The following is a 268,805-nucleotide window of genomic DNA, read 5'->3' as shown; positions in this document are numbered from 1 at the left end:
TATTATTATTCAGAGAATGAGATCAGCTTACCTTTCTAAGCTCTGTCAGGCATTTTGTTTGAGGAAAAAGTCCAACTCACATGAAAGCATATGGAGTGTACATGCAGTCAATTACCATATACGGACAAGTGATATTGTGATATATAAGAAAAGCGCCATCCAATCCAGCTTTGTCTTGAAAAACATGAGGTGCACTCGACGAAGCAGCTGTTTTAGGTATAAACAACGAAGACAGGCATTATTGGTACCCACAGTCCTTACTATAGTTACCACATTGGATATAATGTTCCGGTTTTAATGGTTGTTTATTTGGTTTATTTGCCCATAGCATTTGGGGAAAAACCCCTCGTTCATGGACAAAGAGAGGAAGTGCTGATGCAGGGTTTTGACATCCTGGCACTGAATCATTAAATAACCACATATGCACACAATCAAACTGTAGACTAGACTGAGACCAGGCTAACATTTTACATCCTATAACATGTTGGCTTGTTTGACAAGCTGAACATTTTTGACAATGAGAAGAGGACATGGTTTCATGGTGTCATTTGAAAATTATAGATGAAATAGCCCATATGGTATTTGGTATTATGGTATTTCATTAATGTTATTATTAAACCGTGAATCTGTTCAGATGCGGCGCAGGTGATTCCATGTTAAAGATTTTTTGCTTTTCAGCTGCATACATCTCAGCAGTTGTGACTAATTCAAACCTGCTCTGTCAACGTAAGTGGGAGCACCACACAAGCTCTGCACCACCCTAGTGACACAACATCAGACAATGGAAATATTGAGCGTAATGACTTCACTGTCTCCTAATAGTCAGACCCCCTCAAAAACACACCTGAACCGTACGGCTGACTCATCACGGTGTGTGTGTGGGGGGGGGGGGGGTGTTTGTCCTGGTTACAAATGCCATTCAGTAGCCAAGATGGGCATGGTGGGCTCTGATGACATCCCTGAGTGGAAAAAACACATAAACCATGACTGTGCATGACAGATGTCTCGCTCAGAGCTGCAACGCTTTCAGGAATAATCTGTTGCTTAGCAGAGTTAAAGTTACATCTGTTGGATGCTCAGCACCATGAGTGTCTTGCTTGTTTGTTGTTAGTGGTGCTAGCAGCATTGAGGCAGTAATGTCAATGTTGGTCCACTACTATCAGATTGAGATATCTCAATAATCATGTAATGGATTTCCATGGATTTCATTTATGTTCCTCAGAGGATGAATCCTATCGACTGTGGTTATTCTCTGACTTGTTCTGTAGTGCCGCAGTGCAATCCAAGTTTTTACTTGTCCAGCAGAACATCTCAACATCTTGTGAATGAATTGGCACAACTGTGCACAGACTGGACTCAGACTTTGAACCCAGAACCCTCTTGCTGTGAGGTGACAGCACTAACCACCACACTACCATGCCGCCTTGGCAAACATTTTGGACACATATTCATGCTTACCAGCAGATGAATCCTAATGGCTGTCGATCTTCTGACTTGCTCTGGTGTCAACATTATTGTCAAGTGTCAACATTTATTTTTAAGTGAAATCTTTCTATAACTATCTTTCTCTGTACTTTGGTATATGACCAAAAGCATGCTAAATATTCCCATCAGCCTGAGCTGCAGGCCTACTCTATGCACAGTGCTAGCAAACGTGCAAGTTAGTGTACATGGGTAACAGTGCATCTAGTAAACTTAAGGATCTTAGCATTGTCATTGTGAGCATCTAGCTGAAAGTACTGGTGTGTTAAAGTACGGCCTCACACAGCTGCTATCTGTTTCCCCATCATGAAACCCACAAGAGGCATGTCGAAGTGCCTCAACCTCACAGTCTATGATAAATCTCAGGTCATGAATCCAGTAACCAGTGATCCTCAGTTTAAACCCTGTCAGTCAGTCTGCCTTATCAATTTGCAGTTGATTGAGAGATATGCTCAGTGTCATGTAGGAGTATAAAGCTGTCCCCTCTACTGATCTTATCTCACAGGAAGCCTCAGATTATGTTACAGCAGTAAACAAAAAAAGTCACGGAAGCTCCATGTAGGCTCAGTCCTTCACATGATGACAAAGACATGCAAATAATTTCCCCTGATAAGCAGACTTTTATTAGATCCTTCAGTCAATTCTAAACCAGCTAGCAGTGGCGCTCATTCATCAATAGGGAACAATTTTATAGCTGTTATAGCTGTTTATAGCTGTCCTTCAGAGCTGTTTAAAGACAGCAATTTGTGGCACTTTGAGGGAAATTAGTTTGCATCTGATGTAAAGCCTGTACATGTGTGAGCAAATGTTTAGGATTATGTCAGTGAGGCAAAGCCAGTCACTTCAAAACTGAGCTGTCCAATGTGCTGAATCCCAAGAGAAAGAGGATGAAGGAGATGAAAATGTACCAAATGCCATCACACAACCTCTACAAAGATGAAGGGAAACAATCACAGGTTGCTTTTGTGTTCAATCCTGAGCTGACTGTTTGTGTGTTTCAAGTATTTTAACCATAAGTATATGATTTATTGATTAATTTGTCTGTTTGTGTGATCATATAGTCACCTCTTTCATTGCTTTATCACTTCTTTAAATAGAATTTATGTCAGGACATGGGCATTATCTATGTACATTTCTGTATGTGTCAGTGAGTGTACTATGTCTGTATAGGGCACTTGTTGGCTATGTGAGAAGAATAGATTGCATGGGAATCCTGCTTTTTTCTCATAGTGGAACACTGAAAGGATGTCCACTAAAGAATCACATCAGCCTGTCCCATGGAGACGCTTAGATAAACACACAGCTAAAATAGAAGGGGAGTCGGGTTGCACCATGAGGTATTGGTAAAAGAAAAGAGAAGCAAAAAGCATTGTGAAAGTATTGTGGTCGCTCTATTTTCTATCACAGGTAATTTTTCCCCCCTTCTTTGCAGACCGGACACCCATAATTTCTCAAACAAACACAAACATCCTTCAAAGCCTCAAAACAAAAGCCTGGAGACCTGATATAATAATTGGAGTTGGGTATTGTGGGTTTGTCTCAGGAGTCAGTCATGGCCTGAGGAGACAGCTGGACGGAGGAGCCTTTTGGATGGGGCCTTTGGCCAAGTGTATCGGTTGATGGTCATTGGGGTCATGACATGAAAAAGAAACTACGAAAAGTTTGGGGTCACTTACAACAACTGTCATCACTTAGCATTACCCATTTCACCTGAGGACTCGGTGGATGGTGAGACTGCCACTGACTGATGGCTGAATCACTAACTGAATCACTGAGCAGCTCTGCTTTGCAACATTTTACATCTGGGCTGTGTTTTTTTAGGTGGCTGCCAAGAAACTGCTGAGGAAACTTTGATTTACCCACAAAATTTCTATTGTTTTCCTGAACTGTTAAACAAGACATAAGTGGGAAGCAAGAAGCAAAATGGTTTCAATTGGAGTCCGTCTTATATATTAATATAAAAGTCTTTTGAAAACACCCATGTCTAAAGTGAAATTCCCCTTATGAATCACTCACCAGTATTTGGAAACTAGAGTCAAGCTACCAATAACTTAGTCAAAGGGTTTTTGGTGTGGTGGACATGTCCATCTTATCCTTTTGAACTTCAAAACTATCCAGGCTGTCGTTAAAGATTTATTTCCTTTTTATCCCCTAACAGACATGTTTAGAAAGTAAGTGATATTATATGGGAAGCAAAAACTGAGAGCACAAATATAATCAAAGCAGTAACTCATAATGCAAATATACAATTGTGTGATTACAGGGGTTTCTTTTATGAAGATGTTTTGGTTCCCAATCAAGTAATATGCGACAATGAAACAAAGAATGCACTGAAGGTCAGCACTTTGATAGAAATGACTCTGATGAGCACTGTGGAAAAAACAATAAGCAAAGTATGGTATTACATCAAGATTCTTGGAACAGAACAATTTTTGCCTGGTTCAAAGTCTTTCCAAAAAAAAAAAAAAGACATTTGACTTTCTGAGATCCTGAGATCTGTCATGCCAAAGATACACTGCATGTGGTACTCAAACTGATTTACATTATTGGTAAGTAAAAATCGTTGCAGTTCAAATGTATAATTATCTGATTTTCAACAATGAATTCATCATTGATTTCTTTTTTACGTGTTAAAAAAGTTTCTTTAAAAAGGAAACAGGAATTGGTTAGTGATGAATGCTCATGATGACAATGAAAAGACCCCAAATATGCAGACACTCTGACAGTCACAGTGTGATTTGTCATGGTTGATTTTCTCTTTAGCGAACAAAGACTGCAACAAAAGCCAAGACATTTGGTGCACACTGGAGAACTTTTAACTGTACCAAACATGAATTCATTGGACATGAAGGCTGACTTTTAATCCCCATCAGGCCTTTATCAGGATACTGTGAAACAGATATCTGAACACACACACCATATAATCTTGCAAAATCTGACTCAAGAGTAATCAAGTCTGTCAGGTACATTGTGCCAAAGGAAAGGCAATCATTGGACATGGTCGCGCATGGGTAGAGTTACCAGAGGAAAACACCAAAGCTCATTAATAATATGCAAGGATCTGTGTCTATCAGAAACACTTCATTGCACCTCTTCTTCCAAGCAAAACATTAAAAGGGTAGACCATACAAATGTTTCAGGTCTCATTTATCATTCAAGTCCAGTGCTCTTTAATGTCACATATGAGTCCATTCCTAATCACCCAGTGGATGCACAGCTCTGCTTATGCATCCATTTGTTCCAGAAACCATTTGTTCCAGAAACATTTATAGATACAAAATGTCTTGAGGGGGTAAAAAGGGGGGAAAAAAACTGTTAATGTGTTATGACACTGTAGGATATAGTTTCTGATAAAAAATTGATTTACCTGCCAAGGACCACATTTCTGCAGCAGAACACAGACCAGCCTTGCTTGGCTGTGCTGGATAAACAGATTGTGTTAATCCCCGTCCTGTACTGCAGGGTGTCAATAATACCTCTAAACGGATCTTTATTTGTTGTGAAACTAAAATAGTGGATTTTTAAAAGAGAGTAAATGACCCGTATGAGCTCAACAGTCATAATCAGCCCACTTAATGTCTTTTAGTATTTCCAAAAAGTGAAAACAGAGCATTTGTGAGTGAGAAACTGTGCGAAAGCAGGGAATCGCTTAATTTCAGCTACTTAATTAAGAGTACCATAGCGATCACGCACTGCAGTTGATCGGAACAACATGTCGCACTATAAATGAAGCCTAAATACTTCAAACAGACTTCCTTTACGCAACCACTAAGACATATCAGGCGACTAACTACGTATTGTGCTGAGTTCAAACACAGTGGGACCCCTACAGGGAGAAGCATTTCAGATTAACATGAATCATTCCCTCTGACAAGTGCCATGACCTCTGATGATACATGACGGCGCTTGCTGTGGCTCCAGACAGACAGAGAACAAAAGAAGAACATCCTGCACATAAAACGCACTAAGAAGAGTAATGAAATATACATAATGCCCCAAATCACAAACACAACATGGTGCCTTTGGTACAGTTATATCTACTGTACATGTCCTGCCATTAATCTTAGCGCCATATTACCTTTGATGGTAGAATATTTTTTTTCTTGTCTGGAAGTTAGTAGATGTTGAACCCCTTGTGGTGATGATAAATAAAAACCAAATGTTATGTAATGTAACATGAAAATGGTAATCTGAACATTTTAGGTAAAGTTTTCCACAAGTGAGCTAGCCCACACAGGACCTCTCATCCTATCAGTTATAGTAAATGAATCTGGGTGGTAGCAGTTAATCAAGAAGCGAGTGGGACGTCGCCTGGAGTGTCTGTGAGAAAACCTCCCAGCGAGTTGTTGATAAATGATGGGTTGGCAGCCGGTTTTTGTGGTCGTGAGGGTGTCTGTGTGTGTGTATTTTTTTGTGCATGTGTTTGTGCGTGTCAGAGAGGTGGGAATCAAGCCGGGCTGCTTCACGGTGTGCACATGGGCATTGCTGTAAAAGGAAATTAGAAGCCAATGTAAATCTGTGGGCGCAGCCAAAGGTCCTGTGTGTGTGTGTGTGTGTGTGTGCAGGTTTGGGTGTGTGCGTGTGTGTCAAGTGGAGAGACGGGGGAGGGGGTGAGCTGTCTTTTTAAATAGCCAGAGAGGAAGGATGTCTCCAGCCTTGACTCTGGCGTCCCTTTGTTGTTCGTGAAAACAAAACAAAAAGAGAGGAGGACAAGGGGAGAGAGGGAGAGAAAAAAAAAGAAAAAAAGAGCACGAGGGAGGGGAAGAGAGGAGGGAGGGACAGATGAAGGGAGAGGGGAAGCAGAAAGTTAGAGCCAGTCACTGACAACAATGCAGTCTGCTCTGTGACAGAGACATGATGTCACGTTAGTGGAGTCTCTGGTGTGGGGGTGGGGGCGAGGGGGGACGAGTGAGCTGGGTGGGGCCATACCTCTGTCCTCCCTCTCCCCATGTGCGTCTCTCTCTCTCTCTCTCTCTCTCTTTTTTAATGAATGAATCTTGAGAAGCATAATGGTCCAGGCTCGCAGCTCCACTTCCGCACACCTGTCATTTGAAACACTGAGATTTCCAGGTCGTTCATTCATGTCCTGGTCCCTGCTGAGCACGCTGTTCAGAGAGAGTGAGGGGAGCTCAGTAAAGGATCGCCCTCAAGGGAGAGTGTGTGAGTTTGGGTGTGCGTTTGTGTGTGCATCAGGGCAGGCGGGAAGATTGCAGGTGGAGGTAAAAATGTCCATCAGATTAAGCACATCAGGTTCATGATCTTGTCTGCCCTTTGCACTTTTTCAGTGAACACACAGACTGAGTTTGGATCACACATGTTGTCTACCGCTGTCAGGAAATTTGAATGTTTTGTCATTCAGGCTTTCCAGATGTTTTTATCCAGTATCTCAGGTGTCTGATTTGTCATCAGTTATTTGATGCAGTATTCAAAAACTACCATAGAGTTGAGTCAAAACCTTTCGGGCCAAGTCACAAACTTATCACAGCTATTATTCACTCAAAATATTTGAATATTATTTCTATTTGGTCGATTTAACTGGTCATTCTTTTCAGTAGTTTCAGTAATTTAGATTTGGTGAGTTATTACCTGAAGTGATTAAATTGCTATCACTGGAACCTTCTACTCTAGAATGACTGTTACTTTGTAATAGAAAATTTATTATATTGGAAAACAGACAGTCTGGTTCCTATTGCAAAATTCTGTGTTCTTGAATGAACCGTTCTACAATACAGAGCCAATAGTGAAATGTTCCTCCTGGGCCACTAAACTGGAGTTAGCCAGTCCTCAGCAAACCCAATTTTCTGGGTAATTTTTTTGCACTTCTTTCACAATTTCTATTTTTTCCTCTCTTGCTTTGTTTTGCAATGTGTATGTAGTGGCTTTACCAAGATAAAATGTTCTGATTTCAAATGGTTTGAAATGGTAGTTTCAATTGTAGATTATAGAAATAGAACAGATTAACTAGTTCCTATTCGAAAAAATGCTCTAGAATAGAATATTCTAAAATAGAATGGAATTTTCCAATTCATAATGGAATGTTCTATTTCAAGACAGAATGTTCTATTCTAGAGTGAATGTTGTTTTGTAAGAGAAAACTGAGCTGTGTAACATAGAAACAGAACGGAACCTTTCTGAAATACAGTGTTCTAGAACATAATATTCTTCCCCAGACTGGAATGATCTTATTTGGAATGGAATGTTCTACTTCAGAATCAAATGTTCTCATCTGGAATGTGTTATTTTGTTATAAAGGACTCTAGTGTAGAACACAGACATAGAGTAAAATATCTAGTTCTGTGTACTAGAATAGAAGTTTCTACAACAAAATGTAATGCCCAATTTCAGAACAGAATGTTCTACCTTTATCGCTCTTTACTCAAAAATCGGATCTCGAATGACCATTATTTTGTAAAGAAGCCTAAAGTGTAGAACATAGAAATAGAATGGAATATCTAATTCAAATTCCAAACAACAATGTTCTAGAAAAGGATATTCTACAGTACAATATAATGGTCCAGCTCAGAATAGAATCTTCTACTTCAGGATGGAATTGTTTGATAAATGTTTCTATTTGTTGTAAATGACACAATAGATATAGAACAATCTCTTGCTCCAGTTCCAAATGACAGTGTTCTAGAATGGAATGTTCTACAACAGAATAGAATGTACTTCTTCAGATGAGTTCAAAATTCATTATGGAACACAGAATAGAAAAGAATAGAATATCTGGTCCCATCTTCCATAATAAAAACTTAGAGAATAGAATTTTTGACAACAGAGCGGAATATTCTAATTTGGAATTAAAAATTGTTCTGAATTAGAATGTTCTTTTGTTACAGAAGCCTACACAGAAATTAATATTAATAATATTAATATTATGCAATGAAATAGAATGTTCCAATTCAGAATGGAATGTTCTAATCTAATCTACATAAATATAGAATAGAATATCAAGTTACTGAAAAAACACCATTGTAGAATAGGATGTTCAACAACAGAATGAACTGTTTGAGTTTGGGGTGGAATGTTCTATCTCATAATGGGATGTTGTAATTTAGAATAGCTGTTGTATTGTAAATAACAACCAATAAGTGAACATAGAAATGGAACAGGATAACTAGGTCCTATTCCGAAATACAAATTTTTAGAGTAGAATGAATTATTTTTTGTTTGTTCATGACCAACATTTGTTTACAGTATAGGATACCGCACAGTTTTTCTCCCCTACACCTCCCCAACAGCTCCTGGTAAAACAAGACAAGCAAGATCATGAATGTGGCAAGACTTCTATAAAACATGGCTCAACAAAATTTGCTCAAACTGCCTTCTTAATTACTGTAATGAAACAGTGGAATGCTATCCCTACTAATATTAAACTAGGTTTTAGTTTTAGTGAGTTTAAAGCTAATGTTAAAATGTTCCCTGTATGAACATGCACTGGTCTGCCGTGAGGAGTGTATTAATTCATGTTGCTTTTCATTTTTATAATATATGTCCCTTGCACATATGCCCAGTTACAACAAATGGAACAACTATAGAAAATTGAAATATAATATCTATGAAACCATCAGCTTTTTGACTGTCTGGCAAAAAGTGAATATTCAAACATGCACAAGGTAATAGTTAAACTGACTGCATTATATTGTTGTGTGGTCTTTCCCTTTTGGTGCTCCGTGTTCATGCTCTGCCATTTCCTCTCTTATAAACAGCCACAGTTAGCTGCTATTTCACTCCCAAGCTTGATTAATGGCACAGCACAAAATTAAATTAATCCCAAACACATTCAGTGCGTGTCTGGACACACCTGAGTGGCCGCTGGAGTTAAGATGTATTAATACACTCGTACTCATTTAGCTGTACTACATGATCAGGCACAAGTGTGTAATTGAATCTCCCTTTGGTACATGAAGTCATGCTTTTTTAAATGAATTTGGTTCAGCCAGGAACAGACTGAGCAGAGGAACTTGTTAGGATCCAAACCACACATCAAGCAACCTCCAGTAAATGCAGTTCAGCCTTGGCTGCTGTGAACAAGCTCTCCTGGAGGAATCCGAAACAATTTCAGTAACATTCGGCAACATTCTCATCTGCCCTGTCCAATTTGTGCAGCAGAAATGACCTCAGGGGAGCTTCCATTAATGCTTTGCAGCAGGGACTGAAAAGCAATGTCAACAGTCTGCTCAATTAGGGGTACATGGCGTGAAGAAGACATTTAGCAAAGGCCAGGGCATCTCATGGTGTAAATAAATAGCAAGAATGAGCTCGCATGACTTTGGGACTCTGCATGTGTTTGTCTCATTGTCTTGATTGCTTACAGAGTCGTTTGGCTCCTGCTTGCTGCAGAGCTGTGGAGTTAAATCATAGCTGGTTGGGCTGTTTGGAATATTCCACTATCTGCACCACAGAGCAGTGGGAGGGAACCAGAGATTGATTGCTATAGGTTCTGAATAATAGAAAGATGGATGGACAGAGAACCAAGAGATCAAGGACAGAAGGACAGGCAAATAGAGAAAGGATCTATGAGTCCACCATGGGAAGGTTCCAGTAATTGTTGGAGTTTATTATCTAGCCAGAGGAAATTGTACCCTTTGCCACCCACAAGCACTCAATGGTAACTATCAAGTTAAACTGCCAAAGTGAGACGTTGTGACAAAGCCTCCTTTTAGAGATGAGGGATGACAGTGAGATGGGGACGGGGTGGGGGTTAAAGCTTGTCCCCCGGGAGTAGGAGGGGCAGTGTCACCGTTTGGAGCTGTTGAAAGCAGCACAATGACGCCCGGTATCAGGTTTGCCTGTTTGACAAATGGATCTCCTGCTGTGATCGTGGCGAGTGCAAGAGCCCTATCTGTTAAAAAACAATGGAGGTTGAAGATCCATATGGAGCGTCGTATTAAATGTTTACAAGCATGCGTGTAAACAGATTCTCACAGCATATGAAGTTGCAATGGGAAAACAATTTCCTTTTGTTGTTTGAATAACACTGCCACTCAGTTTGTTATAAAATTCTTGAATGACGCAAAATCCAAAAATTGTCCCTCGTTTTATTTTGATTCATTATGTGCAGAGTCATCCAATGATTCTTGAGGAAGTCAGTTACACAGAGGTGCTACCACATAAACCAACCACTCTTCTATGGCAATGTTGATTTAGCAACAAAACAACTCGCCCTCAAAAAACAAAATCCTCATTACTCTTGCCTACCAAGGGGCCATGGCAAAATAAACACAGGCTGTATTTGTTAGTCACACTCAGTGTCCCAAAAGAAGTGGAGACATCAGACAAAATGGAATCACAGGCTACTGCTGCCTGAAATTAATTGCTGCATTATGCAAATCAAGACCCTGAGTAAGCATGAATTTTGTGCATGCCAAGTTTGGCTAAAAATTTAAAGTTTTTTTAAGCTTGTCTGACATGTCCTATAACCTGAAAAAGGATCCAAAAATGTTCTAATCTAATGAACATGTCTTAGTTCTCAGTTTTTTAGTTTTAAAACAAATGTAGTCCAGGTTTGAGTTGGACACACGGATGTCTTGTCACCTGCAACCCATCAGTGCTTGCTGTGATGGGACACGCGCTCCAACACACGAGACCTCACATTGTGTTCACACCAGTTTTTATTCTGTAGAAGTGATAAGAAACACACGCAGGCACTGCAGAGTGATTTAAGGAGGTCAACATCAACGAAGTGTTTCTGAGCATGACTACAAGACAGCTCTTTACCACACACAGGCACACATTTTCATACCTAATAGCTAACCTGTTATGACATATCTGGCCATGAAGTCCACATAGGCCTCACCTATGTATGGAAAAAAAAAAAAAAACAGCCTTTGAACTGCATGGCTGCTATCCTCCACTTACTCTCTCCAATAAAACCACACACAAATCTTCGATCCAGGCCCTGTAAATCAGGGTGAGCGCTGATCAAAGCGGGGCTGTGAATCTTACATGGCATATCCTGCATTCCACGCTAAACACATTCACATGCTGCACTCAAAAGCATAGCACTTGTTTGTTGACGCCATATCTATTTCAAGCACTGAATGTTGGTTTTATTTAAAGCTGAATTCTGACCATTCCCACGAACAGGACCATCAGGAAGACAGGTCAAAATCTTTTATACGGGGTCTGTTAGCAGATTTTTGTTTTTGACTACACTTTGAAGTATTTTGGACAATTTTAAGTAACACTGAGGTCCTTCATTGTTCTGTTCTTGGTAGGAGGAAATAAATTGGACCACTGCTGGAGACTTTGAAATACAGACTGAAATTCGAAGCATTCGTTTCATCGCCTCCAAGCATCATATAAGCAGGACCCATGTTGCAGCTTTTATCATTTCAGTTTCGTGTTACTAAACAAAATTACAATCAATCAAATTAACTCACTCATAACTTAGCAAACACAACTAGGCATGGCAGGCCAGCCAAGCTTTGGATTTTTCCACATGTTCGTTTCTCCACAGCAGTAATGTAGAGAGCTCAGGTGAAACCAGAAACTCCAGACCTCATTGAAAATCCTATTGACATTTGTGACTTGCTTCATATGATTACAAGAATGGTAACTTTTTGAAAAACTATCCAAAATCGTTGTTTATTCAATAGCCTGTTTATGTTTTTTCAAGACCTTTATCAAATACCATTTCACATAAGCCAGAGATGTTTGTGGGCCAATTGTCACGGCTCAAAGGACGTCCATGAGCGAGTTGAGGGGCTGGTTCATACACGCTTGTCTACCACACTTGTAGCTTTTTTCATTGGAGTATTTTTTTCTGTGCTCACAAAGTAATTGTTGATGATTTAAGCTTTGTTAAAATCACAAAGGCTTCAAGCTCTAATATCCAGTTTGCTGTCGTGGCCGCCAGTTTGTCTTAAAATACGGAAAGTAATCTCCAGAAACATACCTTATTTTTTCAGAAAGACAGATTAAAAAATAAGAAATGAAAAGATCGCTTAATGTTGGCTCTCTGTATTTGTTATGCAGGAACAGAAAGCTTTGCAAGCGTAGCTTCAGTACAGGACGCAGTGCTAAGGAAATGGTTGATTGTCACACAGTGATCCAAAGTAAATGACCACAAGTCAGGCACAACCACACCAGATAATAGCTTTATACTTTAGCAAAACATAAGTGTTATATTGTAGGTTTGTGTAATTTTCTCTAAAGGTGTATCGAAGCTGACCTTGGCGTGAGAATAATAGCAGGTCTCCTGTTTTTAGCTCATAAAAGCCTGTTGTGCTTTATTGCGAAATGTAACAGAAAGCCAATTGGTCACGCATAAACATACATTTGGCATGAAAGCTACCCATGATTACTAACCAACAACAGACATCAAGAAAGGGAGGGTGTTCTAACATTGGTTTTGTTGTACTTAAATCAAACTGACCTGACGTGTTTTTTTGTTGTCTTTCTTAACTTCCAGTGTTCTGAACTGCACTTGCCAGGGTGGCCTTTTTTTCGTAATTACCTACTCTTTCAATTGGCTTTAGTCCTTGTGCTGTTTCCTGAAAAGAAAATCAATGTGTATACCAACAAACAGCTAGTTCCCTCTGGGGTTCTCATAATTTTTAACACTCCACAGTCTGGCAGAGATGAAGCTTGAAGAAGCCAAAACAGATGTTCTAAGATTGAAAAAGCAAGAAAAGAGTCATGACCCCCAAAGAGTGTTGGAGATCCTCAGGCAGGTGTAAATGGGTTCATTATGATGATAGAAATGCTGTCATGAGCTACAGTATCAACTCAAGAACAAATTCATCTTGGCCAAGGTGCAGCTGGATATACAGCTCATTTCCAATAACAGAGTCAGTTACTTCACCTGATGTTAGACCATTAAGGGTTATGTACATATTTGAGATTATGTACATGTTTGGATGTATATGGACACCACCCACCAGAGATCATATATGTAGGCTGTTAGGCAGATGTGAGGCCTTGGAAAAGAAGAAATAGTTTGAGCACATGTCTGATTCATGACTTCTGCATGAAAGAATTGGATCTACAGAATTATTTGGATGCCCTGCTTAATGGCCAGAAGAACCATCCGTCTAAAACTTCTCAGGAGAAGCATATGGACAAATCTCATTGGCAGCCTGCCGTGTGGAATTGTTCACTTGTTTTGGACTGGTCTTCTAATGTTTTCTGGAGTTTACAAAATCTGAACATCACAAGCAGAAAAACCCAAATCAATAAGTATAAATACAGACAATAAAGACAGGGAGGAAATGTTTGTGGTTTGGCATGTCAACCAGCATTCCTTTCTCACTGCATGTCAACCTGGTGGAAAACTTGTCATTTTATCTCCCTTGATGTTGACTGATACTCAGCATATCCACAGGTGGCATATAAAATAATGACAAACTATTAAAATGGCTGAAGAATTTCGATTAAAATGATAAACACTACAATAAAGCTGTGGCATATGACTTTACAGAGTTTTTACCATGAAAGACATCTAGCAGTTAGAACTTTTATGTGAACGTTTTCAAAACAAAATGAGACAAATAATACAGCTACAAAGATGTTAAACTGTGTGTGACCAAACTCCATAATTATTTGGCGAGCCATGGGAAGCAGTCTGAAGAATGAGAACATAAGTCGAACACACAGAACAACTGCATCGACAGAACAGTTTTGGACATTAACCCAACCAAGGGGTTGAAAATGCATATTGACTGGCATCAAACCTAACATGACACACCTTTAAGAAACTGTTGGCAATGACAACCTATTTGCGTGAAATTTTGAGTTCTCTCCAAAATTGGATATTTGATCTCCATTGTGCATAGCTTGATACTAGAAGACCGGTTTCATGTTGATTTGCTGAACGAGGAAATTTTCTCGCTGTTAAATCTGCCGTACAAACATCGTTTGTGATGTCGAAGCTAGCTGGGAAGCCAGTCACTGTCCGGAATACAGCTTACACAACCGTGAAGTGGAAACGCGAAGCCTTCAGTGCATACAAAATGAGAGCATTTGGCAGGTAAAGGTATACTCTCCAGGATATAACAATGCAGTTTTGCTAAAAACATTGTCATGGACTCAAACAAAAATAATCACTCTCACTCATCATTTATGATCCGCTAGAAGCATGGCAGTATCTATACATAAAGAGAAATCCCCCTGGCATGTATTTTCCTATAATCATATTATTTTGCTTTGTTTCAAGGTGTGTTTCATTGATTCTGGAGAAACATAGTTGATTGTTGAGTTCACATTCTGAAGGTAAAAATGGACGACATGAGGGCTCCCCAAAAGTGCGACCAAAACATGTTGTTCGCCCCCTGGTGTCAGCCTCCGGTACAGGTCACCTCTGTTGGCAGCACTCATATCAGGGATATGTTGGCTTCACTTTTGTTCACTAGAAGGAAGTGGAGATGCTTTGTTTTTCAGTCAGTGGTTGAGTCTCAGTCCCTGGTTGTAATGAAAATCAACAATCAACTGTCTTTATCGCTTACTGTACATTTGAATGTACAGCAACCAACAAATCCTGCATAGTAAACCTTGAAACTTAAAAAAACAAACAAACAAAACATATTTGTATTTTTAACAGTTCTGGATTTCTTAACAAACAAGTTGGAGTAGATGTGGTTTAAGGAATGTTTGTGTGTGTGTTTTGTGACAAACTATATTAGACAGATTATTATTCAAAGCAGATTGTTTCTTATGCCTTAAGACATGTTCAGAGGGCATATTTAAAGTCCTTTTTCACAAAATGTTTACATCATTCTGTCTACATCAGACAGTGTAATTGCTCTAAATACGAGACAAAACGCTATAAGATGAAAGTGGTGGCTCATGTGGCAGCTATGCCGCAGAAAAAAATGTTTCTGTCACCGTCACCCCTCTGTAATCAAGCACCAGCACAAACTATGAAGGAAAACACAATAAGGACTTTTCTTGGAGGACAGCTTCATTTGAAAAGTTACCTCAAGAAAAAAAGAAAAGCTGTTCTATAAATGATTTATGTAACTCATCCCGCAGTGAAAAGCATCCCAGCACCATCATCTGCTTTTCTCAGTGACTCATAGATCAAACAAACCAGTGTTCATGTTGCAACATGTGATGGACGAGGATAAACGAATAGGTCCACTGACTAAAAGCATTGAATTAAGACGCTGGCAAGAAAGAAAGTCACAAGGGGAACTGGGAGGATTTAAAAAGCGCAAATATAAACTGGGTGTTGCAGATGGAAGGAATGTCATGTTTTTTAGAAGATAAGACATAATGTGCTTATGACTCATGTTTATTCTGTCAAGGAATTACACAATTTCTCTCTCATGGATACTGGACTGCTGTTACACACATACACACACTGTGGTATTTCCATTAAGAACTAATACAAATTTTTAATAAGAGTGCATACTGAGAACTGACAAAAAGCAGTGGTTGACCAGGCAGGGGTCCAGGGATTGAGAGCTGGCAGAGAGATTTCAACTATTTGGATAACCTCTGATGTAAAAATGGTTCTTGGACCATAAGCTGCTGCAATGAGAGGTCATGGAAAATAATAACAGTGAACCTCGCTGCAATGATAAAACTAAAAGCTTGCCAGTTGTAATGATTGCTTCAATCAGAGCAGACTGCAGATTTAGATAGAGAAGATAAGCACACCAGAAGAAGCCTCTCGGCTGAAAAGTTGTTTCGTATCTGATGTAGCTTTGGCTGATTTTATGCATTCGTAATACCCTTTACAGTGAGCGTGTGCTCTCTTTGGATGATAGTTGGTCATGATCCAAAGTGAATGTCTTATTTTTTCGTTGAAGAATTGAGTTGTACTAAAAGATTTTCATTTCAAGGCAGCTTTTAGTCATTTAATCCTAACATATTCCTCATATTTTACATTTTATATCGTTTTACACTTACACTCTATGACATTTCAGAGGGAAATATTTCTACTCCAGTACATCTACGTGACAGATCTAGATACGAGTTACTTTTCAGATTAAGACTTCACATAGAAGATATGATACGTTTATAAACTATAATAAACTGTTAAATGTTGAATCACTTTTTGGATTGCGGCCTCTCACAAAAAATATTGTCTGCCTGGGGCCAATTGTTGCAATTCAGATGTGTATTTGTTGCTCGTGTTTCCAGCATTTCTGCTCTCATATGACTTTATTTAACAAATGGTTTGAGGCCCAAGAAATAAAATTTGCCATTATTCTATTAGAGAAAAGTCCAAACTACAGTGCAAATATTTTTCTGTGGAAGACCTACTTGAACTTACTAATACCTTTACTGAAGTAAATGTTCCGAGTACAACTTCCACCACTAGAAAATACAATAGATGTGATTTATTAACATGTGAGCTAAAAATGAGATACCTCATTAACACAGCCTGCACACACACTGTTTTACAAACTGTTTTGCTTTTCACATGTCTTCCATAACTTCCTGCAGAACAATATTACTGCTGTAATTCCCTAATAATCAGAACACGAAAGTACATTCTGAACTCTGGGTATCATGCAGGCTTAAGAAAATTTTGAGAATGACCAACAGACCCTGTGACAGAGGGGTAAAATGTCTCCAGGCATCCAACCACATGTTTCCTGTGGTCAACCCAACTTTCTTCACATGTTTGCGATTTTTTTGGTCAGGACTTTCTATAAGCCTGGCTTTGCTTAGGATGAGAATGTGTGTTTTGTTTTTTTTTTTTTTTTGGTTTTTTTTTTGCTAAATGAAGACATACAGATTGATAAAAGCATGAGACAAATAAAGGCCATCTTTGTTCCATAATCATCATAAAACCATAAAACTGATGGCCATCATCAGCTTATAATAAGTGTAAGTTTGACCCAAGACATCACACACAGATGCAAACGTCAAAAGTCTTCTTCTTCCTCTTCTTCTTCTGCTTCTTCTTCTTCTTCTTGCTTGAGAAGACTTTCCCCCTCTGCCACAGTGAATGATATGAGCCATACAAACCCAAACTACGTTTACGATTTATACTGTGCCAACACGGGCATAAAATCAAAGCCTTCCACTGAATCATTTAGCATATTTATTTAGCTGGCAACTTCATGGGCAGTCAAGCCTGTCTGTGTGAACTCCTTCATTTGTATTTTCTGCTGACACACGCTGGAAAGTGCAGAGCCAGTGACAGTCACTCTCTCATTAAGCAGGTTTTCGGTGGAGACTCCAGAGCCTGTGGGTGGCCTGGAGCTGGAGAAAAGCACTTTCTGTCTGTATCTACCTCTTCTTTCCATGGAGACCTGAAGTCTCCAGTCACCCCGAGTGTACCCTTTCCAGTGTCTGTGGAGATAAAAAAGGCATTCAATATGTCAGCAAACAGAAACCTTATCCAAACAAAGGTAGGGTAGACTCATTACTTTCAATCAAAAGCATGTGTGAAAAAAAACTGACTGGACATTTGCTGGATTGAAAGCACAGCCTTGTAAAGTGCAGAGAAAGGACTTTGGTGCTGAAAAATTATAACAGGTTTCTGCTTTTTACTGTCAAGGAATGTGAGAAAATGATTTATTGTCTCTCTCACCACCCTAAATTGAAAAAAGGTAATAAAATATCCATCAAAGCTGAGCGCACATAGTGGAAAAGTTCTTAGTAACTTCTTTTAAATTACATTTCCTCTATTGTTATTTTAAGCAGAGGACAAAGAGGGAAAAGAGAAGAAGAAGATAATGATGCAAATGGGTAAACCTTCAGGAGTCTGCACCTTTTTCAAATACAAATATGGGACATCTGTTGAACACATTTACATGAGTGGTCACTCCCTGATTTTTCCACATAGTCTGTAAAATAAGCTAATGACTCCTGAGGAAAAATTGAATACGCATTATTAAATAATTTACAAAGTACTTGCATAGAGACAACAAATCAAATCCAGCAGCTGAGATATATATATATACATATATATATATGCGGCAGTCATTTCATAGTAGCACCAGATGTTGCAGCAAAAAAAAATCTTTTAACTTACTGATCACAATGTGTAGTGCTTTAAGTTGGCATTCTGGCTCAACTGTAATGTACATGTATGCTGACAGTAAGGCTGGAAAATTTACCACACGATGCCTGTAAATCACAAAAAATATTGTAGTAGATATAAACTGTAACACAGTTTCTAGAGCCATGTAAACCTAACATCTGGTTCAAAGCAGATCTACAAAAACCTGAACAAACTCTTCAAAGTAGGCTGAAAGTCATTAGTAGATAATACAGCATTACTGTTGAGACAGGTTTGAATTTATTTAGCTTTTGTTTTTTGCTTTTTTTTTTTCATTTGCAGCATGAAACCTTAATAGTAATAATAATAAGTCTTCTGGCCAATACATAAAAAATGCATTTTGAACATAATGAGGCATATTGAGGAAAACAATAGCAACCCCGCAGTAACGAGGGGAGCATTTGATGTTTTTGCAAATTGTACATCTTCCTTAAAGATGATGGAAAAAATATGTCACTGTCTTGGGAACAGTGGAAACAGGACATGGTTAAATTGTCCAATTACATCCTGAAAATTGTGAGTTTTGTCTACAAAAGTGGCCTCTCAAAGTGCTTTCAGCGTGTTGTCTGAAGGTGAGGACAGTGATTGCATTTTGATGTCTTTAAGAATTCCCAAATTTCTATTTCAACAGAATATGCAATAAAACAATATAAGTGGTCCCTAGACAAGCCAAACATATTGTGCACATTTTTTACTGTGAGAGCAGCATAATCAAAGCATAGTGTCCATAGATCACATCTGCAAGGCATCAGCCTATAATGGCTCTCATGAAGTCTTATTTGTACTTGTGAAAAAATTTCAAATGCAGACACAGTTGGTCGGTGGTTTCTAGTGACCCCTGAACTGTTTCAGGATTTACTGCATCAGTCTTTCTCCAAAATATATTTTAAATTATGATTATTCCGGCTTGAATTACATGGTCAGTTGACATGGTAATCTATAATCTCATTCACATTTTTACTTCTAAGAGCTCTGTTTGTCCTGCTTGAACGGCTCATATGTAGTTCTGCCATTAGGATTTTCTCAATAACAATAAAACAAAAGACGTATGTAGCTTGAGATCATGGGAGTTGTTGTCTTCACTGCTAAACCATTGCTACCGAAAATCTGGCTGACGTGACTTAGGCAGAAACGTTTACAGATGAGGTAATGTTTCAAAGTTTTATTCACAGTATGTTCAGTCATGGGCAGCACGCTGGTGTGGTGGTTAGCGCTGTCGCCTCACAGCTAGAAGGTCACGTCAGGTCTGGCCCCGTGAAGTTTGTATGTTCTCCCTGTGCCTGCGTGAGTTTTCCCTGAGTACTCCAGCTTCCTCCCACAGTCCCAAAAACATGCACATTAATTGGCTACTTTCTATTGCCCCGTAGGTGTGAGTGAGTGAGCGTGTGTGGTTGTCTGTCTTTGTGCGATTGACTGGTGACCAGCCCAAGGTGGACCCCGCCTCTTGCTTGTGTTGTCACCTGGGATAAGCTCCAGCTCCTCCCCCACAAGCCTGCACGGATAAACAGGTATAGAAAATGGATGGATGGATGTTCTGTTGTGTTCATGGACTCTGTTTGCATTTTTGGGATAAGTTCATTATCATTATACCGGAGAGGCGGTCAATGAAGTCACTTTGTGTTTATGTTTATAAATGGCCTGAATATTCTGATTTGGCTTATAAAGTTCAACGAATATAACTCATAGAAACAGAATATATGAATGCAACATTTTAAGGCAAATGTTTTGGCTATTTGATAATAGATTTCTGCATGTGTGTTTTTGTTGCTGCCTTCTTATTGCGGTGAGGTGGTGGGCACAGTTGGAAAAAGGTGATCAAGGGTTGGTGTATGGAAGGTTGATGGCAGATGGCTGACTGATGGAAGATTGATGGCATTTCATGATGTTTTTTTCCAGTCTTTCTTTGCTGACTGTTGCTTATTTATCCGTGCTTCTATAATTTCGTCGAGAAAAACTTTAATGTATCCTGAGCTTGTGGGGCTGTGGAGCACTGTTTTAATGACTGGGCCCCTGTTTGTTTGTTTGTTTGTTTGTCTGTTTGTCATGCACATGTGTACAACAATGCAAGTACACATTCCTGCCAATGGCTTCACATTATGCCAAAGATCTCCAAGTAGAGGTAACAGGCCAAGAAACATAGCAATGCCAACAACAAAACACAAGAAAGCAGAAGACTAGATAGCAAATAAACATGGATGTAAACAATGCAAACTGTTCAAAAACAGAGGAGATAGGAAACATATTCCTCAAGAATACACACAATGTGTTTTGGTGAGTAATGCTGAACGTAAACATAACTGTGTTTACAAGAAACTTCGCTGAGGCACCTTTAAGATCCGAAAGCAAATTTTCGGGGGCTTTTATGTTCATGTTATTCAAACAAACTGGTAAATTAGCTGCAGATTGTTAAGTGAATTTCTGCATTTCAAAAGGAAGTCAAATTGTCCTCATAATCAGCAAACTTTTTTTTGTCAGTTTCATTATTTTAAATGCGAACATTTGGTTTGGTTTTACCTCCTTTCTGACTGTATAAAAACATTACATAAGAACCAACGGGAAATAACCAGTCGTGTGTAACCAATAATACAAAATACATTCTTTTATTCATTCATCACTGTAAATACACAAAACAAATCAAGGCGAAGTATTAACACAAACAATATTTAGTTGGATATAAATCTTGACACCATTTACACACCATTTACACAATCTATTCTGGTAAAGAATGGGCTTGTTTCTCCTTTTGGATTCACCCTTTCGATGCAATCTGTAATATCAGTCAACGCTATCTATGCCTTTCCCATTTGCTTACACACACAGCTTTTATAATTTCAGCTACATTATTTCAAATCTGTCCAGCTGTGCTCATCCTATTTCATCCCTCATTACTCTTCTCACCTAGATCATTTTGCTGTAACATTTAAGATTCATATTTTTATTGTATGTACATGATATACATTGATTCTTAAATACATTTTCATTGTTTTCAATCTATTTACAATATAAGAGCTTATTGATATTTTAAATGGTTACAAAATTTGTGTAGTTGATGCTCTAAAAACATGAAAGCAAAAAGAAGCAAATGTGATGTTATATTGACTATGTAAGCAACAAGTGGTTGTTTAAAGAAGTTGTACTGAAAAAACATTGCTTCCCCTCCAGTACAATAAAACTGCCCAGCATTACATGAGAAGAATGAATGCAGTCATAATTGAAAAGCTGGAAAGTAAACAGGGCTGTGTGCCATCAACAAAATGTTGATTTGAACTGAGATTCTCTTTGAAAACATCAGGTCTATGGAGCGTTTTTCTAAGTCTAATCAATCTCCTTGCATCTTCATTCCTACTGCCTTTGTAAACGGAAAAAATTGCACTTCCATCGTTTTCTTGAACCCTGTTCACGTGATTGGAAAAGCAGAGCCATTCTCTCTCTGGTATCGGAACCACTAAGTCTGCAGTAGAGCACTACCACGAGCAACTGTTTTAACCCACACAGTTGTATCACAATAGCCTGCAGCTGTATCTGCCAGATCAAAAGACACTTCCACAACGGACATAATACATTATCTCTCTTGTTGTGGCTAAAAATCGGGTAAGGAGCTAATGTCCCAGATGAAACTCATCACTCTGATGTAAATGTTCTTGCATTCTTTGGTTTAAGAGTATCATGCATCGCATTGAAGTCTCAGGATGCTGCAGTACACAAGTCAAGCTCTGGAGTAAAGAGTGTATGCAATTAGTTCTTCATATGATATGACTGGTATTCGGTGGGTCTGGACATTGTTACTGGTTGCAAATTGCTGAAATCTTCAAGACTTAAACAAACAACATGAAGATGAAGATACTAAGATTTGACAAAACAGACAACACATCAAGACGTTCAGAGAAGTTCAGATCCAGTAATGAAACACAGGAGATAACAAATCTGAGCTTTGACTTTAGAGTTTGGGAAAGATTGTACTGTGCAGTAGAAATATGGCTTGTCTGTAAATAGTCTAAATCTGTCTTATTATTTAGGCTGAAGCTTGATGAAAGACTGCTACGTCTGTCGCCTCCATCTAGAAAAGGTCCACACCTATCACAGCATCTACTGGCTAACTTTGTGGCTCCCTGAATGCATATAAGGCTTGTCCTTTTAATGAGAAAGCACGACATGAGCTCATCGATCTCACAAACTCATGAGGTGTATGTGTGCTTGTGTGTGTGAGAGCGTGCATGTTTGTATGTGGGTGCAGGGATGGACCACTCACAGCAATCACATTAAAGCAATCCCATTCTCTGACCACTTGCCGAATAGCGAGCTTGAACCCGCACAATCAGTTCTGTCTCTTCTTAGTCTCTGTCTTTTACTCCTTTCAATACAGCCACAACCCATTCTTTAAAAAACATTCCCTGGCAGATGGAGCCAGAGGCTTCTACTCGGACAGCAGCTGCCTCCACTTCAGATCTTCTGGCACATGTGGAGCCTGGACTTGGATGAGGAGGTGGCGTCTTTCCACACCTTGCAGGAAAGGCCCTTGGCACAGTCACAGCGCTGGAAGATTTCCAGGCCATGAGAGCCTTTCTTCCTCTGCTTGGTGCACACCTCTCCCTGCCTCAGAACTGGCTTGCAGATTTTGGTCCAGAAATGGCGGGCGCAGCAGTAGCCCTCCGAGCAATCGGATGAACGCAGGCAAGGGTCACCCTCATGCCCTAACAGAGGAAGACAAGAAACAGCGCTGAGCAGTGATGAACCAGCAGACAATACATCACATCTCCAAACAAGCAGTAGTATATCATGTTGGTATGTGTCTACTAAGAATCAAATGCTTCATCTGAGACTTAAAAGCCCTGCCCAAACCACCCTGCATTTTGGGGTTAGAGTACTCCAGTTAAATAAAGCAAAGGAAATGTATCATTATTGTTCATTAAGTTGTTATGTTTTCCATACGGATAAGTTTATGCAACCCTTTCTTCACGTTTCAGTTCAGATTGCATTATGTGTGGCCATGTCAGAGGCAAAAGAAACGCATGGAGCTTTCAACGTAAAATCAGGCAAATAATTTGCTCATTCTACATATTAACCATATCATCCCATCTGGTCTGAGTCTGATAGTTCGGCAGGAGGTTAGCATTACTCTTATGAATGAATAATTAGCACAATTTAGTCATGCAAGGTTTCTTTTGAATGTGTATCACCTCTTGCCAAAAGCTGTTTTACCATTCAAACAGAGTCATCCTGTATCACTGACAAAACCACACTCTGCTGATGAGTTATTTCAGTCCAGCTGCTCGTTCATTGCTTTAACACCACTGATTCTCCTGGTGGATTCCTCTCAGGCAGTGACTTGCACAAGGCGATTATAATGTAATAATGTTTAAGGAGAGGGAGTGAGTCAAGCTCAAATAAAAGTAAATGGCCTTATTTATGGCAGCTATTTTCACATTGATTTTAGCATTGTAGCCTGCTGTCTTGAGGGTGCATTTAGAGTTGAGTAAATTAAGCTTCTCATTAAACACATTGCTTTGTGTTTAAACCCTTACATTTACTTAAATAAGGTGACATGAACGCTAAGCAGGGAGCTCAGAGAGCTATTAGCTATAATTGTGCCAGATCTGCATTCTGTGGTTTTCACTTGTGTATCATATAATGTGTGCTGTCAATGAAAGTGTTTGTATGGCTTTATGTAGGTGCAGAAACAGCGTGGGCATTGTGGTTTCCTCTAGGCTCCCCATACTGCGCTCTGGGCTCACAGACACTGACATATGAGCAGAGGGGTAATTATCAACGTAGTCTGTGGACTGGCGTCGCCCACAACTCTGTAGGACATGCATGCAGTGAACAACAGAAAGATTCAGCCACCCAGACCAGTGAGAAGGCAGCAGAAAAGAAAAAAACAAAAACAAAAACAAAAGTGATACTGTGTAGAGACAGCAGAGCTTCCAGTGAACATGTTTAAAACATAACGTCAGAGATATGCAACCAAATATTACCTTTAAGAGAATGCTTAGCATGCGCCTTCCCACTCTTCCTCCAGTTGTGGTCTTTGGTGGAGAGCTTGTTATGTTCATCTAAAGCTGAGATGTGAGGTGACAGCACACTTTCGGAGATAGGGACACAAATAACTGCAAGTACAAGAAGAAGGAAGGAATATGAACATGACCCTGCTTAAGAATCCCCAGAGCAGGCTGGTCAACAGACTTCAGATCAGTATGCTGTTAGCCTGTGAGACTGCTTAATGAGGCTTTTCAGAGGACTCTAATTGCAACTGTGAAGGCAGGTCACCTCTGTGTAACAAAAAGATTTCATCTGCTGCTGAAACACACATTAATGTCACTTTCACTGTTCACCAATGAAAGAACACCTTTCATTAATGAAAGGTGACCCTTGTTTCCTGACCCCCGGGCATCAGTTTAATACAGTTCAACTATATTCAAAACTCTGTCTGAAAGCATATGTTCAACATTATTTAAATGTGTTGGCTCCTTCGCTAAGTCTCTGGGCTACATACTGTGGTGCTTTTGTTCGATGACCTGGAACAAGTCACTTTTTCCAGAATATCTGCATATGACGAGAAATTAGATTTCCCTATCATACCCTGTAGCCACAAATGAAACTGACGTTCGCTAAGATCGTGCCTGTGTGTCAAGTACGTACAGTTACTGCAGCGGTTCCCAGGACAGCACATAGCGTCCCGACTGCAACGCTTCTTCCTCCTCCGGCAAGTCAGGCAGCGAGAGGCAGCCTGTTGAGGGCTGTGGCAGTAGCTCCCCACACTGCACTCCTTATCATTGCTGCATGGATACACCTGCTGAGAAAATACGTGCATTGACTCATTCTGCGAGAACATATACCAACTAGATCCTACACTGCACACACATTTATCTTTACAAAGGTGTGGTTAAAGCGTATCATTTCAGTGATCTCAGACTTTGCACAAAACTGCTAATCCCCTGTTACATTTCTTAGCAGTGTTTGGTGATTGAAATATCTTTGTGTAGATGAGGTTGCATTTTCAACAGGCTGCACAGAGTTCTAACCCAGTGAAACACTTGACTGTGTCTGTGCATGAATAATGAAGAAATATTTTCCTCGATATTTGACTTTGATATATTTTCCCATGTATGTTAAAACAGTACAAAACACACACATGTAGCATAATTATTCTTTTAATAAACATCACTCAGAATGGCACACATCAGGAGACCACGTCTCTGGAAAGATGTCATGGACTGGCTCGTGGACATAGCTCTCCCATAGTCGCAGTGATTATGAAGCAGTTCCCTTTCAGTGAGCAATAGATTCACTTAGGGGGGGTAATCCCATGTGTCATCTCAAACATGGACTGCCACCATGGACGAAACTGAGGCACCATTTTAGCCACCTGAGTGGTAATTGCCTTTTTTAGGGCCATTTGTTTATGGGCAGAACAGGGATTTATTTGAGATATAACTGTGGTCGCAAGACACCCGGAATGGACCTCTGTAAGAGCACCTTTAGAGTTTCTCCCTAACGCATTCATACTCTGGAGAGCTTACTTTACAACCGGCAAGTCTAGTCAACCAAGAATGATTACAGGTATACTAACAATATCAGAAGGAAGAGTTCTTACAGGCACTTTATCACAATTATCCCATCCACAACTGTGATTTATTCAGCAAAGTTTAGTTGTTAAATCCATCGACTGATCTTGAGCAGTTCAGGAAGAGATATTGAAACTGTGTATAGACCTATAAAACCATTTGGTAAACACCGAAACACGTATGCACGTAAGCGCGGGTGTATTTTCCCTGATTAATGTTAGAGCTGCTGTCTTTGTACTGTGTCAGTTCATTAAACAACAAGCCCTGAATCATGACTGTAAAAGACGCCTCCTTTTCACACTGTCTCTGCGTGCTATTCATCAAACGCAGTTGCAGTCTAATGATGAGCCTATTAATAATATAATTATAATCAGTTATTTTTTTCATGAGATTTTTATGACGCCAAAGAAGATAAATATAGGCACCAAAAGCATTAAAGCGCTGCATAAACTTCTGGATCCATTTATCAACTTTAAGATTCAACCTCTCGTGCCAATAACATAATTAGACTAACTACAGTGAAGTAAATCATAATTTGTTTGTTTTTACTGCAGAGACAGCTGTCTTGGATTGAAAAGCTGAGAAGGCAATTTCGTAAACACATTTGTTAGATAACTTTGGACTTGTGATAATGAGCAAAGTTGATATAGTCTTTATTTTGCATGGTGTATAATATCAGAAAAATAAATGAACGGTACTAATAGCTTCAGATTTTTACTAATGTAAGCTTCCTTCTTACTTTACGTGCGGGAAAAACAGAACATTTTTGGATAGGCTACACAGAAAAAAATTGGTTCCACCCAAGTCTGAATTCTAAATAATGTAGATTTGTATGCAGTGCAGAAAATAGCCACTTATTTTCTTGTTAGATTACATTTTAATGTTTGTAAAAGAGTGATTTCTGTGCCACCCCAAAGTGACCACTGGCCTCATCCTGGCCACCACACTGACAATTGCCTGGCTCTACCCCTATGTCCTCTACACCCAAATTAATTCAGTTGAATGTGGTATAAATTGGATGATGGTGACTGTGGATTCTGTACCTCCCACAGAAGAGCAGAAGCTATGCATTGTTTTACCAATTTCCAGGGGGCACCATTGTTAAAGACAGGGAACATAGTGGATTTTGTTGGTCACAGTCAAGTAAACCCCTACTTACCCAGACCTAACACAATAACTGCATTCCTTGTAATTCTACTCCATGCACCACAATTGCACTGAGCACCTCAGGTTGCAAAGTTAAAATTGCAGCAGTTAACAAGGCAAATAAAACCCTTGTTATGTTCAGGTTAAATGTCTTTGGAGACCAGAAAATTTGAGGCCTCAAACCCAACTAAAATGGGGTCGTGGTGCATACACACCTTATACTTCATGTCGGTTCTTAAATGCTGAGTGAAACTGTTGTGCAAAACCTTTGGGCGGACCAAAACCAGGATGTAAGGAAACTTCAGCTAAAGTCCAACTTAAATTCAATTCATCATGTTAATTTTACATTAACAGTATTGCATTTTGTCAAGAAGGAAGTCAATCGAGGAATATCTCATGATAGGCAGTTACATTTGTTTGCACGTAATGTGCATCAGTGCCACACAATTGTACATAAATAAACTTCATGCTTCAAAAGAGAAATGTTGAGGGAGACCAGCTAATGGAGGCTTTGAATGTTCCAATATTGTAACAGTCACTTTGTGTTGAATCAAGACTTCCTGTCTGGTTACTCATTGTTAACATTTAGAGAACTACAAGTATCATTGTCTCTGGAAAGAGGCATTGGTGTTAAGTTTTATAGCTGTAATCTTTCATGTTTTGGACATCAAAACATCAAAAACTACATCTGATGTTTTGGAAATCAAAACCACCCCATTGTATTGAGGTGGTGGCAGAGGTCTCAGTACTCTCTGCGAGGTTAGATACCTTGCAGAGAGTAAGTGGGAAAATATGTTGGTTTGTTTGTTTTGGGTGAGCTGACTACAGGCTGTGGTCCCTCTGCACCCCGTTTTAGTGGACAACATGTTGTAGGGATTAACATGTCTCTTACGGGTATGGTCTTTGTTTTTTCCCGGTCCCAGACAATAGAGTCATTAGAATTTCCAAACCAAGAAAAAGCACTTTAATTTCTCTTAAAGTGTACGGAGGCTTAATGAGTCTACAGTCCTAATTGAGGGGTGATTACTGTAGCTAATCATACTCAATTTGGCATCATTTTTATTTTTGTATTTATTGTTTTTAGACAGAAAGGTTCAGACATATTCTGTTATCCTTTAAGTCTGTTCTGTAAGTGCACTGAAATGACCAAGGTAGGAAAAAAACAAGACTCTAACAAACACAACATCCACGGTCCACAGCAGTGAGAACTACAATTTAAGACAAGCTCACTTTTTCCATAACAAGTGTGTGCACCAGTGGGAAGTTTTACCGGAACCGATGTCTTGATATAATTCCTTACACATGCAAAATTCTTTCGCTGTTAGACTTGGAGCAGGAGCAAAGGAGTTTGACATAAATCGTATCACAAATCAAATGAACTCCGCAGACAAATGCAATAATGTCACACATTTGCACTGAACTCATCAGCAGAGAGAGGGACATTTTGAGCAGCTGCAGGGAAGCATCAGTACTCTGGCTCCAGTCCACATCCGTTTGGGCGAGACACAATAAAGGACAGGCCACTGTGTTTCCTCAATTGTTGCACATCTTTATCTTATTTTAAGCCATTCAGTTTGATTTCAGGGTTTTCTTATTACAACGGATGGACTTAGTTGTCAGACATTTGAACAACACGACACCTATTCAAACATGCAGATCAGTAAATATTAGCAGGATATGGATTCTGACTGTGTAAATTTTGTCCAGTGTAGGCTGACATTAGAACAACATGTTTGGCTGGCACACCACCACCGGCACCACAACCACACTGAGCTGGCACTGCACTGACAGATCTGATTCAGTGTGGCTTACCACTGACAAACATGGAACAATAAACATGAGAATGAACAAGGAAGAGGTTTAAATCAGATTAAAATCATTACGGCCACAATAAATGGCAAACTGCATTCAGGGTATAAAGGTCAGTTCAGAGGGTCTGCCATGCTCAAAAGAACGGGCAAACGTGAACGTACACCACATGTTGAAATCGGCTCTCAACAATATCAGCATATCATCACACTGTAAGTTGTTACTTGATGTGCTGGTGCTTCAGAAAGCGAACAAGGTTAGACGCGTTGGACAGATGCCACGTCGATTTTCTCATGGACGACACATGGAGGCAATGATACAGGCATAGAAAAATGAGCAGGGATATTAAACTGAATGCTCATTAATCATCATGACAGATTCCCATAATGCAGATGCTTAAAGTGTCGATGAAAGTAACAAAGCCCCGATGTTTGATGGATTGTAAATATTGCTTAATTACTACTGTGTTAAAAACTGTCCTCAGAATATTCAGAAGCCATACTTTAAAGGGAAACTCCTCCAAGATGAGTTTACCCCGTCATGGGGAGGACTATTCAGCAGTTGTATGGGGGTCTGAAAGACGTGGACACTTGGCTAAGGAAGAAGATCACAAGAAAACAACTTGATATGTCAAAATAACAAGATAAGCAACCTGTTTACACAAGAAAACAAAAGCTTGTGTCCTCTTTTTTGCTTTTAATGTGTATTAGAGACCAGGAGTGCCATGTCAGCATTCATAGATGGCGTACTGATTTAAGCTGAAAATGTAAAATGAAGGAGCACCGATTACTGATCAACGCCTGAGATTGTACTTAAATGTTACTTTTTTATATGCAAACTTTATTGGGGCAATCAAACACACATCAGAGTGAGTAGTTTGTTTCCCGTTCCCCAATGTCACTGAGAATTATTTTGGTTGTAGCCTATTGAACAGCAACACATCTGCTTTATGTTGACCACTGTTTGTGAGCTCATCCCTTATAATAACTACCCATAATGTAAATAATCTCGTTTCAAATCACTAGGGAAAACATTCTTGCAACAAACGGCAAATGTTCACCTAAAGTTTATATGTTTTTCCCTGAAATATCCATGACGCACAGCAGTGTGTGTAGGTCACGGGTCACTCTTATAAATCTCATAAATAATCTCCAAAAATCAGTCTTTTGTTTTCTCAGGAGAACAAGGTAAATTAACCACATATAACAAGCTCAGTTACCCCAAAATTACAAGATAATTTAGTTCTGTTCTCAAGACATCAACACTGAAAAGGTGAGCCTTTCTTGACTTCCATTCCAAACCTCATTTTGTTTATTTCGAGCTCTGTTTCAAGCTAACAAAGCTGATTTTCACGAGGAATCAAAATACAGTTCTTGGCTTCAATGTCACGACTGACTTCTCCTCACATGCCGAGGTCTGATTTGAATGTTATCTCTAGCGGTAAGACACAGCGCAGTTTCTGTTCGTATTTGACCTTGATTAAAGAACAGTCTGACGCGTTGAGCAATGCAAGGTACCTCTGGATTTGATATTTTCCAGTCAAGATGAGATCTACACGTGCTGCCACGGCACTCCTGATCTCTGATTAACATTGTGAGTAATAAGATGCAACAAAATTTTGTTTTCTCATGTTAACGGGATGCTTATCTCCTTATCTCGAGATAACGAAGCTCAGGATAAATAATTAAGTGGGAGATAACTGCATTAAATAAAATAATAAAGATGCATTAAGGAAAGACGAGACCATTCTGTTTCTGAGAGTCACATGAGAAAAATTGATACCACTTGCTTGTTTGTGCATTAAACATGGAGTGAAAGCCAAGAGGCAATTAGTCCATCTCAGCATAAAGACTGGAGACAGAGGACCAGAGCTAGTCTGGCTCTCTTCTCAACAATATGCCCAACAGCACTTTTAAAGCTCACTAATTAAGATAATGTTTCTCTTCTGTTGAATCTGTAAATAAACAGACATGTAAGTGAGTCATATGTGCTTTTAGAGATGCTTTATCTGCATGGAGCAGTTGACACAGAAACAGAAAAGAGCCCATTTGAGTGTGAAAAGTCCATTCTTGACCCACCCTACCCGGCTGCATCTTCACTGCACAGATGTACACATGTATCTTCATGTGTGTTGATTTTGAATGTTTCTGATAAACTGAAGGATTAAGCGTCGCTCATCTAACTCTCAACAAGAAAGTGAAACTAAAAGTCCACTTATTAAGTTTTCCGAAGCTTTTGTCCACAACTCGTGGTCTTCCTCAGCTGACTTTGCTCCATTTTTTCTGTCTATATTGTATGTTTACTGCAGCTGAAGAGGGAAATGTGCTGGAAATATGGTCTGGGGAGAGGTTCAAGAAAGTGCAGTGAGAGTTTGCTCCCTGACAAGAAAAATGTGGTGTTATCTGAATATGAAGACAAATGGGCTCTGCCACGTGCAGTAGTACTTCATACTACCAGCTCTGATTCCTATCTGACTTTCTGTCCAGCAGCCTTGGATCGATTACAATGCACAGTGCATATGGGATGGGGGGGGCATAGAAAAAAAAGAACAACGGGGCTCACCTCTTCCATCATAGCTTGAACTGCGAGACAGCCCTTTGAAACCCAATGATACATGGCTGACCCCCAAATCGTGGCTGATAATCTTGCCTTATCTTGTCATGTTTTAAAACGCCTCACTCGCAACTTCTGAGAGACGGTGCTTCATTTGGATGCATCTCATTTATCTCACATCTTTTTTTTTTCTACTTCTCCCTTATTTTTCCAAACATGGCTTTCACACATAAAAGCACAGCCTTGGATACTGCGCAGGAAGTGGGTTGAAAATTTTGTACTCTCCAACCTCTCTTGGTATGCTGGTGAGACGATAAAGGAGGAGACAGACAGAGCCATAAGGGAAGCCCCCGGCCATGTCTCGTGCTGCTCTCGTGCTGGTAAAGCGCTTTGGCTTTGAAGAGGAACCTCAAATGTGCGGGAGCAACAATCTCCGAGGGATTTACTGCAGGATATGCAGGGCTTTGAAACCCCCCCCCTACACACACCAGTCTTCTGGTCCCTTATTTACTTCTGCAGAGTCATTCCAAAGTGCTGATATAATACGATGAAAGTGCCCTGTAATGCGTAAAAATAACAAAGTATGTCTCTTCTGCTTAGTTTTAGACTGAGACTATGAAAACTGTTGGGATGCTGTGGTGGACTGACCTCATGTTTTGCTTTCCCAGTGTTATAAATGATGTCTCTGAACCCTCCCACTGACTTACAGCAAAACTCCACTGCCAGAGTAATAAGTACAACAGTTGTACCTCTATTGTTTACATCTGAGACGAAAAAATGTACAATAAAGAACCTCTTCACATACTAATAGTACACATCAACACTTTTTGAGCTCCGTGTCGTGATTGCACTTGACCTTCCGAGATCAGGGAAGTAACCCGAAACTGTGAATGGCATTAATGAGTGGCAGGGTCTTTACAGAGTCAAATAAACGATGTCACAGAATAAACAAACTTCATATGGCCTGAAAGCACAGACAGCTGATATCAGATAACATAGGGATGACTGCGCACACTTCCCTTGTACAAACCATGTCTTCAAACACAGCTTGGCGTCTTTCATCACTCAAAACACATGTGTTTATAGACACGTCCCTTTGAGTGCTAGAATCCACTAGCGCTAGAGGTCTCCAAAAACTAGACCCTCCTTAAGTTAAGTATACATTTGGAGTTGATGTCATTCATTGGACACAAAGAAAGGCACACAGTCAGCGTACATGACTGCCCTCCTCAAAGACTGTCCAAGCTCTTGATGGTAATCTAGTGTGGTGTTCTGCTCTAAAAGGTGTAATCCTGTGGAATGAAAGGTGTACCGCTCTCCTCTCTCATTAACAGGTCCAATTACAATAAAGGCGGTTTCCCCAGGAGGCCCCTAATGGCTCCAGTGCAGGGCCCTCACAGCGCCCCAGGGAGCCACAGGCTGGAAAGGCCATAGGACAGGAGACTGAAGCACAAACTGAGCCGAGCACTAACAAGCACTCACACCTCTCCCTGCTGTTTCTCTCTCTTTCTCAGCTCATTAGGATCACTAAACGGTCATTTTAGGTTAAAAGCAGATTCAGGCAGGGCTGAGAGAGAAAGGACGTGGCTCTACTTTTATAGGCCGAGCCCTCAGAGATTGCTTGTTAAAGAAATCTCTGTCTTGAATTAAATAAAGCAACGAGGCTGACTGACCGGCTGCTGATGTTTTACAGACACGTACTGCATGAATGCCGCCATGCTGTCGGTTCCCTTGTGGGATCGGAGGTTACAGTGGTGAGCACTGCCTGCCCGTGCTATCCATTTCTGTTGGGTCCCTTCCAAGGAGCAGGCAGTGCCACCCACGAGCACTGGCTGTCAAGGTCTGAAAGGCGCACATTTTGGTTTTGGTTTTTCTCCAGTCAGGCTGATGTGAAAAGGGTGAGACAACGGGAAAACACTCAGCATTTCGCCCTAACTCAACGCCAAGGGATAGCCAAAATCTGACCCTGGTTAGTGTGTGATTAATGTAACCCTTATCGCCAAAGGTTGTCAGCAGCTACAGGAAATAAAAGCATATTAAGCTGTCAAATGCTTCCTATAACCAAAGACTTTGAGCAGCGTTTCTAATCTGATGGATAAAACACCAAATTACACCCTTGTTTCCTGCTACAGCGGCTCACTTTCCACAGAGTGTCAAGACTCACCCTCCTTGATAATTTGCTACACTTGATAGTAAGCCAATGAGGGCAATTTTGGGGGAAATTTCTTGTAATTATCTGAATTTGCTGTGAGATTTTCAGCCCCCCCGCCAAAAAAAAGTTCTTTCTCACATCATTTAAAAACATCTTCTCTTCTTGCAGAGTTTTTTAAAAAGCCACCGGCGGTAGATTATTGACATTTCTTACTCGCCTGCCAACAGTCGCTCACATCCTGACCACCACTGTGAATTCTCCAGAGGTGTGAAAATCTGCCAGCGATTCCTCGTCAACTTTAACAAACTCAGCAGCATGACAGCTTGACCGTAACTCTGTTTGTGGGGTACTGGCACTGAGGTTTCCCATAGCGCAGACCCCCAGAGGAGAAATTTGAGCTTTTTTTTTCCAAACTCACACCCAAGTCTTAATCAGCCTTCATAAATACAGACGAAGATGAAGACATTTTGGTGTGCCTGCCGTGAACCACGTTAGAAAGAAAATGACTCAGAACTGTGCTGTTTCATTATGCAATCTCTTTAAAGGCATTTGTCATGATTAATAAAAAACAAAGTAACGGCGGTTGTGTTCTCACTATGATCTCTCCTAAACCAACTATGTGCCACTTGCTGCCATTGCAGACTTGTTATCTTTGATTTATTCTGATCATAAATGACCACTGCATGATGAGATGCAGAAGGTCAGTGCAATTTGCTTGCTAGCGTCAATCCATGTATCTGGCCAAGGCTGAGCTGCGGCGATTACTTTACAACTGCGGAAAACCGCCTGGCAGCCAGAAAACACACACACACACACACTCGCACACGTACATATATACGCCCATGTCCTGCCATAAATAAGATTAGCCTTCTTCATTTGGACACACTGCACCCTACACCACGACATGACATTACTTTTTTGACAGTATGGTGGTCTCTGAGCACACATATCGTTTCCCCTCAGTCCACTCTTCCAAACCGCTCCAGATTATTGCAATGTCAAAGATGTAAGCAGGCGTTCAAATTGAGGTCTGGCAGGGTTGCCTGAGGTTGGATCGCCGCAGTCCGCAGAGGAGAGAAATTGCCTTTTCCGTAATTTCTTCTTCTGCCTGAGCTGGATATCAGAGAGCTGTACTCAGCTGTACACTACTGCAACAGATAGTTGAACGTAAAATGTAAACATGAGGTTGGAGTGACATCGAGACAATGAGGCCGAAAGGGGGGGAAAAAACGCTTAGAAAGTAAACACAAGAGCATTCAGCTGTTTCCGTGAGCTGCTGTGGGACATGATGGAGATGTGGCAGTGCCATCTGCTGCTCAGAAAGATACTGTGAGGCGTCAGCGGCAGCTCTGAGCTCAGATGTTTAATTAGAAATTAAAGTTAGTTGTTTTGTTTTGGGGGGGGGGCTTCACAGCAGATCAACATGTCCAGGAAACGAAGGCCAAATGGTTTGGTCGGTTTTTTCATTTCTTGTGTTAGTTTTTTTCTTTTGCACACTGATATCAATTTTCCAAACAAAATACACCAAAATAACATATGTTATTTGGTATACTTAGATTTATGCTTTTCCACCCAAGTGATAAATGTACAGCTCTAATTCCCCATTTGACAAAAATCACATCATCACAATGTTCACAACTTTTTTTTTTTCCTTTGCCAAAATGAAACCTGCCAAATTTTTAACATTTTTTGATCCCACGTTCGCTGTCAAACCAGTCATACGGCACTTTGTTGAAACAGCAGGCATTGATAACTCTTTGAGTGGGTATTAAGTAGTTGGTAAGAGTATCCCTCAGAGGCCCCACAGTAAGAATCTCATAATCCCAGCAAGCGTCTGGACCACTTTAATGACACTTAGACCCAGACAGAAAATTACCCCAAGTGTTAACTTTTTCTCACATTTCTGGCATTAATGATTTACTGTGGAAGTGCGCTGCACCCGACTGTGGCGTCAGGTCTGAAAGGCAATTAGGGTTTATGAGGGGTCCAATCCCTGCAATTTCCAATAACGATTCACACGTGAATGGGCGCTTTTTTTTTTTAGGCACAGGGCTATTTTACTTGTACACCTCAGTTTTGGAGACGTACCGCACAATTACGCAAGCTCATCTATATCGACGGCACACGCGTAATTGAATTCAAATGGGTAAAGCTGTTATTCTTCCTTGCCATTTGTCATGCTTATTATAGTCAGTTAAGAGTACTTCAGTCCTCAAGTCCTCAAGTTTTTATTACCACTAATAATACATCGTTCCATTAGGTCTAATATACCCAATTTCAGGCTGCGGATAGATGTAGGGCTGGCGTGTCCATTTGTAGGTCGCCAGATAATTCAAAGATTTGAGTTACCTGCGCAAGGATGTTAAATTTCTTGGTGGTCCTGCTGTGGACAGTGGTGGAGCGGTTTGTAGCGGGAGTAGGTGTCTCTTCCAACAGAACTGGCTTGATGGAGTTCGCCTTGGGGCGCGCCTCTGATACCTGGGATGTTCCCGTCTTCAGTGTAGCAACGAGAAACATCACAACACAGCATCTATTCCACGTTAAGACGAGCATCCTTGAAAAAAAAAAATACTGAAATAAAAAAAAAATCTTAACCGCTTAAATAACTTTTTTTGCCGCAAAAAAAATGAAGTTTCTCAATGGGAAGTGCGCGCCCTGTCAGTGTCCACGCTTGCCCGACTGAGTGGCGTTGAGATCACGACTTTGTTAGAGAAAATCAGATATTAAGAAGAATGACTGCCATCGACACGGTTATCTGGGGGGAAAAAAACCACAGAGAGCCCAGTGTGGAAGGGAAACAATGAAGAAGTGAATCTGTTAAAATGCTGATGCTGTGGGGGTCAGCAGGAAACTCGACGAGAGGTTTCCACTGTGTCTCTGTCTGGCTGTGAGTGAGCGCTTCGTCCCGCTGCCGGGTGTTTTATGATCTCAGATACTTTCTTTTTATAGGATCCTAATGAGTTTGCTTCCTCCGCCCCTATACACAACTGACAAAGAATGAAACTGATCCGTGCGCGGCACTGCTGCTTGCGCATTGTCGTCTCGACACCGGCACCAGGAGCCCCGTTAGGAGAGAGCTATAAAATTATACACTTTGCGTTTTAACTGGTCGCTTGACCCTTTTTTACTGCGAGACGGTTGAGAGTGTAGGAAATTGGGGGAAAAAGTCAGGGTTAGGGTTGCTCTGGAGGTGGTGTGTAGGAGAAAATAATAGATTTAGTTGAAATTGTTACCCGTGTGCGTAAAAATGTAAACTCCAAAATGCTCACAGTCCATCTTTAAAAGAAGTCACTATGTACACTAACTAACTGTAACTGGGATTAGCTTTGTCTCTGAAATGATATCCTGACTAATTTGAAATGTAAATAAGTAGGAGGCGGTTCAGGGTCCATTTAACCAGCATTCCGGAATAACTTAGAATAAAAAAACAAAACAAAACAAAACTATCTGATAACAACTGTTTTCCCTCTGTGGGAAAGGCATCCCTCATGATGCAAGGAATGCCAATGTTGATAAAGTTAGTGATATAAGTATTATAGAGGCTCCTTTGTTTGATTCTTAGAGACTTGTATGAGGATACGATATATTCAGATTGGTTAGATAATACACGTGGAGATACAACAAACTCTTTCAGTTTCAGACAGGTGGGAGCCCATGATTTTGAAAGAACGGCACATTTAGTACGGGGACAAGACTTGTGCCTGAAGATAATCCATTTTTGTAAATTTATCAGTTTATCTACTCCAACTCATTATAAAGGTTTGCCTTGTATACATTTTTTAAGGTTTGAGTGCTGTGCTGTTTCAAAATTTGCTGTAACACACACACACACACACACACACACACACACACACTTAGCCAGTCACCAAAACCATCTTTCCCACAACTGCACTGTGACTATGTGCCTAATAATGCTTTAGTCTTCACACAGGTTGGAGCTGTCTATTCAAGCCTGGAAGCTTGGCTGGGCTGGGATGAAACTAGTATACCGGTAAAGGCTTCTGACCTCAAAAGCGATCCATCACAGGCTCCAATTCAAAGTGTCAAGCTCTTTTGTTGAACACAATGGACAACCAACTGAACTGGGGAGTGGGAGGAAGTATTGGACTTGTTTGATGTAACTGTAGATGCTTAGAGGTGATACTATTTTAGCCACCTTTGTCACCTGAGTGCACAGTGATTTACTTTGAAAGACTGCCATCAGACAGTTGCTTATTTGCAGAAATCCATTTTTAGTCGCGCATTTTTAAGAGGAAAAGATACCTGCTTGGCAGAGAATTTTGATAAGATAAAAGACTGCAGAAAATAAACCTCAAGTGCCATTGTGAAGATTTCAATCATGTGTTCTGCTTGTTAAGTCAAAGATTGTGTTCAAATCACCAAGCAAAACCAGAACAATGTCTAACAGAAAAAAAAACAACTTTGATTTATTCCGCAATCGTTGGTTGATTCCCAGCTGGATTTTGTCTGCTTTCAATGCTGCAGATTAAATAGCTGAAAAAGTCCCTGAGGAGAGGGTGAAAGTGGCTGAAAGAAAACCAGAGGACCAGAGCAAAGAGGCATGGATCTGGTTCGGCGTATCTCTGGCATTTCATCACTGTAATAAATGTAAGCAGAAAAATAAAGGAGACACTTAAAAAGACAGATTGCTGAAATTCTGGAGAGTAAAAAAAAGCAGCATGTTGATGCTCTGGTGCTGATAAGTTTGGAGATGTCCAGAGGATCCACAGCAGATGAGATGTGACAGGCCTGAGTAACAGATGATAAAGTTTTCCAGTGGAGGGAAGGTGATGTAAATGGTTTGGACGGCGAAGCTTCTGGTACCTTACATTAAAGTTGTACATGTTCAGAAGTTGTTAGGCGTGAGTGCTTTGTCACTTTTCTCAACTCAGCAGATTAACAAAGAGCTTTCAGGATGTCGCCAATTAGCGTCAAAAACAATTCAATGTCTTCACAACTTGGATTCGCAGAAATAAAGAGAAGATCACCTGGGACAAGATCTGAGTTTGTTTTTGGCTCACACATTTAGAAAGAGTTTACAGTGGGATATTGTTGCGTTCAGGCGCACCATCATCACCTCCGCACAGTAATCACGTTCTGACCACCACTGTTTTGCAGTGTTAATTCTCTGACGACATGATTACTGAGTCTCAGATGTTGAAAAATCCAAGCCATCTGTGAAATGTTATCTGAGAACATATCACTATCAGGTCACCTCACAACAGAGAAAGTAAAGCACTGCTGATGTGCAATCTGTTTTGAGGGAAGATTAAAGATGTATCATGGCAGGCAGACTCCCTTTACGCCAGATCGGATAACTCTGGCTTCACTTGCAGGTGAATCATAACTGGGAAAGGCCTTCACCAGTGGAATAACAGTAATGTTATTGCTCACATAAACAGCCATGTGATGTAGGTGATCATCTGCCAGGCGCCACAGTTTCAGTCTTCAGCTGACATGGCTCAATATTTAGGACTATTAAAGCATAAAGAAGTTTAAGACAACTCAAAGCCTTACACCATTATTGATGAATCAAAGTATTCGATTGGACTTGGTGAATTAGAAGAGTAAATTATTTTTACTTCCCCCTGGCTTTTGATTAGTTAAAGCTGCTTTAATCAATATTCTTATGCTGACAATGGACCAAATGACTGTGCAAAATGTGGGAGGGGCTTCCGATAGTGTGCTTTCGTTTTAGCGTCTTTTAGCTCATTGTTTTGATTTTACTGCAGTTTTAATGGTTTGATTCTCATCGCTCTTATCACTGTTGTCTACAGATGGAGCCAGCAGCTGCCTGCCCAGCACCTAACAACAGACAAAGCCAGCAACTACTTGGTAAATACAAAGGAGCATTTAGCAGCTGAAGAGGCAGATATTGAGAGCTGCCAAACAAAGGTGAAAGGCGAGTGAAGACTGGACATGCATTCATCAGATGGACATATAAATGATAATGTTGCTCATTGTTTGTTGGATGTTTAAATAGTCAGGTGTTTTCTAACATTGTTAAACAATATTGTAAGGTGATGGTGTTGATTTTGTATACAGCATGTTGTGCTGCCCCCAAGTGACCAAAAAAACAATTTCAATCAATGCTGCGCAAAAATATTTCCATCATTGGAAGACATTTAATGCTTCGCAAAATGAAAATGGTACACAGCAAAAGTAATTAAAGAAAATGTAAGCTGCAACAAGCCACAAAACAGGCTAGGATCTCCTTGTTGTTTTAATAACATGTCTGTGAAGAGGTAGGTTGATAACTGAGAGATTTGAGAGCTCAAGTTAGCTATTTGACCCATCAGACTGTGAAGTTGAGCTAAGTGTGGACCCAAAAGCAAAACAGGATGAAGGTTTGGAGAGCTGAGCCAAAATTAATGAGCGGCAAGGCAGAGAGAGCTGAGCTGTTAGCTTGAAGGCAGACTGGCAAAGACTGGGTGAGGCAGGCAGACCACAAAGGGATGATGAACCCGTGGCACAGGTAAACTAACTAACAACACTTGAACTTGGCAGCAGCATTAGCACTGGTGAACTGAAAAAATCTGCTGAGGTTTTTATACTGCAAGACTTTGATGAGTGGATGGGTTGCAGGTGTGCAGGCTGACTGGCAGCAGGAGGGAAACGATTCGCCACACCCAGACACAAACACACACACACACACACAGAAAGAGAGGGAACAAACAGAGCACAGACAAGAAATGCAGTGGAAGGGTAAACAGCTGCAACACCAGGACTGAGGTTAGAGGCACAGTCGGACCACAACACAGAGCGACAAATTTCTTGTTTGTCAAAACAGACTAATCTGTTTTAACTCAAATCTAACTTTTAAAGGCACATTTTTAAAGGATCTTTAATCAGGTTGGGCATTTCTTTTATCGGTTGCTTTATACTGTTTTTAGAGATCCTTTCCCAGTCTTTGTGTTTTTTTCTGATGATTCTTACACTCCTTAAACCTTCGTCCTCAGGCAAAAATGTTCACCTGGAGAAATGCGGTGGCGTTTGCCCTCAGCTGAATCCATTGGGCTTAGCCATTTTTGTTTCCTTTAAAGTATCTTATTCTACTTAAAATGTATTGCCCACTTGGCTATCTGAGTCAAATCAGTCAGTGCATTGCGAGAAAAGGTTTATTCACATAGCGCCTTTCAAACACAGACGCATTTCAAAGCACTTCACATAAGGCGAGAAATTTATTAGAACATATAAACACAAACTGTGGTTTATGCTACAGGTTAAGTTCAGTGTCTACAGCTCTAACTCTAAAGAGGTTTGCCTTTCTGTAGCTTTTCTTTTCCTTGATATCTGCTTAACCTGCTCACTCAAGCATGCGTTAAATGGCTGTGATACCATAAACCAAATAATATGACATTCATGAAATCAGTAGTCTGTAGCTACAACATCTTATGTGCTATGTGAATTCAAAATTTCTGATTAGCTTTATTGGATTGGGGTTAAAGTAATTGTGAGCTGATCCTTTCATGCAACAAAAGACAGTGTAAAAACCAGTCGGGCTGTGGCACAGTGAGGCTGGTTCTTATTAATGGATCACACAGTCCAGGACCGGTTTCACCCTCCCAGTTGACCACCCGCAGCCATGCATCAGTACAACACATCAGTCAGCCCACCCTGGGTCTGCCTTTGATTCAGGGTTGCTCAGAAATGTGGGTGTTTATGTTCTGTGCAGAATATGGGGTTCCCCACAGTTGAGACCCAGCAACATGTCTGTAAATCATGCTTTGTTAGTGCGGTGGAGCTCAGTGAAAGGCTGTCTTGCCGACTTTGATGTGACTCACACAGAACATGAGATTTGGACTACACCCATACTAGATGATAAACAAATGATCCAAGAGGCTGTCTGTCCCTTCTTTAGGAGATCACGACCTACGTGGCCTACAGATGTGAGCTTGATGACGCGGGTCACGCGGCAGGTGGCTCACCATTAGTGCGACGGGCCAAGAGGAAGCAGATCTGATTCCAGAAATCGAAGCGTTTGGATTTCGCAAGAAAAACACATTACAGGGGAGTTGTTTTGATTTTAAATGCAGATGACTGTTCTTATTTTTATTACTGGAAATTTTTAAGACGATGATGGATTATTTGGAGATGTCTTTTTACCAAAGCTGGGTTTGATAAAGTTTGAGAAAGCAGCCGCCCCCTTTTCAGAATCCCTCGAAAGCTACTTCTCTGAAATGCATGAACGTGATCCTCCTGACTGCACTGACCGCCCATATTTTCAGCCAGTAGATGCAGAATGTGTCAGCAGCAAGTGTGCCACTTTCAACAAGCTCTCCTAGCAATGCCATAATCATATAAACACTAGCAAAATAGATATCACAAATGTAACCCATGTAAATGGAAAGGCTATCTGCCCTGGCAGTTATGTCTCACTACTGCAGATGTGTGCTTAGCGCTAAGTGGGTTAGCTGTTGAACGAGTCTGTTGTGGTTGCTGCCCCAACAGTCGTTTTTAGGCTCAGAGCTGTTCAAGCACTGCAGTGATGTCAGTATTTTTTCTAATTTGTTCACTTCAAAGCGAACATCCAAGCTAAAATTTGTGACATCACACATCGTTATCGCCGCAAACCGCATCCAACTGCCTCATTCACATGTAAGAAAACATCTAACAATATTGTGACAAACATGGCTATTGTTAGCACCCACAGCTGTCAAGTTAGCAAGTTAGCCACAGCGACAGGATGTTCTTCTTATTGTTGTCAGAGCACTGCATTTACTGATTGTTGGGTAAATACTAACAGATTTTCAACAACAATATATAACGAAAATGCCTCTGAAATCAGAATTTCTGGTCGACTTATGCCACTGGTTAACTTATTTTTTTCCAACAAAATCTGAGATAGAACCATCAGCAGTAGAGATGAGTTAATTTCCTGAGTTTTCTCAGTCTTTTCATCTCTTTTCAAATAAATGTGATGAATGTTGCACGGATATTTTCATAATGTTTAGAATGCTGAGAACACTTGCAGAGAAGAAGTAATATTTCCCACTGGTTTTACTTTGTCCCCTCTTTGGGGTGACAAAACTGATCAATCCCAGTCCAAACGTTTTTCGGTAACAGGAGACAAAACACACACTCATTGTTCTGACTTCTTCTAAACTGCAGTTTAAGTTAATTTGGGTCTTTAAAAGTCTCATTTACAAAGACCAAGTGACTGTTTCCAACTTAAACTGTAGTCCTTTGAATGCGAAATTCCCCATTAGTTTTCCCTAGACTGCATTTCCTTGTTAAGCTGCAGCGAGACAGTGGTAACACAAGGAGGAAATTTCATACAAAAACTGCTGTAACTCTGGACTTTGAACAATTGCAGTGACTAATCTACAAATGGGCATGTGAATATTGTTTCAGACAAACTTGGAAAACTATGAACTTATCATTTAACAATGGGATTCAATGCCATCAGTCAAGCCATACATTAAAACACATACAACAGCAAGTAGCGTGTATAGAGGAATACATACAAGAAAATGTAAAAAAGAAAAAAAACAAAAGAGGAAAGGTGGTCCATGACAACAGACGTGCACACAGATACGGAACGCACACTAATCATAACCCTGAGAAAGAAGCAAAGTTAGTCCGTTTGCTTTTGAATGTGAAAACGGCTCTGACTGGATAACTCTGGCTGTGTCATCAAACAAAATTTTTTTTTTCAATGTAGAGCCCAAAAGCATCTTCATCAAATCTACAATACATAACGCCACCTGAGGGGAAAGGTCTTACTGTTTTGTTTTCAGCGAGCAGGTCAGAAAATGTATTGGGAGGCCAAACCATTAAGAGATTTAAAGAGTCTTAGTAGAATTAATAAATACAATACATCAAACATAATAATGTATGTTTTCGTTAGAGCTGTAATCCCAGTAAACCATTCAAAGTCTTTAATTACATCAACGGGACTTGGGCAATGGTAATTATTTTGTCATTAGTGTAGTATAAATTCTGATTAGGTAATCTCTGCCATGTGTGTATGTTCATTAGTCAGTGAATGAGAGTCATTTGTAAGACTTAACCCAGCATGCAGGAACATAGAAAACTTCTAGATGTTCACTCCTGTGAGCCGGTGGAACAAAAGCCACTGAATAACTTCCGCTGAAATCAAATGGCTCATTGTTCCAGCAATGCCCAGTCTACATACAGTACACATCCTGCAGCTCTGATCTGGATTGTTAACAACATCACTTTAATCCAAAGTCCAACACTGCTTTCATAACCGTTTTCAGCCGCACATTCCAGGAAGATGAGCCGGAGGCTGCAGTGAGCCGTCAGCATGGCTCTGTTTAAAGGAGGACATGTTGCTTGGCAGATAATTGTTCCTATCCTCTCATTTCCCGGGAAGATGGATTAGGCCATTTCCGAAGGGTCGGGCCATCAGTTGGAAACATGAATGCGCCCTGTTTCTGCCTTTAACTGACTCAGATTATTTAATCGATAACAGTGACCCTTCTCTGGCAGAATGCTGACCACATGAAAGCATGCGGGGTTTGGGTAATCAAGGGCCCAGAAGGACATTCCTGCTTCTAAATCAAACGATGGCCTCTTTGCTTTGGGCTGTGGGAAGTGGCGACAGACAGAGGCGCACTGTCACTGTTGTTATTTGAAGTCTTCTTTAAGGATGCATATGCCTGTCCTCCTGAAGTTTCACTATAGACAACTGATATGAGAGGAAAGGCAGCTTTGACATTCCACGATCATGTCTCATGGGCAAATGTAAAGTGTTACAAAGAAGTACGCCAAAAGACATTAGAGCGCAGGTATCACACAGAACAATAGCGTGCATACATACCAGGCTTTTGTTCATTCTTCACAACAAGACCATTGCCTTATTTCATGAGAGGTGGAGGGAATAAATATAGTTGTCTATGCTGAGGTTGACATATTTGAAAAGAAAATTTCAGCCTGTGGTTCAGACTAGCATGAACCATGAATAACAGGCACCAGGTACATATTCAGCAGAGCCGTGTGCACTGGGGCCAGTCTGGCAGCTTGTGGCCAACTCTCGAAATGAGATTTATGATGTGCTTGACCAATATAGGCTATAAATACCCTGTTCTTATGATAAACTGTAATTTATTCAAATATTCCATTGAATCAATATGGTAAACCAGAAAATTAGATAATACCATCTGTGGGATTTTTAATAGCATACTTAGAGCCCAGCACTGTATGGAGAGCACAGATAAATGTAAGCTTAATTATTCCTGCTGAGATCCCCATGAGAAGTGTTGATTAGTTATGACAGTAATAGTGTTTTAATTGGCAAAATGCATGTGAACCTGGTGGTACACATGCTATGTCTGGCCCAGGCACGAGCACGGCAAATTTTCTGTAAAGTGCTGCTTAAAAATGTCTGCAGTAGTTGCAGAAACGTCCAATTTTCTGGCCTAGAACTCGCAGACTAGCCTTTGTGCATTCAGTAGGAGTGTTTTCAGGTTTTGCAAAACAAGTTATAGATGTAAAAGCCTCACACAGACATCCTGTAGACATTTTTTCTAAAGAATTTGGATGATTTCACTCAGAGCTCGCACTCAGTTTCACCATACTTAATGTGACTTTGCTGGCACACAAATCTAATATGCAAATTCTCTGCTGCTACATAGTCCGATGACAGACAGATGAAAAGACAAAATGAGCTAATTTTAACTCTCATAAATGTTTAGTTGGGTTATTTTGTACCACGGGAGCTCAACCAGAAAATTTTATAAAGCTGATAGATTTTCGATAAGTGATCCGTCCAGAAAAAAAGCAAATCTGCAACAAATACTTAGTCAAACAATGGGTTCAATAACTACATTAAAGTGTTTAAAGGTCTTTAAATGTCCTTGAGTGTGTTAAATATCTTTTAGGCCTGTAAAAGTTGTGCAAATTTGCAAAGCCCAAAGCCCATGGCAAGTTCCTGAACTCCTCCTGAACTGCCCGAAATGCCTCATCGGGAGTCAAGACTTCATTTTCACAACTTATCTACATCACTATAAAGCACAGCACCACCTACAACTCAGGACAGTACTCGACCCAGGTGACAGTCATACCCACTTCACTGTCTGCCGTAGTTATATGATTGTATGGAAGGTACAAGCAAAGACAGCTTTGGTTGAATATTGCAAGGGACTGCAGCCTTTCAACATTTATAAGCGTGACACCGCAGGGGCAACGTTTCAGCATTTGTAAGCGACATTTTTAACCAGACTAGGACCAGTACAAAGCTAAGAGCAAGCATGGGAACTTCTTGATCTAAGGATTTCAAATGGAAATTGTACCACAATGACTGGAAACCTATTGAAGTAGTATTGATGCATGTGTGTGTGTGTGCATTTTAATCCTGGGCTGAAGTTCCAGAAGCTCATTGGAAGCAGAAAATGCTGACCGGAAAAATGGTGAGCAGTGCTGGCTCAGGTCTGTGTGGTTGACCGGTCAGAGCAGACTGGACAATCAACAGTTTAAGAAAAAATATTGTGTTTTTTTACACATTAAAGCATGCAAACCTACTCCAGTAGACAGATAAAATGAAAATATGAACCTGAAAATAAGAATAATATGCCTTGGTACAGGTACACAGGTTCACAGGTTCGCACCAAGTGAAAGGGTCTTGTTGCCCAACTTCCCCTCAGCTCTGTAGTTTCTATCAGTTTGTAGTTTTGGTTTTCAAGGTGCTACCTTTACCATTTTGGCTGGTTCTCCACTCTTTGTGGTTTTCATTTTCAGCTGTGTTCAGCAAAAAAATATGAATTATAAACTATGGTACCCTGCAGCCCGGATCATTGTCCATCAGATGGACACAAACCTGATTCCAAATGAAAGCTGCTGTCACACTGTGTACAGTGTCTGTCTCCACTGATGTGAACAAGCAAATTTGTGTCAATAGGTTCACTATATCATATCACAGAAGTGAATAAATGAGTACTCTTGAACCCTGACCCAGGACACTGTTCGTGTCTTCTGAGAAATTCACCCAACAATTCTATGTAATCACTCTGGGTGTGTGTGTGTTATTTAGGGTTGCTCAAACTCTGAGTCCCCTTCTGGCTTTAATCTGACTTCAGATCTGCCCATCCTAAAAGGTACTTCTTTGTTGTTCCTACAAGCAGCTGTGGTGACATCATTTTTCTGTGATCATTTGCTATCAGTGTTACTGCGTAGTACTGGATTGAATGACTGCCACACAATGCTCCATTGTCCCCAAACCTGTGATGTCGGTGCACAGACAAGTCAAGGAGGTGGACCTCTTTGTACATTTCAAGCGTGGGCTTCTATCACAGTAATTCCCTTTCAGATCTTTTTATCCCAGCACATTTGTGAACACTCAATCCATCCAGGGCTGTAGACCTAAATCCAGGGCATTCCCTGTCTCGATTGTCTTTAATAGACTATAGATTTACTTAATGTATACCATTCATATGAAGCTATGGTGCTATATTAGTTCTTAGTTTGTCTACCAAGGCAAATCTTTGTCCGTATGAGCTCATGTATAGTGGAGATAATAGCTTTACATGGCGGAGGTGTAGGACGTTAATGGACCATACCAGTGTGTTTGCAATTAGCTCCTTAACCACAAATCATATGTGTTTTACATTTTTGCTGACCATTTTCAAATCCATGCATATTTTAGATTTCTGGATGTAATTTTCCCACCATTCCAGACAGCCAATTATTTTACTTAACGTCCACAGGGTAAAAAAATGTATCAGCAGACTCGTGAAACTTGCTTGATTTGTGTAATCCATCACAGTGGACATTTAACCTTTATTTATTTGGTGATTATTATTCAGTTTTTTTGAGGACACTGCTGTCTTTCTCAAATACCCTGTTCCACTTATTTTCACGTGGTTAAACACATTCTTTTGCCTGCAGGTTGAAGGTCTATAAGTTCTTTGTATTTGTATTTCACCATTTATATTTAGTCACGGCGGGCTCGATATCAGCTCTGATCACGTGGCACATCATAATCATTACTGGTGAAGAATCACGCGTCTTTTGATTTCAGGTGGATAGTGTGAACTGGGAAGTGCTGAAAGCAAACAACAAACATTTCCAGACTGCTTACATTTTTCTGAAGTTGGAATCTGGGGACAATTTGTGTAACTTCCCAAAACCAACAAGCATGCCTGCTCCACACAACAATAACTGATCAGCTGAGTAGGATCTCCATGCATCCCATACGAACACAGCATTATGCCCACATCCTTTGCTTGTTGTGTAAAGTAGTTATTTTTAAACATGCCTGCACCTTAATAATCTCCATATTCTATTCAGATCAAGTGTGACTGTCCTTGGATCCTTTCTGGATTGAGTATCATCTTATGAGAATTACATAATGAATGTGGGCCTGAGGAGCTTTGCCATCTGTGGTCATCTCCCTGGAATCTGTTGGACACAAAGCAGCTCCTAATGATGCAGATGGAGATTGAAAGCATTGCTCAAAGGCTCCACAACAATACCGATAAGGGAGGGACCATTTCAATTGTCACCCAAAAAGATTTTTGTTGCTGGGCTTGGGGAATCAAACTGCTCACTTCTCACCCCTGGTTATATTTTATGATTTGCATTAAACTTGCTACAACAAGCAAATTCATCAATATGGTCCTTTTTGAAGCTACTCGTGTGTGGGTTGTGTCACAGTCATTTCCTACAGTGCTGTCAATTCCAAAAAAGTACAAATTCATTCCAACCTCAAGGTACCAGGAGAAAACTAGTATAGACCTATTTCAAATCAATATTCCTAATACCACCGTTTACCACATGACCACAAACATCTGTGACTTCTTTTAATTTCAGATGTTTTCCAGTTCAGTCACAGGCCACTCAGATGTGACTCTCAGTGTTGGAATATTTCTGGTTTGGATAAGTGTGAAGACATTGTTAAGTCAGTGCCCAAACCCTCTGACCTTCCCAGTCGTAAAGAGATCACTCATCTCTGAACATCCAAGTGTTTTGGTCAGGCATGGACAAACTATCTGCCAGCATTCAGTCAACACCAACGACCACTCACCCGCAGAGGAAAATAGTTTAACACACACTTATTCTGGCCGCAGCATCCTGCTTTCTCGGTGACACACATGCACAGACGCATATGCCCTAAATCCCTAAAGTCCTGACATGAACCTTGACAGTCTTGTGATTCCCACTGAAGACAACCAGAAGACGCTGCTGTTTCACAAACATGTTTTTCTTAACTTTTAAAGGTTAATTCCACTTTTCTACAACTTGGGACTTTCTGACAGTGTAGTTTTGGCCATCGCTCCTTTTAGGTACAATAACAGTTAATAAGAAGAATCATTATTACAGTGAAAATGAGTTGGTTGAAGAAATGACCAGATGGTCATAAAACACACAATCTGATATCGCACAAAATTTAAATCATACAGTCTGACATACCTTGCATGGTAAGACATAAACCTGTATTGGCATTAACACAGACAGCACAGTGCATAGGAACCTTTAACTACCTTCTCTGAAGGTAAACCAAAAATGAGCTGCTGTTTTTTCTTTAAAATATATATGTCCAGCCTGAGGATGGTCTGACTGCTTTTTTGCCTTGTAAAAGAAGAAGTTGTAAGAAGTCATAATTATTAGTAAGAGAAGGAATGTAGTGCCATCCCTTAACATATTCATTTTAAAATAAACAAATTGAAAATTGTGCTCATTTTTACTGTTTCATTCGGGATGAGACAAAATAACAACAACGAAAAGAAAAAGCAACGCAGGAGGAGCTTCAGGAGTTGCGTTTCCGACATGGGTAAGGGCAGCAACGTACTGTGCGTATGTGCAGTGCCACAGACATGAATTACAACGAAATCTTCGTCGGTAGGTTTCTGCTGTGATGTGTCATATTTTGTCAGTATTGCTGCTTTCACTTTTTCATACCCTTCAGAGTCTACTATGCCCACAAACACATAAGCACTACGTTTTACCTTACCTGTCAGTAAGGGTACAAGGCGAACTGCCCATTCTTCCTTTGGCCATCGACAAATTTGGGCCATTCTTTCAAATGTTGTTAAAAAGTGTTCAGCGTCATCAGTTGGGGACAGTGGAAGCAACTTTGGTTCTCTGTGGACAGGTGGTTCCCTCTCAGGTCTGATGTTTCTCTGGCTTGAGAGTTCTCCTGGGTCATCAATTTCATCTGTTCCTCCTTGCAACTGCACTTCCTCCAGCGCTGAAGATTCATGTCCGTAATCTTTTATTTCATTCACCTGCATCTGAATCTGCTGAAACCGATGTTGCATAGTCTTCCATCTATGCTCTTGACGAGATAAATCTTTCTCCATCTGTTGGTCTCTGGCTGCTTGAGACTGTACGAGAGATTTGAACAGATCTGCCAGCTCATCTAGCTTTTCTCCTTGATTGCTGGCTGCCGTGGCCAACTTGGCAGGTGGTGCACCATCATCTGATTTTTCCTGCTGGTCATGCTTCTTCCCACCAAGAGTCATCTCAACTCGTCACTGCAGTACGGACCCTGCTTTTCAACACCACTTGTTAGGATCGCCGTGTAGTGGATGGACTTAAAACAAGAGGCTTGAGGCAGAGGTTAGGTGCAGACCAACCAGGTGTTTATTTGACCCACAGGAAGACATAACAGCAGAACAACGAACAAACACTGCGAATCCTGGGCAGCATGTGGTCCTGACAGCCAGCCCTCCTAAATACTGGCAGCCTTTTATACTCTGCCACTGATTAGGACCTCAGCCACTACCAAACATAGGGAAATGTACCCCTGCCCTAACATCAAACATTACAACAACTTACAAACAAAATTAAAATATATATCTCCTATATTTGTCTCCCAGAGTCGGCATTCTCTCAATTTATATTCTACTGTACAATAACGTGACAGAAACCTGGAAAGAAAACATACAATACATTGCCACCGCCTTTTCCTCTTAACAATATGGTATCTCCCAGAACCTTAAAATGGCGTTCAGTTTTCCCAGGGACTCTTTGTGCCTGAACACCACGGAAAGAAGACAACAGGTGAGTGATCTTCCACGCAATATTGTATGATTAAGCCACACATTTCAGGCATCACTGTAGAAGAAGTAACACTACAAAGACCACATGTTTGATTAGCCCCACTAAGTTTGTTTTGTCTCCTCTTATCATTGCAGGCTAGGACTCAATTCTACCTCAACTGAGAAGCACCTCCCACATCACCAAACCAAACATTTTCAATACCCACAACTACAATAAAACATTTCATGCTTCCATTTCCTATCTCACTACTTCTACATTCAGTCCAACACCACAAAAAGAGAGGAAATGCCAGGAAAATCAGTAATGAAGAGGACCTTTATTACAGGCCCCCCAAAGGACTATTATCTCTCTTGACACCCACTTTTCTTTAATAAGTACCCCTACTGTAATTTTTCTCCAGCAGTGGGTCTCTCAAATCATCACAAGCATTCAACCTTATGGCGTTAGCAATATCCTGGAGGCACAGGGCTAATCCCACTGGACAACCTTTGGACACCTTCTCAATGCAGCAGTGTGTCAAACATCCATACATCAACAACTGAGATTAAAAAAAAAAAAAGTCTGGATGGTTTTAATCACAGACACCTGTCCTGCTCCTCGCTGTTTTTTGGTTGGATGTGATGGGACCAGATGGCTTTAGCTGTTAACTTTGACCTGGTACAACTTGTTTTGTCTTTGACAACACACACATGCGCACACACGCACACACACACACAAACCTCTTTAAAGGTAAAACAAAGGTGAAGACCATTCCTTTGATATGTGGTATGTCTACAGCCAATGTTAAACTGAAGCAATTCATATGAGCTAACAGTGATAAGTCAAACCTGGCAACCTTTAGAAAGAGCATCTTTCAAGGTAAGCTTCCTTTCATGTGTCTTTGCCTAGTTACTGTCCCCTAAGCACTCCAAGACAGCGATAAGAAAAAACGAGACAGCAGTTGTGTTCCTGAGCCACCCGAGGGCTTATCTTGGCAGTAACGACCGGCTCATTTGTGCAGGACTGACCAACGCAGCTGTTTACAGTATATCTTGAAGCATGTTGCATCCTTTTACTCTGCTCATCCTCCAACAAGCAGCACTCAGCTATTACCCAAGAAGCAACAACAGCATGGACAGTTTAAAATACTTTCTTAATTGTGCAACATCAACCACAAGCTTGAAATCGGCTATCAAGTGAACAAACAGCATTCACAGGTGTAAACATACTGTATGCTCAGGGGCTCAACTGCTGGTTTGAATAAAAATTACAGGCCTTAATATTACTGTGTAATTACAGGATAACAAGGGAAGAACAGTGTGTACTTCATATACCAGCCCACACAACTATTATTATGTAATTACACGATAACAATTTGACAACAGTGTATATCTTATAATACGTGCTGTACCTGTAACAGTATTGTGTCACTACAGTGAAACAAGTTGAGAACAGTGTATATTTCATAATCCAACCCACATCCCTACTATCACTATGTAATCACACAGTAGCAAGGGAAGAGCAGTGTATACTTTATAATGCATCCTGCACCCGTAACAGTGCTGGGTAATTACAGGGTGACGAGGGGAAAACAGCTTGGACTTTTTATAACTCTCTGCATACCTTATTCTTCTTGTGCAATTAAAAGAATAAAAATAAATCCCGTGTTCCTCTGCACCTCATTCACGTTCAAGTTTAGATACGTTTGCTCCATCTTCACATGTGTGTGACATTATTAGATTACTGTATTGTGCTAGTTATATTAGTTGTCCGCAGACAACAGTGCAAGCCTTCCACAGCTGTGCACCTGAGAAAGCTTGCTTCGCTTTCGGCCTCCCCTTCATGAGATGCTGGACAAACGAAGGGCCCATTTCTCGTGTCATTCTCACACTGGAATGTTTAATTGTACCAAACTGTCCATTTCATGTCCACTAGCTGAATATCTGTATGTTCTTAATGTTCAATAAAGACAAACTATTTGTTTCTTGACTTGTTCTTATTCCAAATAAAGCAGAAAACATAAGCTTAATAAATCCCTGGAGTGTTGGTCCATTGCCTGCCAAAGGCACACTTGTACAAAGGTCTCTCACACTTGCTATGAGCAAAGATCAATGACATTTGTTTTAAGTGCTTCATCTATTAACTATTAACTGTGCTACTGAACTGCTGTACTCTGAAATTACCTAATACTTAAAAAAAATACTCCCTATATAATGTAATTTTTCTATCTCCTTCACTAAAACTCCCAATTGTAACTCCCTTGTCCAGCTGTAGCTACAATAAGTACAAGGAGAAAAGAAGGTAAGTAATTTCTGTCTGCTGATTTATATAACAAGATTTCTGGGGAATTACGAGGTAAATGTAATGTCGGGAAATTACACCGTAAATCTTGGGTTGAAACGTTTTGTTAATGTTTTCACTTAAGAAAGTTAAAACCAAAGCACTTGTTGCTTCCAATAACGCCACTGGTTTTAAACAATGTGTCACTGGTAAGAGGGTCTAACAAAAAAATTAAACCCAAGATAAAAGATGAAAAGGGCTGTTGACTCCAGTTTGACAAATAAGATCCACTTGCAAGCAGGGAAAGTATGATAACAATGACTGCACAAACTCTGTGATTCAGTGTGTTTATCTCTGTACATGTGCGAATCCAATATGTGCTATAATAGATGCCAGGCGCTCAGCCACTCTCATGTGGAAGAGCAATAAAGTGTAAAAGACCTGGAAGTTGACCTCAACAAAAATGCTGGAGATGCAGCAGTATGCAACGTTGGTTAAAATTATATAAGACAGCTTCTGTGACTGCATGAGATGACACCACAACACAATGAGCGATGTGAGGCAAGAACTGTGTGGGGCAAGCGTATTTACATAGCAGATGTTAGACTTCGTGGAGGTCTGCTACTTGAAAAGACCACTGATCTACGCTGACTGTCTCAAAAACTTTAGAAAGACTCTAAAAAGCATTGAGTCAAACCAAATTAAATGGTAATGGCTGGGTTGGCAGAGACTACAACGCAGCCCAGTCAAAGAAAGTTAATTCAAATTTTCATTGTTAGAGAGGATGTCATGAACTAGACTTCTGCAGTATTTGGTGAAATTTCAGTTGGCCCTAATTGTTGTGCAAAACCGCATTTGTCACGGTGGTTTTGACAACACTCGAATGCTAAAGGGGCCTTGGAAATTCCTCAGAGGCATGTTGACCCATCGCCTCCCTGGAGAGTTGTTTGGGGCATATGTGATGCATATTGGCCATGTTTTGTTCCTCAGTCACTGTGCAGATGCCGTGGACGCTGGTTGGAATTCTGCCTTGAGAAAGTGAACAAAGTGTCTGTGGTCAGTGAGGAAAACCGCGGCACAACGAGAAGATCCATTCCTCAGGCGACAGTGAAGAACAAAATGTCCCCTTTCTTGAATGTAAATGACACTCAAAATACTTCCCAGAATTAAAAAAATATATATATAATAGCTTGAGGCCATGCGCAATAGGAACACTTCACCTTTTACGTTAAAAGCCTCCAGGAAAACAATAATCTTGGACTGGAGCGTAGAATGAAGAAATCACATTGGACAAGAAATTACTAATCCCTCAGAAACATTTACAAAGTACTTAGTGTCATTTCTTACAGCCGATTTGATTTGAAAAATGTAAAATGCATATCATAAAATATCACTGAGTGTCAACAAGTCCTTTGTTTTTAAGACAGATTTTCATGTTCACCGAACCGGCAAGGCTTCTGGGTAGCCCCAGATTACAGGACTGGCGTATAAACATCATGCACAGTAATTACAAAAGGAGATGATGTGTCAGTGATGTTACAGAGAGTTCAAGCCATGAGCCAGTGACAGCACAGGAGTTTGATGTCTTGTAAACAGTGGCTGCCGGATGTGGAGAAAAACCTTTACCAAGAGAAGTTTTTGTTTTGTGCTGCCGAGAGGAATCCCACACCGCAGTCAGTGAGACCATTAGATAATTTTGCAAAAAAACAAGCTGAGATTGACTCAAATGAAGCAAGAATCTGAAATATGACGTTTTAAAAACTGGTTCTGCCATCAAAATGTGAATGTGGTTCAATCCCGGATTGGTTTGTAGCGCCCAGATTCCATGCACTCATTTTCAGATCAAGTCAGGTCCCTGCTACTGTTACTTATTTGATCAAATTGCCTGAACTGCTAATGTTCAAAAATAAACTTTGAATTAGAACTCATAATTTGTTAAGGTTTTAAGTGTAAACAATGGAGCCAAAATAATTAATTCTGATTGGATCAGAAAGCTCTAAATTATTTTGGTTGGATCCTTTTTTTCCTCATGTATGTGAATGTTAAGCCATAATCAAATCCAAAGGTGGGAAAAGTCATACGTGTTTATCTAGTTTCAAGCATTAAACCTCACGTCTCACGCAAGATCCAAGCTACTGTGGTGAGACGCAAGTCAACAGTCAAGCAAGACACGTGAAGTCATTGTTCAAGTCAAGCGAGTCACAACTTGAGTCATCTGAACTTCTGATGATTTTTTCACAATCATTTTCTACATTTAAATCAGTTAAAATCTATAAGAATACTGTACTATATGAATGCATATATGACAGCTTGCCACTCACCAAAAACGTGTGTGTGTGTGTGTGTGATATAGCATGTTGCTGTTGTCATGTTAAAACTTGTGTTGTCATATCAGTTTGGGGGTTTATATATTAGGTTAGGAGAAATGTTCTGCACTTAAAAAGCCCTTCTAAAATCTACTGCTTAAACTAAAAGATTTATTTTCATTGAGTTAAGAAGAAAATTGTGTTTCTTAATTTATGAGGAGATGACATTTTGGACAGTCAGTGTTTAACCAACAACACTTTCATTTCGTCAGTAGTGTATGGTTAGTGTTGATCACTGAATATGTTCACGTTCGACATACCATTTATCAGATTTCCACAACTGATCTCTGGTTTGTGTCAGTGTATTTGTTAAATGTCATATTTGGACATTAACCCTGCATTAAAAACAAAGTAGTAAGTAGTAAATAAAGCAACACTGGATACATTTGCTGTATCTAAAATACTAAATGTTATGTGACAAAAGAAAATCTTTTTCCAGAGCTTCCCACTCAGATGTCATTACATAATATTTAGCATAAACAAGCCATTTAACACCATCATCACCATCATTTAAATCAGTTAACATCATTACTTGTAAACCCCTGAGGTGATAGATCAACATTTTGAGAAATACACTTTTTTGGCCCCTTGTCAATAGTTAAAGGGAAAATTGAAACCACGTTTGTATCTGTTGATTAAATTTGAAGCTGGAGCTGGCAGCAAGTTAGCTTAGCATAAAGTGTAGAAACGAGGAAAGACAGAGCCAGACAAAAAACTACATTTGTGGTTTTATGGGGGTGTCCTGTGCTTTAATTTTTTATCTTTTACTTTAATCTGTCTGTTTTAACATATTTTTTAACATTCATATTTGTTTGGCATAAAACACCTGATACATTATGATATGATATGACTTTTCTAGTACTGTAAGTTCATTTTGTATCGCCGCTCATGACTCATGCAGTGATTTTGGAGAGCATGTCATGAATATTATCTCTATTCTCTTAAACTCCCTTATTACCCAGATACAGTTTCATGAGGCTTCACCTGAATATTTCTAAGGTTAAAGCTGAGACAAGGCTGAACAATGCTTTAGTCAGAATTGTACTAGAAAATGGGCTGAATGGAAATGTATTGAAAACACCACAGCCCAAACAAGAAGCTTTTTGAGCGGGTTGTTACAGCAAAAAATAAACCATGTTCCTGGGAAAGAATCACAAACTCTGAATGCTTTTTCTTTTTGTCTGTTTACACTCCGTATGATATTACTGCTTATGTGTACTTACAGAACATGAAAGCCAGCAGAGATGGTGTCTACTATCCCCAGGCTAATGCAGGATAATATTTTAATGTTGAGGTTCAGGCTGAAAGAGCAAACTGAGCCTCAGGCAAAAAACAACCACACAGAGCTGGATAAATGCTTGACTTTTTAGAGAATAGTAAACAAAATTTGTATTTCTAGGTATTAACTACACATTGATGTATAGCTAAATTAATTGGAAGGCAGTTTACTACAACAGACTTTGTTTGATTTTTAAAAACCACAGTGAGTATGGGAAAACACAGAGCCATTTAGGATGAGCTTGGGTCAGGTTCAAGCAAGCAGTTTAATGCGTTAGCATGCAGTGAAATGTGATAGTTTTTCAGACGTACATTGCATATGATTATTGTTTAAACAGCTTTTTGGTGACTACATTTCATATTTAACCCTGATTTCTATTCTAGCATGAAGATATTTATTATTTTTTAATTAATTCCTTTTTAAAGAAACATGCACAACACCAAATATAAATTGCCAGATGTCTGTTGTGTAGATTACTTGCACATATCACCATTAAAATAACACTTTTGCTAGAACAGGTTGATTAATATGCCTACCTTACCTTGGAGCTAAGAAATTATACACAAATACTTCTGTATATGCATGACATTTACTTGTAGCAAAGTATTTCTACACTGTAGTATAGGTACTTTACTGTAAGTAACACAATATCTGAATACTTCTTTCACCTCTGCAAAAATGTCTCCAATAAGTTGCTGTGTAACACTAAAAACTTCATAAGATGACATGCCTTTTCTCACATTAACTTTTTGTCTTCTCTTCCAGTACTTATTTACCCCCCGAGTTCTGGCGTCTGTCAGCGGACTCCAGTCAGTAAGACCGTCGGTAGGACATCAAAGAAGCGTGCTGACGCTGTGCTGACAGGGAGCAGTAACTACACCGAGTATATCTTGCTCGAAAATACTGCTCCTGCACGTCAGTTTTTGAGCTGAAGGTGTGCCAGCTGTGAGCATTTAACTAGTCACGCTCATTGGTGTAGCCTGATTAAAAAAGACAGACAGTAGAGAGCATAGAGAAAACTATGTACACACAAAAGAGACAAATTAGATTTACGTTAACTTGATATGTATGCAACGGTCATTTGTCTACTTTTATGTATTCGTCAAGTGTTAACTCAGGATTAGTGTCAGTGGCACAAAAATCGGTCACTTTGAAATGGCAATTGTTTCAGGGCTTGTATTTAAACACACTCAAGAACAGATCTGAAAAGCCACCATTTTCTCCGTCCTGGTTTTAAATTAAATCACAAGGTATAGTGTTAATTTTCAATCCCTGCATGGTTCACTTTGATTCAGCTTTGGAGCTAGCAAACTGACATTAACTAACATACTGTCCCAGCCAACATTAGCCTGAAAACCAGACTCCCTCTCCCTCTCTCTCTCTCTCTCTCTCTCGATCTCCTTTTTCCTTTTGTTACCACAAACTGAACACTTTTTATTAGAAAAACCAAGCCAGTGTGGCTTGTTAGCAAATTTACCACAAGTTAATAAAGCCAATTTCCCTGTAACACTGAGTAGGGTTAGCAAAAACGACTTAGAGTTAACTGAGCAGCAGAGTGGTCAGAGTGGTGTGTCTTCAAGTGTATCTTCACTTGTATTCTTTCCACTTAATCTGTTGCCACTGGGCTCCTCTCTCTCCCTTTACTGCAGTACATGGTGCTTTACTTTCTGCTGACTAATAAATAAAGTGTGTTCGTAGTTCTTTTCTTTTTCATGATCAAACCCTTTTTTGCACTGAAACCATCATGCTGTTGTCATTAACTTGCTGGTGGTTTGGGACAGCACAAGGATCTCTTAACAAGTCACATCAATATGCCCACGTCAGTCAATCAATGACAGGGATGCAATGTTTTATTTTGACAGACAGACTAGATGCACAGCTGGGAGAAAATATCCACTCTAAGTATGCATTTTTTGAATGTCCGACAGACCACAACTAACATTTCGCTCTTCCCAGTTTTTATTATGAAAGATCCATTTTCCTCTCATCAACATCTTAGCCAAGGAAATAAGGTTGTTGACAAACACATTAACGCTGTCACAGAGGAGAATGTGTATTTCATTATTCTGACACAACATACAGTGATATAAGTATTTTTGACTTAAATGGAGACAAAAAAATCTTTCGTAAAATAGTTTTGAACGTTTTAAAACGAAACTGTGCTCTGAGCTCAGCAGTGAAACAGGAACATGATTCTCCTCTCCCGTACTCATGTGGTAACAGGCAAAGACAGAATTGATCTGTGAACAATGCTAAATCCTGGCCCTGGAGATGTCGAGAGTACTTATGTTGAACACCAGTGTTCACTTGCAGAAGGCAACAAAACCGTCTTGAGGTGGATCATTACATGTTGGCATCTGAACATACCACATCATAAAGTAATGACCTCCCTCGGGATACACATTTGATACTGTTAGTGGGTGCATATTTCTTTCTCTGTGTACCGAGGGTGTTTTTCAATAAGAAATGTTGTGGAAATGTTGCTCAATTCAGTGCAAGGCTGGAGTTCATTCTGAAATCATATTCAGTCTTGTTTTCCGTCAGAGTAAGTTCTTTTAGAGATATACTGGCAAAGGTTTACTCTGTCATCTTATTTTGAGACACGGCTTCTGGTCAGGGTTTAGTGCTCCTGTAGCCTTTATTAGAGGCTGTGGAAGTCCAAAAAGCACTGTTCAGTCCTAAATACACACCGAACATTTTATCTCAAACTAATGCATATGGAATTAGTTTTCAAATTCCTGCAAGTATTACCATTCTTGACTTTTGGCTCAACTCCCAGTTGACATGGTTGAATCCCGGTCATATTTTTGACATTAGATCAACGTACTTCTCATTTTGTGGCTTTATAGTGACTGAATGAGAAATATGTGGGAAATTATTTTGAGTTCTCAGCATGAAGAAGCCATCATCCCGCTATGGATCATTTTTAATTAAGTTGTCACTGTCTGGTGAGACAAATTAATAAAACAGTCTCACCTCATGTAGTGGCCGATCTAAAGCTTACTCAGCTATCACACGGCCCTCGTCAGCGGACTGAGCTGAACTTATTCAGTTCCCATGGAAATGTAGATGCTTTAAATTTTACATGATTTGTAGCATCATAAGCGGCAACACACATGCAAGGCCAGTGATGCACGTCTGTAAACCCACACAGGGTCCACCACTGTACCTTGCAGCATGGCACCTAAACTACTTCTGCTATTTGCATGGCGCTTGTGTTGTGTGGTACGGACTTTGACGTTGCTGCACTTGAGATTTCTCTTCCACGCTGGCCAAATTGTCAGGCTTCATGGGCTTTTCGGCCTACAAATATGTTTTTAAATACTTCAGACAAAATATACTATCGTGATAACGTTTATGTTATATGTTCAGCTCCAGAATGCTGATTTTCAACGGGAAGACAATGATCAGCTTTCTCTCTCAACCTCTTTGCCTTAAAGAAAAAAAAAGCATCCTAACACCACTGGAACTGTTAGGTCTCACATCATTAAAGGTTTTATGGTTGTAAATACAGAATTTTTGGAATTTCTGTCACCATATTTTTGGATAACCACACTGAGGTTTCACCGTGGCCTGAGTCCCAGAGGCAGAGGTTCAAGATATTCCAGGAAGTCACAGTGTAGTATGACAGGAATTATAATTACAAAATTTTATCTCTGTATGCACGCAGCACTTGGAATTCAGACATGTTTGTTTCCTGTTGAGGGGAGGCTACAAAGGACATCATTTTTGCGTGAAGCACATGAAAGGCCATGTGGCAAGTGGGGGGTTAATTGTGTAGCCCCTACTATTCAGGGACCAAAATGAGTCACACAGCCTGTTGTTAGTCCAGATTGCTGCTGTTTTCCAGAGTCCATAATGAACAATTCCCTGTAGTCACGTCTCAGGTTCTGCTCATTTATTTATTTGTGCTTAGAGACATAAGGATAAAAGGAAAGAGGAGGCAGAGGAGGAGGCAGAGAGAGGTCTGGTTCAATTACAGAACACCCTGTTTCGTTAGCACATACAGACTTAAGTGATCTGCTGCTAAGTGGCTGCACACTGGTAGCTGAGCTGCAAAGTGCATTGTGAATAAGAAATATAAAGGCTGCATTTAATCAGGCTATTTATCCTTTCACTGGTGCTCCCACATGCTGTAGGCCTCTGTGTCGGTTCTTGTGTACGCACCGGCTTCTCCTGTTCCAAGCATTGTTTCCAGAGGGAAGGATAAGGCCCTGAGTAATTACTGCAATTTATGATCAAAGCTAGAACAATGTCCAAGACAAATACAATCGTGGCATCGGATAGCAGTACATCTGATGATACGGGGGAACTTGAGATTGCCTGAGTGAGCTGCGCCAGGGAGAGGCTGAAACCGCATCACTGCACTTTTTTGCAGGCAAAAGCGGGTGGAAGTCAATCACAGGTACTCATTATGTCTTCTTGTATGAGTCGATCTCTTGAACTCAGAGTGAACTGCAGCATATGATGTGCAATTCACAGAGTGTACGCTATATATGGACAAAAGAAATGGGACATGTGACAAAGTTGGAAGCATAGCATTGTCCAAAATGTCTTGGTGTGGTGAAGAATTGAGATTTCCCTTCACTGAAAGTAAGATGCTGAGCCAAACCCTCAAAAACAACTCCATACCACACCTGAATTCAATAATAAAGAGGTGTGCCCAAATACCTTTGTCTATATAGTGTATGTCAAAGTGTAGAAAGTATGGGAACTGCTGATCTGGGTTTGGACAAATTCAATCTATTGAAAGTCAGTGCTCATTTTGAGCTATGAAGCTAGGACATGGGGGAGATCACAACTGTTTTTACTCCATATAACAGCACATATCAGCTTGTGCAATAATGTCACGCTACACTAAAGAGTAAACTGATGTGCCAGTACTGCGTACCTGTGAATACCAGCCCACTTTGACCACTGGAAAACATTCAGTATTCCAAATGAGCACCAGATGCTGCGTAGCCAATTCATCTGCACTGAAGTACACTTGGATAGCGCTGGGCATTGTGATTCATCTGCTCAGAAGCTCCCTCACATTTGATCCACTCTCATCTCAATTGTTTTCAAAAGGACAAACAACTGACCTCGAAATTTTATTGTCCCCTCTCAAAATAGGGCGGTTATTTTAAGTTTGCCTTCGCCCACATGAGTCGGACAAAATAATTACCTCAACATTATAATTAAATCTTCTTTATTGTGTGAACCCTATTTGCCCAAGTGCTGTGTGAAAAGCTTGTTTTGATGCACAAGATGAAACTGTAAAACAGTAGTTCACCCAAACTCTCCTCATGTCAGGCAAAACTTCACTGTCATCTGACTACTAAACATATGGCAGGATAGCCTTAATAGCTACATGTGTCCCATTGTCAGAAGGATGTGAAGTTCTGAGGGGACATCATCCAGCTGACTTTTTAAAGTGTCCAACACTGATTGATAATGTGACACGAGATGACCGACAGCTGAGTCAGATGGGTGTGTGGGCAGGATTTTGATGCTGTGGCTGTCGCTGCCTCATCACTATTTGTCAGACTCTGGCTCCAAATGATGTCACCAGCGTAAGATGGCAGCACTCGTATCCACAAAGTGGAGATGCATAGTCCATGTTTATACATGTCAGTTAAACCAACAATAACTTCTGGGACCTTCTATCAGATCTTTAAGATTGGTAGACTGTAAGATTCCCTGCTACCTACATGATAATTACAACGACTAAATGGTTTCTTCCACTGTGATTAGTTATTATTCAATAGTTAATCACGCTGAAAACTGACTGCAGTTAAATGTGCTCTACATACGTACTGAATAATGCATTTTTTCATACGTGTTTTATGCCAGGAGGATTTCTAAGTAATGAACTTTTTCCCTTTTTTTTTTTTTTTGTTTTGTTTTGTTTTGTTTTTGCCCATTTTCTCAGCGACATTACAGGCTCACTGCCTTTCTCACATGTCAAATCTCCTTTCTCCATACACTGGTTTCTATATTTTTATATACTGAAATCTGTTAAGCCTTTGGTTTTGCTCTGCTACTTTGTACTTGTACTGTTTTAGGCCAGCAATGCTCTCCTTCCATTGAATTGCATGTCTGAAAACACACGGTGTACATAACATCAGAAGGGGGGAAAAAAACCCACTGGCACCTAGCAGAAACATGCTGCCTGTTGTAGACTATCCAAGTTCAATAAACCATTGAAATCAAATAGGAATTGGCTTGACTAACAAAATAAGGAGGACTCATGCTGAAGGGGCTGACATAAGTTTAATCAATTTAAAATGTATCCAAAATACACTTAGGGCACAACAGAAAGTTACTCCAATATTCAGTCTAATCATGTCTGATCCAATGTTTGTTAAAACTTAAACACTCTGTCCCAAAGACAGTAAACAGAGTAGCTAAGATGACAGGTTTGATGACATTTCATCTCTTGACACAATCAAGAGACAAAACCATTGAACCACTTTATCATAATGAATTTGGGACACAGGTTGAAATAGAGGAATACGGCCCTGTTACACTGACTCCCATGCAAAGAACTGTAACTGCAGTATTATCACAAAGTCTGAATCTGCCATCAACAACCATGAAGCAGCACGTGTGCTAATGTGTTCCAAGCTGCTCTGTCACACAGAATAAAGATGCTTTAGACATTTCAGTAACATGTATTTAAAGAAACAATCATTTTATGTAGCTGTTTTATGTGCTTCAAATACTTCTTCCTCAGACTGCAAATGCTGACACCAATGAACCTGCTGAACCCTCTGGATATTCAAAAAAAAAAAAAAAGTCAGAGCCAGGTTTTTGCTGTGGGGCAAATTGTTTTGGTATTATGAAAAAAGTTTTAAAAAAGGAGGGTCTTCAGATGCAAAAAATAAAATAATTTGACAGAAAGTTGAGAAAATATGATGAGATGATACAACTGCTTTTTGGCCGTTGCTGTTTGTCTGATATAAGTCTCTATAATTATGTGGTCAGAAAGTTGGGCCGCTAAGTGTTTTGCTTTTTGAACTACTCTGTATTTGCACTTTTAGAAGCAAATAATGCACTTTTTTCTCTCTCACCTTTGTTATAGTTACTTGTTTTTAGATTAGGATTTAAAACACAATGCACAAGTTTGTAATATGTGACGCATTATTATAGATCAAAATGCCTTCATGTAAAAATAGCTCCACGTCAATGAAGGGAATTTTATTTCTACATGTTATTGATAACTCAGTATCTGTTTATCAGTTTTCTGCTTAATGAGCTATCTTTCACTTTTGATACTTTGCACTTTAATACATTTAGACACAAAGTTTTGGATGCAAGACTTTAACTCATCAATGGAGTATTTCTTAAAGTATATAAACTGTATGTTTTGTTACTTTTATTGAAATACCATAAACCATACATGCTTGATTGACTTCCTCTAATTCTAAATTAGGACAGACGTTCTACCTAATTAGTGCCTGATCCCTCTGATGGTGTATACAACATTGTCCATCACAACAGAAAGCTCTTCTTCTTCTTCAACATAAGGTACTTGTGGAGTTGCTCATGGTTTAGTTCCAGACCCCCTAATGTTTTCTTCCAGCTGGATACATACTCAGAAAAGGCCTCCATAAAACACACACAGTTTGTTCACATCCCTTCAGTTTTGCCTCCTCTGGCACCAAGTTTTCCACTAAGTCAGTGATTTCAACAATTTTTTCTACTTGTCACAATAGCCAAAAAAAAGAATAAAAACAGTGAAATTAAAAAACATCTTAACTTACTGTCCTGTCAAGCCTGCTGTAATTTATTTCAGTTGACAGTGTAGGCACCTGTCAGTCCTCCCTGCTGGTGACATGTACAGGTATACTGTTTCCTCTGTCTCAGCTGCTGCACCCTGTACTGCAGGTGGGACTCTCTCTGAGGAGGGTCATGCAAGCTGTGGAGGAGGATGCTCTAGGCTGACAGCCCTCCTTTTGTGTCTGACAGTGTATCTGTAACTGACAGTGTATCCTGGAATCCTTTTTTTCCCAGACTCCTCCAAGGTTGTGAAACAGATGCTTTCCTTTGATGTACACATGAACCATCATTTGATGAATGATCTTTCTGCCTCTGTTTTATCTCTTCATACTGAGCTTCTGGCTCCTGAGGTAATCTTCCCTGGGCTGTCTAGTCTCATTCTGACATGGTGCACTGACAAGAGAATCATAAAGCAGAAGGATTTATCAGGCTCTGGTAATCTTGTAGTAATGGGTGTCTCCTGAATACTATATCAAAGGCCTGTGTGAGCAAGAAGTGCAACATACACGATGGTGGCATTACTAATGATTTGTAGCTATTTTCTGGCCACCATCATGTACTGTACATAAACGTCAAACTCTTCAAAACACCCATACACACACACACATTCACACACTAATGGCAGAGGCTGCCATTCAAGGCGCTCATCAGGGGCAATGCAGCTGTCCCTCCAAAGCACGCCACAATATTCCTTTACTCAGCCATTCACACGTACACTCAGTCACTAAAACAAAACTTCAGCTGTTAGTTGGATCTAAATCATTAGTAATAAGATAAGCAGCATCACATATTTGGATATCATCACAATCTAATCTAACTGAATTTCTTCTTTGTCTGCTCAGTGTATTTCAGGATGAAACGGTCCCTTAAGAAGATATGAGTACAGTATGTTGTTCACTATATATATATATCAGTACCTTCTAAAAAAAACACCTGGGAGTTTTTACTGGAGCACCTGAAACAATATATGAGATAAAGCTCCCTCCATAGTCATCATTTAAATCCAGATGATCATACAAAATCATTACTGCAGATGAGCGCTGACTCTGTCCCACGCACTCAGAGCATCACTGAGGAACGCAGTTTTCCTTGAATTTTAAACATGCCCTGTATCACTGTATTGCATTTTGCAAAGTAAAGCCTGTTTTTATCATGACTGGCTTTGAATGAAACTCAAACCAGATGGAAGGAAATTGCGCATAAGTGCAGCTGGAGTCCATGTAAGAGCAAAAACCTTTTGGTGGTATGGGATGAGACAGCGATGATGTCACTACATGTATGATGTTGCATGAATGCAGAGTAGCGTATGCACGGGGGAGAAAGGCTACACTGGTGACATTTAAAATGGCTCTTGTGATTAAGGCAACTTGTTATTTCCATCTCTTTTAACTGCATCTCTTAAATGTCAACACTTTATACGTTTCGTAAAGTCTTAATTTCAAAGGATGTTTCTTAGAGCTGTGTTAATAGATGGCAGGTATACATAAGATGGAGGCAGTATTCTGAGCTAATAAACACTACGAGTTACGCACCACCAGGAAATTACTTGGTAGACACATATAGCTGTTAAAAGCAGTACAAAGATAATTTTAATTGAAAGAGCAGCTAAAGTCTTAATGACTTTAACCCCAAGTTTTAATATCATAAACATTATTCTGTAATTAACAACTTCACAGTAAGATAGAAAAAGAAAGTGTTTAAGAAAGACTTTATGAACTGATTGTATCAACCGAGAGGTTTAAAATGATTTGTTGGTATATTTAAAACTAATGAAATTCTGCAAATCTATGAAAATCCATATATGATTACAAGAGTGCATTAAGCATCTTTTTACCATTTTTAGCACATAAGGAAAGTATTCTCCAAAAACATATGTGTATCTCTACTGATAACATCTGCACAACTAAGTACTATTCCACTTCTTTTATTCACTCTGATTGCAAACTGTTAAGTCTGGCACTATGCTCAGGATCCTTTAAAGAAAAAAAGCCTCACAGAAATATTTTTCAGTTTTATTGCCTGTGACTAAATGTTGTTTATGGCTGATCAAATTCTGTACAACAGCCGTTTGAGCTGAAACGAGACGGTGCAGGTGAGTGAAGGTATGCGTTTTGTGAACAGTAGTCAGAAGGCTGCGAATTCTTTTAGCATTTTCAACTGTTTTCTCTGGCAGAACGCCACACTGTAGCAACACTCTGAGGGATGAATGGTCTCTGACAAGATCTGATTAAGGGGCGAACAAGCTGAAAAAGACACGAAACTAAAAATACAAGTAAAACAAGTAAGATAATATCAAGAGGTTTATGGATACACATGGTAACAGGCACCTGCATTACCCCCAGACAGGAAAAAAACATCAGAAATCACAAGGCCACCTCTCAAAGAATCATTTTCATCATTTTCTGTGTGAAATAAGAGAGTTCTTCTTTTGAAGTTGCACTGCTTGATTAACATTTGAGATTGAATAAGATCTGGCAAAAGGTAGAAAACAAAAATTGCTGCTGGCAGGTCTTTTCGTTGCATCTTGGAGCTTGATGATATGGAAGTATCCAGGGTATTTCTAAGAGAGCCACTCTTCTCGCTCTGGATTTAACCCTGTGTGCTCCACTTTCACTACGCCGCTGCATCTGGGAGCCAGCTGCAGCTCTTTGTATACAGTGTGCGAGCGTGTCTGAGTCTGATTAGGGTCACTAGAGGGTCTGTCTCATTCAATATACAGCTGATTGACCAACTGGGAGGTCACAAAAGTTCCAATAGGCAGGGCTTAGGAAATCATAGGAATTGAACGTTGAAGAGCGCACTCTTCATAGAGATGACAAAACGCACTTTAAACAAGTCCGTCAGAGAGACATGAAGAGATTTAAAGAACCTGAGTTGTCACAGACAAAAGATGATGACATCTCATCAATGTAAGTTAGTTTCTAAAACCCACGAAACTCGTCGTTGTCACTTGAAATTAAGCTGAGAATATGTTAAAACTCTTTGGTGTGCTGTAAAAGAAAAGAAAACGCACACAAACATAACATGACACTGTGTGTATCAAACCCAAAGATCACAGAAAGAGAAAAGTAAACAAATTGTTCTTTTTGCTAAAAATGGTTTATTGGACAAGAAGATTACAAATCTGATCCCGTGATGGTAACCATCAACCATTTGTTTATACAGGCCAACTCTTAAAAATGAATTACCACATGGAAAATATTAGCAAACCCATTGGGGGGGGGGGGTGAAAATGTAACAAAATATCAAGACTGCTGAGAGACAAGCAACAAAACTATATGTACCACACAGTTATAAAGAGAAAAAAATACAGAATTAGGACAGAATAAATAGACTAAATAACAAAAAAAAAGTTAAAAGCTTTTCCTATGGGTTTAGGAAGGTTAGGGTCGCATATCCCAATAAAAACATCTTAAATGCCGATGTGTGTTGCAGGCCATATCTGGATCATTTCATCAAGACAAGCTGGACAAGAAGCACGCGTGTGTGTGTGTGTGTGTGTGTGTGTGTGTCTGTGGCCTAATTCAAACAAGATACCATGTGAATTCACTTTCTGAAGACCAAGGCACTCCACTTTTACATTAAATACTTGTGTACACCAAATTCTGAGTAATTACCACTGCCACTTGCAAGCACACAGTACAAAGCATCTTTTGGCTCTTCAGCAGTGAGTTACATGAACTCTAGCAGGTGCAGTAACTTTTTAAATTTGGACATCACAAATACTTCATTTGCGCCTATTTAAGTACTGGTCAACAGTACTTTCAGTACAGGTCATTCATCCTGAACTTTTTTTGTTTTTGTTCTTTTTTTTTTAAATATACAGTTACAAACATTTACCGTGGAAAAACATTTTTTTCTCGTTCTCTTACCTCTGACCTCTCCTAAGTTTCACCGTCAGTAAGATAAGAAGTAAGTAAGATTAGTAACTTTAAGTACATAGTTAGAACACAAACATGAAAAGACTAAAAACAACTGAGACTGTGAGTGTACAGGTCAAGCCAGATGTGGTTTTTGATAGTAGATGAGTGGTCCCCACATTTGTCATTTTTTTTTCCAGAGGAAACAAATGTGTTTCCATGATTTTTTTCTCTTTTTTTTCTTTTCATCTGAGCCTTAACCTTTAGGCCTTCTCCAGTGACTTATAGTATTCTTTCAGTACGTCCCAAGCCTTCGGCGCCATGAAGCCATCAGGAGGATTCTCTCCCTCACGAGCCATCTTACGCATACGTGTGCCTGAGATGAAATCATAATCTTGATGGCTGAAAGAAAGAAAGAAAAAAAAAGGAGGTTTGAGTAACCAACATACTTTAAATGAGTATGAAATAAAAAAAAGATGCTAATCAACAGCACAGAAAATATGAGCCAACAATAACTGCCTGCTGCTTTGGAATCAAGAGCGAGCGCATGGAGGAGTAGGAGCAGGCCGGTTAACATTTCTGCAAACGTGATCCAAAGTAAACCCAAACCAAAATCGATGCTGATCTTCTAAAATATACCCAGATCAGCCTAAGACGTTTCTACATCCTACCCCGTGAAATGAGACACGATGACTGCTCTGCTCTGACATTTCTGGCAGCTGATTCATTCCTAATTCCTCCCAAATCGCTCTGTGGCCGGAGAGACACTGTGACAATCCAGTAAGCAGCAGCACGCCACTGCAATGATGGTTGCAAAGTGAATCAAGTTTCAGCGTTCAAGAATTCTTCAAATTCAGTGAGTCGGATGTATAATTTATAAGTCTTGGTTTAAGATGCTTTATGGGTCATTGCTGTCTGCCACAGACTCCTTATTTTCTACTACCAGTAGGAGTAGGTAGGATTTTTTAAAATCCTACACGCAATCCTTCAAGTAAAATGTTCCAGTAACAATTAAGTATTTGGGAGCACATGTTTCCTGTTTGCTTGAGCTTTGTTTTGGATATTTAATTGTTTTTAACAATTCAAACCTTCGCAGCAGATGATACAACCGGTAAAACAAACACCTCAACAACAGTGAATTTACCTTCTTTATGTCTAAGCGATCTGCTTGAGTGCCTGGAATACACTTTTGTTTTTTTAAATGCTGCTTCCTACCCATAGCTGAAAGCATGTTTTTCCATGTTGAATATCTGACACTGGATACTGTGGTATCATTGATCAATTGCTATTTAATGCAATACTGTCCGACCTTAATATATCTGTTAAAAAAAAAGGGGCTGCAACTAATAATTATCAAATAATCTGTAGATTATTATCGATTAATTATTTCATTGTTTCTTCTATAAAATAAATGAAAATAGTGACAAATGTCCATCCCAGTTGCTCAAAGTCCAAGGTTGATGTCTTAAAATGTCTTGTTCTGTAGGTCCAAAACCCAAAGAAAATTAGTTTAACGTGATGTAGAACAGAAAGAGAGCAGGAAACCTCCATATTTGACAGACTGATACCAGCAATCTCTGCCATTTTTTTAATGACTAATCCATCCATTTTCTATACCGCTTATCCGTCAGGGTCACGGGGGAGCTGGAGATTATGCCAGCTGACTACGGACGAGAGGCGGGGTTCAGCCTGGACTGGTCGCCAGTCAATCGCAGGGCCAACACACAAAGACAGACAACCACACACTCTCACCAGAGCAGCCAGTTAACCTAATGTGCATGTTTTTGGTACTGTGGGAGGAAGCCGGAGTACCCGGAGAAAACCCACGCAGGCACAGGGAGAACATGCAAACTCCACATAGAAGGGCCCAGACCGGGATTCGAACCTGGAACCCTCTTGCTATGAGGCGACCACTGCACCACCAACCATCAAAACAGTTGGAGATTCTTTTTCTGTTGCAGCTACACTGCAAATTAATGTATTAAATACAAACAAATTCTAACAGAACTACTTTATTAAATGAAACCCTGACTGCTAGTTTAGACTGGATTATCACTTAAGTGTATCACACGCTGCTGTCAAACATCCTCGCCACCAAGTTGTCTGACTGCACGAAGGAATGTGGCTGCTAAGCCAAAGCCACACTTCTAATTAAATACTGTGAAGAAGATTCTTCACAATAATCACATTATATATTACAATTTTCAAACATTCTCTCTCTCTCTCTCTCTCTGCACGGCAACTCGTTCAGAAAAGATAGGAACAACTTCGTTTTGAAGAGGGAATTCGAGGACGGCCTTCGTCTCAGACCGATGCAGCGCGCAGAGCTGGCACGAGTTCACGGCTTCAATAGCCTCGTCCATTACTGTCAGGGATAATCGAGACAGGTTTAGACATCGTGTTAGCATGACATTCGCACTTATCTTACATTACATTCAACGAGGGTCAAACCCCTGCTGTTCGCTTTAACGTGACAGAGCTCATCACGATACCCTGATACAAAGAGAAACCGTGAAGAAGACCCAACAGTTCACATGGCGTGAGGTAAAGGGGTTCCAAGCAAATTCTTCCAAGAACATTTTCATACAGTGTCAAATTAGAAACAGCTTGCTTGTGATCTGAGCCATTAAACTTTAGAGACAGACTGAGGGGTTTTGCTGGTGATTAGGATAACCATTTATATTCCTACTGAAATTTGACAAGACGCTGTCAGCACGCATGAGAGAATGGAATGCCATAAATCTAACTAAGTGACGGCTACAGACTTTGGAAATCCAGTCACTGCGTTGCATTTTCTCCCCAGCTTTAGTCTTAACATTATATCAAGCCATTGTGTCGGTGAGACTCTTGCTGCATAGTGTGCTTCATTAAAGAAGGGATTTTACATATTATAGAAATGTCACGTCAAATCAGATAAAAGCTTGTTTTCATACAACTTACAAAGCACTTTCTTCTGGCACATACTTTAACGTTATTGTATAGTTTTACAGATACATGAAGAAGGTGACATTCAGCAAACAGATTGCAGTGTTTCAAGATCAGAGAGCGGGAAACTGTTTTTTTTTTTGTTTATTTTTACATGATGGTCATATTTTAAAACACACTATTTTAAGCAGCACTTAAAGTACTAGATGTCCCTGATCAACATTTTGCTTTGGACTTTACGTCATAAATATGCATCATGGAAAACAAAGAAACATTTTGATTAGTCTGGCCATATTTAGGTTCCCAGCCAAACTCTCAGCTTCAGTTGCATAACCTGATGGCGGAGGCTGCATCGAACTGGGACGGGAGGCAGCGAGATTGCATGATTTTTGTTAGTCATCATGTGCAGTGTCCGTAGACAGACTTTAATTAATGGCAAAGCTTTGTAGTTTCTGAGCAACAACAAAGCTCATACTAACCCATAAAACCAGTATGGGAAAGAAAAACAATTGCTGTTATGCTTGGCTTGGCGTTTTACTGTAGACAGAAGAGAAGAGGAAAGGAAATGGATGAAAGGATTTTTTTTTTTGTAAGAAGACAAGCGTAATGAGTAATTAATTAAGAGAATGTATTTTCTGTTTAGGCTGCTGGTTTTAATTGGGCTAAATGAGAGGTAGCCCATTATTCTGGCCTAACTCTACAAATAAGCTATTTAAATTAGTGTGAGTGAGTACTGCTGCTTTGACTCAAAACCATAACTGTACTTTAAAGACCAGATTACGGTGGGGAAAAAAAACGAAATGATAACATAAGGAACCACTCACTTTTTGGGCTCGTAAAAGTCCATTGCTCTTTTGACCTTGTTGTAAGCGGCGACTTTAAAGGGTACGATCTCCAGGGTGATGAGTCCTGGAGCCATGGTGAGGACCTTGGCCCCGTGAGTGGGTTCGTACAGGTCCTTTCCGGTCTCAGGGTGGGGCATGCCCGCGGGGTCACGGCCCACAATGTAGAAGTTGGCTCCGGCCACCATTCGAGCTCTGCAATGCCACTGAACCTGTGGACAGAAGAGAAAAGAGAAAGTCATTAAGGGAGAAACATTAAAAAGACAAATTTAGAAACCCTAAGTATGGAATTTATTTTCTTTGTAAGACTATGAAGATAAATGACATTTTATTGCACACTTACAAAAATTAATATCCAGTCATTACTGCCCGGTCTTATAATTCTGTTAGTCTCCAAGCACTAAGTGATATTTGATGTATAAGCATTTAATGATCAACTCTGTCTTTCTGCTGTGGCTGATTTTACAGAAGGTTACATTTTTCATACAATGCAGACTACTTTTCATATACTGGTTCATCGCATTTTCCTTTAACATTGTTTGGAACCTGCTTTCTATGGTTAAACTACAACTCAAAATTATTACCTAAAAAATTAGCCAGCCTCCAATACCCAGTGGCTTTGGGAATTTGAATTCATCACAAGAACTAAAGCTCTTTCTCCTTTCGTCATTATCAGTAATTGCTAAATGTTCACATCACTCCTTGACAGTTACTAATACTGTTGTCATTTGGTTCCTGCTCGTGTAGTTTGCATATTTCAGGATATAAAATGTTGTCCTTAATAAAAACAAGTGGGAGTTGCAGGCTTTCAGTTTGTTGCTAATGACAATGCTGTCAAAATGAGCAGCTGAGCCGTAGTTTTGATATCTGAGTGGCTGACACACAAAGGGTACATGTTGCTGTTTAAGGGTAAATGAGAACAATGATACTAAAGCTGGCTCTCTAAACCTTCCGTTCAGACTAACAAAGTCAATAAAGTCACTGCCTGACATCCAACAGCCTCAATCTGCTCTCAATAATTTGTGCTGTTGTTTTCCTATTATCATAAGTGAATGATTAAAAGAATCCCAGCTACACAGCCACGCTCGGTCACACGAGGTGGTTTGTGTACAGCGTGGAAACACTAAACAGAACTCCTCAGAACAATTGTAAATCCCCTTTCCTGCCGCTTTTCACACTCAAAAAAAGAAAAGACACCAAACGTCTGCTGTCATCACTCTGTGCTGCAGTCACATTTTATGTTGCTAGTCAGCTTTGAGGAAAAACAATGGCATGTAACCGCAAATACAACATTCTTGATGATCATCACCTCAGTTGGCCCGGCATACATCATGGGTGAAGGAAAGATAGCTACGATGGTAGAGTCTGGATTCAGGACGCCCTCCTCCAGCACCGCAGCGTGTTGCTTCATTCGCCACGGCAGCGGCACGTCGTCATCCTTGGTCCAACCTCCCAGTGGGTGGAGCAGCAGAACGGGCCTGCGGTAGCCCCGCTCGATGAGACGCTTGTGGGTGTCCTGCATCAGAAGGGCATGGCCGTTGTGGACCGGATTGCGGAGCTGGAAGGCAAATACAGCATCTACGTAGAGAGAAGGAGGGAGGGAAGGGAACGGCTTTGTTAAACTGCGACCAAATACATCTGAACGCATCTGTACAAAACAAACAAAAGGCCGCAATGTACCCAGAGATAATCAAGCAACTGAGTGCCCAACCACTGAAACCGTATACAGCAAAGGACTGAATCACACCAGAGTTCTCTCCTGTGACTTCCTTACTCTGTCACCCTCACTTTCATCCCAAAGACTGAACAAAGTTTATAAATACTGTCACTCCACTGTGTCTCAAAGTCTTTGGTTCAAGATCACATCACCGTTTCATAGACAGAAATAAACACGCAGCAGCAGAACTTGGCTCACACCTGCATTCATTTCTTTAAACTTCTGTTTGAGCTCAGTGGGCGTCAGTCGGTACTGATCCAGTCCATCGTTCCAGTAGATCCTGTCCAGAACCTGCAGGTCTCCTCCGACCAGCCAGTCCCCACTTTCCATCACCATCTGAAATAGGAGTCACAGTGATTATGACAGGGAACACAACTTAAACATAATCCAGACTTAAGACATTGTGGTCCATAAAAACTGCGCTTGAACCAGGCCAATGTGAATTCTAATAGTTATTACCCAGTTGCAATGGGGACACATCAGCACAAATCACAGCCACAAAACTCATTCTGAGTCTTCTGTACTTGGCCACATCATCTTCCTTAATTTCAATAACAGAGCAGAGAAAGAAATATCTGAGTGTATTCCAAAATATAACCTGGTGGCGAGCTCATGATCACATCGGAGAGAAATTTTCCCCTCAGGAGATTAATCCAACAATGTCACAGAAATGCTCGAGCTGCAGGCAAACGCTGCTATTGTTTGAGGCAATAACTGCCTGCCTCTTATGAGAGTGTAGCTACAGTTACTGAAAACACAGGCCTGTAAGATGTTAATGTGATACAAAGTGACAATTCTGTACAGGCTCGGTGGTTAAAAAGAAGAACAGCTCAGCGAACTGTAAGCAAAAGGCCACAAATGAAACCAGAAGTTTGTAGGCATCGCAAAAAGTTGATCTGGACGTTGATAAAAAGATGTTATTTATTTCATTGACATGTCATTTATCATGGTGGAAAAAAAAAAAAGAAAACTCTTTGATATCCATACTTCGCAAACAGACTGATTTCAGCCTGATCTGGCAAACTATACATAAAAATCAGAAAACTGTCAGCAGCTGAGGCGTCTACGTGATGTGATCAATAACCACTTGGCTCCGTCATGAGAAGCTTTCAGGATCATGTCGTGATTTGTTTTCCACACTCCAATTAATCCAACCTGTCCTCTGTTGGCCTGAGAACAGTCTTATTCTTGGAGAAAATGGACAGCATAGACAAAGCTGCAATTTATTTTCCGAACATAAGTGAATGTCTGCATGGATACATCAAAAGGGGCATGCCTACACGTACACCCATGCTCTAGACAGTTGTTTGGCCATTATAAACACCACAGGTCTTCACATGTGAAAAGGGCCCAAGCCAAATAAACAGCCACCACACCACAGTTTCCGACTCGGGGGCTCCTGTCTGAGTGGCGGACAGCTAAACAGGAAGCAGTGGATTAACTATGTGTAACATGGGGCAGGTTGTTTCTGCTTGGAAAGGGACAGGACAAAGAGTTGGAGCTACCAGCGCAGAGGTGTGTTGACAGACTGGCTCCAGCATGGGGAGTTAAAACATATACTTATGTATACATGCACACTCTTTAACGAGTGGCACCTTAATCACGGCAAGCTGAGCACACACGGTCAGCTGTGACTGCTTAGAGTTGATAAAGAATGACAGTGGTGGGAATACAGAGTGCTCGGCGTGTGTTTAAAGCCAGCGCTGAGGCCATCAAGTGCTGATACTGGAGAGTCATGGTGCCAGTTTATGAAACAGCAGGTTTTCCAAGTCAGATTGAAGCATGAGGTGAGATAACAAAGATATCTAATAAAACTATAAATGTCGACCAACTGCACTGAAATAGTGAGACAGCTGTGGGCTGCTGTTCCACTCAATCTCCACTCAGGATTTTTAGCAACACAGAGCTTTAAAATGAGCCACTCAGGTTTGCAGTAAGTCTGACCCCAGGGAGTGAAATCACCTGCCAACAATTAGCCAACCAACTGCACTAATCCTGAAAACAATAGGATTTAAAATAAGCATCTTTTAAAAAGCATCCTTGCACTCTCAACCCACTCAGATGGGTTTATAAAAATGGCAGCAGGACAAATATCTTTATCTGTGACGCCAGGCCGTTAAGTTTTCCAGCTACAAGATAATGCCACTTGCCACAGGGTGTGCACCATAATTTCAGGACGTTATCTTGCCATTGGGTCTACCTGAGCCCCACGGCAGTTGATGGGAGACAGATGGAAACAATTCACGGGTATATTTGGAGAAGGGTTGGGCAAGCGGAAAGGTGGAAGCTGGCTGAGATCCCACAGCCTGTTGAGCCGTGCAGCACATTCTCAAACACATTTGGTGGAGGCTGAGCGAGAGACTCAGCATCCAAATATAACACCTGCAAAATGAGGGTGGACCAAAAAGATCAAGTGATTACACTGGGCGTCCTGACAGACTGTGAGAAAAGCTCCACTCCTCCATCTATTCAGTTTTTCCATAAGCAATGTGAAAAAGCCAACTCGGATCTGCGTTCCATCAGCACCGAATCCCGGGAGGCAGTTTGCTTTCACATGCAGAGTGTTTATCACACAATATATCCAGAGGGACGTCTGCAGTGCTTCTTCTCAGAAACTTCCCCAGGGTTGAACTTTCAGGATTGTATATTCCAACATATTAGTCTATATGGGGATATCAGTTTTCAGAGAAGCAAAAGTGTGACCCTGAACGTGTCATCTCAGACATTCACCTTGATGTAGGGGTGATCCTTGCAGGTGGTGCCCCACTGGCGAGCACATCGCTCTTCTTTGCGGTGTTCATAAAACTCTGGGTTGCGCAGGATGGCCACTCGTCTGCCCTCGTAAACCAGGGCCATAGCTGTCACGCCATCTAAACGCTCTTTATCTGCAGTAGATACCGGCAGCACCACAGGCACCGACAGGTTGATGACGCCGCCTAGAACAAAAGGAAGTCCAGACACATTTTTATGGGACGAAAGGCATATTTACAGAAAATACATCACGGCCGCAGTTAACCATTATGTTCATTATCAGCTGGTCATTTGCTTGAATAAGCAACGTTTTTTCTTTTTGCTTAAAAAAAACAGTGAAAAATTGCATATTGTTATATAATGTGAGATATTTTCATATTTGCTTATTTTGTCTGGCCTGTAGTCTAAAACCCAAAGACATTTAGTTTGCCATCAAATATAATTTAGGGATATCAGATTATATAAACATTCACCATTTACGGTTCATTTACCATAAGCAGGACAAAAAAAAAAAGTATAAAATCCTCACATTTAAGAAGGTAAAACCAGGAAATGTTGGTATTTTTCCAGCAAAAATGACAGCAAGTGACATTAATTATTGTTACCAATTAATTTCTGCCAATGAACAAATGAACGTCAGCTCTAAAATACACGGAAATGTCGTACGTCTCGTGATATTATTCATTGCTTCAGTTCAAAGAACATTAAAACATTGTGAGTGGGCCTCCCTTTCGACTATATAATGCATTTACAAGTTGCCAACACTGTACACAGTCCTGCCACCTTTTTGGGGCTTTTCCACTGGTCAGCTGTTGGTGGCAGTAACACAGCAAGAAGAGAAGAAGTAGCGATTGAGATGACAAGCTAGCAGACACGCATGTAAACACTGCATGATTTTAAATATTTTTTTTTTAAAAAAAGTTCACTGTTGAAGAAAAATGTATTTAGCACAATTGTTAAACCCCAAGGATGGACACTGTGAACATTAACTTTGGTTATAAGAAAACTCCGCAGGTCACCTTTAATATCACGTAACGATCGAGGGGAAACGATGCGCAGGATCCCATTGCAAAGCGATGGGACACTGAGAACAGACATCCGACATAAAGCAGGTTAAAATGTTCAAAGGTTACGTATCAACAAAGCAGCCCCACTGTTCTAATTAAGTTTCCATGCTGTACCCCTTCAGGCTAAATGTGGAATATACAGCAAAACCACAGGCTACAGTGAGTCTTCAAGGCTGCAATTTAAGAAGCTTGTGGAGAAAAATCCCCTCTTAAGCTAAGCTGGAGCTTGACCCTTTCTCATTTTATGATCTGGGGCTGTGTAGTGACAGCGCTCTGTTGGCGGGTTCATTTTGCCGTCCAGGTTGATGAAAACATTTTGGCCCGGCACGCTTTTCACATCACATCAGATCAAATGCAGTGGAAACCGGACACACACACAAACCAACTGTTACTGCCCCCACCCCCCTTGGACCCTCTTGTCGTCCCCTCTGTCACAGTGTAGAGCCTACAGCTGGTTCCAATAAAACATACGCAGCCACAAGTGTGTCCAAGCGAGAGAGAGAGAGAGAGAGAGACCCACAAGTTTGACTTTGGGTCTGTTTATTTTTGCAGACTATTTGATTAGTTGAACAGGCCATTTTCTGCTTCACAATCAGTTTTAGTGCTGAAACGCAGGCGATCAATACATTCGTTGTGATTATTTCACCGTCAAATCCCTGGAAGGAAGTGAAAGTGGACAAATGGCGGTGTGTGGTGTCAATCAATACACAGGCCTCTTCCTCTGTCCCACATCCCTCCGGACAAACAGGAAAAGCGGAATCAAGACTTTCCACATCAATATATATTTTTGCCTCTGTCTTGTCCAGCTCAGTTTCTCAGGCCTGCTGTCTTTTGAGGGAAAGAACTTAAATAATCTATGATTTTAGTTCAAAGTTGTAAGAATGTGACGGTTTTATCCTTCAGTGATGACAGAGGTTGTGATATATACCTGTCAAAATCTTAAAATGAAATACAAACTATGTTAACTTCCAATTTATTTTTTGTATTTTTCATCTCACTGTGCGTATGGTACAAAATATTTGGCATAACAAAACACAACTGAGGTCTGAGTCTTCTTATGGGCAATAAAAATAAATTGACTTTTTCTTGGAATTTCAAACAATACATGAGAAATTGCTGTAATTACACAAAGAGGCTCCACAGCCAATATGATATTCGTTTTCTAAAAAGTGCCAAAAAAGCCACAGCATTCTTGAGACTCGGGTGCAAACGGGCTTACGTGACCAACATGATAAACATCATCATCATCATTTTTAAACCTCTGCATCTAAATCAATTCCTGATTATATCAATGTGGCATTCTGCCAGCTAAACAAGCTGCACATCACTGCTGGATAATGGAGCCCTTCTTAAGACTCTCAACACGTCCAACAGTGAAAAATATGCATTGGAGTTTACAGACACACGCAGGGAGTGCTTGTTAATCTAATTTAATGCTCCATTTAATCTGAGTGCGGAGTTTTTATTGGAAAGTATAAAAAATTGTGTAACAGAAAGAGTTATAGTTGACAGACATTTCAACGGACAAAATAAATGTCAAATGATAGATACTTAAATTATAATAAACCAGAGGCTGAAGGCTGGCTTAGAGCCAACAGATAAACTTTAAAAAGACACATTCAATGAGAGCACATCTTCATGCTCACAGTGCTGAATTTTTAGTTTATATGTCATATATATATATATATATGTGTGTATATATATGACATACAGTGGTGGTGGCAACACTACATTATTTTCAAATGTAACATTTAAGTTCTATTGTAAGAAATGCACACCGAAGACCTGAATGAAAGCCAGCAGCTATTTCTGAGTAATTCATTTTGTGAGCACTCATCTCCATCTAGTGCCTTTTCTCAAGCACAGCAACACTGATTTGTTCCGATATGAACCTAAGAGTTCAAAATAAATAAATAAATAAAATACAAGCCTCTTACCATCCAGCAGACAGTCAAAATGAAGACACTGCAAATACTCTCTCTCTCTCATAAAGCCATTCAAAGGAGTGGCCCAGCCTTCAGCCAGTACCTGCACCCACTGCATGTCCACCTGAGGGTTATAAACAATCACATACAGCAGGTTACATATTCAGCAATTTCTCATATACAAAGTTGAAATGAAAAGAAATACAGGTAAAGATATCAGTGGACAACTATCCTCTACATATAGAGAACATATTAAGTTATCAATAGCTTCATTAACATTTCTCAAAATTAATAAAAGAAAATCATAAAAATCATATTCATCACCTTCCCAATCTGGACAGCAGGCAGAGTCTCTGCATCAGCCTTAGCCAGGTCCAGTTTATTCTCCTGGACGTACAATTCTTTCACTTCATAAGACGCATCAACTGGAACTATATCCTGCAGAGTCATGAGGATGTGAAATTAATACTTAAAATAAATCAGTTACAAAGCATCCTGCACAATCAAAACATTGATACAGGTTTCTGCTCCCTAAAGACATTTAAATGATTCAAAGATGAAGAGAAAACAATATTCATACAAATATGCCCCATATTTGTATGAATATTGTTTTCTCTTCATACAAATATGGGACGTCACTGCCCCCTAGTGGCCAACAGAAGAATGACGGCACATTTTATGTTGTGCTCGAGCTGCGTCTATGATCGTCGCACCAATGTCCCTTTAAAGAGGACACAACCAATAAAAACAACATACAGCTGATTCCATACACATATATAAAAAATGTTACAGCAGGATATTTTGCTCCTCCTCACCCTCTCTTGAAGCAGGTCAACAAGCTGTTGTATGCACTCATTCACACTGCAGGAATCGGTCTTCAGCACCAGCTCTGGAGCCTCTGGCTTCTCATACTCTGAGTCAATTCCAGTGAAACCTGATAAAACAAAGAGGATTAAATGAGCTCTGGGTTTTATCCCCTATTCAAAATACACAATTCCTAATCAACGTAAAAAAAAAAGCTTTCCATCATTTCCTTTACTGGATGGATTTAAGGACTGTATGGAATAGATATGTTTAAACTACAGCACTTTTAACTAAATATACCAATATCAATCAATATCAATAGTCACACAAGCATGATTAAACACCTAATTTATCACAAAAAGCAACCGTTACATGAGTGGGTTAGTGGCAGGCAGGAAACAGCCACCGATTAGAAAATAGTGATGATGATAAATCTTGAATTGGTCAGGGCTGAATTCCATCTCACTGAAAAACAAGCACATAAGACAGGCCAACCTGCTCTACAGAAATTAAACAAAACTCAAAAGACTGAGAAAAGACCAGCACAAAGCAATAAGAGACACTTCCTGTGACAGTGACGCATCAGCTTTACTGTCACTGTTGTTTCATTAATGTGGAATCTGACATGACAAGCACCAGTGCCAACAGAAAGTGTGGGGGAATTATGGTAATTACATGTGACAGACAGCTTGCACTCGCCCTCGGTTTTGCAATTTGAGTCTCTTTAAGATCAAAAGGTACAGACTTCTAAGTAACAGAAGTCACTGTAAATGAGTCCAAGTATGAACCCTGACTATCTCGATCACAGAACAGATACAAGGATCCAGGCCTCAGACCTGCGCATAAACTGAACGGTATTAAACGATACTCCACCTCTTATCTCTCCCGCCCTGGCTCTCTTGTACAGCCCCTTAACATCCCTCTGCTCGCAGACGTCCAACGGAGCGTCCACAAACACCTCAAAGAAAGGCAGTCCCGCGGCCTCGTGGATCTTCCTGGCATTGAGGCGATCCTGACAGATAAGAATCAAATATACAATATGAAGAAGCACAGACTTCAAATGAAATTTAAAAGAGTACAAGAAAAAAAGTACAGAGAAAACACAAATACTCTGCTTATCACGCATCAGACATCTTCACAGTTTGTTGCACTGCACATTGTAGAATCGGTAACAATAATCGGTTACCTTTCATAGTAAGGTTTTACTATCTTATTTCCATTTGGTTTGTCTTTATTCAAAATTAACATTGATAAAGTCACTAAAATAAAAACTCAAAATACTGAGGGTGCTGGCCAGAATATATAAAATCCTGCTTTCAAAATATCTACGTCATCATGCTCAAGCACAAACAAATCTATCATTATCCTCAGTTTCAACAGTATAATGATGATGCACATTTGCCCGATCAGTGACACAAGCGTTACGAACCCAAAATCTACAAGTGATCCAAAAGACTGCTGTAAAATCTCTTAGCCCCGATGTCCTCTCAGCCTAGAATAAAACTGCCCAAACTGTTACGACACACCACACTTTATTCAAACATGGTTAAATAAAGATTATACAACAAGGCGGCAGACTAATTTACTACCCTATCAGTGCGGTCCAGCCACGATTGTCACCGTCGTCGTCAGTTTCTCGCATTCAACTGCTGATGTATTCTTTGTAGAGTCACTCACCCTGCTGTAGGGAGAGATGAAGCTGGCGATGCAGACCAGCCCAGCATCAGCAAAAAGCCGCGCCACCTCAGCAATGCGCCTAATGTTCTCTTCACGGTCCTCTGGGCTGAAGCCTAGGTTTTTATTCAGCCCCTGACGGATGTTGTCTCCATCCAAAGTGTAGCAGGGGATGCCGTGACACACCAGGTACTCCTCCAGAGCCATACTCACCGTGGTCTTCCCTGCACCGGACAAACCTTGGCAGCAGAGAAAACAGCATTATATTATTTTTTTTAAAAAAAGCTCTGAGATTACACACAGGTACAGAAGGGCAAAATGGACACACTGACCTTTGCTTTTGTAAATCAAAGCTGCTGGCATCTCATAACCTACCACTCAGCCAAACGGTGCATCCTCTGAACCCTCCTCTTGTGCCCACCACCTGCCCTCGCTTGTTTCGGCTGACGTGATGAGCTTGATAGGTGACATTAGTCGCACGTTGCATTCCCTGAAATCAAACGCATTTGAGGTCAGTTGAGCCAGTCCAACTGTACAAGTTCATAATAGGATAACATGAACAGACCAAGCCTCACAAACTTAAGCTGAACACGGTAGAAAACACCTTAACAGTGGCTGTAAAATTCCTACAAATTTACAGGCTGTTCTATATTATGAGGAAAGCTTGAAACATGTATGTAGAGATGAATGTGACATTATCTGCTAAGCTATTTATTATTTTCTCATTTAGCCAGCTCTTCACGAAACGCATCACATCCTACGATGAAATTTCTGGCTTTCATCCTTAAAATAACGATTGAAACAATCATAATGAAACCGACCAGTTGTTTAAGCCCTGTGTGTTTGACTGCTGTCAGCTGGTTTGTCCAAGCAAGCAATTTTTAATTATTTTTTAATATTTTTATCCCTGAAAAGTGGAACAATCTCAGTTCAGAATTAGCGTTACGGTGTGTTTTTAAACATCAGTCAAACAGGCATTTGTGCAAGCAGCGATAGGTTTTATAAACATTATTGTGCTGACACCGATGCTGGAAGAATGAAAGGTAACGTTACCACAGCTGCAAGGGTACTAACCAAACACTTGCTTCCCCTCCATTAACTGCATTAGCTGCTGACTGATTAGCCACTTTTTTTTCCCCAGCCACGCTAGCAGCCACGGCGTTACATGTCACGTAACGTTAGGGCCATCTTCACTATCAAGCTGTGTGATGTTAATCACGCTTAACTAGCTAGCCGTCTAACCGGCTGGCCAGTTAGCATGTGGACAGAATTGATGGCGCGTTAAATTAACCCAACTTGGCAAAAGAAAACTCACCCAGCTCTCAGCAGCGTTACTTAGCTTCTGTTTCTTGTGCGAGCTGCCACACGTCTCCATGACTTGGTAGCAGTCAGCGTCCGCTTGAACCGGCCTGTTGTTTTAAAACACACAAGAAAAACAACGAACCGCTCGGCTCTTTGTTTGCTAGTGGTATCTCTTGGTTTCTGATTTTTTTTGGCACAGGTATCTCCACTGAATGGAAGAGCCCGGAGCAGAGGAACCTGGCTGGCACAGCAACCAGGAAGAGCTTTCCCCCAGCGCCCACGTCACCAGCGACGGAATGACGTATTTCCTTAGTCAGTGGTCCGACCGCTGAAGAAACTGATCTGGATTCAGATTTTTTTCATTATTTCCTCACAGCACAGCAGCTGGCTTGAAGACTCAACTGATCTGCAACCAGTTTGTTCGTTGTCGCAAGGAAAAACAGAGTTCTCATTAAAAATCACAAACTGAGTCACTTGGATGTCTATGTTTAGCAATGTTTCGAAAGTGAAAAGAGCATTTATACTAAACTTTATTAGAAATACGTGGAATGACTTTGCAGAAATTAAAACTACAACAAAATATGAACAAAATATTTTCATGGCATTTTATATTATGCTTCCATTTTATAAAATGGCACAAATATAGTATAGTTTATCCAAATAACAAATGCCCAGTTACCCACAAACAACAGAATATCCTGATACTCCCTCCCCCAATGCGAATATGTCAGAACTCCTATTTTTAAATGCACAGAGTTGCAGGTCGATGCTTGTGCTGATTACAGGGCAGTTACTCAGGATTAAAGGGGGTGCTAGCAGGAGGATCGGTCCAGAAGCTGGATGGACCTGACGATATGTGGGACTTCGGGGAGGAGCGCTCTGTCAAAAGCGAGCGGCACTGTCGTGTAGCAGGCAGTGCAGCCCGAGCCGAGCAGCGATCAAACAGGGCGCAGCATCTGGCATTCAAGGAATTGCAAGTGTAGGAAGAGGCGCCAGGGAGGCCCGAGGAAGGCAGGTAGGATGCTGTAAACTGTGCAACATGTGAATCTAAATACAGATCTTCATCCTCTCATGTGCAGGTTAGCTACCTGGTGGATTTCACGGTGGTTACTGGATGAATCTGTGTGGATTCATGTTTGAAAATGATGCTGTAGACCGGACTGGAATTTATACTAATGATGACATTTAACTTTCTTTCTTATCAGTCTTGCTTAAAGATAAAGAGATACATTTATTGTGATTTGTGCCTGGTAGACATTGGCCTATAATCGATCTTTGAATTCTTTATAGAAGCCTATAGGGCACGTGTAGGCGCATAAATACATGCAAAAAGTTTTATTCAGTGGATCATTTGACGTAAGCTGAGAGACTTGGTGTTTATGGGGCGATGATGTCAGTTATAAATACAGATAATTTATTAGTAGCATCACGTGGTGAAGAGAGACAAATAGGCAAGTTGTCACATTTGAAGCTTCAAAACCTTTAAATGCAAACCGGAAACATTATTTCTGAAATGTAACAGCTTATTGCCCACTCCACAGACTGTGTTTGCTTGTGATACAGCGGTGCTTTGCTTTAATTTGATTTTAATAATTCGGTTGTCAATTTCCTATTGCATTAGCTTTGATTGAAAACGCAAGGGGATGCTTTATTACAGGACAAGCAAGGACCTGTTGCCCCACCCAGTAGCCTCATGTGGAACATGATGTTTAACGCTGTGTGTGGGGGGCCCCCACCGTGCTACACCCCGAAAGTAAACTTCAAAACCGACATCACGTGACAAACTGCCACCCTCTAATATACTGGAGGCATGGGAGACACCCAGTCCTGAACCTGACATTACTGCCAGTACCCACCCCACATGTGGCTAAGGCACCCGCAAAAGTAGGGTTGGCTCCAACAGTGTGACCACTTGTACACTAGAGAAAAAAAAATGGAGCTAAAAAGTTAATTTGTTCTGTTAACAAATAATCTGTTTTGTGTTTTGACGAACAGCTTGCACAGTGATCTGGTGTTATGCATGAGTAATGGGATCAGTAGAGGAAATGAACATCACTGTGGTAAAAGCAGATGTTTTTAAACATTTTTATCGGTGCATGTTTCCTGCTAAATGAACAGGGGAGATTAATGTTAACAACAGACTAATGATGTCACTGCTAACATGATGTCAACTTCTGTTCCGTTAACTTATTCTACGAATTCTGCTTCTATTACCACCTCCCCTCACTGCTGCTACTGCTAATCAGTGGTTAAAGGAAAAAAAAAAGGAAGCCATGAACTACATTTAGTCATGGACTCATCTCACAGCTACACACCAAACAGCTACAGCATTCGAACCACTGAGACTCTTGTTACAGTTCAAAATTTTGCTGGGAAACCTTGTGGCACTCATGTAGAAGTTTCTTTGACATGTACCACTTGCCTACCACGTACCCATAATGTTGCAGACCAAGTACGCACCCTCATGGCAACAGTGTTGACAGTAGGCTCTTCCAGCACGACTGTGCGTCCCGCAACGCTGCAAAAGTCATTTAAGCACGAGAAAGATAAAGCAGAAGTGTTGACCTGGCCTCCAAATTTCCCAGATTTTCCAATCTCATTGAGCATCCACAGGACAATCCATGGTGGACAGGACCCAAGATGAGATGAAGATAAAGACTATAGCGTGATATCATATGATGAGCTTATATTTTATGATTATATTGTTTTATATTAGGCATTTACCAAATAAAGAAGGTAAAGTTTACCTCCGCCTGAACCTGCTACAACAATGAGATACTATTTACATTTTAATGAGAATTTCAATAACAATCCAATAATATAATCAGGCAAGAAGAGAACTTTACTTTTGCTACTTTAAAGGTAGGGTTGTTGATGTATTTTAGAAACATATTGTTATATTTGCTGAAAATCTCTTAAAATCCTGACGGCAATCAATAAATTCTACACTCTGACCCAAAAGAAAGAGAAGTCCCCTGTCTGTAGCTGTTACATCTAATATACATCTCTTCTAATAAGTCCATAATAAATTGAAATGATTAGACGGCCTATGTATTTGCCTACCCACACACATTCTGCCTGTACCCTCACTGTGTATGACCACAGTGCAAGACAAATGTATTTGCTAAAGCTATTAGCAAGCTAGTTGCACAAGAATAGCAGACAAAGAGCCAAAATGGCAGACAGAGAGCCAAAACAACACAGTGCCAAGTTGCTCTGTAAACTTGTGTCAGATACTTCAATCGCACCCTCTTCAGTGAGACTTTTGAACTATACATTTAACATTTTGTGCATCTGTTACTGAAAGGAAACATGGAATGAAATGGTATGAATGGTATTAAAAACAAACCAAAAACCTTAACACGATGTACTACTGAACATGGAGTTTCAGGGCCTAAATTACAGCAAATACATTTTATAACAGATGTATGCAACTCCTGTCTGTAACGTTACCAGGTCCAAGAGGGCTGGGCCACCTCTGATGTGGCTTATTTTAAGCCCTTTCCTTTGATGAAGACAATCCACAAGATGTGAAGAAGAAAATGAGTGGACGGCAATAGTAGCATGTTATTACGAGGGCCCGAAAATGGAGTCAAAGCCTTAGTAACCCTGGAGAAAAGTACAGCCTTCAAGGCACTGGGTGGCTTCTCTTGAAATAGCTTGAGAGTGGAGGCAGCCAAGTTATCCATTACAGCCCTGTGACCATGTGGAATAGTTTTTTTCTGCCAGTTTTCCATCACCACCCATCCCTTTAGAGTGCTGGGTGCTTCGGCTGGTGGGAAAACTCAGTGTACTGTACACTAGGGAGGAGGGGAAGCAGTGGAAAACTAGTCTAATGGAGACACTCTGCTGGCCTCCCATGTATAGCACACATGTGCAGTCTAAATATTGAATACCACAATGGCCTGTCACAGAGTATGAATACAGATGTGAGAAAATATAGGACTTGTGGGATTTTGGGAAGAAAAAATCCACCCCTAAACACAGAAAGTATTACTCCTGTCCAACATTTTTTGACAATAAAGTTAATATTTAAAAAAACTATGGCCTCCATAAGCTGAAAATCCAAATATCGAGACTTAAAGAGACTGTTCTCACTAGACAAACAACAGCGCTGGTCATTCGTTCAAATAACAGAACAACCCAAAATATATTTGTTTTACCAAAAAGAGACAACATGTAGCTGTGTGCTGAATTTGTACAAAGTGCCTGAAATTGACGCCAGAAACAAATCAAAGCTGTAAGCACGACCGCAGTAGAACGTTAACCAAGCAGTTAGTTGTAGTTAAGCAAAACCACCCCAAATCAAGGTCCAATCACTTAGCTTCCTCTGTTTCAACCTTATCATGCAGGCTTCTCAAAATGTGTGTTCACAGCTCATCTTTTAAACCAACACGAACAAGAAGTCCTTAAAGTGCTTAAACTCCAATCACTATGACAAAGCGAACGCTGTAAGAACAACAGATCATTAAAGATATGTCTAATTTACATAATATTATCACATGCATATTTTTTATATCAACATTATGTTTCATTTTTTAAATATCACTGTTTTCATAAGCAGTATATGACAACAAGAGGTAGAATAGTGTCAAGAAGTGAGCGTCGTGGCTGACACTAAAAAGGCTGAACCCCGATGCAGAGTCAAAAAGGGCCGGCAGGCAGGTGAGGCAGAGGTCCAAACAATGGTCTTAATTTATTTAAGCAAAAACTCAAAAAAAGGCACACACTTCTGTGGATAAGGATCAACAAAAAACTGTGGCATTAACATGGCATGACAAGACTAGAAAAGCCTGGCTTGGTTTCATGAAGACAAAACTCTGACACGGGTGACTGGGAACACGAGGACTAAATAGACAAGACAACGAGACACAGGTGACACACATTAGGAGGGAGAAAGCAATCAAGAAAACCAAAAGCAAAGCTACATGAAAACAGGGCACACAGGGGAAGAGACGCTTTCAAAATAAAACAGGACATGACATAACCCTTGAACATAAAACATGGAAACACATGATAAGACAAACATGAAACACGGCACGCGGACTGAAATCAAAAGACAAAGCATAACAAAAAACACCAGGTACGACAAGTAGGAAAATATCTTTGCAGCAGATCAGTGTTTTCATAATGTGTGTAAAGTGTGTTTATTCCTAATCAACTTCTTTGATTAGAAATAAACAATAAAATATATCCCTAAGCGGTCAGAATGAACTGAGCCTTAAGAAAGTGTTGTGTGTTTTACCTGTAACCACACCTATCACTGATGTCATTTTGTACACCCTGGATTACACTTTTGTATCTCTGTAGCAAGGTGAGAAGTTAAACCGTTTGAGGTCACCAAAAACCAAACAAAAAATCCTGCTGATGTTACCTTTCATTTTAGGAACAAGAGGGATTAGATTCAGGCTCATATGCTTAATTTCTCACATCAATGTTGGGCCTCTACGGATGACAGAAGAGGAAATGTTCACATGGGTTACATGGGCATTTTGGGAGGCATTAACTAACAACCTATTTTGTTCTTAAGTTTGGAGGACTTGTTCGATACTTTTAGTTGTTTAACATTCAGACAAGTCATGCTTGAATGCAGGGCTGCATTAGGCGGCAGCCTGATTTGTTTGACATTGTCACCACAGTGCTTTAAGTCTCTCTGATGTTGGGCTTAAGCACAGACTTCACCAAATTCTCACATTTGAAGTGTTGCTGTTCAGTATTAGCGTGAGCATGTCTTATTCCAAAAAAAAAACAAGAGGACATTCACAGTTTCCTTACACTCATACAAGCTTTGTTGTACCAGCAGTAAAGTGACTGCATAGGTGTCTGTGACATATAGGATCACAACTTGCAGACTAACTAACCACAGACCTGCAACATAACCCCACTAATAACATGAGGGACATGGCATTGTAATTGACTTATTTTGTTTGTCTACTCTTGTTGATCTTATTTGCCATCTTGGACAGTATTAATATACCTTATGACCTCTTTAACTTCCTTAAAGTCTGTCAGACTTTGTGTTCAGTAGCCGTCCATCAGTTGTGTAACAAAGGTTGAATGTGCTATGAGTTAGTCAGAGGGTATTTTACTATGAGCCACTGTAATAATATTTTCCCAAAAATTGATTCTGAGGAATCTGATACTTTCAGCAGCTCTCTTGTATCCAGCCATGCTCTATTTCTGTCCCATCTTTTGTCCTATTGCCAGGGTTGTCTGCAAGCAAACATGTCATTCTTTATGTATCCCAGATGACATGTATTGTGATGCATTTCGGACTGATAGCAGTATCCATCAAATCCATTAATGGAGCTGTTAAATGGACTCAAAGCCTTTTAGACATGAAAGAATGAAAATCAGTCATTGCTGTAGTGCTTTCTGAAGTCATTAACTGAAAAGAGCTCAACAACAAACATTCGACGAGCTCATCTCAAACGTTGTTTGTCTTCTGAGTGTAGTTACCAGTCATTCATCTCTACCTGCCAACAATCCAGCCATTACTTTATTTTATTATATTTTAGCTTGGTTGTGTTTATCTTTAATTTTAGGTTAGGTTAGCGTAGCTTAGCTTAGTTTGGTTTCACTTTGTTTTGTTTTGTCGAAGAAGCAGTGTCATCGCAAGGTCCATTTAGCAGTTGGAGCTTTCATTGTTATCACGTGATCTTCGTCAACATATCGAGTTTGGGCATTAGTCATGGACTTTTAAGCTGCAGTTAACAAGAAGTCATTTAAAGTGCTCCAAAAAACAAACAAACAAACAAACAAAAAAAAAAAACAACCTGTGTTTTTCTGTAAATTTGATGACAACTGAGCAAACTCTACCTGCAGATGTCATGTGATACGATAGAAAGTTCCAGAGAACAGCTAGTAAATGAATCCTGTTGATGATGAAACTGTTTGTTTGGCTTAATTTAGTTTAGTTACTTTTGCATTCATACAACTTGAAGCATTTATAGTGAGCAGGCAAATTCCTCTGCTGCAACAGATCATGTTTGCCTGAAACCGCTGCATGTTGAGGATAGAATCAGAAAACCAAAGCTGCATGGCAGAAAGACTTTGGAAGGCCCAAAGTAAGAGTCTGGCTTAACGTCCAGACAGAAAACTGTCATGGTGGTTCTGGTGAGCATCCAGGGAAAGGAAAAACACAAACCGTTCAGCTCATACAACCACATCTGTAATAACTGCCTGCTATAAACTCAGAAATAGTTTTTTAAATCTGAAATGGACCTTTCAGACATTGAAATCAGGAAGTTTGCATCAGTGAAAGCTGGATCTCTTTCCTTGCTTAATCCCTTGGATAACGAATAGTGGAAACAAAAGTAAATGATAGTTCATCTCTTCCCTGTTTCTCATCATGGTGATTTAGAACTACCTCTCTTTCCTAAGAAGTACCTGTTTACTTATGTGCTTTTCTGTCTTGTGCAACCTATAATAGCATGCTTGTGCTTTCCCAGCTGAAAGGTTTGTCATTTTCCAACCTTCTGTTTTCTCTCATGGCAGCGAAAAAGACTCAGCCCAGAGGAGTGGTGTCTGTGGATGGACAGTAGGCAGCCATGGCATCACAGGAGCTTGTGGATGCGCGAGGCTCTGCCACTGATAATCTGAACCCTGGAATGGAGGGTGATGCCGTGCCCACCAGCGGTAAAACATGTCCTGTCCACACCCCAGGTGGGGAGGACACAAAGAGGGGCTTTCGGAAAGGCATAGGGAGGCATAATGACTATGTGAAGATCTCTGTGCCAGAGTCCAAGGCCAACCGTTTGCCCATGGAGTGGTGGAAGACAGTAATCGCCTTCTTTTATGCTGGTTTTAACTTGGTTCTTACCACAGTCGTCATCACTGTCGTCCACGAGAGGGTCCCGCCCAAAGAAAGCAGCCCGCCTCTTCCTGATAAGTTTTTTGATTATATTGACAGGGTCAACTGGGCATTTACAGTGACAGAGATCAATGGCATGGTGCTGCTGGTCATTTGGTTGATCCAGTTGTTCTTCTTCAGATACAAGTAAACACCTTTGGTATTACATATGATAGATGCATAGAATATCCCCATCAAAGGATGGGGATATTCTATATTTTTGTGGTATCATCATTATCATGGTATTGTTTATTATTATTATTATTATCATTTGTATTATTTTTTTTATATGACATGACATACACAAAGTAATATCAGCCTCATCTTTTAATGCAGTTTAGATTTCAAGCTTGTCTTCCAAAAACACCTAAAAATTAAATGAAGAATTTAACGAAAAGGAATGAATAACTTGTCAATGCTCTGCATGTCTCTTCCGATTATTGAGGAATTGCATCATATTATAGTTTAATAATGCTATTGTCAGTGATGAAATTGTATTTCTGCCTCACTAGTGAAGTTACTTCTGTGTGACCGAGCGGTGACACGACTAGTTTAGAAAGCAGACTCTGCTCTCTAGAGCTGAGACCAAAATCAGATCTTCACTGTCGAGGTATTAATGAGGATACACCTGAAAAATGTTAAACCAAACTAAACTTTTGTAGAACATGTAGAAACAAAATCTAACAACCAAATGGTCTCAGCAATGCAAACAAAATCCTAATTTTTACTGCATATTATGGAGAATTTCCACTTTCCTTATGTAGTCTGGTTAATAAAACTCCAGCTGAGCGGGAGCCATGTTGACGTATCAGTCACACTGTGCAAGATTCTCAAGCATTTTGTGGATGTAGGAAGATGTTTGACAATTTATAAACAGGGATGCATATTCTAATATTGTCCATTTGCAGGTCAATAGCAAGCAGGCGGTTCTTCTTCCTCATTGGCACCCTGTACTTATACCGCTGTGTGACGATGTACATCACCACCCTGCCTGTACCTGGCATGCATATGACTTGTGCTCCGAAGGTGAGTAGCGACGAACGTCAGAGCGCCGCATCAGCTGTTGTTGCTGCTCCTGTGCACCCTCTAGGGCTCATTTTGCACGACCACGCAAAAGAGGCGGCTATAAAAAAGCCATTTTGACTCACGGCCTCAGGACATCGACCATAAGATGTGCATCAGCGTTTGATCAAAAACGTGCTCCTGGCAGTTGTTTGGGTTGGTGCAAAACGATCAGCAGCCAGACAGTTTAGTTGCTGTTTTGTTCCCAAGATTTAGAAATGTTTTATACAATGTGTGAAAGCCTTAAGCTACTTGTAAGAAGCAAGTTATCCTCAGTACTTTTAGAAACAAGCACAAGAGCACAAGTTTCGATCATGTGAAGCTGATGATATTGTTAAACTGTCTTTGTTTCACTTCCTTCAATCTCTCTTCATTTTGACTTCATTAAATTACTAGTTCAAATGACACAGCATACTGATGGGCAACAGAAAAAATAAAGGAATGGTTCAACATTTTGGGTATTTTGCTTATTCACTTCATTTCTGAAGGATGGACAAAATAGATAAGAATCATATCACTCTCTTATATAAGCTAGAGGATTTTAGCTTAGTTTAGCACAAAGAAGACTGGTAACGGGTAACACACCAGCATCTCTCAGAGCCACCAATTAACATATTATATCTCAATTGTTCAATCCACACAAAAAGAAAGTGTATAAACAACACATTTTACAGGCATTATGTACCAGATTATTTCTTGTTTCAGAGCAGGACGTTCTTCGAGTCGTGTCGTCACTGTGGGTCTGCTACCAGTGGTGACCGTAAAATGTTGAAATAGTCCTTTAACGGTTGTGGTAATCATTTACATTTAATTATTCGTCAGTCGCAAATTCTAAACATCCTGTGGTCTCTGATTTGCTGCTTTTCCCTCATCCCAGTAATATCCTCAATTTATGAACACTTGTGACAGTTGATTAATAAATTTTAAAAAATATATTTTCAGCAAGTTCAATGAAAACAAAAATATTTGCGAGTTGTAGCGCTAATGTAGCTGCTGATTGAGTCTTCATGTATTCCTCCATCCTTATGTGCCCTTCCTGCTCTCTATCAGCTCCATGGAGACTCCCAGGCAAAAATCCAGCGAATTCTTCGAATGGTGTCAGGCGGGGGTCTGTCCATTACAAGCTCCCATCTCTTGTGTGGAGACTTCCTCTACAGTGGACACACTGTGATGCTCACGCTCACTTACCTGTTCATTAAGGAGTGTAAGTACTCAAAGCAACAGTTGTTTGTGTGCTTTAAATGAATTTCCCATGAATAATATATGAACACACGGGCCTTCTCGGAAGAGCAGAGCAGAATTCAAGACATGACATGCGTCGCCACCATCAGAATTTTTGTTTTAACATCAGATCATTTGTATTACTCGTTGCCAGTTATGTTGCATATCATATAAAACTGCATATTTATATATTTTTTTCAATTTATCAGATATAACTAACCAAAGCTAATCCAACAGCCCTGCAGTAAACTGTGCCTGCATTAAGACTAAAATGTTTATGTCACTTTTAATTTCTTTTCGTTATAGAGCTGTTACCTGAACTTAATGGTCATTTTGAAGGCTGTAGTTTCTGGGCCTGTTGAATTATGTTGTGCAATGCCGAGAGATGTCTTCAGTATCAATAAGGGAAGACAAAACACCTCTCTGTATAGTATAATACAATCCAACAGTACCACAAACTACAGACCACAAATGGATGCTGTCAGTAATATTGGCAGCATCTTTTATCTCACTCTCTCTCTCTTTCTCTGCTAAGACTCTCCACGGTCGTTTTGGTGGTACCATCTAATGTGCTGGCTGCTGAGCGCCGTGGGCGTGGTCTGCATCTTGGTGGCACATGAGCACTACAGTGTGGATGTGGTCGTGGCCTATTTCATCACCTCCCGCCTGTTCTGGTGGTACCACACCATGGCTAACTTACAGGTCCGAACACAGAGTTGGTCTCAGCTCTCCTCTCACCGAACCCTCGTTATGCATTAATCATTTATGCATTGTGGACTGTCTCCCTGGTGACACATGGCTGTATTTTGTTCACACAGTTTACCTTAATTGTACCAGCTAAAAGTTACGAGCCATCACAATAATTTATAACAGTTTATGTTTAAAAGAAGTGGTCTATATATTTTGTATAATTACACATTACAGTAGTTACAAAGTATACTTTTAGAGTCTGTGTCAAAATTGTCTGGATATTGATCCCTTAAACAGGCAACATGTACAAATATCCCCTCTACTGGCCACAGTTGATATGGCATGGTGCCGAACAAAAGTATCTCAGGTTACATTAACATATTAGTCAACGATTATTTCAGTGTGATTTTGATGTTGTTGTTTTTCTTTATTATTCCCTGTATTCCTCAGGTTGCTTTAGTTAAACAAAGAAGATAGACATGTAATGGTAAAATAAGATTTGTGCTGTATTTTGGCCCCTTTATGAAAGAAAAGATAAGATAAGAACTTTATTGATCCCGCAGGAAACTGTTGAAAGCATCACATTTTCAACATTTTCAACAGTCTATTTAAACTAATTTAACTGTTCACACAAATCATATATCAGGAGAGAATTAATTATAAGGGTTGTCATGTGACGTTATGTACGCTGAAACAGTTTTTGCTTGCTGTAATCATTCCATTCTGTTCATTCTGCTCATTAAGTGCAAAAACAGATTCCACGCTTTTACGCTAAGCTAATCTGATGCTTCTGCAGGCTCGGCATCTTCCCTTTGTCTGACTCAGACTGCCGAAGCCTCACAATAATATCAAGGACAGTGGATTTTTGTCCCCAATCTGCTCTACTGGAAACATGTTAGGAATTTCAATGACGGCCAGAATCAAGAGTTGGAATTATTAGCAAGCAAGTGAAAATGGAAAAAGGTGCTATCCTGTCCTGTTGTGTTAGTTAAAAAGAAGAAAAAAGGAAAAAAAAGTTGAACATAAGGTCCACGTGCATCACTCTTATGACATAAGAACATAGAATATTTGATATATAGTCACACCAAAACTGACTTTTAAATTACATAAGTCACATGTGAACAAGAAGCGATGGGGAGTGTGTAAAAGGGAATAAAGACTTTTGTGATTAGTGATATTATTCTAGCTGACAATGTTTCTAAACTTTAATTTTCTTTTCAGACTCTGAAATGCTCACCGAACAACTACCTCACCAACACCTGGTGGAACCCACTGTTCAATTTCCTGGAGAGGAACGTCCAAACCGCGGTGCCATGCTCTTACAGCTGGCCCATCACCTGGCCTCCTGCCTGCCTTAAGAACCCCTGCAAGAAGTACTCTATGGTGCAGAGCACACGAGAGGAGTGACAAGACCCACGATACCCCAACAGTGTTGCCTGATATCCCATTTAAGTGGTATTCCTTCATTCAGTCTTGTCTGCTGGACAGGAGCATGATGGTACCAAATGCATAGATATTTTAGGGAAAAAAAAGTGTCTTGAAGGATAATCATATTGTCTCATTGTGTCAGTGTAATTTATTTAAGAGTTAAAGTCCTGCAGAGACGTTACTGTTTTGTAACTGATAGGTGGACCAGCTCCTTGTGAATTTCATACATGAACGTAAACTTTGTTGCTCGCAGATTTGTTGCAGTATTTCTAAGACTTGTTTGAGATTACTTTAGATCCGCTACCATAACTCTGTCATACTGTATGTGTTGACGGGGTGTACCTCATTATCAGTGTGCTCAAGTCACAAGGTGCCTTAGTGTGTTTAACGTCAGCAAGTGTTCCAAAACTGCCATTATGAGTCATGTTGCATTTGTTTTGTTTTTTCTATGAGTTTCTTTTTTTTTAAAAAAAGTTACAATTAATAATATTATATTAGTTTTAGAAGCCTCGGGTGTGTATATCCTCGCTGTAGTCTCAACATTGTACTATTGTATTAAAATGTAACCATTCTAATGTTTCAGTGTGTTCATTTAATGAAATCATCAGTCAAAGTCATCATTATGCTTAACTGCAACTACGCGTTTTAGACAATTTGATATTTAATGGATCTCTTCAACCTTGCAAAATTTCTGCTTCTCACAAGTCACAACAATGATGTTCTTTTTTTTTCCTAAAATACTAAAATACTCCTATAACACATGAAAGTAAAATCTAAACCACAGGGCTCTGCATTTGTACATTATGGATAAAAGTTGTAATTTTAAACTTAAGTTTTGTCAGATTTACCAATAATTCTATTGCCAAGTTTGGATTAAGTTTCCTTAAATTTATTTATGGTTTAAACAAACGGGCAAATTTTAATGTAATTTGCAGTTGCAACCTATATGTTAGCTAGTTTATACATTAGTAGGTAGTATTAGTAGTAGATGAAAATGCCCAACTTTAGTCCTGTACACAAAAAAGTAATGAGAGAATGGCAAGAAAAAAACCCCAATTTGAGTGAATTTAAATGTCCTCTTTGCTTTTACTTCCCTTTGAACTGTATGTATAGATGTCAGGATTTTTCATACTGTGGTCTTTAATCATACAATAAAGCATGTTTATTATAATTTTCTCCTCGAGTTTTAGTGGTGGTACCAAGTCATTGTTAGACTGTATTCTTTAAGACAATTGAAAGGGCAGAACATCCCGGGGTGCCCACTGTGGAAATCCACCAATCACAGCAGGGTACGACAATGTCAGCCAATAGGGAGCCAGCAACGACGCTACGTTGACACATGGCGTTTAATGCAACAACACAAGAAGGCTGTGAGCTCCGTTAAAGCTCTCGTATGAGCTTACGAGAACTTTGACGCCATGGTGTTGCTGTCATGGCTGGAGAATCTGAGCAGCTCCGTACTGTCACATGTCAACATTGTAGCTCTGATAGTGTTCGTCATAGTTTATTATGTGGTTAGCTTTTATCAGAAACGACGGAACCTGGCATATATTCCGCCAGGTCCGACGCCGTGGCCGGTAGTCGGCAACTTCGGCGGCTTTCTCATCCCCTCTGTCGTCCGGAGGAGGTTTGGACGGCAGTCAGACAACACGTACGACAAAAGCGCTGTGTTTTTATTAACTGAACTAGCAAATACGTACGGAAGCGTTTACAGCCTCTTTGTCGGGAGTCAGCTGGTCGTTGTGCTCAACAGTTATGAAGCGGTCAAGGATGCCCTCTCAAACAATTCCGAGGTTTTCTCCGACAGACCGGCCATTCCTGCTATCACCATCATGACGAAACGCAAAGGTATGGTGTGCTGAATGGTCACTTCATTTCATGCCGCTTCAGCCTTATGCCTGTCTGTGTACGTAAGAAAGAGTCAGTTTCCACTTCACTAGGTACACCTAGTTAAAAGTAATGCAGTCCAATAAGCCCTGCAATCACTCAACGTTTTGTTTAAACTTTAGAAAAGCGTTTATTTAACTTTATTGTTAACAGAGGCTGTTGTTTGTGGTATTGCTGAACTATATTGCCTTATACTGAGAGGTGATGCCAGTGTTAGACTATTCTTATTGGGATGGACAGGGCTGTCTTATTAGACAAGTGAGTCTAATCACTTCTGAAGGTGTGCTTCATGTACTGCTGACCGTGTGTACACATATGGAATAGTTTAAGTGGCCTACTAACAAGTCTAACAGTGTATTTATGAGTATGTCAAAGTTTGGCGAGTCCATAGAGATAAAAAATGAAAAGTGACTAAAATGACTGTTGACCTGAGCCATATGCCAACATCTTTCTGGTTTAATTGAACTTCAGGAATAGTCTTTGCACCTTACGGGCCAGTATGGAGACAACAGCGGAAGTTCTGCCACGCCACACTCCGAAACTTTGGTCTGGGGAAGTTGAGCTTGGAACCTTGTATCCTGCAAGGCTTGGCTACCATCAAAACAGAGCTGTTGCGGCTGAATGAGGAGTCTGGTGGCGCCGGTGTGGATCTGGCCCCACTGATCAGCAGCGCCGTGTCAAACGTCATCTGCTCCCTGATCATGGGTCAGCGCTTCCACCATGAAGACCTCGAGTTCCGCACCTTGCTGGACCTGATGGTTCGTGGACTGGAGATCTGTGTGAACAGTCCTGCGCTCCTCATCAACATTTTTCCACTGCTGTACTACTTGCCCTTTGGGGCCTTCAAAGAGCTACGGCAGGTGGAAAGAGACATCACAGCATTTCTGAAGAGGATTATTGCTGAGCACCGAGAAACATTAGATCCCGAAAACCCAAGGGATCTTACTGACATGTACTTGATAGAGATGTTGGCCCAGCGAGCTGCTGGGGAGGAGGACAGCAGCTTCACAGAAGATTATCTCTTTTATATTATAGGAGATCTCTTCATTGCCGGCACTGACACCACAGCTAATTCAATTTTGTGGATTCTGCTCTACATGGTCTTACACCCTGATATCCAAGGTAAAAGCTGCCACAGTCCATCCATTCATGTCTACTTGAAATGAAGCATGTTTTCTAAACTGACATCCACAGTGACACCTGCAATATCTGAGATGTTTCAGATCAGATTCTGTCCAATTTCGTGAAAAACAATAGTGCAGCAAACACCAGTAAATACTGCAGAAAACAACTAACAACATGCACACACAATCACGTTTTTTTGCAACAGTTATAACAAGTTGCTGTGTTTGAATTAATAATGCAATTCATTTGAAGTAGACACAAATTGCATGAGAATATTTTTAGGCTGGTATGAATCACAAGTCTTGGGGGGGGGGGGTTAGAAATCTGCTGTGGGAACCCACGGCTCAAATACTTCCTGGTTTCAGAACAACAGACTGTCTGGCTCGATTATGCATTTAACCACTTCTCCAACTGCTCCACAACCGCACTGATTGGCACATCATAACATGCTTTTTACTTTCATTTTCTATTACTGTGAAATTATTTTGATTGGCTTGCAGTGTATCCAGAGGTGGCTGAGATGAGGACTTCATTAATCAACCTAGAATGATCCACTTGTTGCTTTGTTTCTCCCATTTTGATGCCAGACAAGGTCCAGGCAGAGATTGATGAGGTGGTGGGTTCACATCGCGTTCCATCTTTGACTGATAAGGGACGTTTGCCTTTCACCGAAGCCACCATCATGGAGGTGCAGCGACTGAGTGTAGCGGTTCCTCTGGCTATTCCTCACATGGCCTCCGAAACTATAGGTAACTCAACACGATGCCAATGACCCCTTGTGTTTGACTAAATCCTCTGTTAATGCTCAACTAGTCAGTATAGTAAAAAAGAGCTACAGAATTTCACAGGCATCTGATTCACTGAGGGGACAGCGCCATATTGTGTTTTTTCCTTCCTTTTACAGAGTTCAGAGGCTACACTATTCCCAAAGGAACGGTTGTTTTTCCCAACCTGTGGTCCGTCCATAGAGATCCTACTGTTTGGGAGGACGCAGACAGTTTCAAGCCAACACGTTTCTTGGACACTGAGGGAAAGTTGCTCAGGAAAGAGTGTTTTATACCTTTCGGGATTGGTATGATATTCCTCACTCATAACCGAAACATCTGTAAATTAATTTGAATTGTCCGCACTTGGCCGGGATCTCAGGATTTATCCCCTTTATCATTCAGGTCGCAGGGTGTGCATGGGTGAACAGCTGGCGAAGATGGAGATGTTCCTGACGGTTACCAGCTTGCTGCAGGCCTTCAAATTCAGACTCCCAGAGGGAATGGCTCCGCCTCCTCTGCATGGACGGTTTGGCCTGACGCTGGCACCCTTCCCATACACTGTGTGCGTGAGCCTTCGTAGATGAAGTGAAAGTGCAATATTTGGCATGAACAGATTTTCTGTAAACTGGGTGCTTTGATGCTAAGGACCTCAGAGGAGACCGGTGTTGTTGGACACATAATACGTAAATCATGCTGGAGAGATGTACTGATATTTTTCACTTAGTGAGGTGTTTGGGGAAAGAAAGATTTTAGGTTTCTGCACAAGAGTTTAGAAATATATTTCCTTACAGACACGATCAATGGATTATTGGCAACTTGTCAGTAAAAACACATTATGTTAATAACACTTACCTCAGTTTATCATGAATATTTATCTTTGGGTGCATTTTTTACTCTTTTCACTGTTTTAAGTTATTGGCATTTTAGGATGGGATTCAGTGTAGCACTGAGAGGAATTTAATAGGACAAAGGAATAGTTGGCTCAATGCTAACAACTCTGTTACTGACACAAACACATGCTGTATCTGTTGTACTGTACCTTCGTTTGCTCTGAGTACAAAAGACATTGTGAAACTGGAGCGCTGCTCATTTAATCATTTTATCATTTAAATCATTTTTTTAAATAAAAGAATAAAAGATTTGGTTCTGAAACTGATTCTAAGTTGTAATAAAAAACAGTATGCTGGTACTTTTTCCATCAGGTGTATGCAGAATAAACACAATGCCTTTAAGATACACGAATATTGCGTACGGCAGGGTTATAGTCAAGTTGAGGGGAGAGGGCCTAGACATAGGAGAAATGGCTTGTGACTGGAGGGACGCTGGTTCGATTCCCCCCCGACTGACAGGGAAAAAAAATTTGGGTGTTGAGGAGTGATTAATCAACCCCCCCCATTAGCTGACTGATGTGCCCTTGAGCAAGGCACTTAACCCCCCCCTTCCCCCAATTTGCTCCCCTACTGCCTGAAATGGCAGCCCACTGAAACACACAGGAGTTTCACTGCATGTTGCATGTGTGTGTTCAATCAGTGATGGGTTAAATGCAGAGAAGAATTTCAGTGTGTGTAAAAATATCCTGACATTAAAAGTTTGAAGAAGAAGAAGTAACAAAAACATATTTTGTCAGTAAAAAATAAAATTAAAAAAACTCTCATTTTTCTGACATTCAGCCATCCACTTGTTTACACGTCAACATGCTTTATTCATGAGCACATGTACTAGCCGTGGTTTCACCGTGGGTTATTCTCTTACTATAACTGTCAAATTAATGTAATGGAGCGAAAACTAAAACAATAAATTAGCAGAGAATGTACGTAATTAAGTGAATTACATTTATTACCACGTACGTACAGTATGGCCTTACAAACCCTGACTGAAAGTCATTACGTAAAGTAGATGTACGTTGTTAATTTCAACCACTTTGCTGCAGATTTAACTGCCAAAATGACCATCAGCTGCAACAAATGCTCGGAATAGCATGAATCAAATGTTATGAGACAAGATAATATAACTCCAGGTCATAAGCCCAAATACTTAGATTTGATATGTTGACATTTGTTAACTCGTAGAAATGCAGTACGTGTGGCGAGTTCTTATACATTACCGGTATCTGTGTGAAAGGTCACGGAAGCGTCTGTTTGGTCACGTGATCGCCGACCTTCCTCCTACTTCTCGGTGTCCACCGGAGTCCGTTTCAGTCCTGCAGCAGCTTCATTCACCATGGCTTTCTTCACCCACCAACTCTGCAGAGGTTTCTCGTCTTCGGCTGTCCGGAATGTCGTTATTAAGCACGTAACAATCATCGGAGGTGGACAGATGGGTGCGGGAATTGCACAGGTACGCGACGAAACGCATTCGTCTCTTGTGTTTAGCCGAGTAGCTAGCAGTTAGCTTCACCACAGATAGCCAGACCGCTGCGCCACGGGGCGCGTGTTGTTGTCAGCTAACCTCAGGGCCTGACCTGGACCTGGACCTGGGGTGGAACTTCTCGAGTCTAACTCATGCTAAGAAAGGTGGATAGACTTAACTCGAGGTAGGCTGCATCTGTAAAACTGCTCCGAGCAGGTTATCCTCGTGGTTAACTCGGACTATTTTACGTCTAAATATTCACGTGTCCTTACTGAGGCTGGCAGCTGTGTCACCCGCTGTCACGTCAGGTGTTCGCTGCCGCCTTCGCATCACCGACGCTGACGGCTGTGGTTCTCATTATCTCTCGCCTGGTTTCTTTGTGAAAGGTTGCTGCGTCAACTGGCCACTCCGTGACGCTGGTGGACACAAATGACGATATCCTTAAAAACGCTGTCAAAGGGATTGAGGGAAGCCTTAAAAGAGTGGTGAAGAAGAAGTATGCCGATAAGCCGCAGGTGAGACTCTTAACAAAATGAAAACAAAACTGAGAGAGTGAAATGTGTGTTATTAATGAGAGGTACTACACTTGGTGTTTTGTTTCAGGCAGGTGAGGAGTTCATCCACAAAGTCCTGCAGAACGTGTCGACCGCCACAGATGCGGGATCTGCAGTTGTGGGCACTGATCTTGTGTTGGAAGCCATTGTGGAAAATCTAAAAATCAAACAGGGTCTCTTTGGTCAGCTTGACAAGGTGGCTCCACAGTAAGCCTCATCCCATTTCCGTTTAACAGCTGTAGGTGTGTTAGATTACAAACGAGTGTTAACCTCGGTTATCAGTATTTTGAAAACAATGAATTTCCAAGTTCAAGTTCCACTTCCAAAGTTCTGGTCTGAGAGCGAGGAGGACACGTCACGGTTGAAATGGAACGTTCTGAACATCACGCGTCTGCTTTTATTTTAAATTGCTGTCCGTGTGTGTGTGTGTGTGTGTCACAAGTGTTCTTCTACACGTTGTGTTTTTAGACACACCATCTTTGCCAGCAACACATCCTCCCTGCCCATCTCTGACATCGCCAGCTCCACCAACAGGCTGGACAGATTTGGTGGACTTCACTTCTTCAACCCAGTGCCTATGATGAAGCTTGTAGAGGTGAAAGAAAAAAAAAATTACTGATACGTATAGTTACATATGAAGAAGTAATGCAATATGCACCCAACATAACACTTTTATTCGTATCAAATTTGCTGAAGTGATCTTCTTTCAAAGGTCATTAAAACCTCATCAACAAGCCAAGAGACTTTTGATTCCCTCTTGAACTTCAGCAAAGCGCTTGGGAAAACACCAGTGTCCTGCAAGGTAAAGTCTGCTGTCATTATAGTGGTGGTCTTAAGAATGTATTTAACAGCCCACTCACCGGCATCCAACATCTCTTTATTCAGGATACGCCAGGATTCATTGTAAACCGCCTACTTGTGCCGTACTTACTGGAGGCGGTCCGGCTCTATGAGAGAGGTATGTCTACGTGGGATTTTAAGGGGAAACGCAGACTTTGAAAGATTCCCAGTGTGTTTGTGTGAATGGGAAGGAGGCGTGTCAGCCTTTCTCTGGTGTCACATCCTTGTTTAAGTGAACAACATTAAATATCAGGGCTCTAACTCTGTATCCATCAATATTATTTTTCAGTTTTTGAGTGATTTCTGTAGCTCTGTATAGTTAATTTTCCTCCCTCTCAGGTCATGGATCCAAAGAGGACATTGATATTGCCATGAAACTCGGTGCAGGTTATCCCATGGGACCCTTTGAGCTCGCGGACTACGTGGGACTGGACACTGTCAAGTTCATCATTGATGGTGAGTAAAACTAATATGACGCTGCTTCAAGGAAGGAGAAACGATGAGCTGATATACTAAATGTAAAACTCTGTTCTTTTTTTTTTTTCTTTTTTGTTATTGCAGGTTGGAGTGAAAAGGATCCCAGCAACCCGCTATTTAGCCAGAGTGAATTGCTGAACAAGTTGGTGGCAGAAGGCAAATTTGGCAAAAAAACAGGAGAAGGATTCTACAAGCCAAAGTAATTTGGTGATAGATGTCGCTGTGGAACGAATCAGAACTTCAGAAAATAAGCGATCCAACAAGGACTGTGAAGAAACAGAAAAAGTGCCTGCACCTTCGTCATTAAAGGTCGACCTTTGTCTGTCAATTTATTTTCCTTAAATTACATCTGCGTTTTTGTGTGTGAAGATATTAAATCTGATTATTAAATAGATTTTCCAATTACTTGGTGTATGTTTTTGTCACAGTAGTGTTCAGTGTTGACTGCTTTCCAGATACACATGAGGACCAGGTTGACATTTATTCATCACACAAAATGTCAGTTCAAAAACAGCACAAATTTGAGATGTAACAGTTGTTAAAGCTTTCATTGGAGTTCATTAAGTAAGATCCAAGGCATTTTTCTCCTGAGTGTGTTAGACAAAAAGAAACTTTTACTCATTACACTCAGTTTTTCACTGAACCTGAGCGTAAACAGATGTGTTGAAAGTATTTCCATCCTCAAAAGATTTACAGAGTTGATTTTCTGAACAATTTTAAAACCTCACATGATTTTCACTCATTGTTACTAACTTCCTCTACCCCGTCTTTGCCAGCACATTTCTTCTCTTGTTGGCACATTACCGCCATCTGGTGGTGTAGCTCCAGCTTCACCTGTCGGGGTTAAGCAATTCAAGTAGATATTTATCTTCAAGGTGTCAGTCTTTTAAGCAAACAAAATCCCCTCTTGTTTTATTTTCCCTCCACTGCAGCTCAACATGTGGTCAGTGTCCAGGGAGAGACACACGGAGGGAGATTTGTACTAAAAAGACCATTACTTTGAAAGATGTTCAGTTGATTTAACTCAGATTGGTCTGTAGAAACAGGAGGTTATAGCAATCAAAACCTATCAATATTTGAATTGGCACCTTATCGTAAAATAATATTTGTCATATTACAGTCATACTAAGTTCATCATGGTGGGGTGGGTACAGAACCTGGGAATGACTCATTTGCCAGATGCTATTACACACTTGGCCACTTGGTCTTTGTTAACCCAACATGAACACAAGGTGGTGCTGTTTTACTTGAAATAAGTACAGTCAAGAGGCACAAGTCATATTAGTCCACAAGTAAAATTCTTCTCTTGATGTCGGCAGGTTCTTCAACAATATGCTTGCTTCAAAATTTCATTTGTTGAAGACACCTGAAGAGTTTTTACACAATTTAAGGCGTGTTCACTTGATGTTTTTTTTTTTTTACTTTAACAGACAGGAGAAAAGATGGATCTCAGCTTGTTACCTAACTGAACAGCGTTTTAATGCCCAGATGATGTAGGTCTCTCTTTTCGTTATCAGTGCAATGATATTATTTAAGTGTAGCCCGAAGAACTGTCTGCCTTTGGAGTTTTAATTTATCATGTTTTTTTTTTTTCTTTTTAAAGCGTTTTAAAGTTTCCACAAAGACTAAAATATGTTCCGTTCAGTTTGTTTTATCTGCTTTACACCACCAATACGTAGCTCTACCACCTAAACTCACAATATAATCTCAAAGGATGACGCAGCCTGTTACATCTGGCACTTCCAGCTCGGGTCTTTCCACCACACAAGTGATCAAATGAGCCAATGGTGCCTCTTTATTTTTCTTACAAAAAAAGAAAAAAAAAAACCATGTTGAAACAGTTCAAATATGACCACTTGGGAAGCAAAATGCTATACCAAGATGACAGTGACCCAAAACATGATAATAATAATAATAATAAAAAAAGGAATTCATCAAGTAATACTAAAATAGAGCATTAAAATCAAAATGTTACAGAGATGCTTGCATGGAATAAACAACATGGCAAAAGACCACACTATTAGCTACCAGAGAGAAAAGACAAAGGTCCATTGCAATAAAAGAAAGACTGCCAAGTGCTGGGGTAAATATATATATCTGCTTCATTTGTCATGTTTTAGAACAATAAAATATAGGCCTCTGAGCTATCACTCTCGCCTTTGTCCTAATGTTGCCTGCAAAAATACCAAGAAAATTGACATATCCTGACAGTTTTAAAAAGTACACATACTGAGCATTATTTTACATCTGAGCAAGACTCGAGGTCACTATTTGTTACAAATAGTTATCAAAAGAAGCCTTAAGTTTCAATTTTCTGCAAGACGCTTCAACAAGAAAAATGGCTTTCCTGTGTCCAAAGCTTATTTTTATATATACCACTATATAAAAAAAAAACAATATTTAAAAAAAAAAACAACAAAACACTAAAATATACACCGAGAAATTGAAACAAGGGTTCAAGATACAAAAAAAAGCATTCAAATAAAACCAAAAAAAAAAATAAAAAGCAAATCAAAATGTTGATCCTTTTTGCACCAACTGGTCAGCGACGAACTAAAATGGCATCTTGAGGACGTTTCTTAGACAAGATGAGATCCCTCCGTCTTCCTTAGTGCAGTCTAAAAAGAGGTGTTTGGTCGGTCGGGTGAAACCCCAAATGGTCTCAAAAGGGTGAGAGAGTGAGAGAGATGGGGGGAAGGTGTTGAGGGATCGAATGTCGGCCTAATGAACTATACAAAGGAACCGAGGTGACAAATAAATTACAGTAACTTAGAAACAGGTGGAGTGTTTGGGCGGTGCAGTGGAGAACTTTGTGCTGCTGTTTTGGGTTTTTTTTTTTGTTTTGTTTTTTTTTTGTTTGTTTTTTTCAGTGCAGTGCCTTGGATTGCAGTAAAGCAAAACTGTAAAGAAAACTGACAAAACACAGACCACAAACCGATGCTTTTCAGTAAGAAGACGTGGTTGCGTGAGGGTGCTCCGACTAATCGTGATTGTCTTGTTCAGTTCAGTTCAGTGTCTCTACAGCAGGCGCCTTCGGGAAGGGAGTCAAACAGTGACGGGGTTTTCTTTTTTTTTTTGGTGGTGGTGGTGGTGGCATGTGACTGTGTTGAAGGAAAGGGTGTAGGGTCAGGTGGGGTTGGGAGGGACGGGTAGGTGTGTGGGAGTGGGAGTGGGGTGTTGGGGGGTCCTCTGAGAACTGGAGGCTTCAGTTTGGAGATTTAAGGGTCTTCATGAAATCTAACAGGCCTCCATCTCAAGCAGAGGGCCCGTAGCTGCTGCCTTCGCTTTGCATGTGGAGAAATTGCTACGTTTTCCTCCTGAAAAACAACAACAACAAAAAAAGAGAAAATAATAAGGAGAGAGGAAAAGAAGAAAAGAAATCAATCAACTGCACTGACTATGAAGTAACTACACACACAAAAAAAATGCTTTATTTGTCATCAGTGATGAGGGGAAAAAATTAGAAACACATCAGTATCCCACATCAAAACACTGGTCACATTCACGTCAAATTTAACCAAAACCAGATTTATCAAGATGACTCAGACCGACTGACTGTGTGTGTCTCACTGTGCAAGCACGCCACCCCGGCTCAGGGAGGGACAAACAACCTGTCATTACCGTCCACACAATGAATCATTTTATTTTCTTCATGGTCCTACAGCTGATTGAATGAAAGCCTTTGCAGCAGTGTTGAGCAAAGCGCTGAACTACAGAGGGGTTAGAGGTCAGTGACAGGATGTGGGCCGATCTAGCTTTGATCTAGTCTGACGTGGGGGTTGCTGTGACCCAGCTGGCAGTGCTTGGCTCTTCTTTGCCCTCCCCTGACTGACAAATCTTCCTCTTTCTCTCAAGGCAAGCACCGGATTGTGCAGCTTCTGGTTGACATTTAGGCTGCTGCTGATGGAAGGCGTTGCAGGTGTGCTCAGGATCAGCACACTGACCCGGTTGATCAATACGGAGTTCACGGAACTGCGTCGGTAATCATCCGAGCCGATGCGATTCAGGTGCAGATCGATGCTGTGGTACAAAAATGTACATCAGTCTACCTCACAGGGCTCTCATGAAAGTGGCACCTTTCCCCGACAAGGAAATTGTTGTCAAGCTGCAAAAGTGTTCTTTTCCCTCTCGTGATCTGAGCTTGAGCTAACATAACAGAGTTAGCTTCAGTTATTGACAAGCCAAGGAGAGTTATTTTAGACCCGAGCAGCATCAAATAGAATCTGTGATCAAAGTGGAGAGGCAGAGACAGAGGTGGATGGATGCCTCCTGCGACTAAAAAGATGGATGTTTTGTGAAGACGAAAAAAGGAAAAGAAACGGTATTAGTTTGCTTTTCCCTTGTGGCAAAGCCAAGAGTGTGTTTTTGTAGGAGATAAGTCAGCTGAGCCCTGCTGCTCTCTGCATCGTAACACTCAAAAGAAAGACACACACACGCACACACCCCTACAGACTGCTTTACCACATGTGGATAAAAGGGAACGGGACGGAGGCCACCTTTCCCAAGGAGAGCTGACCCTGAGCTGCACAGAGCAAAAAACTGAAAGGAGCGCAGCGCTCGGACAGAAAGAGAGAGCCCCTGTCGCTTTTATTTACCTCTGCCGCCCTCTCTCTCTTTTCATCCCAGGATCTCAAAGGGGGCCCGCACGCCCAGCACTGCACCCTGTTTCCTGGGGAGCATTTTTCCTTCCCCCCACCACAGACATGAAAAGCTCTGGCCTTCCTGCCTGGGGAAAGAGGCCTGAGGGGCTGTGGGCGAGGAGTGTGTGAGTGTTTCACGAAAAAAAAAAAAAAAGCTTGGTGGTAACAGCAGGGGTGTGTATTTGCGTGGTGGTTGGTTGTAAGGGGCACCAGGCCAGCTCTTCACAAGGTCCAGCCGACACAAACACTGGGATTCAGGAGCAACTTGACCCCTCCTCTCCTCTCCCCTCACCTCCCTCCTCCCCCCTCCCTCCCTCTACATTAGTGCTCAGGAATGCCGGCTGGACTTTTTTGCAGGAAATGAAACGCTTCTCTGTTCACAGGGCTAGCGAAGGCTTAGTCTCTCTCCCCCAATTCCTTTCCCTCTACGGGACGGAGGAGGGGAAAGAGTCGGACAAGCTCTCGTCCAGCTTTTGAAGTGTGGGAGGTTAAGATAACTGGCACAGCCTCGCGTCTCAATCGCTGCTTTCACCTCCCAGGCCAAAATCAAAGCGCCCGCAGCTGGGGCCCGCCTGCCATATAGTCCCCTAACCTCCAAACCCACCGACCCACCCACCCACCTCCTCGGCTCCCTCTCTCCCCATGCACAGTTCTGGGGTTTCTTTTGGTGCCATTAAAAAGGAAAACACTGACGACAAATTACTTTAAAAAGAAGCCAAACAGAGCGAGGTGTCTCCAGCGCAGGCTGAGGCGCAGACTTAACTATGGCAGAGAGAGCAGGGAAAGACTGCAGGGCTGAGAGAGATGGAAAGCAACGCAAGTAAAGAAAGATGCGACATTTTAAAAGATGAATCCCGACTAATCTAGTTTGGATTTGGATTGCTACAATCTGGGAACATGGTGGTGGCGTTGCTGTATAGAAGTCCGACAGCACAAGTGTGCATTCAGGTGATTGCACAGGTTGAAAACGAGCCAACCATTCAGATTTTTATTATAATTTCATCATTAGCTTTCATTTTCTCTTTCAATTAAGTCTGCCTCACCTGATAGTTTGGTATCCAACCTCTCTGACTGACAGACTGTACCTATTTCTTGTACCCATTGGACTCAGATAGCACAGGTGACTAAAATTAAGAAAACGACACATTAACTGTAATAGATGTCAGGTCAAAGCCAGTTCACAGGCGAGGCTGCAAACAGTTATTAGGTTTGTTATCCAATTATCAATCAATTATTTTTTTTAGTTGTCACAATAAAAGTTAAACCCTGATGTAAAACAGAAAACAAACTCATGAATCTCTGGCACGTTTGTTAGTATGTTACTTAAAATGACCCAAATTGTGGCAATCAATCACATTCAACATGAGGTACAGGAACCATCTGAACACTAAAACCACAGCCCCTCTTTGCTTCAGCCTCAGACCCTGTGCCAACCCTTTGTTACATCATCCACTCAGCTCAGTCTGGCTCAGACTAACAGACCTGAGGGCTCTGCTAAGTTAATCGTCCACACATTTCCATCAGAGACTGGAGAGTTGGTGTGTTCTGGCAGTGACCCTGGCCTGAATCACACAGCTGGCCTTTGTTGGTGACACCTTTTCAAAAGGAGCCTCCTCTCTATACGTTTGTGGCAGAGTCGCTTTTTAAGACGTAAGGGGGGGGATAACACGAGCAGACCAATAAAGAGAGAGAGAGAGAAAAAAAAAAAACACCTGGAAGACAAAGTGATGTTGAAATGCTGTGCACAGTCAGCATTTTCTCTGGCTCTGAGACATTCAACATAAAAGATATCGCTGCTTGAGGAAAAAAAAAAAGCTTTGAAATTTTTTACCTCCAATGAAAAGTCAGACTCAGGGGATGTCGTAACTTTTCCACAGGGGCTATCAGAAACTAACAAGTCAGTCAGGAGGAGCTGAGACAAAAAAGGGTGAGGAGAAAGACGAGGAGAGACGGAGTCTGTGTTAAATGTCGGACAGAAGGGAAGGGTGGGGTCTGGTTGTGGTCAAAGGGGGGGCAGGGGAGGAGCGGGGAGGGGAGTCACCACAATCCCAAACCTCAGGCATGTGTGGGTGAGACTAGGGGAGTACAGGAGGGTGTGGGAGGAAGAGGGGGGAGGTAGTGGGAGGTGCTGCCCACATCTAAGGCGGCATCGCTGGGGGCCCTGGGCAGATGAAGTCTGGCTGTGTGCCCCTGCACAGCTCAGTCTGAGTCGCTGCAGGCCGGGGGATGTCGGGAGGGAGGGAGGGAGAGGGGTATGCTGACTGCTCCCTCTGCTGTGGTCCCGCATCAAAGGCCTCCGCCGCCACTCATATTCTCCGTCAGAACAGAGAAGCCGGAAAAAGGAGGAGCGAAAACAGAGGGGAGTAAAGAGGTGGAAAACGGGTGAAGGGGGGGAAGAGGTGAAGCTGGGGGGTGAGATTTTGCCTCCGTTAACAATGGATGAACAGAGTGAAATAAAAATAAATTCCACTTCCATCAGCCCCACTGTCCTCTTCCTGTCTGTGGCCCCGTGTTACCTGGGGGGGCTTCACTCAGAGATAAGCATCTCATGAGGGGAGCTTTTATAAGGTCACATATCTCCACTTGTTCCAAAGGAGGGCTGCAGTGCCTCCAGGAGCCCGAGGGGTGAGGCTGACAGGAGGCAGGAGGGTTGGGTGGGGTGGGGTGAAGGTGGAGGGGGACAGACGGAAAGAGAAAGAGAGGAAGTCGAGAAGACATCACAAACAAAAAAAAGAAAGAACCAACAGACTGGACCCTCATACTGTTACTGCAGCTGGCCAAACCACAACACAATGGGCCCGTGACTCAATCAAAACAAATTTCAAGCCCAAGTCTAAACAATGGGAGCACCATAGCTGCATTTCTCCCATGTAAACAGAGACCTTTAAGAGGGTTATACCTCCTCCTCCTTAATGTTTTTTTTTTTTTTCCTCTTTAAGTGTCAAACAAGATTGCCAGGCCAGGATAAGACAAGCATGTCAGTGTGAAAGATTTGTACTTCTAAGCTAAAACCACGTCTGCGTACTTAAATTACACTGAGTTTGACATCCTGCCACCCTCTGGAAGTCTCGGTGCTAAGTGGTAAGAGGGTCATTTTTCTTCACAGAGTAGGCTTTGTGGAGGTCAGGGCACCGACAGAATGGATGAATATTTCCTCTTCTACTTCCTACCCACAGGAACATTAGCTGGGGCGTCGCTCTGATTGAATCCCAAATCTCTCTCGTCCACCTCTCACTCATAACTACTTTTATTTTTTTTGTCAAGTAGTACAGTTTTAAAAACATCCCCTCGTCTCCTGTGCACTGCTCAGAGCCAGAATCAGTTTTTGTGTTTTTTTTTTTTGTTATTTTTGCTATTCGATTCCTTCCCCAATTATCCCAGGTCACTAATAAGGCGGGGTGTGGAGGCACTGGGCTGTGCCGCAGTGGCCTAGAGGCTTGGTGCCAAATTGAAACGACTCGGGAAATGGAGGCAGACGCTGAATCTTGTCTAATTGCAGCCAGGGTTTGTGTGTATGTGTGTGTGTGTGTGTGTGTGGCTGGCTGCTTAGATGTGTATTTGTGTGTGTGTGTGTGTGTGTGAGGGAGAGAGATGTGCTGAGAGTGATGAGGGTCCGAGAGAGAGAAAAGATGAGAGGCAGCAAATCAAGAGAGGGAAAAGGGAAAGAAATGAGGGATGGAGACTGAAGGATGAGTGGCAGTGGAGTGAGACTGGCTAAACTCAGAACTTGGGAGAATGAGGGATTTTCTTCTGGCTCTTTGCTTACCCTCCCTTTCCTCCAGCATACTCACCACCTCCTCCTCCTCCTCCTCCTCCCTCCTCGCTCATCAAAGTCTTTTGACAGCTGACTTCTGGCTGCACACATCAGAGGGAGCAGAGCCGGGGCACGAGAGAGGAGGAGAGAGTAGCCACCAAAGCTCCTACTCCAACAACAATTTCTTTCATGTTTCTGGCCCAGGACATGTGGTTAGGGATCACCCTCGATGTACTTACCAACCGTTATTGTAAAATGGCGTTTTTAGGAAGATTGAAAATACCTTTTGACTTGCGAAGACGTCCATTTCGCTTGTCAACAAAAGGCCATCTTCATAACATGAGCAGTTTTACGGCATTTTGCAAGTGTTTTGCAACTCCGCTTGCCACATTAAAAGGCCACCTTTGTTAAGAGTGTCTCCCCCCTGTGAAAAAAATGTGCAGCAGCCGAGACGGGACAAAACCTCCGGGGCATGTATGTGTCTCGGCCAGATAACTATCTCAAAGGCTGTGAATCAGCGGGTTTATTCAGACAAAAGACAAACAGCACCAGAGGAAACGAGAAAGAGAGAGGGGGAAACTAAATAAAGAAGCGTATAAAGTGACGGAAAACTGCAGATTTTCAGTCAGTGAAGAAGAAAAAGGGGGCTGGGGCTTCCAATGAGGAGGGGAAGAGACGGAAGCCCTCATTTCACATTGTCAGAGTAATGACTTCTCAGAGTGCTTTGCTCCACTGTGGTGAGAGCCAGCTGTGTGGCGGGCCCAGTGTTTGACATGTTAAAGAAAACAAAGAGAAGCAATGGCAAGCCATAAAACACAGCTCGGCGACTCGACTCCTGGTTTGCCTCACAGGCAGAAAAACTCAAACAGAAGCCATAAAATATGTTAATATGAACATGTATTAAGTCAATTTTCCCTTCATAAAATCCACCTAGACTGGAACATTTCACTTTGCTATGCTGACTGTACAAGCCCTAAAAATATAATCTAACAGAGCAAATCGTTCAGTGTTTGAACCATCATACAGAAAAAAAAAAAAGGTGTTCAAATGGCGTCTTTGAATTTAACTCATTAACAAATTTGCTTTCAGACTTTTCACGATGGGGTAGAGGCTGGGGCAGATGAAAAGAAACAGACAAACGAGTTCATTTAAAAGATGTTTTTTTGGCGTCTACACCAAGCTAACCTCAATCCAGCTCTTTGGGATCTGCATAAATTGAGGGCTTGGGGAGTTGTGGCAGTATCCTTGGTATTATGCATATTAGTTTAAGGCTGTCACTGAGAATCAGCAAGGGTGTCCATCCCGCTGCGGCTAGGCGCTGCTAATTATTGGATCAGAGATAAAGTGCTTTTTAGCGCTCGCTCTCTCCGCGCTTTGAAAACCAGCTGTGGCGAGAGACAAAAAAAAAAAAAAAAAAAAAGAGTGCGAGAGAAGAAAAGCAGCAATTTTGGGTTCAGGGAGAGCCACTGGGTCAGGAATCGATCAAGTGGAAAACCTTTGTCTGGTCAGGCGGATTTCAACGCAAGACCAGATTTGTCACATCTGCCTGCCTTTTTCTGCCTCCGAAAGGGAGAAGAACAACAGGATGCTGCCACACTCATTGGGAGGGAGTGGAAGGAGAAGAGTGATGGGAGAGCAAAAAAAAAACGATCCACAGAGAAGACTGAAAGAGAGAAAATAGAGTTGCCTTTGCCACATGTTGGGAACGTTAATCCTTCTTTCGAAGAGGAAAGAAAAAGAGAGAGAGACAGGTGACAAATCGGTGAGGGTTTGACGTGTCATCTGAATCAATATCTCTCAACATATCATTAACAATAATAAAAAAAAAAGACTGCAGAGTGCCTTTGTTATGAAGGCATTATAGACACCCCAAAACCCCAGATACCATGAAATCTTATTAAGGTATAGCATCTCATTAAGTTCCTGCCAAACAAGCTGCCGAATGCAGCTCCGCTTCACAAAGATGCAGAGTGAGACAACACATGTAGCCCATATGGGGCTGAGCTGACATCTTAGCCTTCACCAGCAGTAAAAAAAAAAAAAAATCTTCTGTGCTAGTAAAACTGTTTTCAGATGTACCAGTTAGTCCGTGTTTAGAAAACACAGAGTGAACGAGATGATTTATTAAGCAATTTATTTGGACATTTTTTTCTAACACATGAGAAATAAACCATAAAGTGCTGACACAACATCTGACCTTTCATCCAACCAGTGCTCAACACATAAACATTAAATAGAGCCGGTTCAGCACACACACACACACACACACAGAAAATCCAATGCCCATTGTGCTGAGGCCACTGAGCAAACTCAACACACAAAGCGCAAACCCTCTTCAGGCCTTAACACCACTGACACAATGACTATGGTGAGGTTAGGGTGGACCTTTTTTAGGATTAGTCTGTGAGTACATACTCTCCAGTTAGTGTTTAGCAGCTTAAGAAGACTTGACATATACTGAACTGATCAGACAGGGAGGGGATAGAGGGTTTGTCTTACCATTTTGTCAGATGTACGCCGTTTTCATTCTCTGGCCTGTACCTGCAGAAAATTGCATCTTTTTTAAAAAAAAAAAAAACTTTTGAGGTATGTGAACGGTATAGATCTATACCGTCCACTAGGCCTACACAGTGTACAGACCCAAAAATAAATAAATAAATACTAGACATTTTACTTAAAGACGTTATTCTCACTGTATGGATTACAGTTGCAGTGCTGAGAAGGCCCATAAGCGCAACTAAACAAGGTCAGCAGAAAGACATACTGTAGTGCAGCAGGCAAACAAATAGTGCAAAGCCCAGGATCGGTAAGTAGTCGTATAGAATGGACAGACTAATCCCAAAGTAGGTGTAATATGTGAAGACGGGGATGAAAGACAGGGAAGGGACAAATGGATGGAGAGATATATACAAAGAAAGTCTGTGAGAAGGGAAGGACTATGCTGCCTGCACAGAATCAAGCCAGAATGAGGACAGGAGGTGACAGACTTGTCAGCTCTACAGACATTCGTCCCTGTCTGCTAAGAGATTAGTTGTTTTATTTTTTTTTAAAAAAAACACAGCTCACACAGAGGGTGCATTAATAAGAATGCAGCAGTATGCTGTAAAAGATGATGTGACGTCCAGATAAGATGCAAGAGACAAAACAAACAACAACAACAAAAAAAAACCCATTAACAAATACAAAAGGAACCCGAGAGGGACCGTTTGCTTACCAGAGGCCGTTTCCTGCATCTTCTCCCTCTTCCGCTTCTTCTTCTTTCCCTAAAAAATATACAGAGGAACACATAAAGTGTGGCTCCAGCACTCACGCTCACTAGACCACTCTGGTATCCTGCTGCTGACTGCCATGTTCACTCATCCCCTGCTGGGCAACCAACCAGCATCCCTTAGACTCCGGACTCCACAGGCAAACTGCCACACTGAGAGGGATGCTGTCTGTGCTGATGTGAAGAGTGCTCTACCTGCTTTCAAAATTACTTTCTGTCATATTCAGGCCTTTTCTGAGCCGGGACCATCTTAACCAGCTTCTGTTGTGACCAGTCTGTGCCGTATTTCCACTACCTTTGAAGTCGCTGTGATGACAAATATTAACATGAAGTGCAATTAAAAATGCTCACTGTAATTAGACTAGTCGAGCTCAATGACTGTGAAGAGCGCCACTCTTTTTCCAGCAAAGTGGTGGGAGTGTGTAAGGATTTATAGCTTATGCTAAATCCCCAGGGGGGAGACTATAGGTATAGATAGCAGCGTAGAGTCGTTCTAGTCAAATATGAGCAGCACTTTGGTTTCCTGCTGCAAAGTCTGCTAATCCACTTATTCATGAGCTAATCTGCCTTCTACTGCTGCGGCAGACAGGGAAGAAGAGAGACTAAGTGAGAGTGGGTGAGAGAAAGGATGAGAGAGGGGGTACACAGCAAAACTATGAATGCTACTCGCTCTCCATGCCAGTGCGTTACCTATTTTGGGTGTTTCCAGGCATGATGTGCTGTGTACAGCTTTTGTTTGTGGGAGGGGTCACAGAATAGCTCTCACAGGGATACAGCGTTTCCTCGTAACAAATGTTTTTGCTTTAAACATATCGTTGTCCCTATATCTCTTTGGTATGTCAAGTAGAAAGCCATTCCTACACCCCCCCCCCTTTACCTGTCAACCAGGTTTGTACTAACAAAGCTACAAATTAAATGTGAAACGGGCTAACTGTCACTAGCTGACGCTGTGTATCTTTAACCGTGTTATGCTTCACTGGGAGCAGCGCTGTGAAAACGGTGTCATCGCGCCTGGCCTGCTCCCCCCTCCCCCCCAACCTCAGCGAGGCATTTTGGCAGCGGAGCAGCGGAGGCAGAAGGAGGAGGGATGCTGCCGGTGTCCGAGGGGAGGCAGATAAACACCACAAAGCACTTTGGTGGTGGAGTGAATGTGAGTGCCGGAGCCACACTTTTAATAAAGGCTGGTGCTCTCTCTCACAAATTCATTCACGCCACATACTCGGACACAGATCTGACAACTTTCAAGCAAATACACAAAACATATATATAGCAACGCAACACACACACACACACACACACTACTTCTTTACTCTCCAAAACAGAACACATGAGAATCAAACTTCTCATATTCACAAACAAAATGGGCAGCTAGAGGAGCAAAGGTTGCTACTGTTGAATGCTGTGTGTGTGTGTGTGTGTGTGTGTGTGTGTGTACGATGCAGCCTCCTCAACTCAGCCTAACAGGTGTTTATTACATCCAAAGCTCCATGCTGATATGGAACATCAAAGACTAGCGTGACCATTACCAGGCAGTTTTCACTCACTGTGGCAATAATAATGTCTGCGATACTACAATCCATTTTAGTGTGGATGGTAATTTAACAGTGAATCACAGTGTTATGAATTACACATTAGGCTGAAACAAAAGCCTCCACAAATGGACCCCATTAGCATGGAGCCGAATATGAAGTAGTGTGCATATCATTATTCTGTGCCATTTCAACAAGTCACACCATGCCGACATAAACAAACAACATAAATCAACACACACACTCAGGTGCACCTCTGCCAATCTGTTCTGTTGGTACTTACATAATTGTCTCGAGCAGACCAGCCCGGGTAGAGCTGCATGTGGAGCTGTCGTTCCTTGCGGGCTAACTCATAATACTTAGCTTGCTCTTCCCGAGATAAAGCATGCCACTGTTTCAGTACAAAAGGAGATTAGGGAGAAAATAGCATACAGTCAATTACTGGCATGCACTTGCGTGTTTCCTGCGTAAAGAAGTGTGCTGTTGTTTTGGTAAAAAGGGAAAAAAAACTTTTCTTTTCAACTTCCAAATGTTTGGTGTAGGAAAAAAGCAGATAAAAGAGAGACAAAGAAGAAGGAGGGGGGGCACATGATGAAGAGATTAACATAGAGAGAGTCAGAAAGAGGAAAGAGAGAAGAGAAGGAAAAAAAAACTTTGATTTCATATCAAAACACTGGTTCCAATTTAGCAGCGCTTTTTATTCAAACTATGTCAGCAAGCAATTACCCTATGCAGGCCACAAACTAGGCTTTGCTGTGGCTGGCTGCCTCAACCACTAGGCCTATTCGTTAAGGCTTTTAACATGGCTCTGTGGTTCCAGTCTTTTCCCAATCCTCAAAAGGAACAAATTTTGTCATTTCCAACCGTGCCATTATCCAGGCATATTTTATTAAAGCCAATTTGATTAAATGTCAGTTAGATAGGCGGTCTGTATCTGCGCTGCTCAGAGGGCAGTAATTGGCTGGGGCAATCATTACAGCGATAATCACAACTAGTTCATAAAAGACTGTATGCTAATAGAGAGAGGAATCCTTGTACATTTTAAACTAATTGGGCCTGGGAAGGCAGTCCATGCAGCCTTTTCGGAGCCGTGGCTTGAACTGTGGCCATCTCTTGGTGGCTTAACTCAAATCAACAAAGATGAAGAGCGACAAAGAGAATGAGGTCGGTGCACCTACCCTTCGTCCCAGGATCTGATTGATGGCAGCGCTCTCCTTCAGCGTGCACTCGGCGACCACATTCGCGCGCATCTCTTTCATGTAGAGCATGAAGGCGTTTAGCGGCTTCTTGATGTGCGGTCTTTTGGGCTCCTGCTCTTTTCTCTGTTCGTGCTGGGGTTTCCTGTAAAGACAAAACAACAACAACAACACGGACAGAGGTAAAGCCGGGGAAGAAACAAAACAGTTAGGAAGTGAGAGAATGAAAGAGCAAAGCAACAAAAGAGGGAAATTGTGGTGGCGTCAAAAGCAGCGAGGGTCTGGTTGCTCTCAGCCAATGGTGAGGCAGGGGTTGCCACGCCATGTGCCCCTGCCTCTTTAATCATGTGCAGTTTCACTTCATGCAGAGAGATTGCTTTGCCAGTAATGACAACCAAACCCTCTCTGCCACAGCACACTGGAGGGACTTAAAGCCGACACACACTCAATAGACACTTTGCTCTCCGTCCTGACTTACTTTCTAATAACCTTTTTTGATACAAGTACAGTCTTGGTACGGGGACGGCCATGGATAATGGAAATATCAGTGATAACCATTTCAGGGCGCTCACATCACTTTTCCCACTGCACACACCGGGGATGTGAATTCAGTTCATCCAAGCACTAATCTAGGACCTGTATCTGTTGCTGGCCATCTTTTGTGATCCCCGAGGCCAAATGAAGCATAGGCCCGTTATCAGCCAAGCACGGGCCCTCGCGACTTATCTGCTCACATCAAGGGAATGAGAACAAGGCTCTGACAGAGGGTTTGTTCAGCAAAGGCCCACTGTAGCGGTGGAGCACACAAATACCTGGAAGTACGTCGTCTCAGAAAACTGCTGATAGAAGGGGCGGGAGGTATTTTGTGTTTGCTGTACTCACATGTGCATGATGTCTGTTTCATGCAGAGGCTCGTGTTTGACCTGTGGGTTGACGATGGCCGGGTGGGGGATCCCTGTGGCGTGAGGACCCGGGGGGCCGGGTACCATGTGGTGAGAAAACCTGAAATAAAAGCAGACTTTCATTAATTAAAAAGAGGATGAAAGAAGGATTGTAGCATTGAAAGGGTGCCTTAAATGTCACCTAAAATAAATACAAACATAATAGCAGCCACAAGTAAGGAAAAACACAAGCTGGTTTGCTTGATGTGAGATGTTAAACTCAGGGACACTGAGAACAGAGTCACTGTCTGTAGTTCTTGTGTGTGCAATTGTTTTGGTTCTGGATCTTTTTAGTTGATTTCATCAAACTCTTCCCTGCAATATTATGGTAGAGCAATGCAGTAAAGCTTTAATAACCCTGAGAGAAAGTTTGGCTTACAGACAGCAGTTAATAACTATTAGAATAATGTCCTGCTGTATACAATAAACAAGGCCACATGAAAACCTTCCTCTCCAAGACAAACGTAGTGAGTCACAAGGTCATCCTGCTGGTAGGAAAATAAAAAATAAAGAAAAATAAAATTCTTACCCACTAAATTGTGTTATGCACATTTCTCCAGTCTTTCTAGTGGAATATTGTGCTGTTACCTTTTCAGGCCATCTACACGATCTGCTCACAATCACAGTTTGGGTACCACTTGATTACATGGAAATACACATTTGTTTTACACTCTATGGTACTGTGTATTCAAAGATCCAAAGGAAATATAATAAATAATGAACTCAAGGGCTACAAGTTTCCATGGGTTATGTTTGTGTATCTCACTGCAGCTCCAGAACAAAGAAGGCTGAGTCAAAAAGGAAGAACTGAAAGAAGAACCTGTTCCTCAGTTGTTTTTTTCCCTCCTGTCATCTTTCCATCAGGTCATCAGTGGCTCAATGATGTCTTTATCTCCATTGTGTTCCTTTTTTCCCCCATTTGTTTCAACACTCATTTCATCATGCTGTGGTTATGTTTCAACTAGCTTTAAAAAAATGCCTGGTATAGGATGAAATATACTGATCAGCAATAGTCAGTACAGCAAGTGACTTGTTGTGAAGTACAAACTATGGCCAAGGATCCAAATTCTGAACAAAAAAGTTGCAAAAAGTTCTCCAATCGTAAAATACTGTACGTATTCAGATTTACAGGTCTGAGGGTCTGAGCAGGAGAGCAGGAAGAGACTGTCTGAGCTTCAGCCATTCCCTGATCCCGCATCTTCCATCTGGATTCACTCAGTGTATGCCTAAAGCCCTGTCTTTACAAACATCGTGCTGACAGAGAAAGAGATAGCAAGGACGAAAGAAGAAAGAGGACAAGGAAGGGGGGGAAAAAAGGGACAGATACAGTAGTGACATGGGTGCAGTCAAAAAAGAAAGAAAGGTGATAAAAGACCGAAAAAGTGTTTCACAAACATAAAGTGAGGCTCAGAGGTCGAAGTGCTTCCAGGAAGCTTTGATGGGGGTTAAGCAGCCATATGGTTATGCAGGGGCACGTTTGCTGTGATGTGTTTGACATGTGCTGGGCACACAGAGAGGAGTGGTGTGGCTGAAACCGCAGCAGTGCAGCAGGAACAGCCACAGGCAGACCTCCCCTGTGCAGGCTGCTGCAGGCCACGGCTCCTCCAGTCAGAACACAAAGCTAGTACAGTATCTGTGTGCATCTGATGTGAAGAGACAGGAGGGTAATTGCTCCTTGTTTACATGAACCAACTGTGCGTGCTTTTGCTTTTGTTCGTCTGTGACTCACCATCCTAGCGGTGGCGTGATCTGCCCCACTCCTCCGGGAGACAGGGAGTAGAAGTTGGGCATGTCTGGTCCAGGGTGCTGCCTTGGCATTCCTAGAAAAAACAACAATGGCACACATCTGTTAGGAAGTCCGAGCAATCTTTGCATCCTTTTGCAAGACGACCGATGTGTATTTCATTCAGTTTCTTTGTTTCTACCATCTGTTGTGTTCATTCAGTCAATTTTGGCCACAGAAAACCTTGGACTCACGTTACCTCTCATCAGTGGTGATCACATTTATTCGGTCACTCCCCCTTTCGGAAACCGAGAAACGTTAATGCCCACCCCGCTGACCAATTTCTAATCAATCATCAACAATGACGTGAAGCAACCGATGCACAATAGCATCAGCATATTTGTTTGTTTTTCCTACATAAAAAAGGGAATTCAGTGGAGGCTCGTCCCCCTCTTTTAGTGCCAGTGCTTTACAAACAGAGGAGTCCAGCAATTCCACACAATCAGGTAAACTTTGGGAAAAGTAGAGCACTGCCACTGGATACTTACTTAGTACTTCATACCAGTAGATAACTTCAGAGTTTAATCAGAGTCTGAGGATCTTTGCATCCATATAATGAGCAATGATCTGTGAAAGCTCAGTCTTGACCTTAGAAACATTAAGCTTAACAGTAAGCTAAGCTGCTGTTGACTTAAAAACTCTCCAAAATAGCAAGTAAGTGGACTTTATTTATTTATTCATTGGTTAAAACAATGAGTCCTGGTTCCAACCCTGCTTCACTACAAGTCAAGGACAGAGCACATGTCAGGGTTTGAATAAGCCACTTGACCTCACATTATCAACCAGTAAGAAAAGGATCATATTTTCCCTGCTTAGCTAGAGTCCTTCCAGTGTGTTTCAGCATTTTTAAGCTGGTTAATTGAGGCTTCCTCTTTGTGACAGAGGCTGCAGCTCTCCCTGTAGACATGGGATTGATTTGGACTAACTGTCGGTGGATCTTCAGGACTAAGCTCCTCCATCTCCAGCTCGCCTGCTCCTGCTGGGTTTCAAGGTCAAAGGGTCCCTTTTTTTTTGTAAAAAGACTTAAACTAGGAACGAAGCAGTAAGATGACTAAAATTTAAATCGTCTAAAAAAAAAAAAGAAAAAAAAAAGATTTGTGTTTCATTTTAGAGCAAGTAATAATATGATTAAAAGTCTGCAGATATCAGAAAATAACATGCATTTACAGACAAGTGCAATATGCCTACACACATACACACACACACACACAGAAAAGAGGGCAAATGCCTCCAGATTAGCACCATCTTCTAATCCCTGCTGGAGACAGCCTTTTCTCCATGCCTCTATCTTTTCTCTTCCTCTTTCTCTCTCCAGGCTGTGGTCTGAAGGGGCCTCCCTCCTCAAGAGAAGCACGGCGAGCAGGAGGGCTTATATCTCCAAAGCCAATGTTGCAACGCTGGATTCAAAGCGTGCATAGCACTACCCCCTGCCCACTAATCCACCACGTAACACTCCTGAGGGCCCTCCTGAGGGCAGAAGGGAAGGAGGAGGCAAGGGGTGAGGCGCTGAGGGAGGAGGAGAGAGCCCCCGTGCGTTAACCTTGTCACTCACACCCCGAAGGTGCCTAATTACTCACTCCTGTGTTCACACGTCCCTGCCGACACCCTGCACGGCTTCACGCTCGCATTTCCTCTCAAAACAAGGAACAATAACACGATTCTCACTGTGGAACCTGGAAATAATCTACATTCAAATTACTGTTCCAATGTTAGATTTAAATTTCTTTAAACAAAATACGCACACACACGCTCAACCTTCCATCCCGCACGGCGGCCCTGTGCATATTAGAGCTCATAATGAGAAAATCCATGATTGTTTTTCATAATTAACGAGCAGATCAAAGTCTGAGCCCACTAAGGACGGACAGAGCAGCAATCGGTCAATATATGAGAGAGAGAGAGAGCAAGAAAGTGTATGAGAGAGATTTCGTTTTAAGCATTCTCGGCTTAGCTCTGCTGGTATACACGCACATGAATATGCCTAGGGAAATCATTTGCTAATTCTGCAATTGGATCGCTTGGACATGGATTTCTGTTGAGCTGCGAGCGCAAAGATCAAATATAGTAAAAAAGCAAAAAAAGACCTCCAGGGGTCTTTCTCTGCTCTTCCATGTTTGCCAGAAATTCAGTGTATCTCTGTGGACTGGCAAGACCAACACGAATGGCGAAATGAGAGAGCATTACCTCATAAATTGTACTACATGACAGCAAATTTCTGAAATCAAATGCGTGCATGTGTGCACAGCGTAGTTATCGCTCAATTCTGTGTCAACACAACTCTTTCCTGCTTCAACTAGGAAAAATATTCGACAAAATGTGTCTGATGCACGATTCCTCTGACATATGTGGAGCACAGCTTCTTTATATGTCTCACTTCCCTTCATCTCACTCCGCTGTGTACTCTTGTGCTCAGTTCCACATTGTTATTTATAGCTGGTCCCTCAGAACCTCCCAGACTCATCTTCATCATCGCCTACATCCTGTCTGATCCCTCTCCTCCTTCTCAACTGGCAGCCGCAGGAGAAGAAAGCCAGCAGAAGAGAAAAGGTGAGGGACCAAAACTACGGAGGGGCCCACGTCTTTCTCAGCGTGCGTGAGAAGCTGCCAAAGTCTCCAGCTGCGCGGTGCAGAGGAGCTCGTCCTAACTGCTGAGCAGCTCCTCTGCAGCTGTCAGAGCAGCGGCTTGATGTTGTTACTGAGCGGCAAAGAGTGCAGTGGGAGAGGGCAGCAGAGCTCAGCGTGCCGTCCCGCAGGCTGCTTCAAATGATTTCATGTTAAGAGCTGATAGAAAGGACGGCTTTGCTGTGACACATTTTGGTTTGTGTGCCTCTGTTGATTCCTGACAGCGTAGGCAGATAAGGGATGTAGGGGGGGAAATAAAGAAACCCTCAGGTATTCAGTTTAATGCAGACCCGAGTTCACCATTGAGTATTACTGCAATATTCTGAATAACATCACATTTTATTTCTAAATCTGCAAAACACAAACAAGGTGTGCGGTAACGCTCTTTGACCCTGACCTCTTCTTCTTTAATACTCTTGAAAGCTAGTATAAACAAATTACCGATGCAAAATCTGGCACTGTAAAATCTCTCCGTTAAAGCCATCAGCCAGCGTTACTGCTTTTATCAAAAACAATCACCAAGTTCTTTTTTGACTTTCAATTACTTTGCCAATCAAATTAAGCTTTTACTGTTGTTCTCGATGACTCTACATGCAGTCAGGACAGTGTCAGCACTGATACTGATCCCATGAAGAGGATAAAGCATTGACCACTATGTCAGTGATTATATTAAATGCAGATTATTTGTCAATGTTCTAGGAAAATTCGGTGTTTCCACTATCAGCTATGGTCATTCAGTCATGCCAGGCCGCAAAATAGTTTTTTACTCTCATAGCAATCGCTGGTCTCACGTTATCTGTGATAGAAATGATCCTTATCAGCTTCATGCAATGAGACAAAGTGGGTAAAGCGTGAGCACTGTGTCAGGTCTGTATCCAAACTACAAGTGTTGTGTCATGCTCTCTACCTTGTTTGTTGTTGGCATCCTGGGGGTGATGACCAGAATGGGATCCCGGGGCGAAGTGCTCGTCGCTGTATGTTATCAGCGGGGTGAGTGGGTGGACTGCATGGGACGGCTGCACAACGGGGACTTTATTGGACTGTGGAGAAAAACAGAAGAAGATTTAAACACAATATGAAAGAGTGATGTCATCACACGTTAGCTTCAAATGCATCCTTCCATGTGCAACACGGCCCCGTTCCCAGCCACATGATCTGGGGAAGTGGTACGGCATGTATAGAGTGGGTGGTCTGCCACTTTGTAAATGCGAGTTAAGAAAAAAGCAGCTAAAAACATTTTTTCACTTTCTTTTCTTCTCCTTTTTTTAGTAGCATGAGCACCAGCACCTCAAAACTTTGTTTAGTCGAGGTCAGCAGGACCAAAAATCCTATTCCCTGAAGGAAGGAGGAAAAACAAGTCAAAGAGGTGCGTGAGCATGCTTGAGACAGCAAAAGAGAGTAAGACGCAAGGCAAGCCGGTGCGTACAGGAGTGAACAAGTGATAGAGCAAAGAGAGGGGAGAGCAAAGAGAGATTCGCAGGGTAGAGTTAGAGCAGAGGTCTTAGGCGGGAGATCAAAGGCAGTCATTAGCTGGTGAATAAGGGGAGTTCATTACAGAGCAAGAGCCGGGGGAAGGAGATATGAGGGATGGAGGAGGAGAAGGGGGGTTGGCTATGGAGGGAGAGCGCAAGTGAGACAGATGTCTGCAGCAGTACTTAATGCAGGGGTAATCACGTCAACAGTGGCCTGGCCACAGGCCCCCCATCCCTGGCTGACTCAGAGAGACAGGCTTCCTCACAACTAAAATAGACAGAGCCAGGCCCAAAAAAACTCCGGCACCCAACCCCCAGCCAACAGCGCTTACATGCTTCAGCTGCACGGAACACATGGTAACGCTTAGCCACGCTAAATCTGCTATTCACAATCTGAACCCAGAGCTGAGCTGGAGTCAAAATATCACCTCCACAGGACACACGGCTGAGCAGGGAGACATCGGTTCACCACTGGGTGAGAAACGTCACACACCAAACGGCCCTCCACAAGCTTTGAATCAAGCAGTCGCATGAAAATGTTACGCGGGTCACCTGATTAATAATGTTGTTGATGATACTCATCTAAATTTGGTATGAGCAGACACTTATGAGGAGACAAAATAATCAACAGACTGTTCTTCATTAGCTCTCTCGCTCCAGTGACGTGTCTACCAAAGTGACATTCTTGCAGTGCTAATCTGTGATTGGTGCCCCTCCTTGCACACACACACACACACACACACACACACACAACCCCTTGGACACAAGGGTGGCTGGAATGTCTGCATTTCCCTGAACCTCTCACAGACTGGCACCACTCTCAACTTAAGACCCCCCTCCTCCTTCTCCCCACCTTCTGGGAACGTCCCAACCGGGAACACAAAGGAAAGTATGTGTGTGGTGGTGTGTGTGTGTGTGTGTGTCTAAGTATCCACAACCACATGACACTGAATCAGACCCCTTATCGAGCTGGGAATCTCATCTCCAGGGCCAATTTCTTCCACAGTTCTCTCTTAATGTGAATCTTGTAAGTCATCATCTGGGATGGTTCACACACTGCACCATCAAAGACTGCACATGCTGTCTATTTCAAGCAAAATCAAGACAAATCCAGTTTGAAAACTCATGAAGCCATGATGCAAAGGCTTTTCGCATTATCCCAGGTGAGTGTGGTTCTTTGACCCCGGTCAACAAGAGTCAAAGGTGATGGGATAATCTGCAAGTGTGGGAGTGTCAGACCTACAAAGGCAATGGCTTATTAGTAAGGGGTGCTGACCCTAAAAGAGGGCTAACCAGGACTGGGGTGGCTGGGACATGCCTTCACCAGGGGCTAAATGATAGCATTCTCGCCCATATTATTTTACGCCTCTCCACTCCCATTTGTTATCCTGTGGGAATGAGATAAGAACCCGGAGGATTATCATTTTAGCTGGGAGTCTTCTCCAACTTGTGGCAGAAAGAAAAAGCGAGTTAGAAACAAAAGTCAGTCTCTCATACTCGTTCACACACACAAACTATGATACTGTTAAAAAAAAAAAGAAAAAAAAGAAACTGGTGATGGACTCCATAGCACCTCAGAATGCTGGAGGCTTCTGCCATGAGAAGAGAAGCCCTTTTTTATGCTTTTCCCAGTTCCAGCTGTCAAATCCCATTTTTCTCAACTTCTTAATAAACTGCCTCCATTGTGGCAAAATCCACCAAGGAAAAACCTCTGTGACCAATGCAGAATTTATGGCTACTAGGTGCACATTTACATGAACAGCATGCCATAGCCAACCACGGTTTACGTTATGAAGGCAGGATGAGCGATGAATCGTCATTTAGGTTTTTTACATCTTCATATCTCTCCAAGCATTCAGAGGGTATGATGGTGAAAACTGTGTCAGGGTTACGTGAAATCCTCACGTTACCTCTTCAAAGTTATGGTCATTACGTGCTCACAGCCGTCGTGAAGCCACCATTTCCATTCTTCCAGATGGACTTCACTTTGCAGCTCTGGGCAAGTTTACACACAAAAACTGCACAATACTTTCTACCAATATCCTGCAGGAAGTAGTTAGAGATACTCAAGCGACCACAACCGTCAGGGTTACGCCACGTCGCTGCAATTTGGTCCCCTCTCATCCCGATCCTGACTCTAAAAGTCCTTAGCAACAGCTGCAGTGTTGCAGTGGAGAGCAGCCATATTGGAGGTCCCTTTTATTGTAAAGGAGAAATAATAGGCTTAGGATCTTTCTATTCATATTTTTCAGGGAGAGCGAAAGAGGAGAGGCAGCAAGGATTGAAAAGAAAACGTTCCATTTGGAATTTCATATCCAGGCTTGGCCAGCCCTTCTAAAAGAACCTCTCAGATGTGGTTTTAAGAGAAATTCATTGTGCGGAACTGGAGCTGGCAGGGAGCCCTCCATGGAGGAGACACTCCAGTGTGTTTCAGCACATGGAGCCAATGACTTGGCGAGCTGTCTGAAACTGGGGGTGGGGAAGGGAAGTGGGACATTTCGTTTTTGTTTCTTTTTGTTTGTTTGTTTGTTTTTTTCAGAGGGAGAATTTTACTGTCGGCATGCCGGTGTCTGAGTTCGCATTCTGTCAGGTTACGCCAACATCCTGCTATGGTTTCCGAGTGTCTGTGTGTTCGTATGTGTGTTTGTGTGGTATATGCAATAACCATCCCTGCAATATTGCCTTTTTAGCATCTCTCTCCCTCGCTCCCCTCACAGCACGGCTTTTGTACTCCACTCAATTATACCACTTCTGCAGAGTGGAGTGGAAAAAAGGGAAAGCGGGAATTTTATAATAATCGCTTCCCACTTCTGTAATTTATATGCAATGAGGACTCTTCGCGCCTGCAGCTACAATCAAGTGTGTAGAAACCATGTGAGGTGTTTCACAAACAGCTGGGGAGATGGCAGCTCAAGTGGTGGCTATGGATTCCCATGCTGCTAAATCTTTTGACTAAGAAGCCCTTCTCACCCCAAAACCCAACATCATCTACTCACGGGATTTTCTGCACACCAAAAGAAAAGGATGCATCAAAAAAAAGGCCCAGAATATGAACAGCAGAGGGGGAAAAAAAGACAAGGCATGGCATTGTTATGCGATTACAAACAGAATTTTGTAAGAATTTGTTTTAAACTTCCAATAAAATGAAATGTTTCCCCTCATGAAATGTTTCCCAGGAAATTATTTACAATAACTGCCGGAGAGCACACACCCTCCTCTGATTGTTTAAATACCATCTTTGGCTACTGTTTCCACTGACAATGTGATCAAAAAGAAGGCTAGATTACAGACGGAAAGCCTCAGGAAATCCAAAAGTAGGAGTATGAAGCAAGGGTGTGCCCAGTACTGAAATCCTACAGTCACCCGCAGACCAGGTGTTCACTCTCAGGTGCGGTTGTGTGCAAGTCGTCCACCCTCTTCCCAACAAAAGTGAGCAAACATTCTCCCATAGTGGCTTTACAGCGCAGAAAAGAAAAGGGACGGTAGCTCCTCTCCTCCCTCTTTACCAAAACCAGTGGAGACCAACCTGAGGAAGCTTAAATAAATAACCAATTACCGTTTGCAGAGCAGGTTGAACCCCACCAGCTTTGAGTCGAGTGCTAAAAATGGAATGTTTTATTGGCAGGATGGCCCCTTGGCCAGGGGGCTTAATGTAACGAAACCCAATTAATGAAGAAGAAAGCCGGGCCGCTAGCAAGCGAAGGCGCGCCAAGTGCCCGGGGTAATGAGACGAACAAGCGAAGCCAACCACAGGGACAGGAGTGGAGGAGGCTACGAATAACAGGAAAAGCCTGCCCTGGGGAGAAATTTACATCTGTGAAGCCCCCCCAAATCTCTCTTTCTACCTCCTCCTCTCATTTCAATCATAAATCCTGCGTGCAGAGTCCAAAAGTTGAAGAGAAGCAGTGACACAGAAGGCTAAGGCCAATTGGGAAAAATGGGAAAAACACAATCAGGTATAAAAGGATGTCAGAAACCTGAAGCAGAATGGTGTTTAGTGAATTACTTGGAGAGCAAAAATAGGGAACATACATGCAATGTTACAGTTCAACAACTTTGCAGAATATACTACATTTTCAATGTGTGAGGAAACTTGTCACGCTGTCCTCAAGCCGACATCGTACACATGACCACCGTCCCATTCAAAAAACACCAACTCAAAAAGGCACATAGCTATAAAATATGGCCACGGTGATCAGAGACGCAATAACCACGCGTTTAATGAATTTAACACATACATGCTACATATGAACACAAAGGAGCTATTAACAGCCGACTGACTTCTTCCCCCACCACCACCAAGCACAACTGAATAGGACGAGGTGGATTACCCATCATCCTTCAGTTGGCATGAAGAGCGTGTGCTCCAAGCAAACCGATCACACTAGCTCTCACACTGACATTCTGAACGTGCAAAGAAGATAATTTGTGTGAAATATGCCTGCCCCAGATGAAAAGACTTTATCCGCTTTTTAAAGTGTTCAACTCTTAATTTCTACATGTCGCGGAGCTATTAAAAAACTGAGGGAAGAGGAACAGAACATTAGAACGGATCCAGTTGCTATTTTTCTTGCCTGTTGAGATGCAGTGAGTTAAGTAGAGAAAGTAAAGTGTGACAGCAGACAGTCTGTGTTTAGAGTTGAAGTAGTTGGGGAAAAAGAAAAAAAGTAATGCAAGGGATCTTAAGGGCTTGAAACAGAAGCTCCAGAATAGTGTGAGCAGAGATAATATTGTATATTGAATTTGCCTTTAATATATATATGCAAACTGCAACTACAAGAAGACTGAAGAATAACACATATCAGTCCAGCGCTATAAAACAACAAGGCCGGCAGCATTTTTGTTATTGTCAACAAATCCACAAATAAAAAAAAAAAAAAAAAAAAGACCAAAACCAGCAACATTTTAGCCCGTCTCTCAGTACTTTGCGCCTTCAAATGTCTGTCAGTAGCTCTCAGTCCCAGGCTCGTTCATTCCTGCTGAGGATGTAAATCTTTGAAACCAGGTCATGAATATATAATTGCAACTAAAAAAAAAATGGCTAATTCATTTCCTAAAACAGTTGGGCTCATTAGTCTTTAGAAAATGTGACTTAATGGCACTAAACAGTGCATCTTCTAGGGACTATTTTCTGCTGTGAATCACACAAGGTACTCTAGTGAGTATTTACAGCAGCAGGATGGTGTATGTCGGACTCGTGGGACACATCACCCAGTGCAACAGTTTGCTTTTCCGCTGGTTTCGTTTCTAATTGCTCGCAATCTACGGTCCAAAAGAATAAGACAGTAAGTAAGTACTTGTGGATCAAATCATCGTTGGTTTTGATCTTTTCATGGCTTTTTGTTGACACGAGGGGAAAAAAGAGAATATCAACAGGTTTATCCTTTTACAAGTTTTAAAAATTAATTTATCTTGGTAATTTTACACACATAAATCACACAGTGATATATCACGATCTTGGAAAAATCAATACTGTTACTGATCACCGCATTCAGCCATTCTGCCAGGCACCAACGTGGGATGTACTGAGCATATCAGTGCAGGTGAAGATTTTGGGCTTGAAGCGTTTCTGTGTCACATGAAAGATTGTCGTCACATTGACACCATCCAGGCTCTGTGTGCAAGTTGATCAGCGCTGAGTGGACGACACGACGACTACTCCTCTCTCTCCCTGTGTGTGTGTGTGTGTGTGTGTGTTGGAGGTGTGGTGGGGGTTGGGCCACTGCTCTGGCAGAGCCCCGGGCGAGCTGCAGGATGTTCACCTTGCGGCGGGGCACAGGGCTCATTATCACAGCAGGACCTGGTCACATCAAAGGACTGAGGAAAGGGCAAACATTCTGCTGAAGTGCCACTGTCAGCAGGCCTGTGAGCGCACGCGCAAACACATACACAAAAGGCAGACCGCACACACACTTGCGAACCCACCCAGTGGGTATCTATACCCCCCCCCTCCCCCTCCATGCAGCAAAAACCACTTGCCTTGGATCTTTTGGGACATGTTGACTCAAATTCTCAAAAATACCTGAGATGACACTTGTCCCGCACAATCTCTCACCAACCATAGCACAAAATAGACATAACACTGCTACTTGGTGTATCAGGACACTGTGTCTAATTGTATTAAAATGAAGTCATAAAGTCTTAAGCTGTGTCATTGTCTCATTTACCTGATCAGCTGTGTGTTTCATACCAGGGGGAATGTTAATCTTGGGGCCCCACGCTTGAACTCAGCCTTTAAAGCTGACCAGGAGCAAATAAATGTTTGGAGCACACTTTATTTTTCTTCCTGAATCAATCGGCATCCCTCACCAGCGACTATTTATAGCAGCCCTGCTGCTGCATTAACACACTGCATGATTTATCATTGGAAGCCAGCTCTGGTCTGCTGAGTAGCTACATTCATGCCAGGCAGCAACGGTGGTGCCAACATCCACACTCAACAACAACACTCGAAGGCCCTGAGAGATGTACACAAATAAAATCGCAGCACAAGCTAACTCTGTGTGGCGAGCGCGCTAAAACCTTAGCCTCCACACAATACCAGAGACGGAGAGAAAGAGGGAGAGAAAATGCAGTGCAGAATGGGGGGAAAAGTGCTGATGAGTTGCCTTATGCAGGAGCTTCATAGATCCGTCGAACAAGAGCGGATTTGCCTGCTTCACCTAGATAGTGTCCCCCCCACCCACCCACCCTCAGCTTTCGCCCAGGTATTCTGGGCATGAATGGCTGTCAGTTTGGATTTGGGAGCTCAGTGTTGAGGGGGAAAAAAGAGTCTGGTGGGGGTCTTTGTGTGTCTCTACCTGTAGAGACGATAGCGACAGTACACTTCTCGCTAGCTCCAATGCAACACTGCACATGTCATCAATGGAAAGGAAGGGGTAAATGTTAGCTTTGCATGCTAGCCATGGAGACGTAGGCAGACAGCGGCAGGCTGTGGAGGCGCTGCCATGTTTATGGGGAAGGTTTTCAATGGCACACACCAGGAAAATGTGGGGAAGTGATTTGAATGAGAGCTGCTTGTGCCTGAGCTGTAGAGAGTATTGACCTACTTTTCCTTCTGTATTTCACTCAGACAGATGCGCACCCACCAACACAACGTGTAAGAATAGAAGGAATAAAAATACTGATGGGTAAGTGAGCCTGTAACAATGACAACTCAGTGGAACAAAGAAATTAAATCCACAGAAAAATGGCTGAAATTCGTTAACCGACTACATTTCTAGTGTCAGGGTTATAGGTTACATAAGGTTTTGAAAACTGCAGGTCACAAGAAGCCCTGTTGTCTCAGGTGTCATGACACCTGTGTGCTGGCCTTGAGCTGAACTTTTGACCCTGTGGTCACGTGATCAGGAGCAATGCCCTTTTCACCTCAGTGAATCACTGCGCCTGAGAACACGCACATTTTGTTCCCTTTTACTTTGAAAACGAGCTTTTCACATAATTGGACAAGCATCCAGGCAAAGCAGTGTTTTTCATTATGTTCCAAATGATCTGACCATTTTCGTTCTTGTTCTAACGAGGTAAGGTTCATGTCACAGTGCTAAGGAGAAGCATTCACGGTTGTGGATCACATTGCAAACCTTTCAGCTTACGGACTGTGCAACAATACCAGCAGGCCACTGTTTGGGTGTGATTCCACGTTTTAAGGGATTAACTGGTAAAGACTACCAACAACTGCCTTTCAGCCTGGAATTAGTCATTAATCAAACCACACATTTTGGGCCTCCTTTCTAGCCAGGCGCACACGCCCCTGTTAAAATCTGAATGAAAAGCACAAAGCTATTCAAATCTGATCCCCTCCGAACAAATGGCTTTTCTCCATCCCCACAGATGCAGGGAACACTTCAAGAACCTCTCCAAGGATCTGAACGGTCACATGAAAACTCCGCCTCTTCAATTAGCTTTGTGGCAGGGTTTTGTGGACTTTAATACAAACAAAACAATGACCATGTACAACATGGCAACGGACAACGTCTGCTTATCCCTTGATACCTCTAAAGAAATGGTAATCGAGAATTTCTGGAGCACAAAAGGGACTCCTTAGGCTCGAGGCATATGGTTACAGCAACATTATAGGGCCCACTCATGCACCTGAGGCCGCTAATCTGAATGTTAAGCCATACAATGAACGCAACATGGTTGTAATTCGGCTCTTGGCTTGATTTATTCATGGTGGAGCACGCATACGTTTTAATGTAATATAAGTTCGATTGAATGAGCTGTCAAATGTTCAAATGTGGAGGACTGAATGTCTGTCTTTCTACTTATGATAGCGAACTGAATATCTTTGAACTGTTGTAAAATGCAGGATATTTTGTTTTACATAATGGGGCCTCAAGGCTTGAGCCATGCAGATAACTGTTATATGACGTTTCTACGGGTTTGTCACCGTATAACAAGTTGAGTTAATGTAAAGGTCTGTTCAAGTTGCATACAATCAGGTTCATGCGTTTTGCCATCACAGGCAGGAGAATTTAACACACCACATCTACCACAGAAGGTAACATATAATAATTCAATATCCACTAACATGCTTTCACCCTTTCATATTAAACATGTGCGAGGTCAGCTATCCACTGTTGAACTTTTAAAATAAAAAGTAAAGCACAACATTTTTCCCCATTCATTGGTTCTTTACGGAAAGGGATGGGTGAGGACCTAAAATGAAGATCTGCGGTGTGGGGCGCAGTGGGCACTTAGATTTCTTCCACATCTTTCATCTCGAAAGATGGGGATACAGTGGGGGTGGGTTGATTTGATGTTTTGATGCATTGTTTGATGATGGGCAGCTCAAAGTGGAAGAGGCCTCTGTGATGTCTCTCCATTGGAGGACATGAAAAGCGTCACCTGGCCCCTGAGCTGAGGGTTATGGCTGCTAGTGGATTTGAGGGCTCCTGCCGAGCTGGACGGTGGCTCCATTGATGCCACATAATCCATTCAGCGTGACCTTTATATTTTTAGAGTCAGCTCCACTTCCCTGTCAGCCTGCCTTGTTAAACTATAGCAGACATCAAGGTCCTGATCAACTATTCTGTTCTATTTTAACAGGACGGTATATCTAATTTATTCAATGTGTACATCACAAGAGGAAAATAAGTGCCTTCCATCACCAGCCAAGCGGTCCGATGATCAAAAGAAACATGGTGCACAAGGAGAGCTCATCAGATGAACAAACACATTCTTGCTAGATATCTTTGTGGGTTTCATCATCCTGCATCAAGTGACTGCTGAGGAAAAAAACAAAGGCTTGTTCTCATTCCTGTGACATCAGTACTCACAGACAGAGCACAGGGGGAAAAAATATATCAAAGCCCAGGCAATCATATATTTCCAATTAAATACCAATAATATGAATCTGAATTTTCTCCCTGCCCTCTACCCAACCTCCAATTAATTGTTTCTAAAATCCCACACGAAAATATCTTAGGCTTTAGAAAAAAAAGTCATACAAAAAAAAAAAATAATCTCATAACGTACGCTAGGTGGTATTAGTCATGAACATCAAACTCCTACCACGTTCTAGATTTGCCTAAACTAGGAGCAAACATAATTGGGATAAATCTCCTCAGTAAGCCACATAAAAAAGCAGAGGGTGTAAATTGTTACACTGCTGTGTGTTAAGAAACTGAAACAGTTGCAAAGATCAGACGAGCTGCAGCAGCGGCAGCAGCAAGGAAGCAGCTCCGCTGTTTTCCTCTGTGACTTGGGGCCACTGAGTTTTTCTCCAGCCATAGTAAATTGGGCGCCTGGGGCAGGAGCCTTGGCCAAGCTAGCATTTCGGAGCCGGCTGTGGAGGGCATGAGGGATGGAGATATGGCACTGGATGGGGGTGGGGGAGGAGGTGGGGGAGGACTGGAAGCGCAGCCGAGGTGACATTACGCACATGTTTTAACACAAAAGGGGACCCAGCTCGTTAGCACACCAACCATCGAGCTCCATGGCAATCTGTACTCGTCATTCTTTCTGCTCTCTCTATCCACCTCGTCATAAATATGGTTACATCTGCAAGTGTAATCACTCCATTGTACTCCGATTTTCTGCTCTGCTGGACAGCAGCATGGCAGCCTGCTTTTCAGCACCTCTCCCTCTCTCCCCTCCTTTCCCTCAAGTGCCCTCGCCTGTTCCTGGCTACTCCTTTTCTGGTGAGGCCGGTGTGTCTCACAGATTACAGAGCTCCAGTCGCTCAGGTAACAAGAGTCACTAATCTGGCTGGGGTTGAATTACACATAATTGCCTCGGCACCGTGATTGATTTCAGCCCTGGAAAGGAAAAGACGACACCCCCCCCACCCCCCCAACACACACACACACACACACACACGCCCGCTCCAAAAAACACCCCCACCTCCTCCCTGCCTCTCTCCAGCGTTCACGAGCGGCAGCCAAGACTCTCCATCTAGTAGGAGGCAGGAGGCTTTGAAGAGATCAAAGCCAAGGCCGGGAGCAGTTGCGCGCCCTGGGAATACGGGAGAGAGGCTTTCTGCTCCTCAGCCCTATTTTCTAGCGTCATGTCGGATTGCAGCTGTATTGCATTTCGCCAGTTTTCTTAATGCTCTTGGTTTTGACTTTGACATCAGTGATCCCCCTCGGTTTCTTCAAAAACAAGGGGGGGAGGCGAAAAAGAAAGTGACTGGGGGAGACAGAGAAAGAGAGAGAGAGAGCATGAGTGGGGGGGAGGAAGGAAAGAAAAGAGAGGGGGGTGAAGAGATCTACAGACTGATTTTTATTTTCACAACTCCATAATTGGCCAGTTCAAAGGAGAGGAGCGGAGAATGTAGCATTTGTTTTCAATTCTGCAGCCAATATGAAAGGAGCGACAAACTTTTATGGGTTTCCCAAAAATTAAAGACAGGCTTTTTTCACAGTCAAAGAACAGGGTGTTTTTTATGGCCAAGACCACACAAAACGAACTGATAGCAAAGCCCTCCTCTTTGTCCTCCCACAGAAAGCTCGTGCAGCGTGGTGGAGCTCTTGCGCTCGTGCGTGCGTGCATGCGTGAGTCTCCGTTTACAGAAAAAAAAAAAAAAAACGGTTAGCGTACGAGTTGGAAATCGTCAGGCGGAGGGAAAAGCGGTTTGATGTTCAGTGCAAAAACACAAAAGGAGGCATGAGGAAAGTGTGCAAGCTATATCCATCTATTCATTTAACAGCTTGGCTAATAAAGCCTGGTGGCGAGAAGGCACCCTTTGTACTGTAACTATGCAGGCCCTATACCAACCTCCTACACTGGGGACCATTAATATTTCAGCACTGTCAGATACACATTGCATGTGAGCCTCTTTAGCACTCACACCCACAGCAGAAAGAAATAATGAGCTTCTGAAAAATATGAAACAGCAATGAGAAGAAGGGAGGGCGAGAGCACGCCAGAGACTGACCAACTTCATACAACAGAGCAGCTATTGATCATAGCTCTATTTCTTAGCCGGACAAAGTGAGGGCTGTTTGGGCTTCTCTGAAGTCCGGACACAGCCTTCAGGATTTGCACCCATGTTTCACTCCCGTGCTTCTATTGTTCACTTTGCTGCAGTTTACTAGCTGGAACACTGCTCGCCTCTATATAGACCTACAAGCTGTCAGGATGAAGTCAATAAAGCTATTCATGTTGTTACTGGTTTTATGACTGTATCAGGCTACAGTGAGGTGCTGTGATAGGCTTTGAGGGACTACTGACAGGAAGACTGACCCGCGTCAATTAACTGCTGTAGGGGCATGTTGAAAGCATTTCTACATAACAAACAACTATAAAACTAGTTTTGGAGACTGATTTGGAAAAGTATGCAATTATTCTGCACTGAGCTGAAGCCAAGTTCATAAACTCTAAGAAAAACTTTGTCAGCCACTATCCCATTTAACTAGGCACAGTCATAACATCACCATCAGTTACACGATAAATTGACAAAGAAAAAGAACAAGCTCCACACATGCACACACACACACACACACACACACCCTCCAGTTTCCACTTCTGATCCACCCTTACAGGAAGTCCACACCCAGGCCATTCAAAACAGAACTGGGCAACCTTGGCGAGGCCTTCCACTGACCCCTGGAGATCAGCGGCAGGCTGCTGGTGAAGAGTGAGGTCCTCCGAGCAGGTGTTGTGGACTTGAGCAGCGGTCTGTCCATGGAGGCCTGACTGGCTAGCTCCAGGCAGCACAGTTTGATTGGTTAAGCTTCATCCAATTCAGGGGGAGGATGGGGAGCGAAGAAAGTGTCATCATCTATGAGTGCTTTGCTTTGAGCAGTAACACATGCCCAAAATAAACATCAACTGGGGTTAAGCGTGCGCCTGCCTGCCGTGCTCACGACCATGAGTGCTTTTCTCAGGCACATATAGAAACACTCATTTTCAGCACTTTGAACATTTACTGATTTTAACTTCATCCATAGCCATCTTTCACCAGTGTTGGTGACACGAAGCAGTCAAGAGGTTTCTAAGCATATCTACTGCTCGCTCTGTTTATTTTTATTTTCGATGTAATTAGACTGACTTAAAATCAGTGTGTCAGTTCTAATGAGTCAGAATAACACAGATAAAAACACAAGTAATTTAATTATTTCATCGTCCAACTGAGAGGATAAACACAACTATCTTTTCACACTCACACCACCAAGAAAAATAAAATCAAACAGAAACTTCCCCGTCCTGCTATACAATCGCTCTGCTGTGCTCCATTTAACAAGATGAAACACACCGATAAGGTGATTGCAACCACATGGCGTCATTAGCGCCGTGCATATGGAGTAAATGTGTCAACCAGCATCACCACACGGAGGAGGACGGGGAGAAACCTTGGCGTTAATGGCGCTGTTTATAAAACACCGCGGCCCAGCGGCACTACAAAGAGTCTGAGACGCCGAGTGTTTCTTCTGTGTGAGGTCCCTGCTGCTGTCCTTCATGTGTACGCACGCATTTCACCGTCTGATAGCGCTGCACAGCAGATGACATCAATGTCAGCGTGACACTTTGATACGCATGCTGCCTGACTGGTGAAAATTACTGATTTGCTATATGCGGCATAAAATAAGGCAATTAAGCCTTGCCTTTTGACAGTTACTATATTTTCTCAGTTTATTTTTAGACTAAAACAGACAAAGGCAGTGCTATGTTAAAGACTTCTTGTGGGAAAAACCGAATGAGCTGACAGTAGCTTGACTATATGGAATCCAGATACTTAAGGCAAAATGCTATGCTCAGCTGTGGTAAACTTCACACAACATGTCCATCCTATAGTGAGAAAAAAAAAAAACTACACAAGGTGCCATAAGCTGCCATCTAGAACATTATGTGTGGACATGGAGGGCTGCTGGTAAATGTAGTGTTCTCTTTAACAGGGATCTTCCACGGTAGCGCTGGGGGCATGAGCTCAGGACACACATGGCACTGAGGGACACCAGAGCGGTCCTACCAAATCCCGTTAGGTAAGCCTGGGTTAGTGATTCCACGCTGCGAGACACTGGCTAGCAGATCCGTCACGTTCTCACTACATCAAAGGAAAGTACAGCGCTGCACCCCCTTCGCACCCCCACCCTCTTTCTCGCCATGAGGATCTGCAATTGAGAGTCCAAAGGGGGGGGAAAAAGTGCATGGCAAGAGAGAGGCAGCTCTCTTTACCCCACCCTGCTACAGCAGCAGCAAAACTAAGCTTAAGAAGAAAAAAAAAAAAATCACTGATTATATCCGTTCCTCTCCCAAAAGCTGTTTCGCAGACCAAGAGGCTGTTATAACACAGCTGGAGATCACCAACACATCTTCACAGTCAGATGAAAAACCCTGCACTGTATCTCTGCACTATCAACATTTCAGAAGCACGGACACGGTGTTGTGGCCTTATCTTGTCAGCCATGCATTTATGAGTTTATTCAAAGGGTTTTGGTAGGATGTGATGAGCTCAGAGGTCGTAGGATTTATTAAAAGCTTTACAGAAGCATGTGAAACAGGAGTTTTTGTGATATTGACAAAAGGGACATGTGACATCAGCAACACGGCAACAATATATTTGAGGTCATTTCAAAATCCGTCACGTGTTGATGTATATTTTTAGAGGCTGTCATTTTCAAATCCTCCCTTGGGTTTAGGAGGCTGCAGGACCACTAATTGAAAGATAAGACAAAACCCCTCAAAAACGTCTCGTCTTGTGCACGTCAAACCTGTGGTGACAACATCCTAAATGCTTTGAAAATCATACTTTGCAACCACTACGGGCTATTAAAAGCACGTTTCATTTGCCAATGCAAACAATAGGAAAGACACAGCAGCCAGAGAAAATACAACCTACCCCCATCTTCGTCCTAGTTTTACAAAGTTTAACAACAGACGTATGGATCATTACATCATAAGCCCTTTCACATTATCGGATGCATCTGAAAATGCTCAGCTAGGCTACCATGAAAGGGAAACATAATCGGAAACTAAAAGAAAGCTAACACTGCCACATTTCAGCAGGATAAATTAGATTTCTTGATGACAGGGATGCTTTACTGGATTTTTAACTGACTTTTAACACCTTCAGGAGACCCGGGACAGGAAAACAACAGTTCCTGTTGTGTCTGTGAGCATGACAGAACAGATCGTTTCTCAAAGTTATCCAAGCCCTACAATCAAATGACCTAATTGTGTCCCAATATGAATGAAATAAATGTGTGTTGATTTCAGGTCACAAATACAATAATAAATAACACAGATGTCTGAGTGCAGTCTAAAGGCAAAAAGAAGGGATTTCTACAAGCTTAGATTTCATACTGTATATCTCACTTAAAATATACCAGCCAATTTATTGCTTTAATCTAACTTGATATCCTCTTTTTCTGTGCGAATGCTGTATATCTGTAAACCAGCCAATGAGTAATATTAAACTGAAACGGACTTTAAGTCACAAACGGTTACTCAGGCCTCAGTCCCAAGCATCATGTGCAATAAACAAAATGCCCTTTTTGCTCTTCACACCACGTGATGACTTGCTACACTTTCTGCTTAGGATGCCCTGCAGACTCTACACCGTAGAAAAACAGCTATAGGTTTACATAAACATCAGGGTATTCATTCAGAACACACCAGCGACTCTTTGAAGTGGCCAACATTGTTTTAAATCCACATGTAAATGCAACTGAGCACTATTAGGGATCTTGGCACAGAAATCTCAGCTCTTGTGGCGTTGGCGACTTTTAAAGCTAGAAGCCCTAAAATCTGCTGACAATCAGCTACTCCCAACAGCTCCATCATGACTGGACGGCATGTGCAGGAATGTCATGGTCAATGGAAATCAATCTAAACTACTGGGATTGGGGGAGCAGCGGTGGGGCTGGGGATGGAAGAGAATGAAAGAGAGAATGTGCCTTTGATCTCGGTGAAAACCGATCCCAGGCCTGGAGATACTGTGGCTGCGGTGGCCAGCAGCAGAGGCAGCAAGCTGACATCAGTGAGAGGAGCCAGAGGACTCATGTTCCGTGATCCTTCCACCAAGCCTTGGCTCTTTTTTATTGGATAAGTGAGAGAAACGTATATGAAATGACTACCGTTTTATTGAAGACAGGGTGAGGGGGTAAACTGGGCAAAAAAAAAAAAAAAAAAAGCAGCCATGGTAAATGAAATGAAAGCAGGGCTTTAAAAGTTTTGGCAGCAAGAGCCTGGCCTAATTCATCTGCAGTGAGGGGTAATTTCCTCTCTTACAGTCAGCTGGTCTCCATACAGACTTCTGAGTTTTATTCAGTGCGTATGTTGGGATAATTGATAAAATTGACCAGAAAACAAGCTATTAAAAGAGAAATGGGAGAGCATCACCTCCCACATTTCATAAACCATTCTGTCAGTAAACTGAAGAAGGTGACTCATGGGGTTATCAGGATCACATTTTCTCCACAGCGTCTCATACTTCCACCCTCCGTAACTTTGGCAGAGGGGAAGCGTTGCAATTTTAACATCATTCCATGATGGAGTTGCGTGTGAATGAAGTTCCTTTACACGCAGCATGTGGCATCTGCCCCCGAAAAGTCGATTCTTATGACAACACAGAACTCACATTTCACAACTTGGCCCCGATGAAACTAACCCGTATGCGCTGCAGAAGCACAAACAATGCAGAGCCTCCGGTTCCTCTGCACCATGTGTGAGTGCTTCCTCTATGGAGGCATCAAACCATAGCCACATTGGGGCTGGTTGTCTTCTCGAGTGTAATACAGAGACAAAATAGGATTAGGGTGGACAGCTGCTGGTGTGCCCTGCATTTTATGCTGTCTTGAGAGGAGAAATTTGCAAACGGGACAGACACAGGAAGCCGGCAGCGAGAGACCTGCAGCTGGCCTGAAATTAATACCGTTACAAAGAGCATATCTGCAAAACACACGCCGCCCCTGAACGGGACTATAAACTCCTCTGCAGGGCAGCCTCAGAGTCATGACGTTGACTTTAGGCCTCCTGTCATGCTGGGCTAATTAGAGGGCTTACTTGGGTCATGTAGACATGCATCACTTAAGATTTTAACAAGATGAGAAATACTGTATATCTCATGTTAATCTTGTGGAAAGTATGACAGGCATTTGGTTTCCAGAGATCGCATATGGTCATCAAGGGGACAACGGCGGTACATGAGGGTAAATACTGCGCAGGGATAATTTTCTGGTTCTATTTGCATCATTTTATGAAGTTTGTCGATCAAGAAATGTGATTTTAGTTGATCTTACTGTGTCTGCTGTGAGGCAATTATTTCATTCATTTTAACCCCCGCTGCATAACTTTTATGTAGCGATGGCTTTCTCATTTGTTACTCCAAACTAAGCGTGTTGGTAAGACAGTGAATTTAGGGAGGGCTTGAAACCAGTCCTGCATTGGCTATTTGTTTTATTTAAACTCATGCAGGGCTGTAACTAAGGACCATCTTCTTATCGATCTAATCCATTTTCTTTTTTTTATCCCATCAATTATTTGTTTGACATCAAAGATTTTGCAAAAAGAACACCAAGGTTAGACTCAGGTCAGAGCAATATCTCAGTATATCTTTGCTTATTTTGTCTAACCAACAGTCCACACCACAATGCATTTAATTGACCGCGGCTGGAAATGCTGAAATATAATCTTACGGTTTGATGAAGTATCGCGATGCTTTTAAAGTGCTTTTAAATCATTGTTTGTGATTCCTAGTTACTTAATCAATACGCTCCATGAAAACAATCGATGTAGTAGGGACTTTTAAATGTAAGACAACATAGCAGGTAAAGCAACAGGTCGTCTTCCTTCTCCTCCTTTAGTCTACATGCTAGCAGAATAGATGGCCTTACTATGACAGAATTTCCAAACAACTTTTGTCATCTGACTTCTGACTTCAGCTTGTGTGTTAAACCGCGATGCCTGAAAAACATGCCCGAGCTTGGATTTAATCTGAGCAGGTGCAACATGAAGTTAAAGCTCCGCTGGTCTATCATCATCATCATCATCATCCTCCATGTTTGTTTTTGCTTTTGATCCCACAAGCGCACGATAACAAAACAAAGCAAAGCTGTTGATTCAGACCAGCACTTTCAGCATCACTTTAGCAACTTTTAACAGCGTGAAATAAAACCAAAAAACATAAACCTCAAACCGCTAAATAACATACAAATGTCATATCTTGAATATAGTGACAAAATTATTTTCTGTCAACTGACTGATGGAAGTTTGATTTTATTCACCAAACACTGTTGTCCTGCAAAATTCAGAAAGTCTTTTACCTTTCATATTTTTTGTTTTGTCTAACTGGGACAAAAGGTGGTTTAGACATGCTTGCTTCTCAGTTTCTCAGGCTCATCTTCCTTGTTACACCAACAACATTTCATATGATTATATCATTCGAGTGAAACTGACACACTGACGTTTGTAAGTCGGTGCTTACCGTTCTGGGCATGGGCGGCGAGAGGGAGCCATTGTTCATGTAGGAGGAGTCGTTCATGCTGCTCATCATGACGTAGCCTGGGTAGCCTGAGTACGGATGGCCTTTACTGTACAAGTCTTGGAGTTTTCCTGATTTAAATTAAAAAAAAAAAAAAAAAAGGTTAAAAAGTGACAATTTACTGTGCGTTTCCCTAAAGCTCACGTGAGGCAAATTTTTATCAACATCAAAACTCTGGATTTCTCACTTCGCCGTGGAACTGTTTAGCACATAAATCCTAAAAATGGCAAACTCTAAATGTGCTTGAGCCAATAAATCAGGCGAGGAATAATGAGCACAAAGTGCGCCCTGCCTGTTTTGATGCTGTAATGATATCACTGTCGATCGCTTTAACCTGTGCCCTGTTTTGCCTCGGCCTTTTGTTTGCGCCCTTTCTTCCCGTCTTGGAGAGGAGGCCTGTATTATGCAGAGGAACAATGGAGCCCCTCTGTGCCAATTAGCACCAATTAGAAGAACATACAAACTGTGTCAAAACAGGAGACGCCCCAACTGTTCCTCTACGCCTTTGACCTGAGAGGGGGAGTTTTATACAACAGGCCTCTATACAGCGCCACTCGCCACTCAACTGTGCGCCGAGTAATAAAGCCGGAGGGGGGGCTGGGGCTGCGTTTGTGGCAAACAGCCTAATGGCAACATGGATCTTGTTGTGAGGAAAGCCAGTGTTTGGTTTGAAGGGGATCCTTTTCAGGAGTGAAAGGGGAACAAAGAGGAGCCACACTCCTCCTCAAAGCCATAATGGTGACCTGCAGTGGCGGGGGTCAGACTACAACAGCCAGAGAGCAACGAGCCCCCGAGCAGGACGCAACATGTTGCATGTGACAGTGCGACTGAGGGGCCGATGCATGGGGGGGGGGGGGTATTTTATTGGGGTAATTGCATAACAAAAAATTAGACAAACAAACAAAACCCACAACAGCTAGACAGAAATGTGATTCTGGTTTATGCTCAGTTGTAGGCTTATGGCACAATGCTCATCCCCACATTAAAACACGACAAAGGCACATCTTCATCTGCCTTTCAATCCAAGTATTCTTTGTTTTCTGTTTCTGCAGGCACCCTCATCTATGAGGGAGGTAACAGGTAGCCGTGTCCATGAAGGTATAACATGTCCGGACAAGACTTGGATCAGAGATTATGGGTCTGAGAGCAGCAAAAACGGGGCTCTGATAAGAACGGGGCCAAACAGTGCAGAAGTGTGACGGATCACCTCTGTGTTGGGAACAAAAAATAAATAAATAAATAAATAAAAATACGAGGTGGCACTATTTCATGCTGTCGTCCCCCTCCACCTATAAAGCCACGGCGAAATATTCTGAAAATCTGGGCTTTTATTGCAGCGAAACAAGGAGCTGGCCGTCCCATAAACCCATGCAGATTTAAAGAGCTCTCGTTCAAGGCTGTGTCACTTACCATCTTCCGGATGGTCTCTGTGTTTTTCATGATATGAATCTTGTGGTATTTGGGACTGTCTCACGGCCTGTGAAAAGAAAAGAAAATAATAATAATGAAGAAGAAGAAAAAAGCAAAAATTTAAATATGATGGTGAATCAATTAGGTGGACCTTCTAATACTGTTTTACACACAGACATGCTGATAGTACGCTCAGACGCCCACAAACACTGCTGGGACAATGGCTGTCCCTTTTGCTCATCACCAAACACACACACACACACACACACACACACACACACACACACACACCTATCTACAGATTGGTGATGGAGCAGTCTGCATCAAAGCTTCAAAAGAACCACTTAATTAAGCTTCATGTCCTTAAGGAGCTTACAAATTAACTTGTTTTCAATACCATAGGTCCACTCTGGTTTTCATCTCTCTCTGTTCAAGCCTTCTTTTAAATTCAAACAAATAAGAGAGTATTTGCGTTGTGAATTAAAAGCCTGAGTGCAAAGGGACAAAACTACCCCATAAAAATGAGAAAATAGTGGAGACAGTTTATGATTTAAATAAAATAAAAAAAGAAAAAAAAAAGGCAATGAAGATATATCTTCTGCTTTGCAACATCCATTTCCGTCCTCCTTTCGACTCAGAATTGGGAAGAAGACCTCTTTTTTGGAGTTCAGACCCCTCAGGATGGCTTCAAGCTGAGCGAGGGAACTTCACTGGATTCCTAATTAACATTCAGCCTCCGTCTCGTGCGTCTCTAGGACATTTGGTGGTGAATGTGCACAGCCTCGTTCAGGATGTGTCCAAAATTTCATTAACACCGCGGTTAATGGCAAAACAGCCGACTAAGTTGTCGATGGGGAAGCTGCAGCACGCATCCTGGGGTCAGTGGACGGAGTAGAGGGACGCAGTAAAAATTAAAGAAACACATTTCAACCGTGATGTTTCATGCCTCCTCTGTGTCTTTACGTGTGCTAATGAAATGCCATCTTGCAAGAACGGAATATAAAGCATGAGAGCAATAAATTTAGAAACATTAAAAATTCATCATTAATAATGCTTCCATTGAGACTCTATGTGCATTTACATACACAGTGAATTCAACACATTTATACATTTAAGCATTTCTTCCGACAGACCAATCTTGGCTCATTTTTAATCTGATCTGTAAGGACAGGGAAGCAGTAAATGTAGCTATAAATGTGTTTGATATATTTCTCTCCAAAACAATGCAAGAATAATTTAAGGACACTGTAAAACGAATGTGACAATAAAGAATTATGGGAATGACATCAAACCACATCCTGGTGAATAAATAATTGGATACTGTCCTTTCTTTTGGGTCGTATTTTATAATCTGTGACCTTTGAAATAAATGAATCATCTTGCTTGTCAATAGGTTTGTCAAATGGATTCATGTGCTGGTCTTTACAGCTGCTCAGGGTTTATTGTGCAGCCATGCAAACACAGCTATTAGCCTACTTCTCACAGGCAACACACAAGGCCCTAATTCTTACATCTAAAAATATATTTTCTGATATTTTTCCCCAAAAGATTTCACTAAGGATTAATGAAGTATAAGTGCCACAGATATTTAGGCCTATAATGTTTCCAAAAAGAAGATTATTGGGGGTTAAAAATGTAGATGAGCAAAAGCTGGCACACCTGAGTCTGCAGGCTGAAGCTATTAAATTATAAAATGAAAAAAATAATAAATTACCAAGTGAGACAGTGGAGGCCTTAAATGCACCTGAACTCAGCTTGTTTATTTTGCTTAGCCTGAGATAAATTTTTAGAATAAAATGGCTTAACAAAACTTCTTCACAGGAGCACATTCATTTTGGGCCTGTTAATGTCAGTTTGCTCTTTAAAAGCGTCGCCTGCGTTTTAAAACTGACAAATCATTCAGACAAACCAGGAGTGATTAAAATCAAATTGCCACAAGCTAAATGAAAACCATTTTTTGTTGTTGTTGTTGAATGATTACAAGGATTGAGAGCAACTTTGTTTACAGGCTGGTGCAGGCTTAGAGTTCGATACCCACCTTCTCGTCTTCCTCATCAGAGCACACACACACACACACACACACACACACACACACACACACACACACTGAGCGTTACTCACATCGTGGCTGTTGCTGTTGGGGCTGCTCTCTGACTCGTGGACTAGAGATGACTTGATGTCTGCCAGGTCTCCCTCTTCCTCCGAGTGGCTGAGCTCGGCGAAGATCTGCTCCTTATGCGGGTCTCCTTCGTCTTTGAACGGGATCATTTCGTCTGTAGCGCACAGCTCCGGGTCTCCGCCGCCGCCTGATAACTGTGGCATGTTTGGTGTTTTTATTTATTTATTTGTTTATATATACTTATTTGACTCTGTTTGTTTCGCTAATAAAAACAAAAACAAAACCGAAGTCAACACACACACACGCCAGCACTGTCCGAGACTACAGAGGGGAAAAACTCCCACTGAAATCCCCTGAAACCGAGTGGGGAAACGTCCCCCTCCTCTTCCTCCTCCTCCTCCTCCTCCTCTCCTTCAGCCGGAGCGCCGACCGTGAGTCACTCGAAGAGGAAGCGGCGTGCAAACACGCTGCCGGTGTGTTTTCACTGAAGCAACAGGAGGAGCGTGGCTGCTGTCGGCGTCCCCCTTTTATTTTTTCACCGCGAGTGTTTCAGCTAAAAAGGACGGAAACTCATAACCGATAAACTACAATGAGCGTCCGCCAAGGTGTCATGAGGGGGGAAAAATATAACAAAAAAAAATAAAAGAAGGAAGACGAACCACGAGTTAAAATCTCATCACTAGTTTTCTTTTTCAATCAACACACACACACGCACAGCCGACGGCGGATATGGTCCAGTAAAAAAGAAAAAGACTCAACGTTAAAAAGTGCATTTATAGAAGTGAGAAAAAAAATATTTCCTCGGTGGTCCCGTGAAGAAGCTGTGGCGTCCTTGCGCGAGGGTGGAGAGGAGGGGAGGGGGCAAAAGGTAGGCTAACAACAAAACCAAAACACCGTCCGGAGGTGAAAAGGTAACTGATGGATGTGCAACTTGGAAGAAAACACAGTTTTAACACTTAGGCAAGACAACGAGCAACGCGGTACGCCGCTTTCATGCGCCACAATACATCCTGAAAGCTGCTCGGATGAGGAGGGATGAAAGCAAAAGTCATAAAACAATCAGAAAACGAAGACTGAGAGGGAAAAACCCGTCGCGGATCGACTTCCCACTGCTCCCGCACCGCTTCCACAGTGTAATGTAACCAGAGTGTGTATGTGTGTGTTGGTAATGTAGCTGTGCTCCCTCCCTCCTCCTCCTCCTCCTCCTCCTCCTTCTCTCTCTTCAGTCATTGGGAGGAAGGAGAGATGAAAGGGAAGCCGAGGCTCTGATTGACACCGCACCGATTGACACTCCTCCTGAGAGAGAGAGAGAGAGAGAGACAGACAGAGAGAGAGAGACAGATTTATACGCAGCTCACAACAAATGGGCAGACAGGAGAGGAAGACGCGGCGAGGCTCTGACACGCGCACCGTGTGTGTGCTGGCTTCACAACAATCACGATAAAATTAAAAAAATAAAAATAAAAATGATAATTGATATACAGAAGAAAAAAAAAAACCCAAAACGAGTTCTTATCTTATTTTTAACGTGGAAAGAGGAAGTGGATTTCAATCTAAACGCAAGAAGTGGCAACAACGTTGTCGTCAGTAGAAATACCCAAACAATCCTGGGCCACAATTAGAAGAAAAGAAAACAAATATTTAGCGCTTTTTTTCCCCACCAAATGTGATAAACAGGTGTGTGTCTGGCTCACTATAGGGTCATACACATTTAGGGTGTATTCATTCATTCTTATTTTAATTCATAGCAACACATATGGGAAGAGGGGGTGCGAGTTTTCACCACTTTAAATGGCTGTCTGGCATTATGATGGTGTCTTGCGGTTTTCTAGGGCTTTCCGTGTTTTCTAACAGCGTGTGCAAAATTCTGCTATTGTTATTCAACAAAAAAAATGGCGCATTTAGGTGTTTTCCACAGTGGCGAGATGAGATAAAAAATGCGATAACACCGTCTATCGAAATAACTGAGAACGGGCCATAAGGTCGCTAACCTTTTGGATGTTTGAGACCTTTAAATATTCGAAGACTGAAGTCTAAGGTCAGCCATTTTCATCAATATGTAAAGACGATAAGGATGAAACGTTTTATTTGACTGACCAGACATTATTTTCATTCATTAACAGCACATAGCCAAATTGAAATTACAGAAAGACTAAAAGAAAAAGACCAAAAAGCACAGTGTGTGGACCGAGGATTGGCACGCCACAACTCAACTGTTTTCCAGTTATTATTGAGAGAGAGAGAGGAGGGGGGAAAGAACATAAACACACACACAGGGTAATTAATTAAGAATGAAAATAACTACGAAGAACAGGCCCAGAACCAAATGCTTAAGAGGAAAGGAGTGAGATGGAGTCTTTCGAGTGGAATATTTCATGAGAAAATAGAGGAAAAAGAAAAAAAAAGAAAATAAACCAAAAAGGCACTGGAAGTGGCGTGCTTTCTCGTGTCTGCCTGAGCACTGAGAGATTGCGTGAGAATCAAAGTTGGGATGGGGAGGCAGATCTTTATAAAGCGCGGAGGTGGGGTTAGCGGGGCGGAGCCGCGGCTGCCTTTGATCTTGCGGCGGCTGGCTCTTTCATCCCCGACTCCCCCCGCCCGGTTTCCCCCTCCACCACCACCACCTCCCTCCCTCTCCTCCCCCCCGCTCTCCCTCGCCTTTGTATGACTAAATTTGGTCCGAGTGTGGAGCCGGGCCAACATTTCCACGTGTGCGTTCATCCCAGCTGAGAGAGTGGGGAGAGAGAGGGAGGGGGGGAGAAAAAGAGAGGGAGAGGGAGAGAGGGAGGGAGAGAGAAGGGGTTCTCTTCCGGGTAAGGAGACAGGAGAAAAAAAAAGATCAAAGGCTTTTCGGTTTTGGAAACCGAGTGTGGATTCAAAAGAGCCGAGACTGGCTGCATTCCAGTGTATAGCGGAAAGCGCGCGCTCAGACACGCGCCTGCTCACACACACACACACACACACACACGAGAGCCCGCACGAGCATGCGCGCACGCGGGACACAGGCACCAACACACGCGCGTAAATGCAGCACTGAAAGAGAAAGAGAGAGTTAATTAGAAAGATTTCACACAGGCAGAGCTGAACTACCAAATCTTTCATTAAAAAAAAACACAAAAACAAACTTTTAACAGTATATTTTCTTGTTTCCAGCTAAAAAAAGGAAGAAGAACAAATGTGTCACAAGGTATAAACTGTTTTCCTTCCTGCTCTGTAAGAAAGTATCGGTTCTGCTTACCTCTTTAATTTAATTATCCGCCACTTTTTTCTGGCACCGTCTGAAATGATGCTGCTCACATCCACCACCCTAAAACCACGCTAACCTGATGGCCTTGAAATAGGCCTATGTTTGTTTGTTTTTTTTTCTTCCGTGTCTTTTACAGCATTCACCTTGGATATGGTTTTAATCATAAGACTGGGAGAAAGGGGGAAATCAGGAGAAGGGGTGGGGGGATAAAAAAACGATTTTTGGTAGGCCTATTAAGAAACTAAAAAGAGACAGTGCAGGCCTGCAGGGTCTGAGGTAAGAAGTGAAGAGATCCAAGCTGTGAAAAATGAAACAGATTAAATAAACCACAGGACTGAATGATTCATTTTTGGTTTTTTGGCTTTGGTTTATTGGCATTGTAAGATGATATAAAATACAACATATAATATTTTGCTAGGGATGGCCTGAATCCTAATTCTGTGGGGTCCTTGAGGCCCCCCGAGCCCTCCTTTTTCAGCAGCTCAAAAAAATATACTTAACATTGCTTTATCATCTTTATATTTCATGACATTAAATTTTTTTTTTTAAATAAGAAAATAGCCCAATACTTCTGTTTGGGGTTGCAGACAGATTATTAACTTTTCCAAGTCTCAAATAAGTTTAACTGAATTTCTGTAATTGAAGTTAGAAGTAGACTTCTCAAGCATAAGTAATGACAGACACCTTTTTGGCAGCCAAATTAAATATATGGTTTTTAACCAACAGGCCATATGATATATAAAACATATGTGATACAGAATTCTTTGTGGATATTTCTGCCCATTCTGGCAAGTTTGCTGACAAATCGGAGTGGTTATCATTTCAATACTAAAATACTGTATTTTAATAAATTCAGACAAAAAAGAAAAAAAAACTATTCAAAATTATAGGTTGATTTTTCTGTTCTAATTGCTATTTTCACACGTACAGAATTGGGTTCTGCGGGACCCCGGCAAGCAATAAGGAAGTAAAGCCATCGTCAGCAAAACAAAGGGGATAATTAAGGTAAAGACAGGTAGTCCTTGCTGAAAAAGGGTGCTGGAAATCTGAATCATAAAAAGACGGCACATTTTTCATCACGATGCAAAACACAACAATTACAAATATTCGACTCTGTTTTTTTTAACCTTAATGTTAAGTAACGTAGCTCTGTAGGATGCATGTTAGCCTCTAATAGAACAAGTAAAAAGACCATAAGGTTCTAGCAAACCTAAAGGTTTACTAGAATTTCGTATTGTGGACTTGCTGAGGGAAGTGAGAGAGCGAGTCAGGGATCCATTATTTAATGCACTCTGATGCATGATGAGAGACCACTGCAGAGGAGCCTGGTTAGAAGGCCTGTGATGAGGGGTCATTTGCTCACCACTGATGTGCACACAGATTCTCTCTCCCACCGCCTTTGTCGTTAATTCAATATAATTTGTATGTGCATCAGCAGAAATCAAGCACAGTTCAAGACGAGGCTTTGTTTGCCGTGGTTTAAGCCACCTGATGACAAGGCAGCAAGCGACGGCCTCTCTGATGAAGACCCTGTCAGGACCACCTTAAACACTTTCCCCGTGACATCATAATACATTATATTCTCCAGCGAGGCTCTGTGAATCGCCACCCTGGTTGTTAGAGTAGGAGTGGAGAAAAAAAGAGAGAAGGAATGAGAGGAAGTAAAAAAAAAAAAAAAAAAACAGAGCTACATTAGCATTTTTCTTCTAATGAGTTCATAAGAGTGACCCCTCTGGATCTCACATGAAAAGGAAGATTTCCTGCTGTGCTGTGACCTGAATTCAGTTGTCTCTCACTTTAGATACTACATTCTGCATGTTATATAAGGAAGGAATACTGTATCTATACACACAGCATAATTTATAAGCAGTATTCGATTCCTTATCTTCCTCCATTAAGATCAGTAGTCAATCCGAAGAAGGGAATAAATATATCAATGGTCTACCAAATGGTGTTGAGCTACAAAGTGTTGGTGGAAATAAAGTATATTAAGCTAATTCGGTTTTATATCGTGTTTTTCCCTCCTCTATAAAGTTGGGAGAGCATATCAGTTTAGAAGACAATATGAATTGTGTCAAACAAAATGCTCTTTGTTGGAACAACATTCAGTCAAGGTCCTCTTTAGATCTATTATTGTCTCATCTTTTATCTGTTCTATTTTCATTGCAATGCACAATACTTCAAACAAAAATTACCCTAATTACCTCTTGTTCGCGCTTTGTGCTATGTGTGCGTGTGTGTCTGAGTGTGTATGTGTGTGTGTGAGAGAGAGCATTAGCCTGTTCAGTGTGCTGATTTGTCAATATCAGTTCCTAAATTCACCTGCGAGGTGAGTTCAGCGGTGAAACCCCTACTCTGCTGTCTATTCCACCTGCTAGTCATTCATAACAACTTCCTTGATGTAGAAATTATAGCTCCTGAGCTCGCAGCCATCTCCTAGAAAACGACAGGAAACAAACATCAAATTATGATGAAAAGAGCTTGCAATTAAAGCTGAGAAAAGACAACATTTATCAAACGTGCAAATCAAGATCGGGGGAGGTCCGAGGTGAGTGATTATTTGTGGCGCTCTTTGATTGGTAGAAGGTGAGTCATCTTCTTGAAGGGGAGGAAAGTGTCTTGGGGGTAAGGTGAGGAAGAGAGGGGGGAGATGTGTGATCTGTTGATTTATGGCAATGCTGTCAGGAGGCTGTCTCAGACAAACTGTCATTAAAATAAAATTATCTCCTTGATGGAAGAGGAGGGGAATTTGTTATTCTGTGTGTGTACTTTGGATGCGTCCGATCGGAAAGAAGAAGCTAGACTACATGAAAAGAAAGCAATAAAGCAACAAAACACTCCCGTGAAATAAATTAAGGCAAGAGAATGAGTCCATGGCCATGCTAGCTTTGCACAGCACTGCTTTGAGCTAAATGCTAACCACAGCATGCTAACAAAGACAATGATAAGGTGCTGATGCAGCAGGTATAGTGTTTATCATGTTCACCGCTTTAGTGAGTTAGCATGCTAAACTTGCTGATTAGCACTGAGCAAAAAGTATAACTGAGGTTGATGAAAACTTCATAAGTTTTACTTTTTCTTTTAAATTTTAACTTTTTTTTAAGTGTTCGGTCACAAACGCAAGGATTATACAAGTTGGAGTTGTAACCTGATGGTGGCGCTATGTGAAAAGACACGGGATCATAAAAATTCTTGTGATTCATCCAGTGGGGGGAATGACCATATTACGTTTCTTGGCAAGTCATAGCTGTTGAGAAATTCTACTCAAAACTGCATATCCTCATGGCAGGGCTAGAGAAAAAGTTAGGAGATCCATTAGGATTCATCATCTGGGAACTAAAATGTCCAATGTTGTACCAGTCTGTGCAGTCACGGTGAGATTCTTTGTTGAACAGCTGAGATGGTGGCGCTGTAGGACATCCAAAAATGGGATCCCAAAAGTCAGTAGGATTCATCCTCTCAGGACCACAAATGTCTGCACAAATTTTCACTCCAATCCGCCTCACTAATGTTATTGCAACATTTCAGTCAAAGCGGTGGACCAGCCGACTCACTGACGCTGCCGTTCATAGGGCCCTGAAATGCTGCAGCATTTCCACATTTGAAACAATGCAGAAAAACAAGTTTCCTCATGAGATTTACCCCTCCACCCACTGCACAGACTACCAAAACGAATCAGCAGACTCCTCTATTGTCTTACTCGCACCGATAAAGAATGATTCATACCAAGTGGCACCTGACTCCACCCTTCTATCCTCGCCAGTCAGTGATGCTGTCAGAAAAGAGAGAGGCACTGAGTAAGCTCCTCAGAGAAAGAAAGGGGTAGTTATGGATCACTTTTCTCCTGGGACTCAGCTCTCTTACGCAGAGGAGATGGTATTAACTTACATTCTCCAAGCTTCAAAAACCCGAGTGCTTGCATGCCACCATCATCGGTGAACAACGCTGGGCAAACACACACATGCACAGGCACAGTCTTTATTTCCTGACTTTCCACAACATGGCACATTCACATCACCCACTGATACTTGTGTTGCCTCACTACAGCCAAAAGAACAACTCTCTGGGGCATATAATATCATGACAGGCAGTCTTTCTCTTCTGTGTGTGTGTGTGTGTGTGTGCAGCCCTGTCCTGCTGTCACTCGTGAAGACAAATGGGCAGATTAACACTTGGCTGACCCAGGTACCTTGAGGGAAAATGAAGGTGAGGGTGTTTACCTACAAACTTCACCCAGCTGGGACGGCCACCTTCTCTGCAGCAGTGTGTCAGATGGCAGGAATTTGGGGAAAAAATCTGCTGAGCTCGCCAGTTGGCACCATGGGTTTTTTATTGTTGATGGAGGCAGTGGTTTAACTCCGTGTGTGCTGTGGGAATGATTTGAAATGACCTCTCACGCAGTGCAACACAGTGATGACTGAATGGTAAGGGTCAGAAAAAAGCTCATCTTTTGCAGTTTTTTTTGTCTTCTACTGAGTGAAAGTTTAGAGGTGTGTCCTTCAGTTAAGCTGTGGGAAAGGATAGGGTTGCGACTGGTGTAATTGATCTGGTTACAGAGGCATGACAAGCCTTCTTTTTATTGCGCAGGGCCTACATATGTCCAGAGGCTGGCCAAGTTTCATCACCAGTCAGCCTCCACTGTGCACTGCTGTGTGGTGCTACATTCTTCAGGTCCAAAGGGGAAGTGGTCCAGTCCTCGCAGTACGCACAGCTACTCCTTTCATCCCGCTGTGCTATTGGAGAATGCATAGAGCACCGCGAAGGGGCCCGCTGTGTCGAGGTCATGGGTCAGTGACGACCTGCTAAGAGGTCGCGGGGCCCCCAGCCAGCCTGTAATCAAGCACACAGCACACCTCCCTGACCCCGCTCCTGCGTCTGTCCCGTCGCCCAGCCTCAGCAGGCCTCGGCAGCCTGAGATCAAACACAGAGCGGCAGTCCCCCTGGCCTGGTGTTATCAGCCTGGGTGTCTCATCACATCAACACGCAGGGCTAAACAGTAAACACAGCCAGCCTGGTTTTTGCTCACTGTGTGTGTGTGTGTGTGTGTAAGAGCAGATTAACTTGTTTGCATCAGTATGGATGTGCGTGCGTGCACTTGAAGGTTACAGTCAGGTATTGTCTAGACTCAGTCAAATCCTCATTTAGATTTCAATTCCACGTATTGGTTCTGGCTTTTATAGATTACTGGGCTTCTTTTAAATTTTTAACTAAGCAAAGCAATAAGAATGTGGTAAAAGAAAAACTTTTTTCCCCACATCTATAATGAAGTCACAATACTTTATGGCCACACTCATAAACACATAGAGATTTCTGATGCACTTTATCAACAGTCACAACAATGATGTTTTTTTTTCCCTAGGATGGCCTAACCTAGGAAAAAAACTTAAGCTTGAAACACACTGTTGAATGATGCATATCAGAGGGGTTTAGAAGAGGTTTTGTGTAATGCTGACTGGAAAATAAGCGCGACTCCACTGACTATCACCTTATAGCAAAGTTAAAGGCCATAAAACCAAAACACTGAGCTAAAAAAAAAAAAAAGAAAAAAAGAAAATGCAGTCCAGAATTAGATGGTGATGTAAAAGATGATTTTACTACCTTTTTTTGGGTACATTCTGTACAGCATCATGACTTCTGTAACATTATATGTTTAAATGAAATTTTTCATTACAGATTCTCTCCCAGGCATTCAATTATCTTTGCACATTTAAACACCAGGTTTATAATTTGCTTCCAGGAATTGAAAAGTGAAATAAAATTGAATGTTTCTTCTTATACATTTGGAACAGTTTTAATTTTGATTCAGTTTTTAATACCCAATCAGAGATAATGTGTTTATGTTTGCGGCCTTGTGGCTTTTTGGGTTTACTATGATGCAAATTCACTTCCATTTCATCTCTAAGGGCCCACAGCTGAAGCGGGCCTGTGTTAAGAGCCCAGGCAAGCAATATTTAACCAGGTTGGTAGCTGATTTCATGTCTGCACCACCCTACACCATCAGGATATTAACTGTTAAAACCACTGGAGTGTGATAGTTACTCGAGCTGATTGATTTCTTCTAGTCTCACAGAAGAAAAGTCCACAATTCCCAGGAGTTGTTACTAGAGAGGAAAGCATTTCCAGACACTGGCACACGCTGCCAATTTGACAGGTTTAGTTAAGCACCTTGGCTCTGCTCCTTTGTTGTATTTAAAAAGCATCAGATGAGTGTTTTTTTGTTTTTTTTTTCAAGCAGGCAGTGTTTGACTCTGTTTCAGCACGGGGAAATAACTCATTTTATTCCTTTGTCTGAGGGTTTTTCCCCCACATCTCACAACATGAAGAAATTGTTGCAAATGAGTCATTTCTTCTTGGCAGGCCTCAGGCGAAGGAAAGAAAAGAATAACAATGTTCTTGAGCAGACAATAGTGATTTACTTATCCTGTCACTGCTTTAATTACTTTTGATAAAAGTGGTGATTATTAATATTAAAATGTAGTTTTTCTGATATCTTATAGCTTCGAAAAGTTGCGCAAGTTGCAAAGCTTAACATGCTTTTAAAAAAAAAAGGAATTTGATTGTGGATGTGTGTGTAGAAAAAGATTTTGGAAAATGTGCATTGAGGTTTATGTTTGTGTGCACGCATGACTTGGTGAGCTGGTAAATGAGTGTGTTATTGTTCTTGCCGGTCTGGGAGGGGAGATCAAAGGTGGACCTCGTCTCTCTCTGTAACTGGCCTTCATTTCTGAGCTGAGCCTAAACTGAAAATGTCATATTTTCCCCTCTGAGCTCCTTTGAGCTCCAACATGTGGTTGCAGGTAATATTTCTGAAGTGCGATACATACAGTATGGGAGGGGCTTCAAGATGCACAGTCTGCTGTGAAGCTACAGCCTGTTTTGTCTTGTTGCTAATTTTATTACGGTTGAAATATGTGGCCAGCTGAGTGTTTGAACTCTTGGCCTCAGTCTCGCCCAAGTCACGGGCCAATTTGAGCCAAATCTGAAACAGTAAAATCCCAGAGGATGTATAGTAAAGTAGCTGTGCCAAAATCCATCTTGCCTTGCCTCGCCCTGCCATCTGCTTCATAAAGTGTAGTCACGAAAAGGCCTGCAAGAGTGAGATTTAGTGCCACCACACCTTCAAGACTGTTCTGTAAACACGCATACTATTTTTTCAAATCTCCTTACACAAAATGCATCAGGAAGACATTTCATTCAGGATGTGGTGACCTGCTGGCCCTGTGGGTTTTTCCAGTGTTTGTGCATTTCCACTGCTGTTAATGCCATTTGCCCTCTTCTGATTCACTTGACTTGCCCTGGCTTTGATTTAAGCTTTATTTACACAGAGATCGCACAATGCTGCAGCGGCGAACCAAACAACGGCGGAATGAAGCTGGCACTCTTATGGCATAGGAGGCATGACATGTAACACAACAGCATCCCCGTCTTGTTTGATGTAAGACATATGTGTCAGGCAGTGACAGTAAACAATAACAGTAACATAACATGATTTACCGTCCGTGTTGCATGTTGGTTCATGTCATCCTCTGCTCAGACGGTGAGGCATTCCTGAATATCGCTGTCTCCCGGATTTGCGTGCATTTTCTTTGAGTTAGTTGCTAACTACTGCTCCTTACTAACATGTCACACCCCTGTCTTGTCCAGCTCACCAACTCACCTCCACTGTCCCCCACCTCACCCCGACATACAAGCCTTAGCCATAACATCAGCACTGTTGTTTCTTCACATTCTGCTGATGATGTTGATTAATTTATTTTTTAATACAACTTTAGAAGCCAACATTGGAGATGCTATAATTTTATCAAACATACTGAATGCTTACAGTTTCTGAGAAAAAAAAATGACCTTCTCATGTAACTCTCCAGCAGAAAATGAGCAAGTGTATTTCCCCAAATGTGGAACTGTTCCTTTAAGACACAGTGGTAAATTGTAATATCCATTCGAGGAGACATTTTGCTGAAATTTCAAGGCTATTTTGAGATTTTGTCATAAGCACCAGTGCTGTTGACCCTTCTGATGCTCATCATGCAGCGTGGATGCAGGGTGTCAGTGGAATAACACGATCAAAGACAGAAGAAGGACGAAACATTTTCATTTCCCTCTGACAGTCGGAAAGCAGTCCTACACGCAATGAATCCAGTGTTGTCACTGGCCGAGCTGCATGAATGGAGACATTATTAGTTGTAGTCTACAGCCAACACTGTAACTGTGCTGGACAGTGTTGGCGACCCAGCATGAGCGTTGGAGCAGTGAATATGTCTTTTAAGCACCCTGAGTGCTGCTTGGCTTCAGTGTATTAGCAGATCTGGCCAGATGCTCAGTGTGATCTGTCATAGGGGATCGGCCTGGATCACAGTGGATGAAAATGAAATTAATCTTGGTCCAAAGCGACATCGCACAACTGTTTCTGAAGAAGAACAACCATAAAGGACACTGCGTGTATTGTGGTTGCTCGATGATGTGAGAGCAGTGGGTGGGGAATTCTTTGTTCTTGCAATTAAGATGAAATGCAATGATTTCTCAGACAAAAAGAGATTTTCACTGGATGCCATCACCAAGACAAGGAGCACAAGTCTCCTGGAAAGTCCAATTAAAACATACCTTTTTGATGTATAATTAAAACTGCTTAATATATAATATTACCTTTCAGTTAAGCATTACAATTTAATGAGGCCTAAGTTTAGTCATCTGACACTAAAATTATGTAAGATTATTTAAAGGAAAAATAAAATAAATAAAAAGCTTTTGTGTTTCTTGATTATGAACTTTCATACCATGTCATTTGTTTATAATGTGTGATTGGAAAATTGTTACCAACGGACATGGCATGAAATCCATGTAAAAACAAAGCCCCTCAGTTCACTGTTCCTATTTCAAGCAGATGACACTGCCTTAGCATACATTACACATGCATATTATCTTCACTAATCATGCTATTTGTGGGACTGATTGCGGTGTTGCTTAAGACGGGGTGAGCAGGGGGCTCCTTTGTGCTGGAGCTAATGATGTCCCTTTGTGATAGGGCTGGGTGTGAGGGTTGAGGACACTGGAATAGACTCCGAAGAGCTGCTGTGTGGGTCTTAGTGTGACTGGCAGCTGCAGTAATCCGCCCTTTGTGTCTTCAACAGGGCCCCACTGAGCTCCCCTGACAGGGACCGATGTTCCCGACTCCACCAGACAGCCCAGATGGGCCCAGTGACACGGGGGGGAGAGAGGCAGGGAGGGAGACAGAACGTATCAAGAAAGATAGGGAGAGGGACTAAGAAAGTCAAAAGGGGAGAGTAAAAGGAAGGAAAGGAGAAAATCCTGAGAGGAAAGCGCAGAGGAAAGCCTCTTGATGGCTCTGTTGCTGTAAAGACAGGATGAGGCTCACTGGCTTCGTATCAGGGTTGGTATGTTTGCACAGCATTTGTTTTCTGTTTCTTGGCGGTCACCCTGAAGCGTGCCCGAGTAAGGAATCTGTCTGGTGGAGGTATTCTGGGCAGAGCACAATTGAAATCCATGGTCACACGCGATTGCAATAATACACACCCTCTCCCTCTCGCTATCGCTCACAACATACCGTGTTTGTTTATGCCGAGCAGCCTTCTCTTGACATCTGATGGGACGAGAGGTTTTTCTGTTGCTGCTTGTGGTTCGTGTTTGTCTCATTTCATTAGCCTTGTGATGTCATGTGTGCATTTCCTCTTGTAACACTTTTCTCATCTGCCATGACCACATCCTGCTCCTTAACGTCACCAGATATCGTCAAAAGGACCAAAAGTTTCTCAACAAAATCTTTCAACTGGGAAAAAATTTGCATAGTGAGCTCTTTTAGGAGATAAGAAAATCACAAATAGCGTTTTGAGAGCACTTGTCTACCTCAGCATTTATTTCTTTTATCCTTCCTCTCAAATTCTATTTTACCAAAAATGTAACAACTACTTGAAACTTACTGTTTTCAATACATTTTAAATGGGTTCATTTGCAGCACTAAGCAGAAACATAGTGAACTAAGAATTTCATTGCACTGATGGTTATCTCTGTATATAACAATAAAGCTTTTGAATATTAAAAGGTACCAGTTTGCATACTTGTGCACTGTTTTCAATTACTGAATTTCACTTTAAAGGTGCAGTAGGCAATTCTGAAAAGACAGCTGACAGTGGAGTCTCTTTCATGAAGCATCAAATAACCCAAGGTGTCAGTAGTCGACCAGCATACATCACCAGAATTACCTACTACACCTTTAAAAGCTGAGAGTCATTGTTTACATGTACATTTGATCAGTTAATAAAAGTACTCACTTGTACAAGTCAGTCATATTGTATGTGCAGCAGGAAAAGAATCCTCTCGTGCAGTCTGTTTGGTCACAATACTGAGTAACTGTTCATTGGTCTCCAATGACAATTGAGAGGTGTAAACATGTTGGCCAGGAGACAGAAATGTAACAGAGTCAAAGACAAGCCCAGATAAACCTCCCAGTGGAAACAACAATTTCCTAAAGGCTTAAAAATTCACCCATAGCCAAAGTGATATTATCTGCTCTTACTGCAACCAAGATGACAGGTCTTTGATTTTAGTGTGAATGAGCTCTTCACTTGAGACATCAAAAAGAACATAAAGCAATGGGGATTTGAGAGTGATAGAGGCCCCATTGATCTTCCGCTTTCTTCTTAATTTATATTTAACCATTGGCTTGGCACCAAAAAAGACTGTGTTTATGGCCTTCTAAAATCCATCATTAATTTCTTACTGCTAAACCCAGGCCAAACAATGTCGTAAATAATGTTAATCGCAGATGAAACTGCACAATTTCACCATCAACATTTCTTCAAACAGCAGCGTATTTACACCGACTCCCACAACAAGCTGCTGAGCCTTAAAGTCTTGGTACTACACTGCAAGTAGAAGAAGTAATTGTCTACATTGAATTGCATGAGCCCAAATGGGAACTAACTTGGATGTGTTTGGAAACTAATTGGGAGACAGAAACAGCAAGTACTTTGGGTGAAAGGGAGATGGGTCAATATAAATTCAAACAATACACATTCAGACATGCATCTATTCAGATATGGTGTGTGTGTGTGTGTATGTGTGTGTTGCTCAAGCAGGGGGAAGAAACTGATACACGATAAGCTAATTTAAAGTCACAATAAAGCATGTTGAGGATGTTTTGCTTCTTGAATTTGACATATTTCCTACTAAAACAACTATTGGGACAGAACATTATTCGTTTTCCATTCATCCATCCATCCATTTTCTATACTGGCTGGGCTGGAGCCTATTCCAGCTATCAATGGACAAGAGGCCATAATTAATTTTATTAACAATAAATTAATAAATAAATAAATGTACGTTTTGGCATTTAATATACAAAGCAATCAAGATTTTTGCATTAAAAACAGATGTGTTGCCACTTTTATGTGAAAGTAGTCATAATGAGCATCCCAGAGGAGTTTTTTGTTTTTTAGTTTTATGTCTTTTGGGCATTTAAGCCTTTAATGCATAGGACAGTCAGAAAAAGTGACAAAGTTAGTGACTAACTGGTGAACACAGTGAGATACTCAGCCGATAAAGAACCACATATTTACCGCAGGGGGAGTAGCAAGAAGAAGAAGATAAATAGAGGAACTGCATTCTTCAGGTGGCCAGAAATCACCTCCAAATGAGCGCTAATGTTGCTCTGCTGGACAGGTAAATAAACAACTGTTGAACAACATGTTCACCGTAGTTTTGTTCACGTTTGTAATTGTGTACAGTCCCAGACTTTTGAAGACATAGAAGCAGATGCAGGTGCGAAATATGAAATTTCAATGGTAAATCTTCAATGAATGTTGTGACAAAATTGAAATAAACTGACAAATGCAAATACACACACACACACAAATCAAATTTTGCCTAAATTCTACTCATATTCTGCTTTTCAAGATGTTGTGAATTTTATTTAATTAATTTCTGGGTAAATCAATCAATTAGACTCATACCTCATGCCTTTCCTGTTGTCTGTAGATGTCCCAGTTTGGGATTTGATAACTAGAGAGTCGCACATCCATCTTTCTATCTCTGTCTAATTGGCATGTCATAATTGCCACTCCACGAAGCCCAGTGAAGCCTGGACACTTAGTGTCTAAAAGTAGATGTCTTTGCACTCCACGCTATTTGGTCAGCAATTTTGGTGAAGAAATGTGGTGTCTGAGGCCAACTGTTCTGGAAACAGGAAAGAGTTACAATTCAAAAATAATGCCTATTGGCATCCAGTGAATCCTTTTTCTTTTTCATTGAACTATATACATGCTTTAAGATCTGACGATAACCAACTGCAAGACTACAAACAAGCAGCAAAAGCTGACATCCACAGTACAGAGAAGTGCTATATATCTGCAAGAAGCACAACAAAACTTTCCAGGGAGTTTAATATGCTAGTTTCACATACTGGCAAGTCATATTTGAGCTTGGTCTCAAGTGCTGCTTCATGAACATGATGAAATGGCCTTTTAAAGTACTCTCAGAGGAGCCAACACTTCAAGGGCTTCTTAGAACCCACACCACTGCCTTGTATCACCCCGGGAGAGGGAGAGAAAAGAGGGCCAGAGAGAAATGGAAAGAGAACGCAAGAGACAGCGAGCAAGAGGGAGAACACTCTAAAACCAAAATGCAAAAGAGTCATAGGGGCTGAGATGAGCAGAGAAGCCCTCACAGAGAAAAAGAAACTCAAAATGAAAGAGCACAGAGCCCAAAAAAACTTATATTCTGAGATGATCCTCAGATCATATGAGATAAGAGCACAGTAAGTTCACTCTCCGCTTGCAGCTCAGTTCAGGCATTTCTTTTTCCAACTTACTGAATGTTGGACTAAAAGGAGGACCAGAGGAAGAAGGAGGCAAGAGCAGCATGAGCGTGCCCACTAGCTTTTAGTCAGGAAGCCTAATGAGTTCCTGTGGGATGGGGGCTGGCTGTCAATCATACTCATTCTTCTCCAACACTATGCCGTGTCTTCCTGCACACGCAGAACCAAGGGGCATGAAATAATTAGAGATGGCCAACCAGCCACAGTGTGGCAGGGTTGTCTGGCACAGGAAGGAAGTCACAGCGTGTCTCTCTCTTGTGAGGGGACATTTGAATTTATTGGATTACAGTGTTGGAAGACACTGTGCCCGCCTTCACGACGACGCTAAAATGTGACAATGAGGTAATAGAGTTACAGCACATTGCGTAATGTCGCCATGATTCCTGACTTATTGTGAGGGTGATGAAAGAAAAAAAATGGCGAGCAATGGATTCAGCATATGATGAAAGGGAGCCCCTGCTGATGGGGCATCTGTGAGCCTCTTTTTAAAGATGGGATGGCAGAGAATGAGAAGGGAAAGAAGGAAAAATAGATGAGCACAGAGAGAAATATCAGCTCTGTTATTCAGCTGATGTTTTTAAAAAGGTAGGCGACACAGACGGGGTGCTGTACATACAGCTTCACACTTATAAATAAAATATTTATCAGCCGTCACCTATACAGTCACCCAGAGCTTGCAGGGTTTGATTATATAGACCACGCAACCAATTAACATTTTTGTTCAACCTACATTTGGGCTTAACCTCCTTTTTTTGGCAACGAAGACACAAATACAGAAGGAGAGGGAGCTGAGGGAGGAGGAAGGCAAAACAAAATGAACCATCAATGAAAAAAAAACAAGAGGAGGATTTAGTAACATCTGCATGTGAATAGGTGCTGCCTAACATCGACAGCGACAGCGAGGGCTTTATGTAATTGCTGATGAACAATGTCACAGAACTGGCAGATTGGGGGAGGGAAGGCTTAGTGTCTCATGTGACCAGAATTATCTTTACATTGGGAATACTGAGCCGTATGACTGTGCAAATCTAAATTTAACTGTAACCTTCGCAGATGATTCACTCTCAGTAACGTAAAGTGGAACAGTGAGTGTGGTTTATGGCATTGTGTAAAGTGTTTTTAGTCCTAAATGCACTATAAATAGGGCTAACAATTATTTTCATTCTTGATGAGTTAAGAATTGAAAATTTTCTCAATGAAATATCAGAAACTAGTGAAACATGTCCATAAAAATATCAAGAAGTCAGCCCTAAACCATGACAAATAATTTTTTTTCTGATCGTATTTGGTAAGATAATGGTGTCTTGTTAGGGTTAGGGAAACATCACAATTTAGGTTACAATTACTACATTGTCAAAGTCTGTTGTGATTGAGAAAAAAAAAAGGAAAAGCGTCTCTCCCGTCTTACTATAGACGGTGTGGCTCTTTAATAATAAACTGCTTCAGATTTTGCTTCTGATGTACTGAAGTCATAATTCTGTCAGAAGGTTTTGTCATTTGAAAGCAAGAAAATGTTGTTTTAGGGCTGACGGGAGGACAATCTGAAATTTCTTATTAGTCTGACCAGCAGTGCACAATCCAAAGAAAGTCATTTTTCTGTAAGACAGAGAAATTGAGCAAATCTCACAGTTGAGAAGCTGGAATTCGGGAATGTTTAGCTTGAAAAATGGTTCAAACAGTTAAGTCAGTTATCAAGTCAGTGTCTTGATAATTAATTTCCTGCCAATCATCTAATTGTTACAGCTCTAAGTGTAAACACGCTGTCCACAGTTTACATTGCTGTAATTCATCCAGAAGCCCAAGTTGAGTGTGCAGCCAGTGAGCCACAAAGGTTAATGGATGGCTTTTTCTATAATTTAGCCCCCCTCGCACACTGCAAACATTCCTGACTGTTAGCTAACCTGCCTTCATGGTTCTCCACGAGTCTTGACATGATGAAAAAACACCCACGGTACAAGGTTAATGACATGTCCATCTCTTAACAAAAACACCGCATTGTATCCTCTTTGGTTTGTGTAAAAAGCTGGCAGGGAAAGGCAGGAGTGTCTGTGCCAGGGGTGGTGGGTTGGGCATCGGCTCAGGGGACGGAGTGTGAGGGTGTAGGGAGCAGCCAAGGTTGACCTACGAGGCGGGGTAGGAGAATTGGCCCAGGATCTGAGGCAGTGTTGTGAGGACGCTGGGGAGCCGCTCAATCTGTGGGCATCAAGCCAGCTGTGATCTACTGTATTTCCCTGTCAGACGGGCCGGTAATGCACTGATGCCAAGAGGAGAGGAGAGGAGAGGAGAGGAGAGGAGAGGGGAGGAGAGGAGAGGATTTGAAGCTTACAGAGATGGATCAGTCATAAAGAAAAAAAGGTGACACTGGTCAACAACAGATTCAGAAAAAAAGAAGAACAAGCGTGATGACAAAGCTGTGCCATATTCTATAAAATGATCTGATGATCAGCTGTGATGACACTTACTGCATGTGCATCACTGTCTGTTCATGTCTTCCTGTTATGTTTTTGTTCTTTTGCTTTGTTTTTGTGACGTTCGTCCTCACTCAAATCAAAAAAAGGGTAGCGGGTGTCATATTTTGTTCAAGTATCAGTCTGAGACTACTACCTCTCACCAAAGCTACCTCTGATAGACAGTCATTTGCCTCCTGTGAAACCGACAGCTTTAGAGTCTGCTTGTGTAATTTTGGTGAGAGTTTCAGATCACACGTGTGAATACGGTTGCACCTTCAGTAGTAGACTTTGCACAACAGTAGCAGGATTGAAGTGGGAAGATCAGGTTTGCATGGAGACAGGCTGGTGATAATTTCGAGGGAGCAGAGTGACGGCACAACGCTGCATGTTAGTTCGATCTCACCTAGAATGAGACAGAACAAGGTCTACTACACTGTCTCCATCACCCAAAGGAATAGTTCTTAAATGCTCTTTAACTTACTGCAGCTCACATTATGTCTTCCTCTCAACCATAAACTGCCCCCCTGCCATTTCTCTCTTCCTTTCCTCCTTTCCAATTTCTCCTCTCAGCTCCTTCCCCTTCTCTTCTCCCGTCACTTTCCCCATTTCTCTATTTCTTTCCCCTTTCTACTTGGCCTCTGCTGTCCCCAGGGGGTATGAGACAGGCTAGGATACTTGCTGTATGTGCTGCTGTCATGGCCTGAGCTCCCCAGTTGAGGATGCTTTGATGGTGTTGGGGATTATTCATCCCGTTCGCTGGGCCGTATACCACTGTCACGGAGCAGCAGCAGCAGCAGCATCACGCATATGTACACATACAGGCAAAACACTATTGTTAACTAGATGCTGTTCTGAAGTTTTGATAATCCTTGATGTCAGAATGGTATAATCATAATCATCAGACCTATATTAATATGCAAGAGAGTGGAGGTCAGGTTTCGTAACTGTTTTCTTCAGTCAGTCATTATAATTTGGTGTTAAATGTATAGATACATCTACACTGGTAGAAATCTGTTCCAATCAAAACCAAGATCAACCTACATACTGAGGTTAAACTGAAGGATTAAAGGACAGATTTTTTTATAGGACACTTCAAGAAAAAAAACCCAAACTAAGACACTACCTGCGTTACTTTAAGTGACCTCCATTCATATTTTGGAAATGCTGCCATGATCACATCTCAAGGCTTATGAGTTTGGATCAATTAATTCAGCAGAGTTCATCTTACTGATTACTATGTGTGTGTGATCCTCATCTACTCACATGGGTATAATGAAAATATAACTGATTGATTAAAAAAGCATTGAATAGGTAAAGATGCAATAAAGAGTGGTTAGAGTTACATTATTGCAGGTGTAAGAATGCTACGTTGATGTTGAAGCTAAACTGATTCACTCACTGATTCCTTGATTAACAGAAAATGTTGATAATCATTTAGATATTTTAGCCATTGAGTATTCCTCAGTTCCAAATTATCAGTTGCTGCATTTCTTTGTCATATTTGAAAAGTGAATTTCTCTAAAGTTTTGGATGGTTATGTTGCCCGGAAGTCCTTAAAGTCGTGACAGGAAAAAATGACTATTTTCTTACACAATTGAATTAAAAGATTAATAAACTGAGAAAATCATTAATGCAATGATTATGCTCAATCTTGGGAGCTATTTTTTTCTCTTTTTTTCTTCTTTTCTGTCAGGGTTCCTGGAGGAATTTGGGAGCATCTCCTTAATGATCCTGAATGGTGCAGCCGTGACAGTATGTGGGCTGCTGGTGTGTTGGCGATGGGAGATGGAGCAGAGGCGCTCCACAGCACCTCATTAGGCCCAGGACTTCCAAACTGGAGCCACATTAAAGAGCAGCCATGCCTTTCAACATGTGCCGGCTAGTCTCTCATCCGCTTTCCCCTTAGTTTGGAGCAGTCTCTCACATTTCAGATGCATCCAAACGTACATGAAATGTAAGGGGGAGAAGGATTGATATAGTGCAGGAGGAGAACAAGGCATGAGAAAAAGAGGAGGTGATTAAATCCTGGCTGTTGTGATGCTTTGTTTTTGTACTGCTGTGAGAAATTGCATTGCAGGATTTGATTTGAAACATAAAGATCTTCAGCATACCTGAAGCCAGTCACGCTCTGATTCAGATTTAAAAATTACAGGAAAAGTGACATCAGGAAAACAATGACGGCAGTGACTGATCCTCCTTATATCCCGACTTTCAGCGCAGACGCTCCCATGCGTGCGCCAGCCAGGCAGGGATCACAATAATCCACTAAAGCCCTCCACCTCTTCATACACTTAACAGAAGTGGAGGGAGCTCCTCCTCCTCCTCCTTCTGTGAAGTTTGTGGATTTGGAGGCTTCGCGAGGTCAGCCCCCTTGTTATCGTTGTTGTATCGATGAGACAGCAATCGTTTCGCAGCCAGTCCATATTTCAGTTGACAACCTCCCACCTCTGAGAGGAGAGAGATTAAGTTGCTCCCTCCGCAAGTGCATAGAAAGAGTAAAAAGGGTGTTTGCCGAGGATTGGTATTCAAATTGCTGTGGGAATTTCTGCATGCATGTGTCTGCTATCTGTGTTTACGATTTAGTCGGGTTTTGCTGTAAACAAGCAACCATGAGAGAGCTATTTGGATGATATGATAAAAAGCACATCTCTTTTAAGTGCTGGAATCAATATCCCATATAATCATAAACATGAGGGCATTAGAGAGTGATGTTCTCCTCTGGTTGGAAGGACATACAGTATGTCATATTAAAGCAGTTTAATTCAATTAGCTCTTTGCTGGGCGTGCCACAGAGGCCCAGAGGGATGTTTTGTTGATGGTATGCAGCGAGCAAAAAAGTGAGCCGAGAGAGGATTGCCAGTTAATATGATGATATGATGAGAACATTTGGTGCCATAACAAGCAACGAACTGGAAAAGTTTTAATTAAAGGCAAAACAAGCCCCGCGATCTTTCACACACAAAGTTGGCTGCAGTGAGGAGTGGAGACGCCACAAGGTTTCAGAAAAGGCTGCACAGGGAGGAATAATTAAAATCAGACCCTCACTTTGTCTGTCCGCTTCTTTGATTGTCAAACAAAGAATTAATTTTAAGGATGAAACTCTCTGTGCAAGCAAATTGAAGGGGGAAAAAAAGTCATTTTCACCAAACCGAACAATGTTATAAAAATAAAACACACACGGAAAAACATGACATGAAGGAGAGCCTAAAGGTTTCTCCTCTCGAGTGAGTCCCTGTCACACAAGTGACACAAGCAGTTATTTTCCTATTTTCACTGTATTTCATTTAAATTTCCAATCTCTGTCTTAGAAATGAATATTTGATCTTTTCCCCCTGAACCTGTCACCGATGGGCCTTTGAAGCTACGAGACACTGCATTGTGTTTGTGACACTGCGGGATATACAGGAGAAAAAGATCAAACTCCTCTGCAGAGAGAGAACATGAAATGGTAAACACTGTGTCCTGGCAGTTTACCTGTTTAGAGGCCCCTCTTTGTTTCCAATGTTCTGACCAGAAATGTTTAGAGGCAACAGTGTTGTACAATGTTTGCTTTTCTGGAAATGATTGCCTGCTTTAATGTTTTCTCTTTTTTTTTCCTTACTTGGATTGTGATTGTTGTGCGAATGCTGCTGTAGTTTGCAAAAAAAAACTTTATTTTCTTGCTCTCTGCAGTTCTTTATGTTCTGACTTTTTTTTTTTTTTAGTTTTTACGCAGTTATTTGCTGAGCATGCATCTGTGTGTGTGTGTGTGTGTGTATGTGCGTGTGCAGCAGCATTGGAGGTCTGCGCAGTAGCAACTTGTGGAATTCCCCCACCTGAGATCAAATGGAAAAAAAGATATATGGGCTCTCACTGCTTTTCAATTAATATTTCACATGCGTCAATGAGAAGATGAAAAGTGATAACAACAGAGATGGGGACAGCCAGAGGTTTGAAAAAAAAATGTTAAATGGAGATGAGCTTCATAGGTGTTTTGGAAATCTTGAATGCGCTCTTGCGTTGATCAGCAACACTCTAATAGAACAAGCGTGGAGGAAATATACTCGAAGGTGTGTATCAAAAATGTTGATTCTATGCTCCAGATTAAATGTAAAAATAGGGAAAAACATGATAAGCATGGTCTCATAAAAAAAAGAAAAAAGTGGAAATTGTGCACCCTAGTTAGTCATAATTGGCTAATTTTGTGTGTAAGGTCATGATAGCACTTGAAGCCTCTCTGGATCCCTTCCCGCAGAAATGCAACATGCAACACAGGCAGCCCTTTTGTGTGCCAGCGAGCACTGATGTGCTTTCTGTTTCCATGCCAACTTACTTTCATCTTTCATCTTTCTTACCAGCTCATCCTACGCTTCAGATGAATTAGGTTTGTTGCAAATTCTTTTGAAGTGCACACACAAACCCCCCCCCCCCCCATGCCACCCCACTTCAGCGAAACAAAACAAAAACACTGAGGAGCTACAAATGTAAGCTAGTAATCTTGCTCGTTTCGGCTCCTTGGCTAACCAATGGCACCACGGACAGGATATTTCCACTTCATTTCAATTTGGAATACATCCCTCGCTCCTTCTACCTCTTGGCTTCCATTTTCTGCTGTTGTGAGCTGCTCTGCGCCGCACAATTCATTTCCATTATGGAGACAGTCGCTGAGAGGGTTGCATTGTGGGTTGGTAATGATCTTCAATTACACTGATGCCTGTACCCAAGGGGTAGAAGGAAGGTGGGGGTCTCTTAAGGATCAAAGGTTTAGACCTGAAGAGGACTTCTGTGTCCTTGCAGATGCATTTTCTCAAGATGCTCTGGTGTATTCTGCCTCTGGACACAGAAAGGCAATTTCCATGCCCCGGGCTGTGTGTGTCAGTAATAGAGGTGCTAGAAAATCTGCTATCAGCTGCAGCCCTGGTCTTTGAGATATCAACGATAAACACATCAACTTTCCTATCTTCTGCACCTGCACTTTTTTCCTTTTAATGTGATCTCAGATTTATTATATTACAGCTGCTAATCAACATTTTACTCTAATTAATGATTCAAGGTCTGTGGAGTATTTGAGCATCTTTCAGCTGTTTGTGATGGTTCTATGGCAACAACCTTACCGAGGAACATTTTGTTTTACAGATGCTGCAATTTCTTAATAATTGCACCACCAATTCTCAAGAAAATAGAGAATAGCTCTCTTATTTTAGATTTTATGGCGGAACAACAAAATGCTAGCAGTTATAGTTTATAAGTTGCTAGTTGCTAATATGTTTTAGCTAAAATTCATTCAAGTCAAGTAAATACTAATGCATTACTGGGAAGTTAATTTTCCACATTTGTTGAGTTGTATGCTTGCCAATAAAGTAGAGTGGCAAGGAGAGACAAATTTTACATTTTGTCAAGTTTAGCTGATCTGCTGACTAAAAGGACCTTTATCATGTTATACACCCTTAACTGGAATTAATAATTGAAAATCTAACCATCAGTATCCAGGGAGCTGTCTCACTGGAAAAACCCATACCAGATAGCAGACAGTGTTGGCAAACTATCCGGTGAACACAGTGGAGCATTCGGCAAATAAAAGGGGCAGATGTTTCCAGCAGGCGTTTGTGAAGACCACAGATAGATCTGAAAGGACAATGAATATTAGTCTTATATTCATGAACTGACAGAAGCATGACTCAGAATGCATGCTGATGATGCTCTCTGTGTGTGAAATGTGTAAAACATTTCTTAATAAGGTGATAATATGTCAGCGTTGTGTGTCAGGCTTGTTTTGCTGCCCCCAAGTGGACATTAAATCTGCATCTGATCAATTCTGTATTAGAAACAGAGATTAGATTAGCCTTTAAAAGCTACATATCAAAGAACTGTGTATTATGCTAGTTCAAACAGGAAACTTAATGTCAGAAAGCCAAAACACTCTCACATTCTCCATTCCCATGGCCATCATTTTGAAGTCAGTCTTTACAGAGCAATCCAGCGCACATCCATGTCAGCCTTCTTTCACACTACAGAGACAGTGACACTGTTGACACAGTGCTTCAAAAAAAAAAAAAACAGAGAAAAGCTTATTTTCAGAGATAAATAAATAAATTCTAAGTTGAATCCAAACTCATTTCAAAATACAAAGACACAATTTTGCCATATGCGACATATAGTACATAGTACATCTTTTCCTGTCTTTCTCATACTGAGCTTTTCACCTTCACAACTCTACGCCAGTCTGAGCTGCAATATTCGTCCGAGGTGACATCAAACGTGCTCCACACTATCTGGGTGTTCTTTTGAAGTTCTCTCAACTCAAGAAAAAGCCGGAGAAATAAATAACACGCTATCTGGAGTTTCACATCCAGTGTATCTGGACATGAAGGCACTGATTTCTTTGCTTGGGAGAAAACAAGAGAAGGTGCCAGCTTTGAGCGACTGGAGGTTAGGTGAAGTGAAGGAATATAAGAAAGTTTTCGGGTTATCTCTGAGGTTCACTTGAGCGGCAAATATGGAAAGAAAAGCACTCGAGGAAAAATCTGACAAATCAGTAAAAAACAAAAAACTTTCCTTCGTGTTTGTTTGCAAATGAAGACTCGCGCAGGTCAACAAATCACGGCACATGCTGTAAGAACATTTCTAGTCTCCCAGCAAGAAAGACTTCAATCTGTTCATCAGTGTTGGCACAGCAGTTTGCATCTTGGACCTGCTTCTCTGAAATTTATTCTATGCATAATGTTCTAATTATTTTCCTATCTGCTTTAAAACACTGACAGCATATGGACTCGATGGTGAAGCATAAACACAAGCGAGGGTAGATTAAAAAAAAAAACGTCCAGAGTCATACCACTGCCAAAGCACGTCAAAACACATACAAAGGAGATGCATGTAAACCGGTATAATGCGTGTAGACCTTGTTGTCAGAAGATCGGCTCATTTAACGCTTGATTATGCCTGGTAGTTTGTGACAAAAATTAGAGACACTAAAATTCCTTGGTCAGCCTTTCAATGCCAGGATGCTGTGGTAATTTACTTGATTGGAACACAATTTTGAGGTTCAATTAATTCCGAGCTGACTCGGAATACATTACAGGAAGACTGATTTATTTAGGTTAAGCTTCCATTGGTGCCACAAGGAAGAGTGAGGAGGCTTTAAGAGAACGATATTTCATAGTACAGAAGTGAAAATATTCAACCCCCTTGAAAAGGCGTTAAAGAGCATGAAAGGAGCCATGGGTTATACTATACCCCTACAACATTTGGTTAATTGGAGATTGGTCACGGGCTGTAATATTTTGACTGTAATCTGAAAGGCTCGTGAAAGCAGGAGTGTGCAGTGAGAGAGGGAGAGATCGACACAAGCTGTGAGGAGCAGCCAGTGATAAGATTAAACCCATTCACGTCCTATGATGAAAAATGAGCAGCACCGGCTCCTTTTTATCAGCCTCGTCTCTTACATCGTCACTCCTCTAGGTTGTTTTCATGTAAATAACTAAATAAGAGACATTGCAACAATACTCGTTCCCTGGTTTAACACGCAATATGGTGTCGAGTACCGGGAGGAATCAGAAGTGGAGAAATAACAGCATAAATATCAGCCCCGGCCTTATTTTCTTCCTGTTCCTCCGCATAACCAAACTGACTCATTATGAACTTCAAAGACACAGATAGGAGTTTTAATTAAGAGAAATGCTGCGGAGCAGTGGAGATAAGTAACACCGCCCCTCCCCCATTTTCCCCTGCCACCCTCCCTTCACCCTCACACCCCTCCCCGTCCCACATCCACACCCCTCAGTGCTCAGACAACATCATTAGGACAGCACAGAGGCTGGTGGTGCGCAGCGGCCAACCCTCGTCCCACCGCATGAACCAAAAGCACCGTGTGGCTTCTTCGTGGTAATCCTCACATCACGGGTCCTTTGTACTGATGTGGAGTGACACTGTGTACGTTTCAGTCTACACATGCAAACATAAACACGGGATTATCCAGCCCCAGCAGCAGCAGCATCACCGTTTCCACTGGTCAGTTGTACCGTACCAGGAGCAGAACCAAGAGGCTCAGGAGGCAGCTGAAAGGCGCATCGTTTTGCATCCTTATTTTTGTTCTCGTTCCAATTATGTAACTGTGCCAAGGTCTCAGCTTATTCATACTAACCCAACCCAACGCAACGCCTTTAACATAGCAGAGGTGATAAGATCAGATCATTTGATTTTTACTCAGTGGAAAGTTGATTATGAGATTTTGGTGACTATGCTCTTCTCAGCATCTAGCTGTATCATACCATAGAAAAAAATTGAAAAGTAGATCAGGTAAAAGACGAATAAATTCAAAGAAAAATAATGTTCCAATTTTCTTAATGTGCATTTGCCTGTCTTTGCCTGTTTGCATGTCTTTAGGTTTTGAACTCTCGGTTAGACAGAACTCGGGCTAACCGATTAGTTTCTCAGTGAAATCAATTTGCTGTTTGGCCTGAAGAAGATCAAAAAATTCCCATTACAAAATTCTATACCAAAAGTGACAACATCAGTTGTCTGGTTTTGTCCAACCCACAGCTCAAAACCCCACATTTCTCACATTTGGGAACCTGGAACTAGTACATTTTGACAAACAATTAACGAATTATCAAAATAGTTGATTCATTTCAATTAATGGCAACTGACAAATCAATGTACCGTATTGATAATTAACATTTTGACAATGACTTAAATCTGAAGCCCTGTCAAATATGACTGTGTGTGAAGTTCAAAGTTTGTTAACATATACAGTGCAAATACATAAAACTATATTCATATGTGTACTCATGTATTCGTCTTTCATTGCTGATGTTTGAAAGGTTTGTGCCTCAAATCCAGCTGAATCTCGTGTTGTCAGATTATTTGAAGAAGCAGCTCAGAGCTGAGACAGCGTCAAACTCTGGAGGGGGTTGTGAAAGTCTTTTTAAAACCCATCAGATGATGTCAAAATGCATTGTCATCAAAGTAGATCTAAGTTTGACTTAGATACTAAAAAAAAAAAAAAAAGAAAGAAAAAAAGAAAAAGCCATGCTTTGGAGAGACAAAGTTTTCACATGTATTTGTTCACAAATAAAACTTTTATGTTAGCAAGTAGGTCAGTTAAAAGTCAAATAGCTAAAATGAAAACCAGTCTCATAATTATGAGAAAGATAATGACGAGGAAAATAAACGTGTCATGACATTACTTAAAGTGCTTTCTTACACTAAATTAGCCGACGATCACAACTAATCTTACATCACTCTATGTGCCCTGCCAAGCCAGGTGAGTTGTGTCTCATGTCTCAGGTGGATCCCCTCCTGCCTGAGTAGACCGGGTGAGCTCTCAGACTGCCAACATGCCCCCAGGCCCGCTGCTGTGCGGCGTAGATCAGTAGCAGCAGAGAGAGATCTGCCCCTCCCCTCCCCCCCCCCCCACCACCACCACCACCACTACCACCACCCCTGGGGTAAGGCCTGATGTCGGAGAGATTAATTGCAGACTACGGAGCTGCAGCATGCTGGGAGCACACATCGCTTGCAGGCTCAAATATATTCATCTGCGTATACACACACACACAAACACATAAGCATAGTCTCCCTCTCCCTCCTCTCGGGCAGGATCCATCAGCATGTTGAATCCCAGATGAACATCAAACCCCCCCAGAGGTGCTGCTCCTTTGTCTCCAGGTAGCGCTCCCTGGCATTCTGCCCGTCGCTCCCCGCTTTCATGTGGCCAAGGGAATTATCCTTCCTTTTGTGTGTATGTGTACATGCACTGGTGTGTGCGCTTTGCACTAGAGCGTGACGCCTTCACAGGTACTATCTTTCATATCTGTTTTCTGTTCTGGCAGCAGGCCAGCCAGCCTACCTCACAGGTGGCTGGCTGGCCTGTTTTCCCGGAGGCTCCTGAGCAAGGCAGCGAGACTGCAGCCGGCCGACGATTACGAGAAGAGGAGCCAGAGGAGGGACATAACTCTCAGACTGCTACACTCTAGTTAGCGGTAAAGGGTTAGGAAGTGGTTTGCCATGTGTGTGTAGTGTGTGCATGCATGTACAAGTACAGTAAATCACTGAGGCTTTTTCAAGTATACAACGTGCCCCTGAATCTAAAAAGAGTTTTCCTGAGTGCTCATGCATGGCTGAATGTGTTTGCGTTTCCCCCCATGTTTAGTTTTATTTGTACAAGGAAAAAAATTGAAGGTACAAACCCACAGTGTGCTGTGCTGCTTATTTTGGGGAAACATAACAACTGGTATTTCCCACTCTTCAAAGAAAGCTGTATAATACTTGGTTTTACTGTCTTCTGAGCACGCTTTGCGGAGATCCCCACTGTGAATCCAGTTTAAATGCTTTTCCATCCTGCAAACTCCTCTCTGAGCGCGGCAGCTGACTGAACCTTGAAGATGGCTCTAGAGTCTCAGCTAACTTTTCACAACAAAGATCAACAGGAGCTTTGATAGTGCCATTAGATGTGTGTGCTCATGTTTGCGTGTGTGAGTAAAGGCTCGTCATCAGGAGCTTTTAGTGATATCTCTAGGAGTCTCACTCAGAGTGTGTGTGTGTGTGTGTGTGTGTGTGTGTGTGTGTGTGTGTGTGGTGGCAACTGTCTCACCACTTTTAATTACTCTCTAAACTCTGGTCCAGGTGATTCATCACACATTCAGACAAAAATGAACGAAAATGTCTTTACTGCAAGGAAAATTGTTGTTTTTAGTAAAGCCACTGCATGTTAACTGTCGTCAAATTGTTGACATATATATATATATATATATATATACATAGCGACCCTGACTTACACTTGAAAAAATGAGCTGCCGTCTAAGTGCATATTAAAAAGAAGCAGACTGTTGCCACTGCCAGTTCAGCATTTCCTGGCAGTGTGTGTGTGTGACTCACCCCAGCTCCTCTCACCAGAATCTTTACTGGAATCCAGCAAAGCCAATCCTTGTCCTGACTTAAACTATCAGTAAGTAATTAACACCTACAGGCCTCAAAGAACTGGCTCTGCACTCTGTGTGTGTCCATGGCTTCTCCCTGATGTCCCAATGCCAAAGCCCTGCAGGTATGTTTATGCTGCAGCAGAATGGGCCTGCGGGAGAAGCAGCAGGTGGCCCCAGTCTCAAGGGACAACAGCTGCGTCCCGTTTGTTGATACTCGGCTGCAGGATGAGGAGAAGCCTGCTTGATATCCCTCCACTCCACTCTACTCTCAGTGCAGCCTCCCAAACTCCAGATCCCTTTATTTAAGGGTGAAGTGTGTCTGTATGGGTCTAACTGAATGTAATCAAAAAGATGAGTAAAAGTTAAAATAGGCAATCTGAGGACATCTCCTATGGGTCTCTGAAAATGTGATGGACATTTTTCACTTTGTTCAGGTTTGATAAGAAAAAGAAAAGGATTCATGAAAACAACCAGTATGGTCCATTGCTATTATTAAGCTAGATCTTATATCCATTCCAAGTGAAACTGCAATACAATGCAAAACATATCCAATTCATTTTTTTGACCCGCCAAAAACAATGCAACTGACCTAAGATAGTTTATGATAGTTTGATTTAAAGAAGAAATCAATTTTTAGATCCTGTAATATCACATAACATACGGAAAAGCTGGATGCCTCATCACTTTAGTGCCTAAAGTCAATATTTCTTCCAAAATAGAAATCCATTCTCCCACCCCCCCAGTTCCCTTTGATGTGTGGGTGTCTGGGTCTTACATCAGACATCAGGGTCAAAGCCTGAAAAGGCAAGTCAATTTACAGACAGACATCAGAGGGAGAGGCTTCTCCTGCACAGGTAGGGCCAAGAGAGCAGCTCCACAAACCCCTCATCTGTCAAATTTGAATGGAACAGACAGCTCGGACAGCTTGGGTAACGCAGGTTCATTGTTGGGTTCGTTACACACATCGATTTACGAGCTAGAGCGCAAACAGTCGAGCCCGGAGTCCTGAAGCGAGGGTTGACTAAGGTGGCGTGTCCACCAGCAGCCATAAAGGTTTGTATGTCGGTACATCAAAGCCCGGAGAGAGCATGCTCCAACAGCCAGTAAACTGCTTCATGGTTTTAGCAATTTGCCCATGTGCCTTTATCTTCACGGCTCTTAAATATCACTGAATTCATCCAGAGAGACATGAGAGGGATGACAGGAAGTGAGCGCTCACAATAGCAATAACAGCGGTTTGTGCAGAATGGCTGATTTCTAACTTGATGTGGCATAAGGTACATCACACAAACAAAGCAAATTTTGTTTACATGCCTGCGGGCACATTGGAATTTGAGTTTGACCAAAGTTAAGATTTAACTTTTCAGCTTTGATCTGCATGAGGAGTATTCAAAACGCTGTAACATGAAAAAAGTACATATTTTACTTTGAACTGCATTGACGTCTAGTGTAATATATGTCTTTGTATGAGGAGTTGTCAGACATCAAATAATTGCAGGCGCGAGTAATAATACACTTTTTTTTTTTCACCCAAATCAGCTTCAGTAGAATGTTTTAATCTGAACCCCTCAGGAATGGAGGCAGTTTCAGAGAATTAATTGCTCTGACTGTTAAAAAAAAATATTCAATTTCTTGACCAAAGCTTGTTGAAAATATGAAATGTGCATGCACAAAATCTCTGAAATGTTTGGCAATATCTCATTTCTATGTGCAGGAAAACTCAATTACACACAGTTACACATACTGAATTTCATATTTCTGCATTCATTCATAATTTCCATTTGTTGATGCACCCAAAATGAGATCGCATTAACAGTTCAGAGATTATGTGCATACATGTCTCCTATTTAGAGTAAGCTGCGCTGTGAAATTTTAACTTCTCAGCGTTCAAAGCAGTTTTTCCAAACAATCTCCATTCCTGGAGGGTCAAATGGAGAAACGTTTTATCACTGGCCTTAGGGTTCATATAAATCTATTGATTACAGTTAGGCTCAACACACTTTAAATCTTTAGTGTGTTTCACTTCAAAACCTCGCCCAGGGTATCTGCACATTTTAATGACTTTTACAACCTCATTTGATACATTCAAATGAAAAAATAATACACCGTTATTGAGTTTTATTTGAATAACTCAAATAATCAGTCCAATAGGAAACAATATCCTCCTGCATTTACCTACAAATAAACATATGAAGGCACTATATAGAGACAGCTCAACAACCCGGTCACAACCTCTCGACCATCATAAAAATGTCTACATGACAAGACAATCACAAAATGTTCTAAAAAAGTGCAAAGCAACCTTGAAGTTTGCTTGGGTAATTTCAGATGGAAATAATAATCCCAATCTTTTCATTTCTCATTTAATTAGCACCAAACTAAAATTTCCTTTTAAAACCTCTGGCAGAAACAATGTATACAGTTGCTTGGAGGGTTGACACTGACCAGTGATTTTCCCAGTTGACTAGTCGTCATTAGTTGAGTAAACAGCACACATTTGATTAATTTATTTAAATCTAAACTTTTTTGTACGACGTCTTTCATTTTCACACCGTGAACGTGATAAAGTAAATTTAAGACATTTTAAGATGTGTTAAGGGCCCGTGGGGCCCCTGCTCACCTTGGTATGATGTATTTTATACAACATAAAGGAAGGGAGAACCACATCCACTACCACAAGGCAGGACCTCAAAGCCATAAACAACTCTCCCTGCAATATAACGATCTGGCAGACACACATCAAATAAAAAAACGGATGAAAGACAGAGCCAAAGCACCTCCAACACAGCTCCTGTATGTGCCATTACATGCAGTAGAGTTCATTAAGCTGAGTATGTGAGGAGAGATAAAGGCCCCTGTGTTGGGGGATTTCCCCCTGCTGCATACTGCCTGAACATGACTGCCAGCGCCTTTGAATACTATACAAATGCATGGCTGAGGGCGTATTTCTCATCAGGTCTCAGATCCTGTCTTCTTTCCACACACAGATGGAAGTTCCTTCTCTCTCTGCCTTTTTTTTTACTAGTATGCTAGTTAAACTGTACACACAGACTGAAATATGCCTTTGATAAGGATGAAAAATTGATTTATGACCTTACTTTTATCATCACTCACTCATAACCGCTGCCTCCAAGCACTGTATCCTGTGGAGAGGGGTTTTGGGGAGGAAACCACCTGCTTTGATTTATAACCCCAATGGATTGAAAGTTCTAGTCTGGACTGTAAGTGTGAAATCCCGGACATCTCCTTCTAGGTTCAGTCACACTGCTGAGCTCTGGGCAGGCCAGAGTTTGAACCTGATGGTCTCAATTATTAGTTAGATTTGAACGTGGACAGCTAAAGATAGTTAGTTAAAGATAATGTGTGATCCACTGTAAGGTGTTAAATGGTTGTAGGACATTAGGAGCACAAACAAGTACCCGCAACCTGTATAAGAAGTGTGCCACACAGGGATAAATCAACACCATCTTTACATCATCTGAGGCTACATGTGTAGTCATATAAGCCAGAGGGTTTTGCTATAAAACCATAAATGTTTCAGAAATCACAGCTGAAGCATATCCCGAAAGAGAAACTCCTGCTCTTTTGTTGAAACAGGCCAACTGGAAGCAACTGTCCAGACTCACGAGTAAAAAGCCACAAGTGGTGAGTTGAGACTTCTAAAAGCTGCTGTAAATGTTGTCACAGCTATTTGTCAGCATAATACATAAGCAAATCTTTTTCTGCTCACAGTACCAAGACCTGATATTTAATGCTTAAACTGATAAAATTCAGTGTATACAGGCAGACCAGTCAAGTTACCTGCACAGTTTTACTGTGAAACCACACTGTTATAGAAAGTGGGTTTGCACTCTCTTACTGGAGTAGGCAGAGGCAGCATATGTTACAAAACTTGTATTTGCCTTTCAACATTAATGGCGACTTCAAAAACGTACAAGTTACCCATGCCAATGGCACTAACACACCTCCATACCAAAACAGATGTTGGCTTAGCGCCGGTAATAGTCTTATTGATCATTTTAGTCTTTAGCTTGGAAGAGATTTCCAAAAGCAGCAGCCTGAGATGAAGACTCGTCACACCACAGCACACTTGTCTACTTTGCCTCAGACCAGAGATCGGAGGTGTTTCTGGATATATGGCTTCCACTTTGCATGGTAGAGTCTTAACTTGCATTTGAAACATGCAGGACTGAAATGTGGTTACTGACATTGTTTTTATGCAGTGTTCCCTGAGTCTAAGCAGTAACATCTTTGATAAAGTCATGTCGGTTTTTAATGTAACGCCATCTGGTATTTGACCTTTCCCCACACATGAGATCTCTGTGGATTCTAATTAATCTTTTTTTTTTCCTTAATTATTTTTGCAATTGCTCATTGATTAACATTGCTGTAAAATCATTCGACTCTTTGCCCACACGGTTTTTCACAACCCGGGGAACCTTGTTGAGCCTTTCGAGGATGCCCCTCATAATTCAAACAGGTGTCTTTTTAGCATTCCACAACTTTCCCAGGCTTTTGTTGCCCCTGTCCCAACTTGTTTGATATGTAGTGCTGGCGTCAAATTCAGAATGAGTGTATATTTGAAAAAAACAATTACATTTAATGGTTTGAACAATAAATATCTTGTCATGTACTGTATAGGTCAAAAAAGGATTTGCAAGTCATTGCATTCCGTTTTTATTTACATTTCACACAGTGGATTTTCCAACATTTTTATAACCAAGGTATGCAGTGCAATGTATGCACACATTGTAACTATAACGCACACTGTACTGTACTTAAAATGTACGCAGTGTATACATTTATATTGCTAATTTTTGACCCCTCGTCCTCAATATATAATACACCAATACATGTAATATCAATAAAATGGATTTATTTTCTGTCTTTGTTACGTCAACTGTTGGTTGTAACACTGAGCCGCAGATGGGATTTCCTCTAGTGAAACACAATGGCAATAACCTGACAGGGGCTTCCAGTACTCTGGGATCTGCAATGGAAATGCAGTTCGTCTCCTAGGGCTACCGGCCTTCCTCCATTGTTTCACGGCTATCTTGACACCCACTCACCAGAATGGAGGCATGCCGCAATGAACCCTGGGATCTGTGATCTTGCCACCGATAGGCACAGCAGTGCCACAGATTCCATTAAGCTCCAAATTAAAGCAGGCACATCAAAGGGCCTGTGAGGAGGCAGCATGGAGATGTGACAGTGAGAGGGGGGAATGAAAATGAGTGAGGGGAGAATAAAGAAAAAAAAAAGAAGCCTCATTTACGCAATCCCCGAACGTGTCAGAGCCTAATCCAAATCAATATCTGTGAGTGGTAGAGTGTTGTTACAATGCTAGTGTGGAACATATTAGCAGAAGATGAAAGCATCAAAGTGGTTAGCTAGATGAAATTATGTCTTTTATATCATGAGAAATAATTGGAAAAATCTGGCAGAAGTGGCATACATTTTTATTAACATGCAAATGTTCTTATATGTGACCGACCACATTTGAACTGGAAGCAGTAGCTTTCTTTGGCCCAAGTGTCATTTTACAACTAGAGTTTTGATGATTCGTGATTGACAGCTCAATGTAGACTGTATGGCCACTTTCTCAGCCATAACAAACACACATTATGTGCAATTACATCGATGAAATCACTTGACTTGAAGACATATCCACATTTCCGCACAGTTTTTTTGACAGCAGGCTGAAACATATGACGCAACGTTATTTAGCTTTGTCTAGGACGTGTCAACTCAAGGCCCGCAGGCCAAATCCAATATCCATTCACAAATTGCATATCCAGCAGTGAAAGAAAACTATTAAGTTATTATAAAACCAACAATAACAGAATGTAGGGGTAATTATGTAATATGACAACAGGAACATACATCTATATAGACTTACATTTACAACTGGCTCTTTGATGGGGGACCGTAATGCTGATGTGGCCTGGGATAAATTAAGTTTGTCACCCATGATCCAGGATCCAGTTAGAGTTACTGTAAATATTATCCATCTCATCAAGTTTTCCAGCGAATATCTGACAGGCACTATCTGTGTCCTCCACGCGGAGGGTAGAGTAAGTGGGGACCACTGGGATTGTATTGTCTCTGTAGATAATCTCTATTTATTTTTCTGTCCAGGGTGGAAAATTTGCAACAAATCCCTCAGGTTTCTGTCAGTGTTTCATCACTTGATGTTACTTGTGATTGGGGAATGAGAGGGACTGTACGTGATACCTCCCGCATAATACCCAAGGCCTGTCCTGGAGCTTCTGCTGCTCAAACAGCACCCAGGGAGCATTAGAGGACTCCGTAAGCAACTCTCAATGGTTTCGAAAAGCACAAGGGGTGTTGGACAGGAGGGGATAGGGTGGGTGCTGTGTGTGGGGGGGTTGCGGCCCTACAGCAGTCTGCCTGATTGCATCGCCACACAAGCGTGCCTTCAAAGCCTTCCCCTCCCCAACGCCCACTCCGACCAGATAAGGGTCCCCTCATGCTGTGGTTCAGCCAGGGGACAGGAAGACACACGGTGGGGTCAATGGTAGTGCCATCTGCTCCCTATGTACAACAAATACCGTACATCTACATCAACTAACTGCCTCACTGTCCAAACACATATCCTGGCCTGCATATGGACTAGCTCCTCAGACGATAGCTTTGATCTCTCTATGGGCTTTATATTGAGGCATATACTGTGTAATACATGCAGGATGTTTCTTTCACCCGCTCATACAGATCTCATCAGGACAACGCTGATTGAGTCAGTATGTTTGTTCCCATATTTTGCGCCTATATGACGAACAACCGAGGACTGTTTTTGTGCAGACAAGAAGGCAGGCATCTGCCAGCAGGCTGCCTAGCTCTAACCCTAGCTCCACAGTGTTAATGATCTCTATTAAGGGCGTGCTGATGTAGGTCGGCTCCCTGCGACATCACATTCCTGTGTGTCGCTAACTGCAAGCGCCGCGACAGTGATTGACAGCGAGCACAACACACAAGACGTCTCACTCTTGGAGTGAAGGGCACGCTGGAATGCAATTCAATCTGCAAGTAACAATTCTAAAAATGGAGGGTGGTATATCGTTTGCCTCGCGGCATTTTCAGATAAGCGTGCCAACCTCAACCCCTACATAACGAGACACACACAACTATTCACACTCCAATACCTCTCGACTGGTTCCACAACCTCTGAGTCTACGCATCAAGCAGTGTCAGCAGCTGTCACAGAGGTCATATCATGTTGCGCACACACAGCCAGGCCAGTGCCTCCAGGTTTGTTGCTCAGCAAGTTGGCTTTTACTACAGCTTTTCATCTTTTTTTTTTCCTTTCCTTTATAACTCCTTAATATGTCTGTCTAGCTCCCTTTTGCTTTTATTCTCTCTTTTCTTTCTGAAAGGGTGTTGGCTCCTGGTGATAACACATTATCAAGTCAATCAGGAGATAATGATTATCATCTGGATCTATGCTTAATTAAGTAGTTTCCTGTACATTCTAGCAGCACACCTCTGTTTTCCCTATATTCAGTCTTCCACCACAAAACTACTCCCTCATGACTTCACCTGAAAAGGTGCTTTCCACTGTTTGGTAGTTAAGACCTGCAGGGGAGTTTGCCTCTCAACAGCCAGGGCCCCCCAGAAACAGAGATCATACTAAAAACTTCAATTACATCTGTGGGTCCTACCATTTGATGAATGAATGGTTTGCTTGCTGAGACAACAAAGGAGGTAGCTGTATATAGTCAGCATGGCGGGTGAATATCAAGGTGTTTAGTCAGTTTAGAGACAAGCATGAAAAGTATGAGCTGTTCCCCAGGCATGAATCTCTGCAGTGAGTGAAACTGTCATGTGGGGCCTTGTCAACAAGCCAAAGAAAATAGAATCAGCTTTGCATAAGGGAGAAAAGTTACACAATAGACCCTGTGATACCTGGTCAAACAAACCTTTGATTTATGCATTGCAGACAATGGAAGAGTTCAAGAGTGAATAGGATCATGGGACTGTGACCAAACAGTCTTTAGATCATTTTTCTGGGAGAGGCCTTGATGCGGTGAGTATTTCACCCAGTAGTAATCGTGTTTTGTTTGGAAAACCCTGCTTTATATTATAGCTAATGGGAAACAAATTGTCTGAGCATGTTGTCCCCTCAAATTGAGGGATTCCCTAATCCAAATCCACAGCCAATAGAGAGAGAGAGAGAGAGAGACAGATTTAAACCTCATAACTGGTTCTGTTTGGTTTTGGCGGATAGGGATAATGACAAGGAAGATCGAGAGCACTGGGCTTGTCTCCTGGCATGGGCATGGGAATCCCCAAAAATGAACAAGTCACATTATAATCCATGACACCACAAGGAGATGAGATGAGGAAACAATAAAGAGGCCCAGCAAATGGCTGCAAGAGAGACTAAGAGTACGAAAGAAGGAAAAATCAGAGGGAAAAGAGCGAGAGACCACATACAGAAGTAGAACAATGGCGCTCTTTCATTGGGGTTCAATGATGATGGGAAGATGAGAGGGAAGAGGACAGACGAGGTTGAGCTGTCAGCGCAGCTTCCACGTACAGTACGACTAAGATCCCAGACTCTGAGAGACAACTGAATCAATGTCAGGAATGGATTTGGAGGCAACATTTCCACAGTCTCGCAAATGTTTGGTTGCAGTGAACATATGGTAGCTATAGAGTACAATGTGCCTGGATTGATGGTGAAATTATACGTCTCTTTGAGCGTGTATGTCCACATATTTACATACGCATACGCATGAGTGTGTGTGTGCGAGCGAGCGAGAGAGAGAGAGAGAGAGTGCGTGTGTATGGTGAAAAGGGTGGAGCACTGAACAGAGGCCCCTCTAGCCCAGACTTGAAAAGGCATTCTTTCATCATTGCTAATCTCCCAAACATAAACATGAGAGCATCCACACAGTCTCTCTCAGGGCCAAGAGGTGACCCTCCCATGACTGGAGATGAGGGACTGCATGAACACAGGACAGTGCGTGCTTTTGGCCGTCTGACTGTTTGTGTTAGGGAGCGTTGCGCTGTCCGTATCAATCAACATATCAGCTTTATATCAGTTGTTTGTGAACATGTTGTGAGATTTTGTGTGTGCGTGTGTGTCTGTGTGTGGGTGGGTATGCGAGAAAAGAGTGTGTATGTGTGTTTGTGTTTATTACTGAAAAGGATATGTATGTGTGTGCGTGTGTGTGTTCCTGTGCTGCTGGGTAAATCGGGCTTGAAACCAGGGCGCGACTCAACATACGAGACAGTTTCATCTGCAACAACTGACAATTAGTTATTTTTCCACAATAACCAAATACACCATAATTGCATGTGGTTTCAACGGGAAAAATTATGTCAAAAGTACAAAATACTCAGACACATGCACAAAGAGAGATCTGATATCTGTGCGCGGCGATCCAGAAACCATATTCTGAGAGGCAAAATTTGTCACTGCGCCCAACCAAAGAGGGAGAAACTGAAACCGAATCACTTGGGAATGGAGTCAGGCTTTCAGGGAACTGGGAAGACTGGGACATGAGCTAGCACAAGGTGGCACTGGGTGTGCTCCTCTCTTTAATATGGATTCTTATTTCTCAGGCCTGTATGGCTGGCATGAAATAAGCTCAGCTCACATGACACACACGCACGCCTGCGTACAAACAGACACACGCGCACACATACATCCGAGCTTGCACGCTGCACTATTCCCTGTGTACAAGCCAAAGCTGTTTTTGCAGAGCATTTAAGAGATAAGGCCAGTGAGTTAATGCAGACGTACTGCCATAATCCAGTTTTCTCCCCCTTCTGACTCTCATCTCCCCCTCTTTCCGCTCTCCTCTAACAGCTTCTTTGCACTTCAGCTGCGTATCTGTGACAGATTAGGGCAGATCACCAAGGATTACCTCCACCAGACACAGCCTCTACACGTTGACCACAGACACCCCTTCTACTCCCCCATACAGAGGGGGAGAGAGGGAGGGAGCCAGATTTTATTTTAATAATAGCTAAATTGGTTGATCATGTGTTGGGGGGTGTTTTATTTTGTCAGTCCATAATTACAGAAGTAGAAAGTTTTTTATCACATTTGTTGCAGGCACATGTACTCCTCACATCCTGCAGGAGGGCGCATGATGCCCTGGTACCTGTCAGTCCTTTGGGATGCTGCTGCAGAGCAAATATAGGTCAGACCTCATTTTTGTTCTTCTTTGCCTTTGATTACTGGATAAAAAGGTGTCTACAGTCCCTTTTACTGGCTAATGATCACCCTTTACGAAGAACGCGGGCAATGCTCTGTACCCAAAGCCAAATATCTGACAGATAAATCATTACTTTATTTTCTTTGTTCCAGACTCAACAACTTCATTTTAGTGCAGCACAGATCTCAGCATCACCCAGTGGCCTGTTTGGGTACTGCACACTGCGAGACTAAGCGGGGAAACATGCAGTGAAGGGTTTATCTCATGGATTTGATGTGAGTGTGAGATAAAATGAAACTGATAACTTACCACTTTTCAGTGTGTTGCTTTTAGGCATTTTAAGGGCAACTTTTTACATATGAAATGCATCTAAAACGAGGGAAACTTTCTCCCAAACTTTTGGGAGTTGTTCACTGTTATAGTCCAGAGAGAATATTTTAGTTGCTTCCATTAGAAGAGAGCCTGAATAAATTAACAACGTCCTTTATCCCTCTTCATCCATCCACAAGACTTGACAGCAGCGATCTTGTTTATAATCAATAATACATGATTTAATTAATATGTATATATAATATGTATATAATAATTAAAGCTCCAGTTTTGTAAAATCAAGTTTTTCTTCATATTTTCTCTTTTATCCTCAAAATACCCTCTCATATGTAACTGAATTGAACCAAACAGATCAAACAGACTATTTAACAGTGTTATTAACATTATGGAGTGGTGAATGATTTTATAAGCAAAGTCAGATCTAAATTACAGTGACCAATTCTGATCCAAGACTTATTTTTAACAACAAATTTTTGAAAATATGTAAAATATTAAATACTGATAATTCGGTCGCAAAGCAGATCCTTTTCTGGCTCTTTAATCTTTAGTTGGATGCAAGGAAATTTTCTTTTTTTAAAAAAAAAAGTCTGCGTGTGAGAGTGATGGAGCAGGTGTGTGCAAGATAGGGAGATGTGGGGGAAAGGGGGGGCGGGGCGAGACCCCACCTGGACTCAGAACAAGCGGAGGACCGACTGGGGACGTGGACACTACACGACACACACTACAAAGGACTGGCGGGGCGAGGTGCACAAACGCCATAACACAGCCAAAGTCCCATTGTTCTATCCCCGTTTCATCTCCCCTCCTTCTCTCCAAATATTTGGAAGAACGCTCTGAATAACATACTGGTACTGAGACTATTGCACTCTGTATATTGTTGAAAGGAACTACGGCAGTCTGAGTGTTTCGCTCTTCAAAGATGGTTGCTTTGTTTTGTTTGGGTTTTGTTTGCTCTGTGTACCATGATTTCGTGGATATCTCATTGTTCCAGGATTGGAGATTGTTGGACAGAGAAGCACCCACTGGCTCATTTATTTTCCTTGCATCATGTGACTCATTGTAATTGCAACACACTGGGAAAAGCAGGCTGAAATGATGCAAAAAATAACAACTGGCTCCTGTTTCCCACTGCCGCTGCTGGGGAGCTGTTTGTGAGAGAAGTTTCATTCTCCTTCATCATTAGAGTTTCAATAAGACTGCTCCTATATAGACTTCCAGGGTGCACATTTCCATACCAGACCCAATGGGAAGTCAGTGATTAAAAATACAAGACCGCAGCTTTGCATCCGAGTTCAAAAACATGGGGCTGAAAGTGCGGAGCTGTGCTATTAATCATGTGATCAATGGGGGATGAGTGCGAAGCCTGATGATGCAGGGTTACAGCATCGTCTTATAGGGTCGTTTGATGGCCCTTTCCTGGGGACCCCAGCATTGATTGGGCCCTGAGGGTGCCCTGCAGCGCTGCCCCGTCGCAAGGGCCTGACTGACAGCTCTAATGAAGCCTGCCATCGTCGGGCAAGGGACAGCTCCAGAGCAGGCACCGAACTTCAATCAGCCTGTGTGACGTCCAAAGAGTTTTGATTTCTCAGCAGTAGTGAGGGGGTAAAAAGGAGACCCCTGTGGGAGACAGGCAGCCCCGGTCTGCCTTTGAATATTTCTGCATTTACCGCATGTCAGTTCTCGGTGTTGGAGACGCACAGAAAAGAGAGACATAGGGGGGTGGCTGTGGTGAATTTTTCATAAGAAAAAGACGGGGGGAAAAAAAGGAGAAGGGGCCCACAGTCCCATGGGATTAGGTTTGGTTGGTGTCACATGAATGTCATTATGTGTAGCTGTCATTGTGCCAGTTTACAATTATATTTGTTTTCTAAACAAAGTTTTGACAGGTAGCTTAACTTGGCAGGAGAAAAACATGTCAGGTAACTTTTCCTCAGAGTTTAGTGAGGATGGACGAACAAGTAGCAACCATCAGCGCCGGCTCCATTTTTTTCCTCTCACACATACACACACACACACCCCACTTCTCCCTGCGATGGAGGGATGCTGAAGAGCAGTGGAACCTCAGAAGACTCATCCTCACTTTGTTCTATTATTCACCATCTCTGGCTTCAGAACTCTCTAGGATCTCCATGGGGTTACACTCTCTATCCTGATGGAAAGACTCCTGTGCCGCTGAGAGCCTGTTTACTCCCCGGCCCTGCGGTCCACTGGAGTATACAACCAGTCCCTTCACTTCCATGCTCACATCAGAGTCATCAAAAATAAATCAAAAACACCCTGGTGCAAGCCATTTGTTAATCTCGTGTTTGCCGGCACTTTTCGAAACCACTTGCTGAATCAAAAAGGGTCATTTTTGGGAACGGCAGACGGCTTAAATCTACCAGCGATGATGACATTCTGGCGAACGTCACAAAAACAATTTACTCTGTTGTACACTGTCTTCCTTTTGTTCTCTTCAGTCAGCATGAATCTTTACATCTCACCCACCATGATACAATATGATCCCCTTTCAGAATGCTCATTTGTACTAGCATAAATAGTTATTTGAAAGATAAAAGCAAACATGTTTGTTTTTTGTTTGTGTTTTTTCCTCTTCTCAACTCCCCAAAGGCATTTATGAGCACTTTGGTAATAAGGACCAGAGAAGGATTTAGCTGAAGAAGAGGAGCAGAGGATGCTTTGATGTACTCTTAGATTAAGTGAAGTCTACAGCGATGTCTACAAAAATACATGCAGCGTATACACTGAGCTCGGCTAGACATACTCCTCTCTGCTGGCCCTCACTCTCTGGTCCCAAACCACCACAGCATGAAAGACAGACTGTATGCTCCGTGCGTGGTAGCAGGAGACTTGTATGGACCTTGTCGACAGCTTCAGATGAACCATTCCCCAAAGAAACACAAACTAGGGAGATTTTTTTTTCTTTTCCTCACAAACTTGTTTTTTTCCCCCCAACCCAGAAATTTCCCCCAACAAAAAAAAAAATCTAAACTTTTAAAAGCTGGGTTCACAGCTGCTTTGATTTTTTTTCATGTGTTGCTCTGCTTAAAAGAGATTTAGCAACTAGGCAACGCTCTGAAGACGAGCATTGCCCAAGCGACTCGCCACAGTGCCAGTGTTCGAGTCTGAGGAAGAGCGAGCGTGAGACAGAGGGGGTGAAAAGACAGAGAGGAAGATTTTGTAACTTGTTACGAAACAGTCAGCATTTTCAATTTTAAATTTAGCTGAAATTTTAAACATTGGATTCAGTGTGATGAGCTAGTCAGCCGGAGGCAACAAAAAGTCTCATGTCTAACCTTTTCATATTTTATGTATTCTACTCACTTGCAAACTAGCTAGCGAGCAGAAAGCGAAGGAGCTGGCCAGTGGGTTCTGGAGAGGAAGCGTGCGTCTCTGTAATAATATACGGTAAGCAGGTTTAAAAATCAGCAAGCAGGCATTTTCTTAAGAAAACATTCCTTGGCACAGTGTGACTGCCATGATTCCCTCCATGTTGTGCAATTTGTATTTGCTTAGGGTGTTAATGAAAGGTTGCATGAATAATTTAACATAAACAAAGCATGTGATTCCAAATTAACTGCAGCTCTGCAAACCCATGAAGCAACTCCACCGTGTGTAGTTGATATTCTGGTGATCTGATGCTGACCTCTGCTGGGAGGCTCTGCTGCTGAACGCAACAGTTACCAGACTGATGTAAAATCATTTGGCTCATCCTGTGGCTACAAATCCAACATAATGACAGTTTGTGATCAAGATTTTAATGTCCATTTAAGTGCCGATCAATTTCCATAATAAATTATACTTGTTTAACAGTTTTACATATGAGAATACCCACCATCATCTCTATATTACAGCCCCATCAATTATGGACTGTTGAGGCCACTACAAACATTTGAGAATTTAAAAAATTGTATAATGAACAAACAAACATATTTTTAAGGATTGTTTTTTGGGGGTTTTTTGGTCAAAAATGGACAATACAGCACTTTATAGTGCTCTTTGTTGTTCTTTCTGAGCCATATTTGCCATTTCTGTACTGTACTTTGTTGTTATTTTGTTGGAATTACATATGCTTACAAGATACATTAGCAATAAGCTAATACTGGCACACAGATTTGCTTTGGATTTACGGTCTCTACAGGGTCACCCTATCTCTGCAGTAACTAATGGCTTTTTTCCATTATTTATTAACCAACAGACTATTTTCCTGATAAATCCATTTGTTGTTTTGTCTGTAAAAGTTAAAAGTAATCCAAAGCATCCAGCTTGTTTTCTAAGTCATCAAACCGTCCCAATCAAAACCGTCCCAATCAAAATGCGCCAAGAAATCACAGAAAAGGAGTAACTCTTCACATCTGAGAAGCTGGAATCAGGTAGGTATTTTTAGCTTGAATTACCAAAACGACTATTCAAGAATGAAAAGGTTGTTTAAGCTCTATTTTCCAGGTTTTTCATCATGTAATGTCAGTTAAATATTGTGTTAATTTACTTTCAATTGTAAAACAGGCAGAATGAGAATCTTCTTATCATTGGAAAGCTATGTAAGAATTAAGATACAAAGTGCTTTGTAACGACAAAGCAAACCTTTTCCCTTTTGGTTGTTCTACAGGTTGATGGAAATCCACTTCCTGTTTCCTCCCTCCTCTTTAGGCTTCCTCCCAAACACACACACACACCCTCCCTCCCCTTTTATTCCCACACATGCGCTCACACTGCCACGCCACACGGCTCAATTAACACTACGGGTGCAAGGGTGTGAATTATTTAGCGATGAATTATTAATAAATAATAACAAGGGGACTCGGGGGAGATGCAGCCCAGTCAATTAGGAGAGAAGGGAAAGGAGAAGGCAAGCAGTAGGGGGGTTGGATGCAGGGGATCTGATCTGATCTGCGCCTCATCATTATCATCGCCCGTCAGACACAATTACCTTCGCCCCGCACTCTCCGGCACTTCAAACAACAGCTCGTCCCTCTGACTCTGACGGCCCTCCTCTGTCTACTGCCTTTGCTCAGCCAACACACACACACACACACACTCACGCACACACACACACACACACGTGCTCTCCAACTATATTACAAGCTCATATATCAATTATATGTAACATGACCAAAACCCAGGCCGTAGCAAAAAAAAAAAAATCATACATCAGGAAAGCTCGAACAAGCAGCAGGTCAATAGTTCACTCCGTTGGAAGTTTTCATATTTTCATTGATTGAAAACTGCATGGACAATCAAAAATGGATGAGGACTATCTAAGCACAGTAAACAAAGTCCTGTAATGTTACAGAGACATTTTATAGGGTAACTGTGAACATAATCACAACTGAGTGACAAAGTGGAGGTAAAGTAGACTCCTAGTGAAAGTAAAGGTACATATGGAGCACATACAGCAGTTTCTGGATTTCTCTCTATGTGCATCTTCCTGCAAAATTAACTCACATGGATTCAAGTTGTAATGGTCCATCTGTAATTTTCCACAGGCCTTTGATATTCGGTCAGCAGATATTAAAAATTCTCGGTTAACTTTTCTCCAAGGCTGTGCGCTTCTGTGTGCGTCTCAACACACGGGTTTGGATTTGATGTGAAGACGGAAGTGCAGGGAACTTTTGAGAAAACCTTAGTCATTTCTTTTCAGTATTATCAAGAAACTGTTTTGAATTGGTTGAACTGAAGATGCAATACATTTCGACAATGAGCAGTATGTGTATATGTGTGTTATGTCATCACCATCTATCTGTTACTTGAGCTGAATAGATTCAGTGAATCTAATTGTGAGCTACCACAAGATGGTGCTAAAAATCCACAAAGAGGAAGGTTGAGCAAAAGCTGCTTATTTAATCCTTTCCATTCATTTAAAGAGTAAGACCTTGACAAAGCAGGCTTTTAAGTAGATCTTTGCTTATGATGTAGGGAATGATGATGAATCCTTGAGGTCCTTGAGGTTGTAATTATATAAAAGCTGAGCTATTTTTTTAATTCATTGTGTATTATGATTTTTGTAATGCTGCCCCAAGTGCACATGGTGGCAGCCTTTGTCTATTAAACAAGATGAACCACTCAAAAGATGGTGTAAAACTTGGAAACTCACCCATCAAGCTGTTGGTTTCAGCATGCTGTTCTGTCTGTCAATCCCAGCAAACCATGTCACTGACGAGGTTCTCCAAACACACATTTACTGCTTGTGAAGAGCCATCTGACCTGCAATATAGACCAGTGGGACAAATTATATCTTAAAGTCCAGTTTCTCTCAGCAAGTCCAAGCACATAAATAACTTCATTCAGCAGGGCAGCTTCAGTCTTTGTCAAGAATCTAAGATGGGGTGATGGATAATGGCTGACAAGAAAAAAAGAACCAAAAACTAGGCAGAAGATTTTGTGTGCAATTTCATTATCGTGTCTGCATCAAGGAAAGCTTGCACATGACGATGGATCCTCTTTAAGACTGATAATACACTTTTGTTTAATGATGTGCCAATTTTGATGCAAAGGTAACACTTTCTTCCCACACTTTCTCTGCGATGTTGAAAAAAAAGTAACTTTAAAAAAGGTTGATTTAAAAAGGAAACAACCTTCTTGCCAAATGCATATTGATCGCGACGCGCCGTTCTGTCATCCCTCTGTCTTCTCTCAGAAAGTATTGATGACTTTCACCAGTCTGACAGGATTCAGTGTACGGCTGTGTAGAGTACAGAAGGAAAAGAAGGCAGTTTCAGCAACTCCTTTTATGAATGCTACCTCCTCTTTTTTTTAATCTTTTATATATATTTTAGTGAAAGAGGTATTTGAGCATGAGTCAGAGAAGTAGAGAAGTAATGACTAAATTTGCATCCACTCATTGTGTTGTAATTCATTTGAGTCTTCGAAACTTGCACCGTTAGGGTTTTTATGGGGATTATTATGAACACATTTTCTCACAGTTCACAAATATCACAGCAGTCACAACATTAAAAGTACTGACAGGTCAAGTGAATAACATTAACCATCTGTTTACAATGCAATGTTCTGCGGTTACCCTGGGTTCTTGGTTTTCATGTGGATGTTTTTTGATACGCACAGCCCACCTAAATACTCCAGACCGAATGCATCCCTTTCTTCCATGGCAACGACTCTTCCCATCAGCAGCAGCCTTCCCCCAGCTGACCAGTGACATTTTGAAAACAGCTCAAGAGCGTCTTAAGGACCACAACAACAACCTGCAGACCCCAGTCGCACCTGGAGGCCCCACCTTCAATGCATAGGACCCAAATTATCCCACTTTCTGATGCTGACAATGACAGAATACCCCCTCCTGTGTCCCTTTCCATGATAGATCAGAACTGTTTTGGCCACACAAGGGGGACCTACAAAATATCAAACAGGTAATGTTGCAGCGGACTGGCATATATTCTATGTAGGAAGTAAAGCCAAAAAAATGTTTCCCAAAGTAGGCAATGATGTGAAGAAAGTGAGACATTTTTTCAAGAGTGGGTTTAGTCTGTATAGTTTTGTTGGAATGAAGTAATGAAAAAAACAATCAGATATTATGTTGTCTTTGGAACTAAGTCATATTGATCTTATTAACCAGGCTGATCTTGAAAAGTACGTAGCTTCTTCTATAAAATGAAATAAAACACAAACTGCTGTCACCAGGATCAGTGTTTTCTTAAATATTAGGGATGTGCCAGTAAGATAATTTCACATTTTGTATATACAGGCTCATATATATTGAGGAAAGTGAACGATTTAATATTTATTTGTAGACTTTTTTCCTCCTCTCTGAACCCTTGCCGAGCGTGCATTGCAAATTGCAATAGTGTATTAAAAAAAACGTCAACAACAACAACAACATGTGTGGCAGACTGTGTAGATGCTGTGCTTGCTAATTCAGTGAAAGTAATTTGGCTATGTATCATCAGTTTTATTTATGGGAGGGAAATCGATATTTCTGGCCGACAGCTGATGATATAAATGTTCCCATTACTGGGCTGATAAATTATCGGTTCAATGATACATCATGCGTCATTATTAAATATGATTTAATAGCCCAGTATTTTGACCACCATGTGATGAGTGGAAATTCTATGGAATGAGATCCATAAGCAAATTATTCCTTATAAGTTAGTGTCGATCAATAAATGAAGGGTTTGGTTCAGGAAAAACTCAAGTCATAACAGTTAGGCTGATTAAATGTAATGATGCATGCACATAAGCGCTATGCCAATAAAATTAAGTTTATGCATTTAATAAGGGATTGACTGATGTATTTTTTCAAGGCAGATACACATCAATCACCAATATTTGGTACCAATAAACATTTTCAATAAAAGTTAAAATCTTTACATCAAAATTTAGAATAACAGATAAAGGAATGTACCTAAATACAATTTATTCAAGTAACATACCGTAAAAGCCCAATTTTGAGGTATTCAACTAGAGTATCAATTTTCTGCTACTTCATATTTACACTCCAATGGATTTTGATGGAGGCGCATATTGTACTGTTTTATTCCACTGTATTTATTTGCTTACTTTAGTTACCAGTTGATAGGCTGTCACTTTTGACTCACCTGTAACCAATCAGATGAGTGAAATATCAAATGACAGTAAATTTTCAGCAAATATACAGAAAAATTCAAGTTTATGTAGACTATATAAATTAATTCATAAAACTTACTTTCTTACGTAAATTCCCCTAAATTCCACCATGTTCTGTGACCGGAACAATTAGGGTTAGGCTGGATGACAGGGAAGGCAGTTCTACCATACACATTTAAGCTCTATTCCGATTACCCAAGAAGTAAGAGCTGGGAATGCTGCAAGTCAAAATTGCAAGACAGAAAGTGATCTGTGTAGCCTATTGCAATCTAAATGTTTTTCATTGCATCTGTTTGGGAAAACGTGAACACCCACAGCAAATATATTCCTCAAAGGCAAGTCTCCGACCTTATCAAACAACTCCAGCAGTTGGTTAAACAGATTAGTGACAGGGAGAGTAGGCTAGTAAGTAAATGTCCTCTGTGTGTGCCGCTATATTGCTGTGATGTCATGTGTGGATCTTGGCCAAGTTTCCAACTTATAATTCCAATTTCATTGCACTTTTTCATGTCAGATTTATGTTGAATGAGTTCTGAATATGAAGGAATGCATACCCGCATTTACTACCTGAGTTCACCACATTCCAGTACAATAGTTAGCCAATATTAGCCAAATACCAGTTGATAACAATGCATCGTATTTGCGCACCAACACTGTAGCAACATGTCCACAGACAGAAGCTGGACAGTACAACTGATTTAATGGCCCATGTGACAGAAGTGCTAATAAAAAGCATACTGTATTTTACAGCATTACGTACTGAGGATATGCGGAGCAGCCATCTTGGATTTTTAGGCCAAGGTTTGTTAAATTGGTTAAGTTATAATGACTTAACCAACCTTGAGTTGAGTTGAAATTCTACTTTAGGGGACTTCCAGTTAAAATTTCTGGTAACTCAGAAATGTCCAATTCTTAGTTGAAATGGAATTCGCAAAATCTTATGAGTCACAGAATAACACCAGTATGCAAAATCCAAGATGGCGGAAATAATTTCTCTTTATCTTGTGGCTCAGTGCTTCCTGGGATTTCTGTTCCAGTTACAGTTAGCGCTATAACTGCTCATAAATAACTTATGTTGTAAGTAAGATATATATATATATATATATATATATATATATATATATATATATATATATATATATATATATATATATATACATACATATATATATATATATATATAAGGTTTAAAACATGTCAACAAAATTCATTGACATCAAATTACATTTGTCCTTTCAAGTGTCACGCACAAGATAGTATTTATATTGAAGACTAATTTGGGATAAAGAGAAATACATTTAATACAGGTCTGGGGCTTTGAGTCCTTTGGTTCTGACGACACTTACGGTTCAGTTGTTTCAGTTTCCCAACTGGTTGTTTCATACAAAACAGGCCAACGACACACAAAGGACCCATGCAATAAAAGGGAAAGGAAGCGGTTTCTAGGACGGACCGCGTTGTTATGTTGTAGGAGGAAATGGTATGCAGCTCCGGCTGGGGTGTGCCTCCTTCTGTCCCAGAGCTATCATCTCATCTGTTGTTATTTACACAGGCAATAGCTCGTTTTGAACTGGAACACCGGGTACTGAGGCGCATATTGTGGAAGTATTTCTCCCCGGGATGCCCCAGCAGCGGAGCTAACACGTTTAACGGCTGACGATGGCTTCGGTGCGGATGGTTGGCAAAGTTACGGCGAGACTTTTGGGAAGTATTCAGCCTCTTCACTGCGGTCTCGGAGCTACTCGTCCGGTTACATTTCTCCCCCAGGTGAACGAATCCTTTATCTAAGTAATTTACTCTGTAGTGGTTTTGTTTATGTTAAACCGCAAACTAATTAAGGCAGTCGGGGTGTTTGTTAATGGTACCAGCTGGTGAACGGGTTTCCTGATTTTGAACACAGCACTGTAGCATAACGTTACTTTGGCATACTGTGGACGGCCTGAAAGCTAACTTCAGTTCTTTGAGAGCACGGTTCAACAAAGGGATTTCCTTTTTAAACTTAATTGTTCTGTAACAAACGCCGGGCCTAGTTTCTTGACCTCTTTAAAAAGATGCAAGCGTCAAACTTTGGGGAAAATGTTGTTTGTTTGTCACTCGTACGATGTGCTGGAATGTGATCCATTTTTCCACATTCTCTCAGATGGCGGTGAAGGCATCTCTCTTTTATCCAGTCTGTCTCTGTCACGATCTCCTATCTACTTCTGTACTGTAATTTTCAAAACAAATAAATTATTCAAGTACATTATCTAGCTATACAGGGGTTCACATGGTCTAAACACATCTACATGACTGATTATTGCTGCACATTATCTCAACAGCAAAGCGATTATCGTTTAATTACCCCTCTGAGGAAGTTATTATGGCACCCATTTCTTTTCAAAAAACACCATTAGGCTGCTAAATAAACATCTAAACTTTAAAGAGACACATGCTTTGCCCTACACAATCAGAAGAGACATCACTAACGTTGCTATATCCTGCAGCCTGCAGTATGTTCAAAATAGAGGTGCTTGTCTGCCATAGTCAGAGATGCAGGGTCTATGTCTGTCTGCACAAGTCGTTAAATGCATATAGTTGTGTATATAAATGCATATATATAAAGGCATATATGTGTGTGTTCATGCAGGTAGGAAATGCTGCATAAAGCAAAATCCCCACATTGCATAAGATCATCACTAGGAGGAAACAGATGTCAAGTAAGCAGATTCCTAGTGGATACCTTGAACCTCTGCCAGTGCAGGAAGTATGGGGAGCATACTGTATTGCGAAACGCCACGATAGTCTCCATACTGAGTGAATATTGACATACAGTTTGTCAGATTAAGGAATAAGCTGTTCTTCCTGTTAGATGGGCAAGCTGTCATGAGTCACTCGTGCATGCTGGAATGACTAAGAGGAGTCCTATTTTCAGACCGTATAGGAAACCTGAGCTGCATTTTGCCGTATTTTATATTGCGTACAGTAAGACAAGTGTTCCTACAGCAAATCATGTTTAGATCTCAAGGGTAAAAATGCACTGAACTCAGACATTATTTTAAAAACACAGAACTCATTTTATTTTATATATGCGGTATGTTCCAAACAAGTCACCAAAATATGGTCAAGATCACTGCCTCTGTGCTATGCTCTCGTCTGTTTTGAAGCCCTAAAGATACAGCAGAGGCAGTGTACTGTATTTAGCCTGCTTATACAAAGGGCCCTCCCCCGACTTACATTGCCAGTGTCTTTAACTCTCAGGACACCAGGATGCCAGTTCCTGCTCAAGGTTTCTTCCTGTTAAAAGGGAGTTTTTCCTTGCCACTGTCTGCTTGCTCAGGGGTTCAGGCTCTGGGTTTCTGTAAAGCACCTAGAGACAATTTTGATTGTCATTAGGTGCCATATAAATTAAATAAAACTGAATTGAATTGAACAAGATCGATTTTAGGTGGCATGACAAACCCGCTGCTGTGGTGCTGTGTAATTTCCTGATTCAGATACCATGTTATAAGTTTGTTACCTCTGCAAAGAAGGTAATGTTTCTGGTCTGGTTTCTTTGTCTGTCGATCTGTTTGTCAGCAGGATTACTGAAAAACTACTTGTCCGATTTTTTTCATGAAACTCGGTGAAAGGGTGTAGAAAGATCCTGGAAGAACCCATTAAAGTTTGGAGCAGATCCAAATTACAGGGCAGACACATTAATTATTTAAAAACTAGAAACGACTATATTCAGTACCAAGAGACGAGAACCGAGTATCGAGCTATGCGAGTGTGTGTTAATCAGACCTGACATACGCTTTCTTGTGGGTAGTCATGAAAAGTGTCATATTTCTTTGTCACATTTTATTTAAATAGTTGTAAAATGAGCCGTTATCTATTAAGTGTGCAAAGGAGTTAAAACCTATAACAAAATTCAGACATCTGGTGTGATCTTTGTATTGCCCTCAGCAAAAGTTTGCTACTGGGAAAATTTAATCAAGGCAGACTGTTTCACTTTCACGAGAGAAGCTTTAGGGTGTTAGGCTTTTATGTCAGTAAGTGATGGTGCTGTCAGTTTCTTTTCCTCAGTCAATTCTGGAATGCTATAAAGGTGAACATAATGTGATGGAGCTTGAAATACACTGTATAGACAAAGGTATCGGGACATCTGACCATTTCCCCAACAGGAACATGATGTCGCACTCTAAATACTTAGACAGCTTCGCAGCTTTAACAGCTTCCACTCTTCTGGGAAGGCTTTTCACAAGATTTTGGAGCGCATGTGTGGGAATTTTTGCCCATTGATGCAGTAGAACATCTGTGAGGTCAGACATTGATGTGGGACCATCTGGCTCACAATCTCCATTCCAGTTCATCCCAAAGGTGTTCAGTAAGGTTGAGGTCAGGGCTCTGCGTAGGCCAGTCAGGTTCTTCCACGTCAAACTCTTCCAGCCATGTCTTTATGGACTTTACTTTGTGCACTGGTGCACAGTCATGCTGGAATAGAAAAGGACCTTCCCCAAACTGTTGCCACAAAGTTGGAAACACGGCACAGTCCAAAACGTCTGAGTTCAGTAATAAAAAGCGGTGTCATAATACTTTGTCCATATAGTGTACAATCAGTCTGATTGATGACTTGAGTTTTTCCAGAACCAAACCCTTCACTAATTGATCAATACTGATAGCGCACTACCAAGCAAGCCAGGAGTGCTGAGAGAAACTTTGACTGACCTGCGACACACTCAGTGATTAAAAACAGAGTTGGTCCTGCAAAAGAGGATCAATATCAGTTTCATCTCCGTTCAAGGATTCAAGGAACTTTATTGTCATACCAGCTCACATTCACATGTTTATGGTACGAAATTAGGACTCAGGTCCCGTGAGCAGTAAGTAGACTATAAAAATATAAAAGTACGAGGTAAAAGTTGAATAAAATAGAAATACAAGCTAAATAGAAAATAGAATATAAAAAGAATATTAAAACTAGACATTTAAATAAGCTAAACATTTAAATAAAGAAGCCGGTTTTAGCATATAGCAGCATAAGTATGCATGTGCAAGTATGAGGTAGTCCAGAAAGTAGTCCTTAATATTGCATTTGTCCGTGCATCCAGCATTGAAAGGTTCAGGAGGCTAAACAGAATGAAGAAGGGGAAACTACTTTTGTGGCTCCATCATAAGTACTGTTTTCATATCAGGGTGCCAGGTTTGAGCTGGACAAAACCCCGGCTTGCTGACAAGACACAACATGTGAAACAGACTTCTGTGGAGCTGTTGACACAGGCATATTTTGTTTCCAGAAACAGAACATGCACAAGCAGGATTTCCACGGTGTACACAGGAACAAACCATATTGATGTAATTTAAGTGTGCAGAAATAATAATAAGATTTGTGTCTGAAATAGAGGCAAATGTCTGCTGTTCCGTAGACACCCCAAAACGTTAAGGCCACTGAAAGAAGCATCACGTTGTCAGTAAAAGCGTTGACGTTTTTGTGTGACAGCTGGCTCCATTTGCTATAGTCGACATGTGCATTTGCATTACAATGTAAGATGGAAGAGGTTTCATTCCAGCCAGCCTGACTGCCTGTTCCTCAGTGTCGAGACTGGTTACGTCAGACATGGAGCTGCTCTTTATTAGGGCAGCATCTACAAAAATAGAATAGGACTGGAGACCTTGAAGAAGCACATGGACATCACCCCCAGAGAGTCTGTCAGACCTGTTTCATTCAGTACATATCATGAACTTGAACTCAAGCTCAGGAGCAGTGGTGCTCAATATGGAAAATTCTTTGTAACAGCTGGCATTAACATTTAATCTGGGGCATTGGGTGCCCTGATGGTTAACACATATGCTATATACTGCTATTACAACATGCCCTCAGCTGGGAACTTGCATATCACATCAATTTCTCCAACTCCTCCTTGTTTTTCCTCTCTGCCTCTCTAATCAACTGTCCAGTAAAGATGAAAAATGCAAAAAGACCATGCAAACTTTATGTAATCCATAAGGATCCATAATTGCATGTCAATGCAGGGTGTATATTTGTGTGAAATGCGTTGCAATCGGAATGCTATCGGATAAAACACATCTGGAGATGGACTGGCTCCCAGGTGTAAATGCAATCAAGAGTTAAACCACATGCTGCCTGTGACTCCTGTCTCAAGCAGGACTGGATAAAAAAAAAAAAAAGCTACAGTTTAACTCTTCCTCAAATGAAAACAAGTTGAGTCAATACAGCAGCAGCATTGTTTCTCTTGGCCTGCAACGCTCCATATTTGTCTAGCTGCTTTGCATACCTAGATTAACAAGTCAGACCACAACTTGCATATTTTTACATATTCACCTTATTTTTTCTTTTTCAGAAGGTAATAAATAAAAAGGACAATGTAGCTACATTTTAGATCGTGCATGGCAGCCTTGCAAGTCAACAAGTTTTCCTCAGCATGCTGTATGTTGATTCAGTTGGTTTGCATGAAGTCAATCCAGATCAAGTTCATACACTGGGCCGGACCTGCTCTGACCAGACCGGCTAACCTGGGTATCTACCCAGCCCTGCTGGGTGTTAATATACGCCAAAAGTAAGCTGATCACTGAGTTCCATCAGCTTAACTTTGCAGTCAGCTGACAAACTTGATATTTATCATCTGTTGATTCCTAACACCTCTGTTTAACACCAGATCTAAGTGCCTTTCTCCAGTATTCAAAATAACAGTAGCAAATGGTTATGGAACACTAAAAATATATTTTGAAAGTGAAATACGTTTCCTGTGCATCTCTAGAAATATATATTTCCCTATTGTTTATCTGGTACAGGCCTTAAAGCTTACATTTGAATTCTGCTTGAGCAAAGTCTTTACTGATTCCTTGTAGAAATGCACATAGGCTATAAAATTCAGTGTGTCATCCTTTTTGGTTAAAATAAACACAGAAATAAGTCAGGTAAATAAATGATAATGTGTCACTGAATCATTTAAAATAGCACGGACTTTGCATGATAACATGTACTGAAAGTTTCAAGTGTGTTCATTGGACAAAGGAGCTCAAGAGAATTTTACCAGCGAAATAAAAAATTTCCTGAAACTTGACTGACTAAGTAAGTTGAAGATAGTTTTCAACAAACTAGTTTTCCAGTTTGCTACTAGTTCTGGCATGACCTTGTGCTGATGCATTACTTGCTTAGCTGTGAAGAAAGGGGAGATATGACTCACAAAAGTAAGTTGGTAAAGACAAACGTTTTTATGGCAGCCTTTGTATTTCAGGGAGGGTGGTTGGGTTTTTTTTCTTGCTTTGCAAGAGTTGTTTTTGCTCATTTTTTTTAAAAATGTTGCTCCTCTGCAGCTGCCTGTTTTGGACCTTTGCAGACACCACATGAATTCCTAAACCACTGCTTCCTACCACCCTCCATGTCCCACTCTTTTTAGTATTCAGCTCCTCCATTGTGTTATGGTGCTGCAGGCTAAAGAACTGTCTGCTGATATAAGCACGGAGTATCTCAGTGTGGTGTTATGACTCACTAATACATATAGTGATTTGGGCTCAGTGGTGATTAACTGTAAGAGTTCTGCTCTGATGATTACAACATAAATGAATAAAAAAAAAAAGAAAGCTTGCCTCCTCTTGTCGTCCTGCACCACCCATTCTGTCAGCATCGATGAGAAGTTCGTTCAAGCAGACACTTATCATGGTCTCATGGCAGAATAACTGTTTGAAAAGCTGCCAGGAGCTGAAAAGCTCTGCTTGACTAAAGGATATCTTTACATTCCCAGCATGCATTACACAATTTCAGTCTGGCTTTTTCATTTGGAGTGATACAGTGTATCCATAGCTTCTGTGTTTTCACCACTTGGTTTTTAATCCCATAACAATTTATTTATTTTTTTTTATTTTGACCTATTAATTTACAGTATGTTTCACAGTTTGCTTTTCATTTTGTAACTACTATACAAACACAAACTTTCCACTTTCTGCATGCACTCATCTACATCCTGCTGTATTTTTTCTTTCCTTCCTTCTAACCAGACAGGGTCATGAACTGGATAACAGAAGACAAATGCTTCTATGCAAATTACTTTCATGGTACAGTGCTGGCTCTTCTAAGTTATAATGGCAACAGGGAGTAATTCAATTTCTTGTCTTGGCAGCCTGCGTTTTTCACCCAGCCTTTGGGCCATTTATCACTCACACATTTTCCATTCTGTATGCTTCAAGTCATGCCTGCAAGATATTGCAAGTCATCACACCGTGATCACGGGCGCGTACAAAAAAGTCACTTTCCCTTTTCATAGTGATATCAAACCCTTGACAAGAGTGGGAGGAGATACCTTTAGGAAGTCAAGATGCAAGAGGCCATAGCTCTCTTGTGACAGGATCCATAACGGAGCAACCTGCTGGGAGACAACAGGGAAAATGAGGCTGTCTGTCACCCTGATAGACCTCCTCATTGCTCGTGCAGGAAGCCTCGATCTGCTTCACTGCGGGGTGGGGGGGGGTGGTGGCAGTTTTTCACCAAATTGTGCAGTTTTCACTCCCCGTCTTGTCTCTCTCTCCTTGTTGGCATGGCATAAATAAGAAATGCACAGCTCACGGGGTAAATATGCCATCAGCTGATTGTTTTGAGAAAGAACAGTTGGAGGAAATCACTTGGTGAAGAGGACCAGGTGTGCTGTGTTGTTCCCTGTAGCCCCAAAATGCCTCCTGAAATGTGTGAAGGACAAAGAATAGACAGCAACCACCCCGCACTCTAAATACAAATAAGCTGTGTGATTGGAAAGTGTGTTTTGTGTTGATAAGCATACAAATGTATGCTTGAGAAGCCAGGAGTGACAGCAGTCATCATGTGGACCAGAGGGCTCCACTACTTTGTGCAGGCTGTATGAGCGTGTTGTGACATAGCATGGGAGTTATTGTCTGCTGCTTTGGTTTAGCAATCTGTTACAGCCCCTTTTTATGTGTTAAATAATCTATGGGTGGGTCTGTCAATATTTAAAAACAACTATTCCAGTTGCTGACCTTTCTTGCATTTGGACACAAAGCTTGTAACGGCTCTCTACTGGCCTGAGTTGATCAAACTTTGCGATATTGCATAAACTCCTTAACCATTTAATTCATATTTCTAGAGTTTTCCTTAAGTAATCTTGGTTGGTGCCCGCGTTGACATGTGCTGTGGAAGCCGATTAACAGCAGAAAGAGATGGATTGTTAATATTATTTTTCCTTTTGTTTCGTCCTCCACTGGTGGTTACCGCTCTTGATTGCTCGACCACTTAAATGCATGCTGAAATATTTCAATAAATATTGGATGGATGGCCACAATTTTATAGTCCGCAAAGAATTAAACATTTGTGATCAAATTGCTTTTCCCATATTGACATTTTTGGTTTTGATTGAAAAATCTCAAGGACTGTGGTTGATGACCCAATACCTGACCCAAAACCATTGACATTTAGCTTAGCTACACTTTGTGCTAATCACCTCTGCCTGTGGCAGCCAGCTAAACAGGTTATCCCAGACCTCCCTACTCTCAGCAATGTTTTCGAGCTCCTCCTGGTGGATTCCAAGGTGTTAACAGGCCTGATGAGATATGCAGTCCTGTGGACTGAGATAGGCTTTGTGATTGGGTGCACTGTAAGTTATATTATTCCCACTAGTCATATAAAAAATGTTATTGCACTCATTAGTTACGTGTGAGTCACTTTGGCATAATGAGGCCAGGTGTGTCATCTGCCTCCTTTCAATGATCTGTTACAAGAACTCACTATGGGGTCAACACTTGCATAACACTCACGTAACACATAAGTATTTCGGCTAACACATTATTGTTGAATTGTTTTTTAATGTTATTGTACTGCTGTGTAAGGGCATTTGTCAGCGCCACATGAAAGGTGAGCGAACTAAAAGGGTCAGTATTATTGCGGTGTGCTGCAGACTGTAATAACACAGGGAGAAGAGCATGGCTTTGGAAAGGGGCCATTATTCATCACAGCTCTCTAGCTGCATTTTCTGCCACAGTAGCCACGTTCTGTTGATTTACTACAGGATTGGTATGTGCGTGGTGTGTGCCCAGCATATAAACTTCCTGGAGTCAGTCAGCTGTTGAATTGATTCTGGTCAGTGAACTCACTTACAAACACACACCCACCCATACCCATTCTGCAAATAGACAAATAGTCCATTCTTGCCCTTGATGCTTTGATCCAGATCTGCTGTTTTCACATTAGCAGGGCGGCTCAGATGTTGCTCAACTCACTCCCTTGTTAAACTACTTGGACACAAAGTGTTTGCTAAGGAAATTGACAAGGTAGAGGCCTTTTATTTCCCATGTAGGTGCTGTTTGTGTTGGCAGTGAGCGCCTGTACTGGCAGTATGGGTGGCTTTTAACATGATGTTCCAGGCTTTATAACTTAATGGTGATGGGTTACCTGTCTGATATATGAGGCCTCACAGAATAACTAGACTCTTTCAGGTTTCAGTGCCGGTGTGGTTATGTTCAACTATATTAGAGATGGATGATATGATGACCGCACATGTGGGCAATTTGGCGATTTTAGATTGTGATCGACCTTGAAGCTGTACCCAATCTGCTTTTCAGGCAAACTGTAGAGATCACAGCATTTAACGTCCTCTTAGTTCTGTTTCCAGACTTCACATAACCTCAGATTTCTGTCCCATACGTCCTTGCTATGTGAACTGGCTGTCTTGTGGGTGCGGTATCGTAAAGAATGCAGTGAGTCACGAGCTCGCCATTAACTAATGGATTCTGATTGCGATTAAATAGATTGTGATTTGATTTTTTTGGGTGACTGTGAGGCATCACAAAGTTATCAACTGTTGGTGATTTATCTATAGTATTTTCATTTGGCCAGTGTTATATCCTCTTAAAATAAATCAGTGATACATAATACTTGCAACCATCTGTTGTTAGGGCATCAGTGTGGAGGTTGGAGTTGAGTGGAGCTGTGAGCAGTTCAACCAAAGAATGATATATTTTTTCTCTTTTTTTTGTGATATTTGAGAGATTTTAGAGGCCTTATGGGCGGCACGGTGGTGCAGTGGTTAGCACTGTCGCCTCATAGCAAGAGGGTTCCAGGTTAGAATCCCGGTCTGGGCCCTTCTATGTGGAGTTTGCATGTTCTCCCTGTGTCTGCGTGGGTTTTCTCCGGGTACTCCGGCTTCCTCCCACAATACCAAAAACATGCACATTAGGTTAATTGGCTACTCTAAATTGCCCCTAGGTGTGAGTGTGAGAGTGTGTGGTTGTTTGTCTTTGTGTGTTGGCCCTGCGATTGACTGGCGACCAGTCCAGGGTGTACCCTGCCTTTCGCCCGTAGTCAGCTGGGATAGGCTCCAGCTCCCCCGCGACCCTGACGGATAAGCGGTATAGAAAATGGATGGATGGATGGATAGAGGCCTTATGTTTATGATTTCATAAGAAAAAGTAAAAAGGGAGAGAGAACAGCCGGGAAAAAAATCCAGAAAATGTACTATATCAAATTGTAAAATTACATGTACATACAACTGAAAGTCATTAACCCTTGTTCAGCCAATACTTTTTATGATTTTGGATGCTTGTGTGATTATATCCATTTTCATGGCATGTTTCACTGATATTAAAGGATAAACGCATACACTATATGTACGAAAGTATTGCGCCAGACTTTCTTATTGAACTCAGGTGTGATATGGTGCTGTTTTTCACGGGTTGAGTGAGTCCCCTTACGTCTACATTGGAGGGAAATTTTACTGTTTCAGCATACCAACACATTTTGGGCAGAACTGAAACGGTGATTGCAATCCAGACCTTTTTGTCCAACTTCAGTGCCTGACATCACAAATGTTCTACTGCATGAATGGGTAAAAATTCCCACAGAAACACTCAAATCTTATGGAAAGTCTTCCCAGAAGAGTAGAAGCTCTTATGATCTGCAAAGGGGGGGACCTACTCGATATTAATGTCTATGTGTTGTCTTTATAGAGCTGGTGACAAAGCACTTGAACAGCTTTTAGCTCTATACCTCTGGAGATCCCACACAAGCTGCTGAATCTGGTCTCCTTGGGATCACTTTGTTTAGCTCTTTTTGGGACATGGAATATTTATAAAATCACATTTTCCTTCACATCGCGGTGTCCCATTTCATTAGCAAGCCAAGAAAGCCTTTGATTCAAATTTGTATACAGTCTCCAGATAACAAAACCTTTTTCAAGCTGCTTGTATGTTTCTGTATGACCTTCTAATTGTGACTTCTGTAATTCATTGCTGTGGTGGATTTCATGGTTCATGTCACCACGAAAAATGCCTCTGGTCATGTGGACAGTTACTCATTGGTTTGTGCGAAGGCTGCTTTTCCTGTTAAAGTCCCATCTCTTAACCAGTGGTGTGTGAGGGATTTCTGCACATCTGGCTGCTGCTCCATCACTGTGCCTCAAGACTTGTTTGCTTTCTCAGCCCATGGAAATGGACGGTTCACTTGTTCCTCTTTAATGTGATATTGATTGAGCTAACTCCCAGCTGGAGGACAAAGGGGTGGGACAGGTTGGCTACCACATTCCCATATGTCACTTGGGCAAAGATATATTCAAGTGTGACCCGTTTGACTCAGGTTCTGTTCTTGAATTTCAAAAAGCCGAAGTGTTTCAGCACCAGGATGCTATTGTTCGGTTCACTTTCAGTCAGAAACAGGAGAATACAACATCATGAATCATTTCTATTCTGCATCCGAACATTCACGCTGTTGTGGCGATTGCACTTAGTACAGGTGTGTTCACGGTTAAATTCTTTGCGTTTGTGGGTTCATACTAAAATCGCTGTTGTGTAGCACATCCCAGTGGCTTGCAGTATTTCATGAAAATATGAGTTTGCTTGTGTAAAATAAATAAATAAAAGGCTACACAAAAAAACGTCAAGTACAGGACAGAGAAGTGCACCTGCTCGCTAGAATAATAAGCTGTTCCTAAGGTCTCGAGGCCTTGCGGGGCGATGGAATGCTTTCATTGAGAGGCACACTGACGTTTCATTAAACATTAGAGGCTGCAGTTTAACGTTTAATTCACTTAATGAAAAGTCGCGCATCAGCAAAAAAAAAGCCTTAATAAAGACTCAGTGCTAGCAGCTGCTCTGATTATGCAGCATTTGGAAAGACAGCGATTGCTACAGGAGAGATTCACATTAGAGTAAAAGCACTCTGAGAGGAAAGCCAGTGCTCAGAAAACTCAATTGATGTGGCTTGTTGGTTTTGATGGGATCTTTCTATTTCAGATCCTTCTTTTCAGGATGCTCTGGTTCTGTTCTGTTCTGTGTCAGCTGACATAACAGGGAGGGAGTTTTGAGCACAAAGAACAAAGGGAATACGCTGGTAATGACCTTATTTCTTCTTTCTGTCTGTTTTTCTTGTTTTCTTTCATTCCCTCTTTCTTTCCATCCTTTTCTTTCACAGGTACAACAGAGGCTGCCTTTACGTGGAAATTTTCAAGCTCTTTTCTACAGTACACTTCCACCCTCCAGTGGTAATATACAATTACTACATCGACTTGATAATAAATTGCTTGATGTCACATGGCCACCCTCTTTCTTAGGAATTAAATGGACTTTTCTTGATTGATCTCTGCTCATAAAAACGCAAACTCAGCTGATTTATTTGTGTTGCAGATGTGTCCTTGAAGTACAAATATGGCCGTTTGGTTCTGGAGGTCCCGTTGCCCTCCAGGAATGAGAAGTGTCTGTTCTTCCTCAGACCCATGCTGATGAGTGTCGGAGACCTGATCACAGATCTGCAGAGGGAGGACCCCGGAGTCACTGCCTCCATTTTCTCCAAGGGTAGGACACGACGCTTGTTAGCTATGCAAGCACTGGACAGGTCACATTCTTGGAGATTACTCAGGCTGGTTTTACCATTTTAGTTGCAACGTGGTTTGACAGGTTAGTCAGAGTGAAAGCTAAGCACAGAGTAGATTGGCATAGCACTTGCATCATCACACAAACCATTACCTTTAAATAAATGGAATGTTCACCACTGTTCCAAGACACTTTCACCCAGAAGGTTTGAAATGATAATCAGCAAAGTCTTTGTACTTTATTTTTAAAATCAAAACAGTTTTGGCAAAAACATTAAGCAGTATTCTACCTGTGACCTTTCAACACAACTTACGGCCTTAAAAGGAAAACTCAAAAGATATGAAGTCTTGGTATATGTGGGGAAAAAAAGTTGTGTAAGGCATTTTGTGGCTCCAAAGGAAGATGTGAGAAATCTGATAAATTGCCTCAAGTTTTCAGTCAGCATTTGTTGGGTCTGAAGATGACGAAAAATAAAAATAAAAGGGATTGCAGGACTAGATTGAAGTGGGCTTATCAAATATCTGTAGCCTGTCCCTGACACCTGCTTCAGACTAGGAGGCTCGAGGCTAAATTGATGAGCGTACCACACATGACTGCCCAAACAGACTGTTAACAGTCAAGTTTCATTGTCCAGAATTTCTGGTTCTGCTCTATCAATTTTAGTCCAACCACTGCAGTATGTGATGTACACGCCAACGGTAAATGGCATAACACAATGTTCACATATCTCCAAGGCAGTTACAATTAAAGTGTTTTAGCCGTCCTTGTTGGTCTGTAATGCAGTTGTCCTGCGGTAAATGAGGTGTGGAACCTTTCATTCTCCGGACTGGAAGAACATGTTTTTTCTTCTGCAGTCACAGTCCCTATCTACTCCACCTAATTGCAACACATGTAGGCACATTGTTTAGAAGCTGCTGATATCCTGATATCATCACTTGGGGACTGTTTGGACAGAAAGATTTCTGTCATTTCAGGAAACAGACTTTGGATAACTCAACACTGTCCTTAATGTCTCCATGTGTTTTATTCCTTGACAAGAACTGCAGTCGTGCACTGATGAGGAACTTAGGCTGTTTAGGCTGGAAATTATTGATGCCCTCTCAGGCAACATTCATCTATTTATGTACTCTATGCAGGGGTGATTTGCCCTTTGCATTTCATTACAATTTTCTGCATTTCTTTGTCTCTATTTTGTGTTTTGCATAAAAAGTACTGAGTTGGGCATTTGTCCTCTCTCCTGACAGATGGAGAGCGCATAGCCCACACCACACTCATTGACACTCTGCTGGACAAGGACTTCAAGCTTGCCATCAATGATGCAGTTTATAATGTGTGCTCTCCTGAAAAAGGTACAAACACATCTCCCTTTAGTCTGTTTTGCAATTACAACTTAGGCCTGCTAATAAATAGCAGTTATTATCTCCCCACGTGTGATCTATTTCACACTGCATCTCACATTCTCATGCTCGTCCACCTTGTCGTGTCCTCTGCTGCAGTGTGTACATCCAGTGAGCATGCCTTGGGGATGGAGGACATGAAGCACGTTGTGCATCTGCTGCACACAGCACTCCACCTGCCTGAACACCACCTGCTGAGAGAGAGGCAGCTGCTGGAGAGACTGGACAGCCTCAAACAGGAGCTGTCACCTCTGGAGAAGGTAGTGGATGCATCTCAACATCTGTGTGCCATTAAATGAATTGGCTGATAACCCGTCCTTATTTTTATTACTGCCTGACAGATGAAGGCGCAGCTGCGCCATACAGCAGAGTCCCAGACCTCCAGGGTTGTCTGGTCAGGCCTGGCCATGTTATCTCTGCAGGGTGGAGCTCTGGCCTGGCTCACCTGGTGGGTCTATTCGTGGGACGTCATGGAGCCCGTCACTTACTTCATCACCTACGCCACTAGCATGGGAGCCTTCGCGTATTATGTCCTTACCAAACAGGCAAGTCTCAGGGACATGAGACAAAAACTTACAACAGTTTTATCCACTTCCAGTTGTTACATGATTTCATATAGAGGAATAGTTTGACACTGTGGGGATTATGCTATTTGGCTTTTTTGCAGGGAGTTTAATTTTACACCTGCGCAGTGAAAATGAAAGTTAGCTGAGCATAAAAACTGCAAACAGCTAGTCTGAATGGCATCACAGTGACAACAAGACTCCAGAAAGTCACTGCGCCAGGACAGAAAGTAGTTCAGCACATAACCGCAGACCAAAAAGCCATGAGTTGGCTGTTGACTGTCCCATTTCCATTCCTAGCTAAGCTAACCAAGCTGACTGTTTGCTTGCTGCTGGCTTGTGGTGTTGTATTTAACAGACGGATATAACAGCGATATACATCTTTTCGTCCAACTCTCATTCCAGTAACAATTATTTAAACTTGAAGCTCAAGTTGGAACAGAAACATGCCGATATGTTTCTCCTCCTCACATTAATAGCAGTCCTACTTTATTCTTTCCCTCAGGATTACATATACCCAGATGTTAAAGACAGACAGTTCCTGCAGTACTTTCATAAGGCAGCCAGGAAGAAGAATTTCAACGTGACAAGATACAATGAATTGAAGGACGAACTGTCTCAGGTTGGTGGATCGGTTCACTTTTTACAATTGCATATTAGCTAGATCCATTCAGTCAAATGGTACAGACACTCACCTAGAGACACACTTACTTCATATGTTTTATCAATATGTTTTGGACCCATTAATGTAGGGACTGTATATGTGCTGCAATTTCACTAGTTCCATACTGAAAATGGAAGAGGTAAAAAAAAAACAAAGATGGAACTTTGAAATTCCAGAGATAAAGTCAGGGGTTCACCAAAGCCTGGCTGCTGTCAAATGAAATGAAAACTGCATATGAAAATTGCACTTTGATGAATTAATTCTTTCAAGATGCTCATTATAATCCACTGCCTTCTTGAAATCCTGCTGAACTGATCATTAGTAATAAGTTGTGTGTGTGTGCGCGTCAGGTGGAGGAGGACCTGAGACGTCTGAGAAATCCAACCCAACTTCAGCTACCACTTGAACAGATCCAGCCAAAGCCATGAATAATGGTCACTGACAGACAACTCCAGAGCAAAAACAAATTTTCTGCTTTATTTTGATAATAGCACCTTTTTACCAGGAATCCACATCATTCTGTGTTTTGTTTACAGTCTTGATAATGATGCCAATGAAATCTTTGACAGACATACAGACCCTGAGGACTATTGAAATAAAAAGTATTTCCTGACACTGGGACAACCTCCCGTCTGACTCATGTCTTGTTATGGAAATCTTAAATGTGTTGTGATTGTAGACAAGGTTGGTAGACAAATAATCCTGAGTTACTTCAGACGATTGACATTTGTGAACAATTTTAGGGCACAGGTGAACACATGTCACCTCAAAAGGAGCATCAGAAAAGCTCAACTTTTGCTCACCTATAGACATGGACCAATCACGTTAGGCTTCTGATTGGCATCACTCATAAACAAGCAGGCCACCATAGATCTCCAATACAAACATGAAATATAGCTCAAAATGCAAGCTTTCATACTAAGAAAAATACTGTGACTCAGAGTTGGTCAGAGCTCAACAGAGGCTGCCATGGTAGCTTCTTTATTATGTCTGGATTTTAAGCTGGATATAAGACCACCTGTATAGGAAATTATAATTTGTTTCTTGTTCATATTGTAAGCCTATGGTGCCATGAGGTGATTTTATATAAGATTTAAATTCAGTGAGTCAATAGCCTGACCTGACTGGTACATGTGGGTGTACTGTTGTTTTGTGCAACAATCTGATGAATGTCTGTGTACTGAAATGTTAATGAATGTCTCTGACCTCAAATGCAGAGAGCAGTGTATGGAGGAAAAAACACTCGCTCACTCTCTCTCTCTCTCTTTCACACACACACACACACTCACAAGATTTTACTGTACAAAGTAATAAGAGTAAGACACACAAGTGGAGGCTGGTCACTTTGGGATTTTTTTTCCTGAGTCATAGATCATGTGACACAGAAGTATTTAAAGTCCAGCACAGTTTTTACAAACAATAACCCCTCCTCCCTGAGGTACTCTCCACGCTGGTGTTTGCTCACATTATGGGTGCAAATATGCATCATTAAACTCCTAAGACACAAACAACAGCACAAATATAAATTCCCTTTTTGATGGAGCGAGCTTAACAAACAGCATGTCGATGTGGTGTCTGAACAGTCTGGTATGAGAGATGTTGCATGGCCATTGCTTCTTAAAAAGACCAAAAAACAAAAAGCGTTAAAAGTCAGTATGAACAAAATCATTAGATGTACCTGATTGTCATGCTGTTATGTCACCTGCCTCGCAAGTCACAGTTAAGTTGGAAAGAACTTGTCTGCCTTGTAGACACTCCTGCGTCCGACTCAAACGTCAAGACAACCAAACTCAAGTGACATCTCCAGCTTTCCCTGAGACAATGTTTTGCCTGAGATAAGCTTCCCTGGGTAAGGCCACCACAAATGTCTTTTATGGCTTCTTGAGTCAGTTGCGTGGTACCACAGTAGCTTACATTGGATTAATCAAGCAAAAACAAAAAATGTGACAAAAGGCTAAGAAAAAGTATCTAACATAGAATATGGTCCATAATAATCATGCGGTTTAAAAGCAATTTCTTGAAAGTGCAAAACTGAACAAGGGCCGGACAAAATAAGAGGAACACCTTCAAACATAACGCAGTCGAGTACAACAAGGCCATAAGTTACGGTTATGGTCTTCTGAATTGCCCTCGATTTCGAGTTGGCATTTCAGTTGCAAAAAATTCAAATCATAGTGTTACAAGTTGGTGATAGAAAGAGCACCTTTTTTCCCCACCCATATCAATCAATGCATACATGTAGCTGTAATGAGAAAAGATTGGTCCTGCAATATTCCGGTCTAACTTTGACTGTTGTATGAAACTGCATTATGATGTTCCCAATCGCACAAGAAACCAGATTAGCATGAGAAACCAGGCGCAGATGGGTAGATACGGCAACATCAGCTGGTCAGCAGTTCCATTTCCTCTACCATACCGCTGCCACAGATACGTTCCCCATCTTGATTCTCTGTCACGTAAATGCGAAAACTGGAAACAAACTGAGGTTTTAACCAGCCAAGAAATCTGGTTTCTACAAATGAATCTTCACGACAGAAATGAAACCAAAATTTTAACTTGGCATAAAGTTTAAGCGAATGGTCAGATTTCTTAGGTGGATGTTCCAGTTATTTTGTAAGCACTCATTTCACTGTAGGCTTCCAGTCGGATGATTGTTCATTAATAATAGTGTTTATAATCAACAGACAGTAGAGGACTAGAGAAAAATTCTTTAAAATCCCAAGCAGTATTATAAACCCAGTTTTATGACTGACGTCTGATATTTGTTACTTTTTTGGTCGGAAGTAGAGTTTCTTCGTGAGCATTGAAGCAAAACAAGGTACTTGCTTCTTCCCAATGGCCTTCCGGTCAACACTGTTCCCAACGCTCCTCATGGACACTTTCCTGTTGACCAGCGTGAGCAATTCTGTGAATTCAAGAGACTTCCCATACTTCTGGAGAATCTCACACAGATCCTGGATGTACCAGGAGCCGTTTATGGTCTCTCGGTGGGAATAGTAACCTTAACACAGACGCACACAGAGGACAGGACAGGACAGGACAGTTACTTAGCTAAACAGCAAAAAAACGACCCTTCAGCGACATACATGTTGGAATTAACTCGCACCTTAGTTCGCGGGAGTGCCGTCACATCTTCAAAGTATCGGCTGAATCGATAATATGATACATCACGCTACGACAAGGGAAGATTAAAATTTTTTAGCATCCCAGCTGGCTCACCTTCAGCCACCGAGTAGCACATGATGAAATCAGCCCCAGCAGGGAGGGTGTGCACAGCGCTGGCGTCCACCACCACCTCGTTCGTCTTCAGCTCACTGTCCACGGCATCGCAGGCAGTTACCGGATCATCATGCTTGTCTCCGCGGCATGCCTATTGATGGACGCAGCCACGTTCACTTTGACTGCATTTTTAAGAACTACAGACTTCCGAATAAAACATTAAATAAAGCAAGGACGACTATGTTTTCACGGATTTAACCGAGTTCTGGGTTTTGTTTGCTTGTACCTGTAATATGAAGATCTTTGGCTTTCCCACCAGGCTCTTGCATTTATCTCCTTTGAACAGGGATGTGATATCTTGAATGCTTATCTTTCCATCATAGGTGTAAACGTGATCATTCTCGCCGTGACTCAGGAAGACAAGTAAAAAGCAGTCCACGTCCGAATGGTCGGCCTCGGCGGCTGGTGGGACATCAAGCATTTGTAAAGTAAAAGTGGATCAGACTGCAGCGTAGCACATGCTGGATATGTTGTCTTTGGACATACAGGACAACAGAGAAACGGTAACAATGTATCGGTCATTGGAATGCTATGTGATCACGCATGTGTTTACCTTCACTGATTTTATCAAAGACTTCCACCAGTTTGTAGTTCTCGTAAATTTTCACTTCGAAGTCTAGCTCCCTCAGTCTGAAAGAGTGAAAATGAGATCAGCATGTAACAAAGTTCACTGGAAAAACTTACAAAAGCTCTCACAGTCACTGAACAAGTAGAGACAAGTTGTTAGTCGCGCACTTAAACACAGCACAGTGTTCTCTCTCCAGGTGATACCTTCTCTCCAGGTTGTAGCGGTCAGCATTGGTTCCATGCCTGTCATTTAACCCCAGGCGCCAGAAGAATCGCTCCTGGTTAAAGATGAGCGCGAGGCCTCGTCGTTTGTTGTCCATCTTGTACTCCTCTGTAGGATCCAAGTCAAAAGAGCTGTTTCATAATGGAAAAAACAAAGAGCGCAGAAACAAAGACAATGTTAGCTGGGGTACTGATACCACAGGGACATAAGAATTCCCAGCTGATTAAGCCACACAAACAAGAAGAAGCAGCTTACCTTCGGATGAAGGCATCTGTCTCCGTTAGGGTCTCCGTACAAGCTACAGAAAACAACACACGCTTGAATAAACTATGCAGTGACGGAGTATATAACTACTAAACAACAGTCTAGCTTTATTCTAAATATCAAAAATACTCCAAATACATGACTGAAGTTGCCAAAAATTCACGGAAGGATTGAGCTTTTCAGGCTTTTGTTGAGAGGTACAACTACAGGTGCATGAATTGCTCCACTGCTGCTGGTATGGGGTCAAGCAGCCATTGTTTCATCAGCTTAGAGTCCTCATGGCCATCAATAGCTGGGTGACAGGTGGAGAAAGATGGTAAAGGCTGCTAAAAGAACACAGGCCAAAAGTGAAACCTCCATAACCCTGGCCTACGGACTTTGCTCGCTAAAGGCAGCAGCTCAGGGCCATGTGAGACACGGGAAGGTACTTTTTATTTTAATACACACATATCTGTGCTTATGTGGCTTTTGTTTTTTATATATATATACACCCATTTATTATGTAGTCCTCTAGTCGAATACAACAGTCCTGTGATAAACTCCACTTTCTTCACGGTCAAAGCGTGCATTTTCTTTTAAAACAGTTTGGAAAAGGTGTAGATTCAAACTCGATCGTTTTGCACGCTGTACGCTGGGAAGTGCTTCTAATAACCCATTTGGTACGAAACTGATAGGATCAAATATTAGAAAACACCTGTGAGGATGACACAATAAAACAGACTGGGGCTGTTACATTGAACAGCATTCATTTTAGCTCTTTGGGTCTATAACTATTTACTGTGATGGGCTGTTGTAGCTCAACACCCCTGAGTTCTCACAGCACCCACAGAGGAACCTTTATGGAAGTAAGCTGATCAGTTTCTAAATGACAAAGGATGACGGTGAATGTTGAAACATGATATCCTAAACAAGGCGGTTGCAGTTGATGAGAAGTCTTTAACCTAATTTGAGTTGCACTTTGAGGTCATCAGCAATAAAACCAGATTTCTTTATAGCTCTGCTAAGTTTTTGTTTCACTTTTTGTCGTTTGGTAAGAACAAACCCTAAGAAGAAAAGAAAAGCGTTAATAAGTAAAAACAATAAAATTAAACTATAATAAAACAGGTCAGCGTAAAGCACTCACCCGCCCGGTCTGTGGCTGTTCTGTTGTCTTTAGCGACACTTCCTGCGAAGGTTGACAGAAAGCAATTAGCTAAAAAACAAAACGTTTAATGACACTGAAATCCTACCTGATATGTTGCACTGATCACCGACTGGAGACAAATAAAACGTACAGTAAAGGCGTGGCAGCACTTGTTTATGAACACAGTAAAACGACAGCAAACTGCTTCACTGGGTGATAACGTTACTTAAATTACATCGGAAATGAGTTAAGTATTTGCGCTTACTTTCTAACTTCTACATCGACATGCGCACGACGTATGTCTATTTAAAATTACAAACATATCTGTAGCTACCTTCGCATTTGTCCTCTGCCTTGTCAGACATGCTCGCAGGCTCACTCCGACTGGAACTTCAGAAAAATGGATTTGCTTCGTCGATCCATTCTCTATTCGCCGTGCTGTAGCTCCTCCCCCTCAATCTCATTTGCTGCGTGTGTGGCAGTCCTGGAACACGATTGGCTCTTACACGTGTCAATCAAACGTCAACAGCCAGGACTTCCGCGTATGCCACATTGCAACAGTTACTCATGAAACATTTAAGTAACCTGCAGGGATCTATTCTATACACTCAGAGAGAGATTAGGTTTTCTACAGCCGAAGATTAGGAGATCTAATTCAGACCTTTTTTTCCACTGGCCTTTTCATACAACATCAACGTCAACTACATGAAAGAAAACTATTTAATTTTTTGGATGAGGAATCAATGGGAGTTCAGTCAACGATCCTCAGTGGTCCCTGAACTACAATCTGTGTTGTTGTTGTTTTACAAAACACAGATTTTTGTCTATGATTACTACTGACGCACATAATTATAACAACATAATAATATAATAACATAATTTTGTGACAGTTTAACACAGATGGCCATGTATATTCCCCTCCATGTACAAATTATATGAAGGGAAGACCACAAACATTTTAGATGCTGTAGAAATAATCATCAACTTGACCTGGTTTGTTACATGTTCCTGTGGGGGTGATATGGGAAGGGACTGGGTGGTGATGTCATATTTTTCAATTCACTATTTCCTGATAATTTCTTCCAAGTTAACTGGAAAGAAGTATGTAAGTTTGGTGCTAATTACAAGGAAAATAAAGAGAAAGTTCTGAGAATTAGTTTGTTTCGTTGTCTAAAAGTAGCGGGTGGTCTGGGGAGGAACTTCCTTGTAAGAACGGTTCTTTTTGCAACCAAATACATATTAATTCATCATTCATTTATTATTGAAAACTTTATTCTTCAAATATTTTATTAAATTTTGTGGACAAATTTCACATTTCTAAATGTTTTACAGAGCCGCCGTGCACAAAATAAAAGCAAACATTCTGTTTTTCCAGGTTTAGCAATGTGTTTGCCTATTGAACACTGTCTATGTTTTCTTTTACCACAAAACGTCTTAAGAAATTATCAGGAATTTACAAAGCCATAAAATAAAGTGTTGGGTGCCACCCAAACATCCAGAAGCCAGTTAAACCCCGAAAACACCCCTTTTCCACTCCACCACAGGACAAACACATTATACAGCATTAACAGAACATAAATATTAACTACATAGGAAAGATATTGATTGTCCATTCTAAAAAGTAGTTTCACTTTGTCAAAAATGTCAAAACCAATACAAGGGATAAGATGGAAACAAGTCAGTGCAGGCCAAAGAAGCAGTAACTGTGAGAAAATCTACGAGTCTGAAAGAAAAGTTTATTGCTGGCATCCATCTGTCAGTGTTGTGCTTTTGAATTAGTCCGTTCCACAGTCTTGATCCTGTGGTGTTGTCACAGTTCCCTCTTGATTTCATACTGACACACACAAGACTCTCTCTGGCTGTCCAGGTATGGCTTACATCCCAAGTGCATAACAGCGTCGAACAGCAGAGTCACTGCTGACTCACATGCTGCAAAGAAAGAACAAAAGAATAAGACAGAGAAAGTCAGACATTACACAACAGGGGGAGGATGGGTTGCTTTAAAAACAGGTCCCAGCTATACTGATAATTTAGCTAACTTTGTGTTTGCTTTTACAAAAGTAAAAACGCCTCACAGTAATATCCACAATCGTAGCTGCGCAGAGAGCCAAGTGGAACAACAAATACAGAAGTAGCGACATCTTGATCAAGATCAGAACAACACAAATTATCTAATTTTATTTCAGACAGACAGGCTGAGCTCGTTGTGACTCAGAACTGAGGAACAACAGTCAAGTAGAGTCATTCTGATGCAGATATCAGATTACAGTATCCAGATTTAGATTATTTAAAAAACAGATCTATGTTGCCCTCTGCTGGACATGCTGCATTTTACAACTATTTCTACACTTTATCACTTTCATGCACAAGCTCTGCAACTTTCCTATTTATCCTTGAACTACAGCAGTGATGGATTTATTAATTTATGAGATGTTAAAGTATAATTTTACCAATGTTTTCCACAGAAAAATAGCTGCTTTCCTAAATTTTGTGCTTGAAGTGTGTCATCGTCTACCACTTTTAAAGGTGCATCCCTCCTACAGCCTGACCCGGTCACAGGGTGCATCACAGGTACAGGTTTTCGACTCATCATTGTGGGAAAAGCATGGGTATTATTAATGACATTAACAATGACTCTGTTCTGTTGATGTGTTGGACCCAAGCAGGAGCAGCTAATTGGAATCCAGCCACCACCAAAAAAAGATGGTACCTGGATTGGATTTCTCTATTGATTACTGAGTAATTCTTAATCAGTTTTTCTGGCATTATCTTAGTATTCTAAATACATTTGAATTATATTCATTTCTAAAGTACAAACTGACCACCAATATCAGAACAAAACCACCAAAGAATCCATGAGAGCTAAATGTTGAAAGCTCATCTACTTACCCTGCGAGCGAAGCCTACCAGATTCTCCTTCAAACAGTGCTTGATGTTGTGCACTGTGCATCCACAGCCACTCTCAACCTGCAACTAATGTGAACACAGTGCCTCAGCCTCCTACCTTGGACACTCTGGGCCAATCCCAGAGTCCTTTGCACATTCCTGCAGATGGTCTCGAGACAGTCCTGGAACTGCTTGTCACATTCGTGCTTCTCACGGCCGCAGGTGTCATAGCAGCGGTCATGTTGGTTACAACATTTGGTCATGGATGGGATACCAATGTCAAACTGGAAAAGACAGGTTTGTCACTCTTTGGAATGACATTCAAATCATGCCGCCAGTGGGACACATTAACTTATTTCCTTAATGCAAAAGACATGATAATGGCTCAGCTACTGGTTAGTAAAATCTGGGGGGAAAAAAAGAAATGTTTCAGCAATCACAGGAGGCAAGATACACTGGTGAACTCATCAAGCATATAAAGCTGAGATAAAAGGCGACACTCAGTGTACAAGGATAACGCATAACCAGTTTGTCTTATAAGAAACCTCCGTCCTACCAAACGCTGTCAGACTACCTGAAATCCAAACATCGGGGATCCACATCCGTTGGGTGGTGGATGTTTGTACCCGGGACGAGGCACCGGCTTGTAACCTGCGAGAGAGGAGCAAAGGTGAAGATGTTTCTTGTTTTACCACAGTCAGTTATCTTGCTGTCTGAGATAACCACATCAGAACAGACGAATTAATGGCAGACTGTGCCACTCAAGGGGTGACTGTCTAAATACACACAAGTTTCTCCCTCCTGCTATTTATCTGTGGATATTTAATTTTGACTTGACATAGAAAGCTTAAGTATGAATATATCCTTCATGTTTAGCCAGCATGAGTGACATAAGGGTCCCCGCTCTTGCTCTAAATGAAACACAGCCACCACTGAGTCGCATATGCGTTTGACAAGTCGAGGAAGGTCTTGGAGGAAGAAGACAGAAGGCAGCTCACCATCACTACACCTATAATGACAAAGTCCATCATCGCCACCAAACAAGTCCAGTGCTGCGTTCAGGTAAGTGTCAATCTTGTGTATTCCATTACGGATAGTTTTTAAAGTCATCCTCCAGTCTGGAGTCTCTGGTTCATGTCTGCAGGCAGACGCATATGGGAGAAGTCCGCAAGAGTACAAGCCCAACAGGAAAACACAGACGTGGCTGTTGTAGAGCATAGTCCACCTGGCGTCACGGGCAGATACCAGCGTTTCCCAGCACACTGGTTCAGTTTAGGATTGTTTATTCCTCCGAACGCTGCTCCAAACGCATCTCAAGTTTCACCTCCGCTTGTTTTCATTTCACCTCCTGCCGCAGCTGGGGACATCGTTTCCGGGTTGGGCGCGGTCACGTGATCGTTGATAAACCAATGGAGGTGATGTCACAGCTTCCAACGTCAGTGAGCACAAAAAAATAAATAAATAAATAAAAAAATACAAGCCTGCGATATTTTAAATAATGTTTCGTGAAACTCGATGCTTATGTGCTTAGATTGTTTTTGTTCCTGAAATCTTTGTTATTGGGATATTAGCTTTAAAGGCCGTATTTTAGCAAACATTTAAAAAAAAAAAATATTAAACTTACTTCATGTGTTTTTAAAATACTTGAATATGTTAGAATTGCATTTTGAACATATATCAATTTATATTCATACCATACCATATGTTTTACACTGTGGTTTTCACAAGAACTACTTTACACAGAACACACAGTGCCCTTTCCTCAATGTCCATTCACCTCAACTGTATTGTGGTGGCGGCAGAAACCTCAGAAATGACAGAACAAATAAAACCATCTGCATGACAACATACCACGCGATCTGAGCGAGAACACGTGTTTCTGGTCAAATGACCCTTTGACACCTGAATCAGTGACATAAATGCATCCAGTCTATGGTAATAGTTTTACTTTATTTAAATGATTAGTAGGCGAGCACTGAAGAAAAACGTTGTTTCTTCTATAGTTACTTAAATAACTGCATAAACTTCAAACATTCAAAAATGAAAATGTACAACCATTTATGAATAAGTCCTTCCACGTTTAGTCCCAAACAATGTCACATTTTGAAGCGAACAACATAAAATGTTCTCAAGTAGCAAAATCACAGGTAATCTCTCCATGATCCATTAACCTTCGCCCACTCCTGGAGGTGGGTAGAAAGCCGAAAGAAGCATTACGTGAAATTTTATTTCCATCTGCTGTTCCTGTGTTCTTCGGGGAAGGGAGTTTGTCTAGATGACAGCACCTTAGGATGAACCTACAAATTATCCCATCTTATATTTATGTCAAGCAGATGATGCTGAAAGCCATTTGCTGATCTTGTGACAGTGAATTGCTTGTGCAGAAAGTCTCTTGGGTTCTCGCTACTCGAAGCACATGCCTTTACAATCAAGCGTCCTTGTCCTTCTTGTTTTTCAGAAAATGCCAAAGCAGAGTTTGTAAAAAGAAAAAAAAAAAAGTCTAAGGTTTTCTACAGTGCGAGTGTAGATTCTCTGGTTCATTGAGACAAGGCGGTTCCTGGGATCAGGCTGGAGTGAGGAAGGGGGAGGAGTTGGCTCAGGGGTTATGATGAGAGGGACATTTTAAAACTTCAACAATATAGCTAAATTATTTCATTAAGTATTTTTTTCCTCCTAGTGTAAAGACTCTTTCTTTAAAAAAAACAAAACATGAACATACATATCTCTTCATACACATTTACATGATCTAAAAGCGTCCGACTCATCCGCCTCTGAACAGGTTATTTAGTCTGTCCAGCTCCTTGCAGTTATCCATGGTCATGAGTTCTGCCTTCCTGCGCATCCGGTCGTCTCTGTATACCTTAGCAGCGTACAGCAGGTCTGTTTCTAGATAAGACAAGTAGAAAAACAATGTGACCAATAAAACGAATGAGTCCAGGAAAAGAAAGTGCAAAGCAGTAACTATTATTGAGTTCAGTCAGGCAGTTCTGAGAGTGTATCATAAGCAGGCTTACTCACTTGTCTGTCTCTCCTTCCAACAGTTATTTCTGACATTAGATACATAGTCCTCTTCTACATTTTTCTCAATCTGCTGCAGCGCTGAGCCCTTAAACTCCGACTTGAAATCTCTAGTGACATAGTAGTCAACACGCAGGTTTTCCGTCTGCCGTTTCACGGTCTGACCCGTAGACCTGGAAGAGGTGAAGTATTTCCCACATATGTTGAATCCTGAAGGTACTGTTTTATAGTGTCATTAAAACTGCACATTATCCTGCAAAATACTGTGAAAAGAACAAATTGTCAGAGAATACATATGTGAAAGACAGGCTTCATAAAGACGGAGGAACACTCTAAACCAAACGATGTGCCAGGCAAAGCCGCTTGTGCCAACATTTCACAGCACGTGGCAAAAAGGTAGAAGACGGCTAAATACTTTCTAGCTGTCAACAAGTTTATTCCTGTGTTGTAGTCAGGTCTACAGATCCACAGTGGATATGACAGACAAAAGTTATGGTGTGTGTGTGTGTGTGTACGTACGGTCTAGAGTAGAGGCTGTAAGGTGGAGGGGACACCATCATCTGGCTCAGTATTGACACTAAAATCAGGACCACGATGGGCATCAGCTGGATAAACATTGAGAAACCACCCTAGAGACAAACAGTGCAATGAGTATTTCGTTTTCAAAAACACACAGCTGTGAAACGTGTAACTCATGGCGTTTCTATAGGTTTATATCAACTGGTAATCAAATGATAACCGTGGGAATGGTTTTTAAATGTAAGATACAAAATCGTAACACATCTACATACATCTCCTCTTTCTTCTGTCCTCTCTTGCCGGTAATCCGTCTGTTGGCTGTAACTTGTTCTGCCGTTGTTGAAGGCGTGCGCGCTTGCTGTAGACAGAAATGTCATGACAGCGGTCAGATATAAAGATATGGAATATGCCAACAATTACACTTACTCTCACAGATCAGTATACAAAATTATATGTTCATTCTGTTTGATATCATTTTTTTTTTTAAATCTGGTCTGGTTCACAGTTTTAGGGATAAGGAAAAGAAAAGGGTGCACCACCCATCCTAACAGTCTATTGAACCCACAAAAATAAAAAAATAAAAAATAAAAAAGGAGGATGTCAATATTCAAGCCACGATTACATGGTTGTATTGCCTCAAACATTCATCCTAAATTAAGATAAAAGATTACTGACTGAAAAAAAAAAATTGGTAACATGTGACACCACAGGAACATGGGAATAAAATCCAAATACTTGAAAATCAATGGGGAAATGATGACTGATAAGTGACGTAAACTTGTCAAGTACGTATGCACACGTACAGGAAGGGAAGCCCCCTCCAAAGAACATGTTGAAGAGGTCCTCAGGAGTGATGTCAGCCTCAAAGCCTCTGTGGAAGTCAAAGCCTCCTCCGTGTGAGTGACCCGGACTGCTCGGCTCCTCTCCTCCCGTCAGGTCGTACTGCCGCCTTTTGTCTGGGTTGCTCAGCACTGCATACGCATTGCCAATCTCTGAAGGAGGACACAGCCGATGTATCAAACATGGGAAGGAGCTACAGATGGAAACTATTTCTTCTAGATGTTTAAAATGCTCAAGTATTTGTATATTACACAACCTACGTTTTCAAAAAGCTTGGAACAGATCATTACCAAACTACAACTGAATAAAGTTACTTTTAAAGGCCTCTGTGGCTCCAGGTGCATGATTTTTGTCCGGATGGAATTTGAGTGCTAGTTTCCTGTAGGCTTTCTTTAGCTCCTCATCACCGACTTCTTTACTGACACCCAGCACTTCATAGTAATCCTTACACCGCTTTATTCTGAAAGACAGGAAGAAAGAGTGAAGCAGCTGAGGGATGCACAGATTGTCACTGAAAATTAGCAGTGAAACGTCTTCAAGTCCTACGCCTTTAGAAAAGCCATCTGCCATGGGTATGTTCTACTAATGCAATTAGCAAGATCCACCAAGAGATTTAAGACTGTATATGCTGTATTTAGGATATTTTACCCAAACGTTGAGGAACTTTGAGGTGCATCAGGAATCAGCAAATGCACAAAAAAAAAAAAAAAACACTTATGGAAAAACCAAACTAAATTTTCAATTAGATGCATACAAGAGACACACGCATCTTCACATGTGAAAAGAAACGAAAAATAAAAATACCCATTTAGTTTGTGATGGCAATTAGCTTGGAATCATCCATGTGCACAAACAGAATTGAGTTAATATTTAATGCCATGATTGAATCATGATATGACATATGTAAATGTCGATAACACTGACTTATCACCACAGCCTACTCATCACTGAGCCATGACTGGATTAGGACATTTGATGAACTCACAGGACAGACAAATATAACGTAAACATCGTACACAGCCGGTCTTACTTTTTCTTCAAAGAAGTGATGCAATTTTTAACCCACCAAAGTCTCCCCAAAGGATGAAGCATAAACATGAGGGAACAGAGTGATTGTCTCCACATTAGTGCAATACACTGGTACTATTGCATAATGATGAGCAGAAGGTTGGTCCTATAAAAGTTGTCATCGCCAACTTTCAACTACCTAATTAGAGGCTGTATGCTCTCTCTCTCTCTCTTCCTCTCTGGTGGTCTAAAAATAGAGCATGCAGTGGTTACCTGGTATCTAGTTCACACCGTTAAATGTCTCTCACTTTCTCCTCTCGTGGGCATGACACAAAGCTGAGAAGGTTCCCATAGCAATAGCAGTGTGAGCACAACACTGCAGCCACAGATGAAAGGTTCAAATAAGTATGATAGAAACAGTACTGCTGTCCCTGGGCCAATTGTAGGAGAGCACTAAAATAGCCAACTGAAGTGGGACAAATTACAGTGCCAAAAAACGTAGTGAATGCTTAAATTCTCACCTCTGCACACCTTCCACCTGCTCTTGGGTGAAGCCTTTGGAGGAGTCGCCTCCTCCAGACTCGTGGCTTTCCCTTTCCGGCTGTGCACCGCGGCTTTCTGAGCTCTCTGCTGGTCTTCTACGATATGCACCGTTTCCCGCTGAGCTCCCATTTTTTGTCAGTGCGTCCAACAAATCTGAAAAAAAAAGGAAGACGCTTAATATAAATTAAATGATAATTATAATCTTCAGTACCTTCAAAAAGGTGTTCAAGCCCTGAACAACATCCTTATGTAAAAAAAGAAAAAAACCCACTTAAGATTATACACAACAAAGCTTTAACACCTGATTACACTACATAAGTTTGAGTGACAGACACATTTTCAGATCTGATATCGTTTATCTCCTGGAGTTGAATTAAATACAATTTTGATACACTGCTGTAGATTTTATAATACATTTATAGGTCAGAAAAACACAAAGTACACCATTTACTTATAGCAGAAAGATTTTTAAATAGCTGAACTTAGAAGGACAGCCGTGAGGCACAGTGTTACATGGTGCTGGGTGCACTTTTAACTAATGGTCCAGCTGGAACAAGGCCCACTCAGACCTTTATAAAGCTTTTCATTCAATGTATAGTCAACACTCAAGCCAGAAAAACAGTCTACAAAATCAAACTTGATACAGTGCAAGGAAGTGCACACAGGGAGAAGACATGATTTGCAACTCAGTACATCAAACCAAGAAGCAGTGTACTGTGCGTTTTGTTTACACACCCACATTTTTCTTTCCATAATTACAATTATTTAAATCCAGTCACCAATTCACAACCAGCTGGCAGCTAGTTAACCACAACCAAGCAGTGAATGATCAATAAAACAGCTGGTGCATTTTAACTACACTTCAGTTCTTTGACAGGTAGGATATCATATAAAATATGATACTGTGCCCTAATGATATGTAGTAATACAACTTTCACTTCATAGAGAATGCAAAGTAGTGTTGTGCTCCCTTTTAGACTAACTGCAGTGTCCCTCCAATAGTCTTAAGTTCACGTTCAGGATTGCTATCCATGTAGGAAATATAGTCGGTGATGCTGAAATACCTACTCAAAGACAGTCAACAGGATTATCATCTCCTGCTTGGCGGCAGATGTGCTTTTAACTGTTGTAATGGTCCCTAATTGTTCATTCCTCATGTAACTTAAGCACACAAGCGCTGCCTATTGCACAACCATTATGCTGCTTTCCCATAGCCCTCAAGGCTACTTAACATGGTTTCTACAGATTCTATTGTTCTGCTTTGCACGCCAGTGGTGTCCATTCATTCTGAACTGCATAAATTTGAGGCTGCGACAACCTAATCTGAAAGCACTGATCATTCTTTTAATCTATTAATCACGTAAATCACGCTCCTCTTGATGCTGTAATTCAATATTACACTGACAGCTTATTACAATCGCCACTCTTTAATCTGAAGGTATTCACAGCAGACCAGAAAATGCTGGGTGAACTGAGTCAGCTTACTGCTACCAGATAACTCAAAGACAGACGTCACAAACATGACAGTGCTTTGAGATACAGGTACAACCACCACGTGGTTGCTGTGAGGAATGCTGGTGTGCAGGTACTTGCTTGCTTCTTCTGTCAATCCTCTGAATGTGATTGCAACATCAGAGGATGTGACACACTCCCCTAGTCACTCAATGCCAGACCTGTGGACCCCCTGCACAACTCCGTCAGTGCCTCAGCAGGATGGGGCGACATCTCATGACTGTAGATGTGAAGACTCACAGACATTTGAGTGCCAGGGTTGTCAGATAACACTGCACAGCACCACCGGAAAGGTAACCAAACAAGACGGCAACAAGGACTTGGTGTTATTGTTTCAACTGCTTATTTACATGCTCAATACAGGATGTAACTTCAGTCCAAGGAGCGTTGTATCTTTTTCCCTGTCAGTATATAAAAAGACTCCATGATTACTTCTTCCAACAAGGTTAACTTTCTGTTATTAACGTCAATCTATCTGTTAGATATCAGCAAAGTTATGAGCAGTTATAAACCGCTTGTATGACATCTCAGAAAAGCACACCAAGATTTTTTTCCCCACACACAAACCATCCGGATTTTAAACTTTTAATCTTGCCAGGTTGCTGTTCAGAAACATAATTAGCTTATGCAGACAAGAAACACCGTTGGACATATAACTTCATTCCATTTTAAATGACAGGTTACAGTTTAACAAGTGAGGAGCTAACGCTACTCGTCATCAGTAAGTTTATGCTATTAAACCGTAGCTCAGAATGTCGTATACTAAACAGCTTTTTAAAAGTACAATCCAAAACATGTCATCCCAACAGTACTTAACACCTGTTTACAGTCACCTCTCAGACAGCTGTGTGTCCCGGATTAGCCTATACTTCGAGGCTCTCTCCAGGTCAATCATTCAATTAAAGGATTGGACTAGGAGGAACGAGTGCTACATCACTGTCCAGTCTCCTACCCTCACCGAAATCCGGCCTTTACACAGCAACAGTAATGGCAAAAGCCAAAGTCTAGTACTTGAAATAATATTACAACCAACACATTTGCTTTTAAGATCAACTAGCTTAGCGTTCAAGACGCTGTGACGACTGACAGCTTGCACCGACTGCTCAATGAATGCTGGCTTGACGTTTCACGGTTAGCTAACGTGTGTTAGTTATTGGGATTCCGACGCACTACGCCGCTTCACGAATAGCTAAAAAAAATAAAGAACAGACCAGCACTCACGGCCTTAACTACACCGTGTAGATGTGGGTTATAAGCCCGATTTAGTGAACAGTCCCCGAACAGCGGAGCGCTAGCTAGGTCAACACTGGCTAACATAACGCTAGGCCCACAACTTACACAAAGCTAACTCCGAGGTGTATTGCTTAATTTCCTGTATTCACGCCATAGTTTATTCTTGACTAACATTAACTAGCCATCTTAGCAGTTCTGATCGTTTTTACAATAGTCAACAGGTGACCTGCTGTGAGCTTAAACCGTTAGTGATGTTAACAAACGTCAGCCACTCGCTAACACTTCGCTTGGTTAGCCCCGACCGGCCAAACAGACAAATCAGCCACAAACGGTCTCACCTTTTGCTCTGTCAGTTGGGTAAAGCTTTTCTGCTTTGTTGAGAAACTTCAGTGCTTTTTCTTTATCCCCGGCTTCGAGAGCTTTCGTCGCTATATTTATACATTTTTCAGCTTCGTCTCTGTTCCCTTCCATCTTCTTTCCTCTTCCTCCGGCAGAGTCAGCTGATCATCTCACACAACACGTGGTCAGATGCATAATAACCGCCCGCACCGTTTTTTGTTTTTTTTTTATTTACATGCATCCAGATATCTATATTTATCTATCTATCTCAGATCATTAACTCAAGCGCCAGTATCAATACAGCAATGTCAATTTTAATTTACACCACATAGACAAAAGTATTCAGACAGTGGTTGTTTTTAACGGGTTGAGTTCTGCCCCTCACTTCCAGTGAAGGGAAATCTTAATGCTTCAGCATACCAAGACATTTTGGACAATTCTATGCTTCCAACTATGTGGCAACAGTTTGAGGAAGGTCCTTTTCTATTCCAGCTTGAATGCGTCCCAGTGCACAAAGCAAAGTCCATAAAGACATGGTTGGATGAGTTTGGTGTGGAAGAACTTGACTTGCCCACACGGAGTCCTGACCTCAACCTCATCCAACACATTTGGGATGAACTTGACAGTGTACGTCAATGGGCAAAAGTTCCCACAGAAACACTCCAAAATCATGTGGAAAGCCTTCCCAGAAGAGTAGAAGCTGCTATAGCTGCAAAGGGAGGATCAATTCCATATTAATGCCTAGGAATGCACTGCAATGGCCAGGTGTCCCAATACATTTGTCTATATAGTATAAATTACAAATTACACATCACAATCTGTACAGTGTATGACACAGTCCATCCTTAGAACCTCAATTGGAGTGAGGGGAAACTACCCCCCCCAAAAAACTCTTTAACTGGGAAAGAAGTAGCACAAGAAACCTCAAGAAGAGCTGCAGAGGAGGAATCCAGAGGATGGACAGGTGTGCAACAGATGTCACATGTATAGAATGTACCATTAAATAATCACAGAATATACAAATTACAATGACTGAATTTCTGATACACAAAGATAACAAAAATGTATGTAAATTTATTCCATAACAAGTATCTCATTCCAAATCTTAAGTAAATGTACAGAGGTATTGGAGTACCATCACCTACTGACTAAGGCAACACTGATATATTACATTATTAAATTATTAATACTGGTGTATCCATTCGTGAGAAGTATTATAATATATACATATATATATATATGTATATAATAATACACCAGTATTATTATTATTATTAAGCTGCACAGTCCTGTCCATTGGTTCACTCCCCTCCAAAGGGTCACAGAATGGTGTAAAGATAAAATTAAATAGTAAAGAAAAAAAAAATTAAACAAGTTTGTACTCATAATCATAATCAGCAATTTAATACTGAAGAAAAATATTTATAGTTGCCATGCAGTCCCACAAGTCACTCAGCATAGTGTTGGCTTCATTTTCAACAACAAACCTGCAGGGGCCTGCTCCAAGAAGAAGGTTGATAATCTGGAAATCTGTAATGAGTAATATCTGGGTCCCTCAAATATTGGCAACATGGACAGATGTAAAAATATTATCTCAAGCTTTTATCCAGATAACTGAGAAACAGGTTCCTAAGCACAGCCATCGGGAGTTAATCCCAGCCAAATACTTCTCAATTTGGACCTGTACCATAATAAAAGAGCTGACAACAAGATGCCCATGTGTCATCAAGCAAAATCAGAGTTGAGGGCAGAAAACAGAGTTGAGAGGTTTTGTCAGGTTTACGCCTTTTGTTTGGTTGAGCTTCCTCCCATGTGGTCTTTCAGGCTGGCGTACGTGAAGGAGGAAGTTTGGCCAAGAAAGAGCCCATAGTGTTGAGAGCTGCATGGATGCGGAAGTGTAGCCTTGACTCCATGCTGTAGTCTTTGTAGTTCATCCTACAAAAAAAAAACAACAAAAAAAAAAAAACACAAGAAAAGATCACTTATCAGCTCTTTGTGTAATATGACAGTAAAGAAGTCACACAGACCAACAAGTAACTGAGCTGCCAGTTTCAACCTTGTCTTTAACAAAGGTAGACAACATCAATTTTTAACCCTGTAATGTAGACGGGCTGACAAACACTTACTTGGCATTTTCTATCACAGCGATGGCCGTGCTGATGTCACCTTTCTGCTTGTGCAACAGGCCCAGCTCAAACATGGTAAATGGCACCAGGTAGTGGTCATACTTGATATCATTTTCACTGCAAAAAAAAAAAAAAAAAAAAAAAAAAAATTATATGTAACAGTTAAAAATCACTCCAACAGCTCTGTAGTACCCAAGAAGTAACTCAAGCTGGATTTTTTTTCAAATTGAAAAACTTTGAGCCTTGGAAAACAGTCGATGTGTGTGTTGAGTGTGTGTGTTGCAGCGGTCTTTAAGACGGCCACACCTGGCAATGACATGGTTGAAGCAGAACTCAGCCTGGACCAGACGCCCCAGATGTCTTAGACACAGACCCTTCAGCAGCTGGACAACACACTGGTCATCCAGGTGATACTCTGACGGGTCTACAAATTAAGTAAAAAGCTGTTAGTTTCATGTTGGTGCTTCCAAAAAAAAAAAAAAAACAGAAAAGAAAAGTGCTTTAAAGTTCTGCTGTTCCTCTTACTAGCTTCATCTCTGAGCTGCTCCTCTGCTTTGTCTAATACGGTCAAGATGATTTCAGTCAACTCAGGTCTTTTGCCAACTACCGTGAAACCGTTCCACACGTACATCATTTCCTGTGGGAAGGAAAGCGGTAGCCGTTTGAGAAGGAGTACAGGTGCGATCACGACGTTGGATTCGTTGAAAGTAGGAGTGTGATCTCACCAAAGCAGGGACAACCAGCTTCACAGGGTTAGAAGACAAATATCGCTGTGCCTTCTTTGCTGCAAACTTCTCTGTTGGGATCGACTTCCCAGCAATCCTCAGTCGGCGACCGTCCACCTGCCTGCAAAACACACAATTACACAGTTAGTGTATGAAGCGTGCACGACTTGCGACCAACTGTGTGCACAAATAATGGTTCTCTCCAGCACACCTGAATAATTCCACCACATTTTCTCCCAGCACCATCACTTCTTCCTCTGGTAGCATGCTCAAAATGGCAGCTTTCTGAAATGTATAGATGGCCTGCAAGAGAAGAGCAGTCACCTTGTCACAAAGAAGAAACAAATACATGAGTACTTTCACAGCAGGGCAAAAGGAGAAAAAGGTTACATCAGTTACCTGTGACCACTTGCTCTCCTTGCAGAGCAGGTCAGCGTATCGATACGCCTCCCTCCAATTTAGTTCGAAGGAGTAGGCCCACATCAGCTCCCAGTAACACAGGTGGTGAATCTGACGCCATTCCTGCTGTGCCGCGATGCACGCCAGGAACTTCTCCTGGGCCTGCCGAGAAACACGGAGACTGCATTGCATAAGAACCGTACTGCATTTTAAAAACCGTACTACTGCACACAGTAGTTAGTACTATCAGTACTCACAAATTTGAAGTTTCCTTTGAGCAAAGCAATTCGTGCAGTGTAGAAAAGAATGAGGGCTCCCTGTGGGCAAGACACAAATTCATTCATAAATAATTAAGGGGGGAAATAGAATAGTGACATCTGCTATCATTATCTGCTCACATTTGGGAACTTATTGGCATATGGCTCCAGGAGAGCTTCGGCCTCAGTAAGATTTCCTTCACCAGTGCCTGAGGGAAGAAAACAACACACAAAACACAAATTTTCAGACCATTACAAATGAAAATATAAACAAGAGGACCCTGTTTAAATGAGGGATTTACATCCTTGAAGAAATTTAGCAGCGCTCTCACCCAGAATGACTGTGATGTAGAGATGAAACATCAGCAGAGTCAAGGTGCTGAGGATAGAGCGCAGGCTGTTGCTGGCTGCTCCTTGTCTCAGTTCTGACAAACCCAGTTCCTGTAAGATCATTGGCAAATGCTTATGTGATCTGACAGGAAGACTTTATTTATGGAAACTCTATTTGTATATTATGAGTTTTACTGAAAAGAGACATGGGCTCAGGCTTTCCATATAGACTGATGACACTTACCCTGTCTCCTGAGAAGCCCAAAAACTCCATCAGTCTGAGGACTCTGGATGGGAGCAGAGACAGCATCTGATAACAAAAAGGCAGGAAAAAGAAAAAAATAAACAGATTTGACCTTAATATGTTTTTGTGTATTCACAAAGCCTTCTTTCTGCCTCACAGAAAGAGGGTCCGGGGTTTGTGTCCCATTCTGGGTCCTTCTGTGCAGTTTTCTGTGCGTGGGTTTTCGCCAGGTGCTCTGGCTTCCTCCCACAATCCCAAAAACATGTGCGTTAGGTAAACTGGCTACTCTACATCACCCCTTGGTGGGTGAGTGTGTGGTTGTCTGTCTTTGCGTGTCTGCCCTGTGACTGACTGGGGACCAGTCCGGGGTGAACCCCGCCTCTCACCCGTAGTCGGCTGGGACAGGCTTCAGCCCCTCTATGACCCTAGATGGATAAGCCATACAGAAAATGGATGGATGGACGCACGTTTTCATGAGGCCCGTCTGATCACAATCTACTCTGTTGCTCTCACCAGATTAAATGATCCAATGCCCATGCTGACGCCGCCCCTAAAATGGATGTGTGTGCTCCTCTGCTTCTCCACGTCTCTTGTGACATTTGCCAAGGCCTGGCAATCCCTAGTCAGGAAGACAACATGTCATGTTTAACATAACTAACATGATAGTGTTTTGTTTTGGTTTTTTTTTCTTGATTTGTTTAAACATTTCTTTTGGCTTCATGTTTCTTACTTGTAGGTCTGATAACTGTTCCGGATCCTCATCCCTCCTTTGATGAAGCCAATTATACTCTCATCCAGGAACGTAAGCGCAGCTTTCTGCAGGAGAACTTCAGCATAGCACAGCTCTGCATGCATCTCTTCTGATGGAATAAAAAAAAAAAAAAAAAAAACTTTATCAGATGTTGGATGACAATAACAAGACAAAGTCATGTAGTCATGTTGCAAGTTGATCACTGAATGGATAATTCAGTAGTGAAAACATTTTCTTAAAAACACAATGCTCATTATGTTATATATTGTAAGCTGCACCAAACAGCATTTTAAACTCCTTTTTAGTCTCATGCACGTCAGCGTGGTCATCGTGTCAAACCTGCTCGTGTATGACTAAAGGTGTATATTCCTGAGAAAGTGGAAGATCACTCACCCTCTGTCAGGTTCTCAACTGGCTGTCTAGACCACAAGTTGGTTAAAGTCTCCATTATTCCAGTCTTCTTCCGAAATCTAAGTCAAGGAACACACAGTATATGGTTAGAATTTAATGAAGACAATTTCAATAAGACAATGTCTCAACTCTTCAGGACAAGGTGATCAAAGAAGTCATCAGTATTTCCTATTAAATTCTCTAAGTCGGCAATGTCCAACATGCTGTCCCAACTTTAAAAGTGGGAACTTAAAAGAACACCCTAAACTTTTCTTCAATTGTTGAAACCTTTGGCATGTCTCCAGGGACTCTCTCAGAGATGTCATGGCAGCGTCCATGTCCTTTGGATCAAAGGTCATGGCGGCCTGCATCACCAACATGCTGCTGTAGCCCATTGCATGGTACATGCTCTGACTCTTCCTGAAGTGGACAAATGCAAGACGTATTGTAATCGTGAAATTAAAAAATAATTTGAAAAGTAATTTATTATTATTATTATTATTATTATTATTATTATTAACGTGTCAGTGACTTACCAGGGTTTTAAAAGAGCTAAAGCATCGGCAAACCTGTTGTTCAGAAAAAGCTCGAGTGCGATAGAGCATTCTTTCAATGCACTCTCCAAATCCATTTTAGGTGACCTGAATGAAAGATTGGCAAATTTAGGCTTCCAGCTCCCAAAAGACACACAACATACATCTGACATCAAGCCATACATAACTACAGAACAGACAAGCTTCACTCTGTGCCGCTCAGGCTTTACTTCTTCATAGTCCCGTGTAAACATTTGTATTTCTGCGATAAAGAACCCCCCAAAATGGCATGTGATTTCAGAGTGTGAAGCAAGCGTTTTTGTTTGTTTTGTGTTCATGCACAGTTTCACAGTTTAAAGAATAAGTGCAGTAGCAAAGCATGAGTGAGTATGTATCTACTGACCTCTAGTGTGCGTGAGATGCATTACCGGGATCTGATTTAATTATATTTGCAGTGATCTGCGTAGGTTTCCACGATTCGTAACTATATTTGATGGTTATTGGTGATGACTGATCACGCACGAATTGCTTAAAAGCGTATAAATTAATACGCATAATTTCACTTACACTGCATCCTCACAGGGCTCGCTGAGATCGACCTGAAGGAAAAAAAACAAAAAACAATCCAACTTGTCATATTTTGGAGTGAAACTGCATCATTGTGCTCGTTCATCTCAGTGGTGACATATAATTGATTATCTTAGATTCAGATACGATATCCCGGTCAGTCAGGTCCAATCAGATCGAGTACTCCGGTCTTTTACTGTATCAAGGTCACTGTATCAATTCAGAAATGTAAAGTCATGGAATTAAACTCGTTTATTATCAGTAAAATGCACAATATATCAGCTACAAACGTTTGGGCTTTTTTTCCAAGTGAAAATGAGGAGATGCAATGCAAAAATAAACTTGCAGTAAAACATAACCTACCTGTTGTAGTGGGTTTTCCTGCGTCTCCATTTATGTAAGTCAGGCTCGCAGTGCGTACTGGAAAGAAAAGTGATTTCTTTCTTTGTCCCTGTCTTTCCTTGGCAGTCTCAGATGTATTTGGCCTGCTGCGATATTTATTAAGGTGAGGTATCCGGGAGAGGCCGGCTTCAAGAAAGCCAACCCACCAATGTGTCTCCTCATGTCACGGGACGTCACTAATTAAATTAGACTTCGGCTATGAGACAATCAAACAAGGCGGTGGAACTGCAAATGAATTAAACTAGTTAATGTGTATAGACCGGTTCGGTATGGATAAACAGAACCTGAACCATGACAGGTAGCGGGGTCATTAGACTGATCATACGAGACAGGTGTGCAGAATGAGGTAGGATACGGTGGGGAAGGAACACTGATCCCCAGTGGTACTGGTCTAGGAAGTAGCCTACACTAGATCTCTCACTACTTAAAAAAACCCCCAAAAAACCGAACCATCCTTCCATCAGGGTCGCGGGGGAGCTGGAGCCTATACCACCCTGGACTGGTCTCCAGTCAATCGCAGGGCCAACACACAAAGACAACGTAGAGTAGCCAATCAACCTAATGTGCATGTTTTTTGCCAGAGTACCCGGTGTAGGCACACAACATGCAAACTCCACATAGAAGGGCCCAGACCGGGATTCGAACCTGGAACCCTCTTGCTATGAGGTGACCGTGCTAACAACTGCACCGCCCAAAAACAGAACCACGGTGCACAAATGTAAAAAAAAAAGTGCCTGCATTTAAAATCATATTGGGGTAAAAGTTCAGAAGTATTGTCATCAAAATGTAGGCGCACCTCCAGTAGTAAAAGCACTTCTTAAACTGACTGAAAATGGTTATTTTTACGATTATTAACACTGTTTCAAAAACCCACATTTAATGTCAAACAATTCTTTAAATCATCTGAGCGGTTTAAACGGAGTCCCAATTCTCCAAGCCACAAAGCACTGATCTAATCTTTAGCTACTTGTTGTATTTTATGAGCTCATTGTGGGCTTTTGTACGTAAAGTCTTAATCTGAAGTCTTTTGCAAATGCAGATGTAGCTACTTGGTTACCACCACTCGGAGGAAACAAGGCAGGAAAGGCGTCACCATCACAAATTATTAATAATTATGTCATCGGAATTCCTTGAGGTGCTCCATGTCCATTTGATAATCGTTTAACTCCACTCTGACAGCACAATCGGTGTCCTCAAGTACATTTTGTTGTCGTCTCCGGTTATTTGCCTGCATGTGATGTCCCTGCTTAATAAATTATTTTTGGTGGTTTTGTCATTTCTCCTGCTCACTCTGAAGCCTCTTTCAGCGTTTTTATCTTTGAATGCACACGAATGTCAAAGAAAGGATGAAGTGAATGTACGTCAGGCTACTTGATGACCTGCACAAACAAACTGAACAGTTAAAGATATGAAAGCTAAAAAAAGAGATTTTATTTTCGTGTCATAATGGTTTAATTTTTCTCAGCCCTTTATAGGCCGAAAGAAGTCTGCCTTGTCGTTGTTTAAGGCTTCATTCCTTATGTACAAGGATTAAACTAAAAACCGTGAAAAATTATGTTAGCAACACAATGTATTTCTTTTCCTTTTACTGAAAAAAGAATGAAAAACATTGTATATTCTATTTCATAAGCCTATACGGTTCATCATATGACGAACAGGAAGTGGATGATGTGGTTTAATAGCTCATCATACCGTATCTGTTGGCGTACATTTCAAAATATTTTAAATCCAATTATATGTTGTTCATGGCTGATTCGGTGCGAAGGTACATTTTGTTAAAATTAGTAGAAAAATGTTTTAAAACAAGTGCACCAACAACGACTTGTCGCCGCTAGCTGTAACAACTACATTACCCATGATACTCCGCGCACAGCTAGGAAAACATGGCGGCATCCAGACTTTCGACAGACTCTAACGCAAACATCCCAGACTATGAATATGACGATGTTAACACCAAGCCGTTTCATATCGGCTCTTTCAGAAACGAGTGGCTGAGTCGACTGAAGCCGAGCAACTACTCCTACGAGCAGGAGGACGAGGACACATTTAGTGCTAACTTTGCGAAAGAGATGGGGATCAGCGCGGAGACCATGGCTGACCTCAAATCCATCTGCAGGTATGCGCACCAACGTCCGCTTGACGTTCAGCTCAGCTAACGGTTTGTAGCAGTTTTCAAACAGCAAACCCGAATGGCGTCTCATGAAAGTGTCTCTCGTAGCGCCTCTTTCACTTTCCCCTGCGTCTCTGCTTGTGACAACCAAACAAGTTACGTTGTATCAGGGCCCTATTCGATCAATAAAACCTCAATATAACGTCATATTACATAATTGAGTGTAAAAGAATTTGACGCCACGTTATGGCATCACATCACATGAAATTCAAAAACACAAGCATTTCAGGCAGTGGTCTAACATGGAGACATTACATTAAAAATAAGAAAACAAACATGAAACCACTGGAGTACAGTCCAGTACACTTCAGAGGTAAATATTGTGCTTCACTACAGCGATCTTGAGTCCTACAGATCAACTTGAGTTACTTTATTGAGTTAAGACTTTTGCACACAAAAGCATATGAAGAGCTTGTGAAATCCGTTTGGTTATTTACCCAGCAGTATGAAGAGGTACAGCTGAAATGATTAGTCGATTAATCAGTTTGTGGATGGCTAAAATTAGCTGGCAGTTATTTGGATAATCTTTGGGTCATTCTGTTAGCAAAACGTGTTATAATATCCTTTTAAAGTTGTATTATTATTATTATTATTATTTTACCAATTTTAAGTTATTTTTAATGATTTTGAGGTTTTCACTGTTGGTGGGACAGAGCAAAGCGACATGAAGGAGTCGAATTGTTTACATGACCCAGATAGCAGGCGTATGAGTAACAATGTTAATCACTATCACATTTTCAATTCATTTTTATTTTTAACTTTGAATTTCCTGCAAGGATCTAGCATCAAGTAAAGCAAATGACCAGTTTCTGCTTCTCCAACTATGGCATTTGTACGACTTTTATGTATCTGATGTTGTGTCCCAAAGATTTATAATATGCTTGAACAGTTGCGCACACAGTGAATATTCTGCACATTTTTGCTCACCTTTGGACCAAAGCAATTTTGTTTTTTGTTTGTCTGTAAATGGCTGCCTTGTGTCAGTTTTCACCGTGTTTACAAACTAGTTACTTGACTTTGTTCCTATTTTTTTTTTTTCTTCGGTCCTTTCCAGTCTTGAGTCACTCCGTTGCCATCCCGAGGACCAGCAGCACGATCCAGACGTTGTGCCTCCAGATCCAACGCTGAAGACATTAGTGTATAGCTTATTCTGCCATTCTTACACTTTAAATTGTGCCTTGGATAAACCAACAGCGTGTAAACAAACTCGGTGCTCTGTGATTTCTTTTGAACAGACAAAGAAAAAAGAAACAAGATTACAAAGCTTCTCTGAAAGTCACCAAGAACAGACACGACCTCTACGCAGATGAACTGGTGGGTGTCAGCCAGTAAGATCAGAAACAAGAATAGCACTTTGTACTATACGCTCATGTGTCTTACTATAAGGCTCGGTTCTCTGTGTGATTTCCAGGAGCGTTTAACTGTTGGGAGGAAACCAGACTCGACAGGTGACATGATCCCTGAAGGAGAGCTCATCCTAACCATCAACGTCTACTACCCGGCTGTTATTGAGAAAGTGAGCTTTTATCTTTCTAAGATTGCCAAAAACCTGACAGATCTTATCCAGGCATTTATTTTTCCCCCCTCAGTGTTATTCTCCACAGTTCTAACGTTTTCCTTCCATTCCCGTCCCCCCTCAGTTTAATTACATCAGACCCCACATGACCCTGCTCATGACGGGCTCCCACACCCTGGCTGAGCTCAGGGATGCGATCTGCTGTGTCAGCGACTTGCAAGTGTGTGGAGAGTTCAGCAATGCGCCGGACGTGGTTCCGGACTTCATAAGCAAAGTAAGCACATGTCCGGTTTATCTGCAGTCCCAGGCACTCTGCAGGATCTGAACATAATTGTTTTGTAACACTGTGTATCCGCACAGATGTGGCCATTGTGGTGTAATTACCCTGACTGCACCACTCAGTTTAAGAATTTTACATTATTCTTACAGTAATCTTTTCATGTTTTCTGTTTCAGGATCACTTCAAGTCAGCTTTCTTTTACTTTGAAGGAGTTTTCTATAACGACACGCGATTCCCAGAGTGTCAGGACATCAGCATGTAAGTCTAGTGTGCAACAATACAGTGTCTACACCGACCAGCCGCCACATTAAAACCACCTGCTTAATATTTTGGAGGTATCCCTTCCAAGGGGGACATGTGACCCGTCAGGGGAAGGGACACAGCACCTCTGGGGGTATTTTGTGGTCACTGGCATTGGAATGTTGGATCCTTTGGTCTTGTGCATTGAGGGTGGGGCCTCCAGGTGGGATGCACAGGATCAGGTTGAGATCTGGGGAGTCTGCAGACTGTTGTTGTGGTACTTTAGACATTCCTGAGCTGTTTATTTGAAATGTGACGGGGCACATTGTCCAGCTGGCGTGGGGGTGCTGCTGCTGAGAGCCATTGCCATGGGTGGGGTGTATTTGGTCTGCGATGTTAAAATGGGTGGTGTGTGTCAGAGAACATCCGCACGATTGCCAGAATCCAAGATTTCCCCACAGAACATTGAATTGTAAACACATGATTAATGTTATTGACTTCACCTGTCATTGGTTTTAATGTGGCTGATTGGTTTATACTGCAGAGCAGGCCATGGATTCACTGGTATACTACTACTTATCACCCTAAATGTCACTTATGCAATCTCATGGTAACAACATGAACAAAGACATCTTGGTGTTAGAGGATATTAATTGATTCCTTGTGATTCTTAGTCAGATTAAGGTCAAGATGTTGACATTTACTAAAATAGTCACTCTCACAAGCCGAGCAGAGAAGGCGGGTAGAAATAGTGCAGAATGTTGCGCTTCACTTTCTTCCATTTATACTCTGAAATACTGTGGAAAAACTTGTACTTGGAAAGAGCTGTGGGAGTGGTGATGTTGTGGTTTTCCTACAAGAACAAAAAAAATATTCTCGGGCATGTTGCTCTATTCATTCATCTGAGTTTAAACCAAAATCACCCTGTTGCTGTCATTATTCTCTAGAGTCATATGTCCAATTAAAACCATCATCAGAAAGTGAAATCCTGTCTGTCGGATAAACACACAAAACACTGAACCCTATTAGGAAGTGGAACTTCAGTTCAATGTGATGTATTACTTCAGAATGAACAGGGATGAATTTGCGAGGATATTTTTAGTGATGCATCTTCCAATTGTTTGCAATACAGGACTATCATTGAATGGGCAAAGGCCCGCAACTTCCCAACGTACAGCCAGGCCAAGATGGAGGACACGCGATTCGTGGACCTGACGGTTAAAGTGGGCTTCCCATACCTCTACTGTCATCAGGGAGACTGCGAACATCTCGTCATCATCACAGACATCAGGTCGGTGCTGCTTTGTATCTCAATTTTGGCCCCGTTTTTTTAAATGACATCCTGAAGCAGCCAGGCAGCACGGTGGTGCAGTGGTTAGCACTGTCGCCTCACAGCAAGAGGGTTCCAGGTTCGAATTCCAGTCTGGGCCCTTCTGTGCATGTTCTCCCACAATCCCAAAAACATGCACATTACCCAGTGGTCAGCTGGGACAGGCTCCAGCCCCCCCCCCCCCGCGACCCTGACAGATAGGCGTACAAAGTGGATGAATGGATGGATACTGAAGCAGCCATCTAAACTTGTAACTTAATGTGCTGTTGATTTGTCATCCTTACGGGTCTTAAAGCACTTAATTTTTAAACATTTTTATTACTTTACCTTATTATATCTTCTTCATTACTCAAAATAAGCACAGAGCCTGGAAAGGGGGGCTGCTGCAGTCCTGCCCAAGTCTTCGCAGGTTTCTGTGTCATCTTGCCTTTGCATCGCAAGTACTGACCTCAGGGCAGCTCATTCCTTCCCAGGCTCTGTGCTCTCTAGTTGGAGGCTGTTCATCGCATCAGTTTGCTATTCAGCTGCCTTACTGACTAGCGCAAACAGATGCAAACACAAACAGAGCAGACAAATGATAGGATCAACACCTGGTCACCACAGGAAACACAAGAGAGATAAAATACAACAGCAGTCATAGCAGTAATTTAGGATGTCGTCTTGGCACCACATTAGCCTCACGCAGCTAGTGCAATGTTAGCTTGGTTAGCACTAAACCGAATGCAGAAAAAAACCCAACAAACTAAATTCCACTAAAACACAAATGTTGGCAAAATGACAAAAATCTGACCCAAGGTGCCTCCTGGCCTGTCACCCTCCTCTTTATTTTCGCATAACTCTGGATTATGTGGCTGCAACAGCTGGTTGGGAACATATTAAGTATAAAGTCAAAGCTCTCGAAAATACCCCTTCAGAATCAGATTGGCAACATCAAAGGCACTTCCTGTATGTTTTTACCCACTCCAGCAGCATGTCTTCTGATCCAGAGTCCAGATTGGTCTTCCTCACTCTCTGCCCTGATAAGCTATTTTTATACTACTGCTTGATTATATATATATATATTTGACACAAGATGTGATTTATCTGCATTTTCTACTCACTTTTCACATTTTCTGTAAGCTTTAAAAAGAAAGCCCTTCGTTGTCAGACAGGATTTGACTTCTCTCACAAGACCTTGTAGCTAATTGGGTTTCATCATACTGGGAAATGTGTAATAGTAGATGCTTCTGTGAGCAGATTTATCTTCGGTGTGCGCCACGGCAACCGCTGATGAAAACAGCTGTTAATGTCACAAATGTGAAACGAATCAGTGTTCTCATCACTCTGACTTTGAATGGCCCCGCTTCTTTTACACATTACAGATTGGCCCACAGGAACGACTGCCTGGACAGGAAGCTGTACCCGCTTCTCACGCACAAGAACAGGGTCACCACGCAGAAGTGTGCCGTTTGCCATGTCTTCATCGGGAGGTGTGTGTGTGCGTGTGTGTGTGTCAGCAGTGCTTGAGCAGATTTGGCATTTTCAAACTCTAAATACGAGTTAACCATTCCTGACTCTTCCCAGGTGGTTCACTACCAACGACCAGTTTGCTCCAAGTAACCCTTGTCTCTTCTGTGACAAGTGCTTCCGGATGCTGCACTACGACGCTCAAGGCAACAAGCTGGGGAATTTCTTGGCCTACCCTTATGTGGACCGCGGTGCCTTCAACTGAGCCTTTCAACTGCTCACCTCCTTGATTTAATGCTGTATAATACAGTTATACGTTTTATATTTCAGAATGAAATGTTTCCACATTTTGCGAAACTTATACTTTCTTTAAAAAGAAAAATAAAAATGTTTTGGACTGATGTTTTCATTTTGCGTTTTGTTTGAAATAAACCAACATGGAAGGTTTATTTTACTGGCTTGTGAATTTCTTCAAGCAAATGCATTAAGACACTTAAGAGTTTCAGCAACCTCTTCAGGTTAGTACGTATTAAAGTAGTACTTGAGTAATCATTAATAGGCAGTGTAACCTTGTCTCAAATTTAGAAATTTTCTTAACATTAAATATTCATTGAATATTTGATTGATTGATTGAAATGAAAAAAGGTTCAGATGATATTAAAGATTATAAGATTCTCAACAGTGTGGCCACAGAACTAACATCCACCAGATAACATGGTAAAATGGGCAAAGTCTAGTAAAAAGCTTAAATCAACAGACAAGAGGTCTGTTGTTGAGGTGTTCTGTGAAATCGATGTGAACACGTTTCATTTACGACAAAATCAGCACTACACAGTATGTCCGACTTTATTATGGGATGCTGAAACAGGTCATCAGACAGGCACAAAAAAATACTCTTATTTACATCTATGTTAAAACAACCAACTTTTAAAAACAGACAATTGAACATGGTTGAGAAAACTTGGCAAAATAAACTTTGGCAAACTCCAGAATTTCCTGCTTGTGCATCTGAAGAGATTGCTAATCTATAAAATGTTAACAGAGTCCGATAGGATTAATTAAATGTGGTAATGAAGCTCCTAACTACGACTACAGCGCAGTAGTTCCAATAATCTAAGCAAAGTTAAGCTCAAACTGTTGATTCTGTAATGTAAAAAATGCATTTAAATGCATGTGGAAGGATAGTACAATCAGAAGCATCTATTTGAACTGAAAACAGTTCAGCGCCGCAGATCTACGACTTCTCACTCTTGACAAAACCGTTACTCAAATTCAACAAATGAGACATGAGCACATGATAAAAGGTGCCAGAGAGGTTAAGATTACACAAAGTAAAAAAAAAATATATATTCAGTCAGTCAGTCAGTCAGTCAGAGTGGAGGAGGTTCATGCACTGAAACCTTTGAGAAACATCACTGATGGACAGAGTCAGCAAACTGGACACCTGCATGCCAGTCAGTCCAGTTTGCACAAAGGTCGTGTGAACACAGCAGCAAATATCTTCTTTTCTTCAGACATGTAGGACAGTCAGGTGGACTCTTCCTGAGCTTTAGGGGCACTGCAGTCAAAGAAAACAAACAAAGATGTCAGAACTGTAACTTCTCCGCCTCCACTGTTAACAAATGATTAAAAACACAGCAGTGAGCCACGCTGTTGGTCTGATTGACTAGGGTTGTTTTTTTTTTGTTTGTTTTGAGTACAATCATCACGGTTGCTTAGTCACCAGAGCATCCAAATCAATTTACATCTTAAGTAGGAATCTATAGGATCAAAATTAGGAAAGCCTGTAAGTACTGAGACCATATGGGATCATCATCTCCAGGTTAGACTACTGCAGCTCTCTTCTGTCAGGCACCTCCCATAAGTCCATCTCGCACCTTCAAGTCATTCACAACCCAGCAGCCACGATTCTCCTATCTTAGCCTCCATCCATTGGCTGCCAGTCCATTTTAGAGCTGATTTTAAGATTTTACTGATCATTTTTAAAGCACACCAGGCTCTGACCCCAACAGAGTTGTTATCCCTGTATGAGCCAGGCCGCAGCCTCAGATCCTCAGGGTGGGGTCTTTCTGGTCGATCCAAAGTGGAGGTTTTGGAACGACCTGCCCGAGGAGGTAAGGTCTGTAAGCTCGGCGACTTCTTTTAAATCGCTTCTTAAAGCCGATTTTTATAGACTGGCTTATACGTGATGTCGTCTTTTACCGTCCTTTCATCTTATTCTGTTTTAAATTCTCAATTTCCTACATTTATTACCGTCCTTGTTTCGTAGGTTTTTAAATTTTCCAAGTTCCAACATTTTGTCAATTAATTGCCTACATTTACTTACTTACTGTATATATTGCTCTTATGTTTTATCTGTAGTTTCTGATTTTAACTGATTACGAAGCACTTTTGGAACCTGTTTTTTAAAAAGTGATATATTAATAAAGTTATTATTTTTCTTATATTATTACTTGTATAACGTATTTGAAAAACATTTGTCAAGTAGTTTCTGGTGCGAGTACGAGGACCAAACCTCAGACAAAACTTTTAGGGGCAAAGTTTAAAAATCACAAAAGTCAAATAATTGAGTGTTACAGATTAAAAGCAGTGATGGCTTCTTTTGGTTGACACTTTGTGTGAACACACGTGTACTTCGTATGTGTGAACAAACCTGTGATGTTCTCCAGCTGAGGTGTCTTCAGGGAGCTTCTCCCTCTCGGCCTCCTGCTGCTTCTTCTCTTCGGGGCTGGTGTCGCCGTTTGTCATCTTGTCTTCAGGCGGCACGCAGAGAGACACACAGACTCAGTCAGACAGCACATCACGTCACAAACCGAAACCACCACAGAGAGGGGAACCCACAGGAGCATGTGATGACACATGCTGAGCTCCAGACCTTACCGTGCTAACTACGATTTTCCGTCCATTTGGCATGCCTAGCTACAGAAAAGAGAGAGCTCTCACAGAGGAACAAATTTTTTAATTACTGTATGAACATCAGAGTGAGTCAACTGAGCGAGAACATGACTGCAGACCTCTGTTTACTGTCTGCGTCACTGAAAGCCTTTAAGGCAGTTAGGTTTAAGAGCACCTCAGTGGTGGTAATGAGGGAGGGGCAAGCATGGCTTTTTTACTTTCCCCGAGCAGACTGAACTGATGACCTCCTGGTGATAAGCCGGTTTCGCTAACCTTAAGGCCTTCACCACCCTTAACAGAGCTGTTACACTGCACTGCAGGCTTCCAAATAGCTCATTGTCAAGTTACTCCTCCTGTACATTAGCAACTTGTATAAAGCAATTACGATTAGGAATAAAGATGATCAGCAGCCGAGTCAGAAAAAGAACATTAAAGCCACCCATTGCCCAAGTCAGTTCTTTGAGTTGATGTGTTGGGGAACAAAAAATGGATCTGATTGATTACAGATTACAGATGGGTCAGACCATCTCCAAAACAGCACGTCTCATTTGTTGGGGTTCTTTTAAGGCTGACTCAAATGTGCCCGTGAGGTCAATGCGCAACGCCGACAAGTGCTAAAAGCAACGCAGCCCGGATGGGGTAATTATGGTCAATCTGACAACAATGTGTTTGAAGACGTCAAAGATGAAAGAAGTCCACATGTGCCTCTCTGTGAGGCACTAGACTCCATCAGCAAGAGGCTGTGAGGAAAGAAACAATCAGGAGATCCCACAGCATATGTTCTAATCGTGTCACTTCACTGTGAGTAACTAAGAACCGACAGAAAAGTGGAAAAACAGTACCAGAGTTGTTCTCCTTGGCTTGTTCCACTCTCTTCAGTGCTCCTTTCTTGGCTTCCTCGTGCTGCCGCTGCTCGGCTAAAGACTTGTTGAGCACCTGGCTGAGCACACAGTCACCTTCTCCAACCAGAAACATACTCTTAAACTTGTTATACAACATGGTCGCCTTGTCCATGATGTCCTGACTGGCCTTGAATCTGCGAATCTAAAACATGAAAAAAAAAAGAAATGTATAAACGTCTATGCTTAGAAACACAAACTGGTGTCGTCTGGTCTTACTTTAAGTGGATTGTGCATAAATCAATGAGGCAATTTACCTTCTTCAGTGTGGCAATAAGTTCACTGTGTTTCTGCAGGTGTTGGGTTGTGACTTGAAGGGCACCAATCTCATCCAATGCATCCAAGCACTTCTTCACGTCCTGGTGAGGTGAGAGCAGGAATGAAAGTGATATGGAAGTAAGCACAAGCCAACAGAGGTAAGAAACAAAAAGGCGAAAAAAACACTGGAGCAATAAAGAGAAACTTGAGCCAATTATCAAAATTAAGCACAGGATAGTAAAAACAAAAAACAAACAAAAAACAAACCATACATATGTTTTTTACTGTAATGTAACGTACACAGATCAGCCACAACATTAAAGCCACTGAGAGGTGAAGTGAATAACATTAATCACTAGTTTACAATGCAACGTTCTGCCTGGAAACTTTGGGTTGTGGCAAAATAACCGCCAGAGGTCCCATGTCCCCACCTCCACCTGACAGGTCAGACCTGTTTTGGCAGCACAAAGGGGAGCTACAAAACATTAAGCAGGTGGTTTTACACACACTGGAGATGACTTTTATTTCCTAAGAAGTGTGTTGGAGTGATGGCTGATTATAATGCTGGAACTACCTTTTAAAAGTGGTGGGCATTAAAGGATCTTGCAGGACTCAGATATAGCAACAGAAACTTTGTCTGATGGCTTTGGCTTAGCATGCTGAACAACATTCTTAAAACTGTCCTCATTCAGGACTTCACTAGGAATTAGAAGTAGAACCGGACACGTTTTCCTAATTTTAGATTACATATGACAAATTATTGTTGTGGTTTACCATCTCTTTTCGGGTGACTTGAAAAGAGGGAATTCATTTTTGAAAAATCGTAAAACATCGACGTGTTGTGTGTGTCCCGAGTTCTGAGGTCGCTAACGGGGGTCACACATGACAGCGTCTGACTCTCGCATTGCTGAGGTCACTCTATGGTCCTGTGAATGACAGGAACCAGCTTTACTGTCAAATCAGTGTCGCAATCCAAATTGTTCTGGTCATAGTTTTAAGGTCACGCGCAGACACCTTCAGCGGATCTGTGACTCACCATGTTTAGTTAAAAGAAACGTGAAGCGAGTCGCAGGGTGACTTTAACACACACTCACGCTATTTTACCCCTGAAGACACACAACACAAGGGATTCTGGGACACATCAAATACTCCAAAAATATACATCCACAAGTGAATGAAAGTGTTCTGTTTCACATCGTTTTATGGACAGCTGATATGAACAAACATTGATTTGCAACGTTGACTCTGTCATCTGCCAGTGGAGTACGAGCGGTTAACTTACAGCATTGTCAATTTTCAGTGAAATCTTGATTTCACTGTGTAGTCTCTGGAGTTTCAAGTCAGTTGATATTTCTGTGGCCAAGAGAAAAGAAAACATTACGATGGAAATGGTTTTGCTTACATTACCATCAAAAAACACGTTCTTCACACACACATGTCGGTGTGTTTTTGTTTAGCTGAAACGAAGTGGGTTTTCTCTGCCTGAACATGAGGCTCCCGCAGTGTAGCAAAGGGAGAAAACCTTGCATTTAGTCAGGCAAAACAAAAACCCTGTGGAGGATTAATTATGAAAACCTTGAAGCGTAACATTAGCGTAAGCGTTAATTCATGATCTTAAATTTACATCACCGCAAGTTAAGGTTCAGTTCCAATTGTCTTATCGCTACCTAATCACTACCACAAGTCTTGAAGTCTTTGAACTTTACTTACCTTTTTTCTTGACTCCACTCCTCTCTTCATTTTTCTTCCCATCATCTTTGTTTGGCCTGAAAAACAAAATAAGCACTCCTAATGATTTTTAGTGTCATAAACATGACAAACACAAGCAGCTTCTACATAAAATATAATTTACGATCCCATTTAATATTAAAAATCAAGTTCAAATATCTTTAATGTATCAATTTCTGGTTATTCCTAAAAGCTTTTCTCTTCAGATAACTGTGAGATTAACTACGATTGGATTGTTGGCTGTTGATCAAACCACAATAAGCAACACGAGGACATCATTTCAGATGGATATTACATGCACACGTACTCTCTCATTTCATCTGCTTTCCGCCGTCGCACATCTTTGTCCATTTCTGAGTTCGGGTGTTTCTTTCTGGCTTTGTTTTTCTGAGATTAAAAAGAAAATCAAGCGCAAGTGAAAGCGTCGCACGGACTGTTCGTGTCTAGAAACAATGTTAGTGCTTCGAACTGCGGAGATGTTCGCGTGGACAGGACACCTGCCTCTTCATCGTCAGAGCCCGAGGAGGTGTCATCCCTGGACTGCTTCTTCTTCTTGGCTTCGGGCTCCTTTCCCTCTGCGTCCTTTCCTTTGCCCTCCTCCTTCTTTCTCTTCTCCTCCTCTCCACTCTTAGACTTGTCCTCCGGTGCCCTCTTCCTCTTTCTGTCCGACTCAGCAGTGTCCCTACAAAAAAAAAAAAACAAGGAGAGAGAAAGGGTCTGTTACGACAAAGAATGGAGAATATCTAAATGGAATTATAATTGCTGCAATAGTTCCAATGTAGCTGTAAGCAGCCACGAGCAATGCCCACACACGTCGTCAACTCATGTTGTTTATAAAGGTTCAACTGCATCATCGATTTGACAAAACTGTGTCAGTTTTACAGAATATGAAGTTTGATTTTTTTGGGCCCAGTGTTGTACAACAAACAGATTTTTTTTCCCCTCTTCTTTTGAATTTTGCTTTGCAGGTGTATGTTGTGTGTTTTCATCTTCATGTAGTTACATTTCACTTCCTGATCCTTGCTGCTCCTGCTGCTGAAGCAAAAGCAACTTCTCACTTTTAGGCTTCCTGCCTCTTCGTTTGGGACCCTCCCCACCTGGTCACGTTGGCACAAAACATGGCACATAAAGACACACCATAAATCCAGTGTATGCGAAAGCAGAGCCGAAGACACACAACTTTAAAATAAAGTTAAAACATCTTACAATTCTACTACGCAACATGTCCGTCGATGTGACGTATTCTCTCATATTTGTTGTATAGTGTCGATCACCATTATGAATACCAACGGCACAGTGAATCCTGCTTACCTGAGGCACTAACAGGACTAGCAGGAGCATCATCTTTTTCAGTCTCCTGCTCAGCATCACTCTGGAAAAAAACAACAATGACATACATCATAAAATATACCCTATGAACCAAATGTAATGACTAAATTACTACCCACCTTTTTCTTTCTTCCTCTCTTGGCTTTGGGAACATCTGTGGATTCCTTCTGAGCCGAGCCCTAAAAATGTGACACCTTGTGTTTATTTCATCCTGTAATCCCGACATTTAACTCAACTGTCTCCTCTTTAATCTAACGTGAACGGCTGCTAAAATAAAAGCCAGGTGGCGTACACGTCAAGTGGACAACTTAGCATACATTCAGGCCCTCTTGGATTATCTGATCCGTCCCACTTCTACCCTCCTCTTAATGAGAACAAATTAAATGCTTGGACCAACTGCACCATCTAGTGTATAATTTTGTTATTACACCTTGTGGGGTAATTCATGTGTTTCATTAACAATAACTGTGTCCAAATTCCACACACACTAACTAAACACAATATATACTACGTACTAATATTTAAAGTATACAGGTTTGGTTTTGTATATCATCATGACCATCCTGTGAAAACCACAACAACAACAACAGGGTAAACTAACAGCACAATTAAACATTAGAAGCATTTTAACGAACTTATTCGGGTATATATGTGTTTATAGTCAGGAATTGGGACACGGTTTTAACTATTAAGTATTACAGAGACAGCAGGGAAATGTCAAAGTAACTAAAAAAACAAACAAGCACCTGATCGTGTGCAGAATACATATAGAAACTGAGACACAACTTACCTTTCTCCGACACACACACACACACACACACACACACACAGAAAACCGTGCAAAAATAAAATATCAACTGATTTCAGGCAGCAGTTCGGTGAATATGTGGACAGGGAAAGGCAAGAAATGGAAAGCAATAATACAAGTTGTTAGGGTGGTCCCAGAGAGGTAAATCAGAAAAGAAACCAAACTTTCCAGTTATTTTCAAGTTTCACACAGAGTTAATTTCCCCAAATATAAATCACTTTGATCCAGAGGCAGCTGTGCTTACCTGACATTATTTAATCTTTATTTTTAGTGGAGACACACGGGGACTGTCCAATCTGAATGTCTATCTGACTGATTGTAAGTCAGTTGTCACCTCAATACCATTAACACAGCAAACCCAGACAAGGCGCTCTAATCAAGACATCAAGCAACAACACAAGTTCGTGGCCGCCCAACAAAAACAGAAACAAACCACCAATTGAAAAACCACCCAAGTGCCGCATGCTTTCCCACAGGAAGGGGATGAGGGGACCTGCACCGCTTTATGGGATCTCAGCATGCAAAGTACGTACATCCTGGTTCTGAGGAACCTGCTCAGAGTTCAGAGACCCTTCCTCCTCCTCCTCCTCCTCCTCCTCCTCCTCCTCATTCTCCTTCTCAGCCTCACTTCCTGGAACCTGAATGCACCCAAGACACAGCATAGGATGCAGTGTGGTGGGATAAACGAGTCTTGAAAGGGAGAAAGGTTAGCGAGTATCCTTCTGTTCCAGACGCTACTCTTAGCATACATGTCTTTTAATCCACCGACACAAAATGAAACCATCAGTTTGTAAGTTATTGCCTCCACTGATGTGTAATTCAGTATGAAGCAGACAAACGACAGAGAAAGATCAAAGAAAAACAGCAAACGAAGGAGGAAGCTGACAACGTAGACAGGAACGCACCAGCAGCAGGTAAATGCAGTGAAGCGACTGTGTCTGTATTTACTTGTGGATGATAGATTTTGAAGGGCAAAACCTTACTTTGGATTTTATCCCCTTGTCATCTGCTTCTTCTTCAGCCTCTGGGCTGCTGTCCGAATCTTTTTCAGTAAATGATTCTGGGGGAACCGGCTTGAAACAGAAGAAAAAAAACACAGTTTGCTACTAAGCTCCAAACCAACAGCTTCAACAGTGATGCCGAGCAGGGATTAGGCTTTTTCACCAGTCCAATCAGAGCCAGCATACAGTTGCATTACACATAGTAGCCTTTATCCACTCACTACAGAAAACCTTCACCACTCTTACATTTTTCAAGTGTAGTGTAGTACAAGCACTTCAAAAATGATGATACAAAATGTAACTGAAGAATCTGTGAGCCAGAATGTTTTTGGACAAGCCTTTTTTTTCCTAAAGTCTTCATGTCAGCCTGAGGCCAACATCTGGAGGAGAAATACTGAAAACTGACTTTGGAGGCGACAGAGAGGAGGAGGAGGAGGAGGAGGTACCTTGGGTGCAGTGAGTTCAACTTTTGGGTTGTTCTCAATCTCCCACAATCCTTCGTTGAATCCTTTCCTCTTGTTGGGCTTGGCGTATTTCTCTTTGTTTGGTAGGTACGGAAAGATATCTTTTGGGCCAAGAAATGCACTGTTTGAAAGAACATAATCCACAATGTTTGTATGCAACACCATTTGAATGCAGCCATTTACCATCTAAAATAATGTTTATGCTGTGAATTCCCTGTATGTCAAAACACAAATTTTCTTGCATCTCCTGCAGTTCATTCCATTTGTTCAGGCCATCCTGTGTAAGTAAAACATTAAATGCTACTTCAAGCACGCAGGTACAATGTACAGCCAGGAAGGAAGGAAATAACAAAGACTGATAGTGGCTGGTTACGAACGTTTCATGGGTGCCAAAAAAGAAGATTGGGAACTTGATATTGGATGGCTTCACTGCACCATCCGGGACTTCATCGATCTGGAAAAGAAATAGATAAAAAAATGAGTGATTACTTACATCCACAAACAGCAGAAACTTGTCATACTGCGTCCATATTCAAAATCAAACTGAACGCTTTCCTGTTTTTGTGATCAGTTTCTGTTTGTGTGCGCCTGTGGTTTGCGTCTGTGTCTCTTTGCTCTCTTCTGCTGGATGGATGCTTCCGCTTGCATTTTAATGTGAGGCCTAATGAGTTTAACTGTAAATATTAAATTAATAAATTTGCCTGACTTTGCCTATGATTAGAGCCCACACTTACTCTTGCAGGCCAGTGTGGATAGCCCTTCATCTTGGCAAAGATTAGATCACCGGGTTTCCAATCTCGAGCCATGCTGAACGTATTGCCAAGCTGTAAAAAAACACAAGACAAGTAAATAAACACCCGAACATATTTATACGTGTTTGTATTAAAAACAAATGCACTTGTTGAGATGGATCTCAAGAGCCACGCAAATCGTGTACACATTTCATTCAGTGCCCCTCCCCCTAACCACCACCAAGTGTCCGCAGTTCATTCAAACATGAAACTGATGATCAGTCCGACAAAAACAGTCATGTCTGACACACAGACACCGAATGTATCCCAGCTAATTTCACGGACACCTGGCAAGTCACTAAACACTAAGTAAACAAGTGCGTGACAAGATGTCAGCAGAGCAGAACGTCTCATCAACAAACAGACGCGCTAGCTAGCTTGCAGCTGTTTAATGCTACGGAAGCTACAACAACAATCTTCACCCACCACTAGCTTGCATAGACGTCTATAACAAAGCTAGATCTTATTAGCAGTTGAGTATATTGTTATGGAAGCACAAATTTTTACCAGCAAAATACACCGCTCCTTTTCCCCAAAGTCGGATGCACGTTTTCCGCTCCCGCGCAGGACGTCGGCAGGATATACCATTACTTGGCAGGACTGGGGGGGGGGTGTATTTTAATGATATATTGGTACACGTGTTTGGGATTTTTTTTTCGGAGATTTTCTTTTTGGGATTTTAGCAAAATAATAAGTACTTGTAAGTTAAAGCGCGAGTAATAATTACAACAAATGAAATTTCATTAGCGGACCTATTGGTGAAAGTATGCGTGCTGAGCATCTGGCCACTACAAAGATCGTCTACGTAGACTTGGGTTTAAAGACGGTTCTGGAAAAAGTGGGCGTCAACTTCCACGCATGCTCTCTTACCCCATAACTTATGTATAAACTACATATAACCATGCCAAACATCTTTGCCATAGAAATTTTTCTTTTTCTAAAAATATATGACTCATAAAATATACTTTTATTATGTTTTAAGAGGATTAGTGATTAAGTGTAAATCTCGGATGTCCTAGGTACTCGAAAATGGGATCAGAGTGGGAGCTCTGAAGCTGATCGTCTCTCCAGCTTGGTACTGATGCTGAGGCGGATGTAGAATACAAACCTTTGTGGAAATAGTTAAGTTTATCTCTGGTCCAGGATTAGAGTAGGTCTAGATTTGTGTAAGTCGTTTTCAAAAAGACAAAGAACTCATTCCCAGAACGCATTCCCATCAGAGAAACAGATATTTTTGCTAACTTTTATTTACACAAATTCATTCAATGAAATATGCCATCAATATGTCCGTTTGCTATTAACTACTATGCATTGCCTGTAAGATTGCTGAACACATTTATGGACCTCTTTTTAACACCGTGTTTACATCCTCATTCCATTTGGTTGATATTCAGTGACCTCTAGTGGCAAAATCAACCAAACACATTAGATTAGATTAGATTCAACTTTGTTGTCATTACACATGTACAAGTACAATGCAACGAAACGCAGTTTGGCATCTAACCAGAAGTGCCAGGTATACAGTAATTTACAGTACGTACAGGGTTTGTACAGGTGTCTATGCTACAGATATACTATAAACATGATATACAGGTAGTTGTCATAATATACAGGGTTTCTAAGTACTATGAACATACTATACAGATGGATATGTGCTTTAATGTGCATCCAGTGTAGGCGGAAACTATAACACAATTTACAAATGATATTTACAGATGTTATATTATGCTATAAATCACTTAATATAAAAGGGATGGGTTTCTATCCAAGTTGGAATACTGCATGTGCAATGTCTGTAAAAACAAGAATTTCCCTCCAGGGATAAATAAAGGAATTCTGATTTTTGTATTTGGTATTTACTCCATAAAATCATGTGTTAGGACTGCAAGCTCGTGTTTTGTTTTTCCTTGTTTTCATTTCACTTAAAAAGATGCTGATATGGAATTTGGTGTGAGCACTCATTAAAAGCTATGTATTTCTAGAGTTTAAAATTTCTTCACGACTGCACAAATAACTATTATTATCCATAATCCAAGTTTATCTGACAATTGTTTCTTTGCTTAATCGTTTAGTTTCTCTGATGTCAGACACCAGTGAATAATGTTGGTCATCGTTATATAAAACAGAAAAGCAGCAAATTCTCAAATCAACTATTTTTGTCAATTTATTAATCAGCTATAGATGATGGATGAATGAATCAGCTAATCATTTCAGTCCAAATGACGATGCAAAACTTTCTCTTAATAGTTGTTTAAGAGAAGGTTTTTTATTTGGCAGGAAAAAAAACTTTAGGGAGCCTCTGAGACATAATAAAGGGTTTAAGATAAAAGTTTTTACTTGTGTAAGTAAACCGCACGTCCTTTATACTAATGAAACACTGCAGATAGCGGAGGTATATGAAGGTGACCTCAGCATTTATGGCCACACGGACACTCAAGCAAGCTTATGTAAATCCAAGTTTACCGTGTGTGTGTGTGTGTGTGTGTGTGTGTGTGTGTGTGTGTGTGTGTTAAAGACAATTGAAGATGCTGATAGTTGAAGGACAGGCTCATCAGCCACAGGGTCCCAGAGAGGGGGATAAGGGAGAGGAGGAGGCTGGGGTGGGCCAGAGGAGAGTGGATGAGACAAAAGGAGGTGAGAGAGGTGGAACCCAGGTCCGTGCCCAAGAATAACTCACAGGAGCTACCAGGCCCCCTGCCCAGCCTGTGAGGTGAGAGACCTTGGTGTTGGACCCAAGCCAGCTTAGTGGGGTTCCTGCTCAGACACACGGCTGGCTGTACCAGAGGCCAGGGATGCGGCTACAGAGAGAGATGACAGTGTGTGTGCGTGGACATGACTGAGAGTGTGTATCCTTGGCAGACGAGGTGTTGGCAGAACATCCCAGCCCACTCCGTCTCTGAGGGCCACAAAGTCCTGCTATCCTTCCTCACTCATTTGTTAACCTGCCTCTCTTCTTTGCAGTGTCCTCGCTCACACGCTGAGAGAAGCTAACTTATATATGTCCAGAGCCATTCAAAATCATCTCCCTGCTTTAGTGCTGCCCTCTGGCCATCATGGCAATGAGACAACCCAGAAAGCAGTGGAATTCAGGAAAGGCAGTAATCTGACTCACAAGTTTCTGCAACATTTAGCAAAGATCTACAGAGCTGCTGCACAGACTGATGCTGTAGTTTGACCAGCACAGAGACACACAGGTGAGTGAGCTCTGATGTCATAGCGAAATGTGCTGTTTCATGAGCTGAATAAACAATAAATATAAACAAGTGGATATTTTTGAGATGGGTTAAATATAAATCCAAGTTTGGCATATGGTCTTTACTTGTTTCCATTTCATGCCACTTCCTAGTTCTACCCCATGCATATCAGAACTTCTTACTTCACTCCAGATGAAGATTTAACAAACGAAAAATGAAAAATAATGAAAAAAAATGAAAAATTTCAACTTCTACTTCAGGTTTCAATGCTATTATACAGCAGAGGGCAGAGACACTGACTCTCAGGAAAGATTTGAATACAACCTCCACTAGAGAGCAGGTTAAACCAGAGAAGCAAGAGGTAGACTGAAACTAGCTTTGATTATTAATTTAAGACTCACAGAGTACATCCACATAATACAAGCTCTGTTTTGGGAAAGCTGTATACGCAAATACATATTCCCTAAACAATGTTTCTGCAGAGTCACGCTCTGTGTGTGCATACTGATTATCCAACAAAAAGGCTTCAATGACCACAGTTAAAACTTAGCCACCTCCCTTGTCAGTAACAATTTGAATATTTATTTACAGTTTTAAATACTGATTTGAATGACAAGATATACAGGCAGCCTGTAAGACAAGCGAATAAGGAAAAATTCCCCAAAACCTCTTAAACAGGGAAGAAAAGGAGCTCCTCCTAACTGTTGGACTTTACAAATGTTTTTCTGCCTCAAAATTTGTGCAAAAAATCATTGATTTTATTTATTTATTTATTTATTTTGGTTTTTACACTCCCGTGTGGCACCATCTGAAGGGCACCTTCCCTGGACTTGAATGAGCGATGGTGTCCTTGAGCTTGTGTGTGTGTTTTTTATGTGTGTGTCATACACATGGATTGGCATCTTTCCCTTTACTGCTGGCAACCCTTCAGCATGTTAGGGGAATGGACGGGGGAGCCACTGGAGTATGATGAAGTAGTCGCAAAAGACAGGTCAGTACATTCATTAACGCCATAGCAATATCTGCCTATAAATGCTGCTTAATTTTGCCAAGGACTTTGCAAAGTACAATCTCATGGATGTCTACATGGATGTAGAGTGAGAAAACTTTAAAATAATTGTCATATTTCATAGAAATCTAACCATTTGCTTCTGCTGACTGGCCCCTGAGGGCTCCGATTCATTAAGGGCGACGACGGGAGCAGGTACAGTTTATGGGATATCTAAAGGAGGCGTCCAAGAGCTTCACACAATCGCCAAAACAGCTCGGAGAGGCAGGAGCGAGGAGAGAAAGAGGGAGGCAGCAAAGGAGGAAGACAGAGAGAGTCAGGCCCTCGGACAGCAGGTGAGTGTGTGAAGGCAGGGGATGACAGATGCTTCTGTCAGCGTTCCAACAGTCGCCACTTTGTGGGAGCAGCGCAGATGCCTCCTCCCCCTCTCCTTCCATGCATTCCCTCCCTCTCATCCCGACTCCCCCTCCACCCCTCCCCTTCTCTCGACAGGCTGTGATGTGGGGATAACAAGACAGGAGCAGTCCTCTCAGCAGTAAAGTGACCACACTGGCACAGTACTACATGCGGACGTGGGAGAGGCTGAGGTGATGGAGAGGTCCAGGCCTGGGCCCAAGGCTTGAGAAGGTCTCAGCGGCAGTGGGGATGGGGGTTATAAATGTGGGGGTCAGCGCGTGAGGACAGGGGAAGGGCTCTCTCTCTGAGCTGTGGGAACCAGCTGAGACGTGGGGTCTGTGGCGGTCCTGCCTGTGAGGAAAGCAGATGTTTTCACTCGGGGGTGTGCCAAGTTTGCAGAGCAACCTTCAGCTGCTTGGAGGTCAGGTCTTTAATAAGGGGGCTGGGCACGGGACATTTCGGAGGCAAATGCTTCAACTTTGATACAACAACATATTAATTATGACGGCAGACCATAGGGCAGAGGGTTGTAGCGAAACATCCCACCCCACTGGTTTGGAGCCTCCATCAGGCTGACATTAGCCAAAGCTGGCTGGCAGATTTACTGCTGTCCCAGCAATAGCCCTCTTTTTCAACCCGACCTCACTAATGTAGAGGCAGCAGTTTGGGTTTGGTTTAAGCACAACTGGATAACTGTTATGTCTGAGCTGATGTCCAAAAGTAACAGTTCTATTTGCATTAAAAACCAAAGCTTAGTGTTTAAAGCTCTACTAAAGCTGCTCTGGCGTTATTTTATTTCAACAGTGGATCAAATGACTACCTATACTTTGAATGGGGTCACTAATATTACCAAAGAGTTATCATCTGACTGTAGCTCCCTTCACTTTGTTGTTTTGGTTCTCTGTCCTTCAGTCACAGCAGACAGTAACACAACAAGGTGTTAAGTTAGTGACTCTTGCTGGGGAAAATTGCAGAGCATTCAGCTGCTGCAAAGACAGATGTTTCCTTCTGAGGTATAATGCTGTTAAAATGTTGCTCTGTAACTGCTGGATGTGTAAATAGGCAGCTGTTGACTAACACACCTGCCAGAACAACTTTGTGACAGCATGTGAATATCACCTTTACAGGTTATACATGTACACGTTGCAAAATCAATTCAACAATTATTGCAGGTTTATAAAATATTAGAATCGTTAAAATGGAAAAAGTGGCGATCTGCAACTTATTGTCGTAGTTTATCAGACTGTGTACTTTAATTCCAATGGCTTTTAGAAAACCCTCCACGTAAACTGTGGGAACCAGTTCCAGCTAAGTTAAGTTCACACAGGCCAGTTGTATGATACCTGCCCTGTGCGAGATGGCTGAAAGCCAGAATAAATGTGAAGAAAGTTAAACATCCAAAAGCCAAAATGACCCAGATATTTTCTCCGGGAGCTACAACCCGAGTAAAAACCGGCAGGTGGTGAGAAAGAGGACTCTGGCGAGGTGCGATTGTTGCTCTGTTACAACTTAATAAGTTAATTAACTGTCTGCCTCTTTGTTAAAAAAACAAACCAAAACAAAACAAAAAAACCCTCATAGCTCATTAGCTTTAAAAACAGTAACTTTACCTGATGAATCCCAGCACAGAGCGGACGTCTTCTTTAGTTCTACTGCTTTCTGAGCTTGTTGATAAAGGACATTTTGAAAAGCCACGAGGCTGCATGAAATAGGACAATTAGTTTCATCATGGAGCCACAGTGATTACAAAAAAAGTGATCCTAAGACTTTATCACTTCCCAGCCCGATGAGTTAAGAAGGGAGTTTCACCTCATCTCAACCTTTGCATTGATTTTTGAGAGAGTGGGAGATCTGGGGATTACTTTGGAGAGCAGCAATGAAGACCTAGCTTATTGGGTCTTTTTTGTATTTGGCAAATGGGCTTGACAAAGATGGAGGAGACAAAATCTAGGGCTTACAGCTGCGGCACCCAATCGGGGGAACTTGAAAGCAGCGATGGGATGGGAAGCTGGGAGAGAGGGTACCTCATTTAGGAGTGGTGAATTTGGACAGGGGGCATGGGGAAATGCTTAAAGTAAACCACAGAGGCCCCAACAATCGTCAGGAATTGAGACGTTTTAAACCTTTAACGGGGGACTGTGATCAAAGCGGCGGCGGATCCTCACTTGAGTGTGAAAGCGGAACCGAAGGGAACAGAGGGGATTGTGGGGGATCACGGCAGGTTGAAAACGTAAAATCAGCACATTAGCTTTATGAGGGCGTCAGAATATAGGATGATCAGGGGATCATTGGACCCATGGGGAACCAAAGAGAATCCAGTATGTACCAAGCTGAGCGGAGGAAAAAACGAGGCCACTGCTGGCTGAAAAGCCTGCCTTATCAAAGATGCAGTTAGAGTGGGAATAATGTTGCTCAATTCCCATAGAAAATCACTTCATACACAGGTTTGTCTTGGAAGCTGCAAGTTTATCTTAGGGTGTATGTCGCCGTTTGACTGCTGAGTCACATACAAATGAGCAGCTTTCATCATATCAAACTTTTCTCTCTAAAGTTGAGTTGCGTTCAGTCATTTATAACTCTGATCATCATTTCATCTTATCAGAGAGAGAGAGAGAGAGACAGAGAGAGGGAGAGGGAGAGGGAGATGCCTACACAAGACTTCATCTTTAAAACTATGCGCCGTGTTCTATGATCTGACACCTACCAGGTCTAGGTATGGACCTCACGTCTCCTTCCCTTTTTAAACCCACCTCAAACAGAGCACAAATTAGGCAGGTTCTTCCCCCGACTTGCTGCAGCCTCTCCCAGTCGCAGGGCTAATTCAGAGGAGCACTAGCCTTGGGTAGCAGGGGTTCTCGCTATGCTGAATTATAAATCAAAGAGCACTTACATGAAACCACTTGCTAATTACATGTTCACTTGGCTTCTTTTTCTTCTTACGATGTCACTTTATACTGGCTTCGTTCACTGGGAGGTAGTGGAAGGTACAGAGACCTGTAACTGGCTTTGGGATAATCATGTCTAAGTAACTGAGCGAAGATGAGAGCAATTATTTTTCCTGTGATTACCATATGCTACATTGATGTTAATACCCACCACTTGCTCACACTTTGGGCTCTGTCCTTGATGTGTGCTCCCCAGCTGATGCTCCTAAAATAGAGGCCAAACTGCACAGCTACAAAAGCAGCTCTTGAGTCTGATCTCTTCTCGGCATAAGATATTTTTATCTGCAAAATCCCTCTTCTCCTGCACTGTATTTGTGACTTCCTCATCCCCTTCATGTCCTCTGAGTGTCATTCTCCACCCCCTCGGTCCGCGAGGCAAACCAATTTATCACCGACCAAAGGAGGGCCTTCACTTGGTCTGTTTTCAAGGCTCTCACTCCATAAGCTGCTCTCCTAATGAAAGGGGGTGCTGCGTCCCGGCCAGTCCAGGGAGACTTGAGGGGGCAAGAAGTCCAGTTCCAAGCCCAACTTGGGGAAGTAATTACCCCTCTGGTGGACCACTGAGAGGAGCCCCTCCAGCCGGCCAGAGCAACTGACAAACTGTGGACCTTCACTTATGGGCTTGTGGCCCGGCCTCCATCGTTAGGGAGGCCCCTGAAGCTGGATGTCATGTGACCCAGACGGGGGTGATACAAAGGGGTCGACTCAGCACGCCTTGGCCCTGGTAGCCAGCATTGGCGAAAGGATCAGAGGACCCGTGCCAAACTCAGCAGAGGAGAGGAGAAAATGGGGAGATAGAAGAGGAGGGGCTTTGACAGGAAGAGGAATGAACTGTCAGGGAGAGATAAATAACGAGGGGAAAGCGGGCAGCAGGTGACCCGCGGCAGGGCTGCCTCGTAGGGACAGTGACCGGCTGACCTCCGGGCTGGCTCTCACTGGGGCCACCCACTGGTCACCTACTTCTACAGTGTCACATCACACGAGAGGCTGGGGGTGGATACCCAACGTGACAGACGACAGAGAAGCAGAGATTATGATCACCAGCAGACGTCCTTTAAAAAAGGAAATCCACTGAGGAGCAACTGCAGGTGAACGAACTGGAGCACAGGTGCACTTTACTCCAGACATTTTTATTAAATTTGTGGCCCATATTCCACAAACTACTTTGGCAAAACTACTTGACCAAACTACAAATCTGGCGTGCATGCAGTTTATGTCACCTCAGACTTTCACTCAGCTTTATTGACCCGTTAATTTACAGAATTTTACACACAAAACCTACAACACATTGCTATACATCAAACTTTCCAGAGAGTTTGTAAATTTATCTCAGATTGAGTAATCCAGTAATATAATACATAGTATATATAATAGTATGACACTGACTGCATCATGAATAGGTCTACTGCTGATGCTTTGTAAATACTCACAAACCTTTATTTAAGGGGCATTGTCTTTGGGGGACTTTGACTTTGCTGGAGTATTTTTTCATTCAAGTATTACTATTTTTCTAAAGGAAAGGAACCAAAAACATCTTCCACAATTGCTTCCTGAAAATGTATTCTTTTAATGTTATCGTTGTTGTGGGGTTCTGTGAGTTTAGGATACCAGAGTCTAGTCTTTTTCAGTGTGATTGTCATTTTACTCTATATTTCAAACCACTGAAATGACAGCAAATTTAATTTCTGAAGACTCGCCAAAAGTGGAAATCCTCTTTTTATTTAATTACACAGACTTTATGCAAACATGAACCTGATGTTTCTAGAACTGAGCGTCCATAAATTTAAAAGCTAACTTATCCTGGAAAAACTCCCTCTGGCTGTTTTTTTCTTCCGTCCTCTGTACTTTTTTTTTTTCATCAAGAATCAGTGTCTGAGTATCTAATGTAATTTACTTCAGTGAGATGCCTGGGATGCCCATCATTCTCTCTATCTGTTCCTGGTGGTATTGATCCTCCTCTCGGACCAATTTGAGATCTGACTCCACAGGAGCTGTTGCATCCATATCTGCACCGCTGGACCAAACCCAGCGTCCGTCCAGCCACAACAGCACTTCACTCCTTATGATATCAGATAAATTGTATTTTGGACTTGACTCTGTAGTCTCTGAACTACGCTCAGTGGCTGAATAAAACTGACTTGCAGTTGTATTAATATGTCACATCCTCCTCTCACATTTGACAAAATAGTTTTGTAGTAATATTCTTTATTTCTGCTCTGTTCATTGATTTGAATTTTTACCACGTGATGTTGCGTCACTTCCAACTTGGGTTGCTTTTTATCTTTTAAAGAATAAGTCTGGTTATATTCGATATTTTTGTACTACAACAACAACCCCCCCCCCCCCCCCAAAAAAGAGCAAATTTAACAATAATTAACATCCTACCAACGGGTCTTGACTGTGTAGTTGATGTTTCTTATTCTTCTGCGCTATAGACCTCCACTGTCATTTACAAATTATTAAAAAACATTTTAATAAGCCGCAATGTGGCGAGGGATGACATGTTCCTTTATGACAGTGAATACGGGAACAGTAGTGTGTTCAGAGTCAACCCCACACACATCATCTACTGGAAATACTCGCTTGAGCACAAAATGTGTATTAATAGATTGTACTAATTAATTGTATTAATAATTAATTAATCCCCAACAAATGCATTTTTTGTTCCTGTTTCAGTAACATTTGATTTAAAACTGTAGTGTCCAGCTGTTTTAGGTATTTACTAAGTTTTAAGAAAAATGAAATGAAGTGAAAGATTTTTATGATCCATTTTTCAATGACTTTATTGTATTGAGTCGGAGCAGAACGAAGCAAGCAGGCTGGGGAATTCAGAAAGTATAAAGCATTGTTGGTTTTAGTCTTTTCAATGGATTTGTTAACAGTAAAAAACAAGGATATCACCATGCTTATCCTTTAACATCTCGCTTATTGTTATGTTGATTTTTTTTTTTTTACATGAGTATATTTTATTTCTGAATATTGTCACTATTATTGTTGTTTAAATCCATGTCAATTCCCTTCGACTGGCAATAATGTTTCATACCAACCCAGCTGCAATGAAAGTTGAACTATCTGGAGGATAAGATGTCACCTCATGTCTTTAGAAAAAAGAAAAAAAAATGTTAATTTCATTTTGCGTTTTGTTAGTTTCCTGACATTTCTTGACTGTAAAGAGAGTCGGGCAAAGAAGCAAGTAAAAGGAACAGACAGATTAATTAAATTTGATGGGTCACAGCGAGTAAACTGATTTCCTGCTGGATCGACGAAAGAGGATCCTGGAGAATTGTAGCATTAGTTCATAGTCTTGATTAGACTGTAGTTCGTGGTCTGAAGGAGGCCCCTGAGAGTCAGTGTCTCACTACTGTAAGACAAGAGGGCCCAGTCGAGAACTTTATGACTCTGCGTGTGTGTGTATGTGTGTGTATGTGTGTGAATGGGCCTCTGTGCTCTCCTCGAAACACATTTTAGCCCAAGGCAGTCGAATGAACCCTATCCCATAATAGTCAGGGTTGTGCCCTGAGGAGAGGTGACAGCAGGCCAGGCTGGAGTCGTCATGACGATGGCCTGCGTGGAGAGTCGATACTTGGTGAGAAGGGGAATTGAGGGGAGGGAGCAGAGCAAGGGTTGAAGGAAGAGCAGATCAATTTTGCTGTTTGATCTTGCACAGGCTCTGAATAAATGTATATTTTAAGATGTCTTTCTCTCTCTCTCCCTCTCTCTTTCTCTGCGCAAACATTGACATTCTTCATGTTGATTCTTGACTTTTGTGGATAGAGACTCGATTTTATCCAACATCTTGGACTTGTTATTCCTGTAGTGGTTTTCCTATGCTTCTGCAGCCCGACTGAGGTGGCCGTGCATGGGCAGGGCACTGACGGTTGTGGCTACAATGCAGGAACGCCACTCTTGGCCTGCTGCTGCACAAACACAGATGGCAGCTATTCTGGCCACCATCCACCACCACCACACACACACACGCACCTCCTTGTGGTGTCCACACCCAGCCAAAGTCATCTGGACCAGCACTAGACTGCTATCAAATAACAGTTTTTGCTCCCTCAGTGACTCCTTTGCTCCCGACCACACAGCCAGAGATACTCGAACATTGTTTTTGGTCTGAACGCTTCTTTCACCTACTTCTTGCTTACACTTGTAGCCCAAGACACACGCAGGAGAGAAGACAAACATTATTTCTTTATTCAAAGCCCACTGATGCAAGAGTGACGCAAAATGCTCCAATGTCTGGACAGTGCCAAATACCAATACACAAATGGTAAACAGTGTTGCGTTCGGTTGCGTTCGGCTCCAGCAGTGCTATCAGACAAATTGTGTGAATGTTCATGCTGCTGCAAAATACAAAAGGCCTTTTAGCCTGATGGCGTGAATGGTCTGAAGAAGGAGACTTTAGCTTGTATTAGCTATCACAAACTGATAGTGCATCAGTATCAGTGGTCATGTGTTCGAACCCCCTTGAAGGCGTCTAGACAAGTTGAGGTTTACTTTTATGCTTTTCCCTTCTGGGTGCTGAAAGGTTAGTTTGTAGTACATGAAGACATTCGTGGTCTATGGGTTTAAAATACACCCTCCACAAAGTGCCAAGGGTCTGGGAGGATTTGGCCCATTTACAGTCCTCTCCTACTCTTTCTACTACTACAGCATGACCATCCATGCTACATCCCTCCATCCCTGTAGTCCTTCTTGTCCTTGATCTGGTTTAAATAACACACACTGCTGCCATAATTATGATTTTATCTCATTTAACATTGCTGGATTAAAGTGTTTCAAGGTTGGACAGATTGGAAATAAAGAGGGATTTGAGTGAAAGTTAATGAATTATGCCGACTGGACATTTGTCTAAATTATTTATTGTCTCTGTGATATTAAAGCTATGTGGTGATTAGCAATTTAAATGTCTTGAGGGGGAGTTTTATTACGTTCTATATAGGGTATGTAAAAAGAAAAATAAAACTGCTACTTGTCAGGCCGTGCCTCTGTAATGTGTGTTCAAAAGGCATATTTATTCCCTCATTGCTTCAGATGCATAAATTATGTAGCTGGGTGTGAAATGGTTTTATTTTCTGAAATGCATCATAAGTCGGCAACACTGCAATGCAAGATCAAATGAAATTACATAAGTCAAAGGAACATAGGAACATTAGAACATGAAATTGCACCGTTTTTAAGGTTTTAACATAACATTTTCAAATATAACTTCCATTTTCCACTGACAAATAAATTCCAAGACAAATATATAACAAAAAATACACAAGCTCTTACATCAATGTGACGTTAAAGGCACATTTCAAAATTCATAATCAAAAAAGGATCAGCTCCAGTGGACTGAACCTCTTCATGAAGTTCTGGCAGGTCTTTAAATATATGGACTTTATGGTGAGATTGTTTTCTCAAATGTTGTTACCAAATTTGATTTAAGTCAGCACTGATGAGACTGTCTATCATGTGCTCAAAAAAACATCTACAATTAAGGCAAATTATGCATGTATGTTGTATTACTGGTTCACTATTACTGGCGTGTGCATATCTAAGTATTTGTAGTTGGTTGAAGTAAAGCTAACTCTAATTATTTTGCTCCTAGGTGGTTTGATCTATAATAATGCCCTCTCATTTTATAAGCTCATTATCGTTGTTAATAAAGTAACAGGCTGTTAAAGAGTGTAGGATTTACAGGGAAGTGGAAGTATGAGTACCTTGTATTTTTTTATATTTCCAAGTCAAACTCCTCTAATACATTTGTTTGTTTGTTGATTCAACTCAAATTTATATGGTCAGAAAAATTAAGGATTAGCCCTTTAATCTGTATTTCTCTTTGTCAGATATAATGCCTCCAGAGAATGTGTGTGTGTTTTATTTGGCCAAAAGACTTAAATCTCTCAAGCAACAGAATTTTAGTGCAAGGTAATAAAACTGAATGATCTGCACCTTGAGGAATATTTGACATACGCAGAGAACTGGGATGCTTATGGGATTCCACTCTGTCAATATGGATCTTAATAACTCTCAGACTTTCCATTTTATGAAGGCTCAATGTGTGGCAGTGAGTGTGTGAGTTTTTCTGCCTTTCTGGGAAGTGCTCTCATTTAATGTACTTGTTTTGTATTCTACTGCTCACAGCTTAGGGTGTGTGTGTGTTTGTGTACTTGAGTGTGTGCAGGATCCTCATAGGAGCTGCAGTGGACCATAGTGTGCGACCTGCGCCGGCCCTCGGCAGCATGACCGTGAGCTAATAACACAGTAGCAGGGCCAGCAGGACTGCCTGTGTGTCGGCGCTTGTGCACCGTGGTGCCGACATGCTGCGGCTCTCCCTTGCCTGACCTGCTGACCTCGGCCTGAGCTAATGAGCAGGCAGGATGGCTGAGCTGGGGCCTTCCAGGGGTTGAGGTTTTCTCTGGGTTCCAGATGACGACGTTTGTCCTCCTCGCTGATGGAATATGAAGGAGTCAGCTCACAGCTGAATGTTTTACCTCTGAAAATCAGGGGAGGCTGTGGGTAAAAATGCAAAATCACAAGAGCTGGCACACACAAGCACGCAAGCGCACAGAGGACGGCCACATTAATAATTCACTAACATTAATTATGACATGCCTGTATCTCAGTTTGGTGCCATTGCTGAGGGCATGTTAATGTGACTATGTCTGTGCGGACCAAGCCCTCCTTTTCTTTCTCTCTCCATCCTCCCACTCTCCCTTCATGGGACCAGCCACTGCTACCAGCCAGCCACAGCCACGGGGACCTAATTAACACAACATAAATGATGGGATGCTGATAAAGCAGTCACTGGTGCCATCGCAGGGCAGAGCGCTGCTGCGCTGGCTCTCGCTGTCCACACAGCAGACCAGTGTGGCCGACTGTGTTTACTTGGTGGAGTGAGTCTGTTTTGCTTGCTTGCAGAGATCTGGGAAAGAGCTGTGTATGTGTGTGTGTGTGTGTGTGTGTGTGTGTGTGTGTGTCTATATCTGGCTAATGCCACCTCAGTGAGGGTGTGATTAACTCGAGCCTGGCTGTTAACTGAGGCTGTGCTAATTACTGCTCCACACATTTTAATAATTTCACTGCAAACCCATCATCAGTTCATCTTCAATTTTTTATCATTATAATAGGTAGCAGGTATTTCTTTTTATTAAATAATAGGGAAAGCAGTAGTCACTTTGAATATTTTCTAGTTCAACAATTTGGAAAATATGCTTATTTGCATAAAACTTGTCATTTTTACACTTAAGTTTAAACTATCAAGAAAGAAAATAACTGATAATACTCTGTACACATATGTAAGTTTGGCCTTCTGTACAGTCACAGCATATCTTACCTTCCCTATATAGACAAAAGTATTTGGACATGCCTGACACCAGCAGGGACTTTAACGACGTGACATTCTGAAAACACAGAGAGCTTCCACTCTTCTTGGATGGAACTTTTGTTTCTTTGGGAATTTTTGCCCATTCGTGCAGTAGAACATTTGTGAGGTCAGACACTGATGTTGGACAAAAAGGCCTGGCTTGCAATCTGTGTTCGAGTTAATCCCAAAGATGTTGGATGGGGTTGAGGTCAGGACTCTGTGTGGGCCAATCAAGTTCTTCCACACCAAACTCATCCAGCCACGTCTTTATGGACTTTGCTTTGTGCACTGGGGCACAGTCATGCTGGAATAGAAAAGGACCTTCACCAAACTGCTGCCACAAAGTTGGAAGCATAGCATTGTCTACAATGTGTTGGTATGCTGAAGCATTAAGATTTCCCTTCACTGGAAGCCAGGGGCAGAGCCGAGTATTCACAGTGTAATGTGTGATGTTAAAGGAAAAATTTCACTTTTTTCAGCAACTGAATGACATTCATACGCCCACACGTAAGGTACATTAAAACACATTTTACTGTGGTTATCATATTGTTCACACATCTGAGTATCTGAGCCCACTGCCCCGGGTTTGCTGTGTGTGTGTGCACGTCACTTGGGTGGGTTAAATGCAGAGCACAAATGGAGTGGAGTGAGTTCCCTCCAATGACAAAATATGTCACTTTCACTTTAAAAGGCCCTATAACCTACTGAAACACTGATGCATTTCAGAAATTCACACAAGATAACAGCTATCCGAGCAGATGTCGAACCAGTGCTGGTAACAGACGTCAAACATAAACACAATCTGATATTCAACTCACACGGTTTCTTTTTCTTATTTGCCTCTATGGAAAACACAAAAATTGGCTGCTTGGGGTTCAACAGGAGAAAAACAGCCTGCTGATAAATCCAGGGAAGTATTGGCGCTCGTATTTGTTTTGCCCATGTATTCTCCTCATTTTCCACACTAGATGGGAAGTGTGAATTGTTTTTTTTGGACTTCAGTGAAGAGTGAATGTCTATATTTGTGTAAACAGAGACACTCACCTACCCAAGGAGAAGCTTGTACTCTTGGACAGCAAACAAGGGTGACAATCAAATGCTTTATTACGACAACAGGATGATCTTCAGCTAATACAAATTCCCCATCACTCCCAGATGTTTGCTACATCACTAAACCAACACAAGAATCCACACTGGAAACATGCAGGGGATGTGCCCTTGTGGGTTTATATGTAGCCATGCTTTTGTATGTCATTTCCTGTCAAGCTCATCCTACTGTTGAACATGTAATATAGAAGAAACTATATATAAAAAAACCAGTCCCTTATGGTGTGTTGGCACAAGAGTTTGCATCCTCACAGTCCACTTTCCTATTGACCTGTTGGTGCTGCTGCAATTTGACCCTCCAAAAACAAACAAGGAAGGGAGGGGGAATTCACAGTAAAACTGAATTTGTCCAGAGAGCTTTTGTGCCCTCTCTCGTAAATACTTGTGAATTGTTGTCGAGCATTGCAGGTCCAACAGAAACATGTAAGATTATTGTATTACTGCTGGTTGGAATCGCCTAAGAGGGGAGAAATGGGATTCACTGACCGGTGAAATGATGTCTCATGAAAGTGATTTTTCTCCCCCAGAGCCACTGTGCTCCTCTGATAAAACCTGCGCCAT

At 41.5% G+C, this 268,805-nt stretch overlaps 13 protein-coding genes across 23 annotated transcripts; 5 read left to right on the top strand and 8 right to left on the bottom strand.

The window, feature by feature from the left end:
* Positions 1–21,029: 21,029 nt before the first annotated feature.
* On the bottom strand, positions 21,030–37,501 carry dkk2 (dickkopf WNT signaling pathway inhibitor 2). Of its 2 annotated transcripts, none has more exons than XM_046416767.1 (4): positions 36,017–37,501; positions 25,082–25,235; positions 24,418–24,549; positions 21,030–23,136 (listed from the first exon to the last, which is right to left on the bottom strand). In XM_046416767.1, the coding sequence occupies exons 1-4, from the start codon at positions 36,218–36,220 to the stop codon at positions 22,886–22,888; spliced, it is 741 nt and encodes a 246-aa protein (XP_046272723.1). In that variant the 5' UTR covers positions 36,221–37,501; the 3' UTR covers positions 21,030–22,885. The 2 variants fall into 2 exon arrangements, with proteins under 2 accessions (XP_046272723.1, XP_046272733.1); XM_046416777.1 differs by having other exon boundaries at positions 25,082–25,232.
* Positions 37,502–67,380: 29,879 nt separating this feature from the next.
* papss1 (3'-phosphoadenosine 5'-phosphosulfate synthase 1) lies at positions 67,381–83,414 on the bottom strand. 2 transcript variants are annotated; one of them, XM_046416715.1, is made up of 12 exons: positions 83,181–83,414; positions 82,241–82,355; positions 81,869–82,104; positions 81,065–81,203; positions 80,203–80,321; positions 79,712–79,825; positions 79,400–79,511; positions 76,375–76,580; positions 73,845–73,980; positions 73,237–73,505; positions 71,910–72,139; positions 67,381–68,562 (listed from the first exon to the last, which is right to left on the bottom strand). In XM_046416715.1, exons 1-12 carry the CDS (start codon positions 83,238–83,240, stop codon positions 68,424–68,426), a joined length of 1,875 nt encoding a protein of 624 aa, XP_046272671.1. In that variant the 5' UTR covers positions 83,241–83,414; the 3' UTR covers positions 67,381–68,423. The 2 variants fall into 2 exon arrangements, with proteins under 2 accessions (XP_046272671.1, XP_046272681.1); XM_046416725.1 differs by lacking the exon at positions 83,181–83,414 and having other exon boundaries at positions 82,198–82,339.
* Positions 83,415–83,576: 162 nt separating this feature from the next.
* Positions 83,577–96,555, top strand: sgms2a (sphingomyelin synthase 2a). The gene is made up of 6 exons (XM_046416755.1): positions 83,577–84,182; positions 90,665–91,166; positions 91,928–92,045; positions 93,132–93,285; positions 93,838–94,004; positions 95,214–96,555. The coding sequence occupies exons 2-6, from the start codon at positions 90,718–90,720 to the stop codon at positions 95,397–95,399; spliced, it is 1,074 nt and encodes a 357-aa protein (XP_046272711.1). The 5' UTR covers positions 83,577–84,182; positions 90,665–90,717; the 3' UTR covers positions 95,400–96,555.
* Positions 96,556–96,750: 195 nt separating this feature from the next.
* LOC124074136 (cytochrome P450 2U1) lies at positions 96,751–100,355 on the top strand. Its single transcript, XM_046416740.1, has 5 exons — positions 96,751–97,268; positions 97,779–98,429; positions 99,020–99,181; positions 99,337–99,504; positions 99,602–100,355. The coding sequence occupies exons 1-5, from the start codon at positions 96,839–96,841 to the stop codon at positions 99,781–99,783; spliced, it is 1,593 nt and encodes a 530-aa protein (XP_046272696.1). The 5' UTR covers positions 96,751–96,838; the 3' UTR covers positions 99,784–100,355.
* A 985-nt stretch (positions 100,356–101,340) lies between these two features.
* Positions 101,341–103,824, top strand: hadh (hydroxyacyl-CoA dehydrogenase). The gene is made up of 8 exons (XM_046416675.1): positions 101,341–101,536; positions 101,935–102,063; positions 102,152–102,309; positions 102,571–102,697; positions 102,815–102,904; positions 102,988–103,060; positions 103,282–103,398; positions 103,504–103,824. Exons 1-8 carry the CDS (start codon positions 101,420–101,422, stop codon positions 103,620–103,622), a joined length of 930 nt encoding a protein of 309 aa, XP_046272631.1. The 5' UTR covers positions 101,341–101,419; the 3' UTR covers positions 103,623–103,824.
* Positions 103,825–105,191: 1,367 nt separating this feature from the next.
* On the bottom strand, positions 105,192–196,078 carry lef1 (lymphoid enhancer-binding factor 1). Of its 6 annotated transcripts, none has more exons than XM_046416670.1 (13): positions 195,944–196,078; positions 192,112–192,221; positions 146,079–147,372; positions 143,958–144,024; positions 142,491–142,618; positions 124,060–124,192; positions 120,477–120,567; positions 118,689–118,808; positions 117,789–117,960; positions 116,894–117,001; positions 115,028–115,076; positions 114,313–114,354; positions 105,192–106,736 (listed from the first exon to the last, which is right to left on the bottom strand). In XM_046416670.1, exons 3-12 carry the CDS (start codon positions 146,277–146,279, stop codon positions 114,320–114,322), a joined length of 1,104 nt encoding a protein of 367 aa, XP_046272626.1. In that variant the 5' UTR covers positions 146,280–147,372; positions 192,112–192,221; positions 195,944–196,078; the 3' UTR covers positions 105,192–106,736; positions 114,313–114,319. The 6 variants fall into 6 exon arrangements, with proteins under 6 accessions (XP_046272626.1, XP_046272627.1, XP_046272628.1 ...); XM_046416671.1 differs by having other exon boundaries at positions 115,028–115,070; XM_046416672.1 differs by having other exon boundaries at positions 117,789–117,951.
* A 149-nt stretch (positions 196,079–196,227) lies between these two features.
* On the top strand, positions 196,228–211,635 carry LOC124074085 (calcium uniporter regulatory subunit MCUb, mitochondrial-like). Of its 2 annotated transcripts, none has more exons than XM_046416673.1 (8): positions 196,228–196,364; positions 207,985–208,054; positions 208,197–208,364; positions 209,627–209,731; positions 209,879–210,039; positions 210,121–210,324; positions 210,848–210,964; positions 211,357–211,635. In XM_046416673.1, exons 1-8 carry the CDS (start codon positions 196,257–196,259, stop codon positions 211,432–211,434), a joined length of 1,011 nt encoding a protein of 336 aa, XP_046272629.1. In that variant the 5' UTR covers positions 196,228–196,256; the 3' UTR covers positions 211,435–211,635. The 2 variants fall into 2 exon arrangements, with proteins under 2 accessions (XP_046272629.1, XP_046272630.1); XM_046416674.1 differs by lacking the exon at positions 196,228–196,364 and adding an exon at positions 197,216–197,293.
* LOC124074120 (caspase-6-like) lies at positions 211,457–216,924 on the bottom strand. Its single transcript, XM_046416688.1, has 8 exons — positions 216,797–216,924; positions 216,463–216,504; positions 215,331–215,373; positions 215,057–215,206; positions 214,839–214,915; positions 214,512–214,687; positions 214,226–214,376; positions 211,457–214,007 (listed from the first exon to the last, which is right to left on the bottom strand). Exons 1-8 carry the CDS (start codon positions 216,825–216,827, stop codon positions 213,772–213,774), a joined length of 906 nt encoding a protein of 301 aa, XP_046272644.1. The 5' UTR covers positions 216,828–216,924; the 3' UTR covers positions 211,457–213,771.
* A 791-nt stretch (positions 216,925–217,715) lies between these two features.
* pla2g12a (phospholipase A2, group XIIA) lies at positions 217,716–220,737 on the bottom strand. Its single transcript, XM_046416699.1, has 4 exons — positions 220,347–220,737; positions 219,923–219,999; positions 219,467–219,632; positions 217,716–218,391 (listed from the first exon to the last, which is right to left on the bottom strand). Exons 1-4 carry the CDS (start codon positions 220,564–220,566, stop codon positions 218,273–218,275), a joined length of 582 nt encoding a protein of 193 aa, XP_046272655.1. The 5' UTR covers positions 220,567–220,737; the 3' UTR covers positions 217,716–218,272.
* A 542-nt stretch (positions 220,738–221,279) lies between these two features.
* Positions 221,280–228,538, bottom strand: dnajb14 (DnaJ heat shock protein family (Hsp40) member B14). Its single transcript, XM_046416645.1, has 8 exons — positions 228,360–228,538; positions 225,255–225,429; positions 224,040–224,185; positions 223,689–223,877; positions 223,158–223,243; positions 222,886–222,995; positions 222,367–222,539; positions 221,280–222,234 (listed from the first exon to the last, which is right to left on the bottom strand). The coding sequence occupies exons 1-8, from the start codon at positions 228,490–228,492 to the stop codon at positions 222,110–222,112; spliced, it is 1,137 nt and encodes a 378-aa protein (XP_046272601.1). The 5' UTR covers positions 228,493–228,538; the 3' UTR covers positions 221,280–222,109.
* An 878-nt stretch (positions 228,539–229,416) lies between these two features.
* Positions 229,417–235,406, bottom strand: LOC124074014 (tetratricopeptide repeat protein 39B-like). Its single transcript, XM_046416633.1, has 18 exons — positions 235,046–235,406; positions 234,683–234,714; positions 234,119–234,223; positions 233,871–234,002; positions 233,586–233,662; positions 233,172–233,301; positions 232,955–233,060; positions 232,442–232,507; positions 232,200–232,308; positions 232,009–232,076; positions 231,868–231,927; positions 231,611–231,772; positions 231,423–231,514; positions 231,212–231,332; positions 231,012–231,123; positions 230,793–230,910; positions 230,487–230,603; positions 229,417–230,295 (listed from the first exon to the last, which is right to left on the bottom strand). Exons 1-18 carry the CDS (start codon positions 235,073–235,075, stop codon positions 230,181–230,183), a joined length of 1,752 nt encoding a protein of 583 aa, XP_046272589.1. The 5' UTR covers positions 235,076–235,406; the 3' UTR covers positions 229,417–230,180.
* A 1,531-nt stretch (positions 235,407–236,937) lies between these two features.
* On the top strand, positions 236,938–242,467 carry snapc3 (small nuclear RNA activating complex, polypeptide 3). The gene is made up of 9 exons (XM_046416622.1): positions 236,938–237,200; positions 238,309–238,392; positions 238,490–238,568; positions 238,666–238,770; positions 238,895–239,044; positions 239,226–239,308; positions 240,423–240,581; positions 241,982–242,089; positions 242,184–242,467. Exons 1-9 carry the CDS (start codon positions 236,968–236,970, stop codon positions 242,329–242,331), a joined length of 1,149 nt encoding a protein of 382 aa, XP_046272578.1. The 5' UTR covers positions 236,938–236,967; the 3' UTR covers positions 242,332–242,467.
* A 427-nt stretch (positions 242,468–242,894) lies between these two features.
* Positions 242,895–252,897, bottom strand: psip1a (PC4 and SFRS1 interacting protein 1a). Of its 3 annotated transcripts, none has more exons than XM_046416590.1 (17): positions 252,747–252,897; positions 252,183–252,272; positions 251,826–251,902; positions 251,431–251,569; positions 250,967–251,056; positions 250,517–250,621; positions 249,295–249,354; positions 249,158–249,218; positions 248,850–248,943; positions 248,348–248,528; positions 248,154–248,233; positions 247,829–247,884; positions 247,401–247,471; positions 246,118–246,219; positions 245,804–246,005; positions 244,720–244,819; positions 242,895–243,624 (listed from the first exon to the last, which is right to left on the bottom strand). In XM_046416590.1, the coding sequence occupies exons 1-17, from the start codon at positions 252,825–252,827 to the stop codon at positions 243,594–243,596; spliced, it is 1,620 nt and encodes a 539-aa protein (XP_046272546.1). In that variant the 5' UTR covers positions 252,828–252,897; the 3' UTR covers positions 242,895–243,593. The 3 variants fall into 3 exon arrangements, with proteins under 3 accessions (XP_046272546.1, XP_046272554.1, XP_046272563.1); XM_046416598.1 differs by lacking the exon at positions 252,747–252,897 and adding an exon at positions 252,666–252,709; XM_046416607.1 differs by lacking the exon at positions 250,517–250,621.
* Between the last annotated feature and the right edge of the window lie 15,908 nt (positions 252,898–268,805).

The sequence above is a fragment of the Scatophagus argus genome, chromosome 2 (genome assembly GCF_020382885.2).
Source record: "Scatophagus argus isolate fScaArg1 chromosome 2, fScaArg1.pri, whole genome shotgun sequence".
Taxonomy (NCBI): Eukaryota; Metazoa; Chordata; class Actinopteri; family Scatophagidae; genus Scatophagus; species Scatophagus argus.
This window is presented reverse-complemented; position numbering and strand designations above follow the sequence as displayed.

Excerpts from the sequence above, each read along its gene's own strand:
- dkk2 (XM_046416767.1), bottom strand. The coding sequence starts at position 36,220 with ATGCTCGTCTTAACGTGGAATAGATGCTGTGTTGTGATGTTTCTCGTT. Across the intron at positions 24,550-25,081 it reads TGGGAACCGCTGCAGTAACT|TTATTTGTGTCCCTATCTCC; the intron begins GTACGTACTTGA and ends TTGTACTTGCAG. Across the intron at positions 23,137-24,417 it reads TGCTAAGCATTCTCTTAAAG|GGCATGAGGGTGACCCTTGC; the intron begins GTAATATTTGGT and ends TTCCTCTGTTAG.
- papss1 (XM_046416715.1), bottom strand. The coding sequence starts at position 83,240 with ATGGAGACGTGTGGCAGCTCGCACAAGAAACAGAAGCTAAGTAACGCT. Across the intron at positions 79,826-80,202 it reads TTGACCTGCTTCAAGAGAGG|GATATAGTTCCAGTTGATGC; the intron begins GTGAGGAGGAGC and ends ATGACTCTGCAG. Across the intron at positions 73,506-73,844 it reads GTTTAAAGAAATGAATGCAG|ATGCTGTATTTGCCTTCCAG; the intron begins GTGTGAGCCAAG and ends CTCTCTACGTAG.
- sgms2a (XM_046416755.1), top strand. The coding sequence starts at position 90,718 with ATGGCATCACAGGAGCTTGTGGATGCGCGAGGCTCTGCCACTGATAAT. Across the intron at positions 93,286-93,837 it reads TTACCTGTTCATTAAGGAGT|ACTCTCCACGGTCGTTTTGG; the intron begins GTAAGTACTCAA and ends TTCTCTGCTAAG. Across the intron at positions 94,005-95,213 it reads ACACCATGGCTAACTTACAG|ACTCTGAAATGCTCACCGAA; the intron begins GTCCGAACACAG and ends TTTTCTTTTCAG.
- LOC124074136 (XM_046416740.1), top strand. The coding sequence starts at position 96,839 with ATGGTGTTGCTGTCATGGCTGGAGAATCTGAGCAGCTCCGTACTGTCA. Across the intron at positions 99,182-99,336 it reads CATGGCCTCCGAAACTATAG|AGTTCAGAGGCTACACTATT; the intron begins GTAACTCAACAC and ends TTCCTTTTACAG. Across the intron at positions 99,505-99,601 it reads TTTTATACCTTTCGGGATTG|GTCGCAGGGTGTGCATGGGT; the intron begins GTATGATATTCC and ends TTTATCATTCAG.
- hadh (XM_046416675.1), top strand. The coding sequence starts at position 101,420 with ATGGCTTTCTTCACCCACCAACTCTGCAGAGGTTTCTCGTCTTCGGCT. Across the intron at positions 101,537-101,934 it reads TGGGTGCGGGAATTGCACAG|GTTGCTGCGTCAACTGGCCA; the intron begins GTACGCGACGAA and ends TCTTTGTGAAAG. Across the intron at positions 102,310-102,570 it reads CTTGACAAGGTGGCTCCACA|ACACACCATCTTTGCCAGCA; the intron begins GTAAGCCTCATC and ends TTGTGTTTTTAG.
- lef1 (XM_046416657.1), bottom strand. The coding sequence starts at position 146,279 with ATGCCACAGTTATCAGGCGGCGGCGGAGACCCGGAGCTGTGCGCTACA. Across the intron at positions 144,025-146,078 it reads CCAACAGCAACAGCCACGAT|GCCGTGAGACAGTCCCAAAT; the intron begins GTGAGTAACGCT and ends TTCTTTTCACAG. Across the intron at positions 116,213-116,893 it reads GGTCTGCTCGAGACAATTAT|TGCTTTGTGGTGTTTATCTG; the intron begins GTAAGTACCAAC and ends CCACCACCAAAG.
- LOC124074085 (XM_046416673.1), top strand. The coding sequence starts at position 196,257 with ATGGCTTCGGTGCGGATGGTTGGCAAAGTTACGGCGAGACTTTTGGGA. Across the intron at positions 210,325-210,847 it reads ATTATGTCCTTACCAAACAG|GATTACATATACCCAGATGT; the intron begins GCAAGTCTCAGG and ends TCTTTCCCTCAG. Across the intron at positions 210,965-211,356 it reads TGAAGGACGAACTGTCTCAG|GTGGAGGAGGACCTGAGACG; the intron begins GTTGGTGGATCG and ends TGTGCGCGTCAG.
- LOC124074120 (XM_046416688.1), bottom strand. The coding sequence starts at position 216,827 with ATGTCTGACAAGGCAGAGGACAAATGCGAAG. Across the intron at positions 215,374-216,462 it reads AACAGCCACAGACCGGGCGG|CTTGTACGGAGACCCTAACG; the intron begins GTGAGTGCTTTA and ends TGTTTTCTGTAG. Across the intron at positions 214,916-215,056 it reads CGCTACAACCTGGAGAGAAG|ACTGAGGGAGCTAGACTTCG; the intron begins GTATCACCTGGA and ends TCACTCTTTCAG.
- pla2g12a (XM_046416699.1), bottom strand. The coding sequence starts at position 220,566 with ATGCTCTACAACAGCCACGTCTGTGTTTTCCTGTTGGGCTTGTACTCT. Across the intron at positions 220,000-220,346 it reads TCATTATAGGTGTAGTGATG|GTTACAAGCCGGTGCCTCGT; the intron begins GTGAGCTGCCTT and ends CCTCTCTCGCAG. Across the intron at positions 219,633-219,922 it reads CCCCGATGTTTGGATTTCAG|TTTGACATTGGTATCCCATC; the intron begins GTAGTCTGACAG and ends TGTCTTTTCCAG.
- dnajb14 (XM_046416645.1), bottom strand. The coding sequence starts at position 228,492 with ATGGAAGGGAACAGAGACGAAGCTGAAAAATGTATAAATATAGCGACG. Across the intron at positions 224,186-225,254 it reads CAGGTGGAAGGTGTGCAGAG|AATAAAGCGGTGTAAGGATT; the intron begins GTGAGAATTTAA and ends CCTGTCTTTCAG. Across the intron at positions 223,244-223,688 it reads TGGAGGGGGCTTCCCTTCCT|CAAGCGCGCACGCCTTCAAC; the intron begins GTACGTGTGCAT and ends TTCTGTCTACAG.
- LOC124074014 (XM_046416633.1), bottom strand. The coding sequence starts at position 235,075 with ATGGAGACGCAGGAAAACCCACTACAACAG. Across the intron at positions 234,715-235,045 it reads AGGAAAACCCACTACAACAG|GTCGATCTCAGCGAGCCCTG; the intron begins GTAGGTTATGTT and ends TTTTTCCTTCAG. Across the intron at positions 230,604-230,792 it reads TTCAACCATGTCATTGCCAG|TGAAAATGATATCAAGTATG; the intron begins GTGTGGCCGTCT and ends TTTTTTTTGCAG.
- snapc3 (XM_046416622.1), top strand. The coding sequence starts at position 236,968 with ATGGCGGCATCCAGACTTTCGACAGACTCTAACGCAAACATCCCAGAC. Across the intron at positions 238,393-238,489 it reads CCAACGCTGAAGACATTAGT|ACAAAGAAAAAAGAAACAAG; the intron begins GTATAGCTTATT and ends TCTTTTGAACAG. Across the intron at positions 239,045-239,225 it reads TTCCGGACTTCATAAGCAAA|GATCACTTCAAGTCAGCTTT; the intron begins GTAAGCACATGT and ends TTTCTGTTTCAG.
- psip1a (XM_046416590.1), bottom strand. The coding sequence starts at position 252,827 with ATGGTATATCCTGCCGACGTCCTGCGCGGGAGCGGAAAACGTGCATCC. Across the intron at positions 251,570-251,825 it reads TTTTTTGGCACCCATGAAAC|TGCATTTCTTGGCCCAAAAG; the intron begins GTTCGTAACCAG and ends TCTTTCAAACAG. Across the intron at positions 248,529-248,849 it reads CAAGGATCAGGAAGTGAAAT|GGACACTGCTGAGTCGGACA; the intron begins GTAACTACATGA and ends TTTTTTTTGTAG.